This window comes from Cynocephalus volans, chromosome 3, assembly GCF_027409185.1.
Source record: "Cynocephalus volans isolate mCynVol1 chromosome 3, mCynVol1.pri, whole genome shotgun sequence".
Lineage (NCBI taxonomy): Eukaryota > Metazoa > Chordata > Mammalia > Dermoptera > Cynocephalidae > Cynocephalus > Cynocephalus volans.
In genome coordinates, this window is record NC_084462.1 from 69358976 (window position 1) to 69647333 (window position 288358).

The 288358-nt window shown below is 42.3% G+C and overlaps 1 protein-coding gene across 5 annotated transcripts; it reads left to right on the forward strand.

Annotated features, from left to right (window-relative positions):
• The first annotated feature begins 3341 nt into the window (after window positions 1–3341).
• Window positions 3342–118522, forward strand: UACA (uveal autoantigen with coiled-coil domains and ankyrin repeats). Of its 5 annotated transcripts, none has more exons than XM_063089658.1 (19): window positions 3342–3590; window positions 69017–69150; window positions 73102–73190; window positions 76274–76338; window positions 77144–77201; window positions 88457–88527; window positions 88628–88734; window positions 93344–93525; window positions 94797–94834; window positions 96049–96117; window positions 97162–97269; window positions 101642–101674; window positions 102180–102278; window positions 105875–105923; window positions 106849–106901; window positions 108869–111607; window positions 113382–113534; window positions 115375–115440; window positions 118327–118522. In XM_063089658.1, the coding sequence occupies exons 1-19, from the start codon at window positions 3501–3503 to the stop codon at window positions 118396–118398; spliced, it is 4275 nt and encodes a 1424-aa protein (XP_062945728.1). In that variant the 5' UTR covers window positions 3342–3500; the 3' UTR covers window positions 118399–118522. The 5 variants fall into 5 exon arrangements, with proteins under 5 accessions (XP_062945728.1, XP_062945729.1, XP_062945732.1 ...); XM_063089659.1 differs by having other exon boundaries at window positions 105875–105911; XM_063089662.1 differs by lacking the exon at window positions 3342–3590 and adding an exon at window positions 59198–59285.
• The last annotated feature ends 169836 nt before the right edge of the window (window positions 118523–288358 follow it).

Below are 288358 nucleotides of genomic sequence, written 5' to 3' on the forward strand. Positions count from 1 at the left end.
ATTATCGTCATTGTATTTGCAATTATCAGTAAGCATCTCCCAACTATATTGTCTTCCCTGTTCTGGCAGGTCCCTCGGGTATCCTCTGCCTTGCTGGTGTTACTTCTCACCTGTGTGCATTCACTGAATGGACAGCCAACCTTGGGGATCCTCCCTTCATGCAAACTTATTTCCTGATCTTTTCCTCCCCTGAATACCACTCACATCTTAAATTCTATATGCAGTTTAGTAAGCAGTTGTCCGATTGAACTATGTATGTTAGCTTTGTTCCCTAATCTAGAACACAAGTTCCTTGACAGCAGGGATTTTAAGTATGATAAGGAGACTATCTTTTTTTGTATTATTTGAGATTTCTTTACCATGTGTATGTGTAACCTACTAAGATAATTTTTAAAAATGCATTACTCTTCCTGGTTGTATACATTGTAAAAAATAAGAGACAAAATAAAAAGGTATTTCATATAGATTCAGTATGGTAACAAAAGTTTGTCTAGATTTGATAAGTGCCCTTTGCTCTGAAGGGAAGATAAAAACAAATGATAATGTTTTGTTAGTAAACAAAACTAAACAAAACCTGTTTGGCCAAATGCTAATAATAGGGACTTTACCTTTATAGGGGGCTTCCAGATCAATATAAAAAAGCTTTACTTATTCAAACCAGTGATATTTACTTAGCTGCTCTCAAATGAAAATAAGCAGACATCAGCTATCAAGTTTCTAGGCTGGAAAAATCCATAAAGGCCACTGGACACAGACACCATGGGGACATCGTGCAGACAGTTCATAAAAATAACTTGCCCAACATTTTTGGAACCTGATGCAAGCTATACTTGTGGCTCTGTCTGTTTCCTTTGCTTTACCCAGTAACAACTGAAAAGACGCCAGTCACCAGGACTATGATAATTTGGATGCTACAGGAGCCACACAGTACAACATAAGGCTGCAATTAATAACTCAACAGCCAATTATCTAGAGAGACAATGCTACTGTAAAGGCAATTAACATTTAAGATTCATTCAGGGGACTGGATGGTAAATGGATGCTTATCCAGAACAAAGGAGTTGATTGAGGTACAAGAATTTGAGCAGCACCATAATCCCAGACCACTCCATCTGTGTTCACAATAAGGGCAGTCCCAATCCTGTGTCACATGAATACACAGAACAAACAATCCTAATTCACTGTAACAATAAAAAAGAATGCATCAATCCATTTAGAAATATTTATTGAATACCTACAACATGCTAGGCATTCTAGGGAATTCGAATATATTTATTTCAGTTATTCCCTGATTTGAAGGAGTTTGAACTCCAGTAGTGAAATAGGTGTGCTCAGATCATACGTGTTAGTATCATATGAGAAGTACAATTACTTTAACTATTCAGAGGATGGAGAGATCACTACCAGTTGAGTGATCAGGGAAGGTTCTATAAGAGAGGATGGCACTTGGAAGGGATGCATGCTTTAAAGAAAAAAAAAATTTTGTTAAAGTATAGCACACACACAAAGCAGTGTACATTGCATAAAGAGTACAGTTATACTGAATTTTCACAATATGAGCACACTCTTTAGGTAACCATAACTCAGATAGAATAGTATAGCACTCCAGGAGCCCCCTGTTCCTCCTTCCAATCACTCTTGGGGAAACAGAATTTTGTTAGAAGACAGAGAGAAAATTATTGGAGGAAAGATCAGCATGCATAAAAATGTGAAAATTGAATGACATGACCCATATTTGAGGAATGGACTAAAGAGTAATTTGCTTGGAGTGTCAACTGAAGAACAGTCAGATCCATGTTTTAGAGCTTTAAATGCCAAGTAAAGGAGTTAGATTTTACTTGTTAGATGCTAAATGTTTTTGAGCAAGGCAGGAATATTTTAAAAAACTTTTTGATGATGGTTGATAATTTATTGGTGATGGAAGAGGCGAGAGACTGGAAGTTTAGAGACTGGTTGGGAAGCTTCTGTAATAGTCCAGGTATGAGACAATCTCAGCCCTGCAGTGACAGCGAGGACAGAATGACTGACCATCCAGACACTATAAAGAGCCAGCAAGAACTGCATGGCTGTGGATCTTGAGGAAGAGTCTAAGAAAATTTCCTTCCAAATATCTAATCAAGAGAAAATTTAATAAAATTTTCAGGTAGTTAGTTGTTATTATTTATTTTTTGTTTAGAGTTAACACAGTCTTTTAATGCTGCCTCCCCAACAAAGTTCTGAAAACTTTCTTACTGTATTCGAATAAAACCTTGAGTTGCTCTAAGGAAACTAAAGAAAGCAATTGACCTTTTAGACAAAGAGTCCTTTGTTCGTCAGAAACGTGGACTGTTTGTCTTTTCAAATGGGTGCATGCTACAGTTAACACTTCACAGGGAAAACCTGACTCCAAGGAAGACTTTTGAAGATAGTACATTAACAACAAATTATTGGGTGTAGCTCACCTGCCTGTTTTCTTCATCCTTCCCTTAAAAATTTTTCATTAATCCAGATTTCTGAGAAGCACGAATTATTTAATTACATCATATATTTTTTACCTTTAATGTATTTCTACAGGAAACAAAAAACCTTTTTTTTTTTTTGTAAGAAAAGGCCATAATATATATTTTTGACAACTTCTAATATCGCTTTGGCTATGTGGGCCATTTTTAATTGATGGCACTCTCTCTCTCCCCCCAATTGCAAGTCTTTCTCTCCAAAGCAGCAGATTCTTCACTCAACCAATAATTGAGCATCTAACATGTGCTGTGATTTCCTATAACGTCTTTCAAAGTCTGTTTCTTAACTGTATGTCCTTCTGTACAATCAGCACCTTCCTTCTTTGAGGATGTTGTTTCTGGAGTTTTTGATGCGTGTGGTTGTTCCCAGATACTGGGATTTTATAGTAAAACATCAGGAGACTGGAAGAGAAGTTGCTCCTAAAAGCTGGTCTGAGGGCAGGTAACGAAGAGTCATTTCTAGGACCTGACGGAAAGAAGGGAACTTTACTCGGGAAAGAGCACGTGGGTGGGAAGAGGAGGGGAGTCCGTGGAGGTGAGGGCTGGCATACGCTAGCGCCCGTGGCTCTCTCTAGACCGAGGCTCCACCACCCAGGTGGGCGGGCGCCGGTGGCCTGGAGCTCTGCCCTCGCGCCTCTCCATGTCCCTGGTCACCTACCTCCGCCGCTCCCCCGGCTGAAGCTCCCAAAGTTTTCCTGCAGCTGGGAGAGGAAGGGTGTTATTAAGTTTAAAAGGGAAGTCCCTCCTCCTTCCCGGATTCCGATTGGCCAGGGCCGGCCCCACCCCCGCCAGGGCAGCTGGCCGATTGGCTGCGGGAGGGGAGCTCCGCTGCAGGCCCGGAGAGGTCTGGCGCCCCGGCCCCCAGGTGGCAGGTGGGGCCCGCGCCCAACCCGTTGCAGGCGTCGCCGCTGCCTCCTCCTCCTCCTCCTCCTTCTCCTCGCGCGCTTCAGCCCGCAGACTTTAAGCTTCGCGCGGGGCCGGGCGCGCGACTGCCGAGAGTTGGCCATGAAGAGCCTCAAGTCCCGCCTGAGGAGGCAGGATGCGCCCAGTCCCGCGTCGTCCGGCGCCGCCGCCGGCGCCGCCGCCGCCAGCGCGGTGAGTCCCGCGGCCCGCGCGCGTCCCGGGCTTCCCGGCGCTGCGCTCCCGGGAGCCGCGCAGCCTTCCTCGGTTTTGGGAGCTCGCGCGCTTCTTCCTCGGCTTGCCCTCAGCCCGTCCCTCCTCGGCGGCCCTGGCGACTCTTCCCTCAGGCCGGGGCTCCGCGTCAGCCCGGAGACCCTGGGATCCTCCCCGCCGCCGCCCCCGAGCTCTTCGGGTCCCTGCCCCGCCCCTCAGCCCCGAGTCTCCGAGCTACTGGAAGAAACCCCGATGCCGCACGATTATCTCCTTTTCCTTCTAAATCCCGCCTTTCTGGATCCCCCCGTCCCTCCCCTCTCCCGGCGCTTATCCCGCTCCCCGCGCTCGCTCAGTCCGGGCCGGGATCCGCGCCGGCAGTCCAGGTGGGCAGGGTTGCGCCTCCCTGCGCCCTCCCGCGCGGACTCCGGACCTTCCTCGGACCTGAGACTCCGAGCGTGAGCCCTGCCAGGCTCGGGGGACGTCGTGTGCTGGCCGCCGTCCCTGACACTGGGGAAGTTGATTTCTGAGTGAGGCAGAGGGAATCAGGCGTAGTTGTAAAGACAAAGTCCCACGTGAATGGTGACCCTGGAGATGGCGAAGTCGGGAAGGTGATTGTCATGTCGAGCCGTGTAAATCTCACCTGTGGGGCAGATGCGTGCGGGGCGTCTATTCGGTGATGTCTGCAGCCCAGCCACAGTGTGCAAGCGAAGGAGTAGTCAGGGCCTCTCTTTAGTTGGCAGGAGACCAGAAATCTTGAGAAACAGCCTGACCACAGATGTTGGGATTTAGATAATTTGGCAGATTAGAAGAAGGGTGATATTATTAAAATTCTGTATTGTCAAATAAATGCTATTAAAAAAGTCTTTAAGAGTCAAACGTAAAGGAAATGTAATGCTCGAATTGCCCAGATACTTAGTTGGGGAATGGACCTTTATAATTTTACACGGATTTTGCCGAAGGATTACTGTCTGTGCTTTTTATGAGAATACTAATTAATCTGTTTCTGCTTTTGAGTTAATTCAGAATTTTGCCTTTCTCTCCACCTGACTATTTGTAGGATTATTTTACTTGGACATAAAAGAAATTGTGGAAGGACTGGACTTTTTAATTCTCACTTAAGAATAAAAGAGTGGATTCAGATGACATGATATTTGATGTTTAATAAAGTATGCAGTTCTTTTATAAGATCATAGAAAAGAGAGATTACTGTGTTTCACTTTTTAAAAAACAGTAATTGGCAGCAATGTCATTTAGTGATATTGGAGGTCACTATACTTGAGATTCAACTTCTTTGTAATGCATGTTGTGCTTTGAGCTTAATTAAACACTTTTCTAGGTTTATTAGCTATATTTTCCCCAGGTTTATTTGGTTTGCGCTAAGGATTTACATCCCACTTGGAGGTTTATATACCTTAATTTTATCCTGTTTTCTCTTCCAGAAACGCAGTGTTTGCTAGTTATTGGTATTATCAGCATGCCAGTTTGCATTTTATGCATTTGGAACATGAAGTGCATCTCTCTGAGCTTAAATCTGTAGCACTCACTAAACTGAGCATTCTATTATTTTTGTTAAAATAATGGCATAAAAATAAAGAGAAATACATGGTATAAAAAAAGAACCTGTCTGCTTAGAAAAAGTGAACATCTCTCTAAGTTAAATATTAGCATAAGTTTTGTAAGATTTTAAAATGAAAGTAAATGAGTGTGGTGACTAATAAAACCAAGCTTTGATAGAATAAAACGAATGTGCCGGAGAAATATAAGTAGATTCCTTCTACTTTTCAATCTGTAAACCATAATGCCTGATTTGGTTGTGTACATGTGTCCGTATTCCTATGATTGAGCCTCTCTTTTTTTCTTCTTGCCTTTAAAGATAGAATTTTATTTATTTTTGAGTAGATAATATAGCACATAGTTTAATATTCGAAAGGAGGAAAAATATTTACAACAAAATGTTCTTTCACCTCATCCTTCAGTTATCCTACCCCACTTCCTTAGAGGCCACTGGTGTTATTAGCAGTCTGCATGTTCCTCCAGAGAGGTTAGGACATACAAGCAAATGTGATTACAAATATTCACCCTTTATAGAAGTAGTAGCACATTGTACTTGCTGTTCCATATCTTGGGTTTTTTTTTTTTTTTTTTTTTAACTGTAAATATCTGGATCCATTCAGAGCTTACCCATTCATATCTTTTGCTATAATATACAAAGTTGTGATGAATAAGCTTGTATTTTTCATTGTGTCAAGTGTGTGTGCATATGTGTGTATGTAACTGTAGGATCAATTCCTAAAAGTGGAATTGCTGGGTTAAAGGATACGTGCAATTTTAATTTTGAAGGACATTGTCAGATTTCCTTTTATTCATGCAACCAGTGTTTGAGAAATTATCTTTTTCCATGCTTTTATTAAAAGTCTGTTCCAATTTTTTAATCTTTGCTAGGCTGGTTGGTAAAATATGGTATCTCAGGATACTTTGGATTTGTATTTCTCTTTTTATGAGTGAAGTTGAGCATCTTTTCATAATTTCATGAGCCCTTTGCATGTTCTTTTCTGTTTACAGTTTATCCTTTCCTTTTTTCTGTTGAGTTGTTGGTTTTTTTACCTATTAATTTGTATGTACTTTATGTTAGGGAAATCAACCCTTTTAATATGAATAACTAATATTATTTCTTAGTTGGTTATTTGTCTTATGACTTTTTTATGGTGGCATTTGCTATGCAGAAAGTGGTTATTTTTATGCAATTGAATTTATAACTTTTTATTTTGTGACTTTTAGATTTATGTTATAACTTGGCCTTTCTACTCTGCAATATTTAACAATGAAAAAAATCCCTGTAGTTTCGTCTAGTTTTTTTCCTTTTCTTTTTTTTACATTTAAGTCTTTGATACACATATAATTTATTCTGGTGTAAGGTAAGAGGTATACAACTTTCTTTTTTCTCCCTCCCTTTTCCCCATGGTTACCTAATTTGAATCTTAAGACATTCATTTAATTATCATGGAAATGATCACAATTTGCTGTTCACAACTTTGATTTGAGAAAAAATTTAAAAATGTTTATTTCATAAATAGTTTTCTTTGTGTATTTATTTAAGCTTATTATCTGAAGAAGACACATTAGCGATAAATTGAGATATGTGAGATTTGTAAAGATTTTATAACATAGTATGTGAAATATAGCATATTAGCTTAACATGCTAAATTATAATTAAGTGCAGATTATGTGCAGAAAAAAATAATTTTAAGTATTCTGAATAGTACCATTGTTATAAATATGCCAATGAGTTTAGAGTTTGCTAAATGGGGATGTGTTTATACACATATAAATAAGTTTAGTTTGTAATTATAAATTGTGGGTAAAATACATTTGAGGATTAGGCTTTTACTAGTCAAATCTGGAGATATCTGCATCTGTTAATCATAAACTGGGACTGTTTTTGTTACATTTATTTTTAATTATTCACTAAATTGGAGCTTCAGGTATCTGAAAGGGATAATTAAATAACTGTAAATACTATGTCAGATCTAGTCAATTATATGTTTACTTAATTGTACAAGCAATTATATGTACAGTGAGAATAGGCTTGTTTCGTTTTCTACCTAGTTCAGATTAGGAAATTTGAGTAATTAATATTGAGGGACTATAATTCCAAAACTAGTAGAAGTGCTACAAACAAATATAGTAAGCAGACGTTTTGGAAGGCGGTTCCACTTTAAATTGTACCTACTCTTAATATTTGTGGCAGAGTAAATTCTTGATTGTAAAAGTAATCGCTAACCTGGGAGTTTCTGCAATGATTATTTTTGCTGCCCTTTCTCTAGGCTACTCTTAAAATGGGGCAGTGAATTTTATAAATCAGCAACTAAATATGTTCTAAAGCAACTTGCTAATAGTCCAGCACCCTGAAAAAATATTGGTGTTTCTAAAAGAATTTAGAATTACAAATACAGCAACTGAAAAAAAATCTTAAAGAAACTTCTTTTGGTTGCCACTAAGAATGTTAGTTTGAAATGTTTAGAAAGCATAAAGAGTGCTTTTTAATCACATTTCAGAACATGATTTTGTTTTAGTTGTGATTTTGAGAATGAGGACTTTGTGTTTTCCAGTCAGGGATTTGGGAGTGTGTAAAAAGATGTTAATGTTATTATTATAGCAATGATTAATGTGATTTTAGTAATGTGAATAATTAAGATCACAAGTTTTCAGTTTAAACTCGTATGTAATGAGCACTATTTACTCATTATCATTAAAGATTCCAACCTTTAATTAAAAATTCTTACCTTAGTTAAAGCTTTATTTAGACAACTTCCTATGGTTGTCCCTGCATTGTATTTCTTGTGGTTCTTGAAGGAGGATTATGATAAAGAAGCCCTCTTTTTTACTCTTCAATTTTAACCCCAGTCTAGCAGCAGGTTTACCCAGATCATCATTCTGATTTGAATTGCTGAATTTTATTGTAATACCAAAGCAGACTTGCTTTGGTAGGTCTTTTGGTACATAATGAGTCCAAGAATTTAAGTGATGAGTAGTTAAGGATTTTAATTACTTCTTTTAATAAGGATAAAGTAATGATCGTATACTTTTATTTATTATGCATTATACAAATTCAAATTTAAAATTATTTCAGGAATTAGACTTTGCTCAGTAGTTACCTTATTTATTTGAAAGCACATAAATTAGACCCAAGAATGGATTAATAATTAGGTCCTCTTTGAAAAAATGGGTAATTCCAAGTCAGGAGCAAAAAATGTGCAAGATGACCCCGGAATCCCTTCAGGCTAAAATGCAAGGAAGCTATCAAAGACTAGGACTCTGGAGCCAACTTGAAGAGGCGCCCACTTGGCCAAGGGTGGGACAGTTTGGTCATCAATAAGGATAACAACTGCAGTGGACTGAAGTATTTAAATCTATGAGTTCATAATGATGATTAAACAAATAAAAACAAGTTATCACTTAGAATGCTACGAAAACAAGTTCTCACTTAGAATGCTAGGAAACTGATGCATTCTTTTAAGATCCGGAAAATGAAGGGAAAGAATAAAACATTTATTGTGCTTTTCCAGTGTGAATTGTATCTCAGGGTAACATATGGGGGAAGTTTCTCTTTTATAAAGGGTATTTTATCCTAGCTAATAGATGAAGAAGGGATGATAGAGTTAATATCTCATGTATTTTATCCCAGCTAATAAATGAGGAAGGGATGATAGAATTAGCATATAATGATTTTACAACTCCTAATGAATTAATGGATCTAGAATTTAGACAGTGATCATCAGATGCTACTAATGTCTCAGAAAGAAAGACAAGTGGACATAAATTATCTCCTGGTGGAAATATTCATTACCACCTATTAGCAGTCTTGCCAAAAGAACCAAACCTGAATATGATAGCCCTTTAGATGTAACCACTATTTTATAGAAACTACAGAAGAGAAACCTAGAGATCATAAGATTTAAGAGATTAAAAGACATATTAACCAATCACAATGATGGACTTTATTTAGATACTTATTAAATAGTTGTAAAAATACAGGTTCGTAAGACAATTGAAGAAATGTCAACACCAACCAGATACTTGATGATATGGAATTATTATTCAAAACATTTAAATGTGACAATTGTAGTGTTATGTTTATGAAGAGCCTTTATCTTTCAAAGAAATATTTAGAAGTACATTTACAGATGAAATGATAATGAAGTCTAGGATTTGCTTCGAAATAATCTGGGGGTGGGTTGGTTGGTAGTAGGGGTAGTGAGTGGAAGGTTATAGTTGAAATAGGTTTGGTCATGAGTTAATAATTGTAGCTGGGTAGTTCATGATACTGTTGTATTTACTTTTGTGATACTGTTGTATTTAGCATGGGTCCTAATATTTCTATGATAAAGAAAGATCCAGTCACAGCCTTTAAGAATTTTAAGGGAGCTAGACATAATAATATAACAATAACACAGTATGTTAAAAGACATATTAGAGGTCTGTATAAATTGCTGTGAGAGCACCAACGTGTAAGGCAGGGTCAGGGGAAAAGGTTGAAAAGGAAAGCTTGAGCTTGGGCCAGAAAGCTGATTCGAATGGCTTTCCAGGCAGGAGTGCGGTAGTGTGGAGCTGTGAAATTACAGCCCACTGAGGGGGCATCAGCTTTGGAAACTAACTAGTTTTATGGTAGGAGATGGCACGGATGAGGCATTGACTAATCTTCAGATAAGAATTTGTGGAAGTGGGAGATGTGGTGGGTTAATGGGAACAAAGCTACAGGTAGATAAATGAACAAAGTCTGATGTTCTTGGCTGTCTAGAGCTAATAACATCATATTGTGTATTTCCAAATAGCTAGAAAAGAGGATCTTGACCATAATCATGACAAAGATAAATATTCAGGGGTTGGACATTCTATGTACCCTAAGTGAATTATTGTATAATATATGCATGTATTAAAACAACATACTGTACACCACAGATATGTACAATTCAATTTTAAAATAAAAAAGAATTTCAGTGAAAGTAAGGAGTTAGAGGACTGCAGCTTGGAGATTATAATCAAGGAAGGTTTTTTTTTTTTTTTTTAACTTGAATTAAAATTTTTAATTACTTGACAAGTTTAAGCCATTGTTTAGAGAGATCTCTTGACCACAGTTTGTTAAAGTTTCATCTTTAGAATTATCCTAATAGTGACAACAAACTTACCTTTCCTCCCTAGAATTAGCTAATAGCCAGCAAAATTTTGTTATCAGTGCTGTTTAACTTACAGTTATATCCTTGGTGAAGAAATCTAGATCCAAGAAGAACAGATTTAAATATAACTCGTGTACTCTGTCTGTTTCATCTCTATCAGATGGAAACCTTTACTGTCCTATGATAGTTATGCAAACATTCGTCTTTCCTGCCACCTAAGAGATATATCAAATTGTTGAAGTTTGCACGTATTTGAGCTTATTGACACGAGAGAAGTGAAATTGATTTCTGTAGGGAATTTGCCTAAAAATAGTTGGTTGAAATGCACTTCCTGAAATTATATGCAGAATGATAGGACAGTATACTTATGTTGCCTTATTTTCCTAAATCGTAAAATGATTAAAAGTTTTATATAGTTATTGTATTAATCTGTTTCTGTTGCTTATAACAAAATACCTAGAACTGGGTAATTTGTAAGAAAATGAAATTTATTGCTTACAATTTCAAAGACTGGGAAGTCCAAAGTCCAGGAACACATCTGGTGAAGGCCTTGGTGGTGGTGACAGTGAAGTATGAGTCTCACATGGCAGAATGGTGGAGCAGAGAGAGAGCTCCTCATGTGCTCTCCTTTGAAAGCCCTCAGAACCACACCCGTGACCACCATTAAACCATCAAATGGATTAATCCATTCACTGTGGTCCTCACAATCTAATCACCTCTTCAAGGCCCCACCTTTCAATGACCATAAAAGGATTTCCCACCCTCAACAATTACAGTGGGGATTAAGTTTAAAAGAGTTTTGGGGGACATTCAATCCATTGCAGTTACATATTAAAAGTAATATCTCTTCTAGGCTTAAAAATATAGTACAAAAACACAGAATAAATTGGATTGTTTATAGTAAAAAAACCAGTTTTGTCTGTTGGCCTTAGTTTGTTCCCAGAAATCCTGAATATTGTTGACATTAACTAATTTATTTCCAAATGATATATCTTCAAAATGATGTACAGAAGATGGATTGATGTACTTGAGTGGCAAAAGGCTCTGGCAAAGGATGGAATATGATAAGTTGTGGTTACATAGTCGAATTAGAACTGGTAAGTGCACTTGAGAGAGAGTAGGTATATGACTCAGTTAGGATAAATGGCTGTCTATTGTTTTACCCCCTTCCCCCCCATAAAAGTCATAGATGTTCATTTTAGAAAACAAAATATAGTTGAATATGAAGAATAAAACAAGTCACTTGTAATGCCAATCAATATGCCATAAACCAATTGTTATGCTCTTTTTAAGGATTCCATACTGCCTCTTTGTTATTCAATCAGCATTTAATAACCTAGATACCACGATAATGATGTATTTACAATTTTTTGAATCATATTTTATTCTAATAAACTTTGTACTTAAAAATTATAAGTAATTTAAAATGATTTGGGCAGATACAAAATGTCCCATTGGGAGTATTCAGTAAATGCTAGTGAATTACTTAAAAAGAAATTGCTTATAAGAAATCCACATGCCTCCCCCCGACCCCAATTAACTAAAAAACAGAAAACAGCAAAAAAAGAAATCCAAGTGCCAATGGCCAATACTTATTGAGCATTTATGTTCCAGGCACTGTTCTAGGTGCTTTACATTAACTCAGTCCTCCCAGCAACCTTAAGAAGTGAGTGCTATTGCCATCATTTCAGATGGAAGTTAAACAATTTTTGTGCCCAAGGTGTCATAGCTATTAAGTCCCTCCAGTGGTATGTGAAATTGTTGCATTCCCTACACCCTTCCAATAATGGATACTATTATTTAAAATATATTTATCAACCCGATAGAAAAACATTATTATTGCTTAAATCTATGTTTTTATTTCTAAGGAGAGTGAACATATTTCCATGCTTATTGGCTACCTTCATTTCTTGTTGTAAAAATTGTTTTTCTTGTTTTTGACCATTTTTTCCACCAATGCCTTGTTTATTATACTCATATTCATCTGTGAAGAGCTTTACCTCTTTATTTTTGCTACGTGGCCGATCGTACCTTTGAGAGTAGTGTGTGTCTCATTATAGTTGTGTTTCTGTTACCTGCTTTTATATCTCAAAGTTTTTGTTTCATATATTTAATTTTGTGATAATTGCTGTATTATGATTCTTGGCTATTTTATGGTCATTGTAGAGTGTAACTAGTGGTATAAAAGTCTTTAATTTGTCCTGTTGTAACTTTTGTCTTGAATTCTGCATTTTTGATATTAATACTGTCACTTTGCCTTTTCTGTCTTCTTGCTTTTGTGTGTATTTATGCTTACCCAATACATTATCCTATCATCCTTGGTTTTAGCATTAGATATTTAGGAGGATCTATGGGTGAACTAAGTCCTGAGAATCCAATGGAACTAAAAATCGTTTGGTTTACTGTCGGGGGCGGGGGGGAGGGGTTGGTGTGTGTGTGTATGTGTCTAAAAGGGTATATACTTTTTGGGGAGATGAAACGTCTTTAATATTGACTTTACTGATATGTTGTCAAGGTTTGACATTACTTCTGTAGTAAGGTTTTCCCTTTTGGATGCACAAATAATTTTTATCCCAGTAACTCTTTATTTAATTTTCTTCTTATCAGATTGTGACATTTTCTCTTTATTAGAGAGAGAGAGAGAAAGAGGAAGGGAGGGCATATACATCATGCTTTCTAAACTAAAAAAAGTAAGAGTGTATAATTCTTCTAGCTTGTTTTTGTTATTTTATGGTTTTCTCATCTGCAGGGTGCCTACTCTGTGCATAGGTTGGGGTACTTTGAAAATGAGTGTACAGTGGGGAAGCCTTGTGAGTTTGATTCTAGTGAAGCCAGCACACTCTGATCCTTTCAGTTTTGTACAAGAGGAATAGTCAACAAACACTTGCTGATTTACATGTGAGAGGTCTTTTTAATGAGAGGTCTTTTTTATGATTCATCGCTATTTTTTTGACTGTTAGATTTAAAATATAAATTAACATTTCATATTTTGAAAAAGCTCATAAAATATAGCAGCATTCATGGCAATGGGTAATTTGGTAAGTTACAAAAACGAAGTACTTTTTCAGTCATAGAAAAGGCAAATTAAGGGTCAAAGAGTGTCACTGATAGCTGTTAAAACCATGCCAGTGTGAAGGGGCAGAGTAACATGTTGATACTATAGGGTCAAGCTCTGTAGCTGTGGGTTTGAGTTTTGCCACTACTGTTAACCAGCTTTGTGATCTTAGGCAAGTGACTTAAGTATGTTTGTTTCTTCCTGTGGAAAATTGGATGAATAATTGTACTTCATAGAGTAGTTGTGAACATTAAATGCTGTAAGGCATATTAAGGGCTTGCTTATTAGCACAGTGCCTCTCATATAGTTAACTCAATAAATCTTAGTTCTTATCATTGCTAACTGAAAAATCTCACCAGAGGTCACTCCGTTGTTGTCCTTTATAACCAGATGAACAGCAGTCTTCCTGATCTTTCCCTTTCCAATTAATATAAGCTCTTATAGGCTTTTATATAGTCTAGATTTTCAAGAGATCATCTGCTTTAGCCTCTTGCCCCAAGGGAGATAAGTGGTGTCTCTATTTCAATTTGAAAAGCAAAATTTCTTGAGGGCCTAGGCTATCCCAGGCTAAGCGCTGGGAGATAAGAAGATAAAGTGGTTCATAGTTTTGGGGGGGGCTCTATGAACAGATAATATAAAGTATTACGTTTTTTCATAGAAAAATGTGCAAAATACTAGTCTAGTCTGGGGCAGAGGAGTGGGGGAGTCAGTGAGTTTTTTTTCTCTTTTGTTGCCAGGTAAGCTGCTGTTGGTGCTTTTTCTTTTAGAAACTGAGCTGACATACACATTACATAAAATTAATCATTTTAAAGTGAAGAATTCAGTGGCATTTAGTACATTCACAAGGCTCTGTGACTATCATTTCTATCTAGTACCAAAACATTTCTTTCACCCCAAAAGGAAAACTTGTGCCTATTAAGCAGTTGCTTCCTACCTATCCTTCCCCTGGCCCCAGGCAACCACCAGTCTTCAGGGTCAGCTTCTTAATCTGAAGCTTAAAACAAGTGGGTAGAATGATCCAGGAAAGAGGAAATTCCTTTCAGAAGGAACAGCAAGAGCAAAGTCATAGAGAATAGAAATATGGATCCAACTCTCCTGTTCCTCAACTGAATCTTCTTGTATGTTAGCAACTTGATTTTTTTTTTTTTAAGTGCACTTATTTATGATCAATTTGGAAGAATAGCACAGTGTTCTGATGATGATGTTTGGAAAATACTCTTGAAAGTAGATTTTTAGGAGATATCTAATTTATTTTCTCCAACTTTTTATTATGAAGAAATTGAAATGTACATGCAATTAGAAAGTAGAGCAATGAACTAAGATCCACCTGCCTACTGCTTAAATTCAAGTTAATATTTTGCTGTATTTACTCTTTACAAAAATATATAATATACATGCACTCATATTTTTCACTTAATTGAGAGTTGTAGAATTATATTTTGCCTTTAAATACTATAGGATTCATCACTTAGGGATGACATCTTCTTAAATATTTACAATATAATAGTGGTATTTGAAACTGTAATATTTTTAGAGGTGAGGAAACTTCAGGGTGAAATGACTTGTAAAGATGAAGTAGAGTTGGAAGAAATAATGTTTTGCAGTTCCTCAGGCTCCTTTACCTTGCATTGTACATGATAATACTACCTTTCAAATTTCAGTAACATTGATGCATTATCTTGATTTTTGTCACATCCGTGAAACACCCATGGTAACTGGTAATATTCTTTTAAAATGACTCACTTAAAAACACTAATATTATTACATTTATTTAGAAAGGAAACTATAAAGGACACTGCATGAAGGGAGACCTAGTTGTCCTCTGAACTGCAGAGTATCTCTGTGACGAACATATCTAGGGAAAGAGCCATAGTACAGGTTGGGGGCAGGTGGAAAAGAGGTTGTTGGTGTGCAAGCATGTTACTGCAGGCTATATGTGAACACTTGCACTTTACTGGTTCTGTCACTAGGTTGAGCCAGGGACCAGAGCTTTGGAGCTGACTGCTGCTGGGCCTTTTTCTTCCTTTATTTCTAATTTCATGCCCCAAGCCGCACTGCTGCAGCTATCCTTGCTGCAGGCTGATACTGAATGATCTGGAACCTTAGAAGGAATTGCCAGAAGACTGTATTACCCACATTTGAGTGGGTTATCTGCATAGTGGTGTATAGAACACACTTAGAGAGATGCTTAGTTTCTGTATTCTTTTAAGTAAATACTGTACTTTCCTGATTTTGGATTGATTTTTTTTTTTAAACTTTCTGTTAAAGAATTGTAATTTATTGAAGTTCTTAATTAAATAATTATTTAGGCATTTAAACTGGAGAATGCAAAGTTTTAAAAGTCAGCACATATTCTTTAAGTATTCTGGGCACTGTATTGCTTAGGCAATGTAAACAAAGAATTCAGTGTATATTCATGAGTATTTAAAGCTATTTTTCTTCAAATCCTTTTCTCTAAACAAAAATCATCTGTACTTAAGAATATAACAATGTCATTTTTGAATAGTATATAGATTATTGAAATATTCAGAATAGCTTATAAGAAATTAGATTAGTAATGTGTACAATATTTTATTTCACAATTAAATAAATCTTCTGGTTTGGAATATTACCTAATTGCAGTTTATTTTCTTGTATTGGTTTATTTCATTAGGATTTTTTATAAAAATTAATGTTTTTCTTTGACATAAATTATCCTTTTACTTTTCCCTATAAAAAAAGAAGAGAATTTTGATGCAATCTTGTTGCTTTGCCTCCCATGGATTTGTCACCTTTTTCCCCTGGGCGACGGAGCTGCCAAAGATTACTCAAAGCCTATCTCTTTTGAGCAGTGAGAAGCTTCAAAAAGGGGTTAATCTCCCATAGCTCTTGACAGCGAGGCTTTGCTTCCATTTGGGAAATTAACCATAAATTGGGGTTCTCTTCCTGCATTTATTCTCCAGACCAAGAAGTTACAGGAAGAGACATAGGTGGGGTTTTGCTAAGTACAGTTTAACAAGTTTAACAGTGGAAGCTGGTAACATTCAGTAAGTCAAGTGAGGTGACCCTTCTATAGTGCAATTTGCAACAAAGGCTTGATTTTAGCAAACATTCTCTTCTCACTGCAATTTCCCAGGATCTTTACGTATCAATCAGTAACTTGTCTGTCTTTGAGCCAGCAACCTTGCTGTGTTACAATTCTTATCTTGCAACAGAGACTCAAGAGCCTTGGGAAAATTTCCTGTATTTTGTAAGGTCAATATTTGAAACTGCAAGGCTTTGGCAAACCAGGCCTTGTGAAGTACATTTGCTTCATGCATACTCTACAACTCCCCCTGTTTATTTATTTAAAAGAAAAAGCATAGGCTATAGATCAGGTTTTCACAGCTAAGACAAAAGCATTTAAAGCCAAGTTGGTATCATTTAGAGTGGCAAGTCCTTTTAATTTACTTCAGGTGAGGACTGATGATGTGGTCTCAGAGTGGCTGCTTTGGCATCATTCCAGGTGCTGTGAATTGGGTGTAATTACCAATTGTTGAAACTCTGGAAAGGGATTCTGCTGGTATAATAGTTGATTCTGAGTCCAGAGAGTTTGTTAATGTTAAACTATTCAGGACATTACTGCTTTCAGAGTGTCTAGTCTTTGTAAAATTTTTGATCAATTAAAAGTCTTTTGTTTAAGAACAGGATGTCTCATGCAAATTACAAACACCTTCTTTAAGGCCAGGAAAATTTAGAGAACTGCTTTTGTTGAGAAGACATTATTTCCCCCGTTATAATCAAGGCATTCCTCATAAAAGCATTGATGATCGATATCTTGATTGAAAAGGTCTTACTTTTCTTTGTATAAATCTCTCAGTGTTGGGAAGGCTCTTTCCCAGGTGGTGATTGAAAGAAGCATCTTGGCTCTCTTTCTTTCAGTGATCTGTCCCATGTCACTGGGAAGACTCTTTCCCAGGTTGTGCTTTGTCAGGGGGAAAGATGAACAGCAGGATGAAGGAGCAGTTAGGCCAAATTATGGCAACATGAAAGAGGGATCAGCAACTTAAAAATGAGACATGCTATCTTATATCCAAAGTTCTAAATTATATCCTATTGTAAAGAGAGAGAGTTAATTTTCATTGAACTTATAAAAATAGGCACATTGCCATAATAATCATAAGGATACTTAAAGTTATTAAATTTGGGGGAGATCAAATAGGGAGAAAACAAATACTTTTACTTCTATTTTAAATGACATTTTACCAAACTGTTGTTAGTTAGAGATAGCTTAAGAGAGAGAGAGAGTTTTCTTACATTTGGAAAACAAGGCATTAGAACCAGCAATGTTTCAAAATAAGGAAATTGTTAAAACCCACAATTCTTTTTAATTAATTCACCAATTAACTTTTGTTGTTTTGAACTTCGTGAACAATTTCACAAACCCATCAGTTTTTTTTATTAAAAATTTGGAACCTTAGTTTAAAGCTGTGAACTCAAAGTTTGTCAGAAAACTGTACCTATCAGAGTTTTTTCATGAAATATTTGAAAACATAACATTTAAAAATTATAATTAAACCAAGACTATGACTGTACCATTTATATCAAGAAACAGATATTTAAGAACCTTACAAGATTTTGGAAAACATATTCATAACAACTTCAGTACTGACAGTGCTTTCCCATATAGTCTAATTTATTAAATAAGCCTATTAGTTTTGATACATTTTTTTATATATCCTTTGAGAAACTCCAGGGCCCTTGGAATTCCTCAAAGTTATTTTAAACTTTCAGAATTTAGTGTTGGAAAGCTTTGTTAAATAACAAAAGGCTTAAAACACTTAGTTGGATAAAATCACAAATTATTACAAAAAGTAAAACCAAAGTGACAGAGGGTTTCAAAGGTAGAGAGCACAAGAAATTATCATGAAATAAGTTTCTTAAGCCAGTTATCTAAGGGACGAAGAAAACCTTTTACAATTTTGTATTAAGAGCAGTCAAGTGAAAAGACCTCTAGTAATCCTGCTTGATTAGTAAACCCAAGCAATGATGTGTGCTGATAAGAACATTTTTATACATTCAGGTGAGTAAATAGGTGTCCATTTATCAGAGCAATTTATACAAAGCCCAGTTTGAGTTTTAGCTATACTTACCAAATACGTATATATGGTTTCCCAGCCAAAAACTTGCTATATTAGATCTATACCCTTATCAGTTAATGCTAACTAGGGCCTATGTGATATTTGGCATAGGTTTCCTTTCATTAGCCATTTCAGGTCCCGGGTTTCCACGTGGCATTTGGAGCCATGTGGAGCTTAAGACAGAGGGCAGTATATACATAAAAGATATTGTTTCTCCCGGCATGGCCAGGGGACAGAGCTGAGATAACAAGGAGACATATTGACCTAGGGACAAATTTAGGTAAATGGTTTAAATCAAATTTTGAAAATATATTTATCAAAACTTTAGAAAATTTAAGTCCCATGAACTTGAAAAGTATACTTATTTATTTAATGAGCACACATTAATTATAAGCCAATTTGGTATCATGCAGGCACATAGACATGAACATGTAGACATAACATACATTTTACATACGCATATATGCAGTCATAAACAACAAGAACAAATAAGGATCTATAGGTTTTGTTTAAAATGTAATAGAAAAGCTCACTAGTAAAAAGGACAGTCAGGTCTAGATTGTGTTTTTTCAAAAAGACTTATTCGTGAGGCCTCAGCCTGCCTAAAAGAAAGCAAGATATCAAATTTATATTGTAAAACAAAGTATGCAATCCTTTTCAAGAAGATGCAGAGAAGACTCTTTTCCTTTAAGAAAATAGCATAGAATTCTACCATAGGATTTTGTGAAGAAATACGTAGATGAGACTAGAAGAGAATTTAGAAGTCTGTTTAAGATACCAGAAAATTTGAGACCATGTAGTTAAACAGGTAGATTTTAGATTAGTTTTTGTTTCTTAAATGAGTTACTGAGCTTAATGGCTATATGACTGTTGAAGTTTTTAAATTTACCCCAGGTTGGAGCTTGTTGTCATTATTTTTATCACTGGTGGTCTGATGTACCATCTCCAGTGAGATGGATTGAGGTGTGATGGCGAGGTGTTGATCAGGTTCAATTCTTTGTCTGGTTTGGGGTTCCCCATAAGGTTTAACAGCTTTATTAGCAGGAATCCATGGTGGGCCTGTGGGTGAGAGAACAGAAACATACCCTCTTCCCCATGTTAACAGTTAGGCAGACCTTAACCATTGTGGTCCTGTCGGCAGATGGTGGTATAAAACCAAGGGTCTAGGTCTCTTTTTAGGAGGTATGAAATGTAGCTCTGTGGCCATTAATTCCTGGAATTACAGTTTAAAAAATTTAGTGTAAACAGAGCTTTAAAGACCTGTTCATGAGGGGCCAGTCCTATATCTGTATTACCCCTTTGTTTACTTATTTGAGATTTAAGACAGCCATTAGTTCTTTCAACAATTGCCTGGCCAGTGGGGTTAAATGGGTTTCCTGTGACATATTTAATGTTCCAGTTGTCACAGAATGCTTGAAAGACTTTGGAGGTGTATGTTGGTCTATTATCTATCTTAATTTGATTTGGAATCCCCATGGCAGCAAAGGCAGAAAGACAATGTTTTTAAACATGTCTAGAAGTTTCTCCTGTTTGGGCAGTGGCATGAATAAGACCAGAGTAAGTATCAACCATAACACGTAAATATTTAAGAGTGACTTCCACTTGCCAAATTTCATTACCTGTTATTCCTCCAGGGGAATTAGATTTAGAAAACCTCTGACAATTGGGAAAAGCATGAACAATATCTCAGGCTTGCCTGTAAGAGATCTGATGTATGTTAGCCAGAGCTCATGCACCATGATGAAAAAACTGATGAGAATCAATAGCTTCCTGTAAAACATTATTATACAGAACAGAGTGATCAGCCATAACATTTCCAATTGATAAAGGGCCATGAAGACCAGAATGAAAATGCTTATGAGTTACATAGAAAGGATGATGTCTTTTTTGAATAGGTTTTTGTAAATGTCCAAACGTTTCAAATAAAAGAAAATAATTTCCCTTATGGATAGATGCATCTTGAATTACCTGTAAGGCTCCAACTAGGTAGGCAGAGTCAGCTACTAAACTAAGTGGCTGATTGTAAAAATGTTGCAAAGCTACAATGGCAGCTGCCAACCCGGCCCCCTGAGCAGACCCACAATGGACAGCAACACAATGCCTCCAGATTCCCTGCTCCCACCATGCCACAGATCCCTTTCCTGATCTTTCAGAACCATAAATAAACACAGCCAGCACCCGAGGGAGGGGAACAGGGGACAAACAGGATCCCAAGTGCATGGGCAGCATTTGGAGTCCCTGCAAAACTCTATCATGGGGTAATGAGAACTGCATCTTACCAACAAAATCAGTCATAGCCATCTGCAAAGATTCTGATCATTCAAGGGGAGCGCAAAAATCAGCCCCAGAAAGAGCAGGATTAATAACATCAGGATCACACCCAGCAAGCACTCGACCAGGGTCTTCCTTTAAGGTATTAAACAAATGTTGTAATGATAATTTGGAACACTCATAGAAGGGCAGAGCCAGTTAATGTGGCCAAGTAATTTTTGTAAGTCATTTAGAGTAAAAGCTCCTGAATATGGAAAGATATACTTTGTGGCCATATACTTCTCTCAGTGATCAAAAGACCAAGGCATTTCCAAGGCTCTTTTTAAAAAATTTTATCTGGAGCTACTTGTAAACCAGCATTATTAACTTGTTTGATTAAATGTAAATAAACTTGTGATAGCAGTTCCGGCTTGTCATGAGTATTGTCAATTTGTATAATTATAGCATCTTGAAGACAATTAATAAAATCTGTATAAGGCACAGTGGGTCCCTGTCTAACAGTAGCAAAAGATTTAGTGGGAGCATTCCAGGGATTATGCCATGGCTCCAAATGTCCCATTTGCAACTGTTGTTTAACCAGTGAAGTACTTGATTTAATTTCTCCCCTTTAAGAGGCCACTAGTTCCACCCAAACCGGAGGACCAGAGGCCCATTGTAATTTGACTGGTGGGACTGTGGCCATGGCCATTATGATAAATTTTGAAGGAGATGTCCCAATATAAATATCCTATTGAGCAGGGAGGTCTTAGTCCCACAGAGTTCAAGGGAGATCTGGAACATAAGGCATAATGGAGGCAGTTTGTCCCTCAGGGCCAGTACAACAAAGGATTTTTACTTTGATAAGGGATTTTAAACCCACCTAATCCAGTAAGTGTAACTGGTGAAGAAGTTATTTTCCATAATGGGGTCCAATCCTTTTTATCAATTGTGGTAACATCAGCCCCTGAATCTGTAATTAATTTTTGTTCAGCAGATAATGTCAACAGTGGCTGAGTCTTATCTCATCTTTGTATTGAAAATGCATTAGGGGAAGCAAGAGGTTGAAGTTTAGATTTTGTTTCAGGAATTTTGTCCCAAACCTTTATGGCTGTTCTAGCTGTTTGATCAAGCAACATGTCCATGCTAATTTGAACTATCTCATAAATTTTCGAGTGAAATAGCATGTAAGGCTTCCTGATATTCTTGTATAGCCATACAGTATATTGAGCAGGAGTTAAAACAGTTTTTCCAAGTATTTTCCAATGGCAAGGGGTCATATTATACCCATTAGCAATTGATTCTAAGCATTCCTTAGTAAAAGTACTATGTAAGCCATTTTCTGTGATGCTCTTTTTAAATCTTTTAAACAAGGAGAATGGGAGGTTTTCATGTCTTGATTGAGTTTCAGTTCTTACAACAGGAAAGACATGATGAGCATCAACTCCCATGTTATGTCCTTCTTTAAGACAGGACTCCATCAAGGGAATAGATAAGTTGTTTGCCTCCAAAGGTGGAGGTGGGGGGAGAGGAGGAGGAGAAGGCAAGGATTGCTTTTCATCCTCTTTAATGACATAAACATGTTTTTTCCTTTTGTTAAGGTTCTGAATGATTTTTAAAGCAATTCGACAAAATTTCCAAACCACTATAAGCAATAAGAATTTAGTTAGATGACGATTAGTTACTTTATAAGCTACTGCCTTAAGGAGACATAGAAGGCTGAACTATGTTGAATTTCCCTCTTAGACAGTAAACTACCCATAATTGGAAGAATAGATAGAGAGTTGAGAGAGTAAGAAAGCAAAACGTCTGGGCAAAGACCTAGCTAAACACTGCAGCAGGCATGCAATTGCTTAATCGAAAGCCACCTCCGTGATTCCCTTTACCAGGGTGAGTCTCCCTTACCGAGATTTCCCTCTTGATGGGATGAGGTAGGCATCCTCTTTATCCTTTGCCTCTTTTGTCGAGGACTCCCCTTTTGACGGGGACTTCCTTCTTGATGGGAACATCCCTTTTGTCGGGGTGACTGGCAGATGTACTCTTTATTTTCCTTTCCAAGGCTTGGCAGGTTGGTCTCCAATCCATGGACCCAGAATTTCCTCACATGGGGCACCATTTGTTGCTTTTCCTCCCATGGATTTGTCACCCCTTTCCCCCTGGGTGACGGAGCTACCAAAGATTACTCAAAGCCCATCTCTTTTGAGCAGTGAGAAGCCTCAAAAAGGGGTTAATCTCCCATAGCCCTCAACAGCAAGGCATTGCTTCCATGTGGGAAATTAATCATGAATTAGGGTTCTCTTCCTGCATTTATTCTCTAGACCAAGAAGTTACAGGAAGAGACATAGGTGGGGTTTTGCTAAGTACAGTTTAACAAGTTTAACAGTGGTAGCTGGTAACATTCAGTAAGTCAAGTGAGGTGACCTTCTATAGTGCAATTTGCAACAAAGGCTTGATTTTAGCAAACATTCTCTTCTCACTGCAATTTCCCAGGATCTTTACGTATCAATCAGTAACTTGTCTGTCTTTGAGCCAGCAACCTTGCTGTGTTACAATTCTTATCTTGCAACAGAGACTCAAGAGCCTTGGGAAAATTTCCTGTATTTTGTAAGGTCAATATTTTAAACTGCAAGGCTTTGGCAAACCAGGCCTGGTGAAGTACGTTTGCTTTGTGCATACTCCACACAATTTTAAAAGCATCTTCTTTCATTTTAGTGTCAATACCATTTAAGTAGAGATATTCTATAGGCAAAAAGATCAGGGATAACAAGATGTCAGGAAATCTTGGTTTGAGTTGAGGTAGCACTACCGAAAAGCTTTGTGACTTTGGGCAAATCGCTTTATCTCAGGAAGTTTCAGTTATTTCTCTTGTAAGATAGGGATAATAACTCTTTCCTTTCTCCTCTGCCAGAGATTTTAGGTACTAAAAAGACTGGAAGCATTTTGGAAGTTGTAGATCAATAGGAATTAAAGCATTACAGTAGTTTTGTTAGGTGTGCCTGAAATTGTACTTACCCAGTTTTGAAAACAGAAAATGTTTCTCATATCTAGGGTGAAGAGTAAATTTTATTGTCTATATGTATCTTCTGAATTCTGATTCAGTTTTTTTTTTTCATATTGTTTCCATGAGTGGAGAATAAGAAGAGTACTACTTTAGTTTTGGTACAAAGTGGTTTTGAGTTGGTTAGCTGAATAAAGCACAGTTGAAATGGGAAAATCTTTGTAAAGATGACAAAATATGTATTTTTTCTCTACTAAATTTTCATCATAGAGAAGAGCAATGAATGAGAACTCTAGACTTAGAGTGTTTTGTAGGCCATGGAAAACATTGTACTTGTACATTTGATGAAGAATTGAAGTATGGTTAGTGTCTGTATTTATGACTTTTATGAGCTTCTCATTCTATGGTATCATTCATAGCTATCAGTGTGTTCTTTCTACTGGTTAATACCAGTCATCAGAATCCTGGCTGATTTTGCTTGGAACAGTTCTTTGGAATTGTGTTGAAGACACGTATCTACTTGTGTATTTGTGTATTTGACATTGTATAAGTTGTTATTATTTTGATTCTAAAAATTCCAACAAAATTCAGTTCCACTATTTGTTAGGGCTTTTTTTTTTTTTTTTTTTTTTTTGGTCTTAACACTTTTATTGCCTGCCTCCATTTATTTTCTTCTGTGATTCCTGGAAACTGTTATTTAGCCCCCTTGCAGACTGTCCCACCTTGGATCCAGTGTTAGCCTAGCTTGGTATTGGTAGTTTTTAGCCCATTAGCAGCTGAGATTTAGAAATACAGTAGTTCTCTTTTCTGTTTAGGGAGGTGAAGTTCCTGAAGGCTAGCAAACATTTTTATGGTCTACTGTATTGTATCTTCATTCAACAAATATTTATTTAGCACCTATACTTTTCTTTCTTCTCTCTCTCTTTCTCTCTCTCTTTCTCCTCCTCCTTCTTTCTTCTTCTTGATTTGTGTGTGTTGTGAGGCTGCTGCACGGAAAAGGAACCAGAATATCCAATTGACAATTTAAAAGGGGGTTTTTATTGGCTGGCTGGCGACTGTCCCTCCAAGAAAGTCTTTGAAGAGAGCAGCCCTGACTTGAAGTTTAGAGGGTTTTTTAAAAGGCACATTTTTACATTAGTCACACAGTTAAAATTATCAAATAGTCACATACTTATAGTTATCATATAGTCACACATATACACACATACCCTCCTGGCATGAGGAAGGGGTTTGGGGAAGCCTAGTGCAAGCTGATAACAGAAGCTGAAACAAGCCAGTTAATCGCTGATAAACAGAAGCTGAAACAAGCCAGTTAATCACTCAGGGGAAGCTTGGGTGGGGAACAGCAAACAAAATTCAAACTTCTCTAAGTGCAGGCTAATATTTAGCTTTTAACGTCTATCAGGGGGGGTTAAGAGCTGAGGGGGATTTTCAAACAACAACATTTTCTAAGCAATTCAAACACTAAACTTACTCATTCTACCTTGTTATACAGCAAGCAGTTTCACAGAAGCAAATTTTGTATGTTATGAAAGTGGGGGTCACCCTATCTCATGTGGTAAGGATGAGGACTGTCTTATACCAAAGTCAGTCAGTGGAATTGTTTTACTTAAAGAGGCCTGCCAGCCTGATCCCAGGGTTGTATCCTTAGTCCTAGTCTTCCTTAATGAAGCTTGGGTGGAATAGCCTGTTATATGACCTGGTTTTTCATTTGGCCCATTTACCTCCTCTAATCTTTATACCTAGAATTGAACTGGAATTTTATATATGGAAATTGTCACTGGTTCAGAGTTTTTTGCTTCTGGTTTTCTCAGGCATTATGATTCAGCATTAACCTTTATTTATACTTTCATGCTTCATTCTTCCCTAAATTATTAACCTCTCGTTGTGACTAGAAAATTGGCCAAAAAAGGGATAGCAATTTAAAAAAAATCCTTTTTTTTTAAAACTGGGAAAAGCTTCAGCATCCTTTTTGATTTAATTAACTTCTAAATTTATATAATTTTATTTCCTTTCCAATTTTTAAAATAACCTTATATTTTATTTCTTTGAAATGTTTAAATATTAGATTTTTAGAATTTTAAGATTTGAAGGGAACTTGAAGTTTTCTAGTCCATTGGACAGATGACCTTTAAGGTTTTTGACTATAACCCACAGTGAGAAATACATTTTCTATTGTGCTCTAGAGGTATTGTAGGCAGAATTCTAAAAGTGCCCTCCCCCCATGTTGATCCACCCTAATTCCCAGGACTTTGAATATGATGAGAAAATGTGCTCATGATTATGTTATGTTATATGGCAAAAGAGATTTTGCAGATGTATCCAAAAGAGAGATTATCCAGGTTGGACTATTCTAATTACAGGAGCCTTTTAAATAGAGATTTTTTTTCCTCTGGCTTGAAGCAGAACTGCAAGTCAGAGAGATCTGAAGGACAAGAAGGACTTGTTCTGTTGCTGGCTTTAAGATGGATAGGACCATGTGAGAAGGAATGAGAGTGATCTTTAGGAGCTGGGAGAGACATCTGGCTGACAGGCAAGGAAACAGGGACCTCAGTCCTACACCTGCATGGAACTGAATTCTGCCAATATCCTGAATGAGCCTGGAAGTGGATTCTTCTCCAGATAGGAGCCCAGCCTGGCTGGCATCTTGATTTTGACCTGGAGAGACCCTAAGCAGGACTTCTGACCTATAGAAATGTGGACTTCCTGACCTGCAAAACTGTAAACTAATAAATACAGGTTGAGTATCCCTTATCCCAAATGCTTGGGACCAGAAATGTTTCTGATTTTGGACTTTTTTAGATTTTGGAATATTTGCATTATAGCAGTTACAATGAGCATTTCCTTAGAGTGTCATGTGGGCACTCAAAAAAGTTTCAGGTTTTGGATTTTCAGATTAGGGATGCTCAATCTGTAATTGCTGTTTTTAAGCCTCTAAATTTGTAGTGAATTGTTATACAACAATAGAAAACAAATATGCAAGGCCATTTTGCAACCATATGAAGAAATTCCATGGAAGAAATGGAAATCTTATAAGTGAAAAAATCGAATAAAAAATATAGGTATGACCTGATAATAGTCATATAAAACATTTACATGGAAAAAAAATGGCAGAGGATATATAAAGATGATCATAGTTATGAAGGTGTGGTAGAATTATCAATCTTTAAATTTTCTATTCTTTATGTTGTTTTTATAATTAAAATAGATTTCTATTAATATAACTTATAATAAATTTATATTTATGTAAAACTACGAACTTAATTTTATTTGGGTATTTATTCTGGGAACATGCAGATTCATAGGCCCAAAAGACTCTTGCTGGCAAGTGTTGGATGTGAAGAACTTCTGTGTGTTTTCCTTAATTTTGTTGAATTATTGAATATATCAATAAGATAATTGGTATCAAGAACCTGTAGGTAGTAAACTAAAAAGCCTCCATTCCTTAACATTCACCATTTCGCTAGTTTGCTGAGGAAATAGCTTTTGCTGTCCTGTTTTGATAAGGAAAATGCACAGGCCTGTACATTTTTTGAAAAGTGATTCTGTGTAGAGGTGTGGAAGTGGCAGTTGGAAAGGTAGATTTCAAATTGCTTATATATGGCCTTTAAAATAAAGCTGTGAAAGGTCTTGTGCCTATTGTTACTTATAACCACATTTTAATTTAGTGTTGATGAAAGAGCTATATTGCAAAGGGTCTTGTAAGTTAAGCTTTATTAATCAGAGCTTTTTCTATACACACATTGAGGAAATAGAACAGCAAGTTTTCTAATTGCTTAGGTCTAATTGCATTCCTGTTTTTGAACTCTTGATATCAGGGGAAAGGGTGAGTCAGGAAAGAGGAAGGAACTACACTTAGGACCCATTATAAGCACTTCTGGGTGTGGTGGTGTGTTTGTGTGTACTCTTAAGACAAATGAAGTGCTTCATTTAATGCAATGAGGCTATCATGTAGTTTTTTGTTGTTGTTGTTTCTAGCCTATCAGATAAACTTTCCTGTGGTTGCTCCTGACTGCTTAATATTGAAGATACTTCTTAAAGAGGACCATAAGTAGGGAAGGAATACTATTGCATTGTGAAGATGAAACTCTATTCTGTTAGTCATTTTTGCTCGAAATGGATTTATTAAAACTAACATTTCTAACCAAATAGTATGCTATTGCTTTTCAGTATTCCTGGATGATAACACTGATGTAGTTAAATAGTAGTAATTGGGAAAAATGATTAAAATGATAACATTTCCATTGAAAGTGTGAATACACATGCTTAAAAATTGTAAATTACTTTAAACACAAGACCAGCTTTACAAAGGACAGAGTTTTGGAAACTTCCTGGAGTGCCCCTCTTTCCCACCTTTGCAATTTCAGAATTTTGGCAAGTATCCCAATTATATTTTGTAGGTGACCCTTTCTTTCTGCTGGACTCCCTGGTTCCCTGTTTGTACCATCACTCTAGCACACATAGGCAGACCCTGCAGTTCTCTGATGGGACAGAGAGATCATGATGAGTAAGGTATAAGTGCCAAGGCTTAGTCCAGGAGAGAACTTTGGGGTGCAGAAATCAGGGTACTGTGTTATTTGCCTCTTGTTAAGTGCAATTCCTGCTGGACTGGAGGTGAGATGAAAACATCAGGCTCTTGCCTCACATTTTGGCTCATTGCTTGGTCCTGAGAGTGACCCTGTTTAAATTTTGTATCCTAGACACTTTACTCCCCTTACCCTAGTCCCAGCCCTGCTCATTGATTCATCACTGGGTTAGCAAGTTGCCCCATTTTCTTTTCTCTGAAGGAGAAACTATTATTTTTTGCCCAGAGACTCCAGAAAGAGAGATTTTAAATTGTTTCTTGTATATATGACTCCACTTGGCCAATGCTATCATAGATTTCTACATGAATGTTAGAGAATATTTGGTTTACAAAGATTCACAATTTTTTAAATGAATTTAAAGTGGTTTGGTTTATGAATAGTGTTTCGGGAACATAAGTATTGTGAAAAGTTTAGATTAAATATGTCATTACTGGAGCCATGCCCCTCCCCCACATTATACCCAGGCCAGCAAAAGAGCCAGGTATGGGCCTCCCCCTCTCACCCCTCCACAACATCATCTTAGAATGTAAAAAGTATAAATAAATAAAAATGAAAAATCTAAAAATTTTTTCATTACTGGATTGCTTATTACCTCTGGGTGTTCCAGTGTTTCCAGATTTATTTATTTATTTATTTTATTCTCTTAGGAATATTCTGATTTGTTGCACTTTTAAAAAAAACTTAATACTTTCTACTCCTATAATTTACTACAGAAGCTTTCTGTGTTTATTTCATATTTATAATGGTGATAGAATGAGAGGTGGAATTGGGAGGAAAATTGCCAGTGCCATCAACTGGGAAGAGGAATATTACAGATGAGATACAGTTAGGAGACAGAATTTTATATTAGAAGGTTGGAAAGCAACAACTTTATTTTAAACTGGGGCTTATGTATACAGTACACCAAATTCTAGAGCCAGTAATATTAATTTAGTTTAACTTCTGACACCATTATTTTCTTTTATATTGACGTCAAAAATATGGTAATATTTATGGTTAAATTATATAAATTAGCAGTGGTCTGAGGATTGTCAATAAAATTTTTGAATTTTTAATATGTAAATGGTTGAGAATTTGGTATGTGCTCTATATATCTGTAAATAAAATTTGCATTTTAGAATTATTTTAAAGCCTTTTGAAGCAAAATTAGCTTATATTGGCAGGAGTAAGACCAAGTTGTCTTTACCTTAATGTGTCCCTTTGTAACAGTGGTTCTCAACTGGGAGTGATTTTCTTCCTCAGGTGATATTTGGAAATGTCTGGAGACATTTTTGGTTGTAACAACTCAGGGAATATTGTTGTTGTCTAGTGGATAGATGCTCAGGATATTGCAAAACATCCTACAATGTACAGGAAAGCCCCTCCACAACCAAGAATTACTTGGCCCCAAATGTCAATAGTGCAAGGTTAAGAAACCTTGCCTTAAAGTATTGTAAGTATAAAGTATAGTTAGTGTATGTTATCCTTTGTATTTTTCATTTTCCCCCATTTTAGCTGAACCAGCATTTTAAAATAGTGCTCCTGTCATGAGATGTGGTAGATTGATTACAATAATGGCTCCAATTCTCTACCTCTTTCTGTATCCATCGCCTTTGAATGTGTCTTTGTCTGTTTCCCTGCCTTTTGAATCTAGGGTGGACTTGTGACTTTCTTTGAACGGAATGTGTTGGAAGTGATGTTGAACCTAGGCCTCATAAAGTCTTTCATGCTTTGTTTTCTCTTGTGAACAAGCCATTCTAGACTAGCTAGCCTACTGGTTACCAGTTGTCCCTTTTGCCCCAACTGACAGCTAGCTAATCATCAGACTCATATGAAAGAGGTCATCCCAGACAAGCCCAACCATCCCCAACCAATTTGGCAATTGACTGTAGACACATGCGTGAGTGCATGACCCTTGCTGGGATTATTGAGCCTGACCCAGCCCAGCAGACCTGCCCAGTTGGCCTGTGGCATCATGAGTAATAATAAATGGTAGCTATTTTAAATCACTGTGTTTTGGTTTTATAGCAATAGATCATTGGTAAATTATGTGACATAATAATACTTTTTTTCGGAATGAGTGTTTCTGCTTTTTCTTCTAATTAGTAATAATTTAAGGTAAGGGAAATAGCATTTTGAAGGACCTTGAGATGCGATTTTATTTGTTGTCTTCATGTTTTAAAAACAGGGAGGTCATTATGATTGAAGTGAGCAAGAGGGAAAAAGTAGAAGGAGATTGTATCAGTGTTCTCTTGGGTGTCCAGGTGATGTATGGGTAAGGATTTTGGATTGTGTTTGGATCCCAATCTAAAGAATCAAGGCCAATTTTGTTTTTTTGTTTTTTAAAGAACATCCTACAATTTGTTTTGTTTGATTGCTGCCTAATTATTAGATTTAGGTTAAACATTCATGGCAAGAATACTAGTGCTACAGGGATTTAGAAAAAGGAGTGACATGATCTGACTTAGATTTAAAAAAAGTATTCTGACTACTGTGTGGAGGATAAACTGTAGGGGAAGGCAAGGGCAGAAGCAGAAGCAGGGAGACCAATTAATAGATTATTATAATAGTCCAGGATACAGAAATCAGAAAAACATAAACTATAATAATTTCTATTATTAATGATTAATATAAATTAATTTTATTCTAGGTTCTTTTAAAAAACCTTCTTTTGCCTGTTTCCATAGACTTTCACTTGAGAAATAATGAAAATTTAAAAGTTGGCCTTCTAAAATAATATGAGGGTGTTTTGAAAAGTTCATGGAAAGATTTGTATTATCTGTCAATTCTACTTTTCCATGAACTTTTTGAAGTACCCTCACATCCTCATGGGTTCATTTGAAAACTCATCTTTCCCTGAAAATGTTAGTGAGAAGTCCAGGAGAAATGTGAGAAGGGAATAATAAATCACAAAATGTGTAAGGCTATATTTTTTCTTTGTTATTGAAAAAGTCTGAGAAAATTATTGATTTGTAGAGTGGGCCTATAAATGTGGTTTCGTTTCTGTTTAAGTACAGTGGCTGATGCTCCACTTGCTATGTGCTGTTCTTTTTAAAAGATTTTCATTTTAAGTAAGAGGCTGTGGTTGAGGTACAAAAGACATTCAGAGAATCCAAATACCTTACATATAACAATAATTATATTGTGTAAATACAAATAAGCAAATAGACTGTTTTTAAATATATAGAAAAAATACTGTGCAAATTTAACACTGAGTAAAGCTTATTAGAAAGAATCTCACATAAAATTTAAGATTTTGACGTCAAGAAAAACAATGCAATTTTTTTTCTTTAATGTATACGTTTGTGATACTCTGGATGAAATATCCCACTCTTTTTAATATGTTTGTAATATAAGAATGGTTCCCCAAAAGGGTACTGCTACACTCAAAAGGGACAGAAATCTTCTAAGACATTTGGCTCCAAACACTCTGACCCCTGATAGCCACCTGTTCAAATTAGCCTACCTGCTCAGAACAGTAATGACTGTAAAGTACCACAACGGTTCTGGATCTTAGATCTGCTCATTATTAAATATTTTCCATATCTTTGAAATTAAAAAAAAATAGTATAATGGATATGAGACTCCCCCATACCTTGTATAATAAATGAAAGAGTCATGAGTCAATATTTAAGAACCAGTGAATTGAAACAATACCTAGCCTGGCCATAAGCAAAGACCCCCGAGCTCTGCTACCATCAGCCAAGAGGTTACAAGCATATGCATTTATTTACTATGATTAAGGTAATCATCTCAATATAAATAACTGCAGTCTTATATTAAAGTGATAATAAAGTTGTTGAACTTTAAGCTTCATAATTTCTCAAGTACAGAAAGTATTATTTGAAAGCATGTAGAATATTTCAGCATTCTATTAAAATCAGTACAAAATATTTTATTCCAATTGTATGCTAAAATATAATTTTTAGAGTAGTTTTCTATAAGCAAGAATCTGGGTAATATGGACATTTTGTTGCTATTAATTCTTCCAACTCATGAACACAGGATACTTTTCCATTTATTTGTGCCATCTTCAATTCCTTTCATCAATGCTTTATAGTTTTCTTTGTAGAAATCTTTTCCCTCCTTGGTTAAATTTATTTCTAGGTATTTCATTTTTGGGGTAGCTATTGTAAATGGGGTTACTTTCTTGTGTATGGAAACACTATTGATTTTTGTATGCTGATTTTATATTCTGCATCTTAACTGAATTTATTTATTAGTTCTAGTAATTTTTTGGCAGAGTCTTTAGGGTTTTCTATATGTATGATCATGTTATCTTCCAATAGGGATAGTCTGACTTCCTCCTTTCCAACTTGGATACCTAAAATACCAAAGTTTATTGCTTTCTCTTGCTGTATTGATCTGGCTAGAACTTTCAGTACTATGAAAGTTGTGGGGAGAAGTGGGTATTCTTGTCTAGCTCCATGTCTTAGATGAAAAGCCTTCAACTTTTGTCTGTTCAGTATAATATTAGCTGTGGGTTTGTCGTATTAATTTTGTTGAAGTACATTCCTTCTATACCTGATTTGTTGAGTGTATTTATCATGAAGAGGCGTTGAATTTTATCAAATGCTTTTTCTGCTCCCACTGAAATGATCATATTTTTAGCCCTCATTCTATTTATGTGGGCAACACAATCCCTGTCAAAATACCAATGATATTCTTCACAAAAATAGAAAAAATTATCTTAAAATTTGTATGGAACCACAAAAGACTCCATATAGCCAAAGAAACTTGAACAAAAAGAACAAAGCTAGAGGCATCACACTACCTGACTTCAAAATATACTATAAAGCTATAGTAACCAAAACAGCATAGTCCTGGCATAAAAACAGACAAATAGACCAATGGAACAGAATAGAGAGTGAAGGAGTTTTTATATAGCTAATTGATTTTTGACAGAGGTGCTAAGAGTATAAATTGGAGAAAGGACAACCTTTTCAATAAATGGTCTGGGAAAACTGGATATCCACATACAGAAGATTGAAACTAGACCTCTATCTCTCACCATATACAAAAATCAACTCAAAATGGATTAAATCTAAATTTAAGAGCTGAAACTATGAAACAACTAGAAGAAAACATAGGGGAAATGCTACATGAAATTGGATTGGGCAACACTTTTTTGAGCAGACTTCAAAGGCACAGGCAACAAAAGCAAAAATACAAATGGAATTACATCAAACTAAAAAGGTTCTGAACAGTAAAGGAAACAAACAACAAAGTAAAGACACAGCCTACATAATGGGAGAAAGTATTTGTAAATTATGCATCTGACAAGAGGCTAATATATCCAGAATATATAAGGAACTCAAACAACTCAACAGCAAAAAGACAAGTAACCAATTAAAAAATGGGCAAAAGATCTGAATAGACATTTCTCAGAAGACATACAAATAGTCAATGGGTATATGAAAAAATGCTTAAGATCCCTAATCATCAGGGAAATGCAGATTAATACCACAATGAGATATCTCACTGCAGTTAGAATGTCTATTATCAAAAAAACAAAATGACAAATGCTGGTAATGATGTGGAGAAAGGAAAACTCTCATACAATGTTGGTGGGAATGTAAATTAATACAGCCATTATGGAGAATAGTATGAGGGTCTTCAAAAAACTAAAAATAGAACTACCCTATGACCCAGCAATCTCATTACTGGATATATAGCCAAAGGAAATGAAATAAATATATCGAAGGGACACCTGCACTCCCATGTTCACTGTAGCACTATTCACAATAATAACCAAGAGATGGAATCAATCTAAATGTCCACCAATGGATGAATGGATTAAAATAAAAAGTGGTATATATACATAATGGAATACTATTCAGCCATAAAAAAGAATGAAATCCTGTCATTTGCAGCAACATGGATGGAACTGGAGACCATCATGTTGAATGAAGTCAGCCAGACACAGAAAGACAAATACTGCATGATCTCACTCATGTGTGAAATCTTTTTTTTTTTTTTTTAAGTACTCATAGAAGTAGAAAGTGGAATAATGAAGTAGAAAGTGGAATAATAAAGTAGAAAGTAGTGGCTGGGAGGAGAAGGGAGGAAGGGGGAGGGGAAGAGGTAGATTTATGGGTACAAAGTTACAGGTAGATAGAAAGAATAATTTCTGGTGTTCTAGGCTGACTATAGCTAATAATATTGTATATTTCTAAATAGTGGGAAAAGAGAATATTGAACATAATCACCACAGAGAAAAGATAAATTTTTAGAAAAATTTTATTAGAATTATTTTTGTACATTCTATGACATTGTTGCAGAGCAATTGGGAGGGAGGAAGAGAGGGGAAATGGGAAGGAAATGTGATGGAAGAAGGAAGAAGGAGGAGGGGTGGGATTGAGGCCTGTGGCACCTCCATCATTCCCACAGGGTAGACTGGGGGGTTTCCAGTGGTGGCTTGGTCATTGCTCTGCCGGGTGCAGGTGTCAGGGGTGTGTGGCCGAGGCCCTTGGCCCCCCACCAGCCCAGCTCGGGAGAGCCAGGGGCACTTCCTGCAGCAGTTCAGTGGTCATCACTGGGCTGGTTGTGGGTGTTTGGGGGGTGTGGCCAAGGCCCTCGGTCACCCACCACCCTGGATTGGGAGAGCCTGGGCGATTCCTGTGGTGGCTCAGTGGTCATTGCTGGGCAGGTTGCACATTGTCGGGTGGCATGGCTGAGGCCCTCGGTCTCCCACCACCCTGGCTCTGGAGAGTCTGGGGCACTTCCTGCAGCGGCTTGGTGGTTGTCTCTGGGGTGGTTGTGCGTGTCAGGGGGTGTGGCTGAGGCCCTTGGCAGCCCTCCTCAAGACTAGTTGCAGGTGTCAGGTGGCATGGCTCAGGCTCCTGGCCCTCCCCACTTTCTGGCTTGGTAGCCCATTGGATTTCTGGTCCTTCTAGGTGTTATAGGTGTTCTTTGGTGAAATTAAACCTTTACTAGTTGATATCAAACTTTATCTCTGGTTGTGGGTACTTTATTTTTTCTTTCAGTTCTGTGTTGGATTATTTGCTGTTCCCACCATTTAAATTCTGCGCCAGAACTAATTTGTTGTCCTTTGCTTACTTCTAAATGGGAGAACTTCCTGTGAGGACCGGTACTTGAGCTCTGTGGTTGAGCTAAATTGATGCTTTGCTGCTGATTCCCTAGGAAAGGCTTTTTGTGCAGCTCAGGTTTTAATGATTGACTTTATAGGTACTTTTGGCTTTGAAGAGATCCGGTGCACCTGGGTTGTGTAGAAACTCTAGTCTGGGCCTGAGTCTTCTCATCAAATTGTACCCATTGCAATTCTATATTCCTGACCAGTCTCCTCTGAGTGGTCCTTTGCTGATTGGGGTGCAGATCAGCTGTCATTGCTGTGCCCCAGTGTTCTCTTGGTGGGCCCATCTCCCCTACCACCCATGCTGCAAACACTTCTCATGGGATGGGCCATGCACCAGTCCCTTGAGATGACTCACTGGCCTCTGAGTAGATCCCTTTTTTCACTTGTTGTGGCTCCTCGCTCCTCTGTGGGTCCATGGGAACCTTATTAGTGGTCTTGCTGGCCTAGGAACCACCAAGGCCCTCTTCTCCCCTGCTGCCTCCAAGCAACTTCATCTGAAAGGCACAGCTGTGGCTTTTGCTGGCTTCTGCTGGCTCCTGCTCTGTGCTCTCAGCTGCTGCAGCCTGGACACAGCCAGGGCTTGAAACGGTCAGAGCGGTTTTTTCTTTCTCTCATTGTGGCTTCTCCCACCTTCATACACTCCGTAGGTCTCTCCTTCTCTTCCCCTGAGCTTTAGCGGCCCCAGCTTGGCTACTATTGCTTTTTTATAGTTGTTAACTGGTTGATTTGTGGGAGAGAGTGACTCTGGGGACCATCTATCCTGCCATCTTGACTGGAAGTCCCAGGTAAATGTTTAGATGGTGAATGTACTATCTATCCTAAGCGAATCATTATACAATATATGCAAGTATTGAGACCGTACCCCGACAAATATGTACAATTAAAAATAAAAAATGAGTGTGACTATAAAGATAAAATACTTAAAGCATACCAAATAATATGGGAACTACTTATTCATGCCAAATTCAAATTCCTCTTCAAATATAATATAGCTACTTGACTGATGTAAAATATATGAAACATTCAAGATTGTTTTTAAGAGTTACTAAATATTTTGAAAACATGAAAATTGATTACAGTAATTAACCAATGTAGAAATCTGGCAGTTAACTGTCAAACCCCACCCCAGAGTTGTTTCCCATAAAAATATCTACCAGCACAGTATTAATGTTATAATCCCCAACATTAAATTTGAAAATCAATTCAAAGTGCTTGAAATAACAAAAATAGTAAAACTAAAACATTTATTATTCATTCCTTTAAATAACTCTTTGTTTTCTCTAATTATAGAAAATTGAAATCTTTATAAATTATCATTTGGAAAAGGAAAAATGTCTATATTTACATATATGTGACATGTCAAGATGTCCAAGATATTTTATGCAAAAAAAGCAAGTTAGAGGATAGTCTATTAGTATAATCCCAATATGGTTAGTGGAGATTTTTTTTTTAATTAGGAAAATAAACACCAGACTCTTAAACATAATTTGCTATGTTTAAGAGGTTCAGGAATATGGGGTTTTCAAACACTCCTAGACCACAACGTTTAGAGGTGGATCTAGGAGACTTAGAGTGGTGTCCGTGACTCTGCATTTTTAATAAACACATGCACCAGGTTATTTTGATGCAGATGGTTCCTGCTGCACTTTGAATTGCTCTATGAAATAGTGTCTTCGTTGGTGCAGAGACAAAGGAAAGAACACAGGCAGTGAAGGGGCCCTGCCTGCAAACACAGCAACTCCTTTTTCTTTGTTCATTTGAGGGCTTCTTTAAAGAAAATTTCTGAAATTTAAAAGGTTTGAAAATCACCATTTGAGATAATTGGCCCTGTCAAGTAGAAGTTCTAGGACAATTTGAGGGTATTCAATAATTAATATCTTAAACATTTTTAAACACTAATATCCTAAACATTAATTAGCATTAAACATTAATTAATATGTTAAACAGTAATGTATTAATGTTAAAATTAAATGTTGATATCTTAAATATTAATATTTTAAACACCTTATATTAGTTTTTGAGAATACTTTCACAATTATTTTTATTTTAGCCAATTAAACCCGAGCAGGACAAATGAAAATTGTGATAGGAATTAAAATATTTCTACAATGATGAGATATTTTTTGTAACTTATAAATAGGTTATTAATATACATTTATCTGCTCTGTGCATAGTAAAGGTAAAAAAAAAAAAAAACCTATTTAAAATAGAACCAACCAGTTTTGAAGTGCTTCATATTATTTCTTTGCGATATGATATTAAGTAATTTTAATGACCCATTTTTGCTTTTTGATTATCTGCATTTTCTAGTTGTTATACAAAATTATTTATGTAATATAAAATGAAGGAAAAAACTTATAGGATATTATGCTTTGTTGAATAATATTTTTATGATTTTTAGAAACATAAATTAAATGTTAATTTTCCTGTCATAGATTTTTTTCCCTCTCCTCCTGAAAAAATGCCTAGGAAGGGGAAGGAAACTTCCTTTTTATATACCCTTCCCTGTACTATTGGATCTTTTAAAAATTGTCTGTATATATTCCATTTATAGTCTGAAAAAATTAAATGTAATATTTAAGGAAAAGCTGCATGTTTTTCTAACCTTCTTGTACCTCAACCACAGCCTTATACTTAAAATGAAAAAAGTTTGGAGTTTAAAATGGAAGCAAAGAAGGAATGTTCATAGCTGAGAGTGAGTGTGGAAAGAGCCACATGGACCAGAGTTGAGCGGCATGCACGGCAGAGCATTGGCAGCAGCTCCACTGATTCTGTTCTTGAGGTTTCTAGAACAGATTTGACTCCTGGCCACTCTCTAGCTCCAAACTTTGTAATTCTCAGCTTGATTGTGGTTCCCACTATTTCTTTTCTGTGAGATTCCCTGTGGCTCTTTGTGTACCTTTATGATAAATCCTGTTTTTCTTAAGGCAGCTGAATGGGTACTGCTGGTTCCTTGCAAGTAAGGAAGCCTGAACAGAACAGTATTCATTGTAGAAAACTTAGAATATACAGAAAAGATAAACAAATCTTCTCTAATCCCACATCCCATAGCTGTTAACTCTTTGGTTATTTCCTTCCGTTATTTTTTCTGAGTGTTTATTTCTTAAAATTGTGATCTTATACCTTTTCAAAATGCTGAGCTCTGTGCTCTTATTTCTAGTTCAGAAGAAAATTAAAGGCAAGTGAAATGAGAGTAATTGTAGAAACTATTTAGTGAATATATATTCTTAAGATCCAAATTTTGGAGAGATTTAGTTTCTTTATTAAAAGAACAGCAAAGAATATGCTTCCAAGCTAATGAGAAAGTCAGTGCCATTTACATTTTTTACAATTTCCTCTGTGCTGCTCAGATATTATACATCTTGTAAAAGTTTGAATTAATAGTTTTGTTAGGGGAGACCCAATCTTCTGTTGCTAGGGGAAGGCCTTTTGTCACCTTGGTAAATTTGCCTCAGGCTTGTTTAAGCAGAAACTCAATCTTGATTGGATTTGAGAATGTTTAATTATATTTCAAGTTCACTGATATATTAAATGTCATCTTATCAATATATAATGAGAACTAAATAGCTGACTAGTGGGCTTGGTACTTCCTTCTGTTCTCTTCCTATAGGGAAGCAAGTTTATCAGAAGCTTACTTGGAGAAAGTAGAATCAGAACAATGGAAATGAATACGATTCGAATGTTTAAAGTCTTTGTATTTTTATGATTTGGTGTCTCTGTTGCAGGGAACCCTAAGCATTTTCTAATTGTTAAGACTTTCCCCTTTTCCACTTGAGAAACTGTTTTAGAAACTCTATGCTTGACTGCCTAACTGCAGACTGGCCTCTGCTACTTAGCTTGCTTGCTTCCTGAACCCGAACCCGCCCTCTGTGAGATAACAGCAGTCTCACATCCCCCAAGGGCCGGATGCAAATTAGGCTCCAGAAGTGACCAATGGACTGTGTCCCATAATCAGCCAATCCAAATTAGCTGGACTGCATCCCTCATTTACATAAGAGGACCTGAATGAGAACTTGGGCAGGAAAAGGGTGAGAATTTAGGCTATCTAAGATGGTCTTTTCCTTTGTTCTGGGAGACACTGGTTTAGGAGTTTTTGCTCCCCCGTGCTCTCCTTGCTTGCAAGCAAAAAGAGGTGCTGTAACACTGAACAAAGAGCTGCAACACTAGAATAAAGAGCTATAAAACTGCAACACTGACACTGGTCCTGGATTTCTCTGTGCGTTCACCCCACAACATCTCCTTCATCTTCCTTGAATTGTCTCTGTATGGCCAGTGCCAGAATTCCTGAAAAACATCCTTCTTCATGTACCTTTGCTCTCATTCAGGTGTATTCATAAGTACTTCAGTTGTGCCCTGACTCTTGGCTCATATTTCTTGGTTAAGTAATAATATAGGATATACATTATCAGATCACAGTCCATCTACCTCCGTGAGACTGAAGAATTAAGTGATCTATCATGGAAGTCCTCCTTAAGGTTGGAAAGACATTGTGAAAGTTGAAAGATTTCCTTTTCACACAGGGAGGAGGGAGGTTTTCCTGAAAATTTCACAACCGTTGGCAGCCAGTGTTCCCAGTGACAATAAAATGACCATCCTTTCTTTTACATTACTGACTACTACCTTATCCTTAGGCACTAGGGAGGTTTGTGGACATTCTTGGTGAGAAGAAAGAAAGCTAAGATTGACTTACTCATATTCGCTATGGAAGACGCCACATATATTACCAAATATTTACTGTTGCTGGACGAGATTATCCCCAAGGGCTTGATTCTATTATAAATATGTGCTATATTTTAAAGTCTAATTTCCTTTAACCTAACAAGAGAAGAAATTGATTTTTAGGTTTTCTCTGCATCATGATGCAGCATGTGGGGAAAAATAGTAATTGCTGTTTTGGAATAATAGGATTTGCTAAAAATCTGTTAGATAATTCTATCAAATAAAGATTTTAATGTAAGAGATGTATTGCAAACCTTGTAGCTTTCTATTGTTGGGACTTTCCAGATCTCCTTTTTTCTGATTTGGTGTAAATGAATAGATGAAAAAGCCATTTGATACCAAAATTAACTATATACTTGGGAATGCTTGGTATATAGAAAGAGTTTAATCTATAAAAGGTCGCACTCTTTGAGGCAGTTGGAGGTATGTCTTTGTTTAAAATAGTGCAGTGTATGTGTACATACCTCCTAAAGAAACCATGAAGCACAGCTTTTAGCTAGTGATTGTTAGCTGTACTGATTCATTTACCACGGATTTCCTTGAAAAGTAAAACTCCCTCCTACAGTTCTGAAACACCCAGTTTTTAGAAAAATTTTTAGTTGAATATTTGTTACAAAAAGCAAACCCCACCCACACTAAAATTTTTAAGAATTTAAAACTGAGGTGTTAAAAGTGAAAGGACGAGTAGACACCAGTTGACGATCCACCAGAGAGGGCTTGTTTATTAGGCAGCACACACACATATATAGGGCTTTAAGGGAAGGCTGATTGGCTTAAAATACAATCCCTACTTAGCATACCGCATGGGGCTTGGGGTGGGTGTGGCTGAGAAGGATCAGGGTGTGATCCCTTGGGACATTTGGGTTCTTACATTCCTCCCTTTTTCTTTTTTTAGGAAAGGGGACATTGAAGCCATCGAGCTACTTCCTGCTGAACTGGGGTGTTGTGGGGGGGGCAAAGGGAGGAAGGTACATAAATACCCATTATGAAACCCCAAAGGAGGGTGGAGAAACAAGTAATTTCAAAAGGGGAAAAGTCCATAAACGTTCCTTGAAGCCACTAGTCGAATATGCACCGGTTCCATTGTTCGTAGTTGGAGACTGGAGGGAGCAGCCAGGCGTCGGTGGCAAGGGCGTGTAGGAATGCGCTTCCTCTGTAAGGTGGTGTCTCTTCAGCATCGGCTGAGGCGCTCACGAGATGAGGCGGGGGTTCATCGGTACCTAGAAGCTGGTGGTTTCTAAGCAAAAGCTGGTTAAAGGCCTGATTAGAGATTTTTCCCACTTGGGTTTGAAGAAACCTAATGATGCAGGGCAAGAAAAGGCAGGTTATAAGGATAATGATTAGAGGTCCCAAAATGGGCCAAATCCAAGTTAGGATAGGGTTTAAGATAAAAGTAGAAAAGGGGTTAGGGGCCGAGCCCGTGGCACACTCGGTAGAGTGCAGCGCTGGGAGCGCTGCGACGCTCCCGCCGCGGGTTCGGATCCTATATAGAAATGACCGGTGCGCTCACTGGCTGAGTGCCGGTCACGAAAAAGACAAAAAAAAAAAAAAAAGAAAAAAGAAAAGGGGTTAGAACTGGATGTGGTTCGTAGGCTGGAAGCTAAGTCGGTGAGTTTGATGATGTTTGTTTAAACAGGTCATGGTGTTACCCTTGGTGTTAAGCAGAGTGCGTTCTTTCCATATGACCGCATGAGAGAGAAGTATATGATTTGGAGTCAGTGTATCCTTCAACTAGAACTCAGGCTTGCGTGGTGGCGATAAGTTTGGCCTGCTGGTTGGTAAGTACTCTTGGGTAAAGGTTGGGCCTCTATAACCGAATCAAGGGAGACTATGGCATACCCTGCGTAATGAGTGTTTCCTTCCTTGAATGAGGACCCATCCGTGAACCATGTGAGATCAGCGTGAGATAGGGGTCCCTCAGTGATGGAAGAGCAGTAAGGTATAAAATTTTGAAGGCTTTCTACGCAGCTGTGCAAAGGAGTGTTGGGGGAATCTGGTATAGGCAGTAGGGTGGCCGGATTTAGGGGTGGGCAGGTAGTGAAGGATAGGGCAGGATTTTCCAGAAACGAGGATAGGAGGGTTAGGATTCTGGAAGGTGGGAGGGATTGGAGAGCCTTATAGGTAAGGAGGTCTTTGAGGTGATGTGGTGAGAGAATGGTGAGAGGTGCCCCAAATGTTAATTTGGATGCCTCCTTATGCAGTAACTGCCCTGCTGCTAGGGCTCTTAGACAGGGTGCCCTGCCTCGTACAGTGGGGTCCAACTGTTTTGATAGGTATGCTACGGGGGCAAAGGAGGGGCCATAATTCTGTCCTAGGACGCCTAGAGCTTGTCCCGTATTTTCATGAACATAGAGGAAAAAGGGTTTTGTTAGATCAGGGAGATGAAGTGCAGGGGCTGTTAGAAGGGCCTGCTGAAGCTTGAGAAAAGGGCGCTGAGGTGAGGAGAGCAAAGATTCTTCAGGAGGACCCTTACGCATATTATAGAGAGGTCGGGCTAGCAAAGGGAAATTGGGGATCCATGCTCTGAAATATCTGGCTAGACCCAGGAAAGATAGGATCTCTGTTTTGGTTTTGGGGATGGGCAGGTCAGTAAGAAACTGTTTTCTGTCCAGGGTGATTTCCTTCTTTCCCGGGGAGAGGAGAAATCCAAGGTAGGTTACAGACGGTAAGGAGATTTGGGCCTTGGCGGGGGACACTCGATATCCCCTACCCGCTAGGAAGTTAAGCAAATGGGCAGTGTCAGCTTGGGATTGTTCCCATGAAGGACTGCATAGAAGGAGATCGTCCACATATTGTAATAAGGTGGACTCTGGATGTTTTAAGTGAAAAGATTTGAGGTCCTGTGCTAGGGTCTGCCCGAAAATATGAGGGCTATCCCGAAATCCCTGTGGCAAGCCAAGTGAGTTGTTCGGAGTGACGGTAGTGGGGGTCAGTCCATGTGAAGGCATAAATGTCCTGAGTATCGGTTTCCAGGAGTATGGAAAAGAAGGCATCCTTTAAGTCCAGAACCGAGAAATGGGTAGATCTTGGACAAGACAAAAGGCGCCATTAGGTTTTTTACAGCGAGTATGGGAGTATTTAAAGGGGAGCGAGTGGGATGGAGATACCCCTTTTTTAATAGGTCCTGAATGATGGGGCTTAACCCAAGAAGGGCTGTTGTGGTTAATGGATACTGAGCCTGGCAAATATATTTAGAGGGGTCTTTTAGTTTTATGTGTACAGGGGAACACTGGGCCAGAGCGGGGCTGGCAGTGTCCCAAACTGTGGGGTTAACAGGGTGCGTTAGCATGGGTAAGGACTTCCTTGGAGGGGTGGGATCAGTAGGATCTTGTGCTTGAACTAGCTCTAGGAGGAAGGAAACGGGGGAAGAGGAAGAAGACAGGGGCAAAGTAATGGAGACTTGAAGCCGTGATAGAATGTCCCGACCCAACAAGGGGACGGGGCATTGTGGCATGACTAGGAAGGAATGGGAGAAAACGGATTGAGTGCAGCAGGTTAAAAGAGGGGTTTTTTGGGGAAAGATTTGTTTACCTCCTACCCCAACTATAGGTGAGCTGCTGGAGGTGGTGGGGTCTTTATATTCCCTTAAGACCAAAAAGGTGGCTCCAGTGTCCAGGAGGAAAGATATTGGGTGGCCGTCCACAACCATGGATACCCTGGGCTCCTGCTTTGTTATAGAGATGGTCGGGAAGGGCCCAAGGCTCCGTCGGTCCTCCTCAGCGAGGCCCACCATAGGTGGTGTCCACGGTTCGGGGGACTGTGGGGCAGTTGGTCCCTTACCCCTTCGGGCGAGGGGGTAATCAGATCCCCAATGTCCCTTCTTTTTGCATTTTGGACAAGGAGTGGTGGGTGGTCTGGAGGTAGGGCAAGCCTTGGCCCAATGTCCTTCCTTTCCACATTTAAAGCAGGCTCCAGGTGGAGGCTTAGAGGTGGAGGCTGTGGGAGGGCGCCCAGGGGGTTTGATAAGCTGGGCCAACATCTGGAAGTTGGCGTGGTCGGCCTTTTGTTTTCAATGTTCCTTTTCCTCCTCCCGATTATGAAAATCCTTGAAGGCCACTGACAGGATTTCGGTCTGAGGGGTTGTAGGACCCTGCTCTAAGTTTTTAAATTTAGTTTTAATGTCGGGGTAGGATTGGGCCAGGAAATAGGTCATAAGGACATGCTGGCCGTCTTCTGAGTTGGGGTCTAAGTTAGTGTATTGTTGAAAGGCCTGAGTTAATCTATTGAGGAACTCGGAGGGAGTTTCTTCCTTTTTTGGACAATTTCTTGAATTTTTTGGAAATTGATGACCTTGCGAGCCGATTTTTTGAGGCCAGTTATTAAGCAAGAGGCAAAACGGTCTCGAGCCTGGATTCCCTGGGCTGTGTTATAATCCCAATTAGGTTCCTGTTCTGGGACTGCTTGGGGGCCTGGCGGGTGATCCGGATTGGTACGATGGGTGTCAGTGGCATGGGTTTGGGCTGTATCCCAGACCCTGCGGCGTTCCTCAGGGAGGAGGGTATTGGCTAGGAGCATGAAGCATGATGTGTGAGGCTGTAGGCCTGCAGGATCCATTGGAATTCTTTAATGTAGGTGATAGGGTCGGTAGAGAAAGAGCCTAGTCTTTTTTCTAATTCTGTAAGGTCAGCTAGGGAAAAGGGAACATGGACCCTAACTACTCCTTCAGCCCCAGCTACCTCACGTAGTGGGGCGATTGTTAAAGGGGCGGGGGGAGGTCCTCGGGAACGGGTGAAAGGGGGGCTTAGTGGGTCAGGAGTAGGGGAGGGTAAAGACGGGGGAGTGGATGGCGCAAGAGGTGCAGAAGGTGACACGGATGACGGGGGAGGAGGAACGGACACTGGAGGCACTGGGGGAGGAGGAGGTCGGTAGGGTGGGGGTTCATCAGCAGGGTCGAAGGTGGAAGAATCGAGGGGTGACTGTGAAGAGGGTTTACAGGCTAAAAGGACTTGAGAGGGAGCACAGGAGGAGCAGAGGGAGGGGTTCTGAGCCAAGAGGCAAAAAGCCTCGATGTAGGGGATCTCCTTCCATTTTTTTAGGCGCTGGCAGTAGTTAAAGAGGTCTTGTAGAAGGAGCCAGCGCCAAAAAGAATGGACGAGGGTGGACCGTCAGTGGTGAGCGGTGGAAGGGAGGCTGGTCCTGGCGGGACGGAGTTCCCGAGGTAGGACTCGAAAAGTGCTGCCGTTGCGATTTGAAAAGTGTTACAGCTCGAGGGAGCCCCGAGGGGCGGCTCGGAAAGTGTTGCCTCTGCGATCCGGAAAGTGTCGCCGCTCGAAAGAAGCTCCGTCCCGGGTTTCGGCACCAAATGAAAGGACGAGTCGACACCAGTTGAAGATCCACCAGAGAGGGCTCGTTTATTAGGCAGCACACACACATATATATAGGGCTTTAAGGGAAGGCTGATTGGCTTAAAATACAATCCCTACTTAGCATACCGCATGGGGCTTGGGGTGGGTGTGGCTGAGAAGGATCAGGGTGTGATCCCTTGGGGCATTTGGGTTCTTACAAAAAGACTATCATTATATATGTAGGTTCTGTGCTCTTAAAGATTCTTCTTGAAAGGCACAACTTTCTGTGAGTGTATGTGTTAAATATATTTATGTGTGAGTATTATTTTCTGTCAGCCTTTATGAACACTAGCTAGCTTGAGAAGAAATACAAAGCATGTTATTTGAGATATTATTTTGTCCTTAATGACCACCTTTTATCTGAAGCAGTCAGTTTTAGGAAGAATAAAATATTTGTTAATTTCAGTTTATTCAGTCACTGAACAGATACTTATGAATTTACTATATGCAGACATGTGGCTAGCTCTTGAGGATATTGTAGAACATGACAAATGACAAGTTGGGGAGACAAGATTACAATAAAGCTCTACATAACAAGCTCTATTAAGGAGAGGTATACCAGAATATATAATAAGGAGGTACTGACTTAGCCTGGGAAGTCAGAGAAAGTTTCTTTGAAAAAATTAGTTGAGATCTGAAAAATGAGTTAGTTAAGTAGCACAGAGGGAAGGAACACAGTTTCCAGATACCCTGTAACTGAACTTGATACTTTTGAAGAGCTTCACTATGAAAAGACATTGGAGGTTAGAGGGAGAGTATCCAACTTCAAGATTACATTTCAGAAGTCAGTCCCTATTGACTGACCAAACCATGAAAATCTTAGAGATCATGTTAAGGATTTTGATCTTGAGAGCAATAAGAAGTTATTAAAAGAGTATAAGTACAGTGAATTTGCATTTAAGAAGTTAATCTGCTTGAATTTGATAGCTATATAGTAATTCTTTATGCTATCTAAACACATCAGCGTGGTGGTGGCAGTGGTGGTAGTAATGATAGTGATACTTAACAACCATTTATTTTACATATTTTGTGTGTAAATACTTTAGAGCACATCCAAAGTACAAATATATTAACTCTAATTCTTATAACTAACGAGGTTGTTAATATTAGCTTTATTTTACAAATGAGGAAACTGACACTCAGAGGGATTAAGTAATTTGACCAAGGTCAATTAGTAAATAAGTGCTCAAGTTTAGGAATGCAGTCCAAGTTTTTCTCTTAACAAGTCCCTGTTAGCTAATAATAGGAATTCACTCAAATTGTCCACTATATACTTTCTGGCCCAATTGTACATTTAGGTAGTTCTTAAAGATGTTTTAATAATGATAAGTGCTTCTCTGAGTTGGGTCACTTTGATTTTTCAAACCTAATTGAAAAAAAAAAAAAGCTTCTCTTAGTTCCCACCAGAGGGAGCCAGAAAGACTGATATTTTAATAAGCTTTGAAATTCTCCAACTCAGGAATATTCACCTATAAGCAATTCTCATGAATTCATATTAAGAATAATCCTTTAAGTGAAATATGCATATATTATGTTTTCATTTTGTCTTAAATGTTTAATGTGTTTTCTAGGAATTGAAAAAAATGTCTGGAAAGACATGTAACAAAATATAAAGTTACTGTTATCTTTTAATGGTAGTTTTACTAGGGTGTCTTTTCTTTTTTTCCTCCTTCTGGCCTTCCTTTCCTTCTTTTTTTTTTTTTTTGACTATGTATTAGTATTTTCTTATTTTTATACTAAGAATATGTTATTACATAATAAAAATAACAGTTATTTGTAGTTTGTGGAATTTGAAGGCTCTTAAATGGTTTATAAAGTGTACAAAATGTCTAAAATGCATCACCCATCATTTTAATTTGTTATTAATTTGCCTGGAAACTCTTTTTCATATTGAAAAGTTAAATTTAGGCCATCACTTATCTGAATCTTCAGAATTCTGAATTATTGTAGTCTAAACTTAAAATTTATTGAGTAGAAGTAAACGATGTATTATTTTTTAGATTCTTGGCTGTCACATTAATAACATTTTAGAGTACAAGAGAAAAAATTCATTATGAATGGTATATTCATTTAAGAGGATTCAGACTTAGAACTGAGTTCATGGTATTAGCCTTCTCTTGCATCCATCTTATAGAATTGGTAAATGGTATAAAATCAAGAAAAGACTTTTAGGGAACAGTTACTAAATAATCTATATGCCCCCCTTTTTTAACAGCATGGTATAGAAAAAAATTTGAATTTTAGAATTAGCTAGTCTTGGATTTGAATTTTAACTGTCTCTTGGTAGCTGTGTAATGTTGGCAAGTTACTGAACTTCTCGAAGTTTCTCTTTATATGTAAAATGAAATTGGTAATAGAAGTCTGTCTTGATTATAGTTGAGGACTGTGTGAAGTGCATGCTCAATAAATGTTAATTTATCAGGTTTGCAACCTTAGTTTTATTTTTTGCCACAATATCCCTTCCAAACAACCAAACTGAACTGATTTATCTTTTAAAGAATCTGTATTTACCCATACAGACAGTCACTCTAGAAATGATTCTTCACTAACTGTATGCATCTTACAACCACTGGCATCTCCCACTATATTTAGCTACCAGAATAATACCTATGCATCACATAATTCCTCCCTTTTAAATCTTTTGTTTCATTTGATTTCTGTAACAATCAACTTTGCTGCAGAAACAAATAATCCCCGATCTTGGTGGCTTATAACAACATCACAGTCTTTGGGCTGTCTGTGCAGAGTGGCTTTATTCCATATGTTTTCATTCTAAGACTCAAACGGAAGCAGCAGCTTCTATTTTGACCTGCCATTTGTGTGGTAGTGAGCAGAACTGAGGGTTAGCTGGAAATTGTGATGCCTCTTAAAGCCTCTGCTCAGGTGTGGAGTGCTTCATGACCACGAAAGCATGTCACATGGTCAGGACCAAAGTCAGTGAGGCTCAGGTATGAGTATTCTTCCCATAGGAGATATAGGCAAATTATAAATCAGTGGGCAGGGATATATACATAAGCCCTCTTCCAAGGATAGGGGTGGTAAATAATGAACAATCATATAATCTACCACAATCTGTCCTCTTGATCACAAATATTAACTTTCTTCCCTTCTGCACACAAAATATATTTATCCCTACCTTAAGGAAAATACGTTAAAAGTTTCCTTCAATCACATTAGTCTTGAAGTCTGCACCTTGTCAAAATTTCTACATCTTTAATGTATATAGATTTTCTTGATCCAGAGATTAATGAACTAAAATGCCAGTTACCTTCTATCCTCCACATACAATTGTGGAACGAGGATAGGATATCCATGATAAACATTCCTGTTAAGAAAGTGGAGGAATGGAAGCACATAGCAATCTATTAGTGGTCCTTAGCAATTCTGAAAATCTTGTAGGTTAAATATAATGAAGCCTCCTTTTCTTGGTGCCAGGGGATGTTCCTTTGTTAGCTCCCCAATCTATTTTCCATGGCTCTTGGCTGTGTACTCTGTAAGATGTTTCCTTTACTATACCATTCTTGTCCACTTTTGAACAGAGTATTGGAGGATATGCCCTTCTTGGCTGGGGAACAAAGTGTTGAGTAGCTTTTTCGGCCTGCTTCTTACCTGTAGAAAATTGGGGACCCGGGCCAAGCCCGTGGCGCACTTGGGAGAGTGCGGCGCTGGGAGCGCAGCGACGCACCTGCCACGGGTTCGGATCCTATATAGGACTGGCCGGTGCACTCACTGGCTGAGTGCCGGTCACGAAAAAGACAAAAAAAAAAAAAAAAAAGAAAGAAAAAAGAAAATTGGGGACCCAAAGGTGATCTAGACAGTAACAGTTCCTTAACTCAGGCTGGGGGTTGTCTTTTGTCTTTTTATTTATTTGATTTCAGTCAGATCCATGTGCTAATAGCTACATCCTCAAGTCTTTGACATGTTCATTTTTTCTAAACTTCAGTACAGGTATCTTGAGCTTATTGGGCTTCTGTGGAACCACATTCTTAGTCTCTTCCTGTGTTCATGGGGGTGGTCCCTCTTCAAACCATTTTGTTCCACCGAAAGTGTTTATTCATAAGTCTTAAACAAGGTGATGACCTCTGATTTGGTCTTTGTCCTGAGTTATGTCTTAATTGGCCTTTGAAAACACTTCTACTTGTTTGAGATGGGAAATAGCTACAAGTTTCTACCTTGCAAGTGCAGGAGTTTCAGGGTTCTCTCTTTTCCTTTTTATCCTTGCTTGCAAATAGGCCTTTTTTTCTGAGCTCATCTTTCTAGTAGTACTTTATCAAATCAAGGTAATGACAACCAAAGCATAGCTTATATTTTACAGTCTTTTCACCAAGTAATCCAAATTTTTACATGACAGTTTTATTTACCACTGTATTATGTGGTTTGCCATTTTTCTGATCTCCAATAACAGTTTCTGTGCTGTCTGCTACCTGGCTCCAAAGCCTACATCACTTATTTTTTATTATTTTTGGTGGTGCTGGTGGTTAAGGGAGTACCCCACTTCTGGTGCCACTTTCTACATTGTTCAGCTTTGTTGTAGTAATTACCTCCAAATTTCAGTGGCTTCTCAAAATAACAAAATTACATTTTCTACTAATTTTACATTATAGACTGTCAGCTATGATTTTGCTCTAGCCTGTGGCTCTGCTTTAGACTTTTTCTCATCGGGAACCAAGGTTGAAAGAACAGCTTTTGTATGAGATACCAATCTCTTGACAAAGTACTGAAGCAAGAATGCTGGCCCAGACTCAAGAAGGCTGGCCCAAACTTGGATTGCTGCTTAAAGCTTTTGATTAGATGTGTATATCACATATGTTTGCATTGTATTGGCCAAACATATCACATGAGTGAGCCCAAAACCAATAATTTAGGGATGTCTATTCCTTTCATATTAGACATATACAAGTCACATGTCTACATATGGAGATATATGTACATATATATATACACACACACAAGGGTAGTTCAAAAAGTTTGTAGAAAGATTTGTATCTTTTAATTCTATTTTTTCATGAATTTTTTGAAGTACCCTTGTTTGTGTGCGCATGTATGTGCATGTGTATGTATATATAAATGCCTCACAAGGAAGCAGGAGAGTGAATAATTTCAAATAATAATACAATGTACCACAACTTTTGGATGCTGTGCAAAAAATCAGAGTATATCTCTTTTTAAATTTAAGAGCATATTACCTTAATATACAAACCCTGAACAATGTGAGTTCAGACTGCTTGGGTCCACTTATACATGGATTTTTAAAATAAATATATTAGAACATTTTTGGTTAGATATGTCATGCATTCATGACATACTTCACCAAATAATTAAGTAGGCTACCTAACAGTAGGCTATTAGAAGTTAAGTAGGTTATTAGAAGTTAAGTAGTTAAGTTAATACTTAACTACTACTTAAGTAACCACAAGGCTCAGGACCATAGTGCGGCCAAATCGCCACCTGCACATGAGGGAGTCAATTGTTATAATAGACATTTTACTGTGTGGGGGGTCAGTGCCCCTAACCCCCACGTTGTTCAAGGGTCAACTCTATATCAATCAGGGGTCTCCAGAGAAATAGAAGTAATAGGATATATGTATATAGTTGTCCTTCGATATCCATGGGGGATTGGTTTCAGGACCTCCTGCAGACACCAAAATCTGTAGATGCTCAATCCCTGATATAAAATGGCATAGTTTTTGCATATAACCTATGCCCATCCTCCTGTATACTTTAAATCATCTTTAGATTACCTATACCTAATACAGTGTAATGCTATGTAAATAGTTGCTATACTGTATTGTTTAGGGAATAATGACAAGAAAAAAAGTCTGTCTGTGTTCAGTACAGATGCATTTTTTTCCTGAATATTTTTAATCCACAATTGGTTGAATCCACAGATATTGAACCCATGGATATGGAAGGCTGACAGTATATATGAAAAGAGATTTATTATGAGGAATTGGCTTATGTGATTGTGGGGGCTGACAAATATGAAATTTGTAGGGCAGGCTGGGAACTCAGGCAGTTTTCTACATTACAGTCTTGAGGCAGAATAGCTTCCTCTGTGGGAATCCTTAGTTTTTGCTCTTAAAGCCTTCAAGTGATTAAATGAGGCCTACCTACATTATAGAGGGTAATTTCCTTTACTTCAGGTCAACTGATTTTAGATGTTATTCTCATCTACAAAATGCCTTCACAGCAACATGTAGGCTTTGTGTTTGACCAGACAACTGAGCAACATAGCCAAGCCAAGTTGACACATAAAATTTAACCATCTCATATACACAGTGCTATCTTGCAAATAGTAGAACATGAACATAGAGAGTACTTTCTAATAGGTCTCATGATAAGGCAGCACACAGATTAGTTTGACCAGAGCTAATTAGCTAGGTGTATTTTGGCTGAAGATCACTGAGTACCTAAAACAGAGGTTGGCAAACTATGATTTACTGCCTGTTTTTATAAATAAAGCTTTAATGGAACACAGCCATGCTTATTCATTACATATTGTATATGGCTGTTTCGGTCCAACAGTAGCAAAGTTGAATAGTTACAACAGAGACTGTATGGCCTGCAAAGCCTGAAATACTTACTGTCTAGCCCTGTATAGAAAAAATTTGCCAACCTGTAAAGGATACCCATAGAGAAGACGCACGTGGTTCTTGCTCTGTTATGGTCCACTCAGAGTTTAGTGTTTCCATTCAAGTATGATTATATACTCATCAGACATTACAGTAGCAGTGTTTCATTGAAGGCACAAATTTTATTAGATTAATAAAAATTAAGAAATTATTATTTTTATTGCACAGCTATTTTGATTTTCTTTTAGAGCACATACTGAGTCCAATTTTTGTGAATAAAACAAATAAATGCTGTTAAGTTTTAAATGAATACTTTGGGAAAGAGGAGAAAGTACTTCTATAAAATTCTATCAGCTTAGAATACAATTACAATTACAAATTTCAATGTATATATCTGTTTTTCTTCTTTTAAGAAGGTAAATAGGTGTATTTCTGTGCCCAACTCATCCCCCTTTTTTAGACAGTGGATAAACAAAAATATAAACTATTATTTCTCAATTTTGTTGCTCTTATATAATATCTATAAAGTTGAATTAGGCTACAAGATATATGCATTTCCAAACCAAAGAGTAAATTGTAGCTTTAGTTAGTGGAGAGAGTCTATGCTCTCTCAGAGAGTCCTAGGTTTAAATTTAGTGGCTTAAAACAACTATTTTATTTGCTGTTGACTCTATAGGTCACCTGTGTGGGCTGGGTTCAGCTACGTGGTTGTTCTGCTTGTCTGTCTGGATCACTCATGTGGCTGCAATTGTCTGGTGGCTCCACTAGGACTGAATGGGCTAAGGTAGCTGCACTGATATGTCTGGTACTTGATGCTAGCTGGCGTGGCTGGGCTCCTGAGCTCTTTCTCTTTCAAGATCTCTTATTCTCAAGGGAGCTAGCTGTTCACAGTGTGCCAGTAGCATTCCTAAGAGGGCTAGAGTAGAAGCTGCAAGGTCTCTTGAGGCCTAGGTTCAGAAGTCCCACAAGATCACTTCTGCTGCATTCTATTTGTCAAAATAAGTTATAAGTCCAGCCCAGGTTTAAGGGATGAGGAAATAAATGCCATCTTTTGATGGGAGGAGTGGCAAAGTCACATTGCAAAGGGATGGGTTTACAGGAATAAAAGGAATTAATAGCAGCTATGCGATCTACCACCAAAATTTACTTAGCTTCTTTATATCCCATTTGGAAAGTAGAAATAACAATATGACTTAAACTTTAAGAAGAACCCTTCAAGTTAACAATTATATACATAAGCACTTAGAAGTATTCCTTAAACAATTTTGAAATAGAATCCTTATTTTAAGTGCTATATTTTCATTATGGACCTAGATATGAAAATAAGCATTCTTTCTCATTATTAATTTAGCCATATATTTTTAACAAGGTAGACATACAAGTATATTAAGACTCACTGGGAAGAATCCTGTGTATCATAGCTGTGTGGGAAGAATTATGCATTTATGTAACTTATTCATTTAATAAATAAGAGGAAAAGCAATTAATTTATAATGTATTTACAAAAACATATACTTTACTATAACCCTCTTTTTATCATCTTATATTTTACATCTCATTAATTTCCTATTTAAAATTTAAAAAGTATTGGCTAGTAATGTAAGGTTTGTTTTCAATTAAATTCTTGGAGTCTTTTGAGTTCTAGCAAACATATTTTTGTTTAATTCATGTTTCTTGGCAAAGCCAAGAAAAACTAGAAAGCCAAAGGAACAAAAATATCTTTTGTTGGTTTTCATTGTGGTCAAACCTCATCAGAGGCTCTTTAACTAAAGTTGACTGTTTTGCTTTTTACTTTGTTGAGAGTAAACATAGAATGCTTCCTAAAACTGTCCTCCTTGGTGTGTGTAGAGGTGGGAGGCATAATAGACCTTCCTCGGTTTTTACCTTTATATTTCAGAAATTTCACTAATGACATTTAGGTGTTTTAAGAACTAATATGAATTCATTTTTCTAAAAATATCAAGGAACAAAGTTTATTTTTCCCAAATAGCCAATTGCTCAACATTTTAAAGGAGATATTAAGCAAAATCTTATGTAACCTGCCTGAGAGCTCTATTCTTGTATGATATGCATTATAATTCGTTCTGTTTAAGATCTCTGCATATATTTACTTAGAATTTAATGCTTCTTCTTTTGAGTAAGTGTGAAAAAAGTAATATTACAATACAAATGATACTTATTAAAATTGGAAAGGTAACTTCCTATCTATATTTTTTAATAAACTCTTTTGAGTGCCTGGACAGTTCTAATAAAGGAACAAATAACTGTTTTAGGGAGGGGTAGACAGTCTGGTAATTTATACAACAAACTAGAGTCAATCTGGGTGGTTAGGAAATCTTGACAGAGCAGTGCTTTCAGAGGTTTATTGACTCCATTTCTTTAAAATTTTTTTTCAGATTTCATAGCTACCTTAGACCCTGAAGAGGTTAGATTTATTATTTAAATCATTATCATCATTATCTTTTTCATCCTTGATATTTTTGTGTAGAAGAATCCAATAAAGCAGGATTAATCCTGTTATTTCCTTGGTTAGAAAACGATTGATAGAATTTAATTTTTTCTTTCCTCAATTTGTTCCATGGAGTCCTACTTTCAAATCATACAGTGGGAGGATAAGAGAAGTTGATGGGGCATAATTAAATAAAGATAAGGAAAAATGGTAAAGAGAAGAGAGTCAAGGGTTAGGGAGAAAGAAGCTGGTTTTACAGTTTTTGTTTTCATGGTTTATTTTAACATTCTTCTTTTCCTTTTCTATTACATAAGCTCTAATTTGCTGTTATGTAAGAGGGAGGAATAAATAACCTTTGTACTAAATAGAATGGGGGAAATATTTCTAACCAGCATCAATCCAATGAACTGTACAACAGTTCTTAATTGTGCAGCCTAATCTTCAGGGAATGTTTATGCTTTGTGAGCTTAGCTCTCTGCTGTTTGCTATATTTTGAATTGTAGTAGAGCTTGTCTTGGGTTTAGTAAAGGAGAATGTTGGTAATTATAGGGTTCTATAGAAGCCTGTTGCACTTTGTTTCAATTAGGTATTTTGGGGGGAATTTGCCTAAATATATGTTTGTTTAGTTTTTATTTAGGATATATCCTTTACCATTGGAGATGACTTTATTTAGTTGCCTCTATATTCTTTTTCTTGGAGAGCCTTATCTTGAGGATGTGATTGTGAAACTCTATTTTTTGGGGTACTATTTTTTATGGTGGATTTTTTGGTATAGTTATTGCAAAGTTTGTTTAGGTTTCTAGGTCTGAAGTTGATGAGGCATGTTATATCTATTATGTTAAGATAATTGATTAATCTTGTAAATACTTCAAGGCAAGTTAAGATTCAGCTGGTTATTGCTCAATATAAATTCTTGGAAGTGAAAAAAACTATGTCAGGATGAATTATTGTTTTTAGACTTGATTCAGAAATAGCCAAAAGAAACTTATGATAAGGCATTTGCCTTCATCCTTGACAAAGTCCCCTCTGAAAAATGTTTATGATAAAAATGGGGATTCCCACATTTTAGATCTGGTGGTGCCTGCCTTCCTCTCTTCCTTAGTCTCTTCCTGGGATCCCTCTTACTTACTCATTATGCATCAGCTGCACTGGCCTTCTTTCAGCCATGCCAAGCTCCTTTCACTAGTTTTTCCCTGTCTGAAATGTAGATTTTCACAGGCTGGCTCTTTGTCATTCTGATCTCATCAGCAAGATTACTTCAGAACAACCTTTCCTGATACCCAACCTAATGGTCTGTCCTCAGCATTTCTATCACATCTCCTTACCTATTCATATCTGATAGTTTCTTGTTTTTCTTAGTTGTTTGCCTTCTGTCTTTCCCCATTAGAACATAAAGTTCCATTAGAAGAGAGACTTTGGCTGTCTTACTCACTGCTGTATTCCCAGTGCCATACCTGACATGTAGTAGGTGCTTCATAAAAATTTTCATATGCAGATGTGGAAGTGTTTATCCTTTTTTGCTATAAAGGACATCTAAGTTTGTTATGTTTAAATTTTAAAAAGATATTTTCATTTTTACATTGAATATTTTTTTCAGATGATTAGAGAAATAGCTTAATTAGAAAGAGCACTGGGCAAGAAATCAAAACAACAAAAATCTCTAATCATTCTGCAACTAATTACATTTGCCTTATAGCAGACAAAATTCTCTAATCTCCTAGTAACTCAATTTCTGCATTTGTAAAATGAGAAACAGGGTTAACTTCTCATGTAATGATGCTGAGGTGGTAAGTAAGTAGGGACAACACTGTGCAGGGATTTATAGGCTCCATCAAAGAATTTTGTCTTTATTCAAAAAGCAGTAGAAAGCTACTGAAGGATTTTAGGTGAGGTGGGACAGGGTATATAGAAGGGAGTGTTGGTGGTGGTGGTAGTATGGTTAGATTCCCATTTTGGAAAAATCACTGCAGTGTGGAGAACACAAGGAAAAGGGCTAGAATGAATATGGACAGACCATTTAGGAGATTATTGCAGTCATCCTGGTGAGAGAAGGTGCTAACTTGAAGTAGGGTAATGTTGATGGACATGGAGATGAGTTGGATGGATTTCAGTAACAATGAGGAGGTGAGGCCAGTAAGCTTGGTGATGGGGGACCATGGAAAGGAAGATGTCAAGACTGAGTTTAAGATTTCTGCCTTGTTCAACCAGATGGATCTGTGGGTCTTTGCTGTGTTAGTGAAACTTGGCATAGGATCAGGTTTTAGGAGGAAGAGCATGTTTTTGGTTTGGGACTTGGAGGTACTTTTAAAACACTCGAGAAGAATTGTTGAGAAAGTATTTAGATACATCCATGAGCCTGGAGCTTTGAGAAGCCTAGGTTGCAGATACGTTTGGGAGTTATTTGTGTATAGATTTTAATTGATAGCTATATCTTGAATATGGTCTGCTTCATAGACCATAAAAGGCCACAAGTTGTCTTTGTAGTTTCCTAATTTGTGGTGCTATTTCAAACCTGGTGATTTTCTAATCTTTTAGTAGATAGTTTAGTCATCTTCTCTATAGAACTTTTCTGATTTTCTCTCTTTTAAACTTCTTCTGTACCATACATGTAATCACTGTGCTATTATCATAGTGTATAATATCTTCAAAAAGTTCGTAGAAAGATTTGTATTAACTTTCAATTCTATTTTTCCATGAATTTTTTGAAGTACCCTTGTATCTGTCTGCCTTACTATACTGTGAGATCAGTTGAGAAAAGTGACTGGGTTTTATTCCTGTGAACTGCCTGAGGCCAGATATCATGTCTGTTTTGTTCCCCATGGTACATGCAGCATTCAGTGTGACTATTGGTATATATTAATTGATTATATGGTTTTGAATGTTAAAGGAAATATGTATATCCCTTTATTGAGCTAGGGCTGGGTCTGGAGCTCATAGACCCCTCAAGCCCATTATCCAGACTGGGTCACAAACCCTTCACATGCCAGGCTGGGTCACCAGACCCCTCACATGCAGGTCTATGAGCTAGGTAACTGGCAAAAAGGTCCTTTGAACTGTCCGTTCGAGAGCATGGCTGTGTGGGCGGTGCCCAAGGCACTAAACGCCAGCCAAGTTGGTGGTGCTGTGCATGTGCACTAACTCCACCCACACACAACTTTTTTACAAAGAATGTGCCACACCCCCCCCAACCAGACCCAAGGCGAGGGGGCCTGATTAAATTATTCTATTTTCCCTACACCCTTTATAGATAGATGTTCAGTAAATTATTATTGAACAAATTAATAATTATCTAATCTTGCAGTTCTTCAGTACTTTATAAATGTGATATAAAAGACAAAACTTTTTCGCTGTTTCTCTTTACCTATATATATATATTTTTTAATCTTGGGGTTTATGGGCTCTATATTGTGCAAAGGAAATCAGTGAACCCCTTGAAAATAAATGTAAATTTTTCTGAATATGTTCTTGTGATATTGGACCAAAGTAAGTTTGGTCCTTGCCCCTGGTTCCTGGCACATAACTTCTAAAACCCTTGGAATCTCCAGAGTGATAAGACTGCCTTTTGTATACTAATGAGATGACTGCTGGCTGGAGGCCCCTAGATACCTTGGATGGGGGCTGGTCACCAGAAGGATCGAGGTAGATAGAGGGTGGGACTTTCAGCCCCATCCCCCAAACTCGAGGGAGAGGAGAGGGGCTGAACGTTGAGCTGATTATTAATGGCCAATGATGTAATCATACCTGTGTAAGGAAGCCTCCATAAAAACCCAGAAAGGACAGAGTTCAAAGAGCTTCCTGGTTGCTACACATGTGAAGGTGAATGAAGGATGGTGAGCCAGGAGAGAGCAAAGAAACTCTGCACCCCTTCTTGATGTCAGAGGTAGGGTCGGAGTGGGGGTTATGGGGGGAGGTGTGATATTTGTTCTCAACTAACCCTGTCCTCTTACCAGGTTCTTGACTCTGCCACAGGAAAGAATCCAAGGGCAGAGTCACAGTAAAAAGTGAGAATAAGTTTAATACAACAGATAAGAAATACAGGTTCCACAAAGAGAGTGTGGCATAGCTCCAGAGATTGAGCAGGGTCTACACCAAGTTTAACACAAAAGTAAGTTTAGTACAGACATCAAGTCTAAACAAAAGCCAGAAAAACATACTTAAACTTCACTAAGTGCAGGCAGGCTCAAGAGAATAAACAGCTGTTTGCTGAAATTAAGTTGGATATAAAGTAAAGTATACACACCTGAGCCAGCAAACTTAGCCTTGCTTCCAGGAAAGTGAGCAAACAACTCCCCCTTCTGCTGGGATCCTGCTTTTATTTCTCTATCTAATGAATATTCAGTTAAGGGGGTGGTTCCCACTTATGTAACATTTAGTCTTGCACATGCTCAGTCGGTCTCTTCCTGGAGCATGTTCATTGGTCAGACCCTATCACATGTACAGGCATATTCAAGAATATTCTATGCTCTCTGTTGAGCATGCCTAGCCACTGGATTTGCATAAGCCAGCCCCTCCTGGTCTCATTTTCCCTTGTTGGTGCTAAAAATAGGTCTAACTGGCAAAAGTAATTTTCCATGTGACCCAGATGGTGTCCTGGGGACCCAAGTCCAGGGAAGCTGAGCACCTCCTATATCATTCCTACGTACCTCTTCTTATGCATCTTTTCCATCTGACTGTTCATCTGCATCCTTTGTAATATCCTTTATAATAAATGAGTAAACAAGTGTTTTCTTGAGTTCTGTGAGCCACTCTGGCAATTTAATCAAACTGGAGGAGGAGGTCTGGAAACCATGATTTATAGCAGATTGGTCAGAAGTACAGGTCACAACCTGTGGCTTGCAATTGGCATCTGAAGTGAGAGGTGAGCTGCAGCAATCTTGTGGGACTAAGTCATTAACCCTGGGATCTGACAGTATTTCCAGGTAGATAGTGTCAGATTTGAATTATATTGTAGGACACCCAGTTGTTGTCCTCTGTTGGATTGCTTGGTGTGTGGGGGGAAACCTCCGTGCATCTGATCACAGAAGTATTCTGTGGTGAGTGTGAGAGTAGGAAAAGCAGTTTGGTTTGTCCTGTCTCACAGAGTACTTATATGCAATTTTAAAAAAAGGACCCATTGCTTTCTTTAGATTCTTGAAGGGGTCCATGGCACCAAAATTCATATCCATGAATTAGATACTTATTTTCAGTGTGACTCCTCTTGGCTTTAAGCAGTTTTCTATGAAAGTTTTGCTGTCATCTCTGTATTTTTCTTTTGGATAATGTATCAAAAATTGCCTTTAGGCTAAAACTGAAAACCAAATCATTTTAGCTGTGATGTGTTGTCCATCCCTTAAATAGAAGGTGTTTTATATGGATTTGCATATGTGTTAAAGTCTACTTATTTATTTGCATCTATAAATTTCTTCTCAGGAGACTTTCTATCCTTATTATTGAAATTAATATTCAGTATTAGAGTGAAACAGGTTTTAACAAAATCTTGATTAGACCTTTTAACAGAAAAGAGACTAGAAGTTAATATACAAAATTTTTAATATGGTCATTTCTGCATGGTGACATTATGTGTTATCTCTATTTTTATTTATAAATGTAAATGTATTCTAGAGTTTCTATACTGAACAAGCATTACTTTTAAAATTAAAAATTTTCATATTTGTGAAAAAGTTATGAATTTACAATTGATATTAATATGAGAATCAGTATTAAAACAAGTGATTTTTTTTGTCTGTTGATTTAGAGTTTAAAGTTATCATCTAGTTAGATCTACCTTGTGAAATAAATGATATATGTTAGAAGATTATATTTATTTTATAGCAACAACTGTATTTTGTCTTTTAACGTAGATATTTTGGCTTGTTGCATTCTGACTTGGATGAATGTCCTCTTCTCAAACCAATGTAAAAACTGATATAGAAATTAATTTGTTATAATATTTGATAAACATTAATGCTCCTCAGAAAACTTATCGCTTCTTTTTTGAAAGCTTTCATTTGATATTATAGGGCTTGTCTTGTAAGTATATGACTGTGGACCTTCCATTATATGTTGAAATGTTAATAGCTCCTTTTTAAAGCAGAGAGGTGGCTGTTGTTAAAGGATAGAATGGAAAGGAGGTGCTGCCTTTCCTGCCGTATTAATGATTCAGTGAAGGGCCTTGATGGTAAGTGTTAATATAGTTTAAAAATTTATGCATCAACCAGACTTATTGGACAGTGTATCAATAATATATGAAATATACAGAAGTTGATCATTTAATAAACTCCCATGAACCTGTAACTCAACTTTAACAATTATTAATCTATGGCCAATCTTGTTTCATCACACCCCCAATCTCGATTGTTTTCTTAAGAAATGATTATTAATTAGTATTAATCATGCTAATGGCATTATGAGAGATTGCATTTCTTTTATTATTTTTTAATTGTGCTGAAAACACATATAAAATTTACTACCTTAATCATTTTTAAGTGTATAGTTCAGTAGTGTTAAGAACGTTCACATTGTTGTGCACCCGAATCTCCAGAACTTTCTCATCTTTTGACACTCAAACTCTGTATGTGGTAAACAACTCTCCGTGTCCCCTCCTCCCATCCCCTAGTAACCACCATTCTGTTTTCTGTTTCTGTGAATTTGATTACTCCAGGTACCTCATATAAGTGGAATCATGCAGTTATCTTTTTGTGACTGGCTTATTTCACTTAGCATAATGTCCTTAAGGTTCATCAATTTCGTAAGGTCGAATAATATTTTATTGCATGTATATACCACATTTTATTTATCCATTCATTCATCAATGGACATTTGGGTTGCTTCTCCCTCTTGGCTACTGTGAATAATGTGGGTATGAACATGAGTATGCAAATATCTCTTTGAGACCCTGCTTTTAATTCCTTTGGATATATACCCAGAAGTAGGATTGCTAAATCATATGGTAGTTCATTTTTAATGTTTTTAGGAACCACCATGTGTGTTCCCTAGTGGTGGCACCATTTTACAATCCCAACAGTGTACAAGGGTTTTAATTTCTCCACATCCTTGCTAACACTTTTTTTCTTTTCTTTTCTTTTTTGATAGTAGTCACCCTAATGAATGTGATGTTATATCTCACTGTGGTTTTGGGTTTTTTTTTCTGATAGTTAGTGATGTTGAGCATCTTTTTATATGCTTGCTGGCCATTTGTATATTATCTTTTGAGAAATGTCTATTTAACTCTTTTGCCCATTTTTTAATCGTTACTATTATTTTTTGTTATTGAGCATAGGATTTAAAAAATATTTATTCTGTATGTTAGTCCCTTATCAGATATATGATTTACAAATATTTTCTCTCATTCTTAGCTGGCCTTTTCACTCTCTCAATCGTTACCTTTGCTGTACAGAGGTTTTTAAGTTTGATATAGTCTCACTTGTTTGTTTTTGCTTTTGTAGCCTATGCTTTTGGTGTCATATCCAAGAAGTTATTGCCAAATTTAATGTCATGAAGCTTTTCTCTTATGTTTCCTTCTAGGAGTTTTATAGTTTTGGTTCTTAAGTTTAGATCTTTAATCCATTTTGAGTCAGTTTTTGTATCTGATATAAAATAAGGGCCCAATTTCATTCTTCTGATGTGGATATCTAGTTTTCCCAACACTAGTTGTTGAAGAGACTCTTCTTTCCCCATTGAGTGTTCTTTGCACCCTTGTCAAAGATTATTTGAGTAAATATATACATGAGGATTCATCTCTGGGCTCTTTAGTCTATTCTGTTGGTTTATATATCTGTCTTTATGCCAGTACCACACTGTTTTGATAACTGTAGCTTTGTAATATGTTTTGAAATCAGAAATCGTGAGCCCATCAACTTTGTTCTTCTTTTTCAAGAGTGTTTGCCTACTTGAGGTCCCTTGAGATTCCATATGAATTTTAGGATGGGTTTTTTATTTCTGCAAGAAATGCCATTGGGATTTTGTAGGGATTTTGTTGCTCTGTAGATCATTGTGGGGAGTATTAACATCTTAACAACATTACGTCTTACAAATCTATGAGCATGAGATGTCTTTCAATTTATTTGTGGCTTCTTTGATTTCTTTCAGACATGTTTTATAGTTTTCAGTGTATAAGTCTTTCACCTAGTTGGTTAGATTTGTACCTAAGTATTTTATTCTTTTTGATGTTATTGTAAATGGAATTGTTTTCTTAATTTTGTTTTTGGATTTTTCATTGTTAGTGTATAGAAGTGCAACTGATTTGGGGGTGTTAATTTTTATCCTATAACTTTGCTGAACTTGTTTATTAGGTCTCACAGGTTTTGTATGTGGAATCTTTAAGGTTTCAACATATAAGATCATGTCATCTGCAAACAGAGATAATTTCACTTCTTTTACAATTTGGAAGTGTTTTATTTCTTTTTCTTGCCTAATTGCTCTGACTAGGCCTTCCAGTACCATGTGGAATAGAAATGGTGAGAGTGGATATTCTGTCTTGTGACTGATCTTAGAAGAAAAGCTTTTGTCTTTCACAATTAGGTATAATGTGAGTGGGATTTTCATATATGATCTTTATTATGTTGAATTAATTTCCATCTATTCCTAGTGCATTGAGTGTTTTTATCAGGAAAGGATGTCAAATCTTGCTTTTTCTACATCAATTGAGATAATCATGTGATTTCTGTCCTGTTAGTGTGGTGTATTACACTGATTAACTTTCATATCTTGAACCATCCTTGCATTCTAGAAATAAGTTTAATTTGGTCATGATGAATAATCTTTCAAATGTGCTGTTGAATTCCATTTGCCACCTGATTGTTTTGATTATTTTTGAAGCAAATACCAGGCATTGTTTTATCTAAAAATATTTCATTATGTATTTTTATCAGCACCGCACTCTACCGAGTGAGCCACGGGCCGGCCTACATTATGTATTTTTATAACATAGAGTTTTAAAAATAATTATAATATTACACCAAAATCCTCAATTTACTGTATTTCTTTAATATCATCAAATTTCCAGTCAATAGTCACATTTCCCCAATTGTTTTTATTAAAGATGTAGTTTGTTTAATCAGTGTACTTAAGTTCCCTGTCTTGTGATTGGTTGATATGTTTCTGAAGTCACTTTTAATCTACAGTTATCACTTCTGTCTTTTTTTCTTGCTATATTTTGTTTAAGAAACCATAGTTTCCTCTATGTTGGATCTTTCTGATTGCATCCTGTGATGAAATCCTTGTGACATAATTTATTATGTTCCTTAGTCCCCTGTATTTCTTGTAAATTGTTAGCCCTAGAGGTTTGGTTGGGTTTTTATTTTTAAATGTTTGCTTAGACTGCTTAATGGGTGGTGGTGTTTATGACCATCAATAGGTGCTTAAGGTTTGATTATCTTTTTGTGATGTTAGCAGCTACTGAGGATCATTGCCTAGATCCATTGAGTAGGGGTTGCAAAATGGTGAAATTCTATTTTTTTTTTTTTATTAGTTGTAATGCCTTTATAAAGACAAACTTACCTACATTAACTATTTGGTTACTCTGAGTTACAGTTAACATAGGAAAGGCAGAATAAATGCTTGAAATTCTTTTACTACTTTGTTAATTTTTTAAAGAATTTCCTTTTGATTAGTGTCTCTGACTAGGAATAGTCACCAATGTCTACCATTTTGGGACATTAATATCTGCCAAACACAGTGCTGAGATCTGTCATATGCATTAGCTATTTGATTTTATATAGATAAGTTCTCTATTGTTGTCCTTGCTTTGTAGGGAACTGAGGCTTAGAAAGTATAAATAAATTCTCCCACTTGTACACAGCAGGTAAGTAGCAGGGCTGGAGTCTGAACCCAGTTTTGCCTGACTCCAAAACATATTTGTCAACCATTATTTACAGTGCTTTCTGAGGAGTTCAGTGGGATTCATAGAGTGGTGAGGAAAGACTTGAGGTGTAAATGTATAGGAGATAAGTTTCAAGAAGGATCTTTTATAAGGAGTAGGGTTTGCTCAGTTACAATCAACTGAGCCACTCATGCCTTCCTGCAGTCATCTCAGGTCAATAGATATTTATTTTCTGAATGTGGACCGTTGATTGAGAGAAACAATGTCACTAGTAAATGTGTATTCCAGATCTGGCCTAATTAACAGTTTAGTTCAAGAGAAAAGAGGATTCATGAAGCAGAGTTGGATTTTGGTCCTTAACATAGGTAAGAATCTGGTGACTACTAAATTACTGATTTAAAATTCAGTTTTATAATTTCAAATCAGACATAGTAGAGATCTTAGATATCTTGTCAAATTAGAGGGGCTGCTGATAGACAATAAATATATGGTATCATACATATAACATATATGTGATATATGATATAATGGCAGATACTGATAAGCACTCTGAAGAAAAGTAAAACTGTACGAGGGTAAAGAGTGGTGGGTTGGAGGGGCTGTTTACATACAGAGGAGCCCTCTCTGAGGACATGATATTTGAGAAGAATCTGAATGAAGGGGAGGGAGAAACTTTTACAGCAAAGGGGAACGCAAAGGCAGGAATTTAGTTAGGGCTCTTGGGAAATAGAAGGGTGTGAGAGTAGGAGCAGGAGATTAAGCCACAGAGGCTGGGGAGGTGGCAGCTCAGGACAGCCATAGTACGCTAGGACACATAAATCCCATCTCCTGAGCATAGACAGCTCCTTATATGGCATTTGTTACTCATTACAAGTTTTCCCTTCTTTTTTATTTCCTTTGCCTTTGCTGTCCTATTTCTAGAAAGAATGTGCTTGCTTTGTTAACCAAAGGACAGGGCCTGAGTTCTATCACAGATTTCCTCTGAAGAAGGGTGAGATAGACTGGGTGGAGTCTCCATTGTGTTATTACATGTGGTTTGGGGAAAAAACATTGTTCCAAAAATAATACATCATGGTATGTGATCTTATATATTTTATAATTAGTATATGGGCCTTATGTTGTACATTTAAATAGTAGGAAATGGATTTCTTGTTGAAGTTCATAATTGAATTTTTAACTGACAGCATGATGTATAGCAGTTACCTCCTTCCTATAAACACTTGTATTTGGAATGTTTTGCATTCCCATGAAGCAGTTTTCTTGAATGTGTCTTTTTGGAGGAAGTGTAAATTATTTTCATGCTATTGTGGTAATTAGAACATGGTAAAAAACACTCTGAGCTTGTGAGTGTACTGGCCTTGGTTATGTATGGAATGTTGTACAAGTATGGATATCATGGAGAATGTGGAGAAGTTGTCTCCTTTGTCCCTAAATGTAGTTTTATTTATAGTGTAGCCCAGTGTTTAATGTATTTGCCTCCTTTAGTATTTAATTTGTTCATTTTTTTTTTTAATGCACTGAATCCAGATAATTTGACTTTCCACTAATAAAATATTTACTTGTCATATCAGGCAGGGTGCTAAACTTGGAAATTAAGAGTACTGAGTTAAATTTAAATTTGTTGAAAACTATTTATCATGATGTATTATATTTAATGTCTTGGCAGTGCCTCTGGCTCTTCTCATTTAACATGCTAGGAGACAGACTGGCAGCAGTTGTAAGCTGAAACCTGGTTGTATGCAGAATGAGACTGATAGCGAGATGAAATAAAAGGAAGAAAATTTGAAAGTGTTACTGGGTGCGTGTGTTTGTGTGTTTCCTTAAGTTAAAGTGTGACACATTTGCTTAAAATAGAATTTTGTGTTCTGTTTGTCAAGGCTATTATAACTTCATGTTAGATAATCCTGAAAGTGAAACTGGTTTTAAATATTGTTTTGTGGGATAACCAAATTTGACTCTTAACAATGTTGTCATTGTGCCACACAAGTTGTTTTGATACATAAGCACATTTTACAATATGTTTTTGTCATTTTCCCCAGTAGACCTGAAATTTATTACTCAGAGGGAAAGCATGCATTTACAATATATTCTTAGCTGCTCCTTTCTATCACTCAGCTGTTAAGTCCTATGGAATCTAAAATAGAACCTACCCAATGGGAGACAGACTACAATTTGGATGTGGACAGTTTTATCATCCACTGTGGCATGTGTGTTGCAATGTTGAGGCAGCAGGATGCAGAGTGCTGTTCAAGTTGTCCAGTGGGGTCCCTGAAAGGGACAACTTTGAAAGACAGCTCCTAAAGAATAAGAAATAGGAGGAGTTACAGTACCTGACTTGGGGCTGCTCTTAATCAAGTGCTGCGCAGCAAGGAAGATAATTTTCGAGCATTATGAAGGCGAAAAAGGATCCCGAAGATGACGAAAATATCGTTAGAGACCCAAGCTAAGTGTAGCACAGCATGTGAGGGAATGAGTCACTTGTTAGGAGTTTGTCTGAGGACTTGCTTTGTGAGCTACAGAGATTTGTAACTTAATGCAAAGTAGTTTGCTGTTAGCCACAAGAGACTAAATCGTGTCTATGATGAACTGTTGGTTTTCTTGTGCTCCGGATAACAGAGTAGGTATTCTAGTAGTACAGTAGAACAAAAGATTCTGTTAGGCTTTCTGAACTGTGTTCTTTTAAAATGTGCTACTGTTTTATTAATTTTTGTTTCTTTGTATTATTATTTCTTCCTGATTTACTTGATTAACAGATTGGGGTCAATGATAGAAAACAAAGGTTCTTGTTTCTTTTTAGGGTTTTAAAAAGCACATGATAGAATCTTAATAATTGAGCAGTGTTACTGTTAACTGACATTGGACCAGAACTGAAAACGGTGCTTAGTGGAGTAGAATTGAAAATCATATGCTAATATGAGATTTTAATCACATTTAGTTGTCTTTTAAGAAGCCTTACTTTTGGATTTTTACTACTTTTGGATTTTTACAACTTTTTAGTTATTTCAGTAGCTTCTTTCTTTACCATCAAGTTTACTTGGAAATAAAGTTGAGATTGTTTTAATTTATATAAACTAATAATTTAGAGCGAGTATTTGTGAGCTAAACATGACTTAATTCCTTAGGCATTTGAAAACAAAATGTTTCTTAAACCTACATCTACTACCACTCCCCGAATTAGAGTCAGTAAATTGTTTTTTGTTTGTTTGTTTTGTTTTCAAGCTAAAGAAAAGTGATGCCTAAAATGTAGTTTAGTTTTTGAGGCAATAAGTAGGGCTATTCTCTACTCATAGTTGGCAGTTTAAGATTTTGAAGTTAGGAAGTGTGTTCATCACCAAATTTAATTAATTTAGAGATAAGGTAGTTGAACTAGGTTCCATTAAAATATTAAATTTCAGGAGTGAGTTAAAATGTAATATATTTATCTTTTTTCCACATTCAATTTCCATATTCATTTTTAATCCGTGGGTTGCTTATTAGAAAATTGATGATGACTTTTTAAAATCTTTTTTGGTTTGGAGGGGATAGTAGATATAAAATAATCACAATGATAAAACATTTAGAGAATATGCAAGCAATTCAGTTTTTTCCCCCAGAGGTTTGTTGTGGTATTTGTGGGCATATGATTCACTTTGTAATTTAAATGAAAAATATGTAGATCTTTTTTTGTTCTAGAAATAATACTGATTTAGCACAAAATTTAGCAGTAAGTTGGTATCATATTTTAAAGAGTTAAAATCTTACCTGTTTAATTAACATGTACTTTAGTTCTGTGCGCTGACATTTCTGCTTCCTGAGAAAAGATCCAAGTTATTGGCTTCAGAATGTCTTGAATATATTTCCTGCAATCAAAGCTAAAGATAACCTTGATACAATTAAAATGTATATTATGTGATACATTCTCCTATTTAAAGAAACTGCCTTTGATCTTTTCCTTTTAAATACATGTGCACAAGTTTTTGTTAAAATTAATTGTTTTTTTAACAAAAGCAATACATGTTGAATATAAAAGAGTAGAACTAAAAGTCACCTGTAATCCTGTTATTTTAGGATTTGAAGTAGTTAATACTTTAGAATCATTTTTTTAGTCTTTTTTTTTTCCTATGTAGAAGTTTCTTTTTATTCTAACATATAAGCATAGTGGATTGCTTTCTCTGTTGAATATGTATATATGTGCGTGTACATAATTTGCCTCCCAAAATATATTTCCAGCAGTACCTGTTAAATAAAGGGAGGGAACGAATGAATAGTTTCTTAAAGTGTATACTGAATTCCATTGCATCTCAGGGTTCTGGGAGATGTGTGAGCAGAGCCAAATTTGAAAGTGTGAGTTAGGAGATAGGAAAAGCACACCGGTTTTGGAACTATAGAAGTCATGGTTGGTCTTGGCCACTTAAGCCATTTAATGCCCCCAGAGCCTTGAATCTTGCCATCTGTTAAATGGAGATGATAATTTTAGTTTATTAGCGTTGTTTGAAACATTCATGCATGGCACAGGGTAGGTGTTCAACAACTATTACTTTCGTTTCTTTTCCATGAAGGCGAAGGGAATGGGCAGAGAATATGAAAAACATTCTTTTTCTTAAAAATATCGTATAATATATTTGTTGTATATCATGTGTTTGGGGAAGGTTTATAACTCTGCTCTTCTAGTGAATTTAGCACAGCAGGGAGAAGAAAATTTGGGATGTAATTGAAAAATAAGTGATGTGCAGTACTGCTTTCTCTTTTTTCCTTCCTTTTTTAGAAAATCTTACTAATATAGTATGTTATGTTTTCTTTTCTTTTTGTAGCATGCAGCAGATTGGAACAAATATGATGACCGACTGATGAAAGCAGCAGAAAGGGGGGATGTAGAAAAAGTTTCCTCAATCCTTGCTAAAAAGGGGGTCAGTCCCGTCAAACTAGATGTGGAAGGCAGATCTGCGTAAGTATTACTGATGATAAAAGCATGTCTGAAGGGAATTGGGGTAGAACCTTGGGATTCAAATGAAATTTGTGCATTGTGGTTATCAACTTTTTATTAAAAAAACTTTACCAAAACCTGCACTATAAAATCTTTCAAACAAACTAATAATCATTTTCAGTTTAAAAGATTTCCAATATAGAGACAGAACATTAGAATACTATCCAGTAGTCTAGTTGTTTAGACCCTATGGCAAATCATAGCCTGCAGTTATTTGGTAATTTTGTGTTTATAAGCTCATATAAATTCATATTCCTTATCATATTTGATCTTGGAAGCCGTCCTATAAAAGAAGTAGGAAAAAGTTTATAGAGGTTAAATAATTTGGCCTAATCTTGTGAAAAGTCACTGTCTTTTCCCCCAACCCCCAATCCATTTTTATTCATTATTCAGTTTAAATGAAAAAATTTAGAGTAGAAATGAGGAAGAATAACTAGTATGACTTAGCGAGACACAGGTAGTGATTCTGCCCTTTTGTTTTTGTGTAACTGAGGAAGACTATTGGCTTGTTTATATGCTTATAAGCCATATGTCTTTCCCCCACCCTTCCCAAATCATCATCACTTTCTTCCTTTTAAAGGCAGAGAGCATTTGGGTTAAAGGGTAGATCTAGGTTCTGTTATGACCCTTTATAATTATAGCAGTTACAATGTCACCTGGGAGCCCTTCCAAAGTTAGAGGTGAAAAGTCTCATTTCCTAAAATTCCTCTTAGACTTATACTTGCATGAGTTTATTTAGAATATTATAACTGGGAGCCAGGTACTAAATATAGAAATGAATATTAGGAAATGAATAGTTGATGTCTGATATGGGTTACTACCTTGGAATGCTTATTTAAATATAGTAAAGATAGCAAAGCATAACTATAAATTAAGTAGTTTTTAAAAGCAATAAAGTCTGGAAAGTTTCAAGTTTATATAGTGTTTCAATTTTATCAAGTAGCAATTTGACAGCTACAGAAAAATTGTTTATTTTGAGACCTGCCCTTATTTTTTGCTGAATTTTAAGCTATTCATAGGGTTCACAGTATAAATAGTGAAAATTTAATATCTGTAAATGAGTGTTTTTCATGTTTCGTTTTCCCCAAATATTAAGACATTTAAACATGAAAGGATTCTTCTTGGGATGAAGCTCTAAAGTGAAACCTTATTTCTTTAATTCTGCCCATCCGTACTTTGAAAGTTTTGAATGAATGGTTACTTGAGTTTTGGTTTGGATTTTTTGATCTAAGGATCAGTTTTGAGTGGATTATTTGTGTTAATAGAGTTATAAATTTTTTTTTGTAACTTGTACTATGAACTTTAATTTGTTAAACATTTGAGTGGTATCAGTCTATGAGGTTTTCACTGTATGAGGCAGATTTTCCCTTCTTTTACTCACACACACAATCTGCTTAATTAAAGCATTTTGTGTTTAGGCAAGTATAGGACATGTTAAAAATTTTCTATATTACTGTATCTGTAATTACAAAAACAATTTTATTTTGAATGATTTTTTTTTGTTTTTAATTTTGAAATTTAATAGAAAAGTGACATGTACTTCTTGACCCCCAATGTGGTTTCAAAAATGAGTTATTTTAAGCCTAGCCATAGTCACTGCAAGGATCTGTTTTCTTCTTGTTCACCTCTCTCCTGTGGTACAACCCTTTGAAGTCCCAACCCGAAATGGGGCAGGTTTACCAGAGATGCCACTCGGAGAGCTATGGATTCCAATTCCAGTGTCACCATCCACTCAGGGCTGTCAAAATGTGATTCAGCCTCCCAACTGTTTTCTCTGAAATCAGCAAATGCTCCTAGGGAAAAAGTGGCCTTTAATACTAAGCTCACCTCTCTGGGCCTCTGTCCTTCCTTGCATCCTGGCTTAGTAATTTTTTCCTACCTTGTAGCTCAGTGATGCCTTCAAGCAGTTGTCATATTTTGTGCAGATTTTCGAGTTATCTACAGAGGTAGTGTTTGTCCAAATTACCTATATCTCCCTTTATGGAAGCAGAAGTCCATGTCTTGTTTTAAAAAAAGAAAACTTAGAGTTGATTTTTTTATTGCAAAAGAGTATTTCTATAAAGCAGTTTTTCAAATTTCCTTTACAACTCTTTGCATACATTGTAATGATTAATGTATCTTCTTTCTGGAGCATCTACTATTTATAGCTAGCCAGCGTTAATAATGCATTGTAGATTTGTTGTGATTTCTGCTCTTCAGTACATCATAAGTATAATGCTGATCTATTTTGAAGAAAGAGATCTTTGAAATTTTGTGGGCTAAGAAATGAAAATAAGCAAACAAACAAAAAATGATATCCTCAAGATCTTTGGGAGACTGAATACTTTTGCTGGAAGGAAATTGGCATTCCCCAAAAGGTTCTAATGGTGCATTGCATAGTATAATTCCATACTGCATTGTTGCAGAGAGATTAAATGATACCTTAAGCCTTATGGCTATTTAATCTGATGTTGAGAACACTGTATTTGTTTTACCAGAAGCATCTTTCTCTCTAATTCAAACTGTATGCAAACTTGCTTTACTTAGTAGAGCTTGGTCTCTAGTTTGCATTTATGTCCATCATAATACTAATAGAGTCATGTGACTGAATGTTGTAATATTTGGAAGTGAATTTGCAAGCTATCTTCAGATTTTGTCTCCAAGCATTTTGTTATTCAAATATCTGAGGGTCCACCATCTATGTGGCACTGTTATTGGTTTGGGGGATATAATAGGAAGCAAAACAGACAAAAATCCCTGCTTTCATTGAGTTTGCTGTTGAGTGGAAAGAGATTGATAGACTATAAAGAAAATAAGTAATGCATTTATATATTATATTATAAAATGTTAAGTTCTATATAGAATAATAAAGGCAGAGTAGGGGGAACTAGGATTACTAAAGTTTCAGGGAATAGAGAAACATGAATTTTTAAACAGTATGGGTAGGGAAGACCCCTGCTGGGAATGTGATACACATTGTCTGTGTCCAGGCAGCCTGCTGAGCATTTTCACAACTTTTGTCTCCTGGTATCTTCACAATGATTATTGTACTTGTTTAGGGTCTCAGTTCTATTTCAACCTGAGTTCAAAGTCCTTTTGCCAAGAACTCCACTATGTTTACCAGTTTGGATTTGGTGGAGTACTGGTCAATGTTAGCTCTTACTGCATACAAAATATTTTTGTAAATGTTGATTTATAAAATATTAGATGATCAAAGAGATAAGAGAATATTGTTAACTAAGCATCTTGAATACTTGAGGCTTAAAGTTAGTTTTTTAAGTAGGCTCGACTTGCCTTATCAAGAAACTTGTTCAATTATGCCTATTCAACCAATCATACAGTCTATGAGCGAAAGGAAGAATTAGGTGGTAATCATTGGTACTGTTTGGGAAGAAGAAGGCACCAGTTCTTTTGTGTCTTTTAAGGGTAGTTTTGCTTGTTTTGAAGGCCTTTTTTTTAAATGTGAGGTTTAGTTTGATAATTCTAAAAAGAAGGATAGACGTTTTGAACTTTGGCCTCAGCAGTGCTGTAACTTCATTTGTTCTTGCAGTTTCAGTGTATTTTAAACTAAACAAAATAATCTGATAGATATTTTTCAGTGCACTTATTAAGCTCCAAACACCAGTGCTTTTGCTATTTAAATAATAAAGTATAGAGTTAATGATATTATAGTATAAATTTTTTCTTATTTAAGACTATTGAACATTAGAATGTTGGTTCTAAGAAGGTATTCCTAGAAAGTATTGGCCCGTTATGTAAATGGCATAGGTTTCTTTTTTTCTTGTATTAAATATACAGGTGTTCTAATGTAGTCTTAAAATGTGTGTATGTGTGTATGTGTGTGTGTGTGTTGAATAAAGGGTGACATTAGTGTAGCATTTAAGTTGACCTTTGGTAGTTTCCATGGCATAACAATTATTTTCTTTTGTATAGCTTCCATGTTGTTGCCTCAAAGGGAAATCTCGAGTGTTTGAATGCCATCCTTATACATGGAGTTGATATTACAACCAGTGACACTGCAGGTATGTTTGCTTCCATAGTCAATTACAAAACTAAACAGGATACAAACCGTGTCCGATACTAATACTCTTAATCAGATCTAATGTGATTTAAAAATAGAAGTCCTTAAACTTTCTGTTTTTAAATATTTGAGAAAAAGTTTACTTCTGAGTTGTCATTGTGGGGAGAGGTCAAGTACAGTATAGGGAATTTAGGAGAAAGGATTAGTTGACTGACAAGCAGTTGGAGATCTGAAGTCTAGTAGTGTTACAGGATCCTAAAATCTCAGATTTTGAAGAAACATTAGGGGCGATTTAGTTTATATTCATGTACTATGGAGTATATGAATCCTGTACAGAGTGAGGTCTTTTGGCAGTTGGTTGGACATTTCTTGTGATGGAGAACTAACTGCTTCATAATAACAACAACTTCAACAATAATGATAACAAGAATAGCTGACATTTACATAACGTTTATATAGCTACACTGCTCAGTGCGTTATATATGTTATCTCATTCCTATCCTCATATCAACCCCTTAAGGTTGTGAGGTACTGAGCTGTTAAGTAACTTGCTCAAGGCCCTTACGTAGATATGTTGCAGTCACAGTCTGTGTTCTTAACAGTTATGCTTCACCGGGAACCCATTCTGTGTTTGGTTAGCTATATTTATAAAAACAAAATTTTATAGACAGTTGGAATCTCTTTTTTACTTGGTCTTCTGCTTACACTTAGTCATACCTATGTTTGTCCTTTAAAATCTTACAGCATAAGTTTGCACATCAAAGGTAGATCTTTAAGTATCCAAATATAGCTATTGCTTTTCCTCAATGAGAGTTAATTTTCTATTAATCAGGATAACCATTCTCAGTTTCCTGAAAAAATTTTTTCACAACAGAAGTTTTAACAGAGAATTAACAGAGAATCTTTTAACAGAGAATTTTTTTTAACAACTTTAATATGTCATCTTATGACTCCATATATGGGCAAATAAATACATTACTGTTAACCAACATTGTGTTGTAGAAATGGAAGGGAGGGAGAGGGAGACAGAGAGATCACAATTGAGTTGGTGAGGAAAATCTTTACCTAAAAATACATCAAATTCTAAGTTGAACACCCAACTCAATTTACCTGCCACTTTTGAACAAGCAAAGAAATGTATTTGTTGCTTATACTCATACATACTTTCCATTAATGTAGATAAATTATTTTTGTAGCAATTTTGGACTAACCATACCTCTTCACGTCTCTTAAGACTTTGTTTATTGTGCTGATTCCAATTCAAACAAGTATCTTTCTTGTTTTTGTCTGTGTTCTTTCTGTTCTGGACATTTTTGCCTAGAGGCTAATCCAGTGACTTTTGCCCTCCCTGCTTCAGTGCATACCAAGCTCAAATGCCTTCCTAAGCTCAGCAGACATTATTTCATATACTGCATCTGAACATACATTTTGCCGCAATTTAGTTATATTTTGATTTGATTTGTTTTATTATGTTTATCCCTAGAGTTGTCCTATGTTGAGGACAAGGACCTTTTCTTAATTGCTGTAGTGTCTGTTATAATCCAGATATGGATATTTGATAAAAATTTGATCAAAAAAATTTATATTATCTTAACTCCTATTTAGTACAGAAGAATATTTAAAATGATCAGATTTCAATTTAGTGCTGTTTAGAGGTATTCGTGACTTAGGTCTTAGCAGGTATGCACCGTTGGTGTAATTCATATTTGTGTGCTTCAGATCTGATAGTTCCTTGATTTTTTTGCTGTCATATCTCAAGCGGCTGGATTTGGCATTTGCTTAGGCTTGACATGACATTTTTATGTAACTGAGTTTCTGTAGCATTTTGTTGAACCTTAGGGACTGTCACCACTGTTCCTAACTCATCTATCCCCACTCAATGCTATCTCTACTTCATGTGTAAATGTCAGTTATTTTAGTTACTCCTCATGAAGTAAAATGTTTCTAAGAAATTTGTCCGAATGGTAGCAAATTGAAATTTGAAATGATAACTTCTGACTCATTTGTAATTAGAGCATGTTTGGGTATGGCTGAATATGTTGTACCTGTACCTGTTTAAAGACCTGGACTCACTGTGGTTTGTTCTAGAACCTGATTAGTCAGTTACACAGAAGTGATCAGACCCAGGAAAACTTATCCATTTATCTAAACTCATACAAAACTAAACGAAAGTTGAAAAGCTAATTTATTTGTTCATCCATGATAAATAGAACATATATTACTACTTTTCTAGTAGAAAAGTCTACTTATGAAGTCAAATTAGGTTTTAAGTTTATGGGGTTAGAGGGAAATTAAGAGCATTAAAGACTGGAAGTTGGAATAGCCTGGTGAAACCCTTATGTCTTTTACCATCCAATAGAGAAGTATGTGTGAAGGAAAAAAAATAAAATAAAATTAGGAAAAATAGTGTTTGGAGGTAAGATGTTTTCTGCAAGTTTATTTTTTCCAGTATTCAGAGTTAACTTTTCAGATTATCTGGTAACCTTTCTTCCCTACTCCCTTTGGCATTTCCTTTAAAATTGCACATTTTAATACAAGTTGTATTTGAATAAGTTGTGTGATTTTTCAGAGACACAGTCTCAGAATGAAATCTGAGTTTTATGTGAAACATAAAAATTAGTTGGAGAATACCCTTTCTGTGACTTATACTTCTTAGCTTTCTCCATTTTCAGTGTCCACACTGCCTATTTGGAAATGCTATTTGAAATCTAGGAATTTATTTCCCTCTGCCTCTCCTCATTCTCTTTTTCTCTTTCTCTCCCTCCCCTCTGCCTTATGCCAGTATTTAATTACTTACTCTGTCTCAGACCCTGCTCTAAGTGCTGGAGATACAGTGGTGAATAAGACAAAGTTCTTGCTCTTTATGGACTTGTATGATTAATTTTTCTTCCTACCTTCATTGTTTTATTGTGTACATTATCTCCTATTAAAATTTCAAACTAGGTGAAACAGCTTAGAAACTTAAAGCCTGCTTACAAATTAAGTATCCTGTCAGTTAATTTTGGAAAAAAATAATATTTCTATGAAAATTCATGAATGAAGAACATAATCCTTCACATGTATTTTAAATTATTTCTTTTACAGGGAGAAATGCTCTTCACCTGGCTGCTAAGTATGGACATGCATTATGCCTACAAAAACTTTTACAGGTAGTAGAAGTGGTTAATAGTTTAGCTTTATTATTTTTGACTACAATAATAAATGTGTTTTTAATGTGTTTTTGGAATTTGAGATCAAAGAAAATGGTAGGCTAACTTTGACTATTAGCTTATATATATTTTTCCATCACTTGTTAAGGAATGTGAACAATAAAGAGGAAAAACTCTGAGGGAAGTGAATTGCATAACTCAGTGTATTAAAAATAAATAACAAAGACTTGACCTTCCTGTTGACATTAGCTGGAGACTGGAATTTTCTGTTGTCCTGAATATGACATAAGATAAAGTAATTCAACATGGGATCTATATATTTCTGTATAAACACAGATAACTCAAATTACATAATATTAATATCATTTGATAAACTTTTTTATCAGGCAGTCACAAAATTCTGTGAACAAGTTGCCTGAATTAAGGTTTCAGTCAAACGGTCCAGTCATATATTTCCATAAATATTTTTGCCACTGTGCTTCACAGCAGAACTCATTTGTTTTTCTGATTCAGTGGTTCAAGTTTTAACTCTTGCTGGAAAAATCCCAAACAATAACATATTTTCTATATGGCAGCTATTGTAATGAACCATATGTTTCCTGTTTGGTGGAAAACTGTTAATTTACAATTATATAATGTTGTTATATTTGTTTTATGTCACAATATTTAGTGCATTGTCTAATAGTCTTTAGTTTCTTTGATAAGTAGGATATTTTAAGATTAAGTAACAGTTGTTCATTTGAGTCTGGATATTTAATTTTAAAATAAAATTCTCCTGGTTTACTAAGTTTCTATGTTTTAACAGTACAATTGTCCCACTGAACATGCAGACCTGCAGGGAAGAACTGCACTTCATGATGCAGGTAAAGTAAAAGTTTCTCTTGGCCACAAACAAATATTCATTAAAATGTCTAGTCATTTAAATTAATTTCTGGGGTTTTAACATGTATATGTTTGTATAATTCATGGAGAAACACAGAATACTAAAAAGTTTTTGTGTACTCAGATTTGAAGTTTATTAGATTGTGCAGCTTAAAAAGATTCATATGACCATTATTTACAGGCTAGTCAGTTTGTTAGATACTAAAGGTACAAAGATAAGTAAACCATAATCCTGCTCTCAGGGAGCTTCAAGTACTGTGTGTGTGTTTATGTTTGGAATTGGTAGGAGAAATGGGAAGGAGGTGAGTCTGCAGGTTTGGATCAAAAACAAAAAAAGGAAAAAAAGGAAGGAGGAAGACTTCTCTTTCTTAAAAACTATGTTTACCTAATCAACATGGCCGAACTTCATTTTTCTTATTTGCAAAATGACGTTAATAATACTACTGCAATAAGTAGTTATAATTAAATCATAAATAGTGCCTGGCGTATATTATTTCCTTAATTAATGGTGGTAGTGGTTTTGATTTAGAGATGTCATAGATTTATGCTAGTAATTTTACAGATTTTATTAATCATAATTGTGTGTCTAAATTTATCTGCATTATTCTTTAGGTATCATAAAGTACTTTGAAAAAAGTTAGATATTTAGGTATTTTTGGAATGTAAGATAGCCAGACCTCTTGTCTGACTCTTTTAAGTCTGAATTTCCTGCAGTTTGCTAGAGGGCTAAAGGGAAGAAAACAATCTACCTTCTCTTTTCATTTATATGGAATATCTGCAGTAGTTTAAAGTGGTCTGCATTAAATATGTATTATAGTTAAAGTTTCCTTCAAATTTTTGTATCTTTTCTTTTAGTTTTTTCTTTTTGCATTTTATGTGTATGATAATTTAATTCCTCACACAATGCATTTTTTCTCTTTTATTTTGTATAGAACAATATTATTTGCAAAGCATTTTTACATACACTACCATTTGAGCCTCACAATGACCTAGAGGTTACTATATACTTTATTATCCTTGTATTTAAAACTGGTACAACTTGAAATCTTAATATTTGTTCAGTAGATGTATTAGGATGGAGACTAAGCTGCTATAACAAAAGAACTCCAATATCAGCTGCTTATTAAAATAATTGATGAGTGGAGTAGTTTGACAGGTGACTCATGGTCATTTGTAAGCTACATCCTTCCCATCTTGTTGCTCCACTTTCTTCTGGATATCTTCCTCAACTACATGGTTGAAGCAGAGTTCAGTCATATTTGTGTTCTAGCTAGCAGGAAGGGGAAAGAGAGCATAGAGGATCATATGCCCTAAGTCTAAGGCCCAGACTTGGAAATGGGAGATAACCCTTCATTCATATTCCACTGATAAGAGCAAAGTCAATTGGCTATATTTATCTGCACAGGAAGCTCATAAATGTACTCTCTAGGTGACTAGTCATGTCCCAGCTACTGCACAGTAGAAGAAGTGAAGAACAGGTTTTTGTTAAAAATTGTACTTTCTTCTGCAGTTCAGACCTTTGGCCTTCCACGTATTCCTGTAGCGCCTGCTTTCCATACATAGAACCCTTCACTCCTCTCCAAGGAAGAGGACCTATAAACCAATCCAGTTACTTCATCTAGCTCTAAGTCTAGAATTTCTGGGTGATACGTAGTTTTCTCTTTTTGTCTCTGAGGTGGCTCTTCATGGTCCAGCAATCTGTAACTCATAGAGAAGACATCTGCTCCTTAAAATATATAGTGATGGAGCCAGAACAAGATAAGTGAAATAAAGACTCCCATTCAGAAAGGGGAGAACAGCAAACACACAGTGATCACAAGTTAATAACATATATCAAATCTTGCTGAGTAAAACTTTCAAAGACTTCTTACTGAGGTCTTGAAGTAAATTTCTTGGGTAGCTCCTCTGGATGCTATCTCACCCCGTCCCGGCCCCCTTCCAGTTCTGATTTCTGGAAGAAATCCCTTATGCATTATGCTTTATGGCTCCTGGCTTTGCCTTCTGGGAGGGTCTTAACTTGTCTGTTATCCTCTAAGGCCACAGATACATTGGATATTGGTGAATTTGCCCTCTGTGAAGGCAGTTGAAAGGCTAGAACAATCATGAGTTTTAGCCGACTGAACTTTTGGGGTTTTGAATAGTACAACCTTAGTAGGTTTCTGGTCTGTTTGTTGCCAGCCACTTCCATATGCCAAAAAGCATCTACAGAGTTGTTTTCTGGACCTATGGTTCTTAACTTTCCTTTAGTTCTTATCTTTATTTCTTTTTTTTTGACCGGTAAGGGGATTGCAACCCTCAGCATGGTGTGGTCTGCACCACGCTCAGCTAGTGAGAGCACCGGCCATCCCTATATAGGATCTGAACCCACGGCCTTGGCGCTACCAGTGCTGCATTCTCCCGAGTGAGCAACGGGGCCGGCCCCTTATCTTTATTTCTTGACTCAGGATTTCTACTTCATTTTAATGGCTACTACTTCAAAGCCATCTGAAATAATAGTCTTGGATGAGATTATAACATCCTCAATTTTTTTTTTTTTTTTTTTTAAATCATAAAATTTTTATTTTTTTTAAATTTTATTTTGTCGATATACATTGTAGCTGATTATTGCTCCCCATCACCAAAACCTCCCTCCCTTCTCCCTCCCCCCCTCCCCCCCAACAATGTCCTTTCTGTTTGCTTGTTGTATCAACTTCAAATAATTGTGGTTGTTATATCTTCTTCCCCCCCCCCCCCCCCCCGGTTTGTGTGTGTGTGTGTGTGTATGTGTGTGTGTGAGTTTATATATTAATTTTTAGCTCCCTCCAATAAGTGAGAACATGTGGTATTTCTCTTTCTGTGCCTGACTTGTTTCACTTAATATAATTCTCTCAAGGTCCATCCATGTTGTTGCAAATGGCAGTATTTCATTCGTTTTTATAGCTGAGTAGTATTCCATTGTGTAGATGTACCACATTTTCCGTATCCACTCATCTGATGATGGGCATTTGGGCTGGTTCCAACTCTTGGCTATTGTAAAGAGTGCTGCGATGAACATTGGGGAACAGGTATACCTTCGACTTGATGATTTCCATTCCTCTGGGTATATTCCCAACAGTGGGATGGCTGGGTCGTATGGTAGATCTATTTGCAATTGTTTAAGGAACCTCCATACCATTTTCCATAGAGGCTGCACCATTTTGCAGTCCCACCAACAATGTATGAGAGTTCCTTTTTCTCCGCAGCCTCGCCAGCATTTATCGTTCATAGTCTTTTGGATTTTAGCCATCCTAACTGGGGTTAGATGGTATCTCAATGTGGTTTTGATTTGCATTTCCCGGATGCTGAGTGATGTTGAGCATTTTTTCATATGTCTGTTGGCCATTTGTATATCTTCCTTAGAGAAATGCCTACTTAGCTCTTTTGCCCATTTTTTAATTGGGTTGCTTGTTTTCTTCTTGTAAAGTTGTTTGAGTTCCTTATATATTCTGGATATTAATCCTTTGTCAGATGTATATTTTGCAAATATTTTCTCCCACTCTGTTGGTTGTCTTTTAACTCTGTTAATTGTTTCTTTTGCTGTGCAGAAGCTTTTTAGTTTGATATAATCCCATTTGTTTATTTTTCCTTTGGCTGCCTGTGCTTTTGGGGTCGTATTCATGAAGTCTGTGCCCAGTCCTATTTCCTGAAGTGTTTCTCCTATGTTTTCTTTAAGAAGTTTTATTGTCTCAGGGTGCATATTTAAATCCTTAATCCATTTTGAGTTGATTTTAGCATACGGTGAGAGGTATGGATCTAGTTTCATTCTCCTGCATATGGATATCCAGTTATCCCAGCACCACTTGCTGAAGAGGCAGTCCCTTCCCCAGTGAATAGGCTTGGTGCCTTTGTCAAAGATCAGATGGCAGTAAGTGTGTGGGTTGATTTCTGGATTGTCTATTCTATTCCATTGGTCAGTGTGTCTGTTTTTATGCCAGTACCATACTGTTTTGGTTATTATAGCTTTGTAGTATAGCTTAAAGTCAGGTAGTGTTATGCCTCCAGCTTTATTTTTTTTGCTGAGCATGCTTTGGCTATTCGTGGTCTTTTATTGTTCCATATAAATGTCTGAATAGTTTTTTCCATTTCTGAGAAAAATGTCTTTGGAATTTTGATGGGGATTGCATTGAATTTGTATATCACTTTGGGTAGTATGGACATTTTCACTATGTTGATTCTTCCAATCCAAGAGCATGGAATATCTTTCCATCTTCTTGTATCCTCTCTAATTTCTCTCAGCAGTGGTTTGTAGTTCTCATTATAGACATTTTTCACCTCCTTGGTTAACTCAATTCCTAAGTATTTTATTTTTTTGGTGGCTATTGTAAATGGGCAGGCTTTCTTGATTTCTCCTTCTGCATGTTCACTATTGGAGAAAAGAAATGCTACTGATTTTTGTGTGTTGATTTTGTATCCTGCTACTGTGCTGAAATCATTTATCAATTCCAACAGTTTTTTTGTAGAGGTTTTAGGCTGTTCGATATATAGGATCATGTCATCTGCAAACAGGGACAGTTTGACTTCATCTTTTCCAATCTGGATGCCCTTTATTTCCTTCTCTTCTCTGATTGCTCTGACTAGTACTTCCAACACTATGTTGAATAGGAGTGGTGAGAGTGGGCATCCTTGTCTGGTTCCTGTTCTTAAAGGAAAAGCTTTCAGCTTTTCCCCATTCAGGATGATATTGGCAGTGGGTTTGTCATATATGGCTTTAATTATGTTGAGATACTTTCCCTCTATACCTAACTTATAGAGGGTCTTTGTCATGAATGAGTGCTGAACTTTATCAAATGCTTTTTCAGCATCTATAGAGATGATCATATGGTCCTTGTGTTTGAGTTTATTAATATGGTGTATCACATTTATTGATTTGCGTATGTTGAACCAACCTTGCATCCCTGGGATGAATCCCACTTGATTGTGATGAATAATTTTTCGTATGTGTTGCTGTATTCTGTTTGCTAGTATTTTAGTGAGGATTTTTGCATCTATATTCATCAAGGATATCGGCCTGTAGTTTTCTTTTTTGGTTATATCTTTACCTGGTTTTGGTATCAGGATGATGTTTGCTTCATAGAATGAGTTTGGGAGATTTGCGTCCGTTTCAATCTTTTGGAATAGTTTGTAAAGAATCGGTGTCAATTCCTCTTTGAATGTTTGGTAAAATTCTGCTGTGAATCCATCTGGTCCTGGGCTTTTCTTTGTTGGGAGCCTTCTGATAACAGCTTCAATCTCCTTTATTGTTATTGGTCTGTTCAAATTTTCTACGTCTTCATGGTTCAGTTTTGGGAGCTTGTGTGTGTCCAGAAATTTATCCATTTCCTCCAGATTTTCAAATTTGTTGGCGTATAGTTGTTTAAAGTAGTCTCGAATGATTCCTTGTATTTCAGATGAATCAGTTGTAATATCGCCTTTTTCATTTCTAATTTTTGTTATTTGAGTCTTCTCTCTTCTTTTTTTTGTTAGCCATGCTAATGGTTTGTCAATTTTATTTATCTTTTCAAAAAACCAACTTTTTGATTCGTTGATCTTTTGAATTGTTTTTTGGTTTTCAATTTCATTCAGTTCTGCTCTGATCTTAATGATTTCTTTCCGTCTGCTAACTTTAGGATTGGATTGTTCTTGTTTTTCTAGTTCTTTAAGGTGAAGTGTTAGGTTGTTCACTTGCCATCTTTCCATTCTTCTGAAGTGAGCATTTAATGCAATAAATTTTCCCCTCAATACTGCTTTTGCAGTATCCCACAGGTTTTGGTATGATGTATCATTGTTTTCATTAGTTTCAATAAACTTTTTGATTTCCTGCTTGATTTCTTCTTGGACCCATATGTCATTAAGTAGAATGCTGTTTAATTTCCATGTGTTTGTATAGTTTCCAGAGTTTCGTTTGTTATTAATTTCTAGTTTTAATCCATTGTGGTCTGAGAAGATCCATGGGATAATTCCAATTTTTTTGAATTTATTGAGACTTGATTTGTGACCTAATATGTGATCTATCCTGGAGAATGATCCATGTGCTGATGAGAAGAATGAATATTCTGAGGTTGTTGGGTGGAATGTTCTGTAGATATCTGCCAATTCCAATTGGTCTAGAGTCTTGTTTAGATCTTGTGTTTCTCTACTGATTCTTTGCCTAGATGATCTGTCTAATATTGACAGTGGAGTGTTCAGGTCCCCTGCTATTATGGTATTAGTGTCTATTTCCTTCTTTAGGTCTAATAGAGTTTGTTTTATAAATCTGGCTGCTCCAACATTGGGTGCGTACATATTTATGATTGTTATGTCTTCTTGATGGATCAGTCCTTTTATCATTAAGTAGTGTCCCTCATTGTCTCTTTTTATGGTTTTTAGTTTAAAGTCTATTTTGTCAGATATAAGAATAGCCACTCCAGCTTGTTTTTCTTTTCTGTTTGCATGGTAAATCTTTTTCCATCCTTTCACTCTTAGTCTGTGTGAATCTTTATGGGTGAGGTGGGTCTCTTGTAGGCAGCATATAGTTGGGTCCTGCTTTTTGATCCAGTCAGCCAGTCTGTGTCTTTTAATTGGGGAATTTAAGCCTTTAACATTAAGAGTTGTTATTGAAAGGTGTTGATTTATTCCTAGCATTTTATTGGTTGTTTGGTTGTCTTAGGTGTCTTTTGTTCCTTGCTTTCTGATTTACTGTTTGGTTTCTTTGTTTGTTGGTTCCTTAGGTTGTAGATAGTGTTTTTGTTAGCTTGTTTTCTCTTCATGAATGCCATTTTTATTGTACTAGCGGGTTTAGATTTTTCTTAGGTTTTTATGGCAGTGGTAGTTATTTTTCAGGAACCAAACCCAGTACTCCCTTGAGGATTTCTTGTAAGGGTGGTCTTGTGGTAGTGAACTCCCGCAGTTTTTGTTTGTCTGAGAAATATACTATTTGCCCCTCATTTCGGAAGGATAGCCTTGCAGGGTAGAGTATTCTTGGCTGGCAATCATTGTCTTTTAGTATTTTGAAAATATCATCCCATTCCTTTCTAGCTTTTAAGGTTTGTGATGAAAAGTCTGATGTTAACCTGATTGGGGCTCCCTTATAGGTGATTTGACGCTTCTCTCTTGCAGCTTTTAAGATTCTCTCTTTGTCTCTGAGTTTTGCCAATTTGACTATGACATGTCTTGGAGAAGGCCTTTTTGGTTTGAATACGTTTGGAGATCGTTGAGCTTCCTGGATCTGAAGATCTGTGATTTTTCCTATACCTGGGAAGTTTTCAGCCACTATTTTGTTGAATATGTTTTCAATGGAATCTCCATTTTCCTCCCCTTCTGGAATACCCATGACTCGGATATTTGAGCGCTTGAGGTTGTCTGATATCTCTCTCAGATTTTCTTCCATGTCCTTGATTCTTTTTTCTTTCTTTTTGTCTGCTTGTGTTATTTCAAACAGCCCATCTTCAAGTTCAGAGGTTCTCTCTTCAACTTCAACAAGCCTGCTGGTTAAACTCTCCGTTGTGTTTTTTATTTCGCTGAATAACTTCTTCAGTTCAGCAAGTTCTGCTACATTTTTTTTCAGGACATTGATTTCCTTGTATATTTCCTCTTTCAGATCCTGTATACTTTTCCTCATTTCATCATGATGTCTAGCTGAGTTTTCTTGTATCTCATTCAGTTTCCTTAAAATTATCACTCGAAATTCCTTGTCAGTTATTTCAAGGGCTTCTTGTTCTATAGGATCTAGGGTATGAGATTTATTAACTTTTGGTGGTGTACTTTCTTGATTTTTTGTATTTCTGGTGTCTTTTTTTTGATGTTTATTCATTGTGGCAGGGGGTTTCACAGTCCACCGGTTTGAGACTAATGACTAACTAGGATGTTGCTGTGGTTGCCAATTTGGTATGGCTCCCGCCGTGACTGCTCAGTTGGCCTCTAGTGTCTTGTGTGTGTGGTTGCCTCGGGTCTTGGGCTTCTCCGGGGATCCACCTTTCTCGTCAGCTTGTACTCTGCTGGGCTGGTGGATCACGTACCACAGGGTGTGTGATCTCTGTTGAGCTTTCACTTTCTGTTACAGGACTTCTCCCCGTTCCGTGTGCTCTGGCCCAGGCTGTTAGATCGTGCAGTGGCGACCCCACCGGGTGTGTGGTTTCTGTCGAGTCTCCGCCTCCCTGGCCGCACGTCTCCCCCCTCTGTGCACACTGTGCTGGGCTGGGGCGTGTCTTCTGCACCCCTCGTCTATCAGCTGGGCCTTCAAGACCCTGCTCAGCACCGCCTCGCCCAGGAAGTCTACCAGGTTTCTGCTAGGCACAGACGACCGGTCTCTCTGGGTGCCTTTGTAGCACTGTGTAGATCTTTCTCGGGTCTTGTTCACCTTTCTATCCCCCCGGTATAAACCGAGTCTAGTGCCTGCCTGCAGCCTGCTCTCCGGCAGGTTCAAACGGACCTGGGAACTCTCCTACCACACTATTCCCAACCAGAAATTCGTTAGGCTTTTTTCCAAACTGGTGGTCGCAGAGATGGTATCTGCCTCCCAGTAACAGGAAGTTTACCGGGGCAGGAGTCCAGGGTGTGGTGGAGTGACAGTCGGCCCGCCCGTACTTCCTAGCCCTCCCAACACTGGTCGGGACGCCCCACACCCCCGCCAGAGAACCGCGGAGGGAGTGGGAGAGGAGGCCGGCCCGCAGGATCCGGGAAGCCCTGCGCCAGGCCAAGCAGATGGGGTCAGTGATGGCCGAGCAGGGCGGAGCTGCCCGCACCTGGGAAAATGGAGGCAGCACCGGGGCAGTGAGTGGCCTGGTGGTGCAGGCGGGAGCCGCGTGGGCATCCACCCCCCGAACAGAGCTTTGCCAGGGATCACTCACAGTGCTGTGCCAGGTCGGGCGCTCGCTCTGTCTCTGGTTTGTTGCCTTCCGTGTTCTCGGCGCTGCCGCCTCGGGCTGTTCAGTCGCGGCGCCGCTCGGACGCTCCCAGGAATCTTCTTTAATGCCGGCCTGAAACCTCGAATCCTGAATAGGGCAGCGGGCCACCTTCAGTGCGGCCCCAGCCTCCGGGATCCTGGCTGCATCCACAGCAGCCCTGGCGCCGTGTTCCCTGTTTCAAGACTCGCTTTTGCAGCTAAGAATCAGTTCTTTTCCTGCTCCACACTTCAAAGCTGTTGCCTGTAAATGAGGCAGCCTCTCCTGCCGGGGGCAAAGTGGCGTTGAGCCCCCACGACCGGCCAGCAGCAGCAGTCCTCCCTTAAGAGATGGCCAGAGGAAGGTCCACAAGTTTCCCGGCTGCCTGAGGCCCAGTGGCCACCTTTTCCACCTCAGCTACTCCGCGCCAGCCGCCGCAGCCGCCGCCATCTTGAAACTCTAACATCCTCAATTTAATCTTTATTCTAGGACTTGATTTTTTTTTTTTCTTTTTCTTTTTTCCTTATTGGAAGGTCTTTGGGAAAAGTTGTGAGCAACAACAGTTTTATAACCTATTGTTTGGTATAGAGAAACAATAGGCTTTACCACCCGTGTGAGGCCCCAGATATCTGCATACTCTGTACACAAACTGGCTGATTCTTGCTTGAGGGTATCTCTTTCCTATGTACCTTGTTAGAAACTGTAAACAGCTGCTAATATGCACAAACATGTACTGGCTCTTTTCTGTTGCTTTGCCTAGAAAGGCTTCATAACCATATGGTTTATCTTCTAAATTATCACAGATGATAACTTTATCAAATGTTTTGACACAGCATAAGAATAATCACCAGATTTTTATCCTGAAGTATGTTTACTCACCACCCATTACCAAATTACTAAACCAGTACAGTATATTTTAGGTATTGTTACAGCATTACTCCACTGCTGACAGCAATTTTTTGTCTTAGGGCCACGACTAGACTGCTCTAACAAAGAGATCATAAAATAACGTTGGCTTTTAAAAAAGTACAGAATTTATTTCTTTCATGTCAGTCTTCATGTTCAGATTGGCTGATACCTCTGCTCCATAGGGTCATTCAGGGACTCAGTTTTCTTCCATTTAGCAGTCGTCTTTTAGGGTATTGTCCTCAACTTTAAGGCTGAAGCTGGTAGCAGGCACCTCTGTGTTGCTACTCACAGGAAGGGAAAAGATTATGGAGGAATGCATAACCAGATTTTTTAAGGCTGAGACTTGGAAGAGGCACACATTACTCCTGTCAGATTCCATTGGCAAGATATAAGTCATACGGCTCCAACTAGCTGCAAGGAAGTTGGGAAATGTGGTCTCTAGGTGGCCACTGTGTACCCAGTACTTTATTACCATGGAAGAAAGGGTGATCAGAGTTTGGTGAACAGCTAACATTCTACACCATCTAGTACCTTAATACTGATTTTATATGTTCAATATATTATAACTCTGGTATTCATTATGCTTTATATATTTTCATTCTTATTTATAACTGGGTGTGAGTGGTTGTTAAATTTATAGTTCTTGAATTAATATAATCAGGTTCAGTTTATCTTCTTATTAATTATATATTTCATATAAAAGATTTGCTGAATCAGAAACATGAGAAATGAAAATTTACTTGATTTTCTTATGTGTTTGGTTTAATTCTAATGAATTTCACCAAGAAAAAAAGAATGCTGACTTCATCAGTACTTTTTGTTGCTAATAATTTATATCAACTCATAAAGCTTTAAAAAAAATTCATGGGAATTATAAAACAATCCTGTTTTATGAATTTCACAATAACTTTTTTCTAATACAGATATTAACTCTAGTGTTGGTCAAAGAAGAAGCATAATGTCATCTTATAATTTTTAGCAAAATGACCCCACTTTACATCATTACGGGCAGACATTGCAATCTCTACTTTTAAAAGGAAATATGAATTGTTTGATTTGTGCTTTATTTACTGTGAGTGTCTGTTAAAAATGAATATAATTCTTTAAAAAAACTGAGCTAACACTTCAAGGATCAAGTCACTTACAGCTATGTTTAAAAATATACTGTAAATAGAACATTTAAGTTTGATTTTTATTATCTGTGTTTACCCTTACAATAGTAGTATATACTTGTTTTCTACAAGGATGACAATATTTCTTGGTCCTAAGAAATTATAAAAAATTTATAAGATGATCTTTTCTAATCCATTTTCAGATAGAAAATGATACTTAAAATGTTAAACTTAGAGTGAAGGATGTGAAGCTTACTAGTTTAGAAATTGAGAAATGTATGCTTCATATGGACCTAGAAGAACATCATGTGTCTTACCAACAGATGTTCACCATTTATCATTTTCCTTTGTTCCTAAAAGCAATGGCAGACTGTCCTTCTAGCATACAGCTGCTTTGCGACCATGGGGCCTCTGTGAATGCCAAAGATATAGTAAGTCAGTTTATGTTTATTCTCATTTCAACTTGTGATTCTAACTTTTTTTGGGAAGATTTTTTTGTCTTAATGCTGTTTTATTTTTCCTGTTGCTTAGGATGGGCGAACACCACTTGTTCTGGCTACTCAGATGTGTAGGCCAACAATATGTCAGCTGCTGATTGATAGAGGAGCGGATATTAATTCCAGAGACAAACAAAACAGGTAATTCTTTTATCATGGCTCTTCCAGATACCAGCTGGATGCAGTGATTATGAAACTCTGCTGCTGTGACTTGGCCTTTCTATCCCCCTTGCTTCTCTCCTTCCTTGGCTTGTTTTTCCTTGGAATTAGCATCCACATCTCATTTTTCTTCAGAGTCTGCTGAAGAAGGAAGGAGAGAGAAATAGAGGAAGATGACAGGGTAGATGTTGAATAAAAGCAGTGATTCGGGCCTATGTTTGAGTCAAAGAACTGAAGGAAAGAGGAATTATATTCCAGTTATTTTAAGTTTTTAAAAAAATCTTCAATGAATGGGCACAAATAAGATATAAAGGAGAAGAATACAAAAATTACATGAATAGTCTACTTCTTAATTAGTGAATCTTTTGCGAGTAAAGTGGTTCTTGGGTGTCCTGGAGCTTGACATGTTTCAGTATAGCCTTCTCCTAAACAGTCCATTTCTGTATACCAAGATTGCCTTAGTTTGTTTTTGCTTTTGTATTTGATTTTATTTTAGTTGGTGTGCTCTAATAATTTCTATCCATAATTTTCCCTTTCTTCTTCTCTAAGTCTAGTGTATCATGATGCTTACTATATTATAATCCTAATGTTTATGGTCACAAAGTATCTGAAATACATCCCCTCCATTAGTTGAAGTATTGTAATAACATATAACTAAAATTTCTGGGATTTTGTAGAATCGTTGGTTTCTTTTGATTTAATTTTATTTTTCTAAACACGTGTCCTTTTGTTTATAGTTATTTAAAAGTAGTTAAATATAATAAAATAGTCTTTAGATGTCAGATTTTACAGCTCTAATTATTTTTATTGTTTAGACATCTCAAAGGAGGACATTCTTTTCTTTTTTAGATGTGAATGTGTTATTTTTGTTTTTTAATTTTTTAAAGAAAATATAGTTTTATTAATATTATTTTCTTGCATTTTAGTATATTGTTCCTGAGCATTTGGGGAGTAGGGAGGGAGGGAGAGGGGGAAAGGGGAAGGAAATGTGATGGAAGCAGGAGGAAGGAGGAGGGGTGGGATTGAGGCCTGTGGCACTCCCCTCATTCCCACAGGGGAGACTGGGGGATTTCTAGCAGTGGCTTGGTCATTGCCAGGCTGGGTACAGATGTCAGGGGTGTGTGGCAAAAGCCCTTGCCCCCCCACCACTCCAGCTTGGGAATCCGGGGCCCTTCTTGCTGAGGCCTGGTGGTGGTTGCTAGGCTAGCTGCTTGTGTTGGGGGGGCATGGCCAAGGCCCTTGGCCCCCCACCACCCTGGCTCAGGAGAGCCTGGGGCACTTCCTGTGGCAGCTTGGTGGTCTTCACTGGGCTGGCTGCGGGTGTTGGGGGCGCATGGCAGAAGCCCTTGGCCTCCCACTGCCACAGCTCGGGAGAGCCCAGGGTGCTTCCTGTGGTGGCTCAGTGGTGCTGCTGGGCTTTCTGCATGTGTTGGGGGGGGCCTGGATGAGGCCCCCTCCTGCCCTGTCTCAGGAAAGCTCGGGGCACTTCCTGCAGTGGCTCAGTGGTTGCTGCTGGGCTTGTGTCTGGAGGGTGTGGCTGAGGCCTGAGGCCCCCCACCACCCTGGCTCGGGAGATCCTGGGGCACTTCCTACAGCTGCTCGGTGGTTGCTGCTGTGCTGGCTGCATGTGTCAGGGTGGTATGGTTGAAGCCCTTGTTTCCCCACTCTTGGGACTGGTTGTGGGTGTTGGGGGGCATGGCTGAGGCCCACAGACCTCCCCCTTCTCTGGCTTGGTAGCCCAGGGGACTTCCAGTTATTCTAGGTGTTATAGGTGTTCTTTGGTGAAATGAGACCTTTACTAGTTAATACCAAACTTCGTCTCTGGTTGCGGGTACTTTGTTTTTTCTTTCAGTTCTGTGTTGGATTATTTGCTGTTCCACTACTTAAACTCTGCATTGGAACTAATTTGTTGTCCTTTGCTTACTTTTAAGATGGGGAACTTCCTGTGGGGACCAGTAATTGAGCTGTGTGGTTTTGCTAAATTGCTGCTTTGCTGCTGATTCCCTAGGGAGGGCTTCTTGTGCAGCTCAGATTTTAATGGGTGGTTTTATAGGTACTTCCCTCTCATGTGATCTGGTGCACCGGGGTTGGATAGAAACTCTGGTCTGGGCCTGAGTCTTTTCATCAAACTGCACCCCATGCAATTCTATATTCCTGACCCGTCTCCTCTGAGTGTTCCTATGCTGATTGGGGTGCAGATCAGCTGTCCTTGCTGTGCCTCACTGTTCATCAGTGGGCCTGTCTCCCCCACCGCCTGTGCTGCAAACACTTCCCATTGGACAGGCCATGCTTTGGTCCCTTGCAGTGACTCGCTGGCCTCTGAGTGGCTCCTTTTTTTCAGTTGTTGTGGCTCCTCACTCCTATGTGGATCCATGGAAACCCTATTAGTGGTCTCACTGGCCTAGGGGCCATCAAGGCCCTCTTCTCCCCTGCCGCCTCCAAGCAACTTCATCTGAAGGGCACAGCTGCGGCTTTTGCCGGCTCCTGCTCCATGCTCTCAGCAGCTCCAGCCTGGAAGCGGCCAGGGCTCAAAATGTTTGGAGTGTTTTTTTCTTTCTTTCATCGTGGCTTCTCCTGCCTTCACGCACTCCATAGGTCTCTCCTTCTCTTCCCTTCAGCTCTGGCAGACCCAGCTTGGCTGTTGTTACTTTTTTATAGTTGTAAATTGGTTGATTTGTGGGAGAGAGTGATGCAGGGGACCGTCTATTCCCCCATCTTAACTGGAAGTTGGAGGACATTCTTAAGCAATTAAATCATTAAAGTGATTATTAAGAAAATGGCATTTTTATATTTATTTTTGCAGATACCATAATCTGATTCCAAGCATGACTAAAAAATTTTGCTTTTAAAATTAAGTTTTAGGATCAGAGAGGGATGATTTGGTTGATTTGCATATAATGCCTTATGATTTTTAGAGATCTTAATATTTTTCAAAGCACTTTTTTCTATGTTTTTTCATTGGAAGTTCATAAAAATCCACTGAGGTAGGGCAATATATGTTGTATAGACTAGATAGCAGATGGTTTTAAAAATAAATTATAACCTTAGTCTGATACTCTGTAGGTAAGTTTTTTTTCCCCAGTGTTATCTGTAGCATTTTTTTCACTTAATAACACTTTGTTAATGCCTGTTATGTATAGAATTTATACCAGCAACTATGGGGAGGGGTAGGCAGGGATATAAGAAACAGCATACACAGCAGAGCATGAATCATTTTCCTTTTGAAATCCAATATTCACTATAGAAGATAGAGTTAAATATGAGATGTCACTTTATTTTATGAGGTGTTGGTTCCCTTAGCAGTAAAAATACAGGATTGGACAAAATAATTTCTAGGGTCCTTCTAAATTTCCGTAATTTGTTTTGTTTCATGATTAGTATTCTCTTATATACTGTGAAATGTTTAAGTGCTGATGGTTCTGTCATGGCAGGTGAAAGCAGTGGTTCATGTTAGCACAGAGTTAGTTGAGGGAAATTTATTTGAGACAAATTTTATTTGATTTTTAAATTTATTTTAACTTCTCAATATACATTGTAATTGATTTTCGTGACCCTTTACCTGTTCCTTTTCCCCCCTCCCCCCCAGCATCATATCTGTTCAGTTGTCTTAACAAGTTCAAGGAATTGTGACTGTTATGTCCTCTTCCCCCTCCCCCTTTGTTTGTGTAGTTATTTATTTATTTATAGCTCCCACAAATAAGTGAGAACATGTGGTATTTCTCTTTCTGTGCCTTACTTGTTTCACTTAATATAATCTTCTCTAAGTCCGTCCATGTTGTTGCGAATGGTAGTATTTCATTCTTTTTTATAGCAGAGTAGAATTCCATTGTGTAAATATACCACAGTTTCCTTATCCACTCATCTGATGATAGACATTTGGGCCGCTTCCAACTCTTGGCTATTGTAAATAGTGCTGCAGTAAACATCAGAGTACAGGTATCCCTTTGGCATGATGATTTCCATTCCTCTGGGTATATTCCCAGCAGTGGAATAGCTGGGTCATATGGTAGATCTATCTGTAATTGTTTGAGGAACCTCCATACCATTTTTCATAAAGGCTGCCTTTGAGGAGACAAATTTTAAATGAAGTCCAAAGACATGGAGGTCTCCAGGTAGAAGGATCAAAGCTCTTCTAAGCAGGGACATAAGGAACAGATTGATTCTTCTCTGGGAAGAGAAGGGATTTGTAGGGGAAGTTTGCATAATATGGTTCAGTTCATGAAGGGACTTGAACAGATGTGTTTTGAGAAGGTGGGGTGACAGTATCAGCTGTGGAAGATTTTTGTGGTGATTTTTTTTCTTGTAGGACATTGAAGAACTGGAATAAATAAGGTTAGTTTGGTAGTAGAACTAATTAAATTATAGAAGGTGATATAAGATTTTAGCTCTGCAAACTAAGACAAAGCAGATGTTTTTATAAATGCAATGTAGTTAAAATATAAGATAATATAAAGTAAAATTTGCATCTGTTACAAATATGACTTCTTAAAGTAGAATCTGTTCTTTAAGAAGGGGGCTGTTGGCAGAACATTTCTGAAATATTTTCTTGGATTCTTTTCAAATTCTTTTATTCTTCCGTTTTCCCTCTTAGAACTGCTCTCATGCTAGGTTGTGAGTATGGCTGCAGAGATGCGGTAGAAGTCTTAATCAAAAATGGTGCCGATGTAAGCTTGCTGGATGCCCTTGGCCACGATAGTTCTTACTATGCAAGAATTGGTGACAATCTGGACATTCTAACCTTATTGAAGACTGCATTGGAAAATACTAACAAAGGTACTAGCAGTTTTCTGTAACTAGAAAAGTCCAGGTTAGGGCAGGCCGGTTAGCTCAAATGGTTATAGTGCAGCGTTATAACAAACACCAAAGCCAAGGGTTCAGATTCCCGTACTGGCCAGCTGCCAAAAATAAAGAGCTGCTTTTAAAAGACTTAGAGAGTAGAACTACAGTTCATAAGAAGAAAAATATTCTTCACTGATAAATAGTATTGGTTCATTTCCTTCCATACCGTGGATTTGCTTACTTATATTATAGTCACTTGTTTTGAGTCAGTGTATGTTGCACATTATCTAGTTTATCAAGTGATCACTAATACACTGTGGAACAATTTAAGAACTGAGGAGGAAGAGTCAATTCAAGTGTTTAACTAAATTTTTTTTTTGATGAAGAGGGGTGAAGCTCCTTAACTTTTATACTTAACAAAGTTTTAAAGAAAGAATCATTATTTAAATGTGTTTGTAAAATATTCAGCTGATATTTATCAAATGCCTGTGATAAGTATTTTTCTGTGTTTATTAAAGGAAAATTGGAAAATACAGAAAAGCACAATGAGTAAAGTTAGTTACTCATCCTACTATGGAGGAGCCTCTATCAATGTTTTGAAGAATATACTTTCAGTGTTTTTCCTATGCATAAAATTGAGGTCACCAGTAATACTGAGTTGTAGCTTACTTTATGTAATATATTTTGAAGGCTTTACCCTCATAAATATTTTTTCTACAGTATGATTTTTATTGATGTGTAAGCTTCCATTTATTTAAACTTCATTTAATGAAGGAATTTTTTATAGGTGGAGGTGGTGTTTATTTACAGTTTTTTTTACTAATATAAATAACAATGTAGTGACTGTCCTTATGTGTAAATATTTTAGCATATTTTTATTAGCCCTTTAGGATCAATTCCTAGAAATTGAATCACTGATTCAGGACTTGCACATTTCTTTCAGCTTTTGGCATACATTGACAAGTTGCCTTCTAATTTAGGAATGTTTTAAATTTCCCATTTTTTTTTTTTTTTACCTGCCTCCCCTCCCTAGCATTGAATATTATCTACCTGAATATTTTCATATTAAAAAAAAAACTTTGCTAATTTGGTAGGCAAAAATGGTATTTAATAAGTTTTAGAAATAAACTAACAATTAGTAAGTTTTAGAGGAAACTCTAAAATGTATTTATTTAATATTGACTTAATTATATAGCTAAGAAATTCATATCTACCCAAGTTAACCTGCTGTTTCATTGTTTTTCTTTATCTCTTTAAATTTTTAGGGAGAGAACTTTGGAAGAAAGGACCATCTTTGCAACAGGTAGATATTAATTTTAATTTTTAAAAATTATATGTATTGTGCAATTTAAGTAAAGTGCTTAGTAAAACTAGTTAATGATTATGCATAACTTTTTTGAGTTCAAATGCATGCTGTCTCTCTCCTCAGTTAATTATGCCCATTTAGAACCTAGGTATTAAGACTATAAGGTCCTTTCAAGATACTATCACTCAGATTGAGACAATGGATCTTAATTATAACAGATGTCTCCAATGGGAAATAAAAAGCCTTCTGACTGGGGCCCTGAACATCCAACCATTTCAAGTATGAGATATTACACTTTGTTGAGATTCTTAAATGATGAATTTTAGCCTGGCAGATCATGTACAGTTTCCCCCTCTTCTCCTTTCGTAACAGAGTGAAATATTTATTGTTATGGGGAAATTCTTCAATACAATAGGATATGAAGAAAAAAAGGAAGGAAGAAATAGCTTTCTAAATTAGTTATTGTGTAGATTTAATCAATAAAGAGGAGGTTATTTGTTCTCTTGTTTAATAATTGTGTTGTGCTTTTGTTAAAGCAAATCTCTAAGCTGGAATAACAATATATACCCAACCAAGTTATTTAGAGGTCTTTTCTGTATCTCAGGTCACGGGATTGTCTGTCTCTTCCTCACCACACCTCTTGATATTTTATTTGAGCAGTGCTTAGAGAAATAAATAAATAAATAAATAATTTCCATATTGTCTTTCAAAATTAATATGACTTCCCCTTCCCCCTCCTTTTTTTTTTTTAACAAAAACTAAATTCTTCCTTTGGGAGTGGTTGGCAATTCTTTATAACACAAAATTTTGTTTTCTGTCTAGTACAAATTCTCCTTTTTAAAACTTGTGACTTTAGTTAAAATGTATACTTCACAATAAGTACTTTAAATTTTGTTATTATTTAGTATTTAAAAAATACACAAGGTCTTCAAAAAGTTCATGGAAGGATCTGTATTATCTTTTAATTCTATTTTTCCATGAACTTTTTGAAGTGCCTTCCTATATACTTGATTTATTTAAAAACCTATATTCTTAAATATGCTTTCCATTTTGGGGTTTTACGTGGAAATACTGCCACCTTGTGTATGTGCAACAAAATTTAATGTTGGATAAATTGAAAATCACTAATTGGGTGTATTATCTATTGAGGAAAATATACTTTTCTATATTCCTGTATTTGCTAACCTGTGCTTTCTTATGTTTTACCAAAGCGAAATTTGACACACATGCAGGATGAAGTAAACATGAAATCAAATCAGAGGGAGCATCAAAACATTCAGGTAAGTAGAAAAGAAAGTTTGGTATCTTTCTTTAATAAGAATTCCAGTGTTGTTTGTAGTGGGATGAGGGGAGAAGACAGGCAGTAAGAGAGTGGGAGAAGTGGGTGAATGAGTGGGGGGAAAGGAAGGGAAATTTGTTATGCTTTGTGATTCTATTTTCTTGCCCAATCCCTTCTAAAAGAATTGACTTGTTATGAATGTTTGGGTCCATATTATGTAATTATGTTATATAACATTAGAAATATGGTCTAGAAAGTATTGTTTTAATATATATTAGGAAAAGCAAATAATTTAACAACTTTATATAATTCTTTGTTGATTTAAATATGTCTGTTTTGTGATGTAAACCATACATTTGTGTTCATTTTGGAAAATTAGTGATAAAAGTGATAGTCATTAATGTAAATAAAATAAAATCTGAACTTTTTCTTAAAATATTTTTTATTTTGATTAAGAAAAATAATTTTGTTAAACTAACCATGCAGTGCTTTTTACCTTTAATGTTGGTCAAAGTTTAAAAAAAAATTATTACATGGGTTATATTGGAGGAAGAACCCATAATTAAATAGTTTATTTTATGATTGAAACGCCATTAAATTATAAATTGAATAGCTGTTTTTAATATAGTAAAAAAAAAAAAGCGTTTTATTTGGGTTTTCTTAGTTTACTATGTATTTTTTATGTTTTATCAGAGCATTGAAATGATTAATTTAACAAAAAGCATTAGATCTCATAAACTTGTGAGGTTTTAAGCAAAAGTTAAAATGGCATGTTCTTCTGCTATTTTCTTTTTCCAGGTGATGCTTTTATTTTTTATTTATTGGAATAGTGATATTTTGCTCTCTTGTATATACTTGTATTTATTAGATATCATAGAATAGTAATTTTCTATATTATTTCTGATGTATAGATTTTGTGATTTGAGTATCATTGAAATTATTTTTATATATGTATGTATCTGTATGATAGCGAACTGCTTTTTAAAATTTCTTTTGTAAGAATTGCTCTTTTTAAGATTGTTCTAGCACCTGTTTATTATTTTAGGATCTGGAGATTGAAAATGAAGATTTGAAAGAGAGGTTGAGAAAAATTCAGCAAGAACAAAGAATACTATTGGATAAAGTCAATGGTTTACAATTACAGCTGAATGAGGTAAATAATCTGCATAAAGAAAATACCCAAGAACTCTTTTATTACCAATAATTGTCATCAATAACATTGTTAATGATCACCTGTCAGATCAAGTCATGGTGCTGGGTGCTAAAGGAGGTAAAATTAGGTCATTGCCCTTGAGGAGAGTTATAGCTCACTAGGGACTCGGCCCTTTACATAAAACTTTCAATGTCATATAAAAAGTAGCGTATGCCAACTAACAGGTAAGGACAGGGTAAGAGACATTCAGAGGAGAGAGGAGAGATCACTGTGGGCTGCTGCTTCTGAGAGGGCACTTCCTATAGGAGATGGTATTTCTTTTGAATTTTGAAGGAAGCAAGAGGGAATCCGAGGGCATTCCAGAGAACATTGTTATGAGTAAAATCCCTGAAGCAGTGATCTGTATTGTATTCTCTGTTGTGTAAACAATTGGAAATAAAAGAAATATCCATAAATTGTTACTTTTAGAGTTAAAGGAGAAAATATATGAAATCTAGTATAATCAGTTCACTCCTTAAATACACATTTTATCATGCACATTACATGTCACAGGTGAAATCTTGTGAGATATTTACATTTCAAAAGTAAGAAGTAAACACATGATTGGTACAGCTGTGTCCTTTTGGTCCTAATTTTTTCTATCACTTTAATATCTTGCTATCTATTTTAGATTTTCCTAAAACTGAATGTATCACCAAACAAATTCATTATCTTATCCTTAAATGAATGATCCCCCTTTTTTTTTCTAAGAGCACAACCACTATCTTTAGTACCTGAGCTAAGCTTACAGTCATCTTTGAGTCTTTCCTTTCCTACTCCTTTTCCCCCATATGTTGATTTAGTTGCCTTATTTAGTCACTGAGATTAAAATTGTGACAGGAAAAACTCTAGATTGGTTATACTTGAAGAACAAATTAGTAAACTGCTAGATAGTGTTAAGTATTCATCCAGATGTAGCACTGTGAGAAAAAGTCATTAAAATTTGCAAGTCCAATGAGAAGAAAATAGAGATAATTTTTGATAATTTTCAAGAATTGAAGAAAAAGATGATTTCAGATGACAGTACACTCTGAGTACCAAGCTGGATAAATAAAAATACAGACATATTAGATACCACATTGTGGAACTATACTCCGTTAGATTTAAAGAGAGGATCTTAAAAGTAGTTAGAAAGGAAAGGCAGACTGACAGGAGAATTTATATTGGCAAAAAGAAAAGACAATCACATCTTTAAAATACTAGAAAAATGAGCCTTCAACCTAGACTTTTATTCCCAAACAATCATTTAAGAGTGAGGGCAAAATAAAGACACTTTCAGACTCTCAAAGACTTAGATAATTTGCCACCCATAGACCCTCAGGAAAAGAACTGCTAAACAATGTATTTCAGCATGAAGAAACCTAAACACAGAGGAGAGAGAGATGAGATATAAGAAACACTGGTGAGCCCAGAAATTGATAAAATATGTTGGTAAAATTAAATATTCACTATAAAAATTAAATACCATCTTTGGTATGGTTGAAGGTAGGGGTAACTTCTAGGTTAAAGTAATAGTTCTAACACATGCATTTACTTTCTCTTTTATTCACATCCATACTAAAAGGATGGCAAAGGGTCATTTCAAAAGCATCCTTCAGGTCAAACAGAGGGATGGTGTATTAGTCTGTTTCTGTTGCTTATAACAAAATACATGGAACTGGGTATTTTACAGAGAAAACCTTGTAATTGCTTACAGTTTCTGGGGCTGGGAAGGCTGAAGTCCAGGGAATGCATATGGTGAGAGCCTTGGTGGTGGCGACAGTGACAGTAGTGTATCACATTGCGAAAATGATGAGCAGAGAGAGACTAATCTCTCGTGCTTTTCTTTTAAAGCCCTTAGAACCATGCCCATGACCACCATTTTTAATCCATTCACTATGGCATGGTCCTACAATCTAATCACCTCTTCAAGGCCCTATCTTTCAGTTATCATAATAGGATTTCCCACCTTCAACAGTTATAGTGGGAGTTAAGTTTTGGGGGGACATGCAACTCAAGGCAGATGGATGACACAGTAACAAAATGTCGAATCTGGAAAGCAGACAAATAATGATTAATGATTTAATAAACTTGAGAAATCTGAATCTGAGACCAGTAATGGGGAAAGTGAAGTGATTTATAACTCAGCACCCTTAAAAGGCTCAGGAGTTGGTGGTACCAGGTACCTATGGATTTGTGGGTAAAAGCAGAATTATTGCTTAAAAGTCTGTTTAAGGAACAGGTTTCTAAATCCCCTAATTCATTTCATTCAAGTGCAATTATTCCTCTTTGCTCTTCTACCCTCAACAGAAGATTAGAGATTTATTAATCTCTGGAGAGATTAAACAGAGTATCTGAACTGGGGACACTAATTTTAGCTGAGGATGGGTATAACCACACAAAACACTAGATCAAGTGAATTTTGACATTCTGAGTGCTGAGACCCTCCTATTCCTTTTATTCCCCCACTTAGCTACCGGAACACTGTGAGTTCCAGTGAGTTTTTCACCAGCCAGACAGGAGTTTAGAAGTCTTCTAAAAGGAATCTTTCCAGCCCAAGAAGGAAATACTTAAAATCACTGAAATGAGGGGTTTCATAGCTAGCTGGCCCAACCATATCATCGTGCAATAAAGCTCTTAGTCACACACAGGCTTAGACCTTCTAGTCAGTTCTTAAGTGCTGCACTCTTAAACATTAGCAGAAACCAAGGTGCCAGACATCTCCATGGAAAGTAGAGTCTAAACAAACACAAGAGACACTCAGAAGAAATGGATTATACAGGGAAAGGAAATTTTAAAAACCAGTAAACCAAGAACTGCCTTGTATTACTATCTTCAGTGAGAAAAGAGGCTATTATACCTATAAATTAAGAACAAAATGTTTTAAAAAGGAAACATGATATGAAAAATAAAGCCAAGAAAATGGCCAGCAAGTGTAGGAAAAACATAAAGACTTGGCAAATAGAAAAGACAGGAATATTGTAGAACAGACTGAGAGGTCCAACATTTGAATAATAGGTGTTCCAGAGAGAGAGAGAGAATAGAGGCAAGAAAATCAATAATAAAGTAATCCCAGAAAACTGAAAGACATGATTTTTACAGATCGAAAAGACCCACAGTCAATGAAGGTAGGTCCACACCAAAGTAATCATTGTGAAACTTTTACTGAGAACAAAAAAGATCCTACAAATGCCCTCTCTGCCTCCCCAGAATTTTAAGTTACATGTTCAAAGATCAGCAATCAAAATGGCTTTGAATCTGTCAACCATAACATTGGAAATGAGAAGACAGTGGGACAATGCTTTCAGTATTTTTAAGAAAACAATTTTATAAATGCCCAATCATATGAGAGGATAGAATAAAGATAATTTCAGATATGCACTGTGTATTAGTACTCTGTTGATGTGTAACAAGTTGACCTCAAATTTAGCAGCATAAAACAACAGATGTTTATTATCTGATGCATGTTCTGAGGGTCAGGAATCTGGAGATAGCTTGACATTGTGATTCTGGCTCAAGGTCCCTCATGAGGTTACAATCAAGCTGGTGGCTAGGGCTCCAGTATCTGAAGGGCTAAAGCCTCTGTTTCCAAGCTCACTGACTTGTCAAGAGGCTCTGGCTCCTTGCCATCAGGGCTTCACCATAGGACAGCTTATGACATAGCAGCTTTGAACAAGAGAATTAACAATTTTCATTTAACATGTATATTTAACTCTGGACTTTAGAAATATGGAATGTATATTTGTTTCAAGTATACAAGGATAGTGGTGCAGAAGTTAATTTTATTATGCTTTAAATAATACTTAAAGTATAGAAATAGCACATTATACTCATGTATATGTGATGTATTTCACAATAAAAAAAGTTAATACCAAAAAGAAGGCAGTTATCAATAATTTAGGTGTGTGGTAATAACAAAGGACTGAACTATATAGTCAGGGCCATGGGATTGGAGAGGAGGGAGTGGACAAAAGACATGAGGATTAAGAGCAAGTACGACTTGGTGATTGATGGGTTCTCAAAAGAGTTAAAATTGCTTCTGAACCTGGTGAGTAAGAAGAATGAATGACAGCTCATACAACAGAGTTGGTAGTGCACAGACAATTTCTTTTCCCATCCTTGTCCCTAACCTTAAAGACATGTGCCAGTCTTTTAAAAAGATATTTGTCAGGCTCATGCCTTTTAAAATAAACTTTCATCAGCTGGCCAGTTGGCTCGGTTGGTTAGAGTGCAGCCTTGTAACACCAAGGTCAAGGGTTTGGATCCCCATGCCAGCCAGTCACAAAAAGAAAAAAAAAAAGCTTATAAAATACACTTTCAAAAGTTAAAATACATTTCTTCTTTTTAAATTTAGGAAGTAATGGTTGCTGATGATCTTGAAAGTGAGGTAGGATGATAAATTTTATTTTAAAGCTGTAAAAATGTTTTGTAAATTGAGTATGATATTATAGTAGAGGCTTAAGTCCTGAATTGGGATGGAGACCAGGATTCTATTTCTGGTTATTACAAACAAAAACGTACACATGACTATAAAGCTATGTTTTGAATATAGTGGCCTCTGGGTTATTATAGGCATTTTGTTGTTATTGCCTCTGAATGTTTTATTTTCTGTGAAACTTGTTGTGAAAAGATGTAAAATTCTAAACATTATAAAGAAAATGATAATACTGATTTAAAATAACAGAAATTTGAATTTTTCATATCACTTGTATATACTGAATGTTTTAGTAGTATATTTGTAGAAACTATCAAATAGTTAAAATCCACTAGGTTGGAGAATTTATTAACTCCGGTCCTCAAAGTAATTCCAATATACAGTTGCCGAAGTACATTTTTATCCCAATTTTAAGCACAGGGTAATACTACTCTGAATTTATTCCTTTTCATTTCAGAGAGAAAAACTGAAGTCCCTTTTGGCAGCTAAAGAAAAGCAACATGAGGAAAGCTTAAGAACTATTGAGGCTCTGAAAAATAGATTTAAATATTTTGAGGTATAGAAAGCTTAAATTATTTTCTATAATTCTTAATCGATAGTGGTAGGGGGCTTGGCGTCAGATGTGAATTTGAATAAGTCTGTTCTTTATAGTATGACCTCAGACAATTTTCTGAGCTTGTTGCTTCTTTGGCAAAATTGGGATGATTGTCCTCTTCTCCACAGAGTTGTAAAGGTTAAGTGAGATCATTTAAATTAATTAGTGTGTAGTTGACATTTAGTTTTGGTTCCGGTTTCATCTTTTCTGTTGTCCATCCTTGCCTTTACAAAACTTCATATTTTTACTTGTAAATTTGCTGTGATTATGTTGGTAATCACTATAAATGAATGATGGTATGTACAGGGTTATCTCAGAAAGGTTTGTGTACACTGTTAAAAGTGTGTAAATTGATGAATTTTCACAATTTTAACACTTCCAGATCAAGAAACAGAACATTACCAGTACCCAGAAGCCTCCAATTACAACCCACTTTTCCCTACTCAAGAGAGTAGTCAAGGGTAACTACTCTCTTGACTTTTAACTGCATGGATTCATTTTGCAAGGCCATAATATGTTTTATAAATGTTGTTCATCACTGGGGGTCACTGAAGAGAGTGGCTGATTCAGTATGAAATCTTTTGTCCTTATTGCGGATTATAACTCTAAAGTTATATTAAAAAAGTGTCTTAGTCCATTTGTGCTGCTGTAACAAAATACCTGAGACTGGGTAACTTATAAAGAACAGAAATTTATTTTTTACAGTCTGGAAGATGGGAAGTTCAAGATCAGGGTACTGGCATTTGTTGTGGGCCTTATTGCTGCATGTTCACATGGCAGAAGGGGCAAATGCTGTGTCCTACATGGTGGAAGGCAAAAGGTCAGAAAGGGGCCTAAGCTAGTTCCCTTCAGCTCTTTTATAAGGCACTAGTATGTTCATGAGGGCCCTGATGACTTCATCACTTCCCAAAAGGCCCCATTTCTTCCACCACTATGAGAATTAAGTTTTAACACATTTTGGGGGACATTCAGACTACAGCGAAAAGTAATTTTTTTCTTTGTAAATAAAAGACTACCTGTACAGCTGTGACAAAGAATGTAAAACATGGATTCATCTCACAAACGTAAAGTTGCATGAAAGAAAGAGTGCGTACTATACAATTTGATTCTTACGAAGTTCAAAGCAGATGAAACTAATCAGTGGTGTTGGGGATTAGTATAGAGGCCATCCTTTGGTGAGAGCTTTCTGAGCAGGCCGGGCCCATGGAAGCTTCTGGGGTGCTGGAAACGTTCTGTATCTTGATCTGGGTTGTGATTACACAAGGTATACATATTCAAAAATTTATTATACCATACGCTTAATATTTATTTGCTTTACTACAGGTGACTTATGCCTTGGTAAATCTTTAGAAATAGAGAAAAAAAAAAGCGTTTTTTTATATTTATATGACTAAATTCTAATGATTATTCAGAACTGTAGTTTTGTAAGCTAAAGAATGATCTAGCTGTAGTGGCTTTTATCTTTTTCACATTTGAAGACTTTTTTAAGGTTAATTGCGAAACTAGTAGAAGCTAACATTTTCACAGCACCAGCCATGTGTCAGGAACTGCTTTGAGCACTTTACATGCATTAATAAGCACATAAACCCTATGTGGTAGGTTTTATTATTATTTGCACTTTATAAGTGAGGAGGCTGAAGCACAGAGAGGTTTACATATGAAAAGGTTTCACACGTAGTAAGTGGCAGATCTGAGTCTTGAACCCAGGTATCTGGCTGTTTTGGTCTTCTAACTGCAATTCTGGTTTTACACTTAGAATAGCTTGAATGAGAAAATGCAGGTGTATATATGGAGCCTTTGAAATATTCATCAAAGTTGGACACCTATGATTTGGTTACTATTTATGTATTACTTTTCTTCTAAGAGGTAGATTCTCTGAATGTCCTAAGAATAAGACATTTTTCTGTAGCTTTGGACAAACTCTAGTTGTCTAGTTTGTTGAGTCTGTAACTTTCAATAAGGTCATAATAAGCTATAGAAAAGTAACATTTTTTAAAATAACAAAACAATACATATCTATTTCAGAAAAATTAGAAAATATAGTTAAACTAAAAGCAGAAAATACACCTATAGTCCTAGCACTGTTGGCACTTGACCAGTATCCTTTCAGTCCTTTGTGCATTATTTCTTTGTTACTCAATCAGCAGGTGGGAACATACTGTACATCCTGTTTTGTAACTTTTCCCATTCAGTGTAATGGGGACATTTTCCTCAGTGAGTGCATATTCATTGTGATGAATTTTTATACTAGAAATGAGTGTTTACTTTTAAACAGAAAATTACAGGTCCATCTTACTTACATATAACTCAGTATTTATGAAAGTAGCCATTAAAAGCTAAGAATTCATCATTACAAATATTGAGTATCCACTCGTGTATCATCTCACATGCTTAAAAACCTTTGAAAACTGCCAACAGAATTACTGTATTGTGAATTACGTGTAATACTTAATATGTAGGTATTTACCTTATGTTTATAGATAAAATATGGGGAAATATGGATATTTTAGAATGAGGCTAATTTTATGTTATAATTCGTGCATTTTCATTTGAGTAATAAAGGAAAGGTAATAAAACCAAATTAAGTATTTTGAACTACTATGTGCTTTGGCTTTCCCCCCACCAATACAGGATAAGCCCATTTAGTAGTTATTGCAAACTCTGGTATTAAATATTGCATAGAACAAAAAGCTTAACTAAGCTTACAGATATTTTTCCATATGTTCGGAACACTAAGGATTAATGGAGGTGGCACTAATTCAGTTACGGAACTGTGGAAAATTTTTATACTGGTCACCTAACTCTGAGTTTGATATATAGCTGTTAGTACTAATGAAACCAAATACACAAACATGAACTACATCTGCATATCCTTGTTCTTTAAGTATAATATTTTAATTTATATATTAGATTTTTTGTATTGGCTTACTTGGGAAAAGGAGCAATCCAAGTATATTTCCATTCATAGTATCTGAAGTTTCTCTATTATTTTCTTTTTCCTAACTGATGCATTGATGAACTTATTACTAACTGTGTACAGGTTTTTGATGCAGTTTTTTTTTTCTGTTCTTTGTCTCCTTTTGCCTTCAAAAGTAATCAATATTCTGTAAATTCTGAAAGGGTTACACTAATATTTCATAGTCAGTGAAGAAGGGTTTCTGCCCCTAACAGAAGTAAAGTAAAATGAGTCCTTGTTGCAAATATGGCACTTTCTTCCTTTTGAGGTAAAGCAGCAGCAAACACTAGATACTGAAAGTTGTTTCAGTTAATTTGGTGCTCACTTTTTTTGTTTGTTTTGAGCAATAAAGTTTTTCCTTGAAACACTTGGCTGCTTTTATTAAAATGCTTAGTGAAATAGTTATTCCCAACTGTTCTCTCTAATTGTTGCTAGTGCTGTACCTTTTTGTGGGTTCCAGTAGAATAATACTCAGGAGAAACAAGGAATGTCAAAAATGTAGTTTTAATGACTGGACCATTTAGAGCTAAAATAGATACAGAATTGAACAAAATGAAGCAGCATTCACCTAAAATGTTTTAATTTATGCTTCTGATTTCAGAGTGATCATTTAGGATCAGGAAGTCATTTCAGTAATCGTAAGTATGAAGGTATAGATTATCATTACAGTTCACCCAGTTCAAGCAAAGAAGAATGTTAATGCCTGTTTATTTGTCCAACTGTACATGATACTCCTGCTGCTAAACTTCACCCATCTACTTATGTGTTATACCTCAACAGATAGAACTAGGAGGTTAAAATGACTACTGTAGCCTCTAATGTAAAGTCTGGTAATCACTGAGGCTCTGATTTTCCTTAACCACCTATATTTTTAAGTCATGTATTGTATGAATTACCAAATTTGCCTTGTTGATTAGTAGAAATTTATCTTGTGATGTTTAGGGCTTGTTTTTTTATGGAAAGAAACATAGTTTTCTGACTTGGAGAAATTGATCCTAATGCAGGTCAGCACTTTAAAATTATAAGTTCCATAAACAGTTATTTACTTGTTAATTATTTTAAGACTGTACTTCCAAGGTCAAGGGTTTGGTTCCCTGTACTGGCCAGCCACTCATACACTACCCTCCTCCCCCCTCAAAAGGCTATACTTAGTTCAACTTCACTTTTGTTTATTCTCCAATTTTAAACAATTGCCCTAGAAAATCTGTCTTTGTTTCTTCCTAGTGAATATCTAAGCACAGCAGTAATATTTATCCTATAAATTTCAAAGAATCCCATTTTATTTTGACTGATTGTAAGATATATATTTTATAATAATCATGTAGCCTATTTAGTTTAACAGTCCTCTGTTTCTAAAAACTAATTTAGTATCTATTGTTAGTAGGCTGTAGATACTTCCTTAATGTTTATAGAAATAAGGAGGGAAACATGGGTATTTTAGAACAAGAATAATTTTATGTTGTACCTACTGCTTTTCTTTTGTTTGAATAATAAAGGAGAGGAAATAACACCAAATTAATACTTAGCTTACTTTGGCATGAATATTTAAGATATCATTTATTTGGACTTATTTAGGCAAAGAAGATATGCTTCTCAAACAAGGTCAAATGTACATGACAGACTCACAGGTAATACTTTTTTTTAATTTTAAAAAATATTTAAAGAAAATATTTGTGCCTTTATAAAAAAGGCAATGGCATCATATTTATTAAGTGTATGTATATATTTTGAGTAAGGTTTTCATTATCAAAGGAAAATTGGTCTTGCTTTCTTGAGTGTAATAAAAGCAGATATTGCTGTTTCTGGTGCCCTCTAGAGTGTTTTTGATGATAGTGACTTAAATGAGAGATTTGAATTACAATTTCTTTGTCTTTGCTAGTAAGCCTCTATTTTTTAACAACGATCAGTTAACTTCATACTTATATAAAGGGGAAGACAGGTATAATAATTCAAAAGTAATTTGTTTTGGCTTCAAAATGTATTTTTTCTTGCAATTGAATATATATTCTATGCTTTGGAAATTCACCTAAAGAATTTCTCTTTCCTAAAGAAAGAGAAGGTAGAGTGTTGTCTGATTTTCTTATTTTTTATGTGCTCCTCACCTTTTCTTTCAAGTAGTTACAAGGTTTGCATTTCTAGCACCTTCTATGGATTTCAGAACTGATAAATATTTAAAAGTCTTTTAAGGGCTTTTTTTACATACTTTCATCTTTGGGCGTAGCCTAGATGAGGTCTATGATCTCTTTGAGATGGAAAATTTTAAGATTCTAAATTGAGAGAATGGTTATCAACTAGCCAGTATTTTTTTTTTTTTTTTTTTTTGTCTTTTTCGTGACTGGTACTCAGCCAGTGAGTGCACCGGCCATTCCTATATAGGATCCGAACCCGCGGCTGGAGCGTCGCCACGCTCCCAGCGCCACACTCTCCCGAGTGCGCCATGGGCTCGGCCCTCAAGTAGCCAGTATTTAAGAAGATTAGGTAAATATTTGATTATAATAAAACAAGTATGGAAGTTATAAAGCAGTGTAAGTAATTTCTTGGTTTTAGTCTGAAAGTCTTAGCCTAAAGATAATTGGTAAGTTGAAAGATAATTTAAAAGCAGACTGAGACTGGGAAATTATTCCATGTTTTCGATTTTCTTTTCTTTATCCAGGGGAAGGCAGTTCAGATTCAACTGCATAACAGTAAAACCTGCCTATTAAACTAATGGGATGTACTCATAGCATATGGCTTTTATCAATGAATTAGTATTTCAAAAGAGCTATATGGGGAAAATAAAAATAGTTAAATTTAGTCTTTCAAGATTGTATGTTCTAATATTTGCGAACTATTTTACTGAGAAGTTTAATTATACAGGTACTTTTTTGTCAGCATTTAATAGAAGGAACAAGATATCAATAAAATTTTGTACTAAGATTATGTACTAAATTTTAATTTATCTTCCTATTTGAGAGAAGAAAACTTTTTGTGTGTGTGTGTGTGAGTTGACTGACATTCTCTTTACAACTCCCATACTAGCTGGGTTTATTTTGGTGATATTTTTATAATTTAAAGAACATTACATTGGAGTTAACAATGAGTTTTCAGAAGTCATATATCTTATTAGAACTTAAATAATATATAATTCTGTGAAATTATTTGCATATTTACAATTGTAGTACTTGTTTTAATTCAAGGGTTCTGATGGCTTTCTTCAGAATTTGAATTTCTAGGCATATTATGTACCATAAAACATAGAAATATTAAATATATTTTGATAAGGTTGATATTCATGTGTTGGGTAGGTGTTATGAATGCGGAAAGAAAGAGAAAATAGTGCCCAGAGGCCCCAGCTATTTTCCTTCTTTATTCTGCCAGAAATAGACTTAAGTGAACAGAACTCTGAAAATGTTCTGAGTGTATTAAGGAAATCCTACCCAGAACTGTTTTTCTTACCACAAAAATCAGTGCTGTGACTTTTTTTTCCATCTTACTAGTATGAGAACCCTTTGACTCCTGATGATGTGGAAACTTTCTATAAGTTTGGCAATAAGTACTTATAATAAGTGTCTTCTTTAGGCTTCTGTGATTGATGTCCTTTTTTTTTACTTTTCAGTGTACTTTCACAGGTATGCCAGCTCATATGCAAAGCAGATCTATGTTAAGACCTTTGGAGCTATCTCTACCCAGTCAAACCTCATACTCTGAAAATGAAATTTTAAAGAAAGAGTTAGAAGCAATGCGGACTTTCTGTGATTCAGCAAAACAAGACCGACTCAAGCTCCAAAATGAACTGGCTCACAAGGTGGCAGAGTGCAAAGCTTTAGCGTTAGAATGTGAAAGGGTGAAAGAGGATTCAGATGAACAGATAAAGCAATTAGAAGATGCATTAAAAGATGTGCAGAAGAGGATGTATGAGTCAGAAGGGAAAGTTAAACAAATGCAGACTCATTTTCTTGCCCTTAAAGAGCACCTAACAAGTGAAGCAGCTACAGGGAATCACAGACTAACAGAGGAACTGAAGGATCAGTTGAAAGACATGAAAGCAAAATATGAAGGTGCTTCAGCAGAAGTGGGAAAATTAAGAAACCAAATCGAGCAAAATGAGATGTTAGCAGAAGAGTTTAAGAGGGATGAAGGCAAGCTGATAGAAGAAAATAAACGATTGCAGAAGGAATTTAGTATGTGTGAAATGGAGCGAGAGAAGAAAGGAAGAAAGGTCATAGAGATGGAAGGCCAGTTAAAAGAATTGTTAGCAAAATTGGCCCTTTCCATTCCAACGGAAAAGTTTGAAAACATGAAGAGCTTATTATCAAATGAAGTTAATGAGAAAGCAAAAAAGTTATTAGAGACGGAAAGAGAATATGAAAAATCAGTTAGTGAAATTAGACAGTTAAGGAGAGACCTTGAGAATGTTAAGGCCAAGCTTGCTCAGCATGTCAAACCAGAGGAACATGAACAGCTCAAGAACAAATTGGAGCAAAAATCAGGGGAACTTGGGAAGAAGGTCACTGAGTTAACATTGAAAAATCAGACGTTACAGAAAGAGATAGAAAAGGTTTACCTGGATAATAAGCTCCTCAACCAGCAAGTACATAACTTAACTATTGAAATGAAAAATCAGTATGTTCCTTTAAAAGTAAATGAAGAAATGAAAAAGTCACATGATGCAATTATTGATGATTTGAATAAAAAGCTTGTAGATGTAACACAAAAATACTCAGAAAAGAAGTTGGAAATGGAGAAATTGCTGATGGAAAATGACAGCTTAAGTAGGAATGTTAACCGCCTGGAAACTGTGTTTGTACCTCCTGAGAAACATGAAAAAGAGATAATGGCTCTGAAATCCAATATTGTTGAACATAAAAAACAGCTATCTGAACTTAATAAAAAATGTGGTGAAGACCAAGAGAAATTATATGCACTTATGTCTGAAAACACTAACTTGAAAAAGACTATGAGTAATCAGTATATGCCAGTTAAAACCCATGAAGAGATTAAAACTACACTGACTAACACATTAGATAAAACTAACAGAGAATTATTGGATATGAAGAAAAATTTTGAAAATATAAATCAAGAATTTATAAAAATAAAAGATGAGAATGAAATATTAAAAAGAAACCTGGAAAACACTCAGAACCAAATAAAGGCTGAATACATCAGCCTAGAAGAGCACGAGGAAAAGATGAGTGCTGTAAGTAAGAGCATGAAAAAGGTACAGGATAATAATGCTGAGATACTGGCTGATTACAAAAAAGGCCAAGAAGAGATTGTGACACTGCATGCTGAAATTAAAGCCCAGAAGAAGGAGCTTGACACAATACAAGAATGCATTAAGCTAAAATATGCTCCAGTTGACAGCTTTGAAGAGTATGAGAGAAAATTTAAAGCAACAGAGAAAGAACTGAAAGAACAGTTATCAGAGCAGACACAAAAGTATAGTGTCAGGGAAGAAGAAGCCAAGAAAAGCAAGCAAGAAAATGACAAGTTAAAGAAGGAGATCGCCACATTTCAGAAAGATTTAAAGGATAAGAATGTTCTCGTTGAGCATTTTCATGAAAAGGAAAGAGCATTAAGCAGAAAAACAGAAGAGCTAAACAAGCAGTTAAGAGACCTGACACAGAAGTACACTGAAGTAAAGAATGAGAAAGAGAAGCTAGTAGAAGAAAATGCCAAACAGACTTCTGAGATACTTGCAGCACGGAATCTTTTGCAGAAACAGCATGTTTCATTGGAACAGGTTGAGGCTCTGAAAAAATCTCTTAATGGCACAATCGAGAGTCTAAAGGAAGAACTGAAGAATAAACAAAGGTGTTATGAGAAAGAGCAGCAGACAGTGACCAAACTGCATCAATTGTTGGAGAATGAAAAGAATTCTTCTGTGCCCCTGGCAGAGCATTTGCAGATTAAGGAGGCATTTGAGAAAGAAGTTGGAATCATGAAAGCTAGCTTAAGAGAAAAGGAAGAAGAAAGCCAAAACAAAACTGAAGAAGTCTCCAAACTTCAGTTTGAGGTTCAGAATACTAAACAAGCATTAAAAAAATTAGAGACTAGAGAGGTAGTTGATTTGTGTAAGTATAAAGCAACAAAAAGTGATTTGGAGACACAGATTTCCAATTTAAATGAAAAATTGGCTAATCTGAATAGGAAGTACGAGGAAGTATGTGAGGAGGCTCTGCATGCCAAAAAGAAGGAACTGTCTACAAAAGATGAGAAGGAATTACTACATTTCAGCATTGAGCAAGAAATCAAGGATCAGAAGGAACGATGTGATAAGTCCCTAACAACAATCACGGAGTTACAGAGAAGAATACAAGAATCTGCTAAACAAATAGAAGCGAAAGATAATAAGGTAGGTACAAAGTAGCCTGCATGGCTATGCACTGGAAACCCCAGAGCAGAACTCCCAGAGTAGAAGAAGAATAGGACTCTTTACCATAATGTTCCACAGATAGGTTTACAAAAGTATCATCAAGTGACCATTAAATGCTACCTTTCCAGTTTGACTACTGGTGTGCAAAAAATTCTGAATTGGAAAAAAGTGAAGTAATAGACAAAGTTCAAAAGCATTTTTCCTTCTTTTTCTTTAGCTGGTACAGCCAAGAATTGAGGAAAGATGGAAGGACTCAAGGTTCACTTGCCTAATAGATGAAGAGTCAAAATCCAGTGGATTTATGGCATCTGAAAAATGGGGATAGAGAGTAGGAAGAAAAAAGCTGTTTCTGAGCTGCAGGAAAGCAGACACTGAGTAGCATCCCAAACTTGTTCTTGCCACTCGCTCAAACCAGTAAACTGAGTCCTCCAATTCATTTCACATTCTGTCCCCCATATCTTTGTACAGATTAGTCCCCTCACCATTCCCCTCCTTTCTACTGAGTTCAATCCTTTACATTCTTTAACACCTTATCCTCCTTCCTAAAACCTTCACTGTCCAATCTAGCCTACAGTAAATGGTTCCTCTTCCAAAATACATGTTTTTCTTTTGGCTTTGCCATCCATTTAAAACATATATATTACTGTGTTAGAATTATGTGGTTGATCTTCCCAACCAGTTGTAAGAGCTGTGTGTATAACTTATCTTTCCTTCTCATCTTTCATTCTTATGGTACAGAATAGGTACTCAACAGTATTGTTGAAACTGGTAGTTGGATAAAGTTTGTACTATGGAGAGGGGATATGAAAATTGACTGCAATTTTATTCATTCAACCAGTAATTATTAAATGCTTTCCTTGTGTCAGGTGCTTGGGATACAGTGATGAGTAAAAGCACTCACAGACCTAGCCCTCCTCAGTGGAGAGGTACAAGTACTAATGTCTGGCATGTCTTCTCATATGATCATGAATTTAAATGCTCAGCTAGTTTGGAAGGTAGTTACGAATATCGTAATATATAATTATTATAGCTGATTATTAATATGTACTTATACGTGTTGCCATTTACTGAGCACGTACTATGTACCAGGCATATATTTACGATTGCATTTGATTTTCTTAACTCTGAAAGATTTTCCACCTTTCACCAATGAGGAAACTAAGGCTCAGAAAAGTAAAGGAAATTAGCCAAATTCACGTAAGTCAGGTCTGTCTGACTTTGCCTGTGCTCTTTCCACTACTCTAAATAGCTTCCCTATTTTTTCTTTTCCTTTTTACAACAAAGTAGTCTTAAATAATACAGCTCTTGAAAGGAACAAGGTATGTAAGTTAATTCTAGAGTTACAAAGGCGATGAGCTTTTACTTTCACACTTTGTTGGAGGGGATAACCCCTACCTTCCTGTGTTCCAGACATTACTTGGAGGATAATTTATATACTTTCAAAGATACTTATTTATTATATTATATAAAAGTAAGAAGATCAAGTTCATATTCAAATCTTAGAATATATGTGACATTTATTCTTAATTTGGTATTACTTTTGTAAGGAATTAACTGAGAGGGATTAAATTAAAGAAATTATATATTGTATGTACTGTTGATAACAACCTTGACAATATTCATACCTCAGTTTTCTGGCTTATAAAGATAAAAGTTTGTGTCTCAAATAAGGAATGATTTCTGTGCAGGTATGTTTATTATATATGAATAAGCGAATAATACGTTTCTCCCATACTTTTTTTTTTTTTTAAAGATAACTGAACTGCTTAATGATGTAGAACGACTAAAACAGGCACTCAGTGGCCTTTCCCAACTCACCTACACCAGCGGGAGCCCCACCAAGAGGCAGAGCCAACTGATTGACACTCTTCAGAACCAAGTGAAATCCCTGCAGCAGCAGCTGGCTGTGAGTAACCAGATGCACGGGGCTTTGTGCTGATATGTGCTGGTTCATGTTTGTTTGTTTGTTTATAAAGCTAGAAATCAAATTGATTGGTAGCTGTGTTCAGATCCAAGAATGTAATCATTTTTGCCAAAAATTAGCTATACTGGTGGTATAATAACATTATTTATTTGGTGCCTACTATACACCAGGCACTACATTAAACATTTTACATTATTTCTAAAGTGTATCTTTATCACAGTCCTACAAAGTAGGCTTCATTCCATCCATTTAATTCTTAAGGAAACAAGATTAAAATACCTGGGGTATGTATGCCTGGGGTCATACAGCTGGAATTTAAACCCGGGACTGGCTGACTCCAAATCCAGCATCTTTCTCACTGTAGTACACACTCTAAAATATTGGTCCCATAGGCATAACCTAGAGGAGGTGTTTTATAATTCTTTACTTTTGTGAGTAAAGATAGGCCTTTCTGTGGTCTTATGCCTTATAAAGGAAAGCTTCTGGATACTTATATCTCCTTTATGTATTGAAAGAAGGCATCTAGATTTAGAGGCTAAAGATGGTGGCTTTGATCTAAGCCCTGTCACTTAAAAGCAAGTGATGTGGAATAACCTTTAGCTTCCGCATCCATACAATAGGACAATAAGAACTGGTTACTTGTTTGTTTACATTTTCAATTGACTGAGCTAATAATATACATTGAAATGCTAAGTAAAACATGCCCCATTCAAATATAAATTGTTGCTAATATTTTCCTATTCTGTAGGAATTGGTTATAAGTTGTTTTTGAATAGAAGAAAGTTATTTTTTTAAGTGTTTATTTTTTAACACTGTTGGCCTACAGATTAATGATGGCACGTTGCTGATTTGGATCTTATCCAAATAAGATCTTGGTCTTTGATAATTGGAAATGTCTGTTTATTATTTATCTTGTTCATGACAGTGAACTAAGCCCTGTCAGGGATAAAGAGAGTGTACTGTTCCTGAAGTCCCCAACAAGTTCTGGGTAGTTGGAGGGGCAAAATATACATCCATGATAAGTGAAATAACAAGACAAGAGATCTCAAATATAGAATTGAGAATGGAGTACCAGATTCTAAGTGATATGGGTTCCTAGGAAGGAAAGATGACTGGTGTGGTGAGAGGTAGTTTCAAAGAGGAAAGGAGTACCTGGCCTGAACTAGTAAAATAGATGGTGTTTTGGTAGGTGAAAGGAAAATAGGGGATCTTGGAGGCAAACCAAATAATGTGAAGAAAGGCATGGAGGTAGAATGCAAGTGGCATGACCAGGGACCAGTAGAAAAGCCTGCCTGTATTTGGGAGCTAATATTTGAGGCCAAATTGTGGGGGCCATTGAGAACCGAGCTGATGAGTTTGGATTCTCTTACATGTAAAGAAGTTTTATCCAAGGTTTTTGAGTCAAAATTGATGTGAGGGAAGAGCTACCTCAGTCTTAGAAACATGAGAGGAAATAGAGCGTAGAGATAGGGAGGCAAGATGGAAGTTTCTGCAGTAATTCAAAGCATAAGTTGATCAGTGTCTGGATAAGTTCATCACATTAGATGTGAACTAAGGCAATAATTTCCTGTTACCTAGGATAAGTGGCATCGCTTTCACTATGAATGTTCCCACATATACATTAGAAAACTTTGTGCTATTGTTATGTTATAGAATTCTGCATTTGGTTGGTCCAAGGTGGTTTGTTATAAGAAGTAGCAGGAGCACTTCCATAGTAATACCACTGTTTGAGCATCAGGCCTGAGGAAATCATTGTCATGAGTCTCCATACATTGGAAATGTTTGCTAACATTTTGATCTGTCCATCTTTCCACATTTGTAGGATGCTGACAAACAGCACCAAGAAGTAATTGCAATTTATCGGACACACCTTCTTAGTGCTGCACAGGTAAAGAACTATTTCTCCTCTGGAAAGGATATTGTTTTAGAGAAAATAATTTTTCATTTTCTAGTAAATTTATGTGAAAGTAATTGATATTTAGAGTAGCTGTAGCCCATATGCTTATTTAAAAATAATTGTGTTTCTTTTAATCATGGCTTGCATGTCTCTGAGAAAAATTTGCAAAGTTATATGGCAACACAACATCTTAAATTTAGTGTTGTCTCCATCTGCTTGTCACTCAGTTTATAGACAGTTTGGCAACATATGATGGCACCACACATTAATGGTATTGCTAGCTGGAGATAATGCCTTGACATCCACACATCAACTAAAAGAGGAGAGTGGAAAGGACTCCATATGTTTTTCAGTAGCTTAGGGATATTTTTTGAAATGTAGAGAATACTAGAAAAGTATGGAAATGACAACCAGGGTGTGCACAGAAGTGTAATAATTAAGGAAAAATTGGTCTATTAAGAGATAATCAATAATACTTATTTATTGAACTTTAAGCTCAGTGAAGTATAAGATCATGAATTCCCTTTAGGGTGTACTGAGAGATCTACTTAAAAAAAGTCATACTAAGAAAATGTTTAACATATGAAGTATGGTATGCTTAATGTTCTGTAGAAATCCTCTAAGCAATATCTCGAAAATTCTCAGAATAGATTTTTTCAGGAAGATGTACTAAAAGAGACAAATTTTGGAATGACAGGTGAGATATAATAGGAATTATTTGGATTTGAAGTGTGTTGGGCCACACTGTAAAAAACAAAAGCAAAAAAAACAAAGAAAGGAAAGATAGGTGTTAAGCGAAAGCTTCAAGGGAAGGTCATTTCAAAAAGAGAACTAGATAAAATAATAAAAAGAAAGAAAGATACTTTACGACATCAAATTCTTAAAATCAGTAGGCCTGCCTTTTCTATAGGAGATGAAGGGGAAATCAATGAAAAAGAATGAATGGTAATATGATAGAAGAAGGTACCTTAAGCTACACTCTTGAGTAGATGGAAGATAAGCTGGGATTTGAAAATGTATTGCAGTTATTAGAGAAGGCTATTGATGGACATCGGAGTGGGAAGTTGAAGGGGGGAAATAGTAGAAAAACATAGAAAAGCTGTATTACAGAAGGTGAGGAACTCACTGATGTTGGCCAAAGGAAGAGCTTGCTCTCGCTGAAAGATACAACAGAACTAACAAGACTTTCTGCTTTGTATGATATATGCTTCTGAAATTTGAAATTATTTTCTACTGAGTCCTAATGAAATATAACAAAAACAATTGGCATCTGAAATAGTCTTGCCTTCTGGAATCGTAAAGTTAGCTAAGAAAGTCAGTTTGGTCAGCTATGGCTAATGTTTGAAATTTAAATATCCTGCTGTTATAGAAACAGATTTTTGAAGCAAAACTTTGTATATTAATAGGAAATGTTGTGCTGGAATCTATTCAAGTGCTCCAGCAAAAAAAAAAAAAAAAAAAAAAAGTGGGGTGTGTGTGTGTTGTAAACCTACCATATTAACTTGCATTTAATCAATCTCTTGCCACTTTTCTAATTTTAAAATGTTTCTTTTTAATTATAAATGGCTAATGTGCATATAAAAATACGCTCAACCTCATCAGTAATGGAGGAGATGCAAATGAACAAGGAAGTATCATTTTTCACCTATGGGATTAGCAAATATTAAGCAAGATGATAGTCTATAGTTTTGGCCAGAATGTGTAGGAAATTGGCATTTATACTCTGTTGGTGGGAATGTAAATTGTTATAATCTCTATAGAGGGAAATTTTGTGGTACTTTGCAAAATTAAAAATCAATCCTGCTTTTTGATCCATTCTTCTCTAAGAATCTGTCCATAAAGATTGGAAATCTATTAAATGTCCATCCTTAGGGGAATGGGTAAAGAAATTTACTATATCCATACAGTGGGATATTATACAATAACTTAAAATAATTAGGTAGCTCTAGAGAAAGATTTCTATGACACTAAGTAAAAAAGCATGTTGCAAAATGATATATATGATCCTATTTAAGTAAAAATATAAATATGGGGATTTTTTTCGAAGTACTATTCTAATTAAAACAAAAAAACAAAACAAAACCTCATCAGTGTCAATCTAAAATGAGTGACAGAGAGACTGACTCTTCAAAGCAAAGAGTTTATTTTGGAATAGCAGGAGATTGCAATCTGGGATATGCATGTTATGGGTAACAGCAGGCCTATAGCAGACCATAGGTGCATCTGGAGAGGTAGGGGCAGGGAGAAACTCTTAAAAGAAAAAAGAAGTCCACATAAGCTGCTTTTAAACAAAGACCATTGGTTGCAGGGGATTGTTGCAGGATGGCGTTAGTTTATTGGTGGAGACAGCAGTTGTTAGGCAAATGTCCTTGTACAAAAGGCTTATCTGGAGTACGTGGTTTTAAGGAATTCCTTGCATAGTTCCTGTCATAGGCATATATGTGGGAGGGTCCCTCCTTCATGGCTCCTGGCTCCATTTTGTTGAGGTTTGACATTAGTGACTCCATTTTGATACTGATAACTTTCACAGCAGCAGCAGTAACAAAAAATTTCCTTATAGTTTATTTTGCTCGTTTATGACTTATGTTGCCTTTATCATCAGAGGCTGTTATTAGAAAAAAGTTTGTTCATTTGTTTTCTGGTAATAGATGTTAAGAGCAACTGCTATGTACTACTTATTAATTGACTTTATTTTCATGATAGAGCTCTATTCCCTTTTCTAATAATTCCTTTAGAAAATCATCACAATGATGAGGACTTAGCATTTGGTGAATCAGAACCAGTTATGCTATATTTATTATAAGGTCTTTGTCTTTGGAATTCTTGTGTAAATGATGATGACATAAAACATTTCTCCCCTTTCTTCTTTCTCTCAAGGGTCACATGGATGAAGATGTTCAGGCAGCCTTACTCCAAATCATACAAATGCGGCAGGGGCTTGTGTGCTAGCAATTAGCACTGACCAGCCAATCTCCATTTTATCCTGCTGGTGCTGAGTATTCTATGTGCAACTCTATGGTCTTTCTGGGCCTTACTGTGCTAGTATAATTAAAATAAAATATATTTTGTTCCATCAGTAGGTTTTTTTAATTAGATGAGCATGTTACTGAGTTTTTCAATTCAGTTCAAATATTATATTTTACATATGTTAATTTTACAGTTGGACAAACAGCATAAAACTTTGCATTGGATTGACTAAATATTTTTAAACTTTTGAGTCTAATAAATTATGAGCCAACTCAGTGGGTCCATACAAAGAGGGGTTAAGCTGAAAAAATGGTTTAAAGATTTTTTTTTTCAGAGAAATTAATTTGATTGGTGGCCACTTTAAAGTGGATCAAAAGATCTTTTGGTTCCTTAGTCAAGCCTTGAGACTTTATGTAGTTTCAAGGAATGCATTGTAGCTTGGCTGGCCAAGTTACATCTTTATTGAGGTAACTTAATGAGTGCCTTTGACTTCTTTTGGAGTTGCAGATTTTTTTCTTTTTACACTAATAACTTTTATGCCTTTTAAAATAAATTTCTTTTCAGAGATGATTTGCAGTGCTTAATTACATTTTGATTAAGAACAGGCAGGGGTGGAATATATTAGGAATTTATAATAAAATTGCCAAATAATCTCTACAACAGTATCTTACTTTTTACTCGTGGTGACTTTTCTTGCCACAGTATTTAGAGAACTATGATAAGCGATACACTAGGCTTTTCAAAGTGTCAGAAAGTTTATAGACTTCTTTTTAACAATTACTTTGACATTTGCTACTGTAGTAACCAAACTCTTATTATACATGAATCCTCCAAATGTTTCATACTTATTTATAGGAAAGTTGTGCTAATGAGATTAATAATATGAAATGCACTTTTCCTACAAAAATAGCATTAGAGAATTGATTTTAGAAAAGATCTCTAATGTTTTAGGCCAAAGTGCAAGAATACAGTAAACTAAAAATATAGAGAGCAAGAATATAATAAAATTGGACATGTTTATAGTAAATAATGCAATCATTTTTATTAATTACATCTCGTTAAGGAAAGTTTATATGTCTTGGTATTTTTATTAATATTTTGTTTGCAATTAGGATTGAAAATTACTAATGTGACTCTTAGCAAATAACTGAACAATTGAGTCATTTCATCTGTTTTCTTAGATTGCAAAATGTGCCTTAGCAATAATCTCTGAGTGTCCTAAACTAGATTTTTTATCCCATTTTGTATAATAGGGAAAATGGACTATCAGAATATCTTCTCACACCAAAGAATAAGCCATCATATTTCTTCAGTGTATAAACAACAGTGCAACGTCAGAATTGATTTATTTTTAATTCTTTAGGTAGATACGAGGGTACTTCAAAAAGTTCGTGGAAAAATTGAGTTAAAAGATCATACAAATCCTTTCATCAACTTCTTGAAGACCCTTGTATATAGTTTTCATAAGCAATATCTGGCTTCTGTAAATTATTATATTTAATGTTGTCCTTCAGCATGAGTTTTAGGTCAACTTTCGAAGCTCTCTAGGGGAGCAAAGTTCTAAACTGAATATCCACATTTGGTGCTGTATTTTCCTTATAGTGGTAAGAAGGGAAACTTATGTGTATTTTATTTTGTCTTCAACCATCAATAAAATGTTTTCTGTAGAATATTGTTTTGAACATCCTTGTAAAAGATTTGCAAGTTAAACTAGTCCACTTACTATCTTTGGGGAATTTATTTTTTTCTTTGGGGAATTTAGATTTGGAAATGATGGGGTCCCAAATTACAGATGATGGTATCTATTTTCAGTTAGCTATCTTGAGTAAAATAGCAATAACCTCCTTAAGTTAATCCTATTATCTAATTCACTCACCTTTTCATATCAAAGGCAGAAGTTGCATTTACAGCACTGAAGACTAAAGCTTTTTAAGTTCGTAAACAAGTGGACAATACTGGTCTCTTTGCCATCTGTGTTCAGAAAGACTGAGATCTGAGCTTGTGGCCAAGAGGAAAGAAGAGCAACTGTTGTCTAAGATGATCTGAGTGCTCTCTGAGAGAATCACTGAATTCCTGTGCAAGTACAATTTTTTGTTGAAAGCAGTTACTCTTGTACTATTTAATTTTTTTCTTATACTCCTGCTTCATCAGAAAGGCTTATTCCTTTTAACAGAGGGTCAGTGTTATAAAGAATGGTCTATTAAAATCAAATATTTTTGCAATGATCATCTTACATTTTAATATTATAGAGACTGTAATCCCTAGTTATACCTACATTGTTCTAAAAGTCCAGATGACTTTTAGCTTGGTCTTTCTTATGGCTTGCTTTTTATTTAACCGTTTTCTCTTGACCCTCACCAAATTTTATACAGTTTAAACTTTTCAGTTATTCTAAATGCATTGGCTCATTGCTACTTTAAAAATCTTGCAGTTTTAGAACATGAGCATTTTTTCCTTCAGTGTTACCAAGAACTCTCCTCTAACAAGAACATAAAAGCTGTTCTCACACACATGCTTCTTACCTACCTGAATGGTTCACGTTCTTTACCTCACTTGTTTCACAGTAGAAAAGGGAAGAGTTTTCAAATTAGTTTTTGGTGTTCACAATGACTAGATGTGTCAGTGCCTGCTTATTCAAACGCCAAACCTTAGATAGCAGTGCTTACAGCTTCTCTTGACATCTACTTCAATGTGGTAGAAGAAAACGACTTCCTATTGCCTCCTAGTTTTCTACATCGCTGGCTTCTGCAACCTTGCGGCGATCTTTTTCTCCTTACGAGTTCTTTGCACCAAAGTAATGGCGGTATCACTGGCACCAAAATATGGATTGAAGGAGAATTGCCTGTGATGAACATGTGAAAAAATGTGGCTGCATACACTTGGCAGAGAAAAGAAGAACCTAGATCTTAACTCCTGGCCCCTAAATTTTGTGAATCATTTTCAGAGAGGAAAAACAAAACAAAACAAAAAAACATAAATAAAGGCAAAATTTGCACCATAAAATAGATTGTGCACAAAATGCAAAATGGAAAATAGTATAGGCATTTCAGCTGTCATTTCATTCAATGATGTCCCTGATTAAATTGGGTCTGAGAATTTTTTGTTGGAAATTCGGTTCTTTCTCATGTTTTGGCTTTGGTTATTTGAAACGGGACTGTTTAGACCAGCCTCTCCAGGTAATATTAACCTGCTTCTTAGCATGGTTTCTGATTCTTACTACGTATATTGACCTTTGGCTCAAGTGACTCAGGAATGTACAGATGTTTTTTTTTTTTTAAAGATCAAGCTGCAGCAGAGATGGCATTCCAACAAGACTCCCTGGGCAGTAAGAGTACTTGTTGGAGAGCATAATTGGGCATGTGGCATCCCTTATGTATTAGAGGGCATTTTCATTATTTATGCCTGCATGAACAAACATCAATGATAAATGAATTGAACCAAAAAGGGAATATTACAAAAATGTCATACGTGAATGAGAAAGAGCCAAGACTAGTGAGGGCTGCTTCTCCAGTTTATATATATACATACATATATATGTATATATATAAATTCAGTCACGTATATTTGTGTACATAAACATATGTATATACACTTTCATACAGTCTGCCCTCCGTATCTGTGGAGTTCTGCATCCAGGTATTCAACCAACTGTGGATCAAAAATATTTGGAAAAAATAAAAAAAAAAAATAACTAATATGACAATAAAAAATAATACATATTAAAAAACAATATAGTATAACAACTATTTACATAGCATTTTCATTGTATTAGGTATTACAAGGAAGCTGGAGATGATTTAAGGTATATGGGTAGATGTGGGTAGGCTATATGCAAAAACTATGCCATTTTATATCCGAGACATAAGCATCTGCAGAGTTTGCTATTCTTGGGGGTCCTGGAACCAGTTCCCCTCAGATACTGAGAGACAACTGTGTGTGTGTGTGTATATGTTTCATTCAGTAAAATAATGGAAGAGACGTCAATAAAAACAATTCTGCTTATAACTGATATTTGGCTTCAAATTGTAATAGGTCTGATTTTTACTTTATATTTTAAGCAGGTTTGCAATTTTTTTCAAGATAACAGTCCTGGGAATATTCTGAATTCTGGAAAGAGTGTAGAGAGGTTATTGCCTTCTTAATAATTTAGAGCATCTATTGTTTTGCCAAGTCAGAAGATTAACATTTAATAGAAAAAAATTTTATATCTATAATTCAGTCACAGCTGTTAGATCAGATGGATTTTACATTAAGTGAAAAAGATGTTGAGCATTTAAGGACCATTAAACTACAGGACTCTTTTATTGGGTTCTAAGGCCTCTGAGCCAGGGTCCTGCTGCGAAGAGAATTTATTTTATACATACAGAACGCATTAAGGGTGGGAAAAGGGCACACATTTTAAAAGAAACTAGGCCATGAAAAAGTGTGATTTTCCACATTGTGAACAGCTACCACAGATTTAGTCTTATAATAATTAGCTTCATGCATCATTAAGTAGCTTTCTTAAAGGCTAGAGGAATATGGTGAAGGCCACCTTAAAAGTGATACCTGCAGGAAATCTAAGTAGCTGGCTATCCTCTGTTGATACTTCACTTTGAGAATCCACATTCCTCATTGATTCTAGGATCCTTAAAGTTGCTGTATATTAAGAATTTAAGTTTGAAAATAGCTTCTCCAGTGGTCCTTAAGCACCATGAAAACAAAGACCCAGAGAGAAGTTCTAATAAGTGTTTACTTTTTCTAGTGATGTCCAAATTATCAAAGAGGAGACTGAAATTTGACCCTTGAGAAGAACCACTTGCCTGTGGGGAGAAAGTCTGCACCATTCTTTTTATTAAGTGCTTATAACACACTTTACATTGTTGCAATTAAAACATGACAAGCAATATCTTAATATAAACTTTTCTCATTTACACCATACCTCCTGCCCCATTCCCACCTCCAAACACTGGGGAAGAATTTTATATAGGAGTATAAAAGCGAATAGACTCGGGGAGGATGTGGGGATGGAGTTAATATAATTTGTAACTTTTTTTCCCTACAATGTCCAAACAATTTTGTGATTTTCTTTCTTGCTATTCTAAGCTTGTTTTAATTGCCTCTGACTAAAGTGGCACCTTATGGACTGCTTTGGAAATTTTCTTCAGGATTTAAAAATGAAGCCGATTCATATTCAGAGTCTTCCTGCTAAAAATCTGTTACAAAATAAAAATGTCTCCTACTTACATTTTTTTTCCTCTTTGTTGTTGATGCAAAAACATTGTCTCACTGGAGTTGCAAGATCTCTTTTATGCACAATTAAAAGTCACTTCTTCTTTGTACTAATGAAGAGAGATGAACCATCCCATGACTATCAGTACAAGTCCTAAGGATTAAAGTGTGTCTGCCTCAATCAAATAAATGTGAGTTGCTCTCTTCAGCTCGGAGGCCTTTTTAAAAAAAAAAAATGAGTTGTTCCAGTTCACCTTAATCCCTAAGCAATATAGCTCCTTTAAAACCATCTTTATTCATCCACACCAATTGACACTTAAAAAAAAATTACCCCAGCTACTGTTCATCTAAGTTTAAATATATCTGTGAGTTAAATGTGTTTAAGAGGATTTGCAATCTGATTATCCAAAATACTATTTATTGTCAATATTTTTGGTGTGCAATAGCCAGTCTTGTTATTATAATGTACATAGCCTTTTAACGGCAGCAGAGCCCAAAATATACCACAGAAATTGGGATAACCTGAAGGAGAGCTTTTCTCCAGCTCCTCACTGCCGCTCTGGCACAGCTTGTTGTGGTTATGAACATCAGAAAGAATTCCTTAATAAGCTCTTGCTCTCATTCCAGACCCTTTTGGGCAATCTCACCCTCCAGGTTCTCTAAGTAGAGAGCAGTTACCAGGACAACAGATTATTTGAGGAAGATTTAATTGTGATTTGATGTCTAACCAGAATGAAGAGCTAGTGCCTTGAATTTATATTCTAGGTTCCCAAGCAAATGTCAACATGCATATTTATTATTTTTGCCCTACCTCACTACAAAAAAGGATTTTAAGGTGGCTCGCAGTTTTTTTCTTAATATGGGAGAGGAGAAGGGGGATGGTAAACACTAAAAGGACAGGAAAAATAAGCAGAAGCTGACCTCAGTTTGACTCTGAAGTCAATATGCTACTAGGAAGAGCACACACAAGAGGCATGTTATCCACTAGGAGAAACATGGCTGTTCCTAGCTCTGAAACTGGCAAGTTGTTCCCCGTGGGTGCAGCGCATCAGTTGGTATGCTTCTCAAACTGCAGCATGCACTGCATCCGGGCACATATCTTCCTAGAGTGCTTCCATCAGACTTGATGGTGAGAAAGATATTTTTTAACAACATTTTTATTTTGGAATACTTTGTAGCTTATGAGATGACTGAACCAGAGTAATAGTGCACATTTTGGGTCCATTTGGGTGCATGAGAAAAAAATCAACAGATGTTTGAAACAAATTTCTAAAGTAGGTATCTCTGGCATCTTTTGCTTTCCTTTCTGCTCTTTTTATTATCTGTGTCTCTCACTTCAGGCCTCTTTTGTACTTGACAAAGACTCTGCTTGGCCAAACTGTAGTGAGGCACTTGAAACTTCTCTCAGGCCCATCTATGTAATTCCTTGTAAAATGCAGTTTTAGCAAAGAACCCTGATAAGTCAGTTTAGCGAGAACCTCCACCCTTGAATATCTGATTACCCTCGATTTCAAATCAGATTTCTCATTCACCAACCCCCAGGTGATGTCTGATCACCCTGGACTGTCTTCAGCAAGAATCCTGTTAGGTTGGTTTAGCCAGAGTCCCCTTTACTCCTGATTTTTTCTGTTAGTAATTTCCATCCACTGCCCCCCTTCCTGCCCTTTGGCTATAAATTCTCGCGTGCCCATGCTGTGTTCAAAGTTGAACCAACTCTCTCCCACTGCAAGACTACCTTGTGGTGGTCCCTATACCTATCTCGATGGGCCTGAGTAAAGTCTACCTTACTGTGCTTTAACAAGTATCACTGAATAATTTTTTTGCTAACATGCTCACCATAACCTAAATTCCCCATTTTGCACCCCTTTTCCCAGACCCTAAAGTGTCACGTGCTCCATGTGTTTTATTTCGTCTCCTTCACTTCCATTCAAAGATAGGAATTGGTATAACTTTCTGAGGCAGAAATTAAAAAGCAGTGTGACCAAATTAATTCACACCGGTTGTAGATAATTGATAACACATTAACCATTGCAAAGAAATTTTTAAAAAGCAAGTTTAACCCCCAATAACATACTAATCAGCAGAGAATCTTAGGGAGAATAATAAAATGAAGGGGAAAGATTCATATTTTCAGGGGGGAGGAGAATGATTTTCAACAATGGAGGCATCATCTTTGCCTGAATTATGTCCACCTTCACAATTCTCCCAAAACTATTGTTGCTTTTCATACAGTCCTCCTATATTTTTTTTATGAAAATCTTTAAAAAATTGTATTATATAGTGGACATTTACTGTTCTCTTGACCACTTAGCATTTAAACTGCTTTTCTCTATTTAGGGAACTCTCTGCTTTATGAGTTTTGATGAGATGAGGAGACACCTGCCCACAACAGAGGCTGCAAATGCCAAATAATGCTTTTCCCTGACATGGTCGCTGCAGTGCAGGCACATGACCCAGACCAGGTCATTCCGCCAACCTTGCCCTCAAGTTTGACCTGGGGACTAAGTAACAGTAAAAGTGAGAGGTGATACTGATCTGTCTTTCTGGATCAAAAAGTAGGGACAGTTGGGGTTACTTTAAGCCTGGTGCAGAGATGGAAGTGGCCCAAAGATTAGCATGTTCTGCTTGATGGCACAGCTATTGTTTTCTCACCAGACAGGCTTTGAAGTATTATTTGGAAGTTTACTTCTGTCTGCTCAGGCCTAAGCCTGATTTTCCACCTTCTCTATAATTCAATGAGATATCTACTACATTTTAAATAAATTCCCTGTCTGCTTAAAACAGCCAGAATTGATTTCTATTGCTTGTAGTTAAGAACCTGGCTTGATAAATTTTTCTTCTTATTTCCAAAGCAAAGTACATTCGATTTAGAAAAATTTAGAAAATTTAGACAGGAAATAGGAAAAAATAATTCACCCCGAATCTAGAGATAACTACTGTTAATGCTTTGGTGTGTCTTTTCCCATGTATTGTATGCTTCCATTCCACAAAAGAATGGAAGAATATGGGGCAGGAGTTTTGGGACACTTTCTTTTTTGTCCAGGGAATCCAATAAATTGGCTTCTGATCTTTGTTGTAAGAACCTGGGACTAAGATTGCTTAACTGAATTAGACTATGTAGGCAAGAAGGGAAGAATGAAAGAGGTTGCTTTTAACCTCTGCAGCTAATTTACAAATCACCTACAAAAGAATGTTGACTCTTTCATAGAGGTTACATTTTTACCCTTGATACCTCATTTGTCCTTTAACTATGTTTTTTCTCTCATTCAGAAGTTTGAAATTTGTATACTGTCATATTTGTCACTCTTATGGTTTCTGGCATTGGTGTCATACCTTAAACATTCTTTCCCAACACAACACAAGCTATATTTCATCTAGTACTTGTATGATATTATTGTTTATGTTTAAACAAATAATCCATTTGGATTTTATTTTATGATATGATGTTAGGTACAGATTAAGTTTAATTATTGTTTAGATTGGTATCAGTTTGTCTAATTAATGCAATTATCTTTTGTTCTCAATTCAGTAATCTTTGTTTTCTCCACTGATTTGTAATGCCATGTTGAGCGCATATTAAATTCATATATATATATCTGGGGCTATTTTTGACTCTTCATTCTGTTCTGTTGGTTTACTTATTTTTATCTCCACTTCAAATGTATATATTTTCTCAAGTTCCAAATATTTCTGCAATTGCTCTTGAAAAAATAAAAGGCAATCTTGGATAAATAGGCAGGGCCTTTTGGGAGCCTTTCAGTTTGGGATTGCCATTATGGATAACTCTGTTCTTTAATGTGGGCAGGGAACACAGAATTTTTGTAAATTAGCAACTGAATTGAAGAAACTTATTTTGCCTTTGAAAATTCATAAGTCTGTCAAGACCTTCTAGTATCTCAGGATCATCAGCAACATCACAAACACTGATTATCATTATGCTATGGATGTGCTGAAGGACTCATTCACAGAGCCTGATCAGACTACTGGATAAAAAACAGTTGACCATGTTTTTCCTCTTGGATGCTGGGAGTGAAGTGAGTGTTACAGCTCTTGGAGACAGATGACCAGCCCATCAGTTTGCTATGTGGATTACCACATCCACACTAAGCTGATGAATGGACCTTGTGAATTAGAACTATTACAGAATGGTAACTAAGTCATAAACAGTTGGTCAGTAATTCACAGTGCTGTTTCCTAGGGGAACAAAAACGTTCTTTCTATCCTACTAAGCTCTAAATAGCTTTCTGGCAGGGAAGCCAAGTGGACCCACTGAGGTGGGATTTCTCCAGCACATGACAGAATACCACTGCTTATGCTCAGGTCTTAGAAGAATAATCTGTCAAAGTTTCCCACATTGGCAGGATTAGTTGCATTGGAGGAAAGCCAATCAAAACCCATGCATGGACTGATAAATGAGGGGGCCAGGGCATTTGTACTGCATTGCTTCCCCACTGCTCCCCAGGACAGATCCTCTGCTATCACAGCTAAACTGGGCCACCACCTCAACATCATTACCCTCACACAGTCCTGGGCTCTCCTGCCTCCTTGCTTTGCCCATCTTATTCCCACCACTTGAAATCATCTTTCACTCCTTTTCTTCCTGTAATAATTCACCTGATTCTTCGAGGAACAACTCAAATCCTACTTATATTAAGTCTTCCAGAAATTCCCTTTTGGAAGAGTTTTCCCTTTTATTCTGAACTCAATGAAATTCATAAAACATTTCTTGAAGTTTTTCCCATGTATCAGAAAGGCACTGTCTTAGCTGTTGGGGAGTATACTAGTTTCCTATGGCCACTGTTGACAAATGACCATCAATTTGGTGGCTTAAAGCAACAGAAATTTATTCTCTCATGGTTCTGGAGGCCGAAAGTCAGAATTCAATTTTACTGGTTCAAAACCAAGGTGTTAGCAGGGTTGTGCTCCCTCCAGAGGCTCTAGGGGAGGACCCCTTTGCCTCTTCCGGATTCTAGTAGCTCTGGCATTCCTTGGCTGTGGACATGTCACTTCAGTCTTGGCCTCCGTGGTCATATTGCCTTTTCTTTTCCTGTCTGCAGTCAAATCTCCCTCTGCCTCCTCCTTATCAGGACACTTTTGATTGCATCTAGGGCCCATCTGGATAATCCAGGATAATCCCCATCTCATAACCCTTAATTTAATCACATCTGCAAAGTCCTTTTTTGCCGTATATGGTAATGTTCACAGGTTTCCAGAGAATAAGGCATGGACATCTATCTTTTGGAGGCCATTATTCAGCCTACCACAGAAAACAAACATGTAGTGTCTGTTTTATCACCCATAAAGTTTTTAGCACATAAGCTACTAAACCAAATTATACCTGACTGGGCAGTAGGGGTGGTCTTAGAAAACTTTGAATCTTTTCAGTAGTGGCTGCCCTAGCCGAGTCTTCTGCTTGAATAAGTGAATGTATGAATAAAATAGTTAATGAAAATGATCTAGAGGAAAAGAGGTGAGTGAACAAATAAATGTAATTCAAAAATATATTCATCATCACATGCTGCATGAACCCATTTATATAACACTCTCAAAATGACAAAATTATAGCAACGGAGAACAGATTAGTATTTTTCAGGGATTAGGGATGGGGGAGAGGGGAGTGGGTATGACTCTAAAGAGACATCAAGAAAGAGATCTTTGTAGTGATGGAATTGTTCTGTATCTTGATTGCAGGGTGGTTACATGGTTACACAAATCTACACGTGATAACATGACCTAGAACTGTCCACATGTATTGTACCAATGTCAGTTTTGGTACTGTTAAAAGAAAATCTTTAGACAAATCAAATTTAAGAGTTTGAGCAAAGAACGATTTGTGAATTGGGCAGCACCCAGAACCAGAATAAGTTCAGAGCAACTGTGGGGCTGCCACATGGTTGTATAACACTTATGGACAGAAAAAGGAAAATGACCTACAGAAAATGGAAGTGAGGTACGGAAACAGCGGGATTGGTGTCCAGTACCATAAAACCCTGCTGTAATAAGTGCCATAAGTAAGTTAAAAAAAAATCAAAGCTTGTAAAATGTGGGGTTGTGTTATTGTGAAATAAATTAAATAACTGGGTGAGACAGCACAGCTAGCTGGACAGGAGTTCTGAGAGTTTCATTGCAGGATGCAATTGCTTCCAGGTCCTACCACCATATGGCACCATTTGGGGCAGCTATCAACTCCAGCTTAAATAGCAAGAGAATGAGTCTGGAGTCTGCAGTGGAAAGAGCTTCCAGAACAGTTGCCATGATTTCAAAACTCTGCCACTTGTTAGGTTTCCATTCCATTGTCCTGATTTGGGGACAATACCAGGGATGTAGGGTCACACTCTCCATCTGTCATCGTTCCCATACAAGGTTTCCTGCTGCTTCCCCATTTGGCTTCATCCTCTCTCCATATTCCTCCATCCTGTTGCAGAAGTGGAAGATAAGAAATTAAGCCTATCCCTGTTTAAGAAGAGGAGTTGGGCAGAGGACAGAGGCAATTACCAACTGTGTTATACACAAGTTTGCATTATAAGGTGGTGCCATTATTGAGGGATTTTTTGCTCTATCAACAATATTCCTTCTTTCAAAAACAAAATACAACAAAACAAAAATCCCTCCCTCTTAACCCTCATATAACAAAAAATGGATTTATCCGTTTCCCGAAGGGAGACAACCCAACATCTCATAAGAACTGTAACCAAGTCTGAGTTCAGGGTCTCTGTAGCTGTCCAGCCCTCCTCAAGTTCTGTCACATTCTTTCTCAAAATTCTGTGATCTCATCTAGAGACTAAATTGTAACATAAACTACCCCAAGAGTGCGGGATAATCATAGGAAAGACAAGGAAAATTAATTAAAACTCACAAATATATAATGAAATGGAAGAAAATATGGGTAGCTACTCTAGTCTTAGTTTTTGCTATTGTGATATTTGTGACTTTCCTCCTCTACAATATTTAAGGTTTGCTTTGCCTTTAGGTAGAACCTCAACTGGATTATTTAACCAGGAAGAGTGACCTTGACCTTCCCTTATGAGAGATCTGAGCCCTTAATGACCCTTTCTCTGTAGAATTGCTTTATCAGTGGTGTGTTAAATCTATCTTATCCTGGCTTGTGAGAGTGGATTAGTAAATTTTCAACAATGTTGTGGCCCATTTGTTAAAAACAGCTATTATTAAAAATTAAATTATATAAACTTACAATTAAATAAATTCCATTAAACACAAATATAATAAATACCCCAAACTCATCACTTACTAGTTATTTTACTACTATCTATCCTTTTGAGATTATTTGTCTTTTGTATATGTATGGTAGAAATACCATATAATGTGTGCTACTGTGCAACTCATCCCAAATGCATGTTCAATAATTTCAAGTGAATAGCTTGAGATTGGCCATGGTGGGCATCTCTACACCAAGGAAATTAGTAAACACCACAATTCAGTACCACTGGCAATAGTTTCCATATATTTTTACCACTGAACATCACAGTACCAGGAAGTCCCAGGAGACTCCTAGGTTCCATCTGTACCTCTCTCTGCTTACGTTATGTAGTAGCTATGTTAGAACTACAGTAGCATCAGGAGCTAAAAGGACCACATTTTTGAAATGTCCACATTTTAAAAACCATTATTGTGTCTCCTAATAAAAGTATTTTCCTTTCAAGACTAAAACCTTTAAACCTGAAGAGCCCTGAGGTATAGGAGGAGAAAGCAAAAATTTTCTGAGTGGATCATTAGGTGTGATATTGACAAGCAACATTTCTACATCCACTCCTTGGTTCCTGGCCCCGTGTATTGATGGCTGGTTCCAGCATAAATCTACATGGTAGATCAGCACCCTAAACTCAGAAGGTGGTGTCTCTCCACTGGTGCTATAACTGGAATCTTTAATAGGTGATCACACCCTCCTGTAAGGCAAGCTGCCTCTGGGTGATTTGGTACGTGATAAAACTAATGAGTAAAGACTATCAGCCAATTTTTAAAAAATTTTGCAGAAAAATGAATTTCTTAGAAGCAGTGTTTTCTTTGATGCCAAGTCCGTGTAGAAGGTGAGTCCACAGGTGGCTGGCTGGCAGAAGCATGGTATGGGAATGGAAAGCAAACCCCAGTGTGTCTCAGTAAGAACAGAGCAGTACCCCTTCAGGTGGTGCTGTGTGAAGTCTTGGGTTGGGCACTGGTGCTGGCAAGTTGAGCCCATCAGACCGAGGGTTTAGAAATCGGAGCGTTTATTCTTTCTTTCAGCTGGTCATTGTCCTTAGAAGGAATGACCCACCCAAGAGTCCCCGAATTCTTCAGGTCTTTCATCTCTTCTCTGAGAATGGCTTCCTCAGTACCTGTATTAGTTTTCTCTTTCTGTGTAACAAGTGACCACAATCTTAGTTGCTTAAACCAGCACTCGTTTATCATCTCACAGTTCCATAGGGCGGAAATGTGGTATGATGGGACTGAGTTCACTGCTCAGGGTCTCACAAAGTTGAAATCAAGGCGTTCAGGACTGTGTTCGCTTTTGGAGGCTTTGGGGAAGAATCCACTCCCAAATTCATTCATGTTGTTGCCATAATTCAGTTCCTTGTGGCAGTAGGACCGAGGGTCCATTTCTTTACACGCAGATCCTCCATTTTCAAGCCAGCAACCTCAAATCCTTCTTGTGCTTCGAATCTCTCTGACTCCCCCTCACTCTTTTGCTGTTAAGGGCTCATGTGATTACTCTAGGCCCACCTGGAAATTCAGGCTAATTTCTCTGTTTTAAGGTTGGCTGATTAGCAACCTTAATTACATCTGCAAAGATGCTTTTCCCACGTAAGGTAACATATTTATGAGCATGATATCTCACCGTATTCACAGTCCCAGGGTTTGGGGTATAAGATCTTTGGGAGTCATAATCCTGCCTGCAACATTACCCCAAAGCCTTGTCTTCAATAAGCATTTTATTCCAAGTGTAAAGAGGTGATCATTTAATCTGCTCTTTCTCCTCTGCACGTGTGGACTGCCAGAATCCCATCACTTAATGCTAGATAGAGTTTCAGAGCCTTCACCTCCCCCAAACCCTAAGATTCCTTCATTTCCCTAAGGATCTGTTGCCTGCAACTACTCTGGCTTCAATGTCTGTATCAGTCGGGTTTCTTAATTGCAAGCAACAGAAACCAATTCTGGCTAATTTAGGGAGGAAAAATTTTTTTACAAGTCTACATGGTAGCTTACAGATTTGCCAGAAGGGCAGGACTAGGTTCAGAAGCCGTTTGAACGATGCACAGATCTGGCACAGTGAGGATACTGCTGTCACAGTTTGTACCACTGCTACTGGATGCTGGGGACACTGCTAATGTTGTTGCCCTGAGCCCCCAGAAACTCCGTGATGCTTCAGCCATCAGCCCTGCCAGGGGTTCTCATGGCCCTGGCTTCTTTGTGTCATCAGGTCCTCATTTAAAGTCCAGGACAAGAGGGTCCGATTGGCTGAACCCAGGGCACCTACTGTGCCCTAACTGCAAGGGAGCCAGGGAAAGTAAGGATTTGGTATTTTCGACTTCTAGAGAGGGGAGTAGGCTTTGCTTCCAATTTGGACTTACAATGTAGGAAATTTCTAAACATAGGAAGTGGCTCAGATACTGGGCATCTAAACTATGAGAAATATCACATGTATAGTATGTATTTTGTTTCCAATCCAAATCAAGACATATGGTCCCATAAAGAAGAGTAACAAGACAGAATACTGTGTCTGAAATCATGACTACCCTGACTTGGGGAATGGCTGTACCATTATGAAGCCGGCCAAGTCAGAAAACATGGGAGTCGGCCAGAACCCGTCTCACTCCTTACACCCGCTTGTAACCATCCTGGAATATTTCTAGATATCCCTTTCTCCCCCACGCCTCAACCCACACTGCTCTAGTGAAGGTACTGGGCATTTTTCATGTAAATGTCTATGATATTCCCCTAATTGGCCATCCTGCCTCTTGTCTCTCTTGCTTCCATCCATTCGCTCCACTGTGGAGTGTTAGCAGACTATCTTTTAAAAATGAAAATCTGTTTTCCATCACTCTCTTTATATCCCTTCAGTGGCTCCTCCTGGCCTTCAGATTGAAATCCAAGTTCCTGAGCATGGCTGTTCTTATTCTGAATCCAGTGTGCCTCTCCATCTTCGTGTCTCAGCTCCCTGAGCCCCAGCAAGACCGAGCCACTGGCCGTATTGAATGTGTTCTTCCCCAAGCCCTGTCCCAAGCCCCACCACCTCCCACGCCTTTGCACTTGCTCTTTTTTGTCTGGACACATCCTTTCACATGTCCTCAGCCTTGACCCCTTAAGACTTTGCTTTCTTGGCGCGTCTCCCCAGAGTAAATGGAACCATCCTCTTAGGTGCTTGTGGACACCCTTACACACCATCTATACAACAGGCTGCAGGAAGGGGATGTGTGTTGAGTGAGTGATGGGCAAGAGGCCGTTGGGGTTGCTGTGGCTTATTTGAGCACAGACAGTGCAGGGACAGCAGCAAAGCATCACGGGGCTGGGATGGGAGTTGGGGATGGGGCCTTTGGGCTCTGCCTGCCCAGGCTTAGGGAGAGTAGAGGACACTGTGTTTCAACTGTGATTGTCCCAGTTAATGAGACCAGAGGCTGTCTTACTCTAAGACCAACAGCTGGTGAAAAGCATGCCTTGGGGGCCTGTCCAAGACTCACCTCAGGGAGCAAGCACGCACCTCACAGTGGCTTTCCAAGGCCTCTGCACCCTGAGTGACTCCAGGGAACAGGCTGCATAATGAAGCTTCATACGTAAGCCAGGGCTCGCATTGCCCATAGGCCGTTTGCCTGTTCTCTCACTTCTTAAGAAGTGTTGGTAATACGTTTATGTGGGTAGCAATAAACTCTTGGAGGCATAATGGGTGACATCTTTTCTTGCATATTGCCAATGGTGGCAGTACACTGCCAGCCTGTTTCATTGGAGGTCAACTCTTTTTACAAATCCTTTTCTTAATTTTGACCTGAAATTTATCTTCCTGTAACTTTCCCCTATTGGTCCTGAGCCTGAAAACAGTACACAAAGGTGGCCAAAAATGGTGTTAACTTTCTCCTTGACAACCACATTCCATTATTGATTCTTACTGAGCTTATTACCAATTAAAGCCCCAGGTCTATTTTCAGATGCAATTAAATCGGGTCTGTCATAGTGTTCTTGTGCAGATAGCTGAGAACAAAGCAAGTGTGGGACTTTACAATTAAGCTTATTATATGTCTTCTTTAAGCTTGTTTTTTTTCCCTCAATTCATCCCAGCATTACAAGGGTTAAGCCAGGGTCCTAGAGATGTTGTCAGTGGGCAGGAGATGGCAGGAGAGAGCTGTCCATGTCTCAGCAGGACTGAAGATGTGGAGTCATAGAAACTAGCAGAGGGGGAGAAGACAGAAAGCTAGGGCAGAACTTGCCCTTGAGGGGAGGAGCAGGGAGAGGGGTGGGATTATACATAGACCCAGGAGCAAGGTATCCAGAGAGAGCTTGCAGGTTCTGACAGTGGGTGGTTAAAGAAATAAACAGAATCAGTCAGCTGGAGAAAGACTCATGAGCCCCAAGTCGGAAATATAGCCCAACCCCTAAATACAGACTTAAGTGTCACCAAAGCCAGTCCCCAGATCCAGAAACAACCTAAACAGACAGTGAAAGGGGAATGGACAACCATTGTACCCTGCATGTGGTGGAATATTATTCCCCGACTATACAGGGTGTTTTCAAAGAGTCTTAATGACAGGAAAATGCTTTTAATTTGAAACTGAAAGTCATACTGTTGATCCCAAATATGTAGTAAAAATCTGTGGTGTATGCGTGTATATATCTGTGTGTGTATGAATGAATGAGTATTCTGAGCATACATTCTGTATAGAGAAAGAAATTAATCAAAAAGTTAATTCTTACACAGTATTTTCCAAATCTGCTTCAGAGAACATATGCTACTTATATAATTAGGAAATGGCAGTAAATGTTATCAGAATTTCCAGTAGAAACTTAGGAAAATTAGAAAATTAGGGCTCAGTGAACAGAGTACAGTGATAGGGTCCTTGCTTAATCCTTGGAAATCTGAATTGACTCCATCTAAGGAAGGTACCCATCATCCAAGCGGTTTGTGCATTCTTTTGTTCATCAGCTGTTTATCAAACACTCATAATGCCTGGCACTCTGCTGGCACGGATGGACACAAAGATGAAGAAGTCACTAGTGTGCTCTGTTAGTTGCTACCATGATGACCACCCGTTGTGCACCAGGGCTTAAGATCAATTTCTGTACGTCACACAGTAGGGTTAAGGAACAGGTCATCATGGTGGATTTATGAATGAGATTGATGTTATACTAATTCTTTGCTGGAGGGAAGAATTTTTCTAACCAGAGAGAATAAATGTATTCTTGTTTTAAAGAAATAGATATGACCATGTTAACATCTGCTTAACAACCTTCTGGAACCCTGTACCTGTAAGATAGAGTCAAGGGCCTTACCGTGGCATTCAGCACCTTCCCAGCCCTGTCTCCAGTTGCTCCTCCTTAAGAACCCTGCGCTCCAGGCACACTGGATTGCTTGTGCTGTGCCTGTCACATCAGGCACGTTTAGTGCCTCAATCCACCCTTTATGTCCACTTCATGTCCCAGCCAAACTTCCATTCATCTTTCAAAGCCCAGCTCAAATTGCAGCTTTGCTTAGTGGGATTGGTAGTTCTTTCATGTCTGTTCTCATATCACCTCCTTTAAAGCACATTTCATACCATAGTAAAGCCACTTGCATCTATCTCTTGTACTACAGTAGGAGTCTTGAGGGGAGAGACTGTGTCTTATTCCTCTGTGTATTCCCAGGGCACCTAGTGGGTGCTTAATATTTCATTCATTCATTCAACAGACATCTGTTTAGAGTGGGGTTTCTCAATCTTGGCACTATCAACATGTTGAGCCAAATAACTTTCTTGTGGGGTTTTGCCCTGTGCATTACTGGAAGTTAAGCAGCATCTCCTCTCTGTCAATAGCATCCTTCCACATATCCTTGTTGTGATAACCAGAAATGGTCTCCAGACATTGCCAAAGTTCCCCTGGGGGAGAGATTGCCCCTTGTTGAGTACCACTGGTTTAGAGCCTTCTCTGTGACAGGCACCGTGCTTAGGATCTTCATTCAGTGTCTTGGAAAACATGCTGGGACTATGGACAGAGGCTGCAGCCCACTCCTGGTTATTACTTGCCCAGCTGCCCCCCAAACGGAAAACTTGTCAGCCTTTGAGACTGAGCCCAGCCTTCTGGCTTGCCCTCGACCAACTAGAAAGCCTGTGGGGACTTTAGTTGGTGCTGATTTCCTCTTAGCTGTTTGTCTTCACCTTTTATGTTTTAAATCATGGGCCTTGATGTGAAAGACAGGAGTAAGATGGGAGTTGAGCAGTTGGGCTTTCTCTCTGTCACTCCCAAACACCAGCTCTGTCCCTTCCTTGCTCTCTGTTTTGCTTGGAACTTAAAGCCCTTTCTATTGTCCTTGGGATGTTTGCAAGCCACAGAACATTCTGGGGATAGCTCCCCAACAGCCATCTTACAGGCTGGGTGTAGGGGCTATGTTCCTTGCCTTGCTTCAGGCGACTCCTTCTGCCCTTTGTCCTTTCACAACCTGGCCTCCCAGGAGAGTCCTGGGAAGCCATGGCATTTCTGCAGCTGCCTCTGAAGATTGACTTATTTGCATATTCTCAGAATTTTAAAGTATCCTATTCTTGAACTGTCTTCCTTTTTCTAGAGTTTCCGGCTCTGCCCGTCTTGAAATCTACTTCTAAAGTTTATAAATAACAATCATTCTAATATTAAATATTTACATACTGGTAGAGACAGATTCAAACACAGACTGTCTGACTCCAAAGCTTGTGGGATTATCCACTCCACTGCTATGTCTCCAGGTTTCTGGAATGTACTTTCTTGGTTATTACATTATCTTAGTTCTAGTCCCAGATACAGACACTGAGAAAAGGATTTAAGTACAAGTAGTGTGGAAAGTGATCCTGGGAAACATTGGTGGGCAAGTGAAGAAGTGAGGCAAGAAGGAAAGAAAGTCATGAAGTCCATGTTGTCATGCAAGTTACTGCTGCGGGCAGAAAAGCTTCACCACTGGGGAGCTCTGGGACACCCTGCAGAGCATGTCAGAGTCACCTGACAGAGGGAAAGGAAGCTGGGGCGTCGATTCACCAAATTCCCATCCATGGATGGTGGTGGGCAGATTCCAGAGGCATTAACTCTACCTGGCGCCCTGCCTGGGCCCAACATGCAAAGTCTCAGGTGTTCGCTAACAGACAAAAGTTTATCTCGGTTGGCTGGAGCGTGGTCTTAAAACACCAAGGTCAATGTTTCAGTTCCCCATGCCGGCCAGCCAACAACAAAAGAAAAGATATGGGTTCATGCCTAGTCTACACACATAGTCTGAGTTGGTTACATTTTCTCAATTTCCTTTCTCTGCCATTTCAACAGCCACTGTTTAGTTGGCCAGAGTTGAGTCTGTGGAAGCAACTGTTCTTGTTCCTCTACTTTCTGAGAGATTAGATCGTCCACCAGGATGGGACACTGCATTTGGTAGAATGGAGCTCTCGCCCATGTCTGGCTTTCTCATTGCTTCTGTGCCCATTTCTGTGAAAACTTGGTGATGTCTGTGAGCAGAGTCTCGCCATCTTGTCGTTCTGGCTTGGGACAAGCTGGGGAGAGGGGTGTACAAACTTGGGAGTCCTGCTGCCCCCTGCTCAGCACTTCAGAGGGGCCAGAGAGATGTATGGGCTTGTTTGTCCTTCATGGAAGCACACTGCAGGGAGATGCACACCTCCAGAGGGGTGGCCTCGGGTCCCCTGCACTCACTCTCCTGCTCCTGAGGAGTTGCACTGTAGCCTCTACCCCCAGCAAAGGGCCCTTTCCCATGACCAACACTGGGGTCCTCAGCCAGGGAGTGATTGCGATTCTCTATGAGGACACCTGTTATTTTTCTTTGCCAAGACTCCTCTTTTCATTGAAGAGCTAAGTGTCCCTTCCCCATCCCATCTGTCCCCTCTAGGAAGGTGAGAAACTGCTCCTCCCACTCTAAACCGGAGGTAGTCACATGATCCAGGCTCAGCCTACCAGAATGCTGCATGCCTGGTCACAGGGATTTGTCAGGGGTGTGAACATTGAAGCAAGGCCCGTCAGAGTTTGTTCCCAAAGGGACAGGTAGATGTTAGGGGAGAGAAATGCCTTTTCCCACAGGGGCTGCCAAGAGCTAATTAGAAATGCCCACCATGGGTCAGTGCTGGACGCAGGCCTCTTCCCACTCCTTGGCCCTTGTTTTCTCACCTTTAAAAACAGATCCATGGCTGTGGGCATTCATTGCCGTGGGGTTTGTGGAGCAAGCTATGATCTGGGCGTCCACCCCTGCAGCAGTGGGCAGTAAACTACGATGGATAAAGCTGCCAGAAGCATTGAAAAGCAGGAGTAGATGTTCACATAGAAACATGGATGGGTCTTAAAACCATAGTCCTGAGGGCCCACAGAATAAAATTAATAATAATGGCAGTAGGTGGACAAGACCATCTCCAGGCTCCCTTTCAGTCCTGTGTTGGTATATAGCAGTGTGGATGGTAAAGGTTAGAAATCCGAACTTTGTGATCTATTCTCATTGGTTGTGGGCTGCTTCCAGAGGCGTTAACCCTCTGACTCTTCCAGGTTGCCCTGTCTGGGCCTCCTGCAAAGTTTCAGGTGTTCAAAGTAAACAGGAAACAGAACTTGGTTTTAAAATCCTACATTTGGAAAAAGGAGCAGAGTTTCAAGATGGCGGCGGCTGCGGCGGCTGGCGCGGAGTAGCTGAGGTGGAAAAGGTGGCCACTGGGCCTCAGGCAGCCGGGAAACTTGTGGACCTTCCTCTGGCCATCTCTTAAGGGAGGACTGCTGCTGCTGGCCGGTCGTGGGGGCTCAACGCCACTTTGCCCCCGGCAGGAGAGGCTGCCTCATTTACAGGCAACAGCTTTGAAGTGTGGAGCAGGAAAAGAATTGATTCTTAGCTGCAAAAGCGAGTCTTGAAACAGGGAACACGGCGCCAGGGCTGCTGTGGATGCAGCCAGGATCCCGGAGGCTGGGGCCGCACTGAAGGCGGCCAGCTGCCCTATTCAGGATTCGAGGTTTCAGGCCGGCATTAAAGAAGATTCCTGGGAGCGCCCGAGCGGCGCCGCGACTGAATAGCCCGAGGCGGCAGCGCCGAGAACACGGAAGGCAACAAACCAGAGACAGAGCGAGCGCCCGACCTGGCACAGCACTGTGAGTGATCCCTGGCACAGCTCTGTTCGGGGGGTGGATGCCCACGCGCCTCCCGCATGCACCACCAGGCCACTCACTGCCCCGGTGCTGCCTCCATTTTCCCAGGTGCGGGCAGCTCCGCCCTGCTCGGCCATCACTGACCCCATCTGCTTGGCCTGGCGCAGGGCTTCCCGGACCCTGCGGGCCGGCCTCCTCTCCCACTCCCTCCGCGGTTCTCTGGCGGGGGTGTGGGGCGTCCCGACCAGTGTTGGGAGGGCTAGGAAGTACGGTCCGGCCGACTGTCACTCCACCACACCCTGGACTCCGGCCCGGTAAACTTCCTGTTACTGGGAGGCAGATACCATCTCTGCGACCACCAGTTTGGAAAAAAGCCTAACGAATTTCTGGTTGGGAATAGTGTGGTAGGAGAGTTCCCAGGTCCGCTTGAACCTGCTGGAGAGCAGGCTGCAGGCGGGCACTAGACTCGGTTTATACCGGGGGGATAGAAAGGTGAACAAGACCCGAGAAAGATCTACACAGTGCTACAAAGGCACCCAGAGAGACCGGTCGTCTGTGCCTAGCAGAAACCTGGTAGACTTCCTGGGAGAGGTGGTGCTGAGCAGGGTCTTGAAGGCCCAGCTGATAGACGAGGGGTGCAGAAGACATGCCCCAGCCCAGCACAGTGTGCACAGAGGGGGGAGACGTGCGGCCAGGGAGGCGGAGACTCGACAGAAACCACACACCCGGTGGGGTCGCCACTGCACGATCTAACAGCCTGGGCCAGAGCACACGGAACAGGGAGAAGTCCTGTACAGAAAGTGAAAGCTCAACAGAGATCACACACCCTGTGGTACGTGATCCACCAGCCCAGCAGAGTACAAGCTGACGAGAAAGGTGGATCCCCGGAGAAGCCCAAGACCCGAGGCAACCACACACACAAGACACTAGAGGCCAACTGAGCAGTCACGGAGGGAGCCATACCAAATTGGCAACCACAGCAACATCCTAGTTAGTCGTTAGTCTCAAACCGGTGGACTGTGAAACCCCCTGCCACAATGAATAAACACCAAAAAAAAAGACACCAGAAATACAAAAAATCAAGAAAGTACACCACCAAAAGTTAATAAATCTCATACTCTAGATCCTATAGAACAAGAAGCCCTTGAAATAACTGACAAGGAATTTCGCGTGATAATTCTAAGGAAACTGAATGAGATACAAGAAAACTCAGCTAGACATCATGATGAAATGAGGAAAAGTATACAGGATCTGAAAGAGGAAATATACAAGGAAATCAATGTCCTGAAAAAAAATGTAGCAGAACTTGCTGAACTGAAGAAGTTATTCAGCGAAATAAAAAATACAACAGAGAGTTTAACCAGCAGGCTTGTTGAAGTTGAAGAGAGAACCTCTGAACTTGAAGATGGGCTGTTTGAAATAACACAAGCAGACAAAAAGAAAGAAAAAAGAATCAAGGACATGGAAGAAAATCTGAGAGAGATATCAGACAACCTCAAGCGCTCAAATATCCGAGTCATGGGTATTCCAGAAGGGGAGGAAAATGGAGATTCCATTGAAAACATATTCAACAAAATAGTGGCAGAAAACTTCCCAGGTATAGGAAAAATCACAGATCTTCAGATCCAGGAAGCTCAACGATCTCCAAACGTATTCAACCCAAAAAGGCCTTCTCCAAGACATGTCATAGTCAAATTGGCAAAACTCAGAGACAAAGAGAGAATCTTAAAAGCTGCAAGAGAGAAGCGTCAAATCACCTATAAGGGAGCCCCAATCAGGTTAACATCAGACTTTTCATCACAAACCCTAAAAGCTAGAAAGGAATGGGATGATATTTTCAAAATACTAAAAGACAAAGATTGCCAGCCAAGAATACTCTACCCTGCAAGGCTATCCTTCCGAAATGAGGGGCAAATAGTATATTTCTCAGACAAACAAAAACTGCGGGAGTTCACTACCACACGACCACCCTTACAAGAAATCCTCAAGGGAGTACTGGGTTTGGTTCCTGAAAAATAACTACCACTGCCATAAAAACCTAAGAAAAATCTAAACCCGCTAGTACAATAAAAATGGCATTCATGAAGAGAAAACAAGCTAACAAAAACACTATCTACAACCTAAGGAACCAACAAACAAAGAAAGCAAACAGTAAATCAGAAAGCAAGGAACAAAAGACACCTAAGACAACCAAACAACCAATAAAATGCTAGGAATAAATCAACACCTTTCAATAACAACTCTTAATGTTAAAGGCTTAAATTCCCCAATTAAAAGACACAGACTGGCTGACTGGATCAAAAAGCAGGACCCAACTATATGCTGCCTACAAGAGACCCACCTCACCCATAAAGATTCACACAGACTAAGAGTGAAAGGATGGAAAAAGATTTACCATGCAAACAGAAAAGAAAAACGAGCTGGAGTAGCTATTCTTATATCTGACAAAATAGACTTTAAACTAAAAACCATAAAAAGAGACAATGAGGGACACTACTTAATGATAAAAGGACTGATCCATCAAGAAGACATAACAATCATAAATATGTACGCACCCAATGTTGGAGCAGCCAGATTTATAAAACAAACTCTATTAGACCTAAAGAAGGAAATAGACACTAATACCATAATAGCAGGGGACCTGAACACTCCACTGTCAATATTAGACAGATCATCTAGGCAAAGAATCAGTAGAGAAACACAAGATCTAAACAAGACTCTAGACCAATTGGAATTGGCAGATATCTACAGAACATTCCACCCAACAACCTCAGAATATTCATTCTTCTCATCAGCACATGGATCATTCTCCAGGATAGATCACATATTAGGTCACAAATCAAGTCTCAATAAATTCAAAAAAATTGGAATTATCCCATGGATCTTCTCAGACCACAATGGATTAAAACTAGAAATTAATAACAAACGAAACTCTGGAAACTATACAAACACATGGAAATTAAACAGCATTCTACTTAATGACATATGGGTCCAAGAAGAAATCAAGCAGGAAATCAAAAAGTTTATTGAAACTAATGAAAACAATGATACATCATACCAAAACCTGTGGGATACTGCAAAAGCAGTATTGAGGGGAAAATTTATTGCATTAAATGCTCACTTCAGAAGAATGGAAAGATGGCAAGTGAACAACCTAACACTTCACCTTAAAGAACTAGAAAAACAAGAACAATCCAATCCTAAAGTTAGCAGACGGAAAGAAATCATTAAGATCAGAGCAGAACTGAATGAAATTGAAAACCAAAAAACAATTCAAAAGATCAACGAATCAAAAAGTTGGTTTTTTGAAAAGATAAATAAAATTGACAAACCATTAGCATGGCTAACAAAAAAAAGAAGAGAGAAGACTCAAATAACAAAAATTAGAAATGAAAAAGGCGATATTACAACTGATTCATCTGAAATACAAGGAATCATTCGAGACTACTATAAACAACTATACGCCAACAAATTTGAAAATCTGGAGGAAATGGATAAATTTCTGGACACACACAAGCTCCCAAAACTGAACCGTGAAGACGTAGAAAATTTGAACAGACCAATAACAATAAAGGAGATTGAAGCTGTTATCAGAAGGCTCCCAACAAAGAAAAGCCCAGGACCAGATGGATTCACAGCAGAATTTTACCAAACATTCAAAGAGGAATTGACACCGATTCTTTACAAACTATTCCAAAAGATTGAAACGGACGCAAATCTCCCAAACTCATTCTATGAAGCAAACATCATCCTGATACCAAAACCAGGTAAAGATATAACCAAAAAAGAAAACTACAGGCCGATATCCTTGATGAATATTGATGCAAAAATCCTCACTAAAATACTAGCAAACAGAATACAGCAACACATACGAAAAATTATTCATCACGACCAAGTGGGATTCATCCCAGGGATGCAAGGTTGGTTCAACATACGCAAATCAATAAATGTGATACACCATATTAATAAAGTCAAACACAAGGACCATATGATCATCTCTATAGATGCTGAAAAAGCATTTGATAAAGTTCAGCACTCATTCATGACAAAGACCCTCTATAAGTTAGGTATAGAGGGAAAGTATCTCAACATAATTAAAGCCATATATGACAAACCCACTGCCAATATGATCCTGAATGGGGAAAAGCTGAAAGCTTTTCCTTTAAGAACAGGCACTAGACAAGGATGCCCACTCTCACCACTCCTATTCAACATAGTGTTGGAAGTACTAGCCAGAGTAATCAGAGAAGAGAAGGAAATAAAGGGCATCCAGATTGGAAAAGATGAAGTCAAACTGTCCCTGTTTGCAGATGACATACATGATCCTATATATCGAACAGCCTAAAACCTCTACAAAAAAACTGTTGGAATTGATAAATGATTTCAGCACAGTAGCAGGATACAAAATCAACACACAAAAATCAGTAGCATTTCTTTTCTCCAATAGTGAACATGCAGAAGGAGAAATCAAGAAAGCCTGCCCATTTACAATAGCCACCAAAAAAATAAAATACTTAGGAATTGAGTTAACCAAGGAGGTGAAAAATGTCTATAATGAGAACTACAAACCACTGCTGAGAGAAATTAGAGAGGATACAAGAAGATGGAAAGATATTCCATGCTCTTGGATTGGAAGAATCAACATAGTGAAAATGTCCATACTACCCAAAGTGATATACAAATTCAATGCAATCCCCATCAAAATTCCAAAGACATTTTTCTCAGAAATGGAAAAAACTATTCAGACATTTATATGGAACAATAAAAGACCACGAATAGCCAAAGCAATGCTGAGCAAAAAAAATAAAGCTGGAGGCATAACACTACCTGACTTTAAGCTATACTACAAAGCTATAATAACCAAAACAGTATGGTACTGGCATAAAAACAGACACACTGACCAATGGAATAGAACAGAGAATCCAGAAATCAACCCACACACTTACTGCCATCTGATCTTTGACAAAGGCACCAAGCCTATTCACTGGGGAAGGGACTGCCTCTTCAGCAAGTGGTGCTGGGATAACTGGATATCGATATGCAGGAGAATGAAACTAGATCCATACCTCTCACCGTATACTAAAATCAACTCAAAATGGATTAAGGATTTAAATATACACCCTGAGACAATAAAACTTCTTAAAGAAAACATAGGAGAAACACTTCAGGAAATAGGACTGGGCACAGACTTCATGAATACGACCCCAAAAGCACGGGCAACCAAAGGAAAAATAAACAAATGGGATTATATCAAACTAAAAAGCTTCTGCACAGCAAAAGAAACAATTAAAAGAGTTAAAAGACAACCAACAGAGTGGGAGAAAATATTTGCAAAATATACATCTGACAAAGGATTAATATCCAGAATATATAAGGAACTCAAACAACTTTACAAGAAGAAAACAAGCAACCCAATTAAAAAATGGGCAAAAGAGCTAAGTAGGCATTTCTCTAAGGAAGATATCCAAATAGCCAACAGACATATGAAAAAATGCTCAACATCACTCAGCATCCGGGAAATGCAAATCAAAACCACATTGAGATACCATCTAACCCCAGTTAGGATGGCTAAAATCCAAAAGACTATGAACGATAAATGCTGGCGAGGCTGCGGAGAAAAAGGAACTCTCATACATTGTTGGTGGGACTGCAAAATGGTGCAGCCTCTATGGAAAATGGTATGGAGGTTCCTTAAACAATTGCAAATAGATCTACCATACGACCCAGCCATCCCACTGTTGGGAATATACCCAGAGGAATGGAAATCATCAAGTCGAAGGTATACCTGTTCCCCAATGTTCATCGCAGCACTCTTTACAATAGCCAAGAGTTGGAACCAGCCCAAATGCCCATCATCAGATGAGTGGATACGGAAAATGTGGTACATCTACACAATGGAATACTACTCAGCTATAAAAACGAATGAAATACTGCCATTTGCAACAACATGGATGGACCTTGAGAGAATTATATTAAGTGAAACAAGTCAGGCACAGAAAGAGAAATACCACATGTTCTCACTTATTGGAGGGAGCTAAAAATTAATATATAAATTCACACACACACATACACACACACACACACACACAAACCGGGGGGGGGGGGAAGAAGATATAACAACCACAATTATTTGAAGTTGATACAACAAGCAAACAGAAAGGACATTGTTGGGGGGGAGGGGGGAGGGAGAAGGGAGGGAGGTTTTGGTGATGGGGAGCAATAATCAGCTACAATGTATATCAACAAAATAAAATTAAAAAAAAAAAATAAAATCCTACATTTGCCATTTACTTACTATGGGGAGCTGGTGTGAGGCACTTAACCTCCCTGAGCCTCAGTTTCCTAACCTGCAAATCGAGCATAATAATCCTCATAAAGTGCACTGGACAGGGCTCAGCTCAGTGTAAGAGCTACGAAATGATAGGCAATCCCCTGTGCTGTGGGTTGGCAGTGTTTTTCTGGGGCATGAGGAAGACAGACTGTGCATTTTGCCCACAGAGTAAAATTTTACCCAGAGTGTTGACAGCTCTGCCAATACGGAAATGCCCAGTAGGGAGTGGAGGACTGGATGTTATCTGAAAGCAGAGTGATGCTCTCCGCAGCCTGTCCACTCTTGCTGGAGGTCCTCCAAGCTTCCACTGCCACAGATCCCCTCACATCTTGGGCGGGGCACTCCCCATGCTGTGCTGCAGGCACCGTCTGTAGGCCAGGCCCACTTTCCAGGGCAGCTCCCCCTCCCCCTCAGCAGCACTTATCTCTGTGGTTTTTCTACCCTAGCTCAGGACTCAGGCTGCCACCCTCTCTTTCTTCCTCTTGTCCCCCCTCCAGCTATTAGTTGAGCAGCAAAGCCCTGAGAACAGGAACCTGAAATCCTGCCATGTGCTGACCACATGGTGCTGCACGATGCTCTGCTCTGGGTACTTGGGGACAGTGACCCTGGGGCCTGGCCCCTGTAGAGCTCACTGTCTAGTGGGTGGGAGACAGACATATCCTCGGCACCTGTGCCCCAGTACAGAGCACCACGACTGGGGAACGGAGGTGACACGGGAACATGACGAACACAGGCTGGGCTCTGGGGCTCAGGCAGGCTCCCGGGACAAATGGTTGGCTGAAGAGTGGGCCCAAGACAGTGAGGTGAAGGGTGGGTGAGGGGGAATGAGAGAGCTTGGGGGGGAGGAATGCAGACAGAGCGTACAGGCAGATGGAATGGCTCGTATGGCAGCCCACAGGCAAGAGAGAACACAAGCTCCTGGGGGTCAGGGAGGAACGTGAAGGGAGAAGTGACCATAGTCATGGCAGGAGCCATGTGCGGGGACTGGGCCTGGGGAGCCACGTCGGGAAGCTGGGGTTTGGTCTTGAGGTGGTGAGAATCAGGGAAGGGGTTCAAGTGCGAGAGTCTCACTGGCAGATTCCTGTTTTCCAAAGACAGCTGGGGCTGCTGTGGAAACATGGGTTTTGAAGTGAGGGGACCTGGTCAGGAGGCTGTGCCAGGGTGAGGGCAGGAAGAAGGGAGAGAGTGGACAGATGGGGAGGGATGCTGGGCAGGTAGAGGGGCGTCTGCCACCATGGGAGGAGGTGTCATGGGAAATCTGTCTCTTGTGTTGTCTTCTGGGGGACGGTCATATGGATGGGGAACTTAGGGAGATGGCGAGCTGGGGAGGAAAGTGGATTCTTGGGAGAGACAGATGTGGGAGAAGGTTGGGTGACACTGTGAGAGGTGCCCAGAGCCCTTTCAGCTGCTGGGTGGGCTGTGGGAAGGCAGCCGTGAGGGGTCAGCACCTTCAGGGACTGCCTCATCCAAGGTCAGGCTCCTTTCCAGGGTGCCCGCATCCTTTGTTGCAGACATACAAAGTCCTGGCCACCTTGGCCCACTCCAGGACAGCTCTGAAGGGCCATTCCCGCTTCAGAACTCCTGTGGTGCTGGCTGAGGCTTTCTTTAGCCCTGATTGCAGCTCAGCCTCTCCCTCTGACCACTCCCACTTCCTTCCCCTCCCCCTCAGGTGTCCATCCCAAGGGCAGTCCTCAGTAGATATCTTGCTTCACAGTGGCCCCAAATGAATCATGCCCCTGTGTCTACACCTGTCTGCAGTGACTGTGCTGCTCTTCCCATGCAGAGGTGCAGTCTGTTTCTCCACTCCTTAAATCTGAGCTGGCTTTGTGACTTACTTTGACCAACAGAATGTTTAGGAGTGACTTTTGGGGATTTCTGAGCCCAGGTCTAAGTGGACTTATAGTTTCACCTTTGCACTTGGAACCCGGCTGCCATGTAAACAGTTGAGGCTGTCGTGCTGGAGGGCGGCTGTGTGGAGGAGAACTGAGGCACCACCATCAACAGCCAGCACCATGGCCCCAGACATGTGTGAGAGGTCACCATGGGTCCTCCAGCCATAGAATTTGCAGCAGAGATAAGCTATCCCTGCAGAGCCACCCTAATTCTGATCCATAGAATGACTGTTGCTTGGAGCCCCTAGATTTTGGAGTGGTTTATAATTCAGCCATAGATAACTAGAACAGCATGGCCCCACCGACAGGAATGCGTCACGGCTTGTGATCAAGTAGGGTGGCTACCCATGCATTGCAGAACCTCGGAAGGGGGCCTTCCTGCCAGCTACCATGGTTACATGCAGCTCTTCTCCCTCAACCCCAGGATGAGGTTCTGTTTTGTCATCCCTGAGACCATCAATGCTCATCTCATTTCCACTCTTGGAACAGGGAGATGCCAGTGCTATTACCTCTTAAGCTCTCCATGTCTGTAGAGAAAAGCAACTTGCTGCCAAAGGAGCAAATGAGGCCCAGCCTTCTGCAGAAACATCCATCGTCCTGTGCTGCTCCAGGCAGAATCCCAGCGTATAATTCCCTTCTGCAGGAGCTGGCTCAGAGTGAATCCATCTCACAAACTCATTATTCATCTGATTATTTTCATGCTGTCCCAGTGGGGAATAAAAGCCATCAATAAATCACAGCGTTGCTGCAGATTATACTAAATGACCTGGGCATAGTGCTGGCTGTGACAGTTGCTGTGACCATGAGGGCCAGGGCCACTTGTGCATGGTGTTCTTCCAGGGCTGAAAAACACACAGCCTGCTCTTACCATGGACACTGGTCCACCTCTGTGCTTGCCCTGAAAATCCTCATTTGCCTTAGTGTGATTAAAATCCATGAGCATAGGTGGACTTGTCCGAAGACCTGAGTTCAGCCCCCACATTTGCTGTGTGATATTGGATTGGCTACTTGGCCTCTCTGAATCTTTGGGCTCCTCCTCTGTGAAATGGCCAGAAATCCTTGTTGTGAGAGCCAAGTGAGAAAATAAATGTGATATTTTTCACACTGTAAAGTGCCGTATATGGGGGTGGCATCATTGTGGTCATTATTTCAGAGTAATAGGAACATGTTGAGGGTACCATGGGGGAAATTGATGAGACTGGACACTGAGGTGCCATGAGCAATCCCATACAATTTCTTAACTTTGGTTTCCTCATGTTTCAAATAGACCCAGTGGTATTTGCCCCATCAATTTCATAGAGCAATTGCTAGTCTCAAATCAAATTACAGTTAAGGGAGCCCTTTGGCAAAGCATTAAATTGTACAAATGTAAGATGTTTATTGAATCATTGTTTCTCTAAACCCTGTTGTTTTTGTCAATCTTCCTATTTCTTTGGTTTTCAGTATTACTGAGAGTCTTCCCCAAGACTTTCTAAGAGAATCAAGGAAAGGTGGGCCAGTGGGTTTTTTTTGGAAGGAAAAAGAAACTACCACTATTGAGTAGTAACTACATTTTAGGTTTTCCAATATGTTACCTAATTTACCAGTCCTTTAAGGTGGGCATCATCTGTCTCTGTTCTTACAAGGGAGGGAACTGGGACTCTGAGAGGCCAGGTGTCTGCTCAAAGTCACAGAGCTGCACTTTGAGTTCAGTTCTGTCCTATTACACCACACTGGCAGTGCAGGACCTCTGTTTTCCCTTCGTTGTAGGTGCCCCTCAACTTACCCACATTTTGGCCCCTCCCCCATTTTTGACCTTTCTTATCACAATTAAGACTCCCTTAGTTTAAATTCATTTATGGATGCCAGTGTCATGTGAAATTGTTGATAGCCAGAGTAATCAGTAATAACATGAGGTGGAAAAACATTTCCATGGGTGCATTAATCTGTGAGCTTCTGAACCAAGGAACTACTTCAGGAGAGCCAAGATCTCTCTATGAAATGTTTGAGTTCATGAAAATGTTTTCTTTTAAAATAAAGGATGGATTGATCACTTTAGGAATAGAAGTGTTTGGCATATCTGCTGGACTTAAGGGAGTTCAGTAAGTAGCACCCGCCTATGCTACCCAAGTTTCTTTTCTTTTTCTTTTTTTTAAAGATGACCGATAAGGGGATCTTAACCCTTGACTTGGTGTTGTCAGCACCACGCTCTCCCAAGTGAGCTAACTGGCCATCCCTATATAGGATCTGAACCCGTGGCCTTGGTGTTATCCGCACCGCACTCTCCCAAGTGAGCCACGGGTCAGCCCTGCTACCCAAGTTTCTGAATGTACTGAGAATAAGGCAGATAGGCATCAAAAGAGCTGCACTGTTAATGGTGAATCTGTTATTTGGGCTTTCTAATCCTGATCTCATATTTTCATAGAAAAAAATTTTCAGATTTTTTTGTACCCATCCAGAAGTATTGGCTTGGGAATTTTTGCTCTTGGAAGAACATAACAGAAGGTATGCTTCCTTCGAGCAACCTGTTCCAGAGAGAAAGGGTAGAAGAGGCGGCACTGACTGTGCCCATCTTCTCTTTTCTAACTCACCAATCTGAGTTCAATTGTATTACAAAGAATGGTGGCCCTCCACGTGATACTTGAGTGGAGAATGATCTTTCCCTCCTAATAAGACATCAGGGTTTGAGGAAATCTCTAGGACTAGAGAGAGCATTGTAGAATTTTGTAGAAAACATATTTAGTTGTTGAACAGAAATGTAGTCCAAAATGAGTTTTGTAGGCTGATAAAACAGAATCAAGGAACAGAAAAAAAGGGGAAGAAATGAAATTTCTCCTTCCTCAGCAGTTACCATTTAATCAATGGCAAAGACATTTTTGTAAACTGGATAGGCAATGAAAACCAACTGAGACACGGGATACCAATTTTCAGCACTTCTTGGAAATCCTCGTAAAAAGAATGGCTAGGCTTGATTCTGAAGTTTGTGCTGGGAGATGATAGAAACACCTTTGGCCTAAACTTCATTTGACTCATGTTTTAAAAAGAGAGCCAGTCTATCCTATGTAGAAAAATCCCACCAGAAGCATTTATAACAGAGCTGTTATGTTAAACAGTTGGTTCTGTCTGAATGATGCATGTTTGAAAAGCAAATATAGTGACTCTGATAATGAAGGAGTAGATACTTTGGATTAACTCTCCTCCTTAGCCCAATAAGAAAAAACAGACAAAGTCATCAGTCAGGTGATATGACGGTGAAGTGTGTTGGGGAATGACAGAAACCTGGTGTTGTAGTCCATTTTCTGTTGCTCATAACAGAATACCTAAAACTGGGTAATTTATTTTAAAAAACCAAAATTTATCTCTCACAGTTTTGGAGGCTTGGAAGTCTAGGGTCCAGAGGGCACATCTGGTGATGGTCCTCTTTTGGTGGGGCTCTCAACAGAGTTCTGAGGTGGCACAGAATACCACATGGTGGGGGCTGAGCCAGAGACTGTTTCCACTTGCTTTCTTGCTCTCCTTATAAAGTCCTGTTAACCCATTAACCCATTAATGCATGAATGGGTTAATCCACTCATGAGGACAGAGTCCTTAGGATCCAATGACCTCTTAAAGACCCCACCTTTCAAATATCATATTAGGGATCAAGTCCCATCATGAGTTTTGGAGGGGACAAATATTCAAATCATAGCACCCAAGGAAGGGAATCCAGAATTTGGGGCTTTCAGTGTATGTTCTCTGACCAAAATTAAATTAAATGAGAAATCAGTAACAGTAAGACATTTAGGAAAAAACCACAGTTTGGAGATTAAACAACACAGTTATCTACAATCCATAGGTCAAAGAAGAGATACTAAGAAAATTCAAAAAGTGATAACTTGATAATGAAAATACAACATCTAAATTTGTGAGATTTGGTTAAACCAGTGTTTAGAGGGAAATGCTTTACATACTTATTTTAGGAAAGATGTCATTAAATACAATGTCAAAAACATAAACTACTTAGAATAAATATAATAAAAGTCTTGTACACTCAAAATTTAAAAAAAAATTGCTGAGAGAAATTCAAATCTAAATAAATGGACAAATATACTATGTTCATGGATAAGACTCACATTGTTGAGATATCAGTTCTCTCCAAATTGGGATGTTGAATCTATGGATCAATCTAAATCCGAGCAGGATTTTTGACAAATTGACAAACTGAGTTTTAATATTTGAAACTGCAAAATTCCACGAATAGCAGAAACAATTTTGTAAAAGAAGAAAAAATTTGGAGGACTTAAACTATCTGACTTTAAGACTTACTCTAGCTTTAATAAACAAGATAGTGTGGCATATAGACATATAGGTTACGGGAACAGAAGAGAGTCCAAGTATGAACCCACACAAATATGAGTAATTGCTTTTTGACAAAGCTGCCAAGATAATTCAATTGAGAAAGGGTAATCTTTTCTATATCTTGTGGATACATATGTCAGCACTTATTGAAATATACATGTAAGATGGCAATGGGTTCTTATACTCAAAATATATTCACTTACATTCAAAATATCCAACAAATTGTTAGAAATCAATGAGAAAACAAAATTCAAACAAACCCCAAACACCTAAAGGAAAAATGAGCAGGAGACCAGAATAGACCTTTCAAAAATGGCTAAGTATATGTATGTGTGATTTTACTATCAGGAAATGCAATTTAAGACACAAATGAGCATCTGCTATGCATCCACCAGAATGGCTAAAATGAAAAGATTAAATAAATACTAATCGTGATGTTGGTGGGAGTGGAAACTGGTAAAAACCACATTGAAAAACTGTTTCATTTATATTTACTAAAGTTGAGGATACTCGTGCTCAATAACTCAGCAGTTCTGTCCTTAAATATGAATGCAACAAAAATGCATACACAGGTGCACTGAGAGACATATGCAAGAATGTTTATAGCAGCATTATTCATAATGGTCCAAATGGACAACCCAAATGTTCATCAAGAATAGAATGAAAAAATTTAGTTTGAGTTATTCATACCAAAAAAATCTCACAAGAGAATGAATAAGCTACAGCTTCACACAACAGTGTGGAAAAATCTTGCAAACATAACATTGGGTAAATAGATCTAGACACAAAATAAAACATACTCAATGATTCCACTCATATATTATTTTAAAAAAATAAACTACGCATTTAAGGATACATGCCTGGTTGATGACAATAGTACACAGAATAGGAAGAGAGTGCTGACAGTGAAAATCTGTGCATTAGTCACTGTTCCTTCAGGGAAGTGGAACCCTGTGAACACGGTAAAATGCAAGATTAACAAGAAGAATTAGACCTGATGTGGTTGTGGTAGAAGCTGGGGAAGGATAGGTTCAGAAAGGGGAGTTGAAGGATAGAGAAAAGCTACTAAACAACCACTTGAAGGACTGTTCGGCATGGGGTAGTCACCTCTGGGAGACTTGTACATGGGGGAGCTTTCTGGGAGGTCTGGACACCAGGCATGTGAGGCTGCTGGAATAGGTAGAGGGTAGAAGTCAGTGGAAGGCTGGTGCCTCTGCGTAGCTACCATGGCTGAGAGTTTGCAACCAGATGTCCAGTTGTGAACTGAAGTTACTGTCTATTCAGCATGGCCTGTATCACATGGAAGAGCTGGATGCAGAGTATGGGAGGATAAGGACAGGACACCTGTGTCTGTCTGTCACCACATCCAATGGTGACAACCCCTATAAAGTAAGACCTACTGTTCCACTTCTGCCTTCCAAATTTTGCATGTGTGCGGACAGACACACACACACACACACACACACACACACACACACACACACACACACACACACACACACACACAAATTAGGTGATGGGGGTGGGGTGGGGAAAGAAATGACTCTAATTGATTTATTCTACAGGTAACTCAGAGATTCCAGGACATCTAATTCCAGTTTAGCCAAGTTGACAAGGTCCAAACCCCACAGTCAGCAGGGTGGTTACAGGAAGGTTGATGCTAGCAACATAGAGGACTTCTGTGGGCTAGTAATGTTCTATTTCTTGCCCTGGTGGTGGCTGCAAAGATGCTCACTGTATTAGTCTGTTTCTGTTGCTTATAACAAAATACACGGAACTGGGTATTTTATAAAGAAAATGAAACTTACTGCTTACAGTTTCTGAGGCTGGGAAATCCAAAATCCATCTGGTGGGGGTGACAGTGACCCAGGAGTCTCACATTGCAAGATGGTGGAAGCAGAGAGAGCAGAGAGAGAGAAAGACAGACCCTCTTCTTCTTTTAAAGTCCTCAGAACCACACCCCTGACCATCATTTTTAATCCATTCACTATGACATGGTCCTACAATCCAATCACCTCTTCAAGTCTCCACCTTTCAATCACCATAATAGGATTTCCCACCCTCTTAACAGTCACAGTGGGGGCTGTTTCTAATACATAAAACTTGGGGGACACAATTCAAGCTTCAGTGAGTTTGGGGAACATAATTCAATCCACTGCAGTCACTTTGTTGTTGCACATCTGTGTTTCATGAACTTGATGTATGTAATATTACAAAATAAAATTGTAAAAAAAAAAAAAAAAAGGCAATGGTGACACATCTCTTCCCCAGTCTCCATCTTCTACTTTGAAGCAACAGCTCGGACATAGGACATTCTGTGCTGATTTCTCTGAGGAGGAGATGATAGCAAAAATGCAAAGAAAAATGGATTCCCACAACCCCCCTCGACTTTTTGCAATTCAAAACTTAAGCCTCTCATGTAGTGGAAAATTGCATGACCATCATACTGTATTGACAAATGTCAATAGTGGGCTTGGATTAAAGTAAAACATGAATATCACTTGGGTAAATCAAACAGTGTTTACTCATCTCCGGTAAACAGCAGGAGGCATGTGGTCAGGACACAAGGCGGAGAGATGAGTAACACTGTCTGAGACAGGTGGGGGTGCACACACCACTGGCCTGCACTTGTGTATGACAATGTCCGGGTGAGGGTCATAGCAGACCTTCTTGAAGCTTGACTGCCCCTACTTGTCCCATCTTTATGTACTGAAGATGAGTGCAGTTCTATTTACTAAAACTTGTGCAGTTTGTCATTATCTACTTAGTAGAGGAAGATATTTCCAGGTTTAAACTGGTGCTGTTTTGAAGTGGGTCAAGTGTGATTACGTGCCAGGAACCACCTCACCTGAGCCGATGCCCTTCATCAATCTCATGATTGCTCTATATGAAATATGACTACACAGGGCACATGGTATGATTCAGTGTACTTAGAGACAAAGACAATCTTCTTTTACCATCCTTTGCTTCCCCGTGCCAAAACAGCCCAGTCTCCATGCATGGCTAACCAAGTGCTTTGAGCTAGAATAAAGGTTAGTTGCCCAGGTATCTCTGGGCATCATGCTAACAGGCTCTTAGACCAGGCCTAGGACATACGAGCATGATAAAAGCACTTGCAACAGAGACTGATTGTTTGGGAGCAAATGTCATGGCTAAGAGCAAGACTTATGGCACCCTTGTCCTCCAACCTGCTGGAGAAGAATTTTTCATCCTGGGCTGGGGTTAGGTTATGAGAGCTGGGAGATGTGGTGTTACAAAACTATCATCTCTCAGCTCCTAACAGCTCTTCTACAGCAGCTCCGCAGTGGTGAGTCTGGGATGGTGCGACTCAATTTCCTCCCTGCCAGCGGCCTGTTAGGTCCCGCCAAGAGAGGGAGCTCTGGGAGGCTGGAAGACAGGAGGGGGCAGAAGGGATGTCCCCAGATCCCCTGTGCTTGCTGTTCCTGTCAGCATTACCCCAGCAGCAGAGCTGATTCCAGTCTCCATCATTTCTTTAAGGTCTAACACCCCTTCGGAGGCACAAGCAGCACCCAGGCAGCACCCCATCCTCAGAGGTCTGAGTCCTGACTTAGGGGGACCTTTCCTCCGAACTCCTAGGGCAAAAAAGCATTTAGTTCTTGCCCCCTCCTCAGAGTTACAGATCCCAGCTCTGTGAGACCCCTCCTGCAGTCTCTGGAGGTACTGATATCAGCAGCTGGAACCCTCTTCTGAGAAGTCCATGAGGTCCTCCTCATGGGTCCTGGGTTCTAATAACCTCTCCCCTCTGTTCCTCAATCCTAGGAGTGGTTGCTGCCTCCTGCAGTCACTATGTTTGTACAATGTCGGTGTTCTTTTCCTGCCTTTCAGCTCTTTGATACCCGTCCAGACCATTCCCTACACTAAATCCTCTTGTCTGCTAATGGGTATACATTTTCTTTATAGGGCAATGAAAACGTTTTGGAATTAGATAGTGGTGATGGTTGTACAACCTTGTGAATATACTAAAACCCACTTTAAAACGGTGAATTTATGGTATGTGATATATCTCATTGTAAATGTAAATCCTCTCTGTTGAATTACCTGTGTGGACCCTGATTGATATAGCATTAATCAAGGAAACTATGATGGTTAATTCTGTGTCAACTTGGCTGGGCCACAGAGTGCCCAGATCCTTGATCAGACATTATTTTGAGTGTTTCTGTGAGGGTGTTCTGGATGAGATTAACATTAAAATCAATGAACTCTAAATAAAGCAGATGGCTCTCCGTAATGTGAGTGGGCCTCATCCAATCAGTCGAGGGCCTGAATAGAACAAAAGGAACAGTCTCCCCTGAGCACGACTGCCTCTGGACTTGAACTGGAACCTCAGCTCTCCTGGGCCTCCAGCCTGCCAGCCCACCCTGCCGATTTGGGAATTGCCAGCCTCAATAATTATGTGAGCCAATTCCTTACAATATATCTTTTTCTATACATACACACATCCTATTGGTTCTAATTCTCTGGGCAAACCTTGACTAATACAAAGAGGTAGCTGTTGGTGGGTCCAAGGAGAGGAAAATAAATTCTGCTGAGGATTTAACAGATTTGTGGGATCCTAGGGCACCTGTACCTGTTTTTCCTGGTAGAGCATAAAGGGATGGCAAGATCCCAGAGAACTAATAGTTTTGTGGCGCATCTAGGCGGATGGGGTCTCAGAGCACGTCTCAATCCCCTTCATGCAACCACAGAATGATTGCCAGGAGCCTGAGAGAGGAACAAAAGTAGCAGAGAGACCTTTGTGGGCCCTTGACAGAGGACTAGATGGGATGATGGATGTTTTCATGATGCTTGCCTGTCTCAAAGACATTGAAGACCTAATAGACCTCCCTCCTCCTAGAAGCCTTTGTTCTCTGTCTTTCGGAATGCAAATGTCACCCCAGAGAAAGTGGGAAGAGCCCCCAAATTAACTGAAATGAAGTTTCTGCTACCCCAGCAGAATAGGAATTCTAAAAAGAAATTCAGTTGAGTTTCAAGATATTAAAGGAAGTATTCTTCCTTATGCATATGAATTTGTGAATTGATATTCACAATCACTTTAAAAATATTTGCTTTTATTTATTTTCACGATAAATTTTGTCATTTTCATGGTATGGCATGAAATGAGTTTTCAGGAATAGAATCTTTATGTGTAATTTTGCAACTTAGTGTCCAGGAATCCATCAGGGAGGAAGGTCAGGGACAGCTGGACAGCTTTGTGTCAAGGTTTTGTAGTGGCTGGCTATGGGCAGAATGTTTGAAGACTTAAAAAAACATAATCTAAAATTTATATAGAAGAATAAAAGTCCCCCAATAGCTGTCAAGTTTGAAAAATAAGAGCAAAAAAGAGACGATGTCTCAGACAGAAAGATACGCAAACACGAGGCAAAGCCACAGAAATGACAGCTGTGGGGTCCTGTGCAGGAATGGACAGATGGACACGTGGAAAGGGAGTCTGAAAATAGACCTGCCTACATGGGATGTAACAAAGTGCCACAAATAAGATGGGAAAGAACAGATAGGTTATTAAATGGCATGGGAAAAACTTGTTCACTATGAAGAAAAAGTTGAGTACCTCTTACCCTATTCAAAGGACAACCCTTTCAGATTTAAGACCTAAATTTGAAAGGTGAAACTATAAAGCTAAAGGGAGAAGTTGTTGAATAATATCTTTGCAATTTGAGGCTAGCCAAGAACTTCTTACACAAGATCCTCAAGATCTCTCTCCTCAGAGAGAAGAATTAATACATTTGGTGACAACAAAATTAAAGATTTATGTTACATGAATGTCTTCACAGACGAAATTAATACATAGATGACAGATTGGGAGGTGTTTTTTACAATGTCAGAAATCTTGGGGATGAATGGGGAATGCTGAATATGAACTCTAAATTAGACATTTGTGTTATATAAATGTTAAATTTATCAAGTGAGGGAATTGTATTAGGGTTTATGTAGGAGAAGGTAGTTTTTCTTAGGAGATTTACACTGAACTATTTAGTGGCAAAGTGTTGGAATGTCAACAACTTACCTTCAAATATTTCAACTAAATACACCTTCACGATGATGTGAATATACTAAATGCTACTAAACTGAGCACTTAAAAATGGTAAAGATAGTAAATTTTATGTTCTGCATTTTTTAACACACTAAAAAAATAGAAACCAAAACAACCTATCACCTGGCTCAGAGGATTGCAGTCAGCTGGGGCCTGGGTTACATTAAATAATAATAATAATAATAATACACGTACATATCTAATAGGTATATATGTATATATTATATACATCTATACTTATAGAAAGAGAAAAATAAAGCATGTATGGAAAAATATTAATAATTGGTAAATCTATTATAATGTTCATAGAAATTTTTTGTTAGTTTGAAGTTTCTCAAAATAAAAAGAGAAAATAGCAATCAAGTCACATACAGAATATGCAAGGGACGTGAAAACGAAAAATAAAAAGATGAAGAACAGTATAGAAAAATGGGCACAGGACATGAAAAGGCAACTCACAGAAGGGGAGCCTGGCTGGCCCTAAGTTCAGGAAGAGATGCTCAACATCACTGGTAATAGCAGAAGGGAAAAACTAAAACTGAGATGCATGTTACACCCACCAGGTAGATAAAAATTGGAAAGCCGTGTAATGCCAAGTGTTGGTGAGGCTGGGGAACCAGGAACCCTCACTATGTTAGTCCAGTGGCCTTACAGAGCAAATCGGCAGTGCAGAGTGAAACTAGGCATACACGTACCCTAGGACCTAGTCATCCACTCTGAATGCCAGACAGCATCGGTGGGACACATGTACTAAGATGTCCATCATAGCATTGCTTACCTGAGGGAGGATGTGGAACCACTTACGACCTGAGACCAGGGGAATGGATCAGGCAAATGAGGTAGACAATTACCCGTTGGGCTCCACTCCTATCCCAAGCCTTATTAGAAGCAGCAGCCAGAACTTTAGCAGGACCCCAGAAAGAGGGGTAGGAGGCACCTGAACGGAGGACTCTGCAAAGATTCAGGACTCAGGGGACTGGAATTAGTCTGAGTTGAGGACAATAAATACATGTTTAAATTTATGAATAGAGATTTACTCCTGCTACATTGTCATTAGCAGCCATTAGGCTCCCCAGTTCCCCAGGAGTCAAAAAAAAGATAATGCTTACTCCAAAAGACTGGACCCATAATGGAAGAATTTTAGGCACGTGACAATCTAATGGGGGTTAATTTTGCATGTGGGGGCCAGAGAATCCCATGGTTTAGCACATATGAGATTTTATGCATGGTCTAAACAAAGATTTTCAGAAATCCTGGTACTTCTGTTTCTTGTGATAAAAGGATGACTGTGTCTTCAAGCAAAACAAAACTCCTGCTGTTTGGGTGGATGCTAGTGAGGTCTGAATGGAGTGTGTGGATGTGTGTCTCCATGGGGATTCTGGGATGGGATGAGGGGCAATTGCGTTGAGTTCTTCATTCCAAGGAAAAGGGGCCTTTTCGGAAAAGGGGCCTTTTCAGAAAAGAAAAATAAGCACGTGTTCATGTAACTGTGTAGAAATTTTGTGTGCGGAAAATGCATTTACTATGTAGTTCATTTACTGTGTAGGAAAAGAACCCCTCCAGTTTTAAAAATTAATCTATCCATTCTTTCTGCAGGTGTGGATCGTTATCTTTTAGCCCTCAAAGGAACTTAAATCCCAATGCCTTTGTTTCTCTTCCTGTAAAGTAAGAGGCTGATACTGAACTTGCTACAACCGAAGGTGAGGACGGCAAAAGAGCTTCACTCTGTTGAGTGTCCAAAGAGTCTTGTTGAATTTACGCAGGGACAGAACCTTGCCAAGAGAACTGCCCCGAGCAGTGAGCGTCTTCTGAGAAGAACCAGTTCTGACCCCTCTGGGCTCCTAGGAAGAGGGTCAGGGTAGGCAGGCGGAACTAATTTGGACTGAGCATCTCCTACATGTCAGGGCCCCAGTGAGGCATTCTATGCGGTCTCTTTTGTATTTCTTTTACCTCCTCTCTTGAAGCAGGCGTCACCCTGGACCCAGCCGATAGACAAGAACACTGAGGTTCAGAGGGATTAAGGCAGCTTGACTGAGGTCACAAAGCCCGAGGTCACAAAGCCAGTTCATGGAAGTGCCAGGATTCCATCCCTGGTAATTTCTACCATGCTAGGCTGCCATGGGCAAATGAAAATTGAAAATATTTTGAAGCCTTATCCCAGACTTCAAAAGGGCTCCAGCTAGTTTGTCTGAGCTCATCTTAAAGGTATCCACACCCTCCTTAAGATTCTTTGGCAGCCTGAAGCAGTCGGCAGAAAATAATTGCAGGAACAGTTACTGCTCCAAATCGAGTCTGTAAATTTCGGGCCATTTGGATCTTCATTCTGTATGCAGACGTTATTAACATCCCAGCTTCGGGTTCAAAATGTCATGTTCAATGGAAAATGAAGAAGAAAAAAAAAAGCCCCCTGCAGCCCTTGGGGCCCTCCTAGAAGGAGGCTCAGCTGCCAAGGGACACTTACCTAAAGAGATAATGCTGGAGGAGATGAGGTCTGGCGTCCAAGCCTTTAAGAGCCTGATTTTGAGGCTGTTTGCCTCTAACCTTTCAAAATTCCTGGTCTTCGGGGAGGAAGAGGCGTCAACTGCAGACCAAGGTTGATGAAAAGTTGAATATTCAAACTGACATTCACCTAGAATGATGAGGGAGGGAGCTTTCATAGCATAACAAACGATTCTTCTGAAAGGAAATGTCAGGCAGGCTTTTTCTTTCTTGGACTCTTTCCTTATCACCCCCGTCCACCTACACACACTTAAATTTTGGCTTATTTAAACTTCAAGAGAGTCGCCAGCCAGGCAGGAAGAAGAAGTTAAATTAGAATGATTCCAAAGCTTTGGTTTTCAGACACTAATAAATTAGGTGAATGATAAGGCATTGGTGAAAACCTTGCAAGGGGCCAGTTTAAAGTGGTGTTTCCTGACGGAGTCAGCATCAGCATAGCTGGGGTTTGGGATCCTGCTAGGTAGGGAGTTTCCAAGGTGAGTCTGGGGGGAGTGGGGGGTGTGTTTTGAGCTCTGTCATATCTTGGCATGGAAAGGAGAAATCTGATCCAGAAGTGGATTCAATGTAATTAGGGCCAACAGAATTGTTCCACTTCCAGATGAAAAGTTTGTTTCAAACAGACCAGCTTTGCAGGGATGTTGCTGAAAACCCCGACTGTCCTATCAGGAGATAAAGAGTCTGCAGGCTGTCACTTATGGCTCATTTGGCTTGGCCGGGTGTTAGTTTCTGTGTGATTACAGGCCCTCCCTTGGGTTCTTTTCTCCAAAAAGGGGAACAACTCATGTGCTATTCCCCTGTTATTTACAGGAGGGTGGCAAGGTCTCATAAAGAAGGTTCTAAATTTAATGTTCCAAACTGAGACTGTAAATTTTTACAGCCAGTTCTGTCTATCTATCTATCTAATTATTTAACAAATACTTATTTACCACCTACCATCTGCCAGGTCATGGGAAAAGCCCAAGACAAGGTTTTACTGCAGGCTCCAGGGGCCAACACTTAAATCACCCCCCAGATTCTATTAAAAATGTGAATCCCAGGCCCTTCTCTCAGGAATTCTGATTCAGTAGCTACTAATCATTAAGCACTTACTATGCACCAGGCAAGGTATGTAATCGCATTCAATCTTTACAGCACCCATTCCAAGAGCAACAATTATTCCCCTCCTTTTACAGAAAAGGCTCAGGAAAGTTGTATAATTTCCTCCCAAGTCTCACAGCTATTAGCAATAGGATTCTAACCCAGATCCAGCTGAATCCAAAGCCAGTGCTCTCTCCATCATATTGCACTTTCCTTAATCCAAAACTCTACCCCAGTCCTGATGCCAGCCCATCAGCTGGCAACACAGCTGGTTCGCCGTGCTGGAAATGGTCTTCCTTCCTGTTGACTGGACCTGGGTCTCCCTCGGATAGCTTCTCTTGCATCATTCTCTGGCGGGAGGCATTTGTTTCTAAAAACCCGTGTCTGTAGGAGAAGGCCTACGTTCCTTGGTTTGGCATCCAAGGCTCTTTACAGTCTGGCTTTCTCTTATTTTTCCTTCTCTATCCCTCACAGCTCCCCTACAAGACCCTGTGCCCAGCTGGTCTGTTCTCTGTCCTCTGAATACCCAGGGGTTGTTATCACAGAGGAAGTTTCTTTCCTTCTTTTAAAGGCTGGTCCTTCCACCGGCTCTGGATTCTATTTCCTTGCTTTTAAGGAATTTTCTCCTTTGGTTACCCTCTTTTCCCTGCATTATTAATATCCATGTCTTTCTACAGCATCCCTTCAACAGGTAAAATGCTCTAAAGCCTCCCATATTAAACATTCTTCCTTGAGCCTCTGTTTCTCTCCAGCTATTGCATCATCGCTCTCTTCCCACATTGGCAAGACTTCTCAGAAAAGCTTTTGCCAGTGGCCAACTCACTATCCATTCATTCTTCAGCTTTCTACTGAAATTGCTCACATCAAGGTTACCAATAACTTTCATGGTGACCAATCCAAAATGCTTTCCTGTTCTCATTTTAAATGCTTCCAGTGCAGACAACAGAATCCACCTTAGCTAATTTAGGTAGAAAGGGATTTCATAGAGGGTATTTGGTGCTTATAAATGCATCGGAAGGATTAGAGGGGCAGCTGAAGACGTCGCCCTCCACATCCGATCCAGCAGAAAGGCCTCTAGAACAGCACTGGAGAATTGGCCTGCCACAGGAGCTGGGGCCTCTGCCGTGGCTGGGATTCTGCACCACAGCTCCTGGCTCCAGGTCCACATTGCCCCTGTTGCAGTCCCTGCTGGCTCGACCAAGGCTGCCCCAGCCTCTTGACTCTCACAGAGCTAGGTATGCTCTGGGGCCCTCTATTACAACTGTTTCTGAAAAACCAAACGTCTCCATGGCTGTGTTTGCCAAGAGGTGCCACAGACTCTGTTATGTCTCTTCTTCCAAATCTTGAATCAGTACACCTGCTTGGAGGAAGCTAGGTTGGTGCAGACCTGACCTGCAGCGGGGTAGGGGACAGATGTTCTATAGCTTCCTAGCCCCTAGTGGACAGCAAGGCACATTGCAAGGAGGTGGGAATGAAATTGCATGAGCCACCGTTTCTCCTCCGCCGCGTTCTTTCGGTTTTCGTCCTTCCTCATAGTCCAATTCTTCCCAGTCTCTCTGCTCAACTGACATCTGTCAAAGGGCCTCAGAGCTTGATCCTGACCAGAGAGTGCGGTGTTTGGTCTGGTGCTGAGTGTGCTGAGTTCTGGATGGTGGCCCAAGATCCAGGCCTTGGGAAGTATGGCGGCCACCAGCCAGCCCGTCTTTGCCCACCTGAACGAACTGTTACCAAAGGCAATGAAGAAAGATCCTTGGCCATTCTTCATGTCCCCATTTCTGACCTCCATAGAAAACATCCCTTTCTGGGCTGATGTCCACTTCACCAGGTCTGTCTCAACCTGAAGTGCCATCCATTCTAAATGACCAGGCAGAAGCAACTGGGCTTGGCATCTGGCTTTCATTTAAAGGCTGAGTCCAGAGCTTCAAATATGTGTGACCCTGAGATCATAAAATAGGATTGAGGGTTTCCTGGCAGGCAGGGCTGGAGGCTGCCTTCTCAAGTCCTTGCATCTGAGTAGCCACCAGGGGCTAAGGAGGGTAGGGGAGAAGGCTTCTAAGGAAGTCTGCACCTGCCCCCCGCCAGGTCTTCTCTGCGATGTGGACGCCTCCTCTGGGAGCCTACCAGTCCCCAGGGCACCAGCAAGTCCAGCCCTGTGGGCCGTGTCTCCTGCTCCTCTGAGAGGCCAGCAAACCATCCCAATGGCTTGTCTCCCTACCGAGGAGCATACCATCTGCTCAAAGGCTGGGCAAAGTTTCTGGGGCTGCTCACCACTGTAAACATCAGTGTACCAGTTTACAAGCCAGAGAACCCTGCATGAGCTTGGTTGAGCTCCCTGGGAAGCCCTGGAATGTCTACCAAGAGGGTCCTCCCCTGGTACCTTTCTCTTGTCCCCCCTTCACTTCCTCCTCCTCCCCCTCCCCGCTTCTCTTCTTTGGCCTTTGACTGCGATATTCTTTGAAGGAAGAAATTATGTTGCCCCAGGAAACTCATTTATAGCAAAATAAGTGAAAGGTCTGGGCATCTGGCACCATGTGGGGCTCATTTTCGGGTTATTGCTTTAGCATGCCTTCATCTGGCTCTGCCGAGCTTGGAAACTCTCCCCGCCAACATCACACCTGGTTTCAGCTGGAAGGGAAAGGACTTCAGCTTTTCATCTTCTGGGCCTCTTTGTTATTATTGGAGCCAAGGTTTGGCCTGGGATCAGACGGGGGAGGGGGCGGGGGGCTGGGAAGCAGAGCTGGAAACTGTCCCAGAAGCTTGGGAAGAGAAAGGCTTCCCGCAGCTTTGCAATGGCAGCTCCTCCTGAGCCTGGGCTGGAGCTCCTGGGCCGAGGGTCTGACCTGCAGCTGGACAGGCCCCGTGAGGGATGGACACTATGGCCTGAGGGTTGTTGCTGATTTTAGATCCATGGAAAAAGGCTTTCTTAGGCCCCTTGTGATAAGGGATTTTAAGTTACTCAGCTTACACGAGAGCCACATAAAGATGGGGAAAAGCAGAAGGGTTAAGCTCAGAAAACTGTATGCCAAATTTCCTAAGGAGGGAGATTGCTTTTTGGGATGGTTTATATGTTAACCGTAATATTTTCTTAAAAGCTGGCTTACTTCTATTCCTTAACTTTTTTTTAATGTTGCTTTGAGAAAAACCAAATTACCCTTTAGCATGCCTAAGAGGATTTTGTCTGTCGTGTGTTTCGGGATCTTTATGGTGTGCATATCTAGTAAAAACCGTTTCCCATAAAAATACCAAGGGAGGGCATTTGGATGGGATTTTAAGCTTATTTAAAATTAATTGCAGATTCATTTCACTGCACATTCATTGAGGGTTTTTCTTTTTTCATTATTAATATGAAGAAATGGTGAGGACTCTGCCAAAAGTCTGAGGCTGCTGTACGGGCTTCCGCTGGCAGCAGACATCTGCCCGAGGACCGCATTCCTGGGCTAAGCAGGCTCTGGCCTGTCTTTGATTAAATGGGACCGAGGCGTGGAGAGAGCTCGACTTGCGGGGCCATCTAGGCTTCCTGTGCTCCTCCTATCTCTCTTCCTGCCCGGCTGGCCCACAGCACGACAGTGCGGACACAAATGGCTCATCTGGGATCACTGAAGAAAGCAGGGACTGTCAGGGAGAAGAGCAGGGTGCTAAAGGCTCCTGGGGAAATGGACCGTACAGGATTGTCACAAGGCAAAGTCACACAGGGTCCCTCAGCTCTTTGCTGTGTGTACCCAAGAACTTAGAAGGGTATCCAACAGTAGAAAGAGTAGGATCATTTGTGTTAGATAAGTAGAGTCACTCTGAAGGTCACTGTGAGCAGGCAATTATACTAGGTTTTGTATCATCCCATCTTCTCTTCAGAGATGCTGAGGCCCCAAAGATGGATTCACTGGGACTTGGCCTTGGTCCCTCTGGGGGTCCTGGACATGAAAAAGGCCTTGGTGAGCATCCCATCTACCTGTTTATTTCACACCTGGAAACCCAGATGGGGTGAGGAACTTTCCCAAGGTCATGTAGCTGGTCGAGGAAGGATCAGGGTCCCCAGCACCTGATCTCTAGTCAAGTGTGATTCGTTCCATGCTGATGCTATGGGAAAACAGCCTCTTAGACCGGAGAGCAGAGGATGGAGGCTGCCCAGAGCTGGGAGCTGCTGGGAATAGCTGAGGAGAAGGCTTGGCCCCCTCCTGTGGAAAACTTGGAGTGTGGGGGTGGTGCCCAGGCATGGCCAGCTGAGTTGACTGTTTCCCTAGTATTTCTTATTTTTCTAGCTTCTCAGTGATTGGTTCAGGGGCCAACTTTCTTATTGCTAAGCTACAAATGTACATTTATCACTGGCCAAGATGATTAGGTGGTCTTTTCTCATGAGTATCTCATTTAGTTCTCAGAATTCTACGAGGCCAGTACTATTCAGATCACCGTCTTGCAGGGGAGACCATGGGAGTGACATGAGAGGGTCCACTCTTACCACCATCCCTGCCTTCTGCAAGCCCCCACTCTACCTGGAAGACCACAGTGGCATTTCAGCTCCCCTGGTATCAGTGGCAGCTCAGACCCCATGTCCAGAATTCCTTGAAAAGTGTGGGTGTTCCCCATTCCCTGTGCAGTTATCATAGCAACTGGCTGCAGGACCCTTTGGGAAAGGATCAGGAAATGGCTTATCATATATACTTGTGATAGCCTTACAGGGTCCTCCTTGAAGGGATCCGGCCTCCTGTTCAATAGATTGAGCCCAGGTCTGTGAACTGACTTAGATCTGGAAACTGCATACAGAACCATTGTGTTCTACTGCAGCAGCCAATGCCGCTTCTGCTTGCTAGCTCTCGATGGTTTTTGTTGTTGTTGTTGGGGGTTATGTAAATCAAATAACATTGTAGCCAGCGGTCTATTGTGTTTTCCTGATAAGAACGGTGTGATCAGTTGGCAATCACCAAGATCCCTGAAGGTCAGGTCAGCCTGATCACCACTCCAGCCCTGCTGTCTATTGTAGGAATTATGTCCACCTCACTGCTGCTGATTAAATGCTCCCTTAGCATCAGCCTTTCTGGAATCCCTTCAGCCCCACGCAGGATTCTGGGGATCCCAGGTCCATGGCAGCATCTGCTCCTTTCAAACCTGTCCTCTAGAGAACAGCCACAACCATTTAGCTCTAAAAGATACTGGTGGCCTGTGCTATCTTTACAGTCTTTTAGTGGAGCTGGGCTCTGGGTGCTTCAAGGGAACAAAGTAAGTTCTGGGCTTTCACATAATGTGTCCATTCTAACATTTCCACCTTCCTGAAAATTCTACTCTTTCTCTATATTCCCTACCAAACATTCCAGAATCTCCACCTCCTAGACTGTGGGCCTTCATTGAGTCCGGGCTTGAAGAGGCCATCAGGAGCATCTTAGGACTGGCTCCAAAGTCCCTGCCAAGACACTGGACCTCAGTTATGACATGCTCCCCTGTCAGTAAGTGTAGAAGATAGGCACCTTATCTTCAGGCAGCCATACTGAGCCTAACTTTCAAGACCCACTTCACACATGCTCCTGTGATTCCCGCAGGTGTTCACCAGAGAGGTGCTGCTGCACCTTTGATGCCTAAGCTGTTTCCTTCCAGAGGAGGGACGTGTTTCTTTGCTTGGACTGTGCCGAATGTTTACCCTGGTTACTGGCCTAAGGTAGCAGGTGATGACGAGGGAAGATCTTGAGAAAGTCAGGCATCATTTTGGGAAATGCCTGTCTCAGGTGAGGTTTTTGCAAGGTTTCCAGGCATGGGGAGACCACTCCTCTATAACAAAGAGGAGGGAGTTTCTCCCTGCCCTGATAATCCAGGGCATCAGGCTTGTTCACTCAAATGTCCGCATTCCTGGCCTCGGGGGGTCTCACTTTTTTCCTATGAAAGCCCTAACTTTGAAATGGAAGACTTGTCCTCTTAGCAGAATTGCCACATTTACAATTATATACTGCCTGGGTCTGAGTTTGAGCCCAGGGGTTCCTATGGATATGAGCTATGAGAATCTCCTTAAATTCTGCCACAAAGCCCCTCTGGCTTGAGTTAATTGCTGCATGATCTGGGCCTGCCATTTTCTTTTATTCTGCTTCTTCTTCTTCTTCTTTTTTTTTTTTTTTAAATAGACTTGATTTTTAGGGCACTTTTGGGGTCACAGAAACATTGAGCAGACAGTACTTTGATTTCCCATATACCCCCTGCCCCCGCACAGCTTCCTCCATTATCAACATCCCCCACCACAGGGTACCTCTGTTATAGTCCACGAGCCTGCACTGACACATCCCTATCATGCAGAGTCCTAGTTTACATCAGGGTTTACTCTTGATGTTGGACATTCTTTGGGTTTTGACAAATGTATACTGACATGTATACACCATTATAGTATCATGCAGGGTAGTTTCACTGCCCCCCCAAATCCTCTCTCTTCCGCATATTCATCCTTCCTTCCCACCAATCCTTGGCAATCACTGATCTTTTTACTGTCTCCATAGTTTTGCCTTTTCCAGAATGTCACATAGTTGGAACTGTAAAATACATAGTCTTTTCAGACTGGTTCCTTTCACTTAGTAACGTGCTCTTAAGCTTCCTCCAAGTATTTTCATGGCTTGATTGCTCATTTTTTAAAGCACTAAATAATATTTCATTGTCTGGATATACCAGCTTCTTTATCCACTGAAGAACATTTTGGTTGCTTCCAGGAGTTTTGGAAATTATGACTAAAGCTGCTATAAACATCTGTGCTTTTGTGTGGACATAAAATTTCAACTCTTTTGGGTAAACACCAAGGAGTGTGATTGATAGATTGTACAGTAAGAGCATGTTTAGTTTTATAAGGAACTGCTAAGCTGTGTTGAAAGTGGCTGTACCACTTTGTATTCCCACCAGCAATGAGTGAGAGTTCCTGATGCTCCACAACCTCACTGGCATTTGGTGGTGTCAGTACTTTGGATTTTTGCCACTCTAATAGATATGTCGTGGTATCTCAATGTTGTTTTAATTTGTAATTCTCTAATGACGTATGATGTTGAGCATCTCTCCATATGCTTATTTGCCATCTGTAAATCTCCTTTGGGGAGGTGTCTATTCAGATCTTTTGCCCATTTTTAAAATTGGGTTGTTCATTTTCTTATTGTTGAGTTTTAAGATTTCTTTGTATGGTCATATTTTGGATGACAGTACCTTATGAGATATGTCCTTGGCAAATATTTTCTCCCAGTCGGTGGCTTGTCTTCTCATTCTCTTGAAAATGTCTTTAGCCGAGTAGAAATTTTAAATTTTAATGAAGTCCAGTTTATCAATTATTTCTTTCATGGATGGTGCCTTTGGTGTTATAGCTAAAAAGTTGTCACTGAACCCAAAGTCATCTGGATTTTTTCCTATGTTATCTTCTAAGAGTTTTATAATTTTGCATTTTACATTTAGGCCCATGATCTATTTTGAGTTAATTTTTGTGAAGGGTGTAAGGTCTATGTCTAGTTTCATTTTTTTTTTTTTTTTGCTTATGGATGTCCAGTTGTTCCAGCAACATTTGTTGGAAAGACAATATTTCTCCATTGTATTGCCTTTGCTCCTTTGTCAAAGATCAGTCGACTATATTTGTGTGGGTTTACTTCTTTATTCTGTTCCACGGATCTATTTGTCTATTATTTCACCAACCCCCACTATCTTAATTACCATGGCTTTATAGTAAGTATTTAAGTTGGGTAGCATCAGTCCTCTGACTTTGTTCTCCAGTATTGTGTTGGCTATTCAGGGTCTTTTGCCTCTCTACATGAACTTTAAAATAAATTTGTCAATATCCACAAAATAACTTGCTGGGATTTTGAAATGCACTGAATCCACAGATCAAATTGGGAAGAACTGACATCTTGAGTTTTCCTATTCATGAATATGGAACATTGCTCCATTTATTTAGTTTTTAAAAAATATTTTGCAGATTTTCTTCTTAAAGCTTCTGAAGTATTGAACAAAAGCCACTCAGCTAACAAAGTCTTTATAATTACCATTGCATCACACTGTTCAAGTGCCAGAGTTGGGGCATAACCCAGCATTTCACCTCTCACCCTTGGTGACAGTCTTAGAAACTGTGGTTACAGCTGCTTGCAGGGATTATCAACATCTCACTTACTGTAAACACTGGGTCCTTATTGCTGCAGGGCTGGCAAGGGATCTAGCTTTGAAATCCCATTCTGGGGGTACTTTCTTAGTTGGGGTTCCCTCAAAAACAGGGCCTGAGATGAAGGTTTGCATGCAGATAGTTTACTCTGGAAGTGATCCCAGGGAGGAACAGTGAGGGACAGTGGAGTGAAACTCAGAGGTTTGTGTTGTGGAGTTGGCCACTGCTACAGAGCCATCATCTGATCCTGCTGGGACTTCCTGAGAAGTCTCATGAAAAAGCCTTGGAATTGTCTGCCCAGGGAAAAAAATGATAAGCACTTACCCGTTCTTGTCCCTTCTCCTCCTTGTCTACAGTGACCCCACAGGGATTAATTTCTCCTGCAGTCAGGGTTGTACATGTGTAAATGCCAAGGGGCATCCCGTGGAGTGGCAAAATCTTGGAGTAGGAGCTGCGAGGTACATGGTCAGCCCCTGCCAGAACCTGTTGAAACCTGCACAGAACTGGTCACTGCAGCAGTGGCTGGAGTGAGAGGTAGGGCTAAAAAGGTTTGAAACAGAACATAAGCAGTGACTCACATAAGCCCCACGAAGGGTCCCCAAGATGGAAATCAAGTTTCCAATATTTAGACTTCAAGTCCACTATTTTTCTCTTGCCTCCTGTAGGGTTCATATAAGAGAACATGGTGGTATTTTAATAATACTAACAACAACAAAAGTCATAACTACCGTATTTGAGGTCTTATCATGCGCTGCCTCTATGCTAAGTGCTTTACATTCCATGTCATTAAATCACGGTCACAGCCCTATACAGTCAATACTACTGTGAGGTTGTCTACCCAGTCCTGGCTCTGACACTTTGTAGTCATATGACCATAGGCAATTTACATAAATTCTCTGTTTCAGTTTCTCCATCTATAAAAGTGGATCAGTAATGACATCTGTGGCAGAGGTTGTTGTCGAAGATTAAATAAGGTCATGTACAAGAATCAAGGTATTAGAATCTAATAGTGAGCAGAAAGCCCATGGACCTACTAGATTTTACCACAGGGCATGTGGAGATTACCTCTACTGTTTCCATAGCAACCCGAGTGTCATGCTTCTTTAGCAGCATATGGTAAGTGCTTCATAACTGTTGTCCCATTTTACAGAGGAGGAAACTGTGGCTCAGGGAGGTCAACAACAACATACATATCTAAAACAGCTTTAAGTACAAAGACAATAATTTCAATGACACTCAAATGATTTAAAATCTACAGAGGCTGACTGGTTAGCTCAGCTTGTTAGGGTGCAGCCCGATAACCCCAAGGTTATGGGTTCTGGATTCCTGTACCATCCAACTGCCAAAAAACAAACAAACAAACAAAAAACCAGATCAAAAATAATATGGAAAACTACTGTCCTATGATATCTAATAGATACAAGTACAGTCGTCCCTTGGTATCTGTGGGGGATTGGTTCCAGGACCCTGTACAGACACTGCAATCTGCAGATGCTCATGTTCCTGATATAAAATGGTGTAGTACTTGCACATAACCCATACACATCCTCCCATATACTTTAAGTCATCTCTAAATTACTGGTCATACCTAATACAATGCTTACCTATGACTTCATTCATGTGGATTCAATGTAGTACTCGGTACATGGCAAATTCAAGTTTTGCTTTCTGGAACATTGTGGAAATATTTTTCCCTAATATTTTTGATCCACAGTTGATTGAATCCATGGATGCAGAACCCACAGACACAGAGGGCTGACTATACTATGCTTCCTAGTGGGCAGGTAATTGAGGAGGGTGAGGCAGGATTGTGGAAGTTGGGTTTTAAGTAGCAGGGAACTGAGGACCCAAGGTGAGGTCTGTGGACGAGGAAGTCTCACTGCTAAGTGCTGAGTTAGGACATTTGTTTGGTAGGGCTGTGTAGTGGAGGTGAGAAAAGGCACACAGAAGCAGAAGGATCTGGTGCTGGACGTGACTGGCCAGGGCTGGAGCAGGGGCCTGAGCCCCAGGAGTGGCAGGGAAGCCCACCCTGAGTAGCTAAGCCCAAGAGTGTGGGCTGCTCTGGTCTTTTCCTTTCCACCTGCCAACTTCTCTATGTGCAGGACAAGGCTGCATGGAAGGCTCAGGCTCTGGAGAGGAAAATGGTGTTGGGGGAACATGAGGCTGATTCTGAGGAGATGCCAAGCTGGAGCTGGAGAAAGTCTCTGCAGATGGCAAGGTCACAGGGAGGGCAGATGACTCAGTGCTGTGCTGGATTTTCCCCTTTTCCATTCTGCAGTCAAGCCCAAAGGTAGGTGTGCATTTCAGTGCCTCCCGGGAGCTGTGTGGCCAGGTGGGAACCAGAAACCGCTGCAAGGCTTCTGCTCCACAAAGTCAAGTCTGCAGGAGGCCAGAGGGCTTGAGGGGCAGGTGATAGGAAGAGAGGTTGAAGGTTGAGGCAGAGTGCCTCAGGAGAAGAGGTTGGGAAGTTCTCCAGCAATGGAGGCCTATTGTGAGAAAGGCCCCTGTGTTCTAGCTGGGCCTACTTCTGGCCAGTGCCCTTGAGGGTGGTTGCAAGGAGCATGGAGTGCTAGGGGGTCCCATCCTTGGGGGTCGCAGAAACAGCAGAGATTTCTGGGTACATCTCAAAGGAAGTCCTTGTGGGCAGATGACCAGAGCCTCCTCCTACCACCCCCAGTGCCTCAGATCCCATGCGGGGAGAGAGTGAGACCTCAATATTGACTGGGGTTAAAATTTATTTTAGCTTGGCAGGAGAGAAGAGGGTGTGTAGACTTAACAATTAAGCTAAAATATGGAAAATATACATAGTAATATTTCCTTTTTACCCAAATTTGTAGATACAGATTTCTAGGTATAAAAGTTATAAAATATATGTCAATTATAACAACTACTACCAATTATTTTTGTAATGCTTGATCTGTAAAAGTTCTACACATGAATTATTTAATCTTCACAATAACCTAGGGAGGCATATATACTATGAATCCATTTTACAGAAGAGGAGATTGAGGCCAAGAGAGGTTAAGTCGCTTGCCTGAGGTCACACAGTTATTAATGGTGGAGCTGGAATGCAAATTTAGCTTTCTTTAATTACCACATTATCTGGTCCCTCCTCCACATCAGTTCTAAACACTGGCTCCAAAGGGTTCTAAGTGTGGAATATCCTCTTCATGTAAAATGCTTACCATCCTGCTTGGCACACACTGGCCCGATAAAGGTTATTAGTATTGTTACTATTTGTCATAGTAGTCATGCCTCCCATTCTATATTCTTCCTTGCATATTAAAATAAATAATAATTTGAGCTATGATGAAATGCTCCTTTTCCGTGATGGTTTTCTTTGTCTCAGCCATGCCAAACCGTATCCACTTGCTGCCTGTCCTCCAGCCCTTGAACGCTGTGTGTTGAATCTACAAGTTCCTGTCACTCTCACCAGCCTCTATCCGGCTGCTTTCAGACCATGGGTGACTTGAGAATGAGAACAGAACCATTCATCCCTGGGAGCTCCTGGCTCTACCTGGATCTCCTCTTGAGCTGAGGGCTGACCCCTCTGGGTGGACACTGGAAAATGTCCCAGAGAGCACCCACCTGCTCTTGTGTGCAGGACTGCTTCCCTTCTCCCGCAGGGATGGCAGGATGGACCAGGCTCCAGCCAAACAGTTCCTCTAGGTAAGACCAGTCCCCGGCAAGACTGTCCTTCTTTTCTCTGTCAATGTGTACTTTGGGTGCATTGGCTGACCTTCTCTAATCGGGTTGCCCTGTCTTCTCTGATTCTCTTTTCTCCCTCAGAATGTCACGGCCAGTGTCTCATTCCCTTGCCTCAATATCTTCAGTATTATGTAGAAGACAGGACACAGGCTTGAAATCAGACAGTTCTAGATCCCAGGCCCACTCAGGATAAGTCATTTAACTACTCAGAGCTTCAATTGTTCAATTGCAAACTGTGGTGAGAATATCCATTTTACAGGGTTGATGTGGAAACACCTACTGCAGTATTTGTGGGACCCAGGTGGTGAAGACAATGTGAATCATGAATTCATTTAGGGACAACTGTGCATAATCCAAAAATGTTTCCAGACTGTTTCAGGGTGTTTGGTGGGCTGGACACATTGAATTAGATTCTGGAAGAAAACAATGAAAAAAGAATGGGATACATTATTTTGAACAACAAAAAAGGTTTTAAATAAAGATATGAACCAACAGGAAAATAAGGAATATACAGGATCAAAAGAAAAAGACAAAGAGGAGAAGGAGAAATAACAAAAACTGATGATCTAGAACTTTGTTTTTGAAAGCTAGGTTTGGTATGGGAGATAAAACATTGGGCCTACCTAGGCTGGTATATCTAATAGTGACCCTCACCTAGAGCCAGGACTCAAAAGGGCTGTATCCAAAATGTAAAAGAAAGTGAGAAATGAACTCACCAGGCAGGAAGGGACAACAAGCAAAATTGCCTTGCCTGACAAGATGGCACTGGGTGGAGAGGAAAAATATCCTTTGAGAAATCATAACTACAGGCTGGCCCTAAAGTAGGTCTACAGCCCAAATTCATTCTGCTTATATTGTCTAAAAAAACTTAACTAGAGAATTTAAAGTAGTCTCAGGTTTGAATTGCTCCAGACCCTGGGAGAAGCAAATGTAAAGTATCTGGAGAACACAACTTTAACCCAAGACTCAAAGAATTCCCACAGATAAAATTTCAAGGAATTTGTGCTCAGAGTCAGAAGTCACAAAGTAGACATAAAAAGATGCACCATGAGCAAGAGCCAGCAGAAAAAGCAGACCATGGAATAAGATGGGAAATACTTTATTTAACATGGGAAAATGCATACAAAATATTAAGTAAGTATGTGGAATACATTTACAGAAATAAGAGATGCTTGAAAATAGGCAAAGAAAGAAAGGAAAATAGATACTTTGAAAATAAGCAAGGACAGAGTATTTAAAAAGACCAAAAGAAATTGTAAAAGGACCAAATAAACCTTCTAGGAACAGGAAGAAATTTGAAAACAATTGAAATTTAAAATCTTAATAAATGGGGGATATAGAAGATTAACAGCAGCTGAAGAGAGGATTATGAACTAGAAGATAAATCTGAAGTAATTACCCAGAATGTAGCCCAGAGAGAAAAGGCAATGGAAAATACAAAAGAAAAGCATAGCAACATGGAGGACAGAGTGACCTCTACCAGAGTTTCAGGAAGAGAAGACATAGAAATTATGACTGAGAATTTTCCAGAATTTTTGAAAGATAATTCTTAGACTAGAATGCTCTGAATTGCAAGTAGGATAAGAATTCACCCCTACTCACCCCTAGACATATCAGTGAAAATGCAGAACACCAAAGACAAAGAACAGGTTACAAAAGCAGCCAGAAGGAAGATGAATTACCTACAAAATAATTACACTTATGAGAAGAATAGAAGCCAGAAGACAATAGAAAAATGTGATGAGAGAAAATAACTGCTAGCTTAATGATGCATACTTAGCAAAAATACCATTTAAGTGAAAGGGCAAAATAAAGTCATTTATAGACAAGTAAAAAGTGAGGAAGTTGAAAACAACAAATCATCATTAAAGAAAATTCTAAAATCATGTACTTCACTACAGAAGGAATGTGATCTCAGATGTGATCCTAGATCCTAGACACACATACCAACATACAAAAAGTAACTAAGACCCATGGAAGTGGTGAATATGTGTGGGTATATCTAAATAAACACAGACTGTATAAAGAATAATGTCTATTTTTTGATTAAAGGAAAAAGTTGGGTAAAAAATAGACCCCAATAACTTGCAAGTTGGGAAGTATGATCAGAGTTAAATATTTTTAAATCCGTGGATTGTTCAGAAGAAGTGTAAAAATACTAATTAGCTTTAGACATTGTTACATATGCATGTTAAACTTTCTAGAGTAGCTACTAAAATAATAGAAGAAAAAAAATTAGGTGAGAAAAACAAATCAATTGCTGCCCCCTGCTGAAATGACAAGAGAAATTAAATAAGGAAAAGATAAAAAGTAGAAAAAATGTACAGTACAAAATAAGATAGCAAAAATAAATCAAAATATGCCAATAATCACAATAAATGTAAAGTAACAAAAATCTCTAATAAAAGACAAAGATTTTCAGCATTATTTTCTAAATAAGTAAAATTCAGTTTATATGCTGTTTACAAGAGACATACCTAAAACATAATCATACACAAAAGCTGAATTTTACAGGATGGAAAAATACATGCCTGGCAAATACTAAGACAAAGAGAAGAAATGATGTGGTAATATTAACATCAGACAAAATACAAGGGTACTTCAAAAAGTTCATAGGAAAATAGAATTAAGTGGTAATATAAATTTGTCCATGCACTTTTAAAAGTACCCTTGTAATATTCGAGGACAAAAGCATAATTATAGATGCAGAGTATGATTACATGATAAAATAGGACATTCTTTACCAGAAAGATGTAACAATTCTAGACCATGAACCTTAAAAAAAAGCTTTAAAATACACAAAGTAAAAGTTGATGGAACTATAAGGAGAAAGTGACAAATTCATAATAAAAAGACAGTTTTAAATTCTTCTCTTATTAAATGATTAATCTAGGAGATAAAAAAATAACAAAGATACAGAATATTTGAGCAACAGAAAGATGAAGTTTGACCTAATAGAAATCTATAGATATTTGCACAGAAATAGAGAACATACATTCTTTTCAAATGTTTGAATGTTTCACATTCTTTTCACATAGAACATTTACGAAAATCGATGAGAAAGGCCATGAAGTAGTTCTCAAAAACTTCAAAAGAATTGTCATTTTACAGACTACATGTATAACACACTGTAACCACAATGCGGTTGAGTTAAAAATCAATAACCACAATGACAAGAAGTTACAAAACCCCATTATTTTGGAAGTTAGAAATAGAAACACTTCTCATGAGTTCTAAAGAACTCATGGGTTAGAGAAATCATAATGGAAATTAGCAAATATTTAGAATAAAACATTACACATCAAAACATGGTAATGCACATGAAGCAGTATTTACAGGGAAGTTTATAGTGTTAAATACTTATATTAGAAATGAAAAGCCTAAAATTGAATAAACCAAGCATCAAACTTAAGTTAGAATAAAAGCAGAAAGTGAAGGACAGTGATAATAAAGATAAGTGAAGAAAGAGAAAGGAAACGTATAGAGGTAATAAAAACATTCCACAGTTAATGTTTTAAAAAGATTAATAAAATAAAATTTACCAATGTTAAAAATTTTTTTTTATTGTACATGTTTATGGGGTACAGCCTGTTGATTCAATACATGCAGATATTGTATAATCTAATCTGAATAGCTAGCATATTTATCACCTAATCATTTATCATTTCTTGGTAGTTATAACATTCAAGATCGTCTCTTCTGGCTATCTTGAAATATACAACACAATATTATTAGCTATTGTCACTGTAGAGCACCAGAACTTATTCTTCCTATCTAACTGTAGCTTTGTAACTTTGGACCTGTCTACCAACATTACCCTCACCCTCCCTTTCCCTGCTGTAGTAACCACTATTCTACTCTCCATTTCTCTTTTTTCCCCCCTCTCTTTTAAATTTATTTTTCTTAGTTGACCCATGATGATAGTATATATTTATGGAGTACAATGTGATATTTGGGTACATTCATACTCTGTGCAATGATGATGTCAGGGTGTTTAGTGTACTCATCACCTCAAACACTTGTCACTTCTTTGTGTTAGGAATGTTCAATACCATCTCGACTAGCTATTCAAAGATACACAGTACTTTGATGTTAACTGTAGTCTCCCTATATTACTATATACCACTAGATCCCATTCTTCCTATATTTCTACTATTTTGTATCCACTGACCACCCTCTCCTCATCTCTCTCTCACCCTTTCCCTCACCAGTCTCTAGTTACCAATATTCTACTCTCTACTTCTATGAGATCAATGTTTTTAGCTTCCACATATAAATGAGAACATGTGGTATTTCTCTCCCTGTGCTTGGCTTATTTCACTTAACATAATTTTCTGCAAGCTCATCCATGTTGCTGTAAATGGCAGAATTTCATTCTTTTTTATGACTGAGTAGTATTCCACTGTGTGTATATACCATATTTTCCTTATCCAATCATCCATTGAAGGACATTTAGATTGGTTCCAACTCTTGGGTACTATGAATAGATCTGTGATAAACATGGCTGTGCAGGTGTCCCTTCGATTTGTTGGTTTCCATTCCTTTTGGTATATACTCAGTAGTGGGATTGCTGGGCCATATGGTAGTTCTATCTGGAGTTGTTTGAGATTTTTCCATACTGTTTTCCATAATGGCTGTACTAAATTTACACTCACACCAACAATGTATAAGAGTTCCCCTTTCTCTGCATCCTCACCAGCATTTGTTTTTTTCTGTCTCTTTGATAATAGTCAAACTGGGGTTGGATGATATCTCATTGCAGTTTTGATTTGCCTTTCTCTGATTATTAGTGATGTTGAGCACTTTTTCATACACCTGTTGGCCGTTTGTATTTCTTTTTTCAAAAAATATCTATTCAGTTCCTTTGACCATCTTCAAATTGGATTTTTTTTTTTTTTACTATCGAGTTATTTGAGTTCTTTGTATATTCTGGATATTAATCCCTTGTCAGATGCATAGTTTGCAAATATTTTCTTCCATTCTGCAGGTTGTCTTTTCTCTCTGTTGATTGTTTCCTTTGCTGTGCAGAATATTTTTAGTTTGATGCAATACCATTTGTTTATTTTTGCTTTCATTCCTTGTGCTTCTGAAGTATTATTCATTAAATCTCTGCCCAGACCTATGTCCTGAAGTGTTTCCCCTATGTTTTCTTCTAGAAGATGTATAGTTTCACTAATCTGATGATGGACATTTGGGCTGGTTCCAACTCTTGGCTATTGAAAATAGCGCTGCAATAAACATCACAGTACAGGTATCCCTTCGGCACAATGATTTCCATTCCGCTGGGTGTATTCCCAGCAGAAAATTGCTGGTCATATGATAGATCTATCTGTAATTGTTTGAGGAATCTCCATGCCATTTTCCATAAAGGCTACACCATTTTTCAGTCCCACCAACAGTGTATGAGAATTCCTTTTTCTCCACAACCTCTCTAGCATTTATCATTCTCAGTGTTTTGGATATTAGCCATCCTAACTGGAGTGAGATGGTATCTCAAAGTGGTTTTGATTTGCATTTCGTGATTGCTGAGTGATGTTGAGCATTTTTTCATGTGTCTGTGGATAAGGAAACTGTGGTATATCTACACAATGGAATACTACTCTGCTATAAAAAAGAATGAAATACTACTATTTGCAACAACATGGATGGACTTAGAGAAAATTATATTAAGTGAAACAAGTCAGGCACAGAAAGAGAAATGCCACGTTCTCACTTATTTGTGGGAGCTAAAAATAAATAAATATACAAACAAATAAAGGACGGAGGGTGGAAGAAGGCACAACAATCACAACAATTTCTTGAACTTAAGACAAGTGAAGAGATATAATGCAGTGGGGGAGGGAGGGGAAAAGAGGAATGGGTAAAGAGACACAAAAATCAACTACAATGTATATTGAGAAGATAAAATAAAAAAAAAGAAGACATATAGTTTCAGGTCTTACTATATTTGAGGCTTTAATCAATTTTTAGGTGAGTTGGGTATACAGTGAGAGAAAGGGGTCTAGTTTCATTCCTCTGCATATGGATCTCCAATTTTCCCAACACCATTTATTCAAGAGACTGTCCTTTCCCCAATGTGTGTTCTTGGCTCCTTTGTCAAAAATCAGTTGGCTCAAGGTACACGGATTTATTTTTGAATTCCTAGTCTGTTCCATTGGTCTGTATGTCTGTTTTTGTTCCAGTACCATGCTTTCTTGATTATTATATAGCTTTGTAGTATATTTTGAAGTCAGGGAGTGTGATACCCTGTGCTTTGTTCTTTTTGTTCAGGATTGTTTGGCTATTTGGGGTCTCTCATTCCATATAAAGTTTTGAATTTTTTTTTCTGTTCCTGTGAAGAATGTCATTGGTAGTTTGTTGGAGATTGCTTAGAATCTGTAGGTCACTTTGGGTGGTATGGTCATTTTGATGATACTGATTCTTCCAATCTATGAGCATGGGATGTCTTTCGATTTCTTGTCTTCATTAATTTCTTTAATCAGTATTTTATAGTTTTCATTGTAGAGATCTTTCATCTTCTTGGTAAAATTTATTCCTAGGTATTTAATTTATTTTTTTGTTGCTATTGTAAGTGGGATTGACTTCTTTTTCTACAAGTTCATTGTAGGTGCATAGAAATGTTACTGATTTTTGTATGTTGATTTCATATGCTACAGCTTTACTGAATTTGTTTATAAAGTTTGCCAAGATTTATTGAGGAAAAACAGGCACAGTATCAGAAATGTAAAAACATCCCCAATTCACAAAGGGACTCCATATCATTCTTAGTATTTTAAGAAGAGATTTATAATTCTTCTCACTTCAGTCTAAGCACTTCATGGGTGCAGAGACAGAATGTGACTTGCACAAGGACAGAGAGTCAATGTGCCTATCTGCCATCAGGCCTGTACTTGCCTGACTTCAGCACCAACATTTCCTTTCGCTTGGCTTGACATTTCTCACAGGAGAATTATTTCTGTGAATTAGAAGCCAAGGCATCTCTTAAAATAGGTGGGTGTGTATTGTGGGGGTTGGGGGGATGTCTTAGGGCTCCCTTCTAGTTCAGTCCATACAACCCACCTTCTGAAGCCTCCACATTAGGTTGAGTGTGCTGGGAAGATAAATATGGTGAGACCAACAAATTAAGAGGAATTCTGTTATTGGAGGATAACATAATTAGAGAGACAACTCTCTTTGGAATAATAGCTTGGTAAGCCATTGGGATAGAAGGTGTCCGAGCCACAGAAGTGAGGGTTAAGTTTCTGTGCCTAAGAATATGAGAAGAATTTGGTTTTTGCTCCTTTGAGGGCTGGAGAGGAAAGATCAGAAGAGGGGGAAAGAAGAGAGAGGAGACAGCAAGAGGATGTGAAGCTGGGTACTACAGGGACTGACGTGGTCAGGTCCTATTCCCTAGGGTGCTGGAGTGGCTAAAGGACTTCTGAGAATGAGGCTTCTGACTCTTTGGTCTGAATAAGCATGAGATGCTGCCATATGGCATGCCTATGTATACATCTTTACTATGAACCATTTTCAGTTAACCTACTTCTCTCTACAATACTTTCTGTGAAATTGCAGAAATATGAGGCTGGTGGTTTGCCGCTCCAGACTCCAGGATTAAAAAGAAAAATGAACAGGAGCTTAACATCAATGGTGACATTAAGAACCGGCAGACATCTTGTACAGGAGAGCTTTGAATTTCTCCTGGGTGTATCAGTTATGATTGCATTTGGTTGCAAGTAAAGAGAAAAACCTCCAAAGAGTAGTTTAAACAAGCAAGGGGCTAGTACAGTACCTCAAAGATGTCACCAAGGACCCAGGTTCCTTCTAACTTGCTGCTCTACCTTAGTGTATGGCTTCTCCTCTCAGTTGCATGACAGTTGCTGCTCCTCCAGACATCTTGCCCATGTTCCAGGAAAGGAAAAAGGTGCAGGGAAAAAAGGCCAGATGAATCAATCTGTCCTCTTTTGGAAAGCTTTTCTGGGAGCTCTATCCCATGACTTTTGCCAGGTGTGGGTCACATGGCCATACTTAGCTGCAAGAGAGTCTGAAAGGAGACTATTTTAGTTGTGCATATTGCCTCCCTGAACAAAATTCAGGTTCTATCATTAAGGAAGACTTGGAAAATGGCTATTGGGCAGGCAATTAGCCGTGTCTGCCCCAAAGCTCATCTACACTAGAGCTAAGTGGGCTGGGAGATCCCAGGAGCCATCTAGGTTATTTGGAGATGAATAGGGCAGCCCTTGAGGAGTTCACAATTTAGAGGGGAAGACAGACAACTAATTGGAACAACAACATGGAAATATATTTTAACACAATGTGGTTAGGGGAAGCAACAGAAGTAAGCACAGGAAACTTTGAAGCACAGAGGCAAGACAGCCTGGCCGGGGTCGGGGAGGAAGCATTGCAGAGCAGAAGTTAGTCACGTGACAGGATGTGTATTGGGGGTGGGGGGGGGGAGAAGGTTTCCTTGGCAAAGAGGACCCTGTAAGTGAAGTGGAGTGTGTGGAATCACAAGCCGTTCTGTATTGTGAAGACTCTCAAGTCCGAGGTGGAAAGGGATGGGATGTGAATTTGGAAATGTCAGGAAGGACAGATTGCCAAGGGCTCTCTCTGCCAGGGTACAAGCTTGGCCTTCATCCTAAAGGCTCTGGGGAGCCACTGAAGGGTTTAAAGCAGGGGAGTGACCTGTGCAGAATTGTTTTGGACAGCCATTCTGGCAGCAGTGAATGGGGTGGCTTTGCTCAGGCAGGAGCCGAGAGGCAGGGAGGATTGCAGGTGGGGAGGTGGTCTCTGAAGATTCTTTGGATACAGGAGGAAGTCTATACTGCCCCCTCCAGCTCTGTAGTCTGGTGAGGAAGTTTGTGGTGGGGCGCTTTGCTTTACTAATGCAATCCAGGAGGAGGGGCAGGGAGTGAGAGTGTGGGGGTGCCATCACCTGGGGAAGGCGAGTTGAGATGAGCTACTCCCAGTTATGTACTGATTTTGGAAAAAGAACTTTAACTGGTAAGTGTCAGATTTAAACAGAACTTTTTTTATTTTCTATTTTTTTATTAAAAAAAATTTTTTTTTGGAGGCAGGCCAGTACAGGGATCGAACCCTAGTGTTATCAGCATTGCTTTCCTTTTTTTAAAGAGGAGGAAATTGTCCTGAGAGAGGTAAGTGAATTGTCCAAGGTCACACAGACTGGTTGGCTGAGCTGATGGGATGCCAGTCTCCTGACTCCCAGATGAGTGCTAGGTCATCAGACAGCACCTTTCTGTCTGTCCTGTTGGCTGGCTGTCATCTCAGAAATAAGAGTCCTTGTCCTGGAGAGATCACACTCAGGATTGTTGAGGGAGGCTTTGAGGCTTATTAGCAACTACTAGATGTGGTTGCACGGGTCAGGGTTGGGGGGAGGCTGTTGAGAGAGGGACAGAGGCGGCTCTGGAGAGGGAAGGATGGGGACACCTGGGCATTGCAGGGGGATGTGGAGAGATTGGGGGCGGCGGAGGAGAGGCTCTACCAAAGCTGTTACCTCAATTGCTTGTGGTCCTCACAGCAGTTTGGGAGGTTGGGGGGAGGGTCCTCCATCTGTGACGAAGTGGCGCTCACAGAGGTGACCAGCGTGTCCCAGCCACCCAGGTTCCACGTTGTCCAGTCCGTCCTGGAACCCAGAACCTCTCGATGCTGAACCCTGTGCTCCTGGGGATTGCTGCTGTCGGGTGTCGTCACCAACCGCGTTCAGCCTGTCGTGATGGCCTCGCCTGGGCTGGAAAGGGACCCCGCGATCGGTCCGCAGGGGGCGCTGCGCACCCGAGCAAAGGCGCGGCGCGGGGCAGGGCCGGGGGTGGGGCTGCTTCCAGTGCGCCGAGACCCGGGCGCCACGGCTGCCGGCGCAGCGGGCAGTCCTCGGGAGGCCGGGCCGCCCAGTGAAAGGGCTTCGCACTTCAAAGGGAATGCCCAGAAGCGCGACAGCGGCGGGCCGCGACCCGGGAGCTGGGCAGGGGTGGCCGCGGCGGGCGCGCCGGCGCGTGGAGCCGCCCCGGGGCCCGCTGTGCTGTTGTCGCTGTTTCTTTGGTGGAGGCAGGACGTCTCGCCCCGGCTTTCCGGGGGGTCTGTGATGAGGGGCCCCGGGGCACTGCCCGGCGTCGCCCCCTACGTGCTCGCGGGTCAAGCCCACGTTTTACACGGAGTCTGCCCGGATGATTCACATCAAAGGCCAAAGCCACAAGTGATTCCACTTAGAAAAGAATTGCCAGCGGGTTTATGACTGTGTTTTGCTGAAAAGTATGATGCAGAAATCCAGGTGGAGTTTATTTATTCTGCTTTGAGGGCGAGAGTCGAAAGGCTTGTGGTCCCTGGCTAGCTTGTGATCTGGGCACATTCTTCCTCTGCTGGGGCTCAGTTTCTCCATCTGTTAAAAGATTCTGGGAGACACTCGATCACGATTCTCCTCCCCACACCTTTGAGAGGAGGCCAGTTGTTCCAGCCGATTGATGGGGCTGCTTCTGAGTTTTTCTGGAAGTTATTCTAGCCTCCTTGTAAGGGAGGTAAGGGGGACTTGGATGCCAGGCTATAGTGGGCCATGCAGCATTCAGACATCCCAGGCAGGCGTGAGGCCTCATGGAGGAAGAACATGGCCTAGAGGGTCCTGGCTCAGGACCCCACAGGTGGTATAAACAGCTAAAGGAGAGGCCCCAAAGGTTCCACCCTGCTTGTGTGGCCCACCAGCCTGAGGTTTCCCTGGAACTCCCAGCTGCAGGACCCTGGGCCACTGGGGCTGTCACCCCCATCATTATACAAATGTATGGGACTGAGCTGGGGTGTGAACCCTGAGAGGAGGCAGGGCTGGCAGCCATCACTCACACCCTCCCTCCCCTGCTCCTGGCCCACCTTGTGGATGGAGGTGACTGACTCAGTTATGGCCGAGCTTGGCCTGTGGCAGTGCCCCAGTCACACAAGATCAGGTGACTTTCAGAAGACTGAGATAAAGTTTCGGGATGAGAGCTTGGAGAGCCAGCAGCAGGGCGGGGCATTCTCTTATAAGGAAAGCTGCTTCAGCGAACCTGGAAGCTTTGTCAGGGATAGCCGAGCTTCAGTCTGCTGCAGGCTAGCTCATCACTGAGTTATGAGGGACATCCCAGACTCTAATACTCATAATTTTCATCATGCGTAATTATTTCAATGACAACTATTAGGACCTCCTTTTTATTGGGTGCTTCCTGCACCAATCTTTCTAACAATCTACAAGGTAGGGGCTGTTGTTATTCCCATTTTATGGATAAGAAAACTGAGGCTTAAAGTAGCGTTACTTCTGCTGCCAGTGGTGAGAATGACCTTCCCACCCCATGACCATCTGGACAGCACACCCACAGCTCATGTGGGGCCTGGCAACAGCCCTAGGAGGTAGGCAGGGCACTGTTGGGCTCCCATTTGTCTGATGGGGTTAGTGTGCTCCTGAGATGATGAGTCACTTGCCTCCTGCCTGCAGTGAAGATCAAAGTCAGGACTTGACCTGGAGATGAAGTGGCAGCCCAGACCATGCATCTCCTTGGGTCTTTTCTGTGGGTCTTGGGTCTTAACCCTGGCCCTGCAGTAACCCTGTTGCTGCCCAGCTCTTCCCCTGGGGGGATGGGTCCTGTGTGGCTTACTCCCACCGGCTGATTGAATCTCAGGCTGGTGGGGTTGGAGGGTAGTTTAGTTTCGAAAAAGAGGATGTAGGAGAGGAGCTTGAACACACACGGGAACTTTAGTGTAGAACTTCAGACATCATCAGAGGTGAGAGTGTGGTGATCACCCACATTGCCTGTGTATAAGGCTGGTCAAGAGGCCCTGCGTCCCCACCCCAGCCTCAAGGCCTTGCACTGGTTCTTACCTTCTGACCTGGTATCTGTCTTACAGAATCCAGCTGGGCTGAGTCACCCGAACTCAGGTGTGATCTGAGAGGGATCCAACATAGAAGCTGCAGCAATCAGATGAGCCTCGCCCCCTCCAAGGAGCAAGTGGATATGGCTGGTGGGTGGGGTGGGGAGGGGGCAGGTCAGCCACGGCCTGATGAAGATGCAGAAGCTGTCGACTGCTCCTGTGCACCTCCATCTTCCCTTCTCCAATATGTTAGGCTGTCTGTCTGCTTGACCTCCGAAATCAGGTTTGGTCTCAGTAGAGGGTTGTAATTCCACCCCAAGGGAAGGCTGAGAAAAACTTCTTTTACCACCTCAGCATGTGGTGTGGGGCAAACCAAGCAGGAACAAGGCTGGAAGCAATTTCTCTGTCCAGCCTCTTGCCCACTGCAACTCTTTTTAATCATTCATTTTAACTGTTCCCCCAGATGTGGTCCTCACTGTTGAGGCTGGAGACTTGCCCCAGCTCCATCTAGCTTCAAGGCCCCTCCCGACTCTACCATTCCAGACTTTGTCTTGAGCACTTTGAAGGTACTTCTGTTTTTTGGCCCTTACTGTCCTTAAAGGGTAAAATGTTTTGGATTTTCTACCCATTGTATAAAGTGTGATGGGGGAATGGCCACATTTACCTTAGCAAAATATACGAGTATAATACTGTGCTGGGGTTAGGAAGGATGAGGTAGATCACTATGAACCCACATGGGCAGATCTCCAGACAGATTGTAGAGTGGAAAAAAGTAAGCTGCAGATGGCAGACACATTTATTCACAGAAACAACAATAAGCAAGCATACAGAACTCCCTACAAAACAATATTATGCACTTTCTTTGGGCACACATTTATGCAAATGTAAATAAATAGAAAAAGGGTTGGAAGCATACTCAAGAACCTGAAGAGTGGTCGCTTCTGGGGAGAGCAGAGGAAGGGACTAGAATTGAGGTTGGTGCTGAGAGACTTTAGCCTTATCTGGAATGTTTTAATTGTTTTAATAAGAATTCGTTGTATAATTAAAAATTAATATTTAAAAAATTTTGGTCTTTCTTATAGTTATCCCAAACTATCGATTTTATGCCCTGAACTGGCGTTCTGCCCTTTGGGGAATGCGCTGTACTCAGTCCTTTCTGGAAACCCCAACACGTGCAGAACACCTTTCATACCAGCACTCTACCTGTGGGAGCTCATTTGTCATCAGCCAGCTGTAGGTGCCTGCCGCATGGCTTTGGAGCCTTTGATCTGGTCCCTCTTGGCTCCTGCCTCTCCAGACTCTGGACCTAATTTCTCGAGCCTCTCCACAGATGGCAGCCCCTGGAGTCTTGGCCTGTTTTGTTTTTCTGCCCTGCCATTCATATTCTCCTCTCTTTCTCTCTCTCTCTGTTGGCACAGATCATGGCTGCTCATGGGGGAGGACTATGTAGGAAGGAAGGCATTTTCTATTTTGTTTCTGATCAGTGTCCTGAAGCTGCCTAGAGATTGTTCATCTTTTGAGGCCATAGATGCCCCCTAGGCTGGATGCTGCAAGAGTTTGCCAGGAGCCTTCTCAGGCTCTGAATGATCCTCCGAAGACCAGACTGTTACACCCACTCACTCCCTTGTTCTCCGGATATTGTTAGTCATCTACTGTGTACCTGGAACTGTGCTAGCCACAAGTCTGTTGCTCTATTTACCTTTTCCCATTCCTGCTGCTACCCCTTCTCCCTGGGAAACTGCAGCAGCGACCAACCTTGTCCCTGCACTCATTTCTCCCCTCTCCAGCCAGAGTGAACTTTCTAAATCAAATTCAATCACACCCCTCCTTTGTTGAAAACTCTCAATGGTTTTCTATAGGGTCAAGGTTGAACACCGTCATGTGGTTTATGGGACTGATTGGTGTGGCCCCAGTTCACATCTCCGTTATCCATGCTCCAGCCGCACTGAACACCCTCCGGTCCTCCCCTTACCCCCACGCTCTGATGCTCTGGTCTCTGAGCCTTAACACATGCTTTTCTCTCTGCCTGTAATACTCTTCCCACCACCCCTTTTTTTGGGCGGAGGGGGAAGGGGGCTGACTCTTAAGTTTCAGATCTGAACTTAGGAAGCACTTCTTCCGGGCAGAAGCATCCCTAAAGGTCATTCCCTGACCCCCAAATGAGTTCTGTGCATCTGCCTCTCAGTGCACTTATCACTCATTGTGTCACTGCTTGTTAAATTAGTCTGTCTCTCCTGCCAGACTACAGTGTATTGAATAATCATAATAATGACAGCCCCCACAACGAGTGAGCCCTTTCTTACTTTACCACGTGCCAGGCACCATGCTAAGCATTTTCTACATCTTACACAATCTAATTCTCACCACTCTTTGAGATGGGAGCCACCACTATTTCCATCTTCAGACAAGGAATTGAGCCTTTGAGAAGTTGAAAATGTGCCCATTGTCATGTAGCTTGTAGATGGTGGAGCCGGGTTCAAATCCCAGGGGTCTGAGTTCAGAGACTGCTCCTTTACCCACAAGGAAGGGCAAGGCTGTGTCTATCAGATTCACAATTACAACCCAGCTCTCAGTACAGTGCCTGCCATCTAGTAGAAACTCAACAACTATTTGTTGAATGAATAACTAAATCAAAAGATGTTTGGCAATGGGCAGCAAGCATGAACCCTGCTTGAATTAGTTCCCTTTAAATGCAGTGAGGGGAAGCAGAGCTACATTATTGATCCACCCCAGAAACAACTGGCATGTGTAAGTGAGACAGTCTGAAGACCCTCTAACTACACGGCCCTGCTGTGGCTGTCCGCTGGGCTAGGCTGGGCTGGGCTGCCTGGCCGATGAGATTTGAAAAGATGGGGCTGAACACAGACAGCAGGTCCTGGAGTCCAGGGAGGGGCTGGGGACTGCCAGGACCAGGCCAAGAAAGAGCCATCCTGGGAGTTTCAAGTTAGCAGACACCTGATAAGACCTGAAAACAGCACTTACTGTAGAGAGATTGATGGGGAGAGAAGCGATCCATAAGATGAATTTATTTTATTTCATCTAAAGTGGGATTATTGCTGATGACTTAAATCAGTGGTTCTCGGCCAGGATAACTTTACCCCTCAGGGGACATTTGGCAATATCCGGAGACATTTTTGGTTGTTACAGCTGGGGTTTGGGGAGATGCTATGGCATCTGGTGAGTAGAGGCCAGGGCATCTGCTAAATCTCCTGCAATGCACTGGATAGTCCCCACAGCAAAGACTTCTCCAGCCCAAATGTCCTTGGTGCCGAGGTTGAGAAGCCTGAATTTAAACAATGAAGTAGGTGAACTGGTGCGCAAGTGATGTTTATGGAAGTGCTTCTCTGATGGCCTTTAAGTCCTCTTTAACAATGCAGCATGTGACAGAGGAGAGTGGGAGGGGACAGACACCCCCTTTGCTTCTCCTCTCTTTCCCCCATCCTGGGAAACACTGCCAGGGCCTGGGCCCTCTCTGTGGCTTCCCTCAGCTTCTCTTCATTGCTCACACTTCTGTTATCACTTCAGGATCAAACGTTTTTGAAACATTTGGCGCCCATATTTGGGAAAAGTGCAGCGGGTGGGTCTCAGATGTGAGCATGCTTGGCTCACTTTCCCCAGGGGACGCTGATGTACGAGCTTTCACACTGCTCCTACCTTTGGGGGTCACTACCAGAAAGGGGCAGGGTTAGAACAGGGTGGGGGTGCTGCTGGGGGGCCATCATCAGGATTTACCCAGGCGAAGTGTGAAAAGTGCCTTTCTCACGCCTCCTCCCCTGGTAGCCTGGCCTCTTCTCTGTGCCTTGAGCTTTTCCCATGTTCTGGAGACATACACTGTCAGGGGCTGTGTTTGGTCATGGAGATACCTTGACCCTTGAAGGACGTATGATTTCTTAGGGGAGAGCATAGAATTCTCTCTCCCCTACTCTGTTACTTCAGGTCCTACAAGAAGTAGCCCCCAAGACAGAATTAGACATATCAAAGATTTATTCGGGAAACGCCTGTGAAGGGTGCAGGGCAACGGGCAGGAGCAGGTGGGATCTGACACCTTGAAAAGGAGAGAAGGAAGTGGGGGGCTGCACGGGAAGAGTCTCAGCTGCAGTGCAGGGCAGTTCTAAGAATGGTTCCACCGGCTGCTTGCCCGTTAGAGGAGCTATAGGAGCCCTGTAGCATGCAGCTAGGACCCTGCTCTGCTCAGCCGCTGGCTCCTCCTGGCCTTTGACCCTTGGCATTGCCTCTGTGGATTTTGTAGGAGTCTCTGCAGGAACCTTCGGTAACTTCTCTTCCCTTTGCAGAAAGCTAAAGCTCCTGCCTTTGTGCTGCCTGGGACGCCCAAGCACAGCCTCACGAGAGCATCCCGCTTTAGTCCTCTCTTCCCTGCCAGCCCTTCACCCTCACTGGGGGACGGGTCTGCTGCCCGCTTAGCCACGCTGCTCCTCATCTCACCTTTGCGCATTGGCCTGAGACTTCCTCCTGCCCAGAGCACCTTTTCTTTCCCACTAGTCCTAAAAAAATCTGCTCGTTGCCGGGCCCAGGCCCACTCCCATGTCCTCAGGTCTCTTCAGCCCTGCTGATGTCCTTGCTCCTGGAAATTCTGTTTACACAGGGGCAGTGTCATGACTTAGCTCCTCGTTGTTCTCCAGTTGTCTCAGCTACTGTGATTTCATTTCTCAAACTAGTTTACAAATTCCTTGAGGGTCAGGACTGTGATGAATCAGCTCTCTCTCCTTCCATCCCTTCTCTCGTTCTCTTCCTTCCTCCTTCCCTTCCTTCCATTTATCAAGTGTCAGGTTTGATAGGACTTTTTTCCAAATGGATTGGTCACTGCCAAGGTCCTAGCTGGGCTGCAGATTGGCAAAATTTTCCTTTTTTCTTTTACACTGCAATTGGCCTGATCTTGCCCTTTCTCCTCCTTCTTGGATCCCAGTGACCTCCAATGCTCCCTTCTCTGGTCTCCCCAAGTTAACTTTTATTCTCAGTGCCTTGATTCATAGGAAGGAATCAGTTACTCAGAATAGCCCCAAATGTGACTTCTCCCCAGGGAAATTTTTGACTGGGCTCCAAAGAGTCAAAAGAATCAAATTCTAATAAATTGGGTGCATGAATTTCATGCCCAAGCTAGACCCTGTACTGTCCAATCTGATAGCCACTAGCCATGTGTGGCTATTTAAGTCTAAAATAAAAAAAGTAGCCCTCGATTGTGGTAGCCACATGTCAAGTGCTCAGTAGCTGCATGTGACTGATGGCTATGACATTGGACTGCATAGATATCAAATATTCTGTCATCAGAGAGAAGGAAAGACGTATTTTAAAAAGCAGGTGTGGGGTGTATCAGGAACTTCCTTTCAGTCCTGAATCACCCCAGCTAAGAGGTTCTTGCCTTGCCTAGGATATGGGCTGGTTCTTAAGGCTTTCCCCTTTCAAGGTGACCCCGTGCACCATGCCCAGTCACTAGGGATGCCCCTGCAGTGAGCTGGAGCCTGAGGTCACAGAAGCAGTGGTCTCAGAGGTAATGAGGCCCCGGGTCATCTCCCAGTCCTGCGACCCTGCCCTCTGGCTCTGGGAGCATCTCTTGCATGGGGACTTTGGGGGCCAGAGGTGCCTACTCAGAGGGCTGAGCCAAATGGAGCTTCTCCCCACTGCCTCAGGGAAGGGGAGTCCAGTTTAGCAGCAGAAGAATTTCTAACAGGCTCAATCATCAACATTCTATGGGAATCAATATGATTATTAAGCAGAAAGCTCAAGGAGAGCCTGTGGAACAGTGGAGAGTGTGAGAGAAGAGGAGGGATTGAGCACTGGGGAGCAGGGCAGGATGTACGTTGAGGATGAGACGCCGGGCACCGGGCCAAGTGCTGACCCTCCCAGGAAGGGGTGTTGCTTGTCCTTTAAGAGGGCTCCTGGCAAACCTGAGTGTGCTCAGGAGTTGGAAACCAGGATGCTGAGGGCATTAGATGGGAAAAGTGATGAGATGGCTCAGAGGACACGGGTGGGGGACAGGACAGAGCTTTTCAAAATGTGAAGGCAGTCGTCTAGAGCAGGGGTCGGCAAGCTTTTTCAGTAAAGGACCAGATATTGTAGCCTTTGTGGCCTCATGGTTTCTGTTGACTGTGTTGTAGCATGGGAGCAGCCACAGACAATATGTGAACAGATGGGTGTGGATGTGTTCCAAGAAGACATTGTTTATAGACAAGTGGCAGGCTGGGTTTAACCCTGCTCCTGGGCTGGAACCTTGCTCCTCAAAGTGTGGTCCTTGGAATTGTAGCTTCGACATCACTTGGGGGCTTGTGAGAAATACAGAATCGCAGGCCCCACCCCAGCTCTATAGACATGGATCTGCATTTTAACAGATCCTCTGTGCCTATTAAAGTTTGAAAAAAGTGTTTAAAGTTGTTCTGGGAGGTTCTAATCAGAATCAGGAACAATAGGTAGAAATCGCAGGAAGGAAAATTTCATCTCAACATAAAGGTGAATTTTCTACTTCAAGTCCTTGGTCTTGCAACAGAAGTCTGTCTCTGTAGGAAGACAGAACCCTGTCACTGGGAAGTTCAAGCAATGGCTAGACACCCATTTGTTCAGAATGTTGGAGAGGGCTTGGGCAGGATGGATAACATCGGGGCTCAGTGGCCCCACTGGGAGGCAAAGTGCCTGGCGTTGAATCCTGATTGGGTGAGAGGATGTTTCACTGACCCTTACTGCAGATTCCTCATCTGCCAAATGGGGTGATCGAAGCTCTCATGAGCTTGTCCCACAGTAAGTGTTCAATTATAGCTGTTACCACAGATTACATAATTCTATAATAGATATCCATATTTTTGGTTGAGTCAGAGACCAGCCTTTGCGTTTAAAGTCTCTTCCTTCCAACTCTGAGGTTTGAGGAGGGAATAACAGCCAGTGTGTTTTGAGTGTTCAGTACGAGCCAGGCCATTATGCAAGCATCAGTTAATGACTCTCAGATTACTTTCAGATACTTGTTGGCGTGTAAGAGCAGAGAGATTAGAATCTGCTGCCACCCAAACACTGCATGTTTCAGCTTTAGAAAGTCAATCGAGCCCAGAGATGATGTGCATACTTTTGTCACCGACAGATTTATGTTGTGTCGAGGGCCCAGAACTCCCTAGAGCTAGCCAAAGAACTGCCGCTTTTGGCCACCCCACTAGTTCACATCTCAAGATGGTGGTGGCTAGAACACTTTATTGCAGAAAAATAAGGTGCGTGCTGACCCCCAATTGCATGCATGGGGGGGCACCCCAAGATTTAATGTCCCTTCTGTTCCCATTGTTTTTGTGCTTATAATCCTCATCTATAGGTTTGCTGGAAAGAGGACTCAATTTTAGTGACTGACTTTGGTTTGGATTCTTGCTCCATCACTTTACAGCTGTATGGTCAGAGGCAGGACTTTTGACCTCTCTAAGCCTTGGTTCCTTTCCTTATAAAATGGACTGATACTACTGTGTGCTTTACAGGGCCATGGTGAGGTTTAAGTGAGAATATATGTAAGAGTGCTTTGTAGACTGCCGAGAGCTGCACAAATGTTGCATGTCATTTAGATGAAACCTATGATCCTCTTGAAGGCTTTTCCTTCAAGTGCTTGCCACATCATGAGAGTCAGTGCATACTTATCAAATGTGAAGGGGACAAATGATCTGCCCCTGCAGCCTAGGAAGGAGCTGCTTCAGAGTGCGGGTGAGGCGAATGCCCCCAGGCCTGCCCATCCCACCCAACTCCCGCCACCCCATCATTTCATCTCTAGCATTCATTATGTGGCACAGAAGTGCCCATCAGCCACTGACAGGTCTGTCCACCTTTCTTCCTAGTAACTGCTGTTGCTTGGCTATGTGAAAACCAACACAGAATTCTTATTTTCCCGAAGAAACCTTTCAAAAAACAACATACTGAATTTTTTATGGTTTATGTGTGTGTGTGAGTTTCAAAAGGTGGGTGGGAAGGAAAGTAAAGACTGCCCTTTGTACCCAAGGAACGTATCCAGCGAAGCTTGGGAAGTCTTTTCTTACCACTTAAAAACTCTCCCCACTCCATCGCCTTCCTCTCCCCCTCCGCCACCATATAATTTTTGGTGCGCTCTGGTTAATTAATTTAAAGTGACGATAGTCCTAGATGAAGCTGTAAATTATCTTCCAATGGCGCAGCCAGGCCACCCACTACTGGAAGATCATATTGCAGCGACAACATTAAAAGTTGAACAACCCTCAACAAGGGGATAGGAGGGGGGATCCGAAAACCTCAAGTAAAAACACATTGCCCGCTTTATTCTTTGCTACAGCCTTTAAGAAAGTGGAAACAGATGGATGGTGGCTTTGATAATGAGAGAGGTAATCAACTTTAGATTAAAAAAAAAAAAAAAAAAAAAAAAAAAAGCTAAACCCTGCCCAAAAGGGATGGGCCTGACAGTAAAATCCCAGACACATAACGTTCCATTTAAGAGGCTATTGACATATTAGCCGGGAACAGAGCGGGTTCTGAGAGAGGTCAGCCTTCTCTCTGGAGCATCCTTCATTGTTCCCTTGCCTCCGAAACCAGAGCACTCAGATCCCTAATTGAAACCACCACGGTGTCTTTGGACGTTAGTGATGGTCAGATTTCCCCTGGAAATCACTAAGTGTTCTCAGGAGAATTGCCTGCTGCCTGCTGCCAGATTCTAGAGTGCAGAATAGACATTTCTGTTTTTAATTTAACTTAATTATTTTGCGGGTTGGGGTGTGTGTGTGTATGATTTTTGGGGGGCCAAGATACCAGGAACAAAGAGAAGCAGTTTGATATCCAGAGAAAAGACTAACATTGAAATCACAAGACCTGGGTCATGCCTCAACTCGGCAGCCTGCCAGCTGTGTAACTTGCAACAAATCTTGACATTTCTTGTCCCTCCATTTCCTTGTCTGTAAAACGGGGGTCCACAAAATTCTAGCTTGCAGGGTTGCCATGGGACTCCAGTGAGATGATGGATGTGAACATACTTGGTGAGTTCTAACGGCCCATGCATGGTTCTGCGTGTGGATGGTTCTCAGTGATTGAATTGTGCAGCGTCGGGGGAAGGTGTTAGAATAGGAATTAGGAGTCCTGAGTTTTTTTCCCCCCCAGCTCTGCCACTTTCCAACCCGGGGCATTCGGGCCAGCTCCTTCCACAGGCTGACCCTCAGCTTTCTGCCTGTCTGATTGGAGCTGCCATTCCTGCCCTGCCCACCAGCCTGGCTGTGAGGAAGAGCTAATGAATGGCCTGCACCAGGCAGGGCTGCGCCCTTTGTCCACACGTGGCACATACCGGGCACTCAATAAATCATTGCTGAATGAGTGAATGAGCACATGAAGGGGCTGGGACAAGGGAAAAAATAATATTGCTGGAAAATGATGCGATAAAATTGATTTCTTAGTAATCTCGGCAAACTCCTGTGGGGACTTTGTTGGAAGAGATGGGCCACGTGAATTTCTGTTGTTCAGCAGGTTGTTTAAGGCCCTAAAGAGAAGAGAGACTCAAATGGAACGAAATCCTGGTTTAGTCCCGAGAACATTTGCACATTTGCCAGTTCAATCATTTTGGAAAATACAGAGATTTGGTTCTGATTCAAGCTTCCACAGAGGCTTTTTTCAAAGGCTGTTTTTGATAGTATTTATAAGTGTCATGGGGACAAGGGTTGGGTCTGTCTTATTTACTGAGTATTCTAAGCATCTAACAGGTGCCTGATACACAAGAAAATGCACAATAAATAATTAGTGGTAAATTCAGGAATCTCTTTCTCTTTTCTCTTTCCCCTACCTAGCCAAGATGAACACTGAGCCTTGACAGCTTCTGTTCAGAGCTGTGACCTTCTTTGACAACTGCTTGGGACGGTTGGTGGTGGCATCGCAGCAGAATTCCCCAGTGGACGCCTGGTGACCACAGAGACGGGGTGGGGATAGAGTGCTTGGGGCAGAGCTCCATGATTATTCATGTTCTTTCAAACTGTAGCCAAGATCTCTGGAGATGCACTTCTAGGATTGACTGCTAACATTTCCAAGGCACCGCTCCCTGCTCTGGGTAGTTCTTGGTTTTAGAGGACACTTGAATCAGAGGTTGTCCTCAAGTGCCATTCCTGCTCAATCCACTGACTTCTCCTTGTTCTGGAGTCTCCTGACACACCAGAATCCACTTGCATCTCTGGCATGAAGGTTGCTTACTCTCAAGGGCCTCGGGGATGACAGTGGCACCAAGTGAGAAACAGGGCCCTGTTGATGGGGCTGTGACCGTGTGGACTTCATTCGGATGGGCTGTTTGGAGCTTGCTGAGTGCCCAGCAAGTTGGCAGCTGGGACATGTCCGTGGCGTGTTGGACCCGCGCTGTTGTTTTCTGCCTGCTTTTCCTCCCTACCCCAACTTTTCTCCTTCTCTTCTGCTTCATTCTCGTGCCCATCCCACACTGGAAATCTAGGCCTTGGGAGGCAGTACGCTATGGGAGATCCAGGCCAGGCTGGAAGGGATTCTTCCGCACTTTATAGCAAGGAGCCCCGCAACAGCATTTTCCTCCAGCCGTGGTGGCCAGCCATGAAGTGTCGATCCACCAGCTGTTTCTTTGACTTTTAGAGCAGCTCAATTAATGGCACTGGGATCGTTTAGGCTAACTTGCTATTGTTAGAAACATTTAGAAGTATCTCCCCCTTTACCCCAATTTCCTCCCCCCCACCCCGCCGCCAGTGTCTGCTCTAACAGCTGGAAGAAATTTCTCCTTCATCTGCTCTATGCAGTCTTTCACTAAGCTCCATCAATTTTGCCTTTGAAATTTCTTTTTGTACTGGCCCCTTCTCTCTTTTCCACTGCTAATCCCAGGGGCCTGGCTCTCACTGCTGCATGCCTGAGCTGCCTTAAAAACCTCTTGGCAGAGTTCCCTGCCTCCGGCCGCTCCGCCTTCAATCCATTCTGCACAGCCAAGCCAGACTCATCTTTCTCAAGCTCTGTCTGTGTCCTAGGAGGTCTCCGCTCAAAGCCCTTTGCTCTCCAATGTGCTTGGCATTGCTCACAGCACTCGTAGCTCCCTCTGCCTGTTACTTCTTTCCAGACTGGTGGCTGTATTAGTTTTCTGTGGCTGCTTTAACAAATTACCACAGACTTGGTGGTTTAGAACAACAGAAACTTATTCTCTTACAGTTCTGGAGTCCAGAAATCCGAACTTAGTCTTACAGAACTAAAATCAAGGTGCTGGCTAGGCTCAGCTTCCTTGGGAGGCTCCTGGGGAGAAGCTATTTCCTCTCCTCTTCTAGCTGCTGGTGCTGCTGACCTTCCTTGGCTAGTGGCCACATCCCCCCAGTCTCTGCCTCTGGGATCACATCGCCTCCTCTTCTCTCTGTCGTCAAATCTCCCTCTGCCTCCCTCATGTAAGGTCACTTGTAAGTACATTGGGGACCCACCTGGATAACCCAGGGCAATCTCTCGATCTCAAGATCCTTCACAACCACAACTGTAAAATACATTTGGCCATATAAGGTAATATTCATAGGTTCTAGAGATTGGGACATGTATATTTTAGGGGAACGTCATTCGGCCTCTCACAGTGGCCAACTCATTTCCTCCACTTATCTGCTAGACACGTCAATGAGCATCAGCTGAGTGTCTACTGTGTGCCAGGTTCTGTTCTAGGCACTAAGAGTCGTGACGACTAATGAGCCTTTTAAGATCCAGTCTTCTGTAGGGCAAACTACCCCCTTTCTGGGCTCTTTGCCTCTGGGAGCATATTATTTCACGTAGTCATCACATTGTATCACATTGATAACTGTTATATGTCTGTCCCCCTCCATTTACGTGAGCCCCTTGAAGGCTAAGCCAACTTCTTTATATCCGTACTGAGTGCTGGGTGGGCCATCTAGCCAGGACTCAGTGGAGTTTTGTTAAATGAATAAGTCTCCTGTTGCTTCTCTTCTTCATTCTTCTAAGTACATTTACAATTTGCTTGGACACTAACATGGCCCTAATAGTACACTTCTGCCTAGTATTAAGTGATCAGGATCTGGCCTTTGTGCTCTTCTCCTTGGGTCTGGGTGGCTTGGGGTATATCCATAGCGGGCATCTGCCACCCTGCTTTGCCTGTTTCTCAGCAGTGTCATATTTGATTATTTAATGCTTTCCAGTACCCATTTCTACTGCCCATTTTGGCTTTGAGGGGAGTCTGGGAGAGGGGAAGCAAGAACATGAGAAGTTTGCAGTTGGCATCGATTCCTTGACCGTGTGTCATTAGGGCTTTGCTGCTTGGTGTGGTCCTAGCATGGCCCATCCACGTCCACCATCTCTGATGTGCCAGCCTGCTCAGGTTACAGCCGGTGAATGGGGCTCTTCATTTCCATAGGCAGGTGGGAGAGATTCTGTTGGTAGAGCTTTTCTCTGCAAGTCCTGACATCCATAACACAGAGGCGGGACAGACCCTACAATGTACTGCCTGTGCTGTTGGCTTGTTATTTTAAAATTAGTACCTGTTTCCCTGCCTTCAAAAAACATGTATGGTACAATTAATCAGTGATGCCAACTGGAGGCCCACAGATTTGTATGCAGCCCTTGGAAGTGCCAGGCTTGGTTGTAGCCTAATGTCTAGGAAGTGTTTTAGAAGGCAGTATAACTTGTAGGCTTTACACCTGTTGTCTTTAAACCCTGGCCATTCCCCTGTTTCAGATTACTGGGTGCCCCCTGCAGGCACTGGCACTGAGACTTCACCAGTAACTGTTTCCTTATCTATAAATGTGTGTTGCTTTTCAGGTGGAAATTCTTTGAGGATAAAGATAATCACACACACACACACACACACACACACACACACACACACACACACACACACACACACACACACACATCCTTGTAACTCTCTGGCTTCCCATGGAACCTAGCAAATAGAACTTGGGCAGTAGATATTTGGATGCCAGTTAATTTACCTTTTTCATGACAGTCGTCACATCCCTATACCACTTGTCTTATCATTTAATTAATATTTGAATTTAATTTGTTTCAAATTTTAGCTTATGTAAACTTATTTTAAAAGGAAGCATTTGCATCTCTTCCATAAATAGAAAACCAGTATCATTTATCATAAATAGAACATAACTGTAAAAATAACTGTAGTGAAAACAAAAAAAAATGTTATTTGCCTAAAAATTAAAATAAACAATGAAATGTGGAGTAATAAAAACTGAGTTTATTAACAAAATTGAATTGATTCTCAAAAATGAGATTCTCAGTGAGAAAAATAGGATGGTTTATGACCAGCCAGTGATAAAAGAATATTAAGCTTGATGATGCTTCGTTGAGATAACATGGGTTTCTATGTCAATTAAATGACTTTTTTGTTGGTGTGATGATAATCGGCACTGAGAATTCTATCTCACATTTGTTCATAGTTAGAAAGAGCATCTTACCATTACCCAGAGGGTTAATTTTAATGAGTTAGAATGTTTTAGTATGTATTTTTCGGTACCTGTGAAAGAATGTGTGTATTCATAACTTAATTCGTGTGATGCTATGAACCACGGGTATGAGATGAACCTGTGTACCCACCACCCATCTTAAGAGCATTGCTACATGCTCCTCTGTCATCTCAGTCAGTGCCCCTCCCTTCCTCAGGTAAAAATGATCCTGAATTCCTTTGCATTAAGCATAGTTTAACCAACTATGACATTCTTACACAGTGTACTGCTTAGAATTTGTTAGACTGTGAGCTTTATATAAAGGCTGTCATACTGTCAATGTCTTCTTGGAGACTCGATAAATAAATTATGGTGTACGTACACAACAGGGTGTTATTCCAGGTGAAAAGGACTGCATGCAGGATGCATGTGACCACTGGGATGAATCTGTGGGAGGCAGGAAGCTGGTCGCCACTCATTCTGCTCAGACCAACTCTGGCTTTCACCTCCACCCCAGGAAATGAAATTGAAAGGGTAGGTGAAATTAAAAGGGCCCTCCTTCCTCCTCCTTTCACACCCCAGTTACTTCCTATGCAGAAAAGAGTTAGCAAAGTGCCTTAGAAAGTCCTGCTTGCAAGGCTGGCTCTTGGCTGGCATCTGGGAACTTGGATTTGGGGAGCTTTCCTACCATTCCCTGGTAAGAGTGGCTCACTGTGCCTCAACCGTCCCCACAATATGATGTATATTGAACACGTGCTTTCCTTCTGGGAATCAGGAATTTTGGTATGTGCTAGGCAGAGCGTGCCTACGTAACCAGCTCCCCCCACCCCCAACAACACCCTGGACACTGAGTCTCTGATGAGCTTCCCTGGTAGACAACATGTCACGCATGTCCTCATGACTCATTGCTAAAGTAATTAAGCATGTCCTGTGCGATTACCTGGGAGAGGACTCTTGGAAGCTTGTTCCTGGTTTCCTCTGGACATTGCCCCAATGGCCTTTCTCTTTGCTTATATTGCTTTGTGTCCTTTTGCTGTAATAAATCATAGCCGGAAGTATGACTATATGCTGAATTCTGTGAGTCACCCAATGAAGTATCAAACCTGGAGGTGGTCTTGGGGACCCTTGATAGTCCTCCAAACCTGGGTGGTACAGGAAAACTGAGGGTTTGATACTTTGGAGGGCCCTGCATCTCTCTCAATCTCTCTCTCTCTCTCTCTCTCACACACACACACGCACACGCACACGCACACGTGCGCACACACACACACACACACACACACACACACACTAAAGAACACGTAATGCTCTGACACTTGAGATCGGAAGCTCAGTGCTGGCGCAGCACTATCTGTAATCCCACAGCCCCGCTCTTGTAACTATCACTACTCAGGCCCCAGGGAAACCCTTCTGCACATTTCTTGACTTGGGTCCTAGAAAACTGCATCAAATACCATGAAAATTGTGTGTTGTCCACTTCTGACAGCGTCACAGACAGATACCACTTCAGACAGAGGGGAGAACTAAAGCAGGAAAAGTATTTGAGTAAAAGAAAAGGCAAATTAATTTACCTGTCAGATCCTTCCTCTCAGCCTGAACAGATTCTTGTATGACAAATTATTGTTTCCTGGTAATGCCAAACATTCATTTTCTTGCTTCTCTTCATGTTCTAACTCCTGGTTCTAGAGATAAGAATTAACACAGTATTCACAACAATTGCACATGAATGCCGAAGCATATTTTACAATAGTAAACTATTCATATTATTCTTAAATTTCTATTGATGCAGCTCAAGACATAATATGTATGGAGTGTAACACAGATTCTTTACCTTGGCAACTAGATGGACATCGAATGCTAAAACTTTAAATTGTTTTCTTTGTATAAAAATATTTAGTATCTAATTACATTTTAAAAAGTTTAAAAAGTTTTAGCCTTATTTAAGTACCTTTGGTTAAAAATTTTGATATTCATCAGTTATGATTTATATTTTGCCTTTTAATTTTTATAGAAGTTTTGAATATTTTAGAAGAAAAATAACTTTTGCTAAATTCATATTTGAAAAATATTCCATTTTTACATGTATTTTAAGATATTTTAAAGATGAAAGTACTTTCACAGTTTATTTTCGTTGAATACAGTTACATTTTATTTTTTAATTCTTAGATAATTATTGTCAATGGAATTTTGTAGAGATTAACAAATATACATGGAGATTTTGCTAAAACAAAGGCAACAGATTTTATGAAATCAATATAAAGTAACACATGGATTATATCTCTCTTTATTTTATTATTCATCCAAATATTGAGAGTCCGACAGTGGGCCACTCAGACGTGAGCAATAATAGTTAAATTCATCCTTGACATTAAGACTTTCAGTCATATAAAAACCACAACTTTATTCATCATTTTAAGTTGTTGTGAAGATACTTTTGTCAAGGCAGAAGCAGCTTGACTTGTGACTTGTACACGTGCAGACACATGCACAGCACATGGCCCCCATTTGCCTCTTGCTGGCCCTGCCGTGTTGGGGAAGGCCTGCTTCCTCCCTTCTTCACACACAGCCATAGAAGGATGAGGTTTCCACTGTGTCAGGAGTCCTTATGAGATAGGAGGTGCTTGGTTTCCATGGGCTTGGATTACAGGACACTCCTCTGGGTTTCAAGCCACTCCCCAAGGTCTCAGGCCCCTCCTCTAGGACCTTCCCTAGAGGAAAGTTACTGTAGCCAGTTAGACCTATTTTCAGCACCAGCACTGGGAAAATGAAACCACAGGGGCTGACTTATGCAAATCCAGTGGCTGGTTATGCTCAGTAGAGAGGGGTTATATAACCCTGGTAGTCGAGCATGCTCAGTGGAAGGGAGTTTATCCTTTAACTTTCCACTAGAGGTGCTAAAGAGCACAGAATATTCTTGAATATATCTGATGCATGTGATAGGATTTGACCAATGAACATGCTCCAAAAAGAGACCAACTGAGCACGTGCAAGACTATGTTACATAACAGGGAACCACCCTCTTAATTGAATATTCATTAGATAGCATGAATACGTATTAGACAGTGAAACTATAAAAGCCAAATTCCAGCAGAAGGCGGGGATGTTGCTCACTTTCCTGAGGCCAACCCACATTTCGCTGGGTGAGGTGTGTATGCTTTACTTTTGTGTCAAGCTTACTTTTAGCAGGTGGCTGCTCACTCTCAAGCCAGCCTGCACTCTGTACTAAACTTTAAGTATGTATCTCTTATTTTTGTATTAAACTTGGTGGAGGCCCTGCCCATCCTCTGGAGACAGGCTGCATTCTCTCTGTGGAACCTGTATTTCTTATCTGTTACATTAAACCTGTTCTCATTTTCTCTTGTGACTCTGCTCTTGAATTCTTTCCTGTGGTGGAGTCAAGAACCTGGTAAGAGGACGGAGTGGATTAAGGCTGACTATCAGCCTCCGAGATCCTACCTCCAGCATCACTTGGAGCAGAGTTCCAGGCAGCGGTGTGGACCAGGCCACAGCTGACTCAGTGTGCATGTGTCTCCTGAGCAAAGTCCATGCTGAGGCCAAGAAAGAGAAAAGCTCTGGAGTTCCCCTGGAGCCTCTGCAGGAGGCCAGGAAGGCTTCTTCATGAGCACTCTAGGGCCTCCTAGCAGCACCAGCCCCTATGCACATGCTTACAATTACAAGTGCTGTGGAACATGCTCAGGCATGGGACCCAGCGAGGGGTTTTCTGCCAATGTCTCTCTGAACAAATTCATTTAACCTCTTTGATCTGGTTTGTGTGTATGTAAGATGGAATTAGTAGTTCTCACTTTCCAAGTTTGTTGTGAAAACTGGGGATATGTATTTAAGGTACATAACATGGGATGTGGCTTAATATCTGCCAACCAATATTTTTGAACAGGGAAACTGAGGAAGGTTGTTAAATGAGAGCCTAAAGTCAAACTGGTGGTTAGTAGGAGAACGAAGAACCCACACATTTGATGCCCAGTCCGGTGTTCTTTGCAGGCCCTGAAAACCCCTAGGTTCTCTAAAGGCTACTTTTTCTCCTGCCCATGTTAGGTGGGATTAGGTGGAATGCCTGCCCTCTGAGCTTTGAGGTGTCCTGGTCTGAACACCAGCTCACTTTCTTCAGGATCCAGCTCTGAGGATTTATAGCCAGGTTGGGTACACATTGGAGGTCTCCTTACCTCCGAGTTATTCCACCAGTAATTAGATTTCTTTCTATTGTGGGAAGCCAGTATGTGTAAATCCACAGAAACCTGGGAACAAATGATATAAGGGTCACCTGAGCCTCCACGCTGCCTAAAATGCATCTTCCAGGAAAATGATTTCTCTGGGCACATAAGTTACTACAGTCCCGGGGTAACTATAGCTCAGGCTCTGACCATTCCTGTAATGCTATGTTCAAGTGATGTAGTGTTCACAGCTCCCTTGGCAGCCCTCCTGCCTCACCCTGCTCTCTGAGTTGCAGAGCCTCACCTACACCTGCTGTCACTGGATGCAATAAACTGACAGGGAGGGAGGGCAGAGGGACAGAAATGCGCTCCCTTCCCAGGCTAGACTGACTCAGGTTCAGAGAGGCTAAGTCCTGCCAGTGAGCTACTTGGAGGCAAAGACACTTTGAACCATGGCACAAATTGCTGTCCATGTGCAAGAGGATAAAATTAGTCTCCCACCTCACACTGTCTGCAATAACAAGTTCAAGATAGATTAAAGATCTGCACATTAAATATAAAAATATTAACAAATTAAAAGACGATGTAAGACTATATATGTGTTTGTACATACATGTACATATGTATATCTAATATGTGTATATATATGTATTTATCTTGTGGTGGGTAAGGTCTTTTTAAATCTGGCACCAAACTCAGAAGACACAAAAAAGAAAAGTTTGGCAGATTGGTGCACCTAAAACTTAAAAATCAAAACAAAACTGTATTGCCAAAGTCACCATAAATAAACCAAAAAACAGTCTGGGAGAAAGCATTTGCTATACAGGAAAACTGTGAATGTTTATACTATAGAATGCCCCAGAAACAATAATCAGAAGGCAACAAAAATGGACAAATGGACAATATACACTCACACACACTCATAGAAACTCACACACACACTCTGTATACAAATTGCTCATTAAAGAGGAAAAAAATTAAAAGATACTCAGCCTCACTAATACCTAAAGAAATTTAAATGAAAACAACAATGTGGCATTGTTTTTATTTTTGCCCATTTAATTGAAAAGAATAACAGCCTTCAGAACTGCTAGAATGAAGAAATGGGGGTGCACACCCTGACGGTAGGAGTGTAAAAAACCTATGGCCTTTCTGAAGGTGATTGGCAATAGTTGTATGAACTTACAATGTGCTTATTGAATAACCCAGTGACCTCTCCTCCAGGACATTATTCTCCAAAAATCATAGCATGGATGTATAAAGACATATGTACAAGGGCATTTACTGTATTCTTGCTTATAAGAGAAAAACTTTGTAAAAGTTTAAATTTCCATCAAAAAGCATGAGTTAAATTAAGGTAGATCTATATAATGGAATCCTATTCAACTGTTAAAAAACAAGGCAGATCTGTGTAATAAGAGCTAATATTTGAGCTAGGCACTGTTCTGAGTGTTTTATATACTCATATGTGACCTCATTTAACCCTTTCAACAACTTCCTGAAGTAGGTAATGTTGTCATCATCCACATGCTGCAGAAGAGGCACAGAGAGGTTCGTAACCTGCGCAAGGTCACAGAGCTGTGAGAAGTCAGAACTGGCATTTGAACCAGGAAGTAAGCTTTCCAAGGCACCGACTTGGAAGGGGGTCACTGATAAATGATTAAATGTTAAGTGATAAAAAGGCAAGTTGCAGAAAGATATAGCATAACTGCATTTTTGGTTAAAATACATGTCACTATGTATATAATATATATTATTTATGTGTGTGTTTGTATTATCGTAATTATAGAAATGTTAGTTTATAGAAAGGATTAGGTTTACTTCTTTATTTTCTTTCAAAAAAGTGATGGGTTTAAAAAATAAAACTACCTGCTCAGTCCCTTCTGTTTTTATTTTTATTTATACTTTTATTACCAAAGAACTTAAATGAAATAAAAATGGCCCCATCTGGTAACAAAAATGCAACCTTGAAAAATAATATCCAGTTCACGCCAGAAACAAAAATCCCCATTTGGAAACTCAGTGAAGTTACTATTTAGAAGTAGATAAATGATCGTAACTAAAGGCTTTAAAAACGATTGAAAAGGAGTATATCAGCGCTTAGGAAAAGTGGAATTACAGGTTGGTAGTGTGGACTGGTCATCTCTTCTACTCTGGGAAGCTGGTGCCTCCTGAGCTGTCCCCACTGCCTTTGCCTCTCTCTTTATTTTCTTCCCAGTATCCTGTTTCCAGGACGTCTTACTCCAATCCTCAAAACCCAGAGAGCAAACCTGATTGGGAGCGGGAAGTCACCATACAGTTAAAGTAGTGCCCTGACCTGCTTGGGGAACATCACACGAGGCTCATCCAGAATGGAGATCCTGCTCCATTTGCTGGTGGCCGGAGATATGAAATCCATAGCCATTTGACTCGGAAGAGTGCTCTGGGCATGGCAGGCTCCCAGGGCTCTACGGACTGTCTGGTGCAAGCTGCTGGAAGTGCCAAGCTGTTCAGCACAACCAGGCCACAGAGGCGAGTGCCGAGGCTGCAGGCAGTGGGCGGCTGGGTCACAGTGGCCCATGCGAGCCCTGGGAAGTGGCTTGGACAGGCCTAGGCTGGTGGTTCTTCCCATTTGGCAGTGTGTGGAGATGCTTTTGCTTGTTATAATTGGGGAGGGGTGCTACTGGTATCTAGTGAGCAGAGACCAGCGATGCTGCTAAATGTCCTACAACACACACAAAATCCCCCCATGACAAAGAATGACCCAGTCCCGAATCTCAATAGTGCTGATATTTCAAAACCTGCCCTGATTAGATCTCTCTGGTCAGCCTAGCAGCAGGAGGAGTGAGGGTCCCGGGAGTCCCACATATGGAAGTTCCTCAGCCTGTGTGCTCATGTTCTAGAGAAGAAGCAGACTTCTCCAAGGCCAGGTGGGGAGAGCCTGGGGGCTGTGTTTCCAAGAAGCTGCAGGAATTAAGTTATAATAACAACCAATGTTGATACAGTGTTTGATGGATGACAAAGGGCTTCCTCCTGTGCTTGGGTTTGGTACAGACTGGAGTCCTCTGTATACCCCGACAGTGTTGGAGCGGGGGAAGCCTACACCTGCTTCTCATTCTCCCATGAAATGAGTTCCTTGTCATAAAGCTCTCCACGTTTTCCCCTTTGATCATAACTCTGATAATTCCAACTCTGCATGATATTCCAAGCTCTGCTTATTGGAAGCATTCCCCCCAGATGCCAAGGCAAATGTGCCCTTATTCCCAGTGCCACAGAGAACCAAGATTGGTGAACTTAGCTGGAGCTAGGATGGCATGAAATCAAATGGGTCAAGTATGGGCTTCATGTACCTGATAAATCTAAGTTTGGAGGGAGGGTGGGCAGCAAGTTGGCCATGGAGGCTGGGGGTGCAGGCAGTGGACGGATAACGTGTCAGGCACTCATTCAACATTATATCACTTATTTCTCATGATGACTCCTTGGAATGGGTTTTATGATTATCCTTATTTTTCAGAGAAGGAATTCAAGCTCAGAAAGCTTAATTAACTTTGCCAAGCTCGTGTAACTCGTGAATTAGGAGAATTAGGACTCAACCCCAGGTTTGCCGTAATCCAAGCCAGGCTCGTTGGGAGTTTGTTAAGTTCCTGGGAAGGGCGTGAGGGACTTTCTGAGGGAGATGCTTGACTTATGTGTCAACTTCATCACTGAATGCTTTAGAGTCCTATAAAAAATCATAGCTGACCTTCACTCAGTGATTAATTACCATGAGCCAGAAACTGTGCTAACCCATCTGTGATGGTCAGTTTTACATGTCACCTCTCCTAGGCTATAGTCTCCAGTTATGCAATCAAACACTTATCTAGGAGTTGCTATTGAAAGTATTTTGTAGATGCTGTTAAAGTTCAAAATCAGTGACTTTACATAAAAGGGATTCTCCTAGACAGTCTGGGTGGGCGTGATTCCATTAGTTGAAAGGCCTTAAGTGCAGAACTGAGGCGTCCCTGAGGAGAAGAAATGCCCCCTGTGGACAGCAGCTTTGGCCTGTGCCCAAGAGTTCCAGCTTGCCCTTCCTGATGGGCTGCCCTCTGGATTTCAAATTTGCTTAGCCAGCCCCACAACTGCATCCAACAATCCCTTGCAACAAATCTCTTAATACATATCTCCTACTGGTTCTATTTCTTTGGTTGAAACTGGACTGACACACCTTCAGATGCATCAACTTACCTAATCCTCTTAAGAACACTGTTAGAGTTGCTATTATCCTTCCCATTTAAACGAAGCACAGATAGGTCAAGGGGGACCAGCAAGCAATGAAGCCAGGATTCAAACTCAAGTCTTCTTACTCCAGGTAGTCATATCGATGGCAGCCAGTGCTGGACGTCTGGCCGGCTTGAAGATGGACTGGGCAGTTGTGATTGGCCGGTGAGGACCAGCATTGGGAGCAAGATGGTAACAGCTACTCAAGGCAAGTCACAGTGGAGTAGCATCTGGGGACGCACACATTTCAACATCACCTCCCGAGAGTGATCTGTCTTTCACCTTGAATTCCTTGACACGGAATGTTCCCTTGTATCTTGCATTTGGTTATATTTTGCTTTAGCATTATCTCTGATGGTTTGTTCTATTTAAGTCTTTTTTTCACAGGGCGGAGCTTATTAAAATTCACTGAAATATTCACTATCAGTCCCCTGAACTGAACTCTTTTCTCTCATTCATTCATTCAGAGTGACATCTGAATTTTTCTTCTTAACAAAGCAGCCCCCAGCTCCCTCTGAAGGAGAAAGGTAGGTGGTGACTCAAAAGGAATCTGGGGGCATCAAATGGCTTGGTGGTGCCACATGGGTGAAAATTACTCCCCAAGAGTAATAACTGAAAGAAAACGGTTGGGCCCAATGTTTGGGGTGCTCATTTCACATAGTTTAAAGTTGTGGAGGAAACTTGTGCCGTGGCATTTGATTTGTCTCCATGTGACAGCTCAAACCCTGAATGCTGACCACCTCGCTCCTCCCCCTCCCTGCCCAGGTCCCTGTGGCTTCTCTCTTCCCAATCTGCAGGCTTGGGTGAGGAGGACTGAACACAGGCAGGCAGTCCAGGAGCTGGAGGATAGGATGTGTCAACTTCTAGCGATGGCTTTCAGAGAATACAGGATAGAACATGGGTGAAAATGTGTGTGTGTGTGTGTTGTGGTGTGAGTCTGCACACATGCATGCCGTGGCTAATAATGGAGCGGGGAGTGAGTATTATAGCCACGGGAAGTGAGGTTTATAGCTATGGGACAAATCCAGAGGGGTGAACTCCTGGGGCCTCCAGGAGTATGGCATTGAGACAGAAGATTCAGTCCAGGGGAGCAGATGAGTGATAGAGACCAGTGCCCTAATGACTTAATTTTAAGAACTAGGGTCTTCTCTTTCTCTGCCTCTGTCTTTCTCCATCTCTGTCTTTCTTTCTTGCCTTTGCATGTGCATGTGCGTGCATGCATGCTCTTTTTCTGTTGAAGCAGAAGAGCTATTGCGTGGCTCACAGAATCACCAGGAAGAGGAGCACACAGGCCTTCAAAAGGACTGGGACAAAAGGCATTGCCACAGGCAAAATCACATCCCAGAACCAGGCCAGTGAGGACACTATTGCTGATGCCTTACTGGGTCCTGGAGGCTGCCCGCTGGCACTGTTGCTGTGCAGCTGCTGGGCCCTCGCTGCTGCCACACCACAATCAGGAAGCTTTTCCAAAACATGGCATGCCTCTCCTGGGAGTCTTAGAGGTGACACGAGTCCCCAAGGAACCCAGTTGGATAGGTGGGGCCAGCTTTTTGATTCTGGTTTATTACTGGAAATAAGAGAGAAAATCATGGTAAACTCTTGTGCTAGTTGGGCACAGAATATAGATCAAGAATTTCAAACTCTCGTTTTACTCTAGAATACAAGCAATCCCTTTCCTAAATCCCCATATAGGTTTTAGGGGAATCTCTGACCTCTAGTAAGATGGATGGATTATCAGAACATCTCTGTTTCTCTCTAGTTCCGCAGGTACAGAGTCTTCTGAAAAGCAGATTGGCCCAATGGCACTAGAGTGAAAAATCAAGACTAGGAAATTCAAGGACTCACGATAAAGTAGAAAATGGAGATACTAGAATCTTCCAGCTGTAGAGTCCTGTTTTTTGTTTGTTTACTCTGGGCAATCGAGGTTTTTAAGAGCTGAGATCTAGACCTGCAGGAGCGCACTTATTTTGTCCTCAGGTTGGAGACCTGCGATGGTGGAAGGGGCAGCACCAGGAGGAGGCCCCGCCCACTCACTGTCAGCAGTCCTTGTCTGCTTGCTGTGGCCAGGTAGAACCTGCTCTGCAAGAGGAAACTTCTAGAGTCCTGGAAGTGAGTACCTTGAGGTACCATCCCATCCTGGAGGAAACGCACAGCCAGACGCTGGAGGAACAGGTGAGGGGTGACTTCTGTGTTTCCCAGCCAGTTCCTAGAAGATGACAGAGAGGCCAGCAGTGAGTTCAGCTCATGGAAACCACAAGCTGTGCTCCCTTGGGATGTGTGGGCTTTCTGGGTCCTTTCTCTTTGCACAAGAGAACCAGCCCTACCTCTGTCAGGCTTAGGACCGAAAATGGGGCCCCTGGGACTGGGGCTGCGGGGAGAGATAGCATGAAACAAAGGGCTTCCTCTACATGGGTCCCTCCATGGCTGGAGAGAACTGGCTGCGCCTGGGGTGGGGTGAGGAAGATGTTTCTGGGGACGTCAGCAGGGAATGGGATCGTTTCGGAGAGCATGTATGTGTATTGGTATATATGCATGTTTACGTGTGTGTTTGTGTGTGTATGTTTGTATGTATGTGTGTTGGTGTGTGTATGTTTTATGTTTGTATGTGTGTGTGCCTGTGTGTGTTGTATGTTATGTATATATGTATTTGTGTGTATGTGTGTATGCATGTGTGTGAGTGTGCATGTTTGTGTGTGCATGTATGTTTGTATATGTGTGTTGGTGTGCGCATGTTCTCGTGTTTGTTTATGTGTTTGTATGTGCCTGTGTGTGTTGTGTGTATGTGTGTTGTATGTATGTGTGTGTTTGTGTGTGCATGCATGTTTGTGTGTGTAGGTGTGTGCATGTACATGTGTGCAGATGTGTGCGTGTGTGTGGTCAGCGGCAGGACAGAGACTGACCCGCTTCCTGCTCACATCCACCAAGGAAGAAAAGCCATTTCTCTTGAAGACTCCTAGGAACTGAGGAATATTGAAGACATGCTTGCACATCACAAAGCAAAAACTTCAGACGTTCTTTCCTGTCTCTGATTCTAGAAAATTACCTGCCCTTTCATCTGCTTCTCAAGTTCATAACCTGTCTGTGAAACAATCTCTTTTCATCTCCTGGCATTTCAGTTCTCATCCTTTCTCTCGTCTCCCTGTCTGTCTAGGTAGGTTTGTTTTTATCTTTGCGGGGTCTGTCTATCTGTCCTCGCCTCAGACTGTCCCTGCCTCTACCTTGGCCAGATTCTTCCTCAGTCTGTCACCTTTCTCTCTTCTCCTCCTGACTCGTGCTGAGCAAAGTGGCTGTCGGGGCCATCCCTTATGAGGGCGAATCCCAGAGAGAATCCATGTTTGAACTGATGAATGACTTGGCTCCCTGTCTGCTTTTCCCTTCAGCCTGGTTTTGAGCCTCCCTTACAGCTAGGGGACGTCTGGAGCCGGGCGGGGCTGTGATGCCTGGGCTCTGCAGCTCTGGGGCCCCAGCTGCAGCACCCCACACCTGTGTCCCTTCTCCTGACGTGGAGTGATCCTGCCATTCTGTCTCACAAATTGGGATCTCTCCCTGCACATGGGCTTCGGTGACAGCCACCAGATGGCAGGGACTGGTTTTTATAGTAACTCATTAACCTCTTGCCATCCTACAATTAAGAAAGCATTTAATTGCTTTTTCTCAAGCCATCCTATGAGTGATTCAGGCAGCTTGTACTCATCACATGGGCCAATTTGCAGCCAGAGCCTGGGAGAGTGGGAGCAGCAGGTTGTGGCACGCCCAGACGCAGCAAGCACCTGGCCACCCTCGACTGCCTTTTGGGACCTTTTGGGAGAGGAGCACAAGCCTCAGAACCACTCCCTCCCCAGTGGTTTCCTTCTAGGTTGAGAGTCCTATAGTTCAGCTTTGAATACACTTTAGAGATTGTCTAGGTTCTCTCCCTCTCAATTATCTGTTGAGAAGACTAAGGTCAGATAGGCCAAGAGACCCGCCCAAGGCCACACAGCAGATTAGTGGCAGAACGTGGGCTGCAGCCCGTGTCTGCTCATGCCCTGCCTGCTGTGTTCTGGCCACCCCCTTGCTTTGCTGGCACTCCATGAGAGGCTCTGCTTCTGGTGCACTCGGACAGAATTCACGCACCTGTACTACCTGTTGGTACATACTGCTGGGAGAGGATTACTCAGGAAGCAGCTCAGAACCTCCCTGGATGGATCGAGAGGCAGAGCCCCTCTGCCAACCAGCACCACTCTGCAAGGTTTCGGGGAGGCCCAGCCTCCTGCCTCACTGTGACATTGAGGGTCACTGAGCACACAGTCTTGTGACCTTGGGCATCCAGCCTGCAGCAGAGCTCCCCTAGCCTTGCTTAGGTGCCATCCCTACCATGCCACGCTCGGTGCCTGCTCCCACACCAACTGACCTTGGTGAATGTGGCTGTCACACCCCAGCTTTCCTTCCAACTCACAGTAGGGCCCACTGGGCCTCCCAGAGGCAGCGAACAGCAGGACTCCCATCCTTTCCCCTGGCCACTGCCTACACAGGGCGCGGCTGCAGTCACACAACTGCTCATATGCTGCCCACCCTCATCCTCCCTCCCAAACCCCACAGCCTTCCACTGGGCCTCAGGGCTTCCACTCTGCAAACAGCAGATTCCCTCTTTCCCAGGGGGTGAAAATGCAGATGCACCACCCAGATCCCTGTCAAGGAGGGACCTGTGGCTCCAGCAGTTGGAATGGTCACCAGCAGCCTGCCTTTAGCATGCCACATGTGATGGCTGATCCATACAGGGGTATAAAAACCCAGCTATTTGGGTCCAATGCAGGGCAGCTCTCATGGACGGACCATTTTAGCTCCAGAGCTCGCCATGGGGTTGGCTGTGGGCATGCATCCCAGCTCCACTTCTCTCTCTGCTCAATTCTGCTCCCTCTCCACCACATCCCTAGGTGTTGATCCCAAGATTATTCATTAATACACACTCAACTGAGCCCAGGCTGTCCCTGAGGACACCATCTCTCCTGCAGCGTGGAGTGAAGGGTGGCCACCCTCCCCTATCCTGTGTACCTCCTCTTCATCCGCACCGCTCTTCCTTGCCTCTTGTATAATGCCCCCCTCCTTCGAGACTCCTGCCCTGCAGCTATACCCTCCTTCTCCACCTTGAGATTGCCTTCCTGCCTCTGGGTCACTGTAGCTGAGTGGTTCCTGGATCAGTCTTCTCCCCTCAGCTCCTGCCAGCATAGGGACTGTGGCCTCTAAGTGGGTGGCCCAATTCTGACCTGCTCATTCTTAGATGCCAATGATCTTCTCATCTCTACCTTATCCAGCCACTTCTTGGGTCAAACCACACTTTCTCCAAAATCATTAGTTTAGACACTCCACCCCAACCTAGACTAGTCTTTCAGTGTGTATACTCAGGTTTCTCCAATGCAACTTCGTGTTGACCTCACGAATACCTCCAATTTATAGACCGCTTTTCACATTTCCTTCTGTTGAGCCTGTCCTGCCCACCCCTCCTTATGCACACTAAATTTCTTGGTCCATCACTGCAATCACCCTCTGACAAATACCCTAAGCTGCTGAGCTCCTTTGTACTAATGCATGTGCCTGGCTAAACTCCAATTCGGGACAAAGCCAACCAGTCCTACTGTTCTAAAGCTGCCTTTGGATAGCTGAGAGTTGGTGGAGAAAGCCTCACCACTGGTCCGATTGGCATCACAAGAAACTCACAAATCACCGATGCAGCTGGGATTCTCAACACTTCCTGGCAGCTTTCTGATGTTTTTGTTAGCTCACTGTCCCCTTTTCTCCAAAACAGTTATTACATTCCTTCTTCACTCACTCTAAACTCCCACCCCTCTCCCCCTGAGAAAATGGACAACCCCTCTTTTATAGATAGGTAAAAGCCATTAATAAGGAAAACCTCCCAGCTTCTTGACCCATCTCTGCAAAAGTCCATCTGTATCCTTCTTCCATCAGGTTGGAGTGGGGAAAGTGTCCCCTTTCCTGGCAGTGGCCACATCTTCCAAACATTCCCAGTTCTGTCTTAGGGGCCCCACTGCATTACCTATGCCCTGCCCCCTATAGCTAAGCTCATCTCTCCTCCAGATCATTCCCATCAGCAGCCAAGCTTGCTCTGTCTTGCCTTCCGTGAAAATGTAGGCTCTGCGAGAGCAGGGATCTGTCTATCATGTTCCTGTTGCATCTGCAATATTCAGAAATGTGCTTGGCACACGTTCATGCTCAAAAAATATCTTCTGACTTTCTAACTCACCAACTGGCTTTTCTCTTCAACCTGCTTCAGTCTTCATCACCGATACTATTAATCACCTCTACTTGTTTATGCAAGGAGGCAATTTTTAGTTTTCAACTTTCTCAGCAGCAGTATATGTTGCTAAGCCCTGCCCTCTTTGGTTTTTATGAAGCTGTGCTCTCTTGCTTTTTCTACTTCACATTCTGATGAATCCTTCTTAGCCTCACTTGGGGAGTTCTCTTTCAACATGTTTTTAATTGTTGAAGCCTTCAGGGGTTGGTCCTGAACCACCACTTTCTCTCTAAATGGTCTCATTCACTCCTGTGGTTTCAAGTTCAAGTCACTTACCAATAAATCCCAAACTTATTTTCCTAGCCCAGACTTCTTTTCTAACCCCCATACCATAGATCCCACATGCAACTCAGCACCTCTGTTTGAATATCTCATAAGCATCTCTAAATGGGCATATCCAAGACTGAACTCATGTTTTCTTCCCTACCCCAAACGAGCCTGCCCTAAGCTTGGGATCATCCCTGACACAGTTTTATCCTTCACCCTCCACAATCAATCGGTCATCAAATTCTACCTCCCAAATTTATCTCCAGTTTGGCCATTTTTCTTTATTTCCACTGACACCACCTTAGTCCAAGCCACCCTTGTCTCTCACCAGGATAGCTACAATGGCTTCCAACCCAGACTACCCACATCCACTCTTGTGTATATTAAGTTAATTCACCACTTACCTGTCACTGTGCTCTGGTGGCTATTGAAAAATATAAGTCATGTCATGTCATCATGCTTCTCCCTCACATTAAAACCCTTCAGTAGTCGTTTGCAAAATAAAGACCCAAATCCTTGATGTACCCCACAAGGCACTACGTGATCTGGCCTCTGCCCCTTTTTCTAATTTTGTCTCATGTTACGCTCTTCTTTGCTCACCAAGGAATACTTGGTGATACTGTCCATCTTTCAAATTTTCTATATTGCCAAGCTTTTTCACATTTCTGGGCCTAATTATGTTGTTCCCATGACCTAAAATGCTCATCTTCTTTTCCACAGTCCTCCTTTAAGACTTAGCTTAAATGACATTCCCTCTGGGAAACATGTCCTTGCCCCAGACCCTAGGTTAGATCCCATAGTCTCTTTTCTTTGTTTTCATAGCTGTGGTTGAGGTCATTGCATGTTCTCTGAAGTCTGTTCTCCCCTTTTTTGGGCACACAGGTGTTCTACATTTCCCAGACTCCCTTGTAGTCAGGTGTGGTCATGTGACTAAATTCCCCCAATAGGACATGAGTGGGAATATGTTTGCATTTCCAGGTCCTACCTACAGAATCCTCCCAAGAGTGCTCCTCTTTGGTCTTTTCCTTTCCAGTTTACTGGAGAGATATACCCAGAGCAGCTTGAAAGCCATGTGTTGAAATCGATAGAGGCCTAAATGGCCTCAGGGAGGAGAGTCACCTCACATCTAAACAACTGTTGCCTCATTCAAGATCACAAAAATTTACACCTATTAGTTTTATAGTTTTAGCCCTTACATTTAGGTCTTTGATCCATTTTGAGTTAATTTTTGTGTATGGTAGGAATTATAAATCCAAATTCATTCTTTTGTATGTGGATATCCAGGTGTCCCAGCACCATGTGTAGAAATGACTATGATTTCCTTATTGAATGATCTTGGATCCTCACTGAAAATCAGTTGACCGCAGATGCTGGACTCTCAGTTATATCCCATTGATTTATGTTTCCATCCTTATGTCAGTACCACACTGTCCTGATCACTGTATCTTCGTAGTAAGTTTTGAAATCAGAAAGTGTAAGTCCTCAACTTTGTTTTTCTTTTTAAAAATTGTTTTGGCTATTTTAGGTCCCTTGCATTTCAATATGAACTTTAGGATTAGCAAATAAAATTGTTTCCTTAATATCATATTATTGTTGATTATTACATTTCTGTATGATTTTTGTGTATTGAAATTATACAATACATCTTTGCTAAGCTTGTTTTTTCACTCTAATAGTAGTTTTTGTAGATCTTTTTGGGTTTTTTATATATAATATTATGTCATCTGCAAATAGAGATACTTTTACTTCTTTATTTACAGTCTGGATGCCTTTTCTTTCTTTCTTTTTTTTTTTTTTGCCTAACTTCCCTGGCTAGAACCTCCAATACAAGGTTAAATAGAAGTAGAAAGAGAAGATGTGCCTAGGAATTTTTGACTGTGTACTGGACATTTTGGATTTTACCTTGTTGGGTTCTAGATTTTGCTGCATTCCTTTAAATATTGTTGGGTTTTGTTCTGGAATTTCAGTTAAGTTACTTGAACTCAGTCTGAGTCCTTCAAAACATGTTTTTAAGCATGTTTGATATGGGTTGAGGGCAGTCTTCGGTCCAGGGTTAATTTGGCCCCACTATTAAGGTAATACTTTTTTGAGGATTTGACATGATGCCCTGTGTATAAAGAGGTTTTTTTCACTCAGGAAGGTGGGATTACAAACTATCCCAGGCTCTGTGTAAGTGCTAGGGATTGTTTCACCTACTCCTTCACCAGCCTTGGGCAATTTCATCACATGCATGTACAGATTAACACTCGAAGACTCAAGCTGAAATCTTCTTAATATTATTCCAACCTCAAAGAATAGAGAGATCACAGCTATGCTTGTTACGCCTCCCCATTTTCTATAGAAACTTAAACTAAAGTGAAGCTAATGTGGGCATGTTTCCTCTAGCCTTCGTCTCCAGCCTACACTGGGTCATCAGGGATGCTGGCAAGCTCCTTCCTGAAAAGAAAGCCATGGTAGTGGAGTAAAGGAGGTGGTGGGAGAGGTGGATGGAGCTGGGTTGGTCTTCAGACAGTCAGGCCTCTCCATCAGGTGGAGAGAAGGCAACCTTCCTCATCCCCCATACTTTGCAATGCTTATCCATCTTACCTGTGAGAACAAGAAAGGACCAGAGCAGGCCAGGACACACAGGAGGTCACAAATTCCTGGAATCCTCAGCTCAAGTCCTGTCTGTGCTGCTACACACTGGGCCTCTGTTTCCTCACCTCTAGAGTACACAGCGCTGGACTAGAGGTCTTTTGATCTGGCTCAGCTCTGGCAGTCTGGAGTCGTGGGTTTCCTGGCCTCTGGCCTCTCTTCCTGCTCTGAAGCTGTAGGTGCAGAGCACTGTCATTTGTTCCTAACCCAGTCAGCACACAGCTGAGCCCCAGGGAACCCTAGAAGCCAGTGAGAATGTCATAAGCAGTGTGGAGTTTCTGCTTCTCCCTGTTGTCACAGATGAGTGTGACAGAAACCAGTGTTGATAGTAACGTCTGGAGTTGTTTAGAGAATTAACAATGCCAGCGACACTTGGGTGGGAGTTCTGGCTCCTCCTCTGACCACCTGTGTGACCTTGGGGGCAGTTCTTAACCTCTCTGAACCAGTGGATCTTCATTTCTAAAACTGGATAAAAAGGCCTACTATCAGCTTCACCTAGGCTGGCTAAAAAAAGGCAGTGACTTTCAAACTTTAGATAAAATCATATTTAGAATGTACACACACAGAATTGAACACATTTGTATGTAAAAAGAGGGAAAACACATTGATAAAAGAGATGGGGTGGAAGTCCAAAGGTGTTTCCACTGATGAGAGATGATTGTACATGGTCCTGCTCAAATGTGGCAGGAACTTGGCTTGAATGTGGCCAGGGGAGGCATTTCTGCTGCTCCTGGGGGTAGGGGGAGGAGGAGGGAGAGCAAAGAGTAGAGAAAGGCCCGTGGAGATTGAGATAGAAGCACCATGTAGGCAGGAGCTGAGAGGTGCAGGTGGGCAGAGAGGACCCCAATTGCTGCTAGTAAGGCATGAGGTATGAGCCCCTTTCTGGACCCCCAAAGTTTTCAGTAAGTTCAGCTGTGGGTATGACTAATCAAGAAAGTGTGTTTGTTTATTTTTTTATTTATTTGCCTATTTATTTTGTGGGTAAAGAGAAAGGTGCTAATTTTGGCATTCCCATTGACTCAAAGGGAAATGGTGATGGACCCCTGAGGGAGGAGCCCCAGCAGGGAAGATGCTGGGGGCAGAAGCTCTGGGAATTCCCAGGACCTGGGAAGTGCTGCTGGCTTCAGGAGGCTGTGTGACTGGGTGCTTGAGAAACCTCAGCTGGATGTCATGGGGGTCTCGGTAACATACGAAGCATCCAGCTGCTCTGTGCGTGGTGGGCAGGAGGAGTGTGGCCGCTCAGCCTCCCTACACACCCTTCATGGCTTCTGTGGAGCTTTGTGACCTGTGCCTCACTAGGACAGGGTGTGGCTCCCCCTGGCTGTGGACAGATGGGGCTTGCGAGCTCCCTGGGACTCCATCTGTCATGTCCTCCAGCAGCCCCATCTTCTTTGGAGCTGACAGCTGGCCTGGCTGCCTCTGCAGAGTGGCAGTGTTTCTCCTGCCTGAAGCCAAGTCACTCTCAGTGCCATCGCTGCTTCAATGGATTTCTGTGGCTGTGTTAGAGGGGATGCTAGGCGGCTAATGAGACCACAGATAACTCCTGTCCTCTGCAGAGAGGGACAGGCCTCTCTACACAGACTCCAGGGTCTGGGTCTGAGACTCGGGAGGCCAGAGGTCCCAGCCAGAGCATGCAGGTGTGCACTTGGACGTGGCCTGCATCGGCAGAGAAGTGAGTAGAGAATTACAGGTGTTCCATTTTCAGGAGTTCTGTCTACTCATCCTCTCCCCTGAATCCTTCAGGGAGAGAGAAAATACCTGCCTCCCAGATCTGGTCCCCAGATGCCTCTTGGAATATCTTAGTGGGGGAATGCATGATCACATGTTGTCAGGCTTTGAAGAATCGTGGACCCTCAGATCCACAGGTGAGAAGCAGCCTGATTCACAAGAGAGGACACAGACTTCAGAAACATCCTGACTAGGGTCCAATCCCAGCCCTAACGCTCACTTGCTCTGTGACATTGGGCAAGTCACTTAGCTTCTCTCAGCTCCTCTGTAAAAACCTGATAGGGTTGTTGTGATGATGAAATTAACGTGGGACAAAATGCCTGGTGACTTACAGGTCCTCAAATGCTATATCGGTATCGGTTGCAAGTTCCCAGGGAAGCAAACTCTGAGACAGAGTTTAGCACTTGGCATGTGAATTAGGGAGTGTCCTTGGGGTCAACAGCATTGGAAGGGAGGGGAGAAAGCAGCAGTGGCAGAAGGAGAGGTCATCTGTGAGGCAGGCCCAGCTGCAGCCTCCGCTGACCCTCGGGGGGCTCTGGAGCTCTATACCCCTTGATGAAAGTCCCCAGGATAACCCCCAGGTGCGATGATTTGCTAGGAGAACTCACAGGACTCAATATAGTGGCACTCATGGCTATGATTTATTACAGCAACAGAACACTAAAGAAAATCAGCAAGGGGAAGGGCACATCAGAGAAGTCCAGAAGAAAGCAGCCTCCAGGCTCCAAGAGTCCTCTCCCCATGGAGGCATGCAGGACAAATGTAAGTCCTCCAGCAGCAAACTATGACAGCACGCATGAAATGTCACTAGCCCGAGAATCTCATTAGAGAGTCAGGGCCTGGGGTTTTGTTGGGGCTGTGGGGAAGGGCTGGTAGCACAGGCACCCTCTGCCTGCCACTATCAAAATTCCAGACTCCTGGAAGGAAAGCAGGTGTTCAGCATATGTCATATTGTTGTGGGGATGGTTTAGGCACAGTGAGCCACCCTCATCGGGGAATGGTGGGAAAACTCCCCAAATCCAAGTTCCTGGATGCCAGCAAGTGCCAGCCTTGCAAGCAGGACTTTCTAAGGAGAGCAGTCTCAGGCAGCTTTGCTAACTCTTTTCTGCACATCTTGCCCCTGGATCAGTCATTGGACATAGTCCTGGGGGGTGGGTGGGGGGGGCTGGGAGAGGTGTGACCTTGGGTGTGGCTGCCCTCTGCAGCTGAGGAATTCCTGAAGGTGTTGATAGCTAAGCCCACCTGCCCACAGCCCTCCAGCAAGACTTTCCTCTAAGGGGGTTGCTGCATCCAAGAGGGCACCCTGGCACAGAGATGAACGGGGCTGTGTGATGTCAGGGATCTTTGCTGCTAGAAATCTGGCCACCTCACCTTGTGTGGACTCTGAAGAACTAAGCCAAGTGTAAGCCTCCTGAAAACAGAGGGAGCCCCAACATTTCATCCACAAATCACTTACAGAACGTGCATAGGTCAGAGAGTGAGGGGACATGGAACTTGGTGTTCAAAGGAGGGAGTGAGACGCCTTGTCTGTAAACACAGATAGTCATAGTGAAGCATAATAGACTGAGAGGGAAGACATATTTGCTGGATTAAATCGGTCCCACTGACTGCCTTCCTCACTGCGAGGGGCTGTAGACTTAGAGACAAAAATAGGGCTTGGTTTCTGCCTGTGGGTGCTCACTGTGCAGAGGGGAGACTGAGCTGTAATCAGAAAGATGTGATCACTGGAAGAAGCAAGCCAGGGAGCAGCGGTGGGCAGGGCCTGGGGGACACTATGTCTCGTAGGAATGCACTGTGGACAGGACAGAAGGGGGATTTCAGGAATGGCCAACACAACCAACCTTTGGTAACTCAAAGCCCATGGATCCTGTGACCCCTGGTGTCAGACTCTTTTGAGTGGCTTCTTCTGGATCAGGAAAATTTCCTAGCGTAATAGAACATCAGGTTGGAGAGAATCCTAAAAGACCCCTTAGCTGAGTGTGCTTCCATACCAAGTCGGTGGAAAGTCTTTGCTTGTACCACTCTGATGACAGGGAGCTCACTACCTCCTGAGACCACACACTTGTACGGAGGGCTCGGCATGTTAGCAAAACCTTCCTTCTGCTGAGCGGGAGTCTATTCCCGTATTTCTTTCACTCACTGATCCTGATGTTCTCTTTTGGATTGATCCAGAACAAGTTTAAATCTTTATGGAGTCAAGAGAGTCTGTAGTTTTTACATTGCTGAGCTCCAGGTAGTTAGTCTTTCTGTCTAGTCTCATGAAGAGAGACAGAGGCTGTAGTTCTGCAGGAAGATCATATAATAGAATGAGATTAAGAGTGAGACTCCAGAACCAGACCGCTTGTGCCCCTTATTGTGTGACCTCAGCTGGTAACTTAATCTCTGTGTGCCTCAGTTTCTTCATCTGCACAATGGGGGTAAGCCTGGTCACCTACCTCATTGGATGGTGGGGAGGATTAATACTTGGGAAGTGCTCAGGACAGGGCTAGCACGTAGCTAGTACTCAGTAACGGAAGAACTTCAGTTACTATTAAAAAGTGACTTTAAATGCTGCCAAGCCACAGGAATGGTGCCGCAAGCCTGCTACATAAAATTAGATAAAAATAGCCAGCCTGGCTTGAAGAGGATGAGGCTTTTGCTCATGAATGAAAGCCACCAACCTCACTCATACTCTTTGTCTCCACTGTTCTTTCTGCTTCTGTAACCTCTATGTCAGCCACTTGGCTGTCTCCAAACTCTCCTGTAATGGACTCACCCTTTGCTATCTAAATAAAAATGCTGCAGTTTCCTATTTCGTAAATAATGGGAAACCCACAGCTGGTCTCTTCCACTGCTGAGTCCCTAAAGCAACCTCAGCTTTCGGCTGTTGCATGTTGTGCTGACGGTGTATGGATCACGGGGTGTGTACTTGGCTATAGCATAGTACTGTGAACTTGGAATTGCCTGTCACTCATCTCTGATGTAAAGATCCTTGGTCTCTCCTTCCCTGGGAACCCCTGCCCCCACCCCAAGCCCTCCAGCTGCCCCTGCATTCTCAGCTCGTCGCTCTCTTGGGGGCCTGCTCACATTTCTCCCTTTCTGTCTCCGGAAACTTCACTTTCTTAAGAAGAGAAACTTTTAGCTCTCCATACTCACTATTTGGGCTGGGACTCATTTCCATAAATCAAAAACACAGGCAAGATCCAGCAGAGGCCCTGACATGTCAATCTTGCCTTTACTGTGATCAGTTTTTCCAACGTGGCCCCTACTACTCTGTGAAAGGCATCTGGGCCACGATGTAATCTTTCTCTGATAGAAATGATTCCACACCTCTGCTCCCTTTAAAGGCAGATGCAGTTACTGTTTTCTATTTTTTAAAGCAATTTAAAATCTTGCCTGCTAAGCCTGGAATGTTTTCCTTCCTTCTCCCTAGCTGTCCACATTCTGCCTGCCTGCCTCTAGGAATGAGCTCAGAATCAGCCTCCTCTATGAAGCTTCCCTGATCCACAGCTTTGAATCTCATGGCAAGGCCCCCATTTGGCCATTACCTACCTGCCAGTTAACATCATTCCCATGCATGTGTGACTTATTGCCCCAATTAGAATTCCCATTTCCAGAAGTCTCAGGAGACTTCAGGTTCACTCGAAGGTGGCCTGGGGACAGGAGGAGCAAGGATTCGGAGAGGCCTGGGTTTATTTCTGATTTCACTATTTGCTGGCTGTGTGGCCCTCCACCAGTTACCTAACCTCTCTGAACTCAGTTTCCCCATCTGTAAAAGCAGGAAAGAATGTCTGTGTCGCACAGTTGCTGTGAGAATTAAAAGAGGCTGAGTATGTCAAATGCCCCACAGAGAGTCTGGCACATAGGAGGGGTTTTACAATTTTAAATTTCTTCCATCCTCTGGAAGAATCCACCAAAGAAGGGAAGGGAGAACAGAAAAATGGTCTTGAATGACTCTACAGGGGGACTAAAAACTGAAGGGAAAGTATATTTACTGAAAAATGGGGTGGGGGCGATGGAGAGAATAAGAACAAGCTGGATCCAGAACTCCACCTGCCAGACAAACGATGCCTCTGCACCCGTGTGGGGAGCTGACATGTAGCAAAAACACCAGCAGCTGGCTTCCTTTTCCCTCTGCTGCCCAAACCTGCCTAAAGACGGTCCTCAGGTCGTATTCTCCCCAGAGCTGCCCACTGGGCCAGACGCCTGCTGTGAGTGCCCTGGGCTTACCCCAACCCATAGGGAAAGACAGGCTGTGGCAGAACAGGCACCAGAGAAGTGATGGCCCAGAGCTCGGTGAACTGTGACACGAAGAAGCCTTCTGAGAGGATGGACTGAGGCACGGGGGGTCGAGAGGGAGCCCGGGGCCAGCTCTGCCTCTCCTCTCTGCTGTAAGAGCATTGGACTGTATAATCACTAGAAGGAGACTTCTGCTCAGCAAGCTCAGGCGCTCAGCTGTGTGTGTGTGTGAGTGTGTGTGTGTGTGTGAGAGTGTGTGTGTGTGCGTGTGCGTGTGTGTGTACACGCCCGCACTGCTGTGTCTTTTGACAGTTCTGAGGATTCAAATGTGGCTGATTCAGACTCCCTTGATCCTGAACGTGTAATTTTTTTGACTTGGACTAGCTGAAGGCTACTTTTGCATAATTCACACACCCGCACAGAGCTTGGTACGCTCATGAACAGTATGGGGTGACGATGGAAAAGCATCATTTTCACTACCCCAGGCTGCCTCTCACCAAATGCCTTTCAGAGCCAAGCAGCACGCACTGAGCTCCCACTCCCCACCAGGCACGCGCTCCCAGACCATCTCCGGCCTGTCCCTTTGTGTTCTGGGAGACTTCTGGGACCCCGCCACCCCACTCACGACAGACACGCACCACGTAATGACATTTTGGTGAATGACAGACTGTATATAAGATGGTGTTCACATAAGATTACAATGGCTACACCACATAGCCTCGGCGTGCAGTGGGCTTCACCGCCTAGGTTTGTGTGATACACTCTGTGACGTCCCCATGATGATGAAATCACCCGAGGGTGCATTTCTCAGGACATACCCCGTCGCTAAGTGACGCACGGCTGTGATTGGATGTTCACTGTGTCCATACCTTTATACAGACCATCAACTAAGATTTTAATTTTTATAATCATATTTTAATGTCCAAGAACTGTGGCTTTCATCCTAACTTACTATTCTTTTCATGTGTGTCATCATGAACCTTTCTGAGGTTATTTACTATTATCTTAGTTTTGTCCTCTGTCTTCTGATGTTCCCTTGCATGTTCATTCTCTTTGTGAGGTCAGGGCTTGTTATTGCTGGTTTTCTGCAAATGTTCGGTGATTCTTGGTTGTCCAGTCACATCCGTACATGAGAATCTCTGTTTGTTTCTCCTGGGACTCCTCATGTCTTAAACTGTGATTTTTCTCTGAACTTGTTTTGCTGTCGATTTAGTCCCTTCTGCTTTCTGTCTTCCAGGAATTCCTCGAGATTCCTGGTCTACTAACTACATTTCCTCCTCCTGCCTTTCTTCCCTTCTTTTCTTCTCCCCTCCTCCTTCCCTCCCTCTTTCCTATTTTCAGGACTGGTGTAGCTATTCCTGCCTCCTCTCCTTCCCCCACCCCTCCTCTTCCTCAAATGTATCATCTCCGTAATTGCAGAAGTCTTTTACCAGAGGAGAAAGACATGACCATGTTCAATCTGAATCTCTTTTGGCTAGGGCCCTTTGTGACTCTTCACAATCCTTAAAATAATCCACAAGACGAATATCATTTCCTTCTTTTTATGGCTCAAGAAACTCAGGGATTAAATAACTTCCTTGGAGTTGCATGGGGATTGGGGGACAGCTGGCCCCGAGCTCAGCCTTTTATTCCTATTCCACCTTTCTGAAATCCCAGCCAACTTTGCACCTGCTCCCACTGTTCAGAACACCTGTTGACATTGGTGGTCAGGGTGCATTTGGGTGTAAAGGGCAACGTGAAACCGCTCTCCGTGGCAGCTGGCCCAGGAAGACGCTGCTGCATGGTTGTGGCAGCAGGAGATGGCCAGGGTTGTTCCTGACTTACAGATCTGCGTTTACTTAAAACCATGCCAGAGTTTAAATTATTCAACAAGTCAGACTGCCTTTGCTCCCCCAGTAACCCTTAACTCGAGAAGACTGGACTACGTTACCTGGCTTATTAAACTATTTATTAATTTTTTTCCCGTAGTTCTTAATAAAGTAAATTTCTAATAAAGTAAATAAAGTAGTGTGGTCAAGGGGAGGGGTATAATCTGGAAGCTCCCTCTCGGAAGTGCTGGCACACAGGAGCAGCTGGAATTGAGACTTTCAGTCAAAAGGGGGAAGTCACAGTGTGTCCTGGGGAGACAGTTACTGAATCCTCTGAATGCTGGGAACTAAACTTGAAGTAGGAGAGAATCAAAGTGCCTGACACCCTGGTGGGAGCCCAGTTCAGGTTCAACACCAGTCAGTGAGTGCATTTCTCTAAACACCCTTCGAGCCATGCATGAAGCCCTTGTTCTAAGTTCCTAGGGAAGGTGGACTGGGAAGCCTAACCTGGGCCCTGGAAATAGGCTGTAGCCACCTAGAAGCAACTAGTCCAGGCTTGGTGGAAAGAAGTGCATCTGCCTGTGTGGGCAATAGCAGAAGAGTGGGGAGGAGCCCTGAGCTGGAGAAACAGAGGCTTCTGTCATGTTGTGGGTGACAATAGGCCTCCAGGCCTATGGGAAGGGCGAGACCTGGGGCCTTGAGCCTGGGAAAAGAGCTAAGACGGGCTCAAATCCAGAAACCTGTGGTTCTTACTCAAGTCACTGCTGGTCCCATGGCTGATAGGTCTAGGAAGCAGGTGTCACCTAGGAGAGGAGAAGTGTGAGGAAACAGAAGCTGATGTCATTTGTCCCCTGGGCGTCTCTCCACTGTCTGCTCTGTTACTCCTGAGAAGGACTGGATGGCCATCCCTGTGGCTGCTTTGGGGAAATGGATCAGGGCCCGTTCTCTCTTGGACTTGCCAGCCACAAGGGCCTGGGATGAGAGCTGTTTTGTGGTATCTGGGTATGTGGCCCTGGTGCCCTGCCCTCTGGGGACTGGCTTCTCCGTGAACCCATACATGGAGTCTTCGTGGGTTGCTGAATCAGGTGGTAGGTATAGGTGGAGGCTTGGAGCCAAGGGGTGGCATTCTGAGCTGGGTTATGAATTTTTAAGACAATCATCAATATTAATAGCCATCCATATAAGGAGTTACTTCAGGGCAAGGTACTGCCGGGCAGATGCACACACTGGCACCTCTTTCTGGGATCTGACTCTGTCCTGGAGTGGGGATTCCAGGGATGGTATCTCCATGGGACCAAGGGCCTCCCCGACCATAGTGGGACTCTCTGTACCTGGAGGGGCCAAGGGCAGGCACTGTCTTCTTTTCCTCCCTCCATCCTGCACATAGTTGGGCTTTGCCAAGGGCACAGTCTTCTTCACCAGACCAGGAGCTTCAAAAGGACATATGTCTTTAACAAATTTGAGAGCTTTCCTCGAGTACGGAGTGCTATTTTCCCTGGGAGTTTTCCCAAAGTGCACAGTGTCTCCTCATCAAAGCAGGAGCCCCTTGAGTGCAGGCACCGTACTTCTCATTTTGTTTTCTCTCACAGTGCCCTGGACAGAGCCCTGTGCACAGGGAAACTCAGAGCTTCCTGCCAACTGCCTGCGACCCCGCAGGAGCTTCGTGCTGCCCTGGAGGTGGCGCTCGCCGTTTGTCATCTCACCTGGGGCTTTCCTCAGAGCCACTGCTCCAGGTGGCCTTGGCCTTCTGTCTCCCTGGGTCCTTCATAGTGAGGACATTTTCAGGAAAAGAGGGCAGTGCTCACAGCTTGTCAAGGGCGCCACACATATGGTTTTAACTTAATCTTCTTCAAATGAAAGTGTGTGCTCCAGGAGCTTACCTTAGCCTTGGGAATTACTGAGTGGCCATTATATAATTCATTAGTTTGCTAACTTTTCAAGAGCTCCCCACCTGTGAAGCTGTGACCGATGCTATGACAAGTCACCCCAGAGTCCACTTAATTTATTCTGGGAGGCTGTGCGTGTGTGTGTGTGCGTGTGCGTGTGTGTGCATGTGTGTGCGTGCGTGCGTGTGTGTACATGTGTGTGTGCGTGTGTGTGCGTGTGTGCATGTGTGTGTGTGCGTGTGTGTGCGTGTGTGTGTGTGCATGTGTGTGTGCGTGTGTGTGTGTGCGTGCACACATATGGTCTTCGAGGTGATGACGTAGGCAGTGGAAAGGGAACGAGAATCATTGAGTGTCAGGCAGTGGGATTCCAGTCCCACTAGTTGTGTGACCTTGGACAAGTCACTTGGCCCGGCTGGGCCCTGGTGAGTTTACAGCCTGGAAACAAACAAACCAGCCTGCTGATTGACCTTTCTTTTAACAGATTCCTCCCTTCCCACCCTCACCATAATCAGAGGAAATGGAAAGCAAACACGATTGCTTCTCTCCCAACATTGTTTCCTTCCCCCCCTCCCTCCGTTCTTTTTGAGAGGGGGAGAGAAAATCATATTTCTACTCCAGGCCTTCGTTCCTAATTTCCCTCTAATAAAAAGCAAAGGGGGCATATGTTTGAGAAGAGAAAGCTAACGTGAGTCTCTGATGCCGGTCTTCACAGTGGAGCTGACACTCAAGCCTGGGTAGAGTTGCCCGTTTCATACAAGGTCAAGGCGGGGAGGTCCAGCTGCTACAAGGTCCAGTGTTGACTACATATTGGATCTGAAAGACTTAGAAACCAAGCCCCAAGTACAAGGTAGAAGCACATTTCTTCCCATTTTATCTCAGTACTGATTGAGCTCCCCACTGCAGACTCATCTCTCCAAGGTCATCTGCAGTGCTCAGCAGCTCACTGCGTGCCAGTCAGGGCCTCATGTGGGAAGGTCAGTGTCCACTGGATGAAAGAATGCGCAGACCTGAGTTCAAATCCCAGCTCTGACTTTAGTATTTGACCCCTTTGCTAGTTATTCAAGTTTTCTGAATCTCAGTTTTCTCAGCTATTTATTGCAGGTATCCAGTAGGGACTGGATGAAAACTCTTAAGCTGGAAGAACTGGAATTTTAGAGACTCTGAGTCACTCTGCCTCCTACAGTGGAGTCTGGGAGGGGCTGCCAGGGATGTTGGCACTCAGCAATCACGGGATGCTTTGAGCTGGTATTAAGTGTTCTGTTTTGTACTCTGTTTGGGCATAGGGACTGAGCTGCTCCCCCATGGAGTTAAAGAAATCTTTTCCCCTCTAAATTCGGAGGGAATGTGTTCCCCACCTCTAGGTTATTATTTCTCCTGGGGATGCGTTTGGTGGCGTGCATGTGTGTGTGTGTGTGTGTGTGTGTGTGTGTGTGTATGTATGTATGTGTGTTCTTATCTGAGCTTTTGCTCTCAAGAGATGGGAGGTGAAAGCCACACCAAAGCAGGAGAGAGGCATGGGCCTGGCTTTGGCCCTTCATGCTAGAGATGGTGAAGAGGGATAGTTCTGGCGTGGCACAGCTCAGCCTTGCCTGGGCTGCCGGACTTCGTGAGAGATGCCGTGTGAGCATGATGTGGCACAGTGCATTGTGTACGCTCGTCTCTGGACTAAAACCCTGGAGGGTGTAAGTTTGTCTCTGAAATGAATATAGGCTGGTGCTGTCAGTTGTCTTGGGATGAAGTTAATCCTGGGATGAGAGTCAGGGCAGCCTAGAAGCCAGGCCAGGAATCATCCAGTTGAAGGCATTGGCTTGGAGTTGGGTTTGTACCACTGGGTTCCAGGAGTAGCCTCTGCTAACGACAGTCATACATTCTCCTCTGTGAGTCCCTTCTCCTGCCTCCAAGTCTTTATTCTAGTAAGCGGCAGTGGACACAGTGGCACTCACTAATGCTGAAGGAGAGATTCAGATGCATGGAGCACATGGCGGACAGTCCTGGCCTTTGATAAGGATCTGGACCTTCCAGTCTTTTTATTTACCACACTAATGGCTTCTTTCCATCCCTTAACCCATGCGGTGCACATAGTAGGTACTCAGGAAAGGGTATTACTTGAATGGAACTTAGCAGCCCTCGTGGCCCAAACCCTGGATGCCTCTTAGCTCACCCGCTCCCTCCATGCCCAACTCTTTTCTAGCGCCAGGCCTCTCAAGCTTCCACTGTGATGAGGGATTTTCATCTCTGTCTTCCTTTGCATTCCCGTTGTTCATCTCAAGTGAAGGGTCCTCCTTGGACCATTGCAGTAGCCTCCAAGTGGACTGAACTACGCTCAGACTCTCTTCCTCTCCCATCTGCTGTGCAGATTTTTGCCAGGAGAGTCTCTGCAGTCTGTTGCTTTGATGATGTCCCTCTCCAGCTGCAAGTCCTTGCTGGCTGCTCACTGAATCTAGGTAAGTCCAGATGTCCCAGCCCGGCCTTCCACAATCTGGTACCAGTCTACCTTCTCCATCCTGCCAGGGACTGCTGGTGCCCCAGCCAAATCAGACCACTGGCCATTTTCCTTTTTTTGTCCCTGTGTCTGGAATTGCTGTTGGTGAGAACTTGTCTCTCCTTCAAGGAGCAGCTCCAATGCCAGTGCGTGCAGCCTGTCTTCCCTCATGCTCTCAGCCCTCAAGGATTTCTCTGCTTCTGAGTTCCCGTGTCCCTGTTCTTGGCACTTACAATGCACTGCCATGTAGAACTGTGTGTATGCTGTTGTTTCTGAAGCTCATAAGCAGGGCCTAGGACTTAGTCGCTCTGTCTCCCTAGTGCCCAGGGCAGATATTTGCACAGAATAGGAGCTCAATAAATGGTTGTTTAATGAGTCAATACATAATTCTAACCCAACGCACTGCTTTCTTACAGTGACACTCACATCGTTCTAGACAAAAAAAAAAAAAAAAAAAAAAAAAAAAGGCATATTTACCTTTCTGACATTACCTCTCACCATTGGTCAAAATAGAATAAACACTTTGTGGATTAAGACCTGAGCTGTTGTGTTGTGTCTGACACCATTAAGAACCAAGGTTGGGAGTGCCTTTCGGTTGACTGTCATGGATCTAAGAGGTTGGCAACAGTATCATCTGCCTGATGGGATGATGTCTGAGCTCCCAGGCATGCGTTAATCTGTCCTTTGAGAGACACTGGCTTCACACGCCCTGTGCCCTGGGTCATGTCTGCCTCTCTAATTTAACCCTTCTCCTTTATGCTCCTCTCCTGCTTTCATTTTTCAGCTCTTACCTGCTAGGGCGCTTTGGGTGCAAACAACAGAAACCACTCTGGCTACTGTAGGCACAAGGTAGTTTACTGGAAGCATGTCACTGAGCTCATGGAACTGAAGGGAGGGCAGAGAACCAGCTGATGGGGATCGGAAGTGGGACGGCACATGGGGGGGTATGGGTCTCAGCGACAGGAGCTCTATGTGAAAGAACAGGTTCTTAAGGGGCTGCTGTTGGTGCTGCTGCTGCCTGTGCGAATGAATGATAGCCATTTTTAGTCTTTCTGTCGCTCTGCTCCAGATTCAAATTTCAGGGAGACTCCAAGTAGGCCTAGAATGTGCTTCCGTTTTGCCATCCACTGCTGTGCCTCCTGACCCTTTTCTGGCTCCCTCTCCACTGCTCACAGTTCCACTCATCACCTGATACCCACCCACAAGGGGTCTCCAGAGTTGCCGCGCCCGGGGTGCCAGGCTTCCTCCTGGCCCAGGTAATACAGCCATCTGACACAGCAGCAACAGCGGGAATTAGCCCCAAAGGAATTGTCCTGCTTACGCATTGTCATTGTAGAAAGTAAGCCGTTTCCTCCTTTAGCTAAGATTACAGGTCATCAGTGGCCAATACAAAAAGCAAATTTGAGTTTGAATTCAATGAGAGACTTTAAATCACAAGCCTTGTATTTTCTTTCTGGGGCATGAAATGTATAGGTCAGTTCCTGAAAACTTGCAGTGATTTGTTCTCAACACTAGAAGTACAAACTGGAGGACGATTTACTAATTAGCTAATTGTACCTCCTTCCTGGGCATCAGCAAAGTGATCTTTAGGCACAACAGATATATTCTGTTGCTCCCAGTTGTTAACGATACCAGCATAAGCTTCCTGGGAAACAGGTCTGAGCAGAAGTCGTAAACACAGTGTTCTTAATTTCTACCCGTTGGACATGTCGGTTTGCTTAATGCTAGCTTTCTCCCTAATGAAAGGCAAGGGAAATATCAGCTAGAAATTTTATAATCAGAGTGTTTGTGTTGCTTGCTATTTTTAAGCTCCACAGGCTTTGCTTGAAACTAAGGATATGCATTAGCTTGGCAAATTCTGCTCGTGGATATAGACTGAGGTTCCTGTCTGCAAAGGTACAATCGGCAGGACAAAGAGCAGGCGTAAATAATGGATTGAGAGTGGCTCCAGTGAGAGCCTATTCGTCCAGCAGCCTCAAAATGAAAACACGCAGCCGATGACTCATTGGATAATAGTAAATATGACGGGCTCATAAAATCGCTGATTCCCACGGGGGCTGTTCAGCAGCCTTTGTCTGGTCTTGAGCTTGTTATGTGTGGAAGCTACCAATTTAAACCTCCCTTCCCCCAGCAAAGACGTGGCTCCTGGGTGGTGAGTTATTCCGGTGATTTGCAAAGTGTGGGTGGCACAGGGAGAGGCGACCTGTTCCCTACCCACAGGATGCTCCTCTGCCCCCTGCCCATGCCCTGGCCTGGTGCCAGTGCTGTGCTGGGCCCCATGGAGACTGGGATGCTATATGGGCTTTATTAAGGGGAAGGCAGAGACCTCGGCTCTGGGGAGCTAGAAAAGGGAAGGAGACATAGCCTTGACATAAAGTAAGGTTCTGAGTCCAACCTGGGAGACGAATAAAGAACATAAATGTGTCTTCCCTCCACCATCCTAAGCATTTCAAGCCAGAGTATGACTGATAATAACACAAAGAATGTGCATTCTGCAGGAATATAGTTGCAATGAAAGTGGTTGTCTTCAAGTAGAGGGTAGCTGTGTGGTCAGAGGCCTTGAGCTGGTTCTGTGAGGTCTCAGAGGGCTTCACTAGGACCCATGAGGAGAGGGCAGACACAGTATGAGTTGGAGAAATTTCTTCCACACTGGTGATAACTGAAAATGGAGTGGAGTTTCCTAGCACTAGAGATATATAGGAGTGTACTTATTAATTAGCTGATTTTTCTTCAGCTACCTTAACACACATTGATGCTGCAGGCATAGACTGGACATCAATATGTGATAATGTAAGAGAGCTGCTGACTTCTCTTTGCAAGTGGGTTGGATGTCCTAAGTGGCAGGTTCTTAACTCAAATTCCTCAAGAGTAGGAGTAACCGATAAAAAGGGAATTAGCCTCAGCTCTCTTCATGAACCACACAGGCAAATGTGTGGAGTTGGGGAGATTAGAATGTATTGACTTTATACTCTATTCCAGACATTGGGCCAGATACTCTGCATAGGAACTCTAGACTAGGAATTAAGGATTCAGTGACTGTGTGACCTTGGGCAAGTCACTTACCCTCTCTGGTCTTCAGTTTCCATAGCAGTCAAATGGCAATATACCTATCCTTACTACCTTCACAGACTGTGGTGAAATAATGAAGAATCAGTCAATAATCGATTAATTAAGTAAGTAACTAATTAATGTATCTACTCAATAAACAATTTCCATGGCAACTTGATGCCAGGCACTGTGCTGGCTGCTGGAGGAACAGAGACAACTGGAAGCAGGCTTGCCCTTGAGCGGTTCACAGACTTGTTGGGAGGCCAACGTGCCAATATGACAAGTAAGTGTGTTATGTGACATCCGCCAAAATGGAATGAACGAGAACCTAGGGCAGCAAATGCTTCTGCTGGAAGGTGGGAAGGGGTGGGAGATTGTTGCAGCTTTCCATGCCTGGGGAAATTTGAAGAGAAGCATAAATTCAAACATTACTATTGTCATAAGGACAGACTAGCAGAATGACTAGAAGGCCCCTGCTAGCAGGAGAGTTAGGTCCTGAGATCTGTGCAAAGCCCCAGGATCATGAATATCACCATAACCCTGGCACTGGGCTTTTCTCCTGGGTCATTTTCCAAAAGGAAGCAAACTCTCAATCACTTTCCAATCGTCATTACACCTGATGACAAGAGAACAAGGAAAGGGGGCCGAGAGGCTCCCAAACCAGGCTCTTGCTCATGCCCACTTGATGGTCCCTTCCCCCACACCAGCTTTGCAGGGCCTGGGATTTAAACGTGTGACTTAACAGGACTGCAACTGATTACAGACCTGGGGATTTGGGAGCTGCTAGCAAACAATCAAGATCAAGAATAGTAAATCTGCAAATGACACGGGTCAGTTACCTTCTAAGGATGCGTCTGCTTCTGGGACACACGGTGTTTGTGCTCTGAGTTCCTAGCGGGTGGGGTGGAGAGAACTTTTTCATCTGGCTCCTGCCCTTAGAGCCTTGTTCACTATGGATACTTGGTAAATACTGATGGAGTTTGCATTGAGCAGTGGTTTTTGCTTTGCAGTCACCTAACAGGATAATTTGATGGTCGATGGCACTGTTAACTCTGGAGGGAGGCAGACCTGGGTAAAATCCCAGCTCTGCACTTGGCTAGCTGTGCGAACTTGGGCAAGAAACATAATCTTTTCACGCTTCGGTTTGCTTGTCTGTAAAATGAGTGTAACAATGCTAACGTCACAGGAAAGGAATGAATGAGAAAGTGTTTGCATACTAAGCAAGTAGTGAGTGCTTGGGAAAGGGTTATCAGCAGCAGCTTCTATTATTGTCTCCATCTCCATCTTCAGCACCACCATCATCATCACCATCATTCTTGACTCCTGAAGGCCAGGACTAGAGAGGAGGAAGGCTTCCCTCACCCCCAGGTCTTCCGTGTGGCTCCTCAGCCCCTGGACTCTCACCCCAGCACTGAGCCCAGCTAGAACCACGTCTTGCTCTAAGTTCGGTGCTTCTCAGACTTGAGTGTGCTGCAGAATCAGCTGGAGCACTCCTTAGAACACAGACTGCTGCTCCACCTGCAGGGTTCTGGCTCAGCTATTCTCGTGTGGGCCCTGGTCTGAGAGTTTGCATTTGTAATGAGCCCTCAGTGATGCTGTTGCTGGTGGTCCAAGGATTACACTTTGAGAACAACTCAGTTTATCTTCCAGGGGTCTGCCCAGGTGTACCCAGTAATCAGCACCTCTGAATGTCATCTGCCCAATAATTTAACTGGCTTTCAAAAGCTGGCTGTTCTTACTGATAGGCTAAAGCCAGTCACCACCACAGACTTGGTCGCTTCTGAAATTTTTTTTCTTTTCTACTTAAGACCATTCACCCAGGTTCTTGAGCCCCCAAATCACTAAGGGGTAGCTCAGGTTTCCCGGGTGATAAGGCCCACGAGGGCAGGGACTTGGGGTGTCTTGTTCTCTACTGTCTCTGGTATTTAAGACACTTTAATCAAGTGAAATAAATAAATCTGTGGAGGCAGGTGCCTCATCCAGAAGAGTTTGCTCCTGCAAGGTGCCAGAGGAGGCCTTGCACACTTTGTGGCAGGGGTTGGTACACTTTCCTTGACTTGGTCCCCCAGCAGGTAGTCCAGCCCTTGGAAGCTCTCCTAACATTTAATGCTTTGGAAATTGCACGAGCAGCTATTTAGATCTGCAGCCTGTGTGTGTACTGAGGGTCCCACAGAGAATCCCACCATGAACTTACCCTGATGTCACCTCCTTCAGGAAGTCCTCCTTGAATGACTCCCCCCCACCGTGGGTTTTTGTGCTCTTTCTCAGTGCTTCAGCAGGAGGCTGTGTTCCCCTTTATCATTCACTTATCCCACTGTTTTGTAAATGTTATCCTCTCTGCTTCAGAGTCTCCCCCACTCCCCTCTCTATTAAGAGTTCTTTGAGGACAGGAACTGTGTTTTATTGACATTCAATGACTGTTGAATGAATGAATGTGGAGTCATTTGAGGTGACATGCCCAATAAGCATAAGCATGTACTGAGACTCTCCTTATACTTTCCCTGCCTGCAGCTCTCTCAGCCCCTCCTGGGATCCCCGCAGGTGGCTCTTGTGCGTGAGAGCTGCGAGCACAGAGGCTGACAGGGCCCTCAGAGGGCACCGTTTTAATAACTCCAGAGCCTTCTCCCATTCCTCCAATATCCACAAGGGAAGCTTTGCTCCACTCGCTTGCTCCAGGCTCCAGGTCCAGCATCCCACCTGTCCCTGGCTGGTAGAGCGGGGTGGAGTCTTGAAAGAGCCCTCCATGGTAACTGGGGGCCTTCTGTGACTTGTGCCTGGGATGTAGAGTAATGAAAAGCAGTGGCCTGAAATATACTCCTGACTCCTCACTGTGTGACTGAGGGCTGGTTGCTTCATCTCTCTGAGCCTTAGCTTCTCCTCTGGAATAATAGTAGTACAGGAATAATTATAGTACCAGCCTCTTAAGGTTGCTGTGAGGCTTAAAGGAGATACTGTAAAGTGCTTGGAATACTGCCTGGCACATAAGAGGTGCTCAATAAGTAGTTCTAGCTACTACGTTGTTGATGATGGTGACAATGATAAAGGTGATGAGGCGTGAGACTCTGTGTTACTCTCTTGTGTCTGGACAACCTGCTTGGTACCTGAGCTCCTCTGAGACCAGGGCTTGCCTGGCTCTGGAGACCTCCCCTGCAGGACTGGCATCCTGCCTGGGACCCACCACCTGCTCTTTCACCTCCGCTATGCTGTCTCCCAGGAACTCAGTATCCTGTCTGCCCCTGGTGCCCCTGTGTGTTGGGATACTGCCCTGGCACCTGCCTGACCTGACTGTGTGTGACAAGCCCCTACTGCTTCCTGCCACTCGACCCAGGGCTCCACCTGCCTGATTTATCTCTAAGCGCCTGATACTCCTGGTTGACAAAAACAAACAAACAACCCACCCCTCCACACCCCCACCCAACTGTTGCATGCCACTGCCTTTTACTTTCTCTGACTATTTTGTCTTGGGAAAAACTGCCAGGAGACCATCCATGCCCATACCATCCTTGCCTTCTCCTGGAAAACCCATGCCGAGTCCCTGACCACCAGTGATGCTGAAGGGCTGATTGCTTGGTTCTTGTTTATTTCGTGTACATTGCCACACAACAGTGAAAACTGGAGAAAAGATCCAAACCCAGCACTTTCTAGGTCCTTTTTTCTCTGCCAAGTCAAGGGAAAGGGGAATCCAGATGAAACTTGGACCTTCGATCTTAATCGCTGGTTTTGCAAAGTGTGCCCCTAACCTGCACCATGTTGGTTCAAAAACCATATGCTATGAGGGTGAGTTTGGGGAGCAGAGAAATAAATTACTACTATGGATGAAGCAATTATCATCTATTTTTAATCTCTTCTTCCTTTTAAAATTATCAAGCCTGGCTTTTCATAAGAAGAAGAATCCAGGCTTTGATAGGAGGAAGGTATGAAAAGGTCTTCTTTTAGCTGCAAATGCTAATTAAGCAGCCACTTTTTTGTTTTTAACTTTCATTACCTGCATTAGCCTGCATTAACACCTTTTAAAACCGCTTTAAAATTGTGTTCAATTCACTTTCTTTAATCTCTTCTTTTTCAAGAGTGTGGAATCACTTTGATCCCCATCTTCATCTTTTCTTTGATGACAACTTTTGGGTTTAATTTGTATTTGGGAATTGAAATGCAAATCTGAGATTACCCACAACCCCCTCCTCCTCTTGCTCTGCTGGGGTGCTGGGAGCTGTATTTACACTGTGTGTCCCTGGCTGGGGTGCCCCTCTGGCCCCTGCCTGACTCCATGGGTGGTCGGGGGAAGAGTTTACTCTGCTCCTGTAGGTACTGGGCATTAGACACAAGTTGTATAAACTGTTCACTGCTGTGCCTGTACAGTGGTAGAAACTATTTTTCAAAATTTTATAAGGAGATTTTTTCTTGTCTCCTGAACATTGTATTTCTTTGTCCTTTGCCACAGTGTCTTAATGTTGAGGTGAGTGCTGTGAAAGTTTTCAAGAGAAGAAAGACATAAAACTGTATTGGTTCCTCATAAAGTTAAACATAGAGTTACCATATGACCCAGCAATTCCAATTCTGGTGTATACCCCAAAGAATTAAAAACAGGTGTTCTAAAAACAAAACAAAACAAAACAAAACAAAACCAAAAAACCAAAAAACCCATACATGAATGTTCATAGCAGAATTATTCACAATAGCCAAAGATGGAAGCAACCCAAATGTCCATCAGCCGATGATTGGATAAACAAAAGGTGGTATATCCACACAGTGGAATATTATTCAGCCTTAAAAAGGAAGGAAGTACTGATACACACTGCGACATGGATCACTGAAGACCTTATTCTAGTGAAAGAAACGAGGCACAAAAGTCCATGTATTGTATGAGTCCATTTATACGAAATGTCCCGAGTCAGTTAGAGACAGAAAGTAGATTAGTGGCTGCTGAGACTGGGGGGCAGAGAGGAATGAGGGGTGTCTGCTTAATGGGGATGGGGTTTCCTTTCAGTGATGAAGAAAATGTTCTGGAACTAGATCGATGGTTGTGCAACACTGTGAATGTACTAAATGCCATTAGTGGTAAATTTTATTTTATGTGTATTTTATAGTAACGACAACAATAATAAATTACTATATTGGTTTTTCCAAAGGGAATTGGGTGTGGCCTGAAGGTAATATGAACATTAGGTCTAGGTTTATGGGATGTGGGGAGACGTGAGGAAGGATGGAGGTGTGGAAGGAGAACAGCCAGGGACAGGTAATCAGCCCCACTTCATCCTGGCTGGTTGCACTTGGACACACTAACACCTGGCCTTGACAGTCTGGCCTCCGTTTCCTAATGTGTTAAATAGAAATAATAATACAATGAGCACATCGTTTTTGAGAGGATGGAGAGAGCTGACATGGTTAATTTTCCTAGCACATCCAGGTGCTCAGTGAGAAAATTGCTCACCTTTTTTTCTGTATCAGCTAAGGTTATTTTTATTGCAAGCAACAGAAACCAATCTTAGTGGATGCAAGCAAAGTAAGAAACTTTGCTGAAGACTCCTGGGGCATTCCAGAAATCAGAGGGGAGTTGCATGAAGGAGAGCAGGAACGAGGCTGCTCTGGGGCCCTCCCCAGCCTCCAGGTAGGAGCCTTCACTCTGCCCTGACCACCTGGTGTCTCCCAGTTTCTTTTTAACCTACCGTGGAGTCTGATTGGCCCACCTTAGTGTGTGTTTGTGTGTGTGTGTGTGTGTGTGTGTGATCCTTGCCTGGGGCAGAGTCTTGGGACACCCTCATGATCCTGGGAACCCAGTCCCTTATCCATCAAGGGCTGTTCCCGGCGAGTGGGAGTCCTGGGGCAGTCACCCCGCTGGTGCCCATGACACTGTGCCTTCGTGGCTGGTGCAGGGCAGTTGTGCAGGGGAGTGGAGAGGCAGCCATGGAGGCAGCCTGACCTTCTCCTGAACGCATCGCTTTCTCTTCCTCTCCTCTAAAGGGAAGATGCGGCTTCAAGCATCATCAGAGCTCAGTACCTTGGCTCACCTGCTTCTCCTTTCACTTTTCACCACAATCTGAGACCGACAGAACTGCTCACCCTCAATTCTAATTTCACCTCCTCTATGAAGCCTGCCTTGGTTAGCCTCCAACCCAACTACGTTTTATCTCCCTCTGTGTTTCTCTTGCATCACGAAATGGCTCTGAGCACAGACTCCCAACTGATGCTGCTAGTGTTCCACTTCTCACTGTGTGTGTGTGTGTGTGTGTGTGTGCGTGTGTGTGTGTGTGTGTGCGTGTGCATGTGTGTGTGTGTGTTCTCCACAATCATGCTGCGTGGGCCCTTATTTGTAGTCTTCCTAGCACCAGCACAGTACTTAGTGGTGTAAAGGGGTGATCAGGAGTCCAGGATGACTATGAGGGGACAGAGGAACCTCTACAGGGCCCAGGCAAGAAGTGGATGGAGAAGGACGCAGATGCCCCACAGGTCCCCATTCATCTGGGCCAGGGCCACAGGAAGAGGGTTGCCTTGCAGAGCTATGGGCTCAGGCTACTAGAGGTCTATTCACAGGAAGGTCAGAAGGGCCTTGCAGGAAGATCTCACCGGCCTAAAGGGAAAGAGCGGGGAGGTGCACCAGCATGACCCTTCTCAGAGCAGAGAGGAGATTTTCCTTGGTCTTTCCATTGCTCACTCTCAAAAGGAAAAGCCATGTGGTGGCCCCACCAGGTTTAGGATCCCTGCTAGGGAGATAAGACTTCCATGAAGCAGCTCAACTGTGTGTGGATCTCTGATGTTCCCTTTACTGACTGTGTGGCTGACAGCAAGCCTTGTAACCTCAGCTTTCTGTTCAGCAAAATGGGCGTGAAAACACCTATTTTGCAGGGTTGTTGAGAAGATTAAGGACAATGAGTTCAAAGCACCTCATGCTGTGTGGCACAGAAGTGACTTCTATGACTTAGAGCTAGAGGGTATGGTTGGGCACTCCCGGAGTCTGGAGGAGGCTGAAGGAGGTCATGAGTAACTGGGAAGGCCCCGGGGCCCCACCTGGTTCCTCTGGGTGTGGTGAACATCTTCCAGGAGGCAGAGAAGAGCTGTGAGAACCCTGTTGGCTCCGAGGTGATGCTGTGGAGATGAACTTGGAAAAGGCAGCCTCTTCTGTATTTAGGCGTGAACCGGCGTGAACCGAGCTTGGCAGCAGGGAAGGCAAACCTTCTCAGCAGGGGGCCGCTGCTGTTTACTTCCGCGAGTTGTCTTTTCCTGTCCTGAGCTGAGAAACGGTAGAGACCCATGGTTGTTGAGATGCTTATGGCTGGTGGTGCGTCATCTCTGGGTGCCTCCCTGTCCCTCGGTGCTCATGAGCTTCTGCAGCAGCGAGGGGCAGGTAGAGGGCTTTTCTTCCAGAGACTTTGAGGGGTGCTGGAGGGCAGAAGTCAAGTGCACTGATTACAACCCCTTGCAGATGACATACCCATCATTTTGGTAGGAATGCACAATCTGAGGAGGCTAGTCAAGGAAATCACATTCAGTGAAAGACAGTAGGCTTACAAAGGATTGGTTTAGGTGCCACACAGGGGCCTGGAGCTAAAAGGAGAAAGACTGGCTGGAGAAAAGGTCCTGGGAAGCTTGTGAGGAGGAGAGAGGCCTGTTTTGGAGAGAAGCTTGGGAGGGGGTTGCCTAAGTAGGACTGGGTGACACATTCCCATTCTCACATCTCACTCTTGTTTCTGTCTGCTCTTCTCTGCCTCTATCATCATCCTATAGACACAAAGTCATCAGCCCTACCATCTGTGCCCCTGCTGGGGCAGGCTCCCTGGCCAGGGGTTGGGGGGCAGGTGGTTTGCCTTTCCAGGAAGCATCTCCTCTGTGGCATGTGTGCCACCTGTGTGCGCACACAGTATATGCACACTGTGTGTTGTGGACTTGCACTGAAGGGGCAACAGAAGTGGGCACGGGTGGAAGTGCCCGTGCACTTGTGAGTGTGTGTGTGCACTCAACTGTTCCTGACTGTGTCTGTGAGGGTGGGCAGGTGTGCACATGCACATCACTGGACACTTGGGGCTCGGGATGTTTTTTGCGGGCATGGCTGGGGATTTGGCATCACAGCCCCCAAGCTAGATAGCCTGGCTGATTTTGCTGCTTCAATTGCATACGGCTTCCGTCTTCTAACTTAGGAATAGAGAAGTCACTGCCCAAGAGCAGATGGGAGCACGAAGTCCTCCAAGACCAAGCATTCTACAGATCCCCCTTGGTGGGAGCCATAGGCTGGCACTGGAGAAACGGAGTCTCTGCAGCTTTTGGCACTCAGAGGCTCCAATTGTCCTCCTGCCACCATGTTCAGCCTGAGCTCCCTCCCAGTTCTCTGAGGGAAGTGCAAGTTAGTGCAGCCTTCAGGAAGACTGGGAGGGGCCAGGCAAGCAGAATCGGAACCAAGAAGATGGCATGGAGCTCATCCAAGGTGGAAATAGGAGCTGTTTTTCCTGAACCAAGGGCAGTAGTTTAATGATGTGGTGTATTACGTACCAGGTGAGGCCAACCAAAGACACGAGAAATGTGCCACCTGTGTGACTGGCATCAACATGACATTGCTTTGCTGAGCATCTACCACAGAGTTGCAAATTGGTGACCAGATTCATCCCACTATTTTTTGGAGGAATCAGTACATTTAAAAATTGTTGTCAATTACTTTACAACTTCAAGTAGCTAGTGGGCAGGATGTTGAATGTTCCAAACACAAAGAGGTGACAAATGTTTGAGGTTATGGATATGCTAAATAGCCTGACATGATCATTGCACACTGTATAAGTAAACTCAAATATCATATTGTACTCCATAAATACATACAATTATCATGGGTCAATTAAGAAAAAATAAATTAAAAAGAAAAAAATCAGAGACAGAAGTAGATTTGTACATTACTAGAAACTGGGGGAACAGAATAATGGGAAGTTATTACGTAATGGATTAGTGTTTATGTTGAGGATGATGCAAAGTTTTGGAAATAGATAGAGGTGGTGATCACAGAGCATTGTGAATGTAGTTAATTCCATACAATCGTATGTTTAAAATGCTTAAAATGGAAACACTTACGTTATATATACTTTACTAATAAAAAATGTTGAATTCATTTCCCACTTTTGGAAAGTCTGTATAAAAAACCCATATTTTTGGCTTCTCTTGAAAACTGGAAGATTTAGCAACATTGGTCCTGCACCTTTCTCATGAGGCCAAAATTGGCCAAAATTGGGTGGAGGAGCCTCTTTAGCCAGGACATGTGTCCTCCATTTCACTACGGTCGCTGCTGCTCCTCATTGTCTCGCCTGTCTCTGAAGCTATTGTTTCTTTTATTTCTTGTTTGCATGGAAATATTTTGTGTTCCCACGTCCCTATCAAAAAAGTAGTAAAACGAGAGCTACTTTGGGCACAGAGAGGAGAGAGAGAGAGACTTATTTTAACTCTTTCACAAAAGGCAGAGAGTGCCAGGGGAAGCGAAAGCACAGGGTAAGCATGGCATATTTTTCTGGATGGTTCATTTTTTTTCTGAAATGTTTCACTATTAAACCAAACATGTCAGGAAATAAAATCCCAAGAATTTTTTAGGTTAAAATCTGGAGAGCTTTTACTTTTACAATGAGAAGGGACCCCTCAGTCATATTGCATCTCCTGACTGTGTACATTTATTTCCAACCAAGACTTACTTTCATGGAAAACTCTGGTTAGATGTGGGGGCCATGACAATGTAAACCCCAGGTATAGACTTCTGGATTACAAGCCAGCAACTTCTCTGCTCAACCTTGGAGCTGCTCTCAGGGCAAAGCTGTGCCATTCTTGTGTTTCTAAGGTTCCGAATTCCAGCTGGAAGACTGACAAGTGGCGGGAGGGAGACCATGCATGACTCAGTAAACCAGCAAACTCCAGCTTCTCCATCCTGGAGGGCACTTCTTTTTTGAGGTAGCAGCTGGCCAGTATGGGGATCTGAACCCTTGACCTTGATGCAATCAGCACTATGCTCTACCAACTGAGCTAACCAGACAACCCCTGGAGGACACTTTTTAATGTGACACAGGAAGTGTTGAGAAACCATGGTCTCTACTGTCTCTCAGAAAGGAAGTGAGGGTCATTCCAGGTCACAATCAGCCTGCCAGTCATTCTTTTGCTTCCTAAGAAGCTGAGGCTGTCTGCAAAGTCTATTTCCAACCCGATGTAGGTGAAGCAGCAGAGAGGTTCAAAGAATAGGTTGGTGGCTAGTCCAGGCTTTACTTACTAGCTGGTGACTTTGGGTAAATTATTTAAACTTTTTAAGTCTTAGTATCCTCATCTTTAAAATGGGACTAATTAATAATACTTTCTTTAAAGCACTGTTTGGAGAATTTGGTGAGGCAGTGAATATCAAAGTCCAGTCCTAAAACATGGCAAACACTCAATAAATATTAATTATTATTGTTAAAATTAAGAAGACTACAAAAACCTGTTAAAGAGATTGGGGAATATAGGAAATGGAAACCAGATCTTAGAGTTTTCCTCCCGTAATGCTTTTACAAAATGAATATGAAATTGTTAACTCCAGCAATCATCAACAGCAATTACAGAAGGAGAAGGCCTACCCTAGTGCCATGAATGTTAACACTGATGGCTAAAGAAAGATATAGAAGATTCTGGAGTGGAGGAAAGATGTAACACAGCTAGGCTTCTCTTTAAGTAGATAAAAATCTAGATATTTTTTTTTCTCCCAAGAAGACTCCCAAGTCTGGAGAAATACAAGATGACTGGGTTTCCTTTCCCCTTCCCCTTCCGTGTTGGCTGTAGTGGAAAGGCTGTCGGGGGATATGAAATGGGAGGCTGTGGATAATGAGGCAGCCCCCTCCAAGCAAAATGAAGACTTCCAGGCTACATATCAGACCCAGGATATTCCCTATGGTGATGAAAAACACCCTCGAAGCAGATGGAGTAAACCCTGGGACAGGCATTAAACAAACTTTGGAAGAGATGGCAGAGCCCAGGTACTGTAACAAAGAGTCCACCGAGCCTCCGCTCAGCTTGTCCCCACCCTGCACCCAGTCCCCAGCCCTCGGGCTGAAGAAATGTGGATGGAAAAGAATTTCCCAGGCCTCAGTCAGCAGTTCAAAGCCAAAACAAACTGGTCTCCTGTGTGGTGAAGTCAAGAAGCATCCTCACCATATCAGTGCAAACAGAAGGTTCAGACTATTTAAACAAAAGAAAAATAAACAGAAACCACAAGGCAACTATGTAAAAGTGCTATAGCCCACAGAAGAAAGTACCCAACCCAGAAAATAAGATACTCACGGCACAAAAGGAGACTCTTTACTACTGCTTCATAGTTAGAACGACTTCATAAATGCATGAACTCTAAGTTAGGAGACAACAGAATGGGATAGATTGTAGAGCTAAAATAAATTGAGAACCAAAACCTTCATGTATATAAAATATATTAGACAAAAACAAGAAGGAACTGACACAGTTAAACCGAGATGAAACTGAAATTGCTGACATAGAGGAAAGGCTTGATAAGGTAGACAAAAAAGAACAAAGATTTCAGAGATCAGAGAGGAACTACGAGATATCAAAGTGAGACAGAGATGCCCCAATATGAGGATGACCGGGGTGGCCAGAACTCAAGAACCCAATGAAGGATGAAGAAGATGTACTCGAAGATGTGCCAGACAATTTCCCCTGAAATGAAGAAAGATCAAGAGAGCATATGGCATTGCTGCAAAATTTGGTTATGAATACTCTTTGCTGCACATAACCTAGGTAGGCTATTGAACATCCAGGTTAAAGGAAAAGAAAAATCTTCAGATATCAAGGAAGCAAAAGCAAATCACCTAGAAGGGATGTGGGAAGAATATCAGACTGACCTTGGGCTTTCTCCACAGCAATGATCAATTCCCAAAGACCGTAAAATAATGTCTCCACAGCTCTAGGGGAAATAGGATGTCACCTAAGAATATTAGACATGGTCACGCTATCTTTCAAGTATAAAGACTAGGCAGACAAGTCTCAAATGTAAAAGAACCCGCAAGAGCATCACCCATGAGCCATTAGGTAGGGCGCTACTTGATAAGGAAATCCAGCCAAATAAATTACGAATAAAGACAAAGAATTCAGGAGTTAAGAAGGACCATGGTGACCCTGGAATCCATTTAAAAGTAGAATTCCAAACAACTAGGGGAGCTTTTATTATCAACATGAATACTGCAAGCCTTATTAAAGTGATAATATAACTGATAAAATTAGAAATATAGGAGCAGAGATGAAAATACGAATGTCCATATAAAGTGGAGGATCAGTGGATACTGTTTATAACACACACATGCCGTTTAAAGAATATGATTATAATATATAATGCTTTTTGTAATTTCTTTAGTTAACTTTACAGGTATCTTTTGAAGAATATTTTTAAGGTAAAAAGAAACATTTACTCAAAAGTTCAAAAATTCCTTCAGTTCCATTTCTGTTTCTTTTTCTTCTGATAATTTATTAAAATTAAATTTAATACTTTTTATTAAACTTGCATATATAGTAATATCCCATTTTTATAAAATTCCATTTTTCTCTACACATGTATCCAAGTAACTGACTTTTTTTTCCATACAAATGCAGAGACAGTTGTCCACAATGCTTATTTACTGTTAATAATGGTTATTTCTGGGTGGTAGTTAACGTTTATTTTTTACTTTTCTGCATTGTTTAAGTTCCTTATAATGAACATATATTTTTTAAAAATAAAAACTATACTTGGATCCCCCCTCCTCCTGCCCCATTCCATTTTTTTTGTTGTAAAGTAGAAAACCCTGAAAACAATTATTCCAAGAAGTTAACAACGTTGGATTCTAGGTGTTGTGAACAGGAAGCTTTTCTTTCCTGGCCAGTATTTTTTCTTGTCTTTTTCAAATTCTTAAAAACGAAAAATTTTCAATTGAATAAAGGGATACAAGTAAAGAGGAAGCCATAGGCATTCTGCAGAAAGCACACTCCGAGAGAAAGCACACAGTCCTAACCCTGGTGTCGACTGAGTCTGTGGAAGTGCTAGGAGCAGAGCAGGCCAGTGCTGTAGAAGCAGGCGTGTGAGACTAGGCGTTTAAAGTCTAGCCTAAGAACAATCACAGACAGAGCCTGAGAATTCTTTGATGCTGAGAAGTGACCATTTCAGCAAAGATATATCTATGGAATTATAGATAGATAGATTGACAGACAAAAGCAGATGATAGGTGATAGATGGTAGATAGATCATTGATAAAATATAGATAAATAGATATAAAGAAAGATGATAGATAGGTAGACAGATAGAATGGGTGGGCCCTGGATGAAAACGAACCAGGCGAATAAAAAGGTCTGGATTGGAGCAATTCTTTCCCTCAATACATTTGACAAAGGGTTTCTCAATTCTCCATGTTTTTAATGGAGTATCTGATAGAGAATGAGTTTTACAACAAAGTGGAGCTGGAAAACTGCTCCTAGCAATCTAGGATGGAGATCAGAATTCACCATCTGGGCAGTCTGGGAGTGACCCATTTGGTAAATCCTTTCAGTCAGGGCAGCAAATACCCACCTGTTTTTCTTGAGGAACTCTGAAACATGAGCCAAGTGCCCCAGAGGCAGAGGCTGCAGCTCACAGGTTCAGTATCCTGCTTAGAATGCACCTGGTATGCTAGCAGAGCCTGATCTTGTGGAGTTAAAATCCTACCCGCCCCCACCCCCCCACCAACATCTGGATTTACAATACTTATGTTGGAAAATTACTATTTGTGCACTGGATTGTTTGTGCCATCCTTTCTTGCATTTTCTCCCTGGAGATCTGGAGCCAAGACTGGACTAGGCCAAAAAAGGCAAGCAAGTTGCATCCCTTCCCCACCTCAGATGGGGGATGACTATGCTAGGACCTGGGCGTGGTGGCTGCTGGACTTCCCTCACTCAATAGGGCAGCCCCTAAAACTTAAAGACATTTTGATTGTTTGGTCCGTGCCCTGCTGGTCAGACCACACATTGTGGGGGCTTGTGTGTTCTCTTAGAGGAAAGGGATGTCCTGGGGCACAGGAGGCAGGCCTTGTACTGCGGAGGAGATAATGGAATGGGCTATGAGGTGTGGAGGCTCCTCCCCTCCACACGGAGCCTGCTAGAGCTGGGCAGACAGTCTGAGGTTAGAGCCTGGGCTATGAGCTTTAAGACTAGCAACTTCTAATAGCAGTTGTAAATTAATCCCCATGTTGTACATATATCGCTCCTAAGCCTTCAGTAAGATTGTGTTAAAATACCAGCTTGGTCTTAGCTGAGTTTGAGGGTGAAGACACTGGCTTGTGTCAGGTCTGAGATGAAACAGTGAGGGGGTGGTGGACACAGTGGCCTGGAGAATCAAATTATGAGATGGTAGGAGGTGATCCCATGTAGTGGAGCAGAGTGGCCTGGGACAAAACGGCTGGGGAGCCAAGGTAACAAGAATAGACCAGAGCATCCTGTTGGTCCTATTGAAAATGTTCATATTTCTTGGGAGGCTCAGAAATCCTGGGAGGGCAATCCCAGGAAACATTGGCCTCCCTACTGCCATGTGAGATGGCTGCTTGGACGGCTGCGATTAGGTTATTAAAGGAAAGGCGACCCTTGAAATCTGGAGGGCTGGAGGCATTTGGGATACTTCTAAGAGCCCTTAGGTGGAGCATGTATCTGTCAGTTCTCACTTCCCTGACAAGGAGCTGTGAGTGCCTCATCGTTCTCACTTGATCACTGGGTCACTACAAAGCCCTGAATCTAAAGGCAGTTCTGACTTTGCTAAAGGGAGGAGCCTGAGCCAGCTGCAGCCAATGACAAGGCAGGCAAGATTTGGGGAGCATCCCTGGGAGCATGGGGCTGGGTGAGGTGCATTCCTTCTTGGGAACCTACCTGCTCACATAGTAACCTGCCAGGCTGCTCTCCCACCGTGGTCTGCAGTTCCCTGTCCCAGATGGATTCTCTTATGTCAACCGTAACTTTTAGACAAAGTGTACAGCAGTCATTCTAGAAATTGCAGTTTCCCCATTCTTGACTTCATCCCCTGCAGTAAAGCTTGTGGAATACAGAATTAAAAAAAATTTTTTTCATTGCCCCATGTTTCCCCACTCTGCACCTTTGTCATCTTTTTTTTTTTTCTTTCGGTGTGTGTGTTGTGGGGGGAAGGGGGAATCTGTTTATCTTCTTTCTTCTTTTTCTAACATAACTAATATATACCCACTGTAGAACCTGGTCCCTCTTAATTTGGGGCACTATAAGCTTGCAGAAGCCGGCTACATATTGCAATCGAGCTGCTTTGTAAGTATGGCCTGATAAAGGGCCATGTGCTGCTGTGTTCAGGAAAACTCTTCATAGTGCTGTGGTCACTATGCTGGGTGCCATTTACCTGGGGACAGGAGAGCAGAGGTGCAGCCACTGGACGTGCTCAAGTCTCCAGGTTGTGTGGACAGTGGCAATGCCTGGCTTGGCAGGAAGAGGTTGCTGTGGAGCCAATCACCAAGCACTAAGCTTGGGCAGAGACAGCCACACCTTCATGGATTCACCTGGGAGGAACCATCTGATCTGCTGCAAACCACCAAGAGTGCCCCACCTGCAATTTCCACCATCAGTGGAACCTTTATTATGAGCAGGACACTGAGCAAGATACTGGGTAGGGTGCCTTAAAAACATGATCACATTTAATCTTCACAATAGCCCTACAAGAAAGATCGTATTATTTCTATTTTATAGGCAGCGGCAAACTGAGGCTTAGAAAGGAGAGGAACTTGTCCAAGGTCAAGATTATCCAGCTAGCAAGGAGTGGAGCTGAGGACCCCAGCTCACAGCACTAACCCCAAAGCCCAAGCCACAAACCACATCTCTGTGTTGCCTCCAGCACTGGGCTGAGAGAGCACCACACTCCCCATGGGGAAGGGAAGGGTTTGTCACAGCAGCTGGAGGCCTGCCAGCTCTGCCTGGGTGTCAATCACTCAGGGGCCTGCCATTTCACAAGTGATGCTCTGGGGCCTGACCAGGATGTGGATACTTATCTTCAGGTCACATCCGACCGAGGATGCTGCCATGCAGGGCGTGGTGTGCAGCGTGCGTCATGTAGCTGCTCACTCTGGAGGTTCCAGGGTCTGAGCTGTGACACCAGGGCTGTGAGTGCTGTTTGCTTACTCAGGGGCTGCTCCAGGCATGGGTGCTCCCAGCTCTTCTGCAGGGTGGAATGGGAGCTGTGCTGATGCTGTCTCTGATGTGAAAGGTGAAGCCTCATACCCAGGAAGGCTCACTCACATATGCCCTGAGGCTCCTCTGTCCATAGAGCACAGGAACAGAGGGCTGGTTTGAAATGGGGGTGTAGGGTAAGGGTTGAGGGGGCCCTCTGGGGAAGCCCTGGGTAGGTCTTGTCAATCTAAGCTTCCTGGAACATCCCTTGACCAACTGAACTAAATTCTTAGAACTAAAGGTACAGAACAAATGAGCCAAAAGAGGAAATTGTAGATCACTTGATCTGATGATCTCACTTTACAAGTGAGGAAACTGAGGCTTGATGGAAGCTGTGACTCATCTAAAGTGACAAAATCAGTGAGGAGTGGCGGAGAGGAGTCTCCAGACGCCTCACCACGCCTGCGGGCCACACAAAGCCTTCCCTGCAGTGACTCCTGGGTCTTTTCCCATCATATTGTCTACTAAGTCCATTGCCCTGCCCCCTTCCACTTCCTACCCCAGATCCCCCTAGGCCAAACCAGATGTTCCTTGCCTTTGGCCAGGCTGTTCATTCTGACCTCTGGGTCTTTGGCCACATTGTCCCTCTGCCTGGCCCTGCAGTGGCTGCTCATTTGTCCCACTGGCTTGCCTACCGAACTCCTCATCCTTTTCAACCTGGATCGAACATTCCCTCTTCCAGGGAGTCCCCTTCCCTCAGGGTCCCCCCATTGGAAATGGTCCCTTCCTCCTCTTTATTCCAAAACCCATGGTTTGGGCTTTTCTATAGGATGAGTTATCTGCTTTTTCTCTCTTTATCACAGCAGTTGACAAAGTGCACATGTTCCCCAGGACACCCAAAGATGAGAAGGGTCGGTACTGTAACCACGATTTGGACATGAGAAAACTGACTCAAGAATGTTAGATGACTAATGAGTGGCAGAGCAGCCACAGGCACCCAGGCCTCTGGACTCCCACACCATTTGGACGGGAGCCAGCCTGCTTCCTCTGCAGAACCATCTCTGTTGTCTCTGGGAACGGCTTCCTCTGAGTTGTGCAGTGCATAGCCTGTGCGGCCGGCCCTATCAGGCAGTCCTGCCTCTGTGCCTGACCCAGCGCCCTTAGGGAGGAAGATGCTCAATAAATGTGGGTGGACTCAGTGGAACCACGATTCAAAGACACCTCTCTTTCCTCTTCTTTCAGTCTCTGTTTCCTTCCCCAGCCCCAGCTCCCTGCATTTTCCACTGAATTTTTCATTGGGAAGAAGCACATTTAGAGATGTGAAGCACACACTTTGCAGGGCCTCAGCTTTGATGAATCTTTGATGCTGACGCTGGGGAGGCAGACGCTGCTGCAGACGGGGGAGGGCTGGGGGGAGTTGGCGAAGGGCCTCTAAGGGTATGATTCTCTCTCCCCACCCCCTCCCCGAGGGAGTTCAAACCCTCCACATGCTTGGCCTAGCTGTTCTGTGCAGAATGAACTTGTGTGTGTAGTGGGTGGCGTGTGGGGGCGGAAGAGTGAATGCACGCTGTGAGTGGGAGGAGCCAGAACGAGGCTGGGGGCAGGGCAGCTGGAGGTCAGTACTGTCCCTGATGCCACCTGCTCTGACCTCAGCTTCCCCCACTTCCCCTCACTTGGTGGGCTTTGAGGTCACACCAACTGTTAGCTGTGTGGCTTGGGCGAGTCACTTAACCTTTCTGAATCTTAGTTCCTCAACGGTACATTAGAGATGCTAATGCCTTCCTTTTTCTCGCTGTGAGTAAATGGGATACCCTATTTGCTGTGCTTGCCTCATCCTACAAGCTGAATAAATATCAATTCTCCTGCACTCCCATTCAAATCCACTTCTCAGGGCCTGGCGAGGCAAGTTGTTTTCAACATGAGCGCCTAAAGCACCCAGCAGGCCCTGGGCGGGCCCTCCTCAGGGGATGGATCCTCGTCTTCTCGCCGTCTGCACAGCAGTGGAGGATACAAACGGGCAGAGCCTGGCCCATGGCATTGAGGGCTTGAGTCTGGGTTCTAACTTGACCTCAGGGTCGAACATGTGGCTCCAATAGCCCTTTGTGTGGGAGTGACCCTGCCTAAGTCATACTGGGTGCCCTGCAGTGCCGAGCACAGGTACGCAGGCCAGAGCACCGCTCGACAATAGACTGAGGGGGTGATGGCAGGGTCATCTGGGTATGGTGGCATACCAGCCCTGCACCCCGACTTGCCGCTCTGTGTGGCCTCTGCAGGGTTGTAGGACCATTACTAGTGGGCGGAAGTGGCAGTTGTTTTGTGGCCCTTCACCTGTAACTTGCTTCATGTTGTCTTCAGGTGATTTACCTTTTACTGAACACACAGGTTTGCACACCACCTTGAGCAAGTGTGCGGGCACCTCTGGCTGGGCCCTCTCCCCTGCTGCTGCCTGCTGCCTGGGGCCTCTCTGTTGGCTCAGGGTGGGACAGCACGCCCACCAAGGCTAGGTCCAGCAGGCTAGTTCCTTCTCACCTCTGGAGTTTTCCCAAGGCTGCTTTGGGCATGTTCAGTAGGAGATGGCTGGATGACACGCTGGGCTCCTGCCATCACATGTCGCTGCTCCACAGAACTCCCTCAGCTGGTCCACTACAATGCAGGGAATGCCAATATGTGTGGTAGTTTGCTCACATTTGCATACCCCAAAATCTGCCTTCACAAGTGCATAATGGGTAGTTGAGGTCCTTTCCCATGCAAGATGTCAGAGAACTAAAGCAAACCCCTGCCTTTTCTCTTTTACTACCTTCAGGCCTGGTTTCACGGGTTGGCAAGACACCTAAAAATGAATCCTCCCTACCTCTCCCAACCCCCCACAATAGCACTATTAGTCAGCCACTCCTGAGTGTGAATTACTTTAATCATATTGCTTTCCTATTAATAGCCCCAAGGGAAGGGGATTCTGATAGAAGTAGAGTGAGCGCCTTGAGTGCCTGAATTACTCATGAAGCCCTGGGCAGGCTCTGCCCTCAGGATTACCCATGTTGTATCATCCTCACAAACAGCAGAACTCAGAGATAAGAAGAGAACTGCCTTGAGCATCAGAAGCCCTTGCCAGAGCAGATGAAAGTGCTTGGTGAGGCCAGGTCTGGGGGACTCCCTGACTGCCCCAGAAGGCTGAGGGACAAAAAAGTGTCCCTCAGGGACTTTGCTATCTGCATGATACACAGATGGTCTCTCTGTGACCCCTGGTCTGAGCCCATTGCTCATCTTGCTGTACAGACTGCCCTAATGAGTCTGAATGTCAGAGCCTGGGGATGAACCATCTGGCCACCAGCAGGGGTCACTGTTTCAGCATCCAAGGCCAACCTGGAGAGGTTGTTGCTGGGTTTGGAGAGATAGACGCTGGAGCTATATAGTGAAGGGTTGATGTTAGGGATGAGTGGTGTTTGCCTCCTGCTAGGAATTATTTTGCAACCAGATAATAGACAGTTTCAGGCTTTAATTTGGCCAAGTCTGAGCTCTCATAACAGAGGCATGGGATACCCTGAATCCCTGGGATGAGGGGTGCCTGGTCAAGTTTTGCATCCCCTCAGCCCCTCAGAGGCCCCTGCCACAGGTGGGCGGATGGACCCAGCTGGGCTACCCAGAGCTGTGGTCTCATCTTATGTCATCATGAGCTCCTTGAGAAGGCAGCATGTGCAGGTGAAATAGTCGGGGCAAGGACGGCCTCTCCGGTGATGCTGGCAGCTCATGGCCCCTCGTGAGGCCCTCTGTTCTCGTCTATGCAGTGAGGGTGGATGGCAGGCTCCCAGAGGAACATTCTGGAACTGGAGTTCTAGCTTTGTGCCTCTTCATCATCCAGGGCAGCCCCACCAAGTTTCAGGGCTGGCGTTTTGGGGAGGAGACCCTGTAGGTCAGGCAGGATGTTTGGGCTCAGGGTCTTCTCAGGAGCAGACTGAGGGGTGGCTGAATGAAGGGAGCAAAGCAGCTCCTTGTCCCACCAATGCTCCTTTAACTACCATCAGGAAGACAGATCACCACTGGAGAGCTCTCATATGGCTTTCAGGGCAGTCCCTGCGTGAAAAAGGTGACACTTAAACTGCCGTCACCGACACTGGGATTATTGAAGAGAACAGCCCCCAGGACACAGGGTAGCATTTATGGGGGCAAGAGGTGGTAGGGAGGGGAGGCCACCTCAAGGACACATTCCTCCTTCCTTGATCCTAATGTCTTATATTTGCATACAGAACTTTTGATCCTACATGGAGCTCACAGTAACTTCAGGGTGCTGGTACAAGGCTTCTTCCCTGTATTACAGAAGGGAACACCTAGGCTCATGGTGATTTGCCCAAGGTCACAAACTGAGAGTCAGCAGAGCCTGGCTTGATACTGAGAACTAGGCACAGCTGGGTCTAGAGGCCCCATGGGGGCTTGGGGTAATTTAGGGGAAATCTCATAAGTTTCAGCACGTGATTCACTTCAGATGACCGCCGTCCCTAGCTGTCCTTGGAGGCAGTGTTCCCTGTCAGGGCTTCAGGAGCTGGGGCTTTTGGTGCTGAGGGAAGAAGCCCTGAGAGCTGCAGCTGGGCCAGTCATGGGTTGTCAGAAACAGGAGGGTCCTCACAGGGGGCAAGTACAACCCTCTCCCTCAGTTTACAGCAGAAACAACTAAGGCCTGAGGGGGAGGAGGCCTTGAACAAGGTCCCCGGCAAGATGGGGACAGAGTGGACACAGACCCTGCTCCCCTGATGTCCTCCACACCATCCCCGCATGGGCAGCCATGTGGCCCTGGCGCGTCTCTTCATGAGCACTGCTGTGGGTGTGGGCTGCCACTCCTCCCCACCCACACGGGGATGCAGCTTCTCTTTTGCACTGTCCCTCAGGCTGCTGCGTCTCTCTGTTCTCCTACCTCCCACCTCACTGCCTGCTCCAACATTCCTTCCTTCATTCATTTGCTCATTCATTCCTGCATTTATGGGTGTTTCCTTGTGTCAGGCTCTGTGCTGGGCAAAGCAGACCTGGTTCCTGCACACTCTAGAAAAGGAACAGAAACTTCCAATGGATAATCCCACTAATGTAGAACAGCAATCTGTGATTCCTGCTCTGAAGGAAAAAGACAGGGTAGGAGAAGAGTGTGTAACCAGGTCCTGGGCCCCTGCTGGGCAGTCAGGGAACCTTCCCTTGGGAAGTGACATTATTCTAACCCCTTCCTTCATACCGTCAGCTCCCCTAGATCTGGAACCCCAACATTTACCCCTCTGGTGTCCTCTCGTGAAGAGCACAGCAGGGCCTCTAGTCATGGGAGATGCTCGGGGATTGGAATGGGTCTGTTTTCTGGACTCTGACAGGCCTGCCTGCTGCAATGCACGTTGGGGCAACTTCAAGTCCTTTAACCTCTTTGAACCTCAGTTTCCTCATTTGTAAACTGAGGATATAAAGGCCCACCTCAAAACATAGAAAGTGTGGCAAATGGGAGCCCCCTCTTTCCTTGGACTCAACACAGCGAGATTTGACGTCTCAAACCTCCTCATTTATTATTTCTGGCTTGTTCTTTTTTCACCTTGTGACTCAAAAATGCAAATGAATGATGGAAAGACTGATAGGATGATTGACAGGAAGTGGTTGTTACTGTTGGAGACAGCAGTGGTTTTAGAATCAGAAACCCACTGGTTTGGGGTTCAAGTGCTGCCTCTACCCCAAGTAGCTGTGTGAACTTGGGCAAGTTGCTCTCCGGACCTTACTTTCCCCATCTATAGAATGGCTCTGCCAATTTCCCAGATGATGGAAGTGTCAGATGCCAGTGCTTGTCACTGTTGAGCATTGAGACCTCTCCAGAAGGTCCCTCCACCCAGTGAAAAATGCCAGGCAGACTAGACAGCAGGCAAAAGGCCTGGTGTGGGCAACGGGTGGGATGGAGGCTGGGCCAGCCCACTGTTGGAACCTGGCCTGGCACACCAGCCCTGGTCATAAGCTGTCAGAGGGGCTTCTGTGTGGTGGGCTTCAGTTGGAATAAACAGACAGGGCTAGAGGAGGAGAGGTGGTGGGGAGGGTGGGATCCCAACTGGGAAGCACTGTCCTTCCCATGGGGCCATCAGATACTCAGAGCACAAGATGGTGAGCTGCCAGGCAAGGCAGAGCAGCCCCACCTGGCGTCCAGGTGAGACCGCCCTTCATGAGGTTGATATGCGTGCTGGTGCATGGGGGCCCTGGGGTCCTCCTCTCACCCCTACTTTCATCCCCTTTCCTCTTCTAAGCACCCCCATCGTGGTACCAATATTTTGTTCTTTTTTCTTTTCCCTGCACTTCCGTCAGGGCTCTCTCTTCCCTTCATTCATTCAGCAACTCAGCTGACCACCTCCCCCAACTTGGCCCAGGCTCTAGGCATGCTCAGGATGCTTGGCTAAGTGGTTTGCAAGAGCTGATTTTTCTCAAGTGAAAATACTCACGGAGCCCCAATATATAAAATAGACCAGAGCACTTGCCCTCTTGGGCACACAGGTGAGGAGGTGTCCCCAGACAGCACAGTTTGAAATCCACAGTTCTGGTCTAACCCCTGGGTTTTATACAAAGAAGAACCAGGCTCAGAGTAGACAGAGGGTCTGCCCAAGGTCACACAGTGGGTTAGTGGCAGGCCTGGGACTGCACCGGCCCTGACTGTGAGTCTGATTTCCCCTCCTCCCCGACTATCCAGGCCCCTTCCAGCGTTAGCTCTATCCTCTAGTGCAAGGCCCCCTTGGTCTCTGTGTGGAGAACTGAGCCTTTCCTCCAGCATGCCAGGCTGTGCTGGGACATTTCTTGGGCTTTCTGAAGGTAAATTGAGGCCAAAGGATGTATGGGATGTAGGTGGCATTGAGGTAAAGTTGACATTGAGGACAGGGCAGCCTTGAAGAGGGAAGAAGCCTTGGAGGGTACAACTGTGGGTGCTGGGGGAGGAAGGAGAGGGGCAGCCCACCCCATTCCCCTCAATCAGAGGTTATCATAAATAATAATAGATTCCAGATATTGACCTCAAGCAATGTCTCAGGAACATTCATTATCATTTAGTCCATTTGACAACTAGTGAGGTCATTTTATTGTCCCCATTTTCCTGAAAAGGAAACTGAGGCTTAGGTTAAGTGACTTGCTTGAGGTCACACAGCCAGTGGCAGAGTTGGGATCTGAAACCAGTCTGGCTGCTGAGCCAGGCCCGATCACCCCATTAGAACAGGTCTGGGTGGCTCTGGGTGGCTCTGGGTTGTTTGTGTGGTGGAGCCTCAGGATATTGAAGCACCAGCAGGAGATGCAGCTCCTTCTCCCCTTGCCCACATGCCCCACCCTAGACAGCCACTAGCTGGCCCGGAAGTCCCTCGAGATATAACGGCTCTGATTAGCCTATCTAGGAGAGGGGGTGGGGGCTTGGCAAAGGGGGCCTGAAGTGGCCGTCCTCTCAACGAGAGACATTCTCTACTCACTGGCCACCCTGAGACAAGGAACCATTTCTTGCATGTTTCTGTACAAGGCTGTTTGATCTAAGAAGCCATGTCTGTGTAGGCAGGGTCTGTGAGACTCAGGGCTCTCTGATGCACATTGTCAAGACATTTGGCCTGACCAATGGCCCTGAGGATAATCAGAGCAGGCTGCTGGTGCCTCTGATGTCTGGGGAATCTCCAAGCACTTACACGCACACTCTGCCTAACAGTGGGGGCTGGTATTTGCCCATCTCCTGAGAGATCAGCTCTGTACATTTGGCTTTTCATATCCTGGATATTTCTAGGGACTGGAAGTTCATTCAGGGGTGAGCCCCTCTGTAAGAAAATTCAAGACATTTTCACCTCTCCCCATGTGGCACCAGTGAAGAAAAAGGACCTCTTCTTCTTTGGTGGGCCTGGTAGTGGGGGCACCTGTGACTATCTGCTTTTCTCTCCCACATGCCCACTCTAGAGTAGCAATGAATGATTTCCTCCTGGCTGGGTTCATTAAGCCCAGGAACTTGGAGGTGGGAGAGAATTTCCTCATTTCATAAAAATTTAAACTAATGTGCAGATGCAGCTAGGGCCTGCCTGGTGATTTCCACTCTCCTGCCCAGAGATATTTAGCTATGTTCCTTCTCGGTGAGGGAGGAAGCCCTGGGAGAAGCAGATGAGGGAATGATTGCTTCCTCTTGGGAAAGACACGTGCCAGCCTTGGAGCAAGTGAAGAGTGATCTAAGGTGTCTGCTCTAACCAGAGTCTTGCAGTGACAGGTTGGCCAGATCAAGGAAGTCTGGACCAAAAACCTCTGGAAGACCCTCCTGGAAGAGGACACCCGGGCGGATGGGTGGTGAGTATTGTGAAGGTCTCCAAATAAGAACTGGACACAGTCGTAGCAGAACAGGGAAGGACACCCAGGCCCTCTAGACTCACTTTATTGTTTATTTTTCTCCACATCCTTGTAAGTCAAGGTTATTTCCATCTTACAGGCGAGGGAAATGAGGCCCACAGAGCCGCATTACACACCTGAAGTCACACAGCGAGTTGCTGATGCTGGAGGAGAACCCAGATGGGTCTGGCCTGAAGGCTTGCATTACCTGCACTGTTCCATGGAGTCTTGGGCCTGGTGGTTATGCTGGGCATGCTTGCTCATCAATTTGCCAGTTAGTGTCATCTTTCAGCAATAAGCAAGGAAAAGCCAAGTGATGATTCCACAAACTCTGGGTGGACAAAGGCAGCTACTGTTTGGAGCTCATGGGGAGAAGCCCTCCACAGGGGCTCACAGTGCTGACTTCTCTGAGGTCCCTTTCAGCCTTGGCAGGTCAGCATTCTCTAGGGCTGAACTTGGGGCTGACTTTCAGACCATAGCATGTCTGTGCTCAAGTCCTGCTGATCTGCCTGGGGGCTCTGTGGGCTTCCCTGTCCAGTGCCACAGGGGTGCTGGTGCTGGGCACTGCCCAGCCCTCCTCCTCTATAACCCCACCCCCATCCTGCCTGCCGCCTGGACATAGAGAGGTGGCTCCTGTGTCTTCAAGGCTGTATTAGGTAGGTTAAAATGTTCTATTTAATTTGACAAACACGCATCATGGGCCAGACATGGTACAAAGGTGAATAAGAGGCTTCTCCTCTCGAGGAGCTGACAGTCTAGGGCTGGCACGAGACAGGTAACCAGGCAGTAGCAGCGGGATGTAGCCTATGAACGGAGAAGTGGAGGTGCATGGAACCTAGCCTGAGGAATCAGAGAGAACTGCCCGGGGAAGGGACATTTAAACTAAGCCTGAAGGGGGACCGGCTGAAGATAGGGGCCCCTGGTACCTGCATCAGACAGGCAGGCCTGAGGGCAGCCCTGGGAGGAGGATGGGGACAGAATGTGAGGCAGGGGGACAGGCCAGGGAAGCTCTCTACACTCAGTCAAGTCCAATTCAGCCAACATTTATGGAGCACCTACTGTGTGAAGGGCTCTGGGCTAGCGGCTGAGGACAGGAGATGAAGAAATGGCCCCTGCTACCTAGGAAGCAACCATGTAGAAAGGGAGGCAGACGTGTAAACAAAAAGTTACAACTTGGAGTGATGCAGAGAGAGAAGGCAGTAGCCAGATCACAGTGTAACGATAAAAATCCGGGCTCTGGAACTCAACAAGCAACCTTCAGATCTCTGTCCTATCATGCAAGGCCCAGCTGGGGCCTGGGGCAAGTTCTCAACATCACTCAGTGTCGGATCCTTACCAGCAAGCTGAGGATCATCTTAGGACGTAATGCGGAGAGTTATAAGCATGATGCACGTGATGAATTTGGTGCCAGCAGGCCTGGCGATCACTCGGTTCTGTTGATTGCAATGCACAGGAGAGAAAGTGATGAGGTTGGTCAAGGGAGGGGCCAGGCGCAGCGATGCGGGACAGAGTTCCAAAGGATGAAAGGACAGCTCATCAGGCAGGGAAGGAGAGAAGGGCTTTGGAGGCAGCGGGAACAAAGGCCTCTCTGAAGCATGTTAACAGTATATTGTCTTTAAGGGTATGGCCAGAGAACCTCAAACACTTGGGTGTGGCTGGGGCTTAAGGGGCTGGGGGTAAGAGAGATGGGAGAGGAGTGGGAGATGGAGCTGTGGCTCTGTTGGGGAGGGTCCTAAATGCCATACTCTGGAGCTAACAGGGGTGGCAGATAAGCCGCAATCACGCTGCCACTTTGATGCTGCACCTGTGGCAGACATTGCTCATCAATCACAGAACTCTTCCTTGTCGAGCCAGGACGTGCCTTTGGTGGTGTTCTTGAATTCTCAAGGCAGCCACTGCCAACTGACTGGCACTGACACATAGGTGGAAGGCTATTTTCCATCCTGAGAGAGAACTAGATACTGGTCCTTCTTGAACTCACTCATGCATTTCTGTCCCCAGCTGGCCATCTTATCAAGCCTTTCCTGCCCTGGCCACACTGTGGTTTGGCCTCAGTGGTCTGGCAAACCATAGCCTTCCCTCCTCTTAGGCCAGCCTTTCCTGGATCCGTGTCCTGCCCTCGGATCCAGGAGGCAGCTGCAGCAGACTGCCATTTGAGGTTTGGCTGGGCATGGGCTGACCCACCCTGCCCTCTCTACAGCGAGGGAGTAGCAACACCCATCCTTGACCAGCGTTTGATGCTTGGGTGGGCAGGTCCCTCTGCTGGAGCAGGTTCAGCATGGCCCTGCCTGGCTGGCTCTCCACCTGTAGCAGCTGCAGCCGGGGCCACCACCTTGGGCCCAGCCCACTGACCACTTTCAAAGGTTGCCCTGAGACTCTTCCAGTTTGGGCAGAAACTGTGGGCAGAATGGGGGTTACTCCAATAGGCACCACTGCAGCTGGGGCCTGGAATAGCCCAGACAAACACCACGTAGTACAGGCAGGCTCCATTTTAAACAAACCCTGTATTTGGAGAGGCAGGAGTGAAGATCACACACTTGGTTTCCAGATGGCCTGGGGTCAAATCCTGGCTCTGCCACTTACTAGCTCTGTCACTTATCTTCTCTGTGCCTCAGTTTTCTCATCTGTAAAGTGGGGATAATAGTAATTCCTCACGGGTTTGTTGCAAGGACTAACAGAAAGATTCTAAGGGAAGCACGGGCACTTAGTAAACACTGTATAAAGATTAATTATGATCAGGAAGGAAGGGCAGAATGGACACACAAAGGGCCTGTGATAGGAAGAGGGGGATCTGAGCATACCTTCTCAGGGACGAAAAGCTACATACAGGGTCACAGGGCAGTGGCTCCAACCTGCTGGAAGCTCAGTGCTTTCCTCCCAGCTGTCAGGTCTGACAGGAGGGGCTGGGGACCCAGTGCCTGTCCTACCCTATCACGTTGCCCCTGGGGGTCTTGCTTCTCCCCCACTGAAACTGGCCTCCCTCCTCCCTAAAGGCACAGAACTCCTGTGAATTCACTGCAGGCTACTCCATCCAGCCTGGTGAGATGGGGAATTAATCTCCCTTTAATCCTATACTTAACACACAGGACTCCACTCCCCAGTGAGACAACGAAATTCATCTGCCACTAATTTTCTGTTTGCCAGCCCTGGGTTTCAGCATTTCCAACCCTGCTTTACCAACTGTCTTGAGTCTGAGAAACAAAGACCTAATCTTCTCTGGCCTCGTTTACTCTGTGTCTTCAGAAAATGAATCACGCTGGCATTCTGTTCTACTGGTTTAGGGAAGGATGGTGGCATGTGGTTTCCCCGTGTCCCCCGGAGGCCACAGATTCTAGGCCTGTCTCTCAAGCCTCTCCCCAGATTTCTGGGTATGAGGGGATTAGGGGCCCCATTATCTGTTTGCTTACTCTGAGTCTATAGGTATCAGTCACAGGATGACTAACAGGCCACCTCCTTGGGAACTGGGCAGGAGGGGGAGGCCCCTAAGTTTGAACATCGAGTTCTAGTGTGAGGCTAGGACCTGGCTCCCGTCTTCCCAGGGTGTATGTGTGGGGGAGGGCGGATTACAGCCTGTCCCTCCCCACCCCCCTTTCTAACTTCCATTGCTAGCACCTAAGGCTCCGGTCACACCAGCTGCCTGCTAATTCCTCAACACGGCTCATTCCAAGCTGTTTGTCCTGCTTGGCCTTCCTTTCCTCCTGCGTTCGGTGAGCCTTGACTTCTCTGTGCCTCAGTAAAACAGGAATAATAATAGTACCCACAACACTGGGTGGGAGTGGGGCTGTGTGAGAGTCTCACCTAAAGACCTACAAGTGTATGACACTAGTGTGTGCTCAGTGAATAGGAGCTAGCACTGCCATCACACGACTCTGACACCTTCCTAGTTCCCCCAAAAGAAGGAAGGGCCCTCTCCTCTGGGCCCATGGCTCCTTGGGTGCCCTTCCCTGAGCCTCTGGGTGATCCTCATTCTGTTGCTGGCCCTGGAGCAGGGAATGTCATCACCCTGCATTCGTTTTCCTCCACTGTAGAATAGAAAAGATGATGGTAATGACCTCGTCTTGGGTTGTCAGGAGGATTAAATTAGATAATGCTCATGAAGGGCTTAACATAAGACATGACCTTGAGTAAGCAATAAATAAATATAATGATGTGTTGTTATTATTGATGGTTATTGCTCACGTATTGTGAAGCTGCCCTCCCCAGCAGAAACTCCCTGAAGGCAGAGATGGGCCTTAGTATTTCTTGGGACTCTCAGTGTGCACCTGTTGAGCAGGAGTGGGGTCCCGACTCCTGAAAGCAGCAGGTGAGGCTGACTAGGTGGAGGGATCCTGACTATCCTGAGCACAGGCCTGTCTCCCCATCCAGACCTTTGTCCCTGGAGGCTGCCTCCTGTGCCCTATCTTAGCGAGCTCAGCCCCCAGCCCTGGCATCACCAACCTGGCTGAAATCACTGTCACAGATAAGCTGCACCATGATCCTGATGGTAGCCATGACCACATCTCTATCACTATCCCAGTCACCCCCATTAAGCCCCTGTCCTTCTAGAGTGTCACAGCTGGAGAAGACCTTGGAAAACATCTGCTCATATCCCCACTCTTATGCATGAAGAAACTGAGGACCAGAGAGGTGATTCAACTAGCCTGAAGCCACATAGCAAGTAGAAGGCAGTGTTGGGATTGGATCCAAAGTCCCTGGGCTGTTCGTGAAACTGTGCTGCATGTATTGCTTCACCAGAACCACTGTCATCGTGCTACAGAGGAAGAAGAACATGCGTATTTATTGAGCATCTACTGTGTGCGTATTAGCTCAGTTACACCTCCCAGCACATCTGGAAAGAGTGATATTATGCTCCCCATTTTACAGGTAGAGAAACTGAGGCTTAGAAAGGTGAAATCATTTTGACCAAGGTCACAGTAAGGCAACGATAAAGCTGGAATTTGAAACTAGAGCTATCTGACTCCAAAGCCAGTTCACTTTCTCTTCTCCCTGAAGACTCTGGTGGAGAGATGGGCACAGCTGGGCCCCAGCCCTGGGTGGATGGGTTGGGGGTGGCAGCCCAGGATCCTTGTTCCTTACTCTGCTGTGAGCAGGTGTGGAGGACCCATGGACAGTCAAATTACAGTGACTGAGGACTGTTGAACAGCCAGGACTGGATTTTTCTGTTGGGAGTTTCCATTGTCCCACGATCCAGCCTGTGACCCTCCACCTGGACAGACAGATTCCTCCCCCACCCCAGCCTGGGAGTGGGTGGGGGTGTGGTGGGCTGAGGGTGGGCCAGGGAGGTGGAGTGGCAGAGAGCAGGGCCGTGCAGCTGCCATGAGCCTCAGGCCAGTGGTGCCAGGAACCAGGCAGGAAGTGGTTTGTGGGGAGCGCTGACGGGCCCTGCTGTGCGATGTGGCTCTGCCTGAGGTTTCTGCTTTGGAAATCTGACTCATGTGGATGAAGACCAGGCTCCCCCACGTCCCCAGGGTGCAGTTAGAGCAATTACAGGCCCTAGCACGGGAGGCCGGGGATGTGCTCTGAGCGGGCGGCTGAATGGGGCCTCAGGAAGCCAAGGTCTCCCCAGGGGTCAGTGGTTTCACCACCGCCGGTGGGCGGAGGGTGTGGGAGGATGAGTCCACGCAGGCCAGCCCGGGGCTGAGCGGCAGGGAGGAGCCGGTGGCTGTGTGCTCCGCCTGTGGGAGGGTCGCTGGAGCCTGAGCCATTGGTCCCAGCCCCAGCGTGGTTCTGACTCGCTGCGTGAACGTGGGCAAGGCCCTTTCTTTCTCTGGGCTTCACTTTCCTTCCTTATCTCTAGAATGAGGTTTCCACCAGCTCTAAGAAATAGATAGCTCTCCCCGGCCCCCACCCAATCAAAGGAGCACACAAACCACAAGGGAGCAAAATAACAACATGGAAAACCACAGCCAACAAGCATAGCTGCCGGAGGTGTGCTCGGCCCTGCTCTAAGCCTGCTGCAGTTTCTGCAATCCTCCCAACAGCCCCGTGTGCCTGCTTCACAGATTGGGCAACACACCGGATTATTCATGGGGACCTGTGAATGGGGTGCACTGGCTTAAGACTGCAGAGTGGGGACATCCTCCAGACATGAGCTTAAGGTACTGCCAGGCCCCACCTGCCCCCAGACGCCCATCCCCTTACCCTAGTGCCACTAGCCGGCATGGTCATCTCCTTCCTGTGCTGTCTCTTTAGCATTAGAGTCATGCCAAATGGAAGAGATAATTTTTTTCCCTGATTGTTCTGGAAAAGAGACACTCTGGACCCTGCTGCACAGACAGTGTTTTTTTCTGAGTTGGCCCCTTACCTTCCCACTCCCTCTTTCTCTCTCCCACTGCTCTGCCACGCCTCTGGTCAAGTCGCAGCAGGACATGACAGAACTAAAGTGACCTTCTAGACCAAACCGTGAGGCTTTGGAGAGCTCCAGGGAGCTTCCTCAGAGAGTGCGTGGGTGCGAGGGGCTGAGTGTGCCTGGCTCTGAGGCCCCAGCTGCAGCTTCTCCCCTTCCTCGGGACCTGTGTTCTGCGTGCAGTTTCATGTGAAGAAAGTGTTGTCCTCACAAAACGAGTTTCAATATCCCCGGTTGCGTTCAACCCTCCCATTTATTGAGTGGTGAAACTGAGGCCCAGGGAGGGAAACGACTTGCCCAGGGTCCACAGCTGCTGGGTGGTCCAGCTGGGACTACAACTCGGGAGTCCTGGCTCTCAGCCCTGTGCTCGGGCCCTCCAGCTAGGCGGGTGACAGTGCTCAGAGTCAGGATGCTGTCTGCCTCGAGCAAGGACTGAAGCTCCTCTTGGCTGTCAGGATTTCCAAGCAAGGGCTTTTGGACTTTGTTAAGCAGAGCATGGCTGCTAAAGTAGGGGGAAATCCAGCTTGCACTTTTCTCTTGGGGAAAGTGGAACAGGTCTGGCTGGAAACAGCAGATCTTCTAGCTGAGATAAAGCCAGCAAAGCATTTAGCAAGAGTACCTGCATACAGTAGGTGCTCAAAACTGCTAACTGAGACAGAAACAACTGTGTTTGCCCACCTTCTCATTGTCTGCCTCTCAGAGAAGTATCAAAGAATGAAGAATTGGCTCAAAGACAGGAGGGAAGGCCAGAAATTTCTTCTGGTGGCTGGAACCAGGCTGGTCATTTTCCCCTCCACTGTGCGCCTTTCACAGCTCATGGCTGAATAAATATTGTGGGCACATTGACTTGGGGATGCTAAGATTCCTGGCTTCAGACCAGTGGTCCCAGGTCCTATTCTAACATGTCACCAGCTCTTCCCTCTGGGCCTCAGTTTTCTCCTCTGACTCAGAGGGGTTGGACCAGATGGTGGTTCTCAACCCTGGCCACCCAGAGAACCACTAGGGCAGCTTTTAAACAGTTCTGAGGCATAGGCCTCACCTCAGGTCAGTGTAACCTCTGGGGGTACCACCTGAGCAGCTGTAGTTTTGATTCTGATGCCGGGCAGGGCAGGAGCCGCTGTGATGGATGGTCCTGGGTCCCTGGTGGTTGACATAGGACCACAGCTTGGGTTCTGGATAGACTTCTGTGAGTAGGACTCTGTTTCCTTTAGAGTGTGTGTGTGTGTGTGTGTGTGTGTGTGTGTGTGTGTGTGTGTGTGTGTGTGTGTGTGTGTGTGTAGGAGGGAGAGCACATAATTGAGCACGTGCTCAGCTGGAAGCTATCTCCTGACATGGGCAGATGTTTCTCTCCTGCCATGTAATAGGTGACAGGGGGCAGGCCCTGGGGTGCAGCAGGGAGGAGGCCACCCTGGGGATTGGCCTCCAGGGCTGAGACTCCAGGAACTTCCTTCTTCTCCCCATAGGGCAGTCTGGGCCACCCTGATTAGAGCTTGGCCTCCAGGGGCTCTCAACTATGAGGGAAGCAAACTCCTTCAGCAGGAGTCAGGCTTCCGTGCCTCGACCCATATCCCAGTGGGCAGGTTGGGCTGGAGATGCAGTGGGCGCCACCCAGGGCCAGCATCCTGCAGGTTCTACCACCTCTGGGCCTCAGTGGCCTCATCTGTAAAATGGGGCATGTGACCCACACCGAGTGTGGTGTTAAGGAGCTGCCTTGGGGATTCTGATAGAGCGACCTTCTGAGAAGGCACCAGACAGGCCCAGGGTGGAAAGTGGCAGGAGGATGGGAGGAGGGGCATACATGCAGAGGGGCCAGGGATCAGGTGATATGCCATGGGGCAAGCTGAACTGAGGGGGAGAACAGAGCTCACCACACAGACCCACCACAGTTTTCAAGTGTAAACAGATGAATATTTTTACCAGTAGATCACTTTGGGAAAAAAAAAGAAAAAAATTTACAAGGGCCCCAGTTTACAAAATATGTATAAATGGAACTTGTCTGGCTGGAGAGGGGGACAGGCTCCTGGAGCTCCCCCAGGCCTCCAGGCTCTCCATGCCCACAGCAGCCTGCCTTGAGAGCAAGAGGGAAAAGCACTGCCCTAGCCCAGGAAGACCAGCTCGCCCTGTTTCCTGAGACCTGGCTCAGGGGAAATTAGTATGAAATGCACCAGAAGTGGGGCTTGGCTACCGAGAAGCATTTCCTGGTGTGGGGTTGGTGGGAGCACTGGTGTCTTAGTCCTACCGAGGCAGCAGGGGGAACAATAGCCACTCAAGGGCCACAGTCCTCCCGCCTCCCAGGAAGGCTGGCAGGAGGCCCCTTCTTGCTCTGGCACTTGATCCTGGAGGAGAGGGGGCTCCTCTGAGGAAAGCTGGGCCCTAGCCAAGTGGCTAGATCCTCTGGGGGCCATGGAGGACTTGAGGTAGGGACAGCCAAAACGACAAAATGGCTTCCCTTCCTCTTTCCTTTGGTGACCCAATCAGAGGGCAACGGGATAAGGAGGACACAGAGTGAGGAAGGAAAGAGGGGGAGTCAGAAGTGGGGCTGGACACCCAGGGGCTTGTGTTTGAGGGGCAGAATTGGAAAGATGGAGGTGAGAGGAAACGAGACTCAAAGAAAGGCACATTGCAGCTGGCTCCCCCATGAGACTCTACCCAGAACCCACCGCTTCCACCACCTCCGCCATGCAGCTCAGGGCAGGCCCCAAACCCTCCTGCGTGCATCCCCGCCACCCCTTCGCAGCCAACTGACCTCCCTGTTTCCCCACGCCCCTGTCCTTCAGCTTACTCACCCCATGTCTGTGGCATAATCCTTAACGAAAGACACATTCCCAGGCACTCTCCTGCTCAAGACCTGCTGTGGCTCCCATCTTCCCGCCTGGGCCACCAGCTTCATCCCCCACCTTTCTCCTCTTTTCATTCCTCTGCAGTTGACAGGCCTTTCAGACTGATCCTGCAACCCCTAAGCCAGCTGCCCTTCTTGCCCACCCTCCAGTGGCATCTAGTCTAGGGTTGCCAGGTAAAATACAGGATACTCAGTTAAACCTAAATTTCCGATGAACAAAAAATACTTGTTTAGCATAAATACATCCCAGATAGTACATTCACCGTTTATCTGAATATTTGCATCCTGTACTGTCATTTGCTAAATCTGGCAGCCCTAGTCTAGTCCATCCCCTCTAGACCCAGTATTTCTCAGGTCAACTATTCTGTACTTCTGGGCTATTGGGAGAAAGTAGAAAACTATCTTCCAGATATTTATTTTTAACAAGTTTATCTATCTTAAGTACATTTATTTTAAATAAATTTTAAAATTTTGAATACATGTATTTATTTTAAATACATGTATTTATATTAAATTAATCTATTTTCTTTAAGTGGAGTGTCCTGGAGACCATGTTCCCCCATTTCTTTCCTGCCCAGAGGGTGAGGATTTTAGGAAAATTAGAAGGGATGGTATTTTAATTCAGAAAATCTGGGTTCAAGCATAACATCTGTTATCAATTGTGTGACTGATCTTGGGGAGTTCCTTTCACTGTTCTGGTCTCGGTTTATTCATCTGTAGAAAGGGGCTCTGCCGCTGTCTCCCAGGTGGTGTGGGACTCATGATGTGTGCATTATGCTTATTATGGATTCATGAGCTAGCCATGTGAGGGGTATGGTTGGTAAGGGGTTGCCCGGGGTTCCAGAGTCACCTGGACTGGGAGCAGGAATGTGCGGCCCCATCCACAAGCTATGTGCTGATCAGGAGTTGGCTGAGCAGGTGAATGCCTGCCCTTTTGACCTCTTGGGCCTGCTCAGTAGGCCCTGCAGTTCAAGGTTATGGTCACCAGGGGTCAGGCTTGCACCCTGATGGCTAAGGTCTGCCTTTTGCTCCAGGGAGCACGACGGACCATGAGGAGGAGGAGTGGCACATTTTTTTATGTGGATCCTGGAGCTGTAGATTTGTCATCCACAGATCTGGAAGGTCAAGTGTTGTTCTCTCTTGTATTTACATCTTGCTTGCTACCTTCTGGAGGGCTCCTCATCTCTTTGACCCTTCACCAGGAGACCCCATGAAGAAAGTTGGATTAGGTGGCTGGGGTCTGGAGAGAAATCTGGCCGGGAAGTTTGAGGAGAGTTTGGGTCCCAGTTTCAGCCCTCTTACTAGTGTCTTTGGTGGGTTACATTACCTCCCGAGCCTTGGTTTCCTCTTCAGTGGAACGGGGTAATAGTGCTTCCTTCGTGGGGATATGTCAAAATCTGGCAGGTTGAGATGTGGCTGTTGGGCAGGGGTGACTTCTCCAGGCCAGTGCAGCCCCTGTCTAGAATGGCTTATGATGAAAGTGGAGGCATGAGATAGAAACATAGGAGAGGAACACAGCACAAGGGTTGTCATGAGGCACCTTATGATCTCTTGCCAAGCCCTAGAAATGAGCACCAGAGTTCAGAAGAGGGAGGGCAATCCACTAGCATGAGCTCATGTAGCCAGTGGGACAAGTTCAAGGCTCTCTGGGTAGGTGACTGAGCTGGGTGTTGGTAATGGGCAGTAGATCAGGCACAAAATGCAGGTGTACCCAGCTGATCTATGCCACAGCATATAGGCTGTTGGGCCTCAGGAATTTCAAATTCATTTCCTTATATTTCCTGGGCATCTGCTCTGGCTATGGGAGGTCACTGTCTGGAAAAGACACAGATGCAGTTGACTGGCCTCCTCTAAGAACCTCCCACATCCACGTCTATATTGCCTGGGGAGAAAGTTGGATTGCCCTGGCAGGCCCCGGAGGAGCTGTTGTTTTTGAATGGGCCCTCTCTTGCCAAGGACCCTGCCTTCTTCCTGGCCCCCAGCCCTCTGAGTCTCTGCAGGTGGACAGCTGTGCACTGGGTTTCTGTTTCTGGCCCCCAGCCGTGGCGTAGTTGGGTTGCTCCAGGAAGCCTGAGGGCTCTCAGTTGTCCCCCATCTCAGGGTGGGTCCTGATGGCTCTGATGGATTGTCCTCCCACCCCCTGCTGGGTTGCTGCGGTTTCCCCATCAGCAGAAATGACTCCTTACCCACAATTGCATCAGTCCCTCCACGGACAAGTGAATCATGTTGCAAGATGTGGTTATGGACTGCGCCTGTACCCTGGTTAGGGGCTGGCTGGGCCGGGCCAGGATGGAGGTTGGGGTTGACTGTGTCTTGATTTAGTCTTGGGAAAGAGAAGCAAAAGCCAGGAGAGGGATGCCGGGCACGGGGTGGGGTAAGTGTGAGATGACATTAAACTCATCTAACAGGGGACTGAAGCAAGTATCCAGTGACCTTAACCGAGACCACACTGGGGAACCTTCTGACTTACTCACCCCCAGCCCTACCACTACCACCAAGAGAAAAAGAAATGAGAACAAGCTGATTCACCCTCTAAGGCATCGCAGTGGTGTGGGGGAAACCAGGGGGATGAGCTGGTTTGGCTTCTTCCTCTCTCTGTCTTGAACTCCTTGGCTCACTTCCCTGCAGCTGACACGTAGTGGCCATGGGCTGAGGCTTCCAACCTCAAGACTAATTTCTTCACTCTCTCTGCTTCACAGGCCCGCCTTATAGCTGCCCATGGGTAGGAACTGTCTGCAGGGAGGGGTGCAGAATCCAGCTGCTTGGAGTTTTATGACCCTTCCCAGAGGCAGAAACAGGCCTCCTTCTCCCCTCCCGAGGCAGCAGGCATGATTCTGCCCATTTCTTAGTGGAGAGGATGAGGCCTGAAGGGAACTGGGTGAGCATCTTCCTTCTGCTCCTCTCTCTTTGACCCCGCAGGGCAGCTCAGTTCATTGCATCAGAATGACAGGATCCAGCTGGGCAAGGCAGGAGGGGTGGCATGATCTTCTCTCCTGGGGCACAAGCATGTGTGATGGCTCAGAGATGGCCACGTGAGGCCCCTGGACTCCTCAATGGGGTTTCGATCTCACCAGCTCAAGCAGGAGAGAAATGGGCAATATGACAAATGTTGGTGCCATTTTACAGTGCAGCCCCAGGCACTGAGTGCCCAGGAGCGTCCCCTGGACCTGTGGTGGACTTGCCTGTGTGTTTGTTACTGCAGCGTAATCTACCTATCCTGACTATACAAATGCCAAGTTAAGGAGACTGGCCTTGATTCTGAAGGCCATGAGAAGTAACTGAAGTCTTGATACAGAATGGCAGTGCCTAGATCCTATGCTTGGGTTAAGAAGGAGGGCTTCCTAGCCTCTGGGTTGCAAGCGTTGTGAGTGCAGCAATACATACATTTTACAGACGTATCCCACCGAGTATACCCAGGGCATAGATCAGTGCCTGATACATGATAGGTGCTTTTTTTTTTTTTTTAAATAAAAAAGATGACTGGTAAGGGGATCTTAACCTTTGACTTGGTGTTGTCAGCACCACGCTCTCCCATGTGATCCACAGGCCGGCCCATGAAAGGCGCTCATTAGAAATTTGTTTCCTCCCCTCTGCCTCCAGTTTCCTTCCTCTCTGATCTATTCTTTCTCCTGTATTCTCCCTCATTAACTTCCTCCTTCATGCCTTAATTTCCTCCACAAATATTTACCAAGTGCTTCTGTGTCTCCTGCGCCCCAGCACTGTGCTTTCATGTGTTGTCTCACCTCTACACGGATCTTGGCAGAAAGAGACTTACCCCCATGCTCTAGAGTGTTTTCCCTTCCGTTTGCACCCTTTCTTCCTTTCTTCCATCTTTACTGGGCGATCGCTGCAAGCACTGCCTAGGCACTGCTAGGGAGAAGGGGGCGATGCATCTAGACATGAAAGGCATGGTTCTGTCCACAGGGAACCTCGGCCTGGGGGGTCACTGTCCCATCACTGCACAGTGCCATCAGAGTGGCGCCCCATTAGGAGTACGCACAAGGTGTGATGGCACATGGAGAACCCTTGAGCTGTCACTTAAGCAGCTTCTCATGAAGGACAAGGTTGGGATGAGGGTGGAGAGTGGGATGGTGTGGAGGGAAGAGCATGCACAGGGCGAGAGGGGTAAGAGCACTTGGTCTGCTCAGGAAATGACAACAAGTCCGACGTGACTGCAACATAAAATGATTGAGGAAGACTGCTGGAGGCAAGGTTGGAAGAGCAGATGGGGCCTAAATTATGACATTTGTGGACATTTAGAAGGCTAAACATAGTAAAAACATTTTATCTTGAAAAGACAGCTGTGATGGACGGGTCATAGCTGCCTGGAACACTATTAAGAGGGATTCTGAGGCTGCATTTGGTCTTTTAGGAAAAAGTGCTGTGATCCATGGGCAATGTCTTGCACAGGCCTGGGAGCGGGGAGTGACAGCCTGAATGCCATGCATTTTCCAGCTGTGCTTTGGGAGCTGCAGAACCATGGGAAGATTTTAAGCAGGAAAATGATAGGGCCTGGGCTACAGGTTAAAGAGACCATTTGGATCTTGACAAACATCCTAAATAATTAAGGGGAAGAGACATGATTGGAACCCAGGTCAGTCCAACAGCAAAGCCTGAATTCTTAAAACATCCCTGGACTTCTGTGAGAACAGTTCCTTTCTTGGTCAGAGAAAGCAGATTTCACTGTGGAAGCTCCCGGCTGGGCTTGTCGACGAGCTTGGTTCTTGCTCGCATCCCTTCCTTTCTCTTCTCATCGACCCTCCTCCTGTGTGCTCCTCCTCCTCCTCCTCCGATGCTTAGACCATCTCAGCTGTGCCCGGCTCCGGCAGGGATCCCCACCTGGAGGGCTGCGGCTCACTGCTGTGCGTGGCCATTCTCAGCTGAGAGGTCAAACCCCAGTCCATGGGTGAAGTTATTTATTTGTGTGTGTATGCACCCATTAGGGGATGTCTGCTGACAGAAAGTGGAGGTGAATGGGGGATACTGTATTTCAAGATAATGCCAAATATCAAGGTAATAGCACAGAATGATGGTGAGGAGGCTTTGCTCATCATGGTCACCGGGGCTCAGGCTGAGAGAGCAGCCACCATCTTGACCCTTGTGGGTCCCCACACCAGAAGGAAAACAGAACCCTGGAGGGCCTCGCACCTGAAATCAAATGCCCAGGCTGGAAGTGACTTCCATCGGTTCTGCTCACACGGCCTTACCAACTAGCAGGGGACTAGAAAGCACGAGCATACCATGTACCTAGAGGGTAGGGAGCCAGAAGGATTTGGTGGGCAGCTCTACTGGGTACCACGGTGTTCCTAGTGCCTGGCACAGAGCTTGGCAGGGAGGAGGGGATGAGAAAAATTTTGATGAAGATGAGTTGACGAAGCCCAGCAAGTGTCCCCAAACAGTTTGTGCTAAATTTATGCTGAGTCAGCAGCGACCATCATCTTCCTCGACCTGAGGCCCGAGTTCTCGTGGCTGCCAAATGACACAGCCAGGACCCGATGCTGGACCTGATGCTAGACCTGCCTGAACCCACATGCCAGCCCTCGTTCCCCATCCCACGCCTCACCTCTGCCCCTTCTCCATGGGGCCGAGAGGAAGCGGAAGTGGAGGGTGGTGGGAGAAGCCCCCTCAGGGTCCTGGCCAGGATGGGACTCAGCAGGGTGGCTCACGGGAGGGAGTGAATGCAGGGGCGGCAGGAAGGACGGAGAGAAAGTGGGATGCTGACGCACTCAGGCTCTAGCAAGGGTGGAGGCTGAAGGGGCAGCGAAGGGAACAGCTCTGGAACTGGTGACAGTGGGACCCCTGGAGAGGAGGCACGGTCACAGAGGATGCGGGACTGCCAGAGGCGTGCCCTGGCCTGTGTCCTCCCGCCCTCTCATCTCCCACTGGGACCTCCTCACAGAGGAATCCCCAGACCCAGCAGGCAGAGGAGCTGGGGGGACGAGGACTCAGTCCAGAGAGGTCGTCTCAGGGGATGGAGAAAAAGTGGGGGAAGGGTGGACAGAGGCCCAAGGGAGCTGTCAGAGGCTGTGTCTTCAGAGTGACAAAGACAGGGGGCAGACTCAACGGAGGGGGCGACAGTGTCCCAAACAGGATGGGACTGTCGCAGGCCTGCTGTTCCCAGCACTGGGGTGTGCCTGCTCCCATCTCCTCTTTTGGGCTCCTCCTGTGTCTGTTTCCTTGACTGGCACTTCCCCAGGGCAGGGACAGGAATCCTGCCTCACCCTGAGAGACCCCCACGGCTGAGCCTGAGCAAGACGCTCGTCAGACTGCGCTTTCCCTGAGGGCTGGTTTCTTAGCGCCTCTTCCTTCCTTCCTTTCTCTCTCTCTCTCTCTCTGTCTCTCTCTCTCTCTCATCTAACTGTGTCCCTCTGTCTCTCTGAGTCTCTCTGTCTCTCTCTCTTTCTGTCTCTCTGTCCCTCTGTGTCTCTCTGTCTCTCTTTCTTTCTGTCTCTCTCTCTCTCCAGCCAGGCTGAGGCAGACCTTCAAATGTGGGGTTGTCAGGCCTGTGCCTTCCTGTTTCCTCTCTGCTCTCTGGTTGTTCTCTGTCCCTTCCTTCAGGTTCCCTCTCCTGTCTGTATGAGGTGTCTGCTGCTAGGCTGCTGTGCTGGGGGGCTGGCTGATGGACCAGGCCTGAAGCCACCTTGAGAGCTGCCTCCCTGCTTGGAGACACCCCATGGGGCTCTGCAATGGGCATCCCCTGACCAGATAAAATGAAAACCGCCAACATAGCCAGGAAGCGAAACCACCTGTTCAGTACTTGGGTGAGTGCTTGGCCGAGGAGGGGGCGGGAAGGGAACTGGGCCTGGTGGTGTGGGCTGGGCCCAGGAGCTGGCAGGAGGGGTGGCCTGAGGAGACCCAGCCTCTTCCTTCCTGGAGGCAATTAACTGCCTCCCAGGAACCCTGGCTTCTCCTGGTGGGGATGTTAAATATTTATGAATTAGTGCAGTTCACGATGTTTTCTGAGCAATAAGTTTTCATGATGTGTGTTTGGTGAGCAAGGCTCACCAGCACCCACTGGTGCATTAATCTGGTTTGTTGTCCTTCCCGCCACGCAGTTATAAATAATCTTGTCCTGGTCATTGGGAGGTACAGAGGGCAGGGCAGGCGTCAGGAGAGCGGGTAGCCATCAGAGGTAGTGAGGTGCTGGGGTGGGAGGGAGACTGAGGGGGACAAGTGAGCGAGGAAGGGGGCCAGGGTGCTCCTGGAGATGACAGAAAAGACTCAGAAAACCCTGCCAAGGAGAGCTGGAGTAATCACATCCTAACTGCTAATCATCTTCTCAAGCTGGTGCCCTCAGTGGTGTGGGGGCCTGAGGAAGGAGTGCAGGTTGCAGTCAGGGGCACGGCAGTGGGTCTTTGCAGGGCCTCCATGGCTCTATCTCTAGTATGGAGCCCCTGGCCCCACATGGGCTGCCAGGAGGGTGGCGCTGGGTGGAGAAGCTCCTTTCTGCAGGCCTGGCCAGGCCTCTGCAGGGCTGTGGCTGATGGGAACAGAGCCTGCAGCCGGCCCCTCTCCCTCCCCTCCTTGAGCACCCAGGAAGCAGCATAAGGAACAGGTGGGGCTCTATCCGCTCACTCCCACTCAGCCTCATCTGCAGAATGGGGATTAGAAATTGTGGTGAGGCTGGGATGCTCTGAGAACGGTGTCAGCTCAAAAGCCCCAGGGATCCCCGCACGCCACCCTCCCCCATGAGTTCCCTGAGGGCTCTTTATGGCAAAGGAGCAGAATGGCCAAAGTGACGAGGCACAGAGTGAGAACCTGGGTGTCCAACATGGTGTAGGGACCTGGGAATCCCCGCCCTCACCTCACGGGGGCCCAGATCCGAGTCTCGCCCTGTCCCGTACTAGGGATGGGGCAGCAGAGGGAGGACAAGGCAGAGAGCAGGAGAGGGCATTTGCCCCAAAGCCTGGTGTCCTGACCAGCCCCAGGCCTTCTCGGCCAGGATGGAGGGTCTCGGGTCCAGCTGCCATGGGAGGGAAGTGGGAAGGGACAGAGAGTGACTGATAGCCGAGTGAAGACCGGAGGGAGAAGACGAAAGGGCGCTGCTTTTGCCGTCACCTCGACCTGGCCTCAGCCTGATCTGAGTGCGGTACCTGAGCCCTTTGCAGAGGCCCTAGTGAGGGGACGGAGTGTGAGGCTGTGAGGCCACAGCCTGGTCATGCTGCACTTTTGAGTGTTACTTCTGCATCGATAAAATTATTCCCCACTCAAGAGATGACTGCAGTTAGTTGACAGCCCTTAGGAACATCTTTCAGGAGAGGCGAAGTGGTTGTGGACAGAAGCCTGTGTCTTCAGCTGGACCCTCCACCATCAGCCACCAGTAGCTCCAGTCTCTCAGTGACTCTTCCCACACCCACTCCTGCCTCTCCAGTCTATTGCTCATAAAGCAAACAAAGGAGTCCTTCTAAAAACCCAGATCTGATGACACCACTGCTTACAACCCATCGATGACTGCTGCTTGCTGTTAGGGTAACCCCCCAGTCATTTCCTTGGCCTTCAAGGCCCCTGCCAAGTTCCCTACCCATATGGCCCCTCCCCCTGGGTGCTCCAGGCTCTCTGACCTGCTGTCAGCTCCCCAGCACACTGTCCTCCTGGCTTCAGGGCCTTTGCTCCTGCTGTTCCCTCTGCCAGGAATGCCGTGTGCACTTAATTCCTATCGTCCCTCAGATCTAGGCCTCTCAGGCCAGGCCAGGTCCCCGTCCTATGCTGTAACCACTCTGCCCTTCCCCTTGAGGGCTGATGCAATGGATTACAATGGAAGGACCAGTTGTCTAGTTCACCCTCGACTCACTGCCTCCCACGCTTAAATGTCAGCCTTAGGGGGACAAGAACCACTTCAGTCTTACCTCTGTCGGCCCAAGTATCTCACTTGGCGCACTCCAAATATCAGATGTTTGTGGATGAGGATGAGGGTTGGCAGGACGAGCACTGGCATCGGACAAGATCTGGGTTCCTGCCCCACCTCTGCCACTTACGTTCTTTTGACCTGACTGTGAATCTCAACCTGAGAAACCTTGATTTCCTCATCTGTAAGTTGAGGATAAAGCTATCTCCCTCATAAAGCTGATAAGAGGCTGAAACAAGCCATGCCTAGGTGGGTGCCTGGTCCACATCCACTAGTATCGGCTCCTGGTCCCCTCCCTCCACAGGGCCTCGACAGGCACACACCAGACACTGTGTTCAGGCCTGGTTGATGGAAAGGGGAGTTTGTGAGGGGCGACGTAACTGGAAGACCTGTCACCCACTGTCTCCTCTGGCTGCCCGTGGGAACGGAACAGCTTGCAGGGCGAGGTATACGCTTTCGCTTTCATAGTTTTTGAACAAGAAACAAAAAGAGATAAAAATGAAACCATCCGGCAAGCGGCAGGGGCCCATTTTGTCGGCAGCTTGACGTGTTGTGCTCGGCGGGCACCGGCGACCTCGCTTATTTATTTATTTTTGAAGTCACTGAGTCATGAGTCAGGCGGTTGGCTTGGTGGTAAGACGCAACCCACTATCAAGGAAATAGCTGAGGCACTCCATGCCGTGGCTGCAGTGCCAACACACCACTCACTCACGGCTGCTGCAAACCTCTTGTGTTCTGGCCCGCGCCAGCCAACTGGAGCTGCGGTCGCTCGCGATGCTCTCCAAGACCAAATGCCAGGCGCGGCTGAGATCCTTCCACAATTGCCTCACGCTCGCTGTGCGCTGCCAATACATGTTTGCTGTAATTACACAGCGTCCAGAGGAGAAGCACAAAGGACTTGTTGATTTTGGATGGGCTCTGGCCCTGCCGAGGCCAGGCCTGACCTGGGCTCCTGGCAGAGTATGGGCAGGCCACCGGCCACCCCGGTGAGGACGTGACCAGCTGGAGCAAGTGTTGAACCGGGGCCACTGTGGCCAGGCCCGGCGTGCTTGTCTCGTGCTCCTGCCAGCTGACTCAAGAGCCGGCTTTCTTTGGAGAATAACCCGAGGAGAACAAATCGAGGAACTGGCGTTCCTATAAAAAGAAGCTCGCTTCTTCCTCCAGCCAACGAGTCCCTGAATGATAATCATCTCCGAAGCTGGCCACCCCTCCCTCTCTCCCTCCCTCTCAAGTCACTAAACATGCTCATTGTCTCTCTCTTGTCTTTGCAAGGAAACAGCTTGTCTTCGGAGAGGCCTTTCCATGAAGGCCCAGCTGAACCTTGCTTCCTGCTGTGCTGTGAGGTCAAGAGGTCAGCCAGAATATATTAGGACAGAGGGCTGATGTGGAGTTGGAGACCCTGGTTGCAGCTCAGGTGCCACACCAATGTTTCTCTGTGAGGTAGACAGACTAATAACCCTCATGGGGGTTCAGTTTCTCTGTCTGTTATTTGAGGGGCATGAACTAGAACCATGGTTTCTATATTTCCCCCCTTCTTTCATTTCTTTTAAGTTGGGGCAACACTTCTTTCCAGGGAAATTTTACATAGAACCTTGATGCATAAAGTAGAACAGCTTGGGTGGAAGTAGGTGTTAGATCCACTGTGCATTTCTAGCCCAAACCCCTCCCAGAGATCCTGTGGGACCCGTGAAAGAACCCTTGGGTGCTGTGGAACACAGTTTGGAAATCATGGGCTCTACTCTCAAAGGCCTGCACCAGCCTTTGGGTTCAGAGAAGAATCTCTGCTACTGAGGTACAACTGTAGTGGCTGCCTTTGGCTGTCTCAAGTGTGCCCACTTTTCTGTCCTGACCTGGGGTGATAAATTCAGAAAGGGAAGACAACATCCCATAGTCACAACAACAACAACGATTTTGCTCCTGCTGAAGTTTCTTGAGCAACTGGCAGGCCGCCACAAATGTACTTAGGCGGAAAATCACCAGAAAAAAAATGATATAATCTGACAGATTTTTCACAGGCTTAAATATTCATGAATTAAAGGAATTGGCAGAATTTTCTACATTATTAGCTTTCATCATGGCTGCAGGAGCAGTTGGTATATTGGCTGCTCTTCAAGATCCATTAATCTCGTCCATCATAAGAGCAGCCATTTTAAAATTAGCTATTTTTACTGAGTGATGGTGTACAGGGGAAATGAGGAAATTGACATGCTATGCCAGTGTAAAGGTCCTTCCCCTTCTCACTTTAAAATCAGCAGGGAGAGCTAAGCAGCATCTCAGCAGGACGGGTCGGCGTAACTCCAAAGGAGAAGACTGTGAAAATCCAGGCACATAGTGGGGTGCGGGACCCTGCTAGTTCTGCACACAGGGCAGCGAGTGTCTACCTGCTGAGAACTGAGCTCTGGGCCAGGCACTGCAGGGGGTTAAGATGGCTCACTGAAGGCAGAGACCAAGAGATCCAAGTAGACGCTTCTGGGTGAGGAAGACATTTAGACCAAATAGTCTGAATGTCTGGTCTTTCTACCAGATGGCACTTGAGGTGCAGGACTGCAGAATAGCCAAGTAATAATACTCATTATTTATGGAGTGGAGTGCGTGCTCTGGACTGGCTACTGCACTATGCATGCATCATCTCATTTTAGCATCAAAGGATGTGCAAGGTAGGCATGTGTACATACACAGTCGTCCCTTGTTTTACATGGGAAATTGGTTCCGGGACCTCCTGTAGGCACCAAAATCCATTGATACTCAAGTCCCTGATATGAAATGGTGTAGTATTTTCATATAACCTATGCACATCCTCCTGTATACTTTAAATCATCTCTACTTATGATACCTAATACAATGTAAATGCTATGTAAAATGTCACACTGTATTGTTTAGGAAATAATGAGAAGGAAAAAGGCTGTACATATTCAGTTCAGACACAATTTTTTTAAAAGAATATTTTGGACCCACAGTTGGTTGAATGCATGGATGTGAAATCCACAGATACAGAGGAAAGTCTATATAAATACATATATGATGCGATATTTAAGGGAATGATTCGCAGACGGGTTAGGTCAGTCATTCAGGGAGTGGTAGGACCGTAATACAGGTACAAGTCTTTCTGTTCAAAGATAGTGAGGACACACTGTGTTGACTGCTAGCACTGTGAAGGGACATTCTCCCAAACCCATCCAGAAATTGCTAGAAGAAGTCTTTCAAAGCATGGAGCAAAGTTGTAGGTCAGATCATCCCTACAGAAACTTGAGGTCCAGGTGAATTTCATCGTTTTTTGCTTCCTTTGCTTCATTTAGCCCCTCTTTCTTCCTTCTTTTTTCCCATCTATCTTTCTCTCCCTCCCTTTGTCCTTTCCTTTCTCCCTGCTCTCCTCCCTTTTTTAAAAACAGGTTTTATCAAATTCAGGTATGGTGAGGCCAACAGATTAGGAGACTGTTGCCATTGAAAAGATAGTTTGTTACTCACAGTTCCTGGGGGGGGGGCATGGCATGCAGTCAGGGCAAATGGCAAAGCCCAGGGTGGGCTGGGAGGCTGAGGCAGTGAGGGAAAACATGGGCAGGAACCTTTATTGTGGTTTCTGTGGAAAGGAGTGGGCAGGGCAGAGTAAGCAGGCTTGGGCTTGGCTAGTGTATGTAATTTCAGCAGGCTCTGGGACATAGAGGTTGTCCCTAGTTGTCTGGTACTTGGCCCTGGAATGAGTATATCAGATAAATAGTGTCGTGCTGAGTGTGGCGGCCCAATAGAGGGGGTGGGGGGGGTGTGGCCTCAAGATTGATAAGTTTGCATATTGCCATGGTTTGAACGTTTGTGTGCCCTCCAAAGTTCATGTTGAAACCTAGTCCCCAATGCAACAGTATTAAGAGGTATGGCCTTTAGGAGGTGACTGGGCTGTGAGGGCTCTGCCCTCATGAATGGGATTAGTACCTCACAAGAGGGCTGGAGGGGAGTAGCTAGGCCCTTCTGCCCCTTTTGCTCTTCTACCCTTCTGTCACGTGAGGATGTAGTGTTTGTCCCCTCTGGAAGACAGTGATCAAGGTGCCATCTTGGAAGCAGAGACCAGGCTCTCACTGGACACCAAACTTACTGGTACCTTCATCTTAAACTTCCAGCCTCCATCACTTGAAAAAATAAATTCTGTTCTGTGTAAATTCCCAAGTCTGTGCTATTTTGTTTTAGCAGCACAAACAAAGACACATATGCAAGGCACACTCTCAGGCACATCCTTTGCTATTTCTAGAACTGGCTAGCCTTGGGAGAGGCAATCTCTCCAGGGTCAGCAAGGCCCCAGATGTCAAAGCATCAGAACTATGGAAAATAAAATGGTGTAATTAATAAAATCTCTCTCACCCACTCATCCACCCATCCACCCATTCACCCATTCATCCATCTGTTCATCTATCCATCCATTTATCCATCCATCTGCCCACCCACCCACCCATCAATCCATTTATCCATCTACTCACTCATCCATCCATCCACCCACCAATCCATCCATCCTTCCATCCATTTATCCATTCACCTGTTCATCCATCCATCCACCCCTCCATCCATCCATACACCTATCCACTCATCCACCTATCTATCCATGTATTTATTGAGCTCCTACTATGCTAGGTGCTGAGTTAGGCCCTGGGTACCTCAGTGCATCCTTCCCTGATTAATTTTTCAGGATGGTGGTGAGATTTGTACACTCAGCGGAGCCCACTCCTTGACTATCTGCCTTGCCTATCCCAGAAGCAAAGTTCTGGGAGCTTGACCAGGATTTCCCAGGTCACTTTCTGCAGTTGGGTCAGCCTTGTTGCACACAAGGACTCAAAGAATCACAAAAGGGTGTTCTTGCACAGGTGATATCCAAAACATTTAACAACCCAGAGGCAGAAGAGCCAAGCAGAATAGAAGCAAGCCATAAGCAACTTGAACAGCCAGATGAGATGCATTTGGGTACACGTCACCTGCCTGGGTGAGAGCAGCCCAGGCAGTGCTGCTCGGGAGGCAGAGAGAGAATAGAACTCCCTTTCTGGCTGCTTGAGATCAGCTGCCTTTCTGTGTCCCAGAACATTTCTTTGTGTTTGAGGAGTGATGTCTGTCTGCAGACAGATTGAGTGGGGTAGCTAGTGTTTGGGTAAGATTTCTCACGTTTATCATCAACAATAATGAGGATTAGTCATCATAATAATTAATAATTATTTGCACTTGTATGGTGCTTATTTGTGGAGTATCTACTCTATTGCCAAGTACTTTGTAACAGTTTATAATTATAGCTGAAGTTTAATAAGCTTTGCTGGGGGCCAGTCACCACTGTGCTTAGAACTATCTGGACATTACTATGTTCATTCCACACATCATCCCTGTAAGGGAAGGAAGTAATCTCCCTTTTACAGATGAGGAAGCTGAGGCTCAGAGAGGTTAAGGAATCCACTCAGGGCCACACAGTGTGTAAGCAGAAGAGGTGGGTCTCCAAATTCAGTTCTGTCTGATTCCCATCTCAGGTCTCTCCCTCACCCAGCCTGACCCTGCAGCCTGTAAATTCCAGTCCCCAGGGAATTGGGGAGAAGGGTCAGGGCCTGGGGCAGGAGGCACAGATGCTCAGGTAGTGGAAGATTCTCTGACCAGCTGCAGTGGCCCTGGGTGAGGAGCAGAAGCTGTGGCCTGAGGCTGTCATTGGCTGCATCTGTGTCCTGGCCAAGAGGAAGCTTTGAAAGGACAGGATTTCTAACTCAAGCTCATGGGAAATTTTGCCCGAAGTCCACAGGGCATGGCCTGACATGAATCTGAAGCCCCTGCACTGCCACCAGGGCCCCTAACAAAGCCACCTCAGTGAAAAACCATCCCCCCCAAGCTTGGCTATTGTGTATTGGGACTTCCTACTGGACTCACAGCGGGCATCAAGGGTCCTTGCCACCTCCTTTTACCCTGACTGTGTTCTTGGCTGGGCCTGTCACCCTGCTAGGGGACACATGCAGAAACACACATAGGAAACCCTGTGGCTTGCTAGGTGAATGCTGGGTAAAGCCACTGGGTGTTTTTTATTGCACATTTTAATACTGCTGAGGAATCCGCTGGTGGACTCAAGGGCTTATGGTGTTGCAGATAGAGATGCCAATGCTTTTCCTGCAGCCATAGAATGTTTGATTGCTATAGGAAGACTTCCCTAAAGGGTGCCAGTAAGGGCACCCCTCCAACATGACCTCCTGACTGGGGAGGGTGGCAGGTGGTGTGGACCAGGGTGCAGGGGAGCTGAGGCTGTTCCTCTCTGCTTCTGGGTCCTCAGGAGGAGGCTAAGGGAGGAAGGGGAGGCAGGAGGCAGCCCATCAGTCAACAGGGGCTGGCCCAGCACTGGCCCCTGGACATGCCCCTGAGCTTGTGCTATGGGAAAGTGCTGTGGAACTCCTCTGCATCTGCCTGTTACCCTGGGACTGGGCCCCAACTCCATGGTGTGGGGAGTGGGGGTGAGGTGGGGACCAGATGCTTCGTAAGCTGGCCCTGACCCCCTCTCTGGCCCTGACTCTAGGACTCCTGCCCCAGTTGGTGCTCTCTTTCCACCCCAGTATGCACCCTATGCTCTAGCCACACCAGACCAGCCCGCTCCCCTGCCCTTTCTGCCTGCACACACCGGACCCCCAGCCCTTCCCAGCTTCATCCACCCCGGCTCCTGCGGCAGGACTGAGTAGGAGGCTCTTCCCGACCTCCCCAAGCACTCTCCATGCCCTTCGTTCACCACCTTGTGTCAGGTGATCTATAATGGGTGTTTGTCCCCCTGCTGCATGGTGAGCTCTGTGAGGCAGGGCCATTGCATGGAGCCATTTGTGAATAGCTGATGACACGACCCCATGGGACTGAATATGATTCAGTAAAAGGCCCAGTCCCCTCTCACCCTGGCCTAAGCCCCCAGCTCTGCTTCCAGGAGGAGGCAGCCCCTGCAGGGCAAGCCAGGCTTGGGGGCCTGGTGGGGTTTGTGGGTGGGCATGCTCAGGGACCCTGACTGTGTGAGGGGGGTTGGGGACAGAGCCCAGTGGACTGCCGGGAGGATGACTTGAGGCCCCTGGGGGAGAGTGCCGAGAGATGGAGATGGTGCCGATGCCTCGGCTCCTGTGTCCTATTTGGCCAGGATTCCTGGTGGGAGAGGGACAGGAAGGCAGGCAGCTCCTGCACCCTCACCCTCTTCTGGCCTAGGTTCGCTGTCCCCTGACTGACCTCCAAGCACCAACAGGCCCTGGTCCTATGTGGTGGTAAACTTCTGGCCTGGGTTCCAGGCTGGGTGACTCTAAATAAGTTGTTTCTCCTCTGAGCTCCACTTTCCAGTCTCTAACCTCCTTCCTGTAGGATGATGAAGAGCACCTGAGACAGGGTGTGTGAAAGTGTGTAGGAGGCACACGTGCTGCAGGTGGTGTCCCGGGGTCAGCCTAGGGGACACTCACTGTGCTGGAGTCTTGTCCTGCGCATTCCCTGACTAGAAAGTGCCTTCCACTCTGTTCCTATGAAAGCGGTAGAACCCCAGGACTAGCAGTGGCCAAGGGTCATACACCCCAGAGCCCACCCAGGCCAGCCCCAGCTTTCGGGTAGCAGTGTCAGTGGGGAGAGCTTCTGCCCCTGGCTTCCTCCTTTCTCTCTGTCTGTCTGTCTGCCTTCGTTTCTCTCTCTTTGTGTCTGTTTCTCTGTCTCTGTATCTTTGTCTCCCTCTCTCTCCTACCCTTTTTGTTCCCAATCCTTCATCTCCCATTCATTCTCCCACTCACTTACTCATTCCATATTCACTGCTAACCCAGTTCTCCCCCCAACTCCCCACCCACGCCCCCCGGGATTTTTCCCAGCTGTACTCTGCACCTCTGAAACCACCTACTCCAGCTTTATAGAGACACAGAAAAAACAAAATGAAATGAAACACCTGCACCAGCTCCTGGGCTTTCAACTCATCAGCGGATGTTAAATGCCCATTGCTGCCACCTCCTCTGGGCAGGTAAGGCAACATCCAGCTGCTATTCCTCATGTCATAGGGATGCAATTGCAGGCCAGGAGCCATCAGAGTTGTGATCCTCTCCTGAAGGCCGTGGTGCCAATTGGTGCCACCAGAGGCCAACTACGGAAATAGGAAATATTCCTTTTAGAGCAGGGTCCACTCCTGGGAGGAAGGAAAAGAGGGCCCAGGGGCACTTTCTTCTGGGGAATAGGCAAGGTTTTCTGCTCCCTAGTACCATTGGTCCTCATGACATTCTGTGACATGCAGAGGAAAGATGTTGGGGCAGCTGGCACTGGCTGGAAGTTACAGATCTTGGTATTCATCTGTGAAGTGGGAATAACAATACCTATGTAATGGATTTTGGTAAGGTTTAAAGGAGCCGATATATTGACCAGAACATAGCATTCACTACATAAATGTGAACTGTTATTATCAGATGGGTATTATCACGTATTGTTATTGTCACTGCTGTTACTGCTTTGCACTCCAGCTGCGCCACTTTGTAGCTGTGTGACATTGGGGCTTACCCTTCTGAGCCCATTTCCTCCTTTATAAAAAAGGCATATAATACTCGCCAGCCAGGGGGTTGGGAGGTAGTTTATGTAAAGCAACTCGCACATGCCTGCCTCTTATTAGGTGCAAAGTTAATCACTGTTCTCTTTTCCCTGCTGCTTGCCACCTCCCTCCACATAAGTCATCACACGCTGAGGCTGGCACAGCATCCAGTGGCAAATCTAGAAATAAGACCAGAGCTACAGACTTGTCCTTTCTTTTGGTCTACACCAAGTCCCTTGGCAGACAATGCTCAGCTTTGCATCTCAGTTTAAATTTTGGCCGCAGATTCTAAATCTGTTTATCACCACAAGGTCGCGGCTTTCTTGATCCCTTACCGAGCTGTGTTGATGGTACCTATTACTTGAGGAGAAGAGCTCATCTTTGTCTCGAGCACAGGGACATTTCATAGCTTCATTGATTTCCTCCAGCTGGATTACAGCCCAGTCAGTAAAGACTTTAGTGAGCTAGAAAAAGAAAGATAGGACGGAAACATGAAAGTCAGGCAGGATTGCACGAGACCAACTCACCCAGATGGGAAGGTCTCCCTTTAGCTCCCCTCAATGTCTCCTGCCACTTACATGCACTTTACTTTAGTGCACTCTCCCCCTTTTTTTTCTTGTGGGGTCCATATTGTCATTGCAGAATATCCCAGATTCAAATCTCTCCAGGAGACTAAGCCTCCTGGGCCTCTGCCCTGGCTTAGCCACACAGTGGAGCACACCTGGCTGGGATTGGGTCCCCAGGGCCTCCTGCCTGAGATCCTGCATGAAAGCCCAAGTGTCTTTGAATAGGAGGCATAAGCGGCAGCAGCTGTTGAACAAGGAAGAAGATCAGAAGCAGATCAGAGGCAGATCAGAGGTGGGAAAGCAGGCTGCAGAGGTGGAGGCTGAGCCTGGGAGTGGCCAGGCTTGGAGGAACTTGGGGGTTAAGAGTGGGGTGAACTGAGGAATCGGGAAGCAGGTGAGCAGTCTGGAGGGCTGATCAAGACAGCGCATCAGCATTAGGGAGGGCCAGACCAGGAGGAAAGTATGCGGGCTTGGCTCCACAGTCAGACCGCCTGGGTTCAAGTCCTTGCTGTGTCACTTATGAGCTGCTTGACCAAGGACAAGTTACTTCCCAGTGGCCCATCTGTAAAACGGAAATCATGATAGTGCCCATATCAAAGCACTGCTGGAGAATTAAATTAGAAATTACTTGTCAAGGTATACACTCACTAAAGACAAACTCTAGTTCTAAGCTAGAAGTCCCCTTGGTCAATAGTGGTAACGCTATGGAAAAGTAATCGTGGCCGCATTGTCTTCTCCAAGCCATGGTCGCCATCGGCTGGGAAATGGGGTAAGGAGCATCAGTGGGACAACAGGTCCAGAATCCAGGGACACAGTCTGGGAAACAGGACACACTCCAGATGCAAGCAGGGGCCCTGCAGGAAGCTGGCCTGTGCATCTGAGTGCTGCACCTCCTTCTCGCAGGACCATGCGGGTGTTACTCCTCAGGCACTGAGGGCTTTCGGTCTCTAGGGCTCCTGACTAAGTGGGAAGGGAGAGGACAGGGAGAAAGCAGCTGAGGACAAGCTGCCCTCTACATGGTTAGCTCTTGACAGCACCTTTTCATTAAACCATCTCTTTTCAACGCCTCCAGTCCCCAGAGTAATTGAGGCTTTGGTTATCCTCACTGCTGTCTGCTTGTCTCCCAAAGAGCTGCTTCGGTCCCTCTCCCAGCTGCCGACAGATTTTCAAAGTGACAATTATGGAATCTAAAGATGCTTCTGGGGGGCCGAGCCCGTGGCGCACTTGGTAGAGTGCTGCGCTGGGAGCGCGGCGACGCTCCCGCCGCGGGTTCGGATTCTATATAGGAATGACCGGTGCACTCACTGGCTGAGTGCCGGTCACGAAAAATGACAAATAAATAAATAAATAAATAAATAAAGATGCTTCTGGGAGCAAGTGTGAGTTTAGCTCCTCCCCATGCCTGGCGTGCCTCAGGCCCTGGGAGAGGGCGGATTCTATCACAGCCCAGCCTACTCAGGATGTAGAGGCTGAGTCTCAGGAACCCCAGGAAGTGAGTAAACTCTTTCAGTAGAAAAGCCAGCTGGGCCATAGGGGACCCCCAGATCCTGTCCCATCTCCACATTCTTCTCTAATCCTTGCATGCCAATGTTGTGCTGGCTTTGAACCTGAATGTCCATAAATACATTCATTAGGCAGATAGCACTCAATCGAGGAGGCTTTGGGCTCTGCCTGCAGAATGGTCATGAAGTCCAACAGCATGGACTCAGAGGCTCAGGCTGGCCTGTGCGGATTTCGAAGGCTGTGGATACTGGCTCCCATTCAATGAATGAATTCCCTTTGCAACCTCCTCTCTGAGTGGTGCTGGCCTCTCCTACTAATGATGGAGAACTGTGTATCTTTGGGCTTTTGTGTTCATTGATCCCCAGAGCCTGGAGACCAGGTCAGCAGCTGCGCCCATTCAGAGATACTTGAGTTGTACTTTCATTCTCCACCAGATGTGGGGAAACTTGAGAGAAGCTCAGTAGATACCCTTCTGGAAGCCCAGCTTTCCAAGGGGACCAGAAGCCGGTTTGGGCAGGAGCATTAGTAGCATGGTGGTGAGCAGAGGGTCATGAGGGTGTAAGCCCCTCCCCTGCTCTGCACTGGGGTAGGATGGTCACACTCTGTAACCACCCCCCTCTCACCAACCCCCCCTCTGTGTGCTTAGGTACCACCATCCATACGTGGGTGCTGGTCGTGTGTCTGTCCTGGTGTTGGGCCATGGGTTTCTGTGTTTATCTGTTGTCAGCAGCTCTTTTGCCACTCCCTGACCCTGACCCCTGGAGGCTGAGCTCCCTCCCTGACTCTTTCTGCATCATCACTGGCTGGTATTCAGGGGTGGGCAACCTCCTTTCGCCCAGAACTGTTTTCCTTCCTCAGGTTCTCATCAGACCCTGGGGGTACAGAGAAGCCCTTCACCCTTCCGAGGATACCTTACCCATGACTTTGTGAGGATGACTTTCTCCCTTCTTTGGGGACAGCCACAGTCCCTGGCTTTCAGTGTTGCCTCAAGGACACCTGAGTTTCTCTTTCTATCTAGACCCTATGGACTTAGAATCTTTGAAGGGGGGGTAGTGGCATCAGATGGACCTAGATGTGAATCCTAGCATAGCCATTCTCTAGCTGTGTGACCTTGGGCAGGTCACTGTCCTTCTCTGAGCCCCAATTTCCTCAACAGTAAAAGAGGATAATGATAAAATACACACACACACACACACACACACACACACACACACACAATTCATTAACACTACTATTTCATTCTCAATGTGTTGTCCATTATTCTAAGTACTTTATATAAATGACCACATTTAATCCCTATAATAAACATGCAAAATGGTTAATATTGTTTAATCCCCATGTTACGGATGAGTAAACTGAGATCATATTGGTAGGTAGCAGCAGGGCTGGGATCCAGGAAGAACTAGCTCCACAGCTGCCCTTAATGTGTATTATGCTGCGTCTCAGCAATGCATGCGTGCAGTCTAATAACTAGTGTCTACGTCACTGGGTAAGGGGTAAATGTGATGATGCTTCTATGTGCCCAGTTCTGAGCCGGGCACATGGTAGATGCTCATGGCATCTTGTTTACCTCGTCATCTGCTGGTCTCTATTCCCCATGTGAGCACACACTGTGGTCACAGCAAAGTGGGGCTGTGACAAGGAGCTAGCAGGCCTGTCTGAGGATGCCTAGGAGTATAGCCTGAGCAGATGTCCCTCATTCCCTCTTCATCTGGGACAGTGACAGCCCAGCTCACAAGCAGGTGCAGATCCAGTATCCTGTGGAGCTGACATCTACCTCTGACTGTTTCCCCAGGCGGGCGAGGAGGACAGTGTGAGGAGGACAGTGTAGCAATTGCCCGTTGGAGATTTCTAGTAGGCCTGAGGTCACAAGGCTCCTCCCACCTGCTCTGGGGAGGTGTTTGCCTGTTTGTGTTCATTTCCTGATGGAAATACTGGGGGTCAGAGCGTATGTGGCATGGCTTCTGGGCCAAGGGAAGCTGACAAGTCTCATCCACTGGGATCTGCTGGTTGGATTCCCACATGTCACACACCAATATAGATCACCAAGACCTCAGGTAGAAGTCTCAATTTCCTGACCTTTCTCATGGTTTCTCAAGTCTTCAACCAGCTCAGCCCTAAGGGGCAGCCAGTTACAGTTCCCCCCACAGACTAAACTCTGTTGGACCCCTGGGGAAGTTGCAGGAACCAGTTTGACCGCAAAACTGAGAAGCAGGTCTGTTAGGGCCTATCTGGATGAAATGGTCATGGTAGCTGTCAGTCAAGGATCTGAATTAGTCACAGGAGGAACAGGAGCCAGGCTGGGGGTGGAAACAAGCCCTGCTGGGCTCTGCTCCAAGGCCTGGGATCCGGCTAGGGCAGGAGCAGAGACTGTGTTGCAATTTCACTGCAAATCAACTGGGTCATCTTTTGTGGGTGGCACTGTGCAGGGCTGCCAGCCCTCATGTTTTTTTCATAAATGTGGAGATGGTATCGCTCAACTGCCTCTAGCATCTGGCTGTGAGATGAGGCTGGGGAGAAGATGGTATGATAGGCATTCACGGCAGAGCTAGTGGCTCCAGAGGGATGGGGTGGAGGGGACAGGGTGGAGTCAATGTTTGGACAAGTTGGGAGCAATTGTTGGAGGAGCCCTGGGCCAGAGGTCCCCTCTCCAGATCAGAGTTGGCCCCTGGATTTGTTCTCAGGGGAGTGAAATATTTACCATCTCCCTAATTTGGACTATTGCCTGCTGTGACACACTGATTGGCTTGGGGCAGTCTCCTCCCATCTGGGATATACAGTGCCCTGAAAGGCAGCGAGGTGTGGTGGGAAGAACCTTGGCTTTGGAGTCTGACCATCTTGAAATTAAAACTCAGCTCTGCCCTGAAGCACTGGGTGAACTTGAGGACATCACTTAACCTCTCTGGTCCCCATTTTCCTCATCTTTAAAATGAAGACAATAGTTTCCTAGCGGGTGGTTGTGAGAAGCAACAATGCTCATGTGGGTGAAGGGAGGGTATACAGTAGGAACTCAATAGAGGTTAGACACATTTCTCCCTCCTCTAAGAACACAGCCAGTCTTTCAGCCACTGCCAAGTTCATCCTCTTCTTCTTGGCTCTTGGCCGAAAGGCCTCATTGACTGGATGATGTCTAAAGCCAGAAAAGGGCCAGAAAATAAAAAATATGGTTTTGCGGGCCATAGGGTCTCTGGCGCAACTATGCATCTCTGTCGTTGTCGCACAAAAACAGCCGTAGGTGATATCTAAATGAGTGAATGTGGCTGTGTTCCATTTAAACTTTATTTATGAAAATAGGCAGTGGGCCAGATATGGCCCGCAGGCTGTAGCTTGTCAACCCCTGGCCTAGAGTTTCAGGTCCAAACACCCCTGCTTTTCTCTCAAGGGACTTCCCCAGCCTGATCTCACCTTGTCCATCCAATCAGGTTTGTACTTGTTCCTTTAAGTGCTTCCCTGATCTGATCCGACACGACTGCCTCTTGTCCTTTGCTCATGAAGTGTTTAGTCT

Coding starts and splice junctions, on each gene's coding strand:
- UACA (XM_063089658.1), top strand. CDS start 3,501: ATGAAGAGCCTCAAGTCCCGCCTGAGGAGGCAGGATGCGCCCAGTCCC. Junction 88,528..88,627: donor CTGTGAATGCCAAAGATATA/GTAAGTCAGTTT, acceptor CCTGTTGCTTAG/GATGGGCGAACACCACTTGT. Junction 101,675..102,179: donor CTGATGATCTTGAAAGTGAG/GTAGGATGATAA, acceptor TTTTCATTTCAG/AGAGAAAAACTGAAGTCCCT.